This window comes from Ursus americanus, chromosome 4 (genome assembly GCF_024610735.1).
Source record: "Ursus americanus isolate L20-20 chromosome 4, mUrsAme1.1.p, whole genome shotgun sequence".
In the NCBI taxonomy this organism is placed as follows: domain Eukaryota; kingdom Metazoa; phylum Chordata; class Mammalia; order Carnivora; family Ursidae; genus Ursus; species Ursus americanus.
The window spans coordinates 84,211,860-84,434,842 of NC_142130.1; the positions used below are offsets into that span (position 1 = coordinate 84,211,860).

The 222,983-nt window shown below is 38.0% G+C and overlaps 5 protein-coding genes across 19 annotated transcripts; 2 read left to right on the forward strand and 3 right to left on the reverse strand.

The window, feature by feature from the left end:
* The first annotated feature begins 45,411 nt into the window (after positions 1 to 45,411).
* Positions 45,412 to 78,873, forward strand: HEMK2 (HemK methyltransferase 2, ETF1 glutamine and histone H4 lysine). Of its 7 annotated transcripts, none has more exons than XM_045785484.2 (7): positions 45,414 to 45,702; positions 47,570 to 47,656; positions 48,386 to 48,476; positions 53,305 to 53,388; positions 57,085 to 57,226; positions 58,265 to 58,322; positions 73,254 to 78,873. In XM_045785484.2, exons 1-7 carry the CDS (start codon positions 45,464 to 45,466, stop codon positions 73,261 to 73,263), a joined length of 711 nt encoding a protein of 236 aa, XP_045641440.2. In that variant the 5' UTR covers positions 45,414 to 45,463; the 3' UTR covers positions 73,264 to 78,873. The 7 variants fall into 7 exon arrangements, with proteins under 7 accessions (XP_045641442.2, XP_045641439.2, XP_045641440.2 ...); XM_087861750.1 differs by having other exon boundaries at positions 74,386 to 78,873; XM_087861751.1 differs by lacking the exon at positions 73,254 to 78,873 and adding an exon at positions 60,575 to 61,382.
* Positions 78,874 to 79,018: 145 nt separating this feature from the next.
* Positions 79,019 to 143,500, reverse strand: LTN1 (listerin E3 ubiquitin protein ligase 1). 2 transcript variants are annotated; one of them, XM_045785481.2, is made up of 30 exons: positions 143,354 to 143,500; positions 138,084 to 138,287; positions 137,487 to 137,585; positions 136,745 to 136,975; positions 134,809 to 134,861; positions 133,923 to 134,103; positions 126,517 to 126,690; positions 125,550 to 125,740; positions 124,696 to 124,831; positions 122,744 to 123,553; positions 122,306 to 122,347; positions 119,629 to 119,818; positions 118,925 to 119,164; positions 117,965 to 118,118; positions 117,042 to 117,186; positions 116,367 to 116,553; positions 114,639 to 114,798; positions 113,233 to 113,337; positions 109,042 to 109,184; positions 96,648 to 96,783; positions 96,300 to 96,444; positions 94,579 to 94,792; positions 93,885 to 94,119; positions 93,469 to 93,543; positions 91,161 to 91,347; positions 85,020 to 85,191; positions 83,749 to 83,969; positions 82,035 to 82,229; positions 80,948 to 81,115; positions 79,019 to 80,360 (listed from the first exon to the last, which is right to left on the reverse strand). In XM_045785481.2, exons 1-30 carry the CDS (start codon positions 143,393 to 143,395, stop codon positions 80,298 to 80,300), a joined length of 5,298 nt encoding a protein of 1,765 aa, XP_045641437.2. In that variant the 5' UTR covers positions 143,396 to 143,500; the 3' UTR covers positions 79,019 to 80,297. The 2 variants fall into 2 exon arrangements, with proteins under 2 accessions (XP_045641437.2, XP_045641436.2); XM_045785480.2 differs by having other exon boundaries at positions 93,885 to 94,122.
* Positions 143,501 to 151,260: 7,760 nt separating this feature from the next.
* RWDD2B (RWD domain containing 2B) lies at positions 151,261 to 163,607 on the reverse strand. Of its 2 annotated transcripts, XM_045785487.2 has the most exons (6): positions 163,057 to 163,607; positions 159,037 to 159,213; positions 153,776 to 154,002; positions 153,582 to 153,649; positions 153,094 to 153,456; positions 151,261 to 152,482 (listed from the first exon to the last, which is right to left on the reverse strand). In XM_045785487.2, the coding sequence occupies exons 3-6, from the start codon at positions 153,977 to 153,979 to the stop codon at positions 152,248 to 152,250; spliced, it is 870 nt and encodes a 289-aa protein (XP_045641443.1). In that variant the 5' UTR covers positions 153,980 to 154,002; positions 159,037 to 159,213; positions 163,057 to 163,607; the 3' UTR covers positions 151,261 to 152,247. The 2 variants fall into 2 exon arrangements, with proteins under 2 accessions (XP_045641443.1, XP_087717881.1); XM_087861755.1 differs by lacking the exons at positions 159,037 to 159,213; positions 163,057 to 163,607 and adding an exon at positions 154,172 to 154,193.
* A 1,365-nt stretch (positions 163,608 to 164,972) lies between these two features.
* On the forward strand, positions 164,973 to 192,017 carry USP16 (ubiquitin specific peptidase 16). 6 transcript variants are annotated; one of them, XM_087861753.1, is made up of 19 exons: positions 165,330 to 165,495; positions 166,010 to 166,052; positions 168,206 to 168,307; positions 170,059 to 170,237; positions 174,187 to 174,290; positions 175,075 to 175,178; positions 176,161 to 176,342; positions 176,927 to 177,022; positions 177,615 to 177,745; positions 178,053 to 178,140; positions 179,204 to 179,282; positions 181,284 to 181,375; positions 181,697 to 181,753; positions 182,666 to 182,842; positions 184,729 to 185,389; positions 186,468 to 186,562; positions 187,710 to 187,796; positions 191,330 to 191,486; positions 191,586 to 192,017. In XM_087861753.1, the coding sequence occupies exons 3-19, from the start codon at positions 168,247 to 168,249 to the stop codon at positions 191,708 to 191,710; spliced, it is 2,475 nt and encodes an 824-aa protein (XP_087717879.1). In that variant the 5' UTR covers positions 165,330 to 165,495; positions 166,010 to 166,052; positions 168,206 to 168,246; the 3' UTR covers positions 191,711 to 192,017. The 6 variants fall into 6 exon arrangements, with proteins under 6 accessions (XP_045641444.1, XP_045641448.1, XP_045641449.1 ...); XM_045785488.2 differs by lacking the exons at positions 165,330 to 165,495; positions 166,010 to 166,052 and adding an exon at positions 164,973 to 165,103; XM_045785492.2 differs by lacking the exons at positions 165,330 to 165,495; positions 166,010 to 166,052 and adding an exon at positions 164,973 to 165,103 and having other exon boundaries at positions 176,164 to 176,342.
* A 1,125-nt stretch (positions 192,018 to 193,142) lies between these two features.
* On the reverse strand, positions 193,143 to 205,293 carry CCT8 (chaperonin containing TCP1 subunit 8). 2 transcript variants are annotated; one of them, XM_045785495.2, is made up of 16 exons: positions 205,132 to 205,293; positions 202,480 to 202,570; positions 201,743 to 201,822; positions 200,325 to 200,474; positions 199,698 to 199,878; positions 199,523 to 199,584; positions 198,471 to 198,608; positions 197,416 to 197,594; positions 196,440 to 196,506; positions 196,275 to 196,362; positions 196,079 to 196,194; positions 195,463 to 195,534; positions 195,220 to 195,384; positions 194,812 to 194,931; positions 193,657 to 193,761; positions 193,143 to 193,365 (listed from the first exon to the last, which is right to left on the reverse strand). In XM_045785495.2, exons 1-15 carry the CDS (start codon positions 205,189 to 205,191, stop codon positions 193,669 to 193,671), a joined length of 1,662 nt encoding a protein of 553 aa, XP_045641451.1. In that variant the 5' UTR covers positions 205,192 to 205,293; the 3' UTR covers positions 193,143 to 193,365; positions 193,657 to 193,668. The 2 variants fall into 2 exon arrangements, with proteins under 2 accessions (XP_045641451.1, XP_045641452.1); XM_045785496.2 differs by lacking the exon at positions 193,657 to 193,761.
* Positions 205,294 to 222,983: the final 17,690 nt, after the last annotated feature.

Consider the following 222,983-nt stretch of genomic DNA (forward strand, 5'->3'; position numbering starts at 1 on the left):
GGACCAAGGACGGGACTCTAGACCCTGAGCAGATCTGAGCTAGCAAAGCATGACCCAGGCTACACAGAACAAGACAGATAATCGAAACAGTATTTCCATTATAAAGAAATATGGCCAGACCGTTCTATTCAGTATAGGTGCAAGGTGGGCTCTTGACCTTAGATCAAGGCAAAATTCAGTGCTGGGGCAACAATGCAAGGTCACAGACTTAATGTCCAGTCACTAGAGTTACTGAATTAGGGATTCTTAAAGATCCTCTGAGAGAATAAAACAAGGGTGACCAACCATCCTGGTTTGCCCAGTACTTTACCAATTTTCAGCACTACAAGGCCATGGCCAAGAAAACTTCTCAGTTTCAGGACAGGTGGTTACCTAAAAGTGATCTCAGGAGACTGGAGCCCAGATCCACCTGCATCTCCTGATCAGGTGGCTGCAGCCAAGGGAGAGGAAAAACAAGTGGAAGAAAAGAGCTCAGCTGGAAAGGTGGGCACACCACCAGATTGGCCATCTCAGTCTATGACCTTCAAGGGAGGGGAAAAGGGCACCCAGAAAAGTAGTCTATAAATGATGAAATGTATTTGCTTTAAATGGTCAAAAAACGTAAAAGGACTCCACAGGCCTGCAGTTTTTCAAAACTCACCAAAGTGGAAAAGTTCAGCACAAACAGAGCAACCCAGACACCCCGTAGATGGAAGTCACCCTCACTGCCGTTTGAAAATCATCACACACACTTAAGATCCCATTGTAAGTATAGTCTTAAAGGGCTCTGATATGTACACACACACACCCCAGTAGGAAAAAAATTGTAAATATTGGCAGAGTATCCCATGTTATTTTGGTTCCCCTCATAAAAAAATTTTTTCAAAGCTAAGTGGAATAAACACACAGTTTAAGATGATCGAAACACTAAAGAACATTTAAATGCAGGGGGAAAAGATCTCTCTGGTGGGAACATGGATTATATGTGAGATCCTTAGTGCCATCAGCTAGCATGCCAGAGCCATGACTAAATATTAATTCACATTCCACCAGAATGAGGACCGTGAAGGCACTATTGACAATAGCACATCCTACAAATAATGATAGCTGTTGAAGGTGTTCCTCACAGAGGTCATCCGCATACTGTATAAAAATAAATAACAGAAAACTTTCTGACAGTAACTAAGATCATCCCCAAGGAAAATACCCAAACTAGCATTAAGAATTTGCAGCCAAACCCTAAGCTAGTCCATCCTCCCAGCAACCAAGTAAATCTGCTAAATGCTGCTTACGTGGAAACAATCTCCTCAATCACACTTCAAATATTCACTTATGGTGACGAACGTCAGCCAAAGTGGGTTAGACAGAAGACTGCTCCAACATCCTAAGTCTTCATGATGGAGAAGGCTTCAGCCTAACCAGGGTCTTCGAAATGCAACTGTGTCCTTCCAGAACGGGCCACATCATCCAATAAGCTGCAAGGATCCAGCAAGGATCCAACAATGACACGTCTCAGAGCCTAAGTGATAGTTCAGAGAAGAGTGAAGAAAATTGAAATTTTCCCAGAAAATCTGGGACAGAATGCCAGAAGAAACACAAGTTTGCTCACTCGTGCGATCACTGGTTCAGTATGTAGTTATTAGGTGCCATGAGTATGCCACGTCCGATGTGCTATGAACACGTTTGTGCCCCCCCCCCCAGTTCATATGTTGAAATTGTCATCCCAAATGTGATGGTATTTAGAGATGAAGCCGTTAGGGGGTAATCTCACAGATCTCAGAAAAAACCTGAGAGAGCTTGTTCTTTCTCTCTGTCCCATGAGGATACAGCAAGAAGCAGACATCTGCAAACCAGGAAGATTCACCAGACACTGAATCTGCCGATTTAATGCCTGATGTACCACTGACAAGTAGAGGATAAGGTGTCTGTAACATCTGCTGGGCTCTAAGACCTACTACGTGAACACTCACAATAGCAGTACCAATTCTGAACAAATCTGGAAAAACAATTAAAGCTTCAAGTTGTTTTTTAATTGAGAAGCTACTAGACACTAAGTAGGTAAGAAAAAAAAAAAAAAACACAGACTCTATGCCACTGAGTTTATGGAGACCTTGGACTGTCAATCTTCCGTAACTCAGAATAAGTGGAGAAAAGTTGACCACTGACCAACTACTGTCAGAAAATGTGCCCTTTCCAGGACACCTGGGTGGCTCCGTCAGTTAAGCGTCTGCTTTTGGCTCAGGTCATGATCCCAGGGTCCTGGGATCAAGTCCCACGTTGGGCTCCTTGCTCAGTGGGGAGCCTGCTTCTCTCTCTCCCTCTGCTGCTCCCCCCCACTTGTGCTCTCTTACTCTCGCTGTCTCATAAATAAATAAATAAATATCTTTTTCTTAAAAAGATATTTATTTATTTATTTGTCAGAGAGAGAGAGAGCACAAGCAGGGGAAGTAGCAGGCAGAGGGAGAAGCAGGCTCCCCACTGAGCAAAGAGCCCAATAGGGGGCTGGATCCCGGGACCCTGAGATCATGACCTGAGCTGAAGGCAGACACTTAACCAACTGAGTCACCCAAGCATCCCAATAAAAATCTTGAAAGAAGAAAGAAAGAAAGAAAGAAAGAAAGAAAGAAAGAAAGAAAGAAAGAAAGAAAGAAAGAAAAGGAAAAGAAAGAACCCTTTCTTTCCAGAAACTTCATACCTGCTTATCTTCTAAGAGTTTCCACTGGGCTCATTGACCTTTTACCCAAATAGTTGACTAGCACTTTACAAATATCCATCTTCCTATAAAGAGCCTTACTCAACAGCAACAACCTGTTTTGATTTTTAAAACTCATTAAGCCTTAGAATAGCATCTTTCTTCATAAAGTATAACTGTAATATTCAATAAAAGTACATATAAAGTTTAAGTGTAAATGGGGAAAGGAGAAGCTAAAACTGAGTGATTGTAACAAGAACTTTAACAAATTTTTGATGGAACTACATTCCATTACATTCCTAGTGTTTCTCAAACTTAGTGGGCTTAAAGTTCATCTAGGGTTTTATAAAAATTGCCAACCCCTAGAGCTACTCCCAAGGTTTCTAACTCTGTAAGCCTGAAGTGATCCTTAAGAACCTTCTTTTTTAGCAATGATTTTGATGATGGTCTGTGGCTGCCTCTTAAGTGAAATTTCTTATTATACTGTATGTTCTTGGGCATCTCCCATCACCCAAATCTTGTTAGTTGTGATTTGCTCCTTGGAGTCCCATTCTCAAGCACAGTTTCACGGATGCTAAGTCATCTGGGCAGCAAGAGTTAAGTGTATCCTCTCGAACAGATATCTTCCTTAGACCAGTCAGTCCAAGAACTTGTGCTCTTTACTTGTTCCTAGAACTTTGGAAAACAGAGATGCGGTTCCCATCAGAGCAAAAGTTTCATTGATACCCAGTGTAAGACATATTTCATTAGGCCAACTATCATGAAGTGCTCTGCTCATTTGGAGGTGGCAGGTAAAGGTTCCACCTCCCAGTATGGAAGCCTAAGACGCAGAAGATCTTTCCTATTCCCACAGAGAGTGGGTCTTTCTTCCACCAACATCTTAGCCAGGTTCTGCCTCCCCAAATTCTTGCCAGAGCTTTGTCCTCCAGGCTGTGAGTTAGACCATATAGGTCCATTAAACTCTTTTTTTTTTTAAACCTAAATTAACCGGAGTCAAATACTGTTATTTGAAACCAAGAACCCTGGATATGGTACATCCCTACACTTGAAGCAGGAAATATCTTCAAAATATTTTTTAATGGGTAGGTAGAAGATAGAAAAGGGTGAGGAAAGAAGGGAGGAAGGAAGAGAAAAACTCCATCAGTGGGAAAAAAAAAAACTTTGAAAAATGTGTATTATCTTCCATTCTGATTTCTTTTGGACTCAATTTATGCGTCTATGAGCCAAGGATCACTGGTAGTCAGTAAATGAGTAGAAATCAGTTTGTGGGGACAAGAGAGATACAATGGGATGCCATGGCTACAAAAACAGCAGCAGCTTGATAATTTAAAGTTAAAGAAAATCACCTTTCAAACACTGATTGATCCCTGACATCTATATGCCAAGTATTGTCGGACACATATCCACCTATATTCTATGTCATTTTCACTATCTGCACAAATCAACAGAAAACAACAACAAAAAAATAACTGTTTAGTTCAGATTCTTTTTTTAATGTAATATATATAGTATAATTGTTGACTAAAAAAAACCGTAGGGGCAACAGGATTTAATTTATTAGCAAATTGCTATGGGGGATTTAGTAACTAAACTATTCTGAAAGGATTCATATATTTATGTAGTGCTTCCAGGCTTTAAAAGCACAATTATTGTGCTTAAGACTTGATTTGCAGTTTTTCAGCATAAACCCAACACAGCTGGGCTCAGACACTGTGCATTTCTCCCTGGAGTCACTCTACCTTATTATCAGCACTGGACTAAGTATCCTTCCCTGGAAGGGGCACATAATCTCACATTGTAGGACCAACACTCTTGAGCTAAGACAAAGAGGCACAGTCATGTATCAGGGTGTGGTTTCAGCCAAAGGTGATATTATCACAAGACTCACTGAGAGAGGAAATGACAATCAGTAGTTGGCTTGAGTGTGTTGCCACTACCTGAAGTCTTCCTGTTCTTTTCCCTCTCTAACTCTCCAAGAGTCTCAGTTACCACTGATGTAAATAATTAGTAATAAGAGCCGGAAGCAAAGGTTTTTTAACACGTGAGCTCTTTTGAACACAAATATAACAACAGTAGTAAACTAACAAACGAATCACTGGATTGAGGGCAGATTCTATTGCACTAAAGAAACTGTACCGTAATATTAATTAAGAAAATTTTTCTAAACTATATACTGCAAGTTAAAACTCTCAAAACATCACACTTCGGGCATCCTGAGTGGCTCAGTTGGTTAAGCATCTGCCTTAGACTCAGGTCGTGATCCCAGGGTTCTGGATCGAGCCCCGCACACAGGCTCCCTGCTCAGCGGGGAGTCTGCTTTTCCCTCTCCCCTTTGCTCCTCGCCCCTGCTCCTGCTCGTGCTCTCCCTCTCTTCAGCGCTCTCTCTCTCTCTCTCAAATAAATAAGTAAATTCTTTTTTTAAAAAATCACACTTCATCTAAGAACTATTACCTCCCCCATTCTCATACCTCCATGACAAATATTCACACTCTGGGTCTTCCGTCTGGCTTACTATTCATCATTAGAAGGTGCAACATACAGGTTGCACACAACTATATTAATCACAATCATTCATTCACTGATTCATACATTCAAGCAACAACTATGACTTGAGTGCCTGCTCTCAAGGAACTCAAATTCAGATTTAGCTCTATATTTTGAGAAACAACCACACACTAGGTATTAACACTCTAATTTATGTAGGCATCGATCATTGCTAGGTATTGAGCTAGTTACTTTAACATGTTACCTCATTTGATCTTCATAACAACCTCTGTGATAGGTATTAGCATTTTTAATTATATAGAAAGTAAACTGAGAGAAGAGTTAAGTGATTTGTCCAAAGCCATATAATTAACCAAGATTTAAAACTGGTCTTTTGATCCTAAGTCGTCTGGTTCTTTCCAATTGGTAACATGTTCTGTCTTATGTTCATGCCTTAATTTCCCTGGTCTATGTAAAAGAGTATCTGGTCAGGAAGAAGCAAAACCACCTATAGTTTAATCGGACAGAAATGAAACCATGAACACCTGGAATCAGTTTTGCCCATGGGCTGATAGATTATTTCACACCATGTCAAGCAAATGCAAACTTCAAAGACATGGCACATGACATCAAATCTTTACAGTTCCTGGGACCATAGTGTCCAAAGGCTGCTACTTATAACTTTAGAGCAGAGACACATAGACAGATGTGACATAGTCCAGTGACAGCAGCTACATGGTTTCAAGATTGTTCTAAATGAGACTTACAACATTTCCAAGACTGAGAAGGAATTACCAGGTGCAACCCAGCACGTTAACCAAAAAGAAACCATTTCTCAACTAAACAAGCGTAAATTAAATTATACCTCTTACTTGGCTCCACTATTGTGGATTTTCTAATGTGGTGAATGGACTCTAATTTTTTTTTGTCTTAATCTGTGGAAAGAGGCCATATATACACATGTTTAGTTAAGAATGTAGCCTCTGAAGTTGCACTGCCTTCATGCAAACACTGGTTCCATTACTTATCAGCTATGGAAACAAGGACCTTGCTTTACTGGCCTTCAGTTTCCTCATCCATAAAATAAGCATAAAATCTGGAATATACTAAATGACGAATAAACACTTACCTTTTTTTAATTCAAATAGTATAAAAGAATATACAATTAAGCCCATCCATGCCCTCCAGTTTCCCAGTTCCCCTTCCCAGGGAAAATCCTTAGTATCAGTTCCTATATTCCATGTATATATAGACATACACATATACTTAAGCACACATTTATATAGTATGTATGCATGCTTTCCTTTTTTCACAAATGTAAGCACACACTACACACATTGCTTTCTCCTTTAAAATACTTTGGAGGGGTGCCTGGGTGGCTCAAATCAAGTGTCCAAACTCTTGATTTTGGTTCAGGTCATATTCTCAGGGTCATGCAATCGAGCCCTGCTTCAAGTTCCACGCTCAAGCGTGGAGTTTGCTTGAGATTCTTTCTCCCTTTCCCTCTGCTCCTCCCCCTGCTCATGCTCTCTCTCTTTCACTCTCAAATAGATAAAATCTTTTTTAAAAATTAAAACTTAATCAAATAAAATAAAATCTTTTGGAGATATTTCTATATTGACACATGTAGATTTGCCAATTTCCTCTATAAATTATACATAATATTCCATTTTATATTTATGCCATAACTTATTTAGCCAGATCCCTGCTGGCTGACATCCAGGTTGTTTCCAATATTTTGCTACTTCGGATAAATGTTACAATGAACATCTTTGTACCTACACATAAAAGATGGTCTGTAGAAAAATCCCAGAAGAGTGATTTTGGGTTGAAGATTCTGTTTATTTTAAATTATTACAGATATGGGCAACTACCTTCCCAAAAAGTTGGAAGAGTAACACATGAGAGTTCTTGTTTTTCCATACCTTTGTCAATACGCACTTTTCAGTGCCAAACTAGTAGGAGAATAATATCTTATTGTAATTTGAATTTGCATTTATCCTGTGAGCACATTGGGTATAGCTCCAATGTTTAAATATTTCAATTTCCTTTTCAAAGTTGGTTTTAGGTCATATGCTCCAAAGATGGTTACTAATATTTGAATTGTTTCTGAAGACTTATGCTTGGTTCTCCTGTACGTTATTCAGCAGCAGTTGAAACTGGCAATATATGCTTCTTTGAAATTCAATACAGCTGAGCATAAAAGTCGAGGTATTTATCAAAGAAAAATGTATCAGTGCCTACATTTTTCATTACTGTGGTGAGGAGTTGGAGGTGAGATGGGAGAAGTCCACACCTATGTCACACTACCTCAAACGAGGTTTGACAAGTTTTTGACTTGAAAACTATAACAGAAATCTACATCCCACACCTTGGTCCAAAACTTGAGTTAAAAATACTTCTGAACTTGGAATATGAATTTAAGAGTTGACAGATCTAAATGTTGGAACCTCTCTGAACAATGCTGAGTTCTCAAATACCTCAAATAATTAGCAGACACACAGCAAAAGAACATCCCTAATTTTTCTTCTAAAGAAGATCTTCTGAAATTGATGCTGGCAGGGACATTTGTGTCCTAGAAAATATCTCGATTTCATTCTCCATATTCCTTCAAAAGCGTTCTATCATCCAATTTTAATTTTCAACAGAGGATTTTCCAAAGATGGGAAGTAAAAGAACATGAAGCAAGCAATCACTATATAAATATAAGAAGAAAAATTTTATTTCATCAATCTGAAACAGACTGTCTTCTAATATCAAAAGTAAATCCTTTACTTTCACTTTTCCATCAGCTATTTAAAATGAAATATAAAACATATTTATAAATGCCATTTAGGGTATTATAGGTATGACTATTTTAGAAAAAAGGTTTTAGGGGCGCCTGGGTGGCTCAGCTGGTTAAGCATCTGCCCTCGGCTCAGGTCATGATCCCAGGTTCCTGAGATAGGGCTCCCTGCTCAAGGGGGAGCCTGCTCCTCCCTCTCCCTCTACTGCTCCCCTTGGTTGTGCTCTCTTGCCCCGTCAAATAAATAAATAAAATATTAAAAAAAAAAAAAGGTTTAAAAATCTATTGCTTATTTATGGGTTTTATAACACCTACTTCCAAAAATGTGAGACTATAAATAAAAACCAAAAAATCATATACTTTCATACACACATGAATACCAAAAGTCTCTACCCTCCAAAGTGGGTGATTTGACAGGCTTTAGTTGTTTGAATTTGTCATTGGGTATTTTATTCACGATTAATATCATGCAATTTTATATTCTCAACTGTGGCTAGTATTCATCCTTTGTAAGTGGAAAAGGGTTTGTTTTCTTTAGCTACCCATCTTCTTTCTCTCCATTCCCCACATTAGCCTAACTTTCCACATGTAATCCTATATAAAAATGTACATGTAAATATGTCTACATATGTGAGTATTATTGGTAATTTTACAAAAGAGGATCTTAAGCTTTCCATGTCTTGCTCTTCTCTCTCAAAAATACTTTGTAGAAATCACTACAAGTCAAGAGATGTGGCACCGATTAGTTATTTCTAATGAGGTTTTTGCCACTACACCCACATGGCCTTACATACTGATGCCTTCCTTTCTATGGGAAAGAGTCCAAGAGCTGGAATTGCTGGGCCAAAAAGTATACATATTTTTAAAAATTTAATAGATGTTGGCAGATGGATTTGCCAAAACCTATAACACCTCATATTTCTCCCAGCCATGAGAGTAATCCTTTCCCTCAATCACCACTAGTAATAGTTATCATAGCTCTCTTCCATTTTTGTCAGTCTGGTGTAAAATGACATTTTATTTTTACTTTAATTTGAATTTTCCTTACTAATAATGAATTTGAGAATCTTTTTATAAATTTGTTGGCCATTTGGATTCACTGTTCTTTGCCCATTTTTCAACTCAGTTCTTTCCTTTTTTGTCAAATGTGTAAATTATTTGGACAAATCAGTTAAAAGTATTTTGTTCTGAACTGAGTGTTTGTCTATTGTTTTACTTATGAGATCTTTTGTCATATCAAGGTTCTTAGCTTTTATAATATAAATTTAAATATGTCTCTTTTCTTTTTTTTAAGATTTTACTTATTTATTTGAGAGAGCGAGAACAAGAGTGGGGGGAGGGGGAGGGGCAGAGAGAGAAGCAGTCTTCCAACTGAGCAGGGAGCTTGATGTGGGGCTCAATCCCAGGACCTTGGGATCATGACCTGAGCCAAAGGCAGACCCTTAACCGACTGAGCCACCCGGGCACCCCGTCTCTCTTTTCTTTTATAGTTTCTGGATTTCCATAGCTTTTAGAAGAGATGTTTCAGAGTTTATGGATTTTATACATTTAGTTTTTAGATTTTCTTGTAAGACTTAGCAATTTTATTTTTACCATGTAAGCTTTTCAGCCATCTAGAATTTATACTTAAATGAAGAATAAGAATCCATTTTTCTTTTCTTCCAGATGCATACTCAGGTGTCCAAATACCATTTATTAAATAACTGATCCATTTCCTACTAAAATGAGCTACCACTTTAAAAAAATATTAAACTATCATCTACACCGGACTCTTTTTCTTCATTCTTTATTCTATTCCTTTACCAATACCACATGACTGAGACACAATAGCTTTATTATACATACTAATACCCGGTAAGATAAGACCTCTCACTATTCTTCCTTTATTTTCTTAGCTGTTCTGTGGTGTTTTTTCTTCAGTAGGGACTTCAACTTCCTTTTAAAAATCCTCCCAAAGAATGCCAATTCTAATTTTAGTATATTATGTTTATATATCCATTAGGCATATGTACTTAATGTTTGTTGTATTAAGTATTTAAAAGATAATTTTATATGTTTTTTCTCAAAATTTATATCTGTTTTCTTTTCTTACCTTCCACATTCACTAGCATCTCCAAGATAATGTTAAGTATAATGGTAATAGTGAATATCCCTATCTAGTAACTAATTTAATTAGAATAGTTCTCATGTTTTAAAATTCAAAGTATTTGCTGAGTGGCTTTATATTTTCATATTACATTATATTCTATTTTACTCAGTAATTTTATTAGAAATGACTAATGTTTTCTACCAAATGACTTTTAAGCATCTATTGATAATAATTATAATTTTTTTCTTCAATACGTTGACACAATAGATTATGTTGATGGATTTCCTGATAGTCAACAACCCCTAACAATCTGGGAGGGGAAATCTGCTGTGTAAAATGCACTGCAGATATTATTTGATAAAATTTATTAAGAATTACCCTCTACATTCCTTAGAGAGAATAATACATGGTCTTATTTGTTGGCCATCTTTCACAGGTTTTGTTTTAAAGTTATTTTGGCTTGATAAAATTAATTTGAAAGATTTCCTTCAATTCAAATAATATTGTACAGTCACCCAATCTTTAAAGATTAGCTAAATCTTGATTATGAAAGCAACTGATCATGGTGTCTCTCTCGATGTTAAAGTTATAATCATTTTTCTTATACTACCACTAAGATTTAATCTATTCCTAGGTCACTTCAAATCTACTGTTTTATTTTGTTAGGAAATTATTTATTTGTTTCTAGGTTTTTCAAATGTATTACCCTGAGTTACATGCACCTTTATATTAGAATTATTTTAAACTTTCTCTTTGATTATTACTATGAATTTTTACCCTTTTTCTCTTTTCCTTAATCAGGGTTATAAAGTGCTTATCTATTTTATGGGCATATTAAAAATTACTTTGGGATGTGTTTATCCTTTTCCCTGAATTTTGTTTATTTGTTATTCATTAATTTAAGATTTTATTTATTACAAAATGACTTTGTTACACTTTGTTTTTCATTTTCTAATTTCGTAAGTGGAGTCATTAGTCCCCCTATTTGGTGTTCTTCTTTGCTAATAATGGCATTAAAAGCTAAAAATTTCCCCTGAAAATATTTTCTTCTGATCACATTTTGATGACTTCCAAAAGTTTAGTTAGAAATGAAATGTCCTCCTTTTCATTGTTTTCAATATAATTTGTAGTTTCCCTTTTAATATTTTATTTGATCCAAAGTTTATCTAGAAGCATGCTTATTTATTTCCAAAGAGATTAACATTTTAGGCCAACTTTTTGTTATTTTTCTTCAATTATACTGAATTTATCAGAGACTTAGAACTACAAAATTTCTACTTTAAAAATTATTAAGGTTTTTCTGAGACCAAGTAGAGTAAAAAAAACAAGACCTATTTTGTAAATGTTCTGTAAACATATGCAAAAAAGTTTATTCTCCCTTAGAAGGACGTAGGTTTTAATATACATCTATTAAATACAGTTTATTGATTGTATCATTCCTTCCTATATGTCTTTTTTCTGTTTTTAACTAGACTTGTCCAACTCTGGAAGAGGAGTATTTTGTCTTCCACATTAATTTTATTTTTTCAAATTTTGCCTCCATTCCTAAAATATTTTGCTTTAGATGGTTAGCTGCTATGTTATTTGGTGCAAACATATTTAGAAATGTAATACAGTCTTCATGAACTGTTCCTTTCATTATTACATAATGTAACTCTTCAATGCATTTAACTTTAAATTTGACCTTTTCTGTTATTAACATTGTCATTTATTGCATAAAACAAATTGCATGCATACATCAAAAAATAGATATTCCAGGTCTTACACAGAATGGCCAAAGAATGCCTTCCTTTTGGGAAATACATTCTTTTGAGCTACTCTCCATATAAGTTTTTATACTGTCTAACTAGCATGTATTTATGTCATAAAGGTAGGTATGTCCTAGGAACAGTGTTCTTGAGTGGTCAGATGTTCATTGAAACACTATCCAGATGGGAGCAGGTATTATGGCTGGTTTTTACTTTTAGACAATAACAGATTCTTGTTTCAGAGGTCATGCTGACCCAATGCAGCCCATAATCCCACTATTAAGACCTTCTATCCCTGTTCTTATCTTTATGTGACCGGACGGCATAACAGCTGCAAAGTTCCACTACACACTCCTTTTTTCTTTTTATTTGAATTCGCCTCATATCTCTCTGTTCAATCTTTCATTTTAGTTGTTAACATGGCCTAAACGAGGTTTTATTTTCTCGCAAATAGCATATAGCACATTTTATTTGTAGCCCAGTCTACACTCTCAGTCAACTATGTCCCTAACTACTCTTTCCCTTACCAAGTTGCTCTGTTTCACTCCACTTTTCCCTCCATGCCAATACGATGAGGCCCGTAGAATATCTTCATTCCCCTCTCTACTCCCCTCCTTGACCTTCTGCCCCTAATGGGAACCATGGAATGTTTCTACTTCCCACCACTCTCCACAGTCACCAAATCCAGGCTTTTCTGAGTTAGTATAGTAAATATTAAAAATTTCAAACTAAAATACTTCTGCACAGCAAAGAAAAAAAATCTACAAAGTGAAAAAGCAACCTACAGATGAAAAGATATATTTGCAAACCATATATCAGATAAAGGGTTAATATCCAAAATATATAAGGAACTCAAAGCACTCAATAGAAAAACACACACACACACACAAAATAAAAACCTCAAATAGACCAATTTGAAAATGGGAAAGGGTTCTGAATAGGTAGTTCTCCAAAAAAGACGTGCAAATGGTCAAGAGGCATATGGAAATGTACTCAATAGCACTAATCATCAGAGAAATGCAAATCAAAATCACAATGAGATATCACCTCACACCTGTTAGGATGTCTATTATCAATGAAACAAAAGATAACATTGTTGGTGAGGATGTGGAGAAAATGGAATCTTTCTATACTATGGGTGGGAACGTAAATCGATGAAGCCTCTCTGGAAAACAGTATGGGAATTCTTCAAAAAGTTAAAAATAGAATTACCATATGATCCAGCAATCTCACATTTGGGCATATATCCAGAAGAATCAAAACTGGGATCTCAAAGAGATAATCTGTATTTCCATGTTCATTGCAGCATTATTCACAATAGTCAAGACACAGAAACAACCCATATGTCCAATAACATTATGAATGGATAAAGAATATATGGTATGTCCACATATATAACACAATGGAATATTTTGCAGCCTTTAAAAAAAGAAGGAAATCCTGTCATATGTGACACCATGGATGAACCTAGAGAATATTACACTAAGTCAAATAAGCCAGACACGAAAGAACAAATACTACACGGTTCCAAAATCACAAAAATAAAAACTAAAAATAAAAAGGGCAGGAGGAAACTTTTGGAGGTGATGGATATGCTAATGGTATTGATTATGGTGATGGTTTCATAGGTGTGTACCTCCAAATCCATCAAGCTGTATACATTAAATATTGATACTCAATAAAGTGGTTTAAAAACAAAGAAAAGAAACACGGGGCATTAGAAACACCATGTTCATGAAGGTAAAATTCTTCAGTGTGAGGTTTGTTCCTTGCTCTTAAGACTTAACCAGTTAGAGGAGAGGAGAGGAGGGGAGGGGAGAGAGAGGGAGGGAGGAAGGGAAGAGGGGAAGAAGGAAGGGAGGGAGGGAGGGAGGGAGGGAGGGAGGGAGGGAGGGAGGAAGGAAGGAAGGAAGGAAGGAAGGAAGGAAGGAAGGAAGGAAGGAAGGAAGGAAGAGAGGGAGGAAGAAAGGGAGGGAGGGAGGGAGGGAGGAAGGAAGGAAAAGAAATTTCCTTAAAGCATATTCTTCCTATTTCAAAAACCTTGCATAGTACTTATGGATCACATTTCAAGATAATAAATTCTATTCAGATACATGTGTCAATGGAAATACGAAAGAAGGAAAGAAGAAAGGAAGAAGGGAGGGAGGAACATTTGTGCTGCTCACCGCTGTTACCTTGCCTTTTTATTTTCTCCATCTTAATATTTCCACTGTGGTTCAATTATTGTTCAGCCATTTTCACAAGGAATTTTTTTTAAGGTGCATAATTGATATACTCTCTGCATTCTTATTTATGCTCACCTATCTGTCTCTCACCCTCTCATTCAGGCCAATGATACCTTACTTCAGAATATATTAGCTTACAGGATGCCTGGGTGGCTCAGTCAGTTAAGCATCTGCCTTTGGCTCAGGTAATGATGCCAGGGTCCTGGGACTGAGTCCAGCATCAGGCTCCTTGCTCAGCGGGGAGGCTACTTCTCTCTCCCTCTCTCCCTCTCTCCCTCCCCCCCCCTCATGCTCTCTGTCAAATAAACAAAAGAAATCTTACAAAAAAAAAGAATACCTTACCTAGCAGCTCTCTGACTGATGCTATTCCACCGTCAGCTTTCAGGAAATTCATTTTAAAAATTAGACAGGATGCCATTGTCCAATGCTTCACTGATATTTGCTTTGATTGGTTGGTTGTTCTTCCTGCCTAGAGGCTCATAATAGTCTCTTCATTATTTAAAGTTCCAGGATTTTAGTGGTACATGCGCAGGTCTTTTCTCATCATTAAAGCCTGTAATTTAGGCAGTCCTTACAATCTACAATCTCATGAATTTATTTATTTCAGATAAATGTCTTTCTAGTATTTGTTTAATTCTGCTGCTCTTCCATCTGGTCTTTTTTGATTTCAGAAATGCCAATTATTGCCATGGTAGGGATCCTCAAATCATACATCCAAGTTGCCTGCATTTTTTTTTTTTCAGTATTAGAATTGTTTCTTCCACACCCCTCACCCCTCGTGACTACTTTGCAGATAAGGTATGCAGCCCCCAAGCGGGGACAGTGCTTGCAGGCGGAGGAAGATGAGGCAGCCAGAAGTAGCTGGAGAAGTGCTGCCGGCTTCCTACCCCACCGCAGAGCTAGATTTGCTTCAAATGTCCCGCAGCCATTCTGAAGGAGCCCGGCTAGACAGAGGCTGCAGCTGGTTTCAGAACCTCACCGATGGTTTCATGGAAGCTTCTAGAAAAGCTGCTCCGGCTGTGCTCCCCTGGGACAGGACAGGGCAGCGCGGCACCCTGCGGAATCCCCAAGGCCGGAAGCTGATTTCACGGACCAGTCTCAGGCTGCACACACGTCGAGGTGCAGGCAGCCAGGCGGCTGGGTTGGCCTGGCCCTCCCAGGGTGGCCTCTGGCTCCATCACTCCGGAGACGCAGGCCGCGTGCCGTGGGGACATCCCCGCATGCGGGGCAGGCGGGGTGCGCCCAGGTTCTCCCCCGGAACCACCTTCTGCGCGCGGGGCGAGCCCTCCGGAGCCCTCGCCCAGGTCTGCAGGGGAAGCTGCGGGGGTCGGGCGGCGGCCAGGCCTGCACCCTGGCTCCCCGCCTCCGCCACCGCCGCCGCCGCCGCCACTCTTTAGGCCCTTGACAAGGGCCGAGGTAGGCGGCCTGCACCGTCTCCAAGTGCTCGGTTCTCAGCTGGAGCCACAGCCGGGTGGCCCTGTCCATCGCTGATCGCGCCTCTTCACGCAGCGGGTGAGGAAGGCCATGGACGTGAGCAGGATCATGGTGCGACGGACGGCGGAGGCGACCACGGACGGCGGAGGCGACCACGGCCACCTCGAAGCCGAAGGCCTCCTTGGTGGCACACAGAGGTCACTGAGGACCAGCCGGCGACGCTCCCCTTCCAGGCATAGGTGAGGAGGCCATACCATACCATCCGGTGGGCTGAGAGGCAGCGGAACACGTGACAATCCCGCAGAAAAGCCGCCGCTGAGTGAGCCCCGCAGGCACCGCCCCCCCTGTGCGCACGCGCCTGTGTGGTTCCGCGTGCTCTCAGGGCCTCCCCCTGTGGCTGGGGCTCTGACTGCCCCCACCCCAAGCTGCTTACAGCCAGGGTTTCCCTTTGTGCTTTGAGGTTGTCCTTGCAGCTGATCATGGAAGCCACCAACCTAAGCATCGATAACCATCCTTATCTTCAATTTACCTGCCTAGTTGTTGAATTCAGAAATCAGGCTATCAAATTCAAAGAAGCCTTGTATCTGCTGCATGCAACTGCAGTTTTTGTTTTTGTTTTTGTTATTTAATCATTCTGCTCTTCTAACAATTCTCTTGCACTGGACTTGTGCTGTAGTTTTTCTGCCTACTTTTCCCCCTCACCTATGAGACCTATTAGATTTGTTATTTATCTTTGACAGCTCATTGGGACCGGGTCATGGTGTGGAGAGACTCTCCTGGACGCTGGAAGGAGAAGCAGCCTCTGCCTGGTAGTCCTGTGAGTCTGGAAAGCCCCATAAGCTCTCCCTGTAAAGAGAAAAGGAACCAAAATCAGGTAAACATTTTCCCCAGAGCCCATCCTTTTCCTCAATGTTTGTTTTTAACGAATTAATAAATGAACTGTTTGAGCTTTATCTTTCGTAGCAAGATAAACTGGGGTTCCATTTTATGTGTTTCCAGGCCTTAGGGAAATAAGTGGTTCTTAACTTTTGGGGGATAACAGACGTGGGTGAGAAACTGAACAAAGCTAGACACTCTCTCTCTAGAAGGAAAATGCTCTCATGTATATTCAGAGATCTGAATTTGCCAGATTTTTGAATGTCTATAAACTTCAACTTAAGATATCTCCAAAGAGCAGCAGTACTGTAATTCCTCTGCTTTTCAGACTACAAACAGCAGGATCATTGAAACTGCTCTTAAACCGTGGCCTTACTGAACATTTGCTGCTCTGTTCCTAGAAACAGTCTTAACCATTCCACTGAGCAGAACCCTTCCTTTGGATGAATGAAGGGATTATAAGCAATGGCAACAAAAGAGCTAGCACTTGAAGCTTGAACTTTACCCACTCATCCCCCCTTGTAAGTTTCTAGAAAGATCTAAAACCAAAAGCCTTCCATAGTAAAGGGACACCTTTGGTAGATGACTAAAGAAGACAAGAGAGCTCTGTGAGATCCCTTTTGTAAGGGCACTCACCCCATTCTTGAGAACCCCACCCTCATAACCTAATCACCTCCCAAAGGCCCTGATGTTTTTGCCCTGGGGGTGAGGATTTCAACATATGTATTGAAAACTCGATTCTTATTCATAACTCAATAATGAATTGAATTTGTAACTTGATTTATATGGTCAGCTGAGACCATAGCACTCAGTATGAAGGGAGAAAAAAAAAAATAGAAGACTGAGCCTGTCAGAGCAGTTACAATTATAAGGAGCCAACTAATTTTAAAGTCTTACTAAGTTATTTTTTTAATCATGTAGATTAGGTGATCTCTAAGGTCTCTTCCAGCTATAAAACTTTCTCTATTTGATTCAAGATCTAAAAATCTATTTTTCTGTATCAAATACTGCTTTATGAGTCAAATTATGAAGTCTTTAGAAATCGTAGCTGTGCCTTAAGTATATCTTTATCTCCCACAGAATCTATGGAAATGTCACACACAGAATAGACATTAACACATTGGTTGTTCGATATTGTAGTCTATGGATTTCTCCCATATTCACTTAATTATTTCAGTTATTGGCATTACCCACAACCACAAAGGTGATATTTTTGGCAGGTGGAAGGGTGATGTCTTATTGACATTCCTTTACTCTTTTACGTAGAAATCATTCATTTCTCCTCTTAATTCATCAAATGCTGGCAGCTCCATCTATTTCATATGACTTTACAATGATTACTTTTTCTTAAAGAATTAGTTGGGCTATACGACTTGGACCAGGGAAATTCCTGGGGAATAATAATCAACTGCAAGGAATTGGTGACCCAAAATAAGATGGTCATTAATTTTGTTGAAATGCCAAAGTTCATACCTGAAAATGGTGGGCAAAATCAACAAATAGGTAACTTTTAATAGATAGTACACTTTTATTACTGTTCATATAGAGAGTTAATGAATTTTCACAATCCAGCAAAAATAGCTTCTTAGCCTTCCATCCAATAGGGCAAATAATCTTTATTAGTTTCATATCCAGACACTATTTAAAGGGTTTACATCTAATTAAGGACTTACTAGCTTGGTGGGTTTTTTTTTTTTTTTTGGTGTTACATAAGTATTTTAATTTTGTGCAGCACCGGCATAGACTGAAAAAAGAATCTGTAATAAATGATCCAGGTTATGGTCTCGGTCACACTGGAGAGCAGCTGTTGGCATTTATGAAGCCCCTGACCCCCATGTACTCTTTGGCAAAATAGGAATAACAACCTTCCACTCCAGAAAATAGTATAAACTCTGATGACATAAGGAATTTTTCAAGAATTATCTTCCTTGGAAAACATCTCACAAAGACATAATGTTATTTCTAGAATGCTGTATTTCTAGTGATAGAAACCCTTGTATTTGCTTTACTAACTAAATCTGTTCAAACACAGTGAGTGGTTCCTTGTTATCCACAGGGAATATATTCCAAGATCCCCAGCAGATGCCTGAATCCATGGACTGTACTAAACCCTTTATGTACTCTGTTTTTTCCTATACACACATACCTATGATAAATTTTAATCTATAAATTAGGTACCATAAAGATTAACAACAATAACTAATAATAGGACAATTATAACAATATACTGTAATAAAGATTACATGTGGTTTCTCAAAACATCTTCTTATACAGTACTCACCCTTCTTCTTGTGATGAGATGAGATGAGATGATAAAATGTCTGCATGATTAGATGAGGGGAAGTAAATGCCGCAGGCTTTGTGACATAGTATTGGGCTCCTCTAACCTTCTGACCACATGTCAGAAGGAGGGTCATCAGCTTCCAGACCCCGGTTGGACACAGAAAGCAAAACCGCAGATAAGTTTATTACAGATATGCCTGTAGAGACAAAGGTCACCGATATTCTAATGAAGTCACAGATTCACACCAGAAATTATGGATGGTGAGTTTAAGATTATAGTGCTGGTGTGTTCACTATAAGGCTTGGTGAGTAAATGTAATTCCTAAAGCAAACATATTCTAATAAATATAATTTACTTTAACCAACATAAAATAAGCCAATGCAACTTCACATAAGGAACAATGATTGCAAACACCAGTACATTCTATGTGTGGTTACAATCTATAACCACATTTAAAGTTAGAACATCTCCAAGTTAGAAATCAATGGTCCTTAAAACTATTAAACAAAACTTATTTCAAGAAGGCTCTTTTCCGTTCTTAGCAGACAGGAAAAAAACTCGATTTTATTATAATAAGAAACTAGATATAAATAGATATAATTTAAGTTTTATGACAGCTAATTCTTCATTAAACAGCTAATTGACACTCGTGGCTGCTAGAGTGAGTTATAATCTCTAGTTAGAGCTGAATTAAAACATGAGGCTTATAACTTTCTGTTGCCGACCTAGGATGCCAACAATAATAATTATAACAATAATAATAACATTGAAAGTAGGTAACACTTACTGAGGACTTACAATGTACCAGAATCTGAACTGTGAATATTTAATCTCCAGAACTACCTTGCAAGGTGACCTCTCATTAAGGCACTCGTTTTACAGATGAGGAAATGACAATTTAAAGAAATGAAGGTCACAGAGCCAGGAAGAAATGGATTCTCATCCAACCCATGCCCTTAAGAATTAAACCGTTTGTACCTCTCATAATTCAACAACCTGATATTCCCAAAATGTCCTTTTTTCAGAACATAATTTAATACAATGGTGCTGTTTTTAATGGAGTAATCCACACACTTGAGGTGGGGTCATCACGTGTTTTTTTTCCCACAAAACACTACCTTCCAATCTTTTTCTCCTCCCCATACTAATATATTTCTCTCTCCTTAATCTCTTTTATCAATTATTCCTTCCCATTTTTTAAAAAAGGATTTTATTTATTTACTTGAGAGAGAGCACATGCACACAGGACGAGGGGCAGGCTCCACACTGAGCAGAGAGCCCAACGCAGGGCCCGAGATCTAGACCTGAGCCGAAGGCTGACACTTAAGACTGAGCCCCCAGGTACCCCTCAATTATTCCTTCCTTTTGCCAATTTCTGTTTTCCCAAATCTTCTCCCATTATCCTGGTCTGTACAATAAGCTCACCAGGAGCATTTAGCAATACCAAAAAACTCCTAAAAGGTTCCTTGGGGCTTTAGAGGCGGATGGCCCTTAAGCCAAAAACTGGAGACCAGAAACAGAAGCTGAGAACACAGAACTGTTTTTCCTACTACTGCTGACCCTTGTACAATGGTTTGAACTGCATGTCCAGTATATGCAGTTATATGCAGATTTTTTTCAATATATACAGTCCAGTACTGCACATATATTTTCTCATGATTTTCTCAATAATATTTTCTTTTCTCTGGGTTATTTTATTGTAAGAATACTGTATTAGTACATAATGATGTAGTTTTTCAATGTAGGTGAGGTCTGGAGCCAAGGGCCGAGAAAGAATTCTTGAGATGTCTTTGGCACAAAAGTTGGTTTTTTTAAAGCACAGGGAGGTGGGACCCATGGGCAGAAAGAGCTGTTGCACAGGTGTTGTGAGGAATGGCTGATTATATACTTGGGAGTTGGGGAGGTAAGGACAAAAAGAAGTGTCCAAAAGAACTTTGTTCTACTAAAGAAGACCCTCAGGATTCTGGAGGCCTTGCCATTGTCAAGCTAAGGTTGTTTTTCCCTCTAGCAAAGCATTAATATTAAGATAGTTGGAAGTTTCCAGAAGGAATGTCACACATATCCCATGGGGTGGGGGAAGATGTCAGCTTGCGCTTTGTCTTCAGCTTGCCTTATGCTCCCTCATCACATATGACATACAAAATATGTGTTAATCGATTGTTTATGTTACCGGTAAGGCTTTGACAGTGGGCTATTAGTAGTTAAGCTCTTGAAGAATCAAAAGTTAATATGTGGGGGCGCCTGGGTGGCACAGCGGTTAAGCGTCTGCCTTCGGCTCAGGGCGTGATCCCGGCGTTACGGGATCGAGCCCCACGTCAGGCTCCTCCACTATGAGCCTGCTTCTTCCTCTCCCACTCCCCCTGCTTGTGTTCCCTCTCTCGCTGGCTGTCTCTATCTCTGTCAAATAAATAAATAAAATCTTTAAAAAAAAAAAAAAGTTAATATGTGGATCTTCAACTGTGTATGTGGATCTTCAACTGTGTGTGGGGGGTGGGGGGGTCAGTGCCCCTAACGCATTCTTCAAAGGTCACTGCACTTTCTTGTGAAAAGTGCTGCTCACTAACATTTTTCTTGGTGTAAATTAAAAACAAAAAACCTGCCTGTTATGGAATTAATAGGCTATGTGTAAAGCTATTTGAATTTGGGGGTGGAATACTCTGATAAAATAGAGTTTGAAGGGGTCATTGACTTGGGCTTATGCTTTCTAACAGACAGATTATTATTGTGCTGCCTCTAAGTCAACCACCTCACTTTATAAATGAGGACGCTAAGACCCAGAGAAGTAAGTCGTGCTCAAGGTGAAATGAACAAGGTAATGGATTTGCACCAACACGGATGGAACTAGACAATATCATACTAAGTGAAAAAGTCAGTGGAATTTAAGAAACAAAACAAACAGGGTGCCTGGGTAGCGCAGTCGTTAAGCGTCTGCCTTTGGCTCAGGGCGTGATCCCGGCGTTCCGGGATCGAGTCCCACATCGGGCTCCTCCGCTGGGAGCCTGCTTCTTCCTCTCCCACTCCCCCTGCTTGTGTTCCCTCTCTCGCTGGCTGCCTCTCTGTCACATAAATAAATAAAATCTTAAAAAAAAAAAAAAAGAAACAAAACAAACAAGGAAAGGGAGAAGAGGGAGAGAGAGGCAAACCAAGAAGCTGACTCTTTACTATAGAGAACAAAGTGATTGCTGCCAGAGGGGAGATGGATGAGGGGATGGGTGAAATGAGGACTAAGAGTATACTTATCATGATGAAAAAAATAAATACAAAATTAGTGGGAAGGAAAAGAAAAAAAACAATAAACAAAAAAACAAGATAATGGAATCACAAAATGGCCAGGGGAAAGGGGAGAATCATTTTAGAAAAGATTGTGGGTTATATTAGTCTCCTGTGGTGCTTTGACAACAAATTGCCAGAAGTTCAAAATTGAGATGCCAGCAGGGCCACGCTCCCTCTGAAGGCTCGAGTGGAGAATCCATTCTTTGCCTTTTCCAGCTTCTGAAGGTTCCAGACATTCCTTGGCTTGTGGCTGCGTCAGTTCAACCTGTGCTGCCGTAGCTACTTTCCCTCTCCTCTTCATGTCTATGAGTAACCTCCTTCTCACTATTATAAGAACACTTGTCATTGGATTTAAGGCCCACACCACCGGCCTGCCAAAAATGAGGAGGGGGCCCAACCCTCTGAAGTCAGGGAGGCAGCAGCCTCATCCGCTGGACTGTGGCAGGAGTGGCAGCCCTGAGATCAACTCACCTTCAGGATTATACTTCCCTTGAAGGATAAACCATGCTTGCAGCTGAATAGCTCTATCTCTCAGTTTGTAGAATTCCAGAAATTCTGACAGCTTTCCTTTATTCCTTTCCACTTTCTCTGTCCCCTTTAGTTCAAACTGGCAGCGTCATACTGGTATAGTCCCATTTTTACCCCTGGCTTCTCCTGAGAGGGTCAGTTAAATCCAAGAAGCGCATGGGCTCTCTTTATCAAACGGTTGTTCAGCCGCACCCTTCTTGTTCTTTTTAGTACAGAGTCCCTCATTTTTGCAACAGTCCCTCATTTTTGCAATATGGATGGACTGAAAGCATCCCAGATCTTCAAGTTCTACTTCCTTTTTGCTTAACAATTCCTTCAATGTATCTCTCTCCTCTCAAATTTTATTATAAGCAGTAAGGAGAAACCACACGGCTCCTTCAGCACTTTGCTTAGACATCGCCTCCCTAAATATCCCATTTCATGGCTCCCAAGTTCTACCTTCTCCAGAACAGGGAATATAATTCAGCCCTGTTCTTTGCCACTTTGTAATGAAGATCACCTTGCTTCCGGTTCCTATTACCTTATTCCTCATTTCCGCCTGAGACCTTACCAAAATTACCTTTAACGTCCACATTTCTACCAACACTCCCTTCGGGGCAATCGAGACTTTCTAGCATGTACTTCAGAACTCTCCCAGCCTCTGCCTATGACTGTCTTGAAGCCACTTCGACACGTGGAGGTATTTATACAGCAGCACCCCACGTCTTGGTACCAAAATCTGTATTATCAGCTTCAGCTGCCATAACAAAATACCAGACTGGGCGACTTCAACAATAGAAATTTCTTTTTTCAGAGTTCTGACGGCTGGAAAGTGCAAGATCAAGGTCATTGCTCTCTCCCTGGCTTGTAGACAGTCACCTTCTTGCTGTGTATTTACATGGCCTTTTTATCCGGTACACACGTGGAGAGAGGGAACGATATCTCAGATGTCTCCTATAAGGACCCTCATCCTATCCGATCAGAGCCCCACCCTTATGACCTCATTTAACCTTAATTACTTCCTTAGAGGCCCTCTCTCCAGACACTGCCACGTTGGGGGTTAGGACTCCAATATATGTATTTGGTGGGGGACAGAAACATCCAATCCATAATATATACCTAAGCTAAAAAAAAATTAAAAATTCAAAGTAAAATGATGGACGAAGCCAAGACATGCTACACATCAATCAAACAAAACCTAGTTTAGCTATGCTAATATCACACAAAATACACTTTCAGATAAGAAGCGTTACTAAAGATGAAACATTTCACAGTGACAAAGGTTCAATTCACTGGGAATACATATTTATTGCAAATGTGATCATCTGTCCAAAATCTATAATGCAAAAGTCGAAAAATCTAAAAGAAAAAAACAACATCCATGATCCTAATGGGAGATTTTAGCACATCTCTTTCTGTCTGATAGAGCAAGAAGACAGGCAAATCAGTAAAGGCATGGAGGACTTACACATCATGAAAGTGGCCTTTAAAAGGCTAAGATGTGGGGTGCCTGGGTGGCTAAGTGTTCAACCCTTGATTTCAGCTCAGGTCATGATCTCAGGGTTGTAGGATTGAGCCCCATGTTGCGCTCCACACTTAGCAGGGAGTCTGCTTGGGATTCTCGTTCTTTCTCTCCCTTTGCCCCCCTGCCCCTCCTCTCTAAAATAAATAAATAAATCTTCTAAAAAAATAAAAAACAAATGTGTAAGATGAGGGGTTCCAGGGTGGCTCAGTCAGTTAAGCATCTGACTCTTGATCTCAATTCAAGTCTTGGATCTCAGGGTTGTTGAGTTCAAGCCCTGCATTGGGCTCCATGCTGCGGATGGAGCCTACTTTAAAAAACAAAAAATAATAATAATCAATTAATTAAAAGGGTAAAATGAAAGCTAATAAAAAAAGATAATATGTGTCCTCAGTAACCCAGAATTATTCTAGAAAATATCAGCATAAGATGTGGGGTAGGTAGGGGAAGAAAGCAAAGTGACATGAGAACATACTAAATTACTTGTCTGGTTCAGGGAAAACATGGACATTAAAAAATTTCAGTACTCAATAGGAGGGGTTGCCTGGGTGGCTCAGTTGGTTAAACATCTGCCTTTGGCTCAGGTCATGACCCCAGGGTCCTGGGATCGAGTCCCACAACAGGCTCCCTTTTCAGTGGGTTGCCTGCTTCTCCCTCTCCTTCTGCAGCTCCCCCTGCTTGTGCTCTCTCTCTCTCTCTCTCTGAAATAAATAAATAAATAAGATATTTTTAAAAAGAACTCAGTAGAAAAATATGACAATGGGTTTAAGAGGGGAGCAACCACCATAAGAATAAAAATAGAATGTATCTCTTTTAAACCCAAAGAAGAAAAATCTATCCAATAAATAGTGGGAAGTTGAAATGATAGTCAAAAACTTAGCCTTTTAAAAAACATCCTCAGATGGTGAGTTCTGCTAAACCTTACAGAAAAATAATTTCCTAGGTCCACCACAGGACTGCGTAAGTTTGAGTGCAGGTTATTTCACCTCTCTGCATTTTGGTTTGTTCAGTAAAATGAAGTCATTATTGCACATAAAACGCTTAGCACAGTGCCCGGTAGAAGGTGTTCGGTAAATATTAACTAGCACTTTTACCATTCTTATTAATTTTACTACTATTGTTACTGCCGCTTCTGCTACTCTTATTCATGTCTCTTTATAGTCTCCTGAGTCCCTGACATGAGGGACTCATAATAAGTCTATCAACATTTTTGAGTTGGACTTATGCAAATAGATATAATTAGATCTTGCAGGCTGGGGAATGTTTCTTAGCAAGATGAGATCCAGAGAAAGAAAAGTTTGTGTTAACTCCAACATAAGCCAAGAGTAATATTATATAGTGGCACGGCTTGCTGTGGAGTAGAACACATTAGAAAGTGTCAGTTACCCTGAGGAACTGATTTGGGTGTGAAAGTCAAATTCCTGCCCAGTTACTGTAAGTTAGAAAGAACAACAAGCTAAGAAGAGCTGACTCTTGTCCATGATTTGCTGGCAAGGTATCAGGAAGCACATCCCTAACTAGGTCTGCATTCCAAGACCTTACATCCTTGCCGCTGTTTAATAGGTAGCAAATCTCATTGCATGGTGCGCTGGGTGTTATACGCAACTAATGAATCATCGAACTTTACATCAGAAACCAGGGATGTACTGTATGGTGACTAACATAATAAAAAAACATTAAAAAAAAGAAAAGAAAAGAAGAAAAAATAGGTAGCAAATCTCAATTTGAAGTTGGCTTTGCAGGTAGTCCTCGCTCAAGAAACATTTATTCATCAATTTATCAACTTTAATCATTTTGTCAATTTGGCAGTTTCAACCAGTTTATCAGCTTATCAATTAAGTCATGCATCGTTTGTCACTCTTCTTCAGATACCAAGCATCTTCAAAACTGATTAGGTTATCAACATCAGCTCTTCATACTATGGAGACCCTACCTAATGGAGTGAAATTCAAACCAGGAGTTTGTGTTATTTCTATGGGCAACAAAAGAAAACTTGTTTTTGTTATCAATCTCTACAAAGATACGGTGATGTTCTACCTTTCCAGGCGCTTCACTTGAAAATTCAGTAGAACATTTATGGGAACAAGAAAGATGGACGCCGTAACAGGCTGGAAAACGTATTGAGCATGAATGCCTAAGCTCATAGCAAAATGTTTGGCAAGAAAAGGAATGTTAATGTTAGTGTGAAATACACAGTGGATTCAGTTATTAATTTTCCCATCGAAGTTTTACTTCAAAAAACAAACAGTGCAGACTAGTCAGTGTTTCATAATGGAAAAGGAGCATACCTTAGGAACTAGTTCAGGGAGATATTTTAGTTCCTTTGCTTTGTTTTTCAATTAATCATTTGACTATTTTGTGCACTTCCCTTCCTTGGGGAAATGTTCTAAATCTGATCTGATTATTTGTTTTAAACTTATTCATTGTGTGCAAAATACTTTTGGTATTTGCAAATTTACAAAATGTTCTTAACCTCAAGAGAAAATAAGTTAGAGAAAATTAAAACAAGTCCAAATCATTAGGTACATTTTTTGAAATCCCTCAAGTGTAGGAAGAATGTAGGTAGAATTGAACAATAATTAGGCTTGGACCAGAACCTAAAGAAATCTCTGAAGATGTCAAAAATGATTTTATATGAATAATTGTGGGGGTTTTTTTCCTTCTTTGGGACTTCTTAAAAAGAAGAGGATGGATTGGAGAAAAGTATGAAAGAGGTAGGCTTATCAGAATTCAAATTGGGCTAGGATATGTTGGTGTAGTTAGCCCTCCCCAGTCCATCAAGCTTACCATCCTAGTGAAAATTCAGTTCTTTTCAAATCAATGGAAAAGTGCCATGCTAGTACTGAGGGTGAATAGAAATGTAAACAAGACTGGATTCCCCCACACGAACTGTTTAACATGGTGAAATGGGATTAAAGAAGAAAAATAATATTATAATGTTGTACAAGTTTATAGTATAATCATATTATAAAGAGGATTTTCAAGGTCATCTCCCAGAAGTCAAAGGGAGATGAACTCTACTTCTCACCTTTTAAATCCTTCCTATCCCTCTCGGGCACTTTTGGTTCCACATCTGTTTCAGACTCTACAAAACTTTCTAATATGCTTGTCATTTATACCACAAGTGGGATTCCATTGTAAACATTCCTTGATTTTTGTCCTAAAACCTTGGAGTGCCTTTTGCCCCAAGCAAGATGGCAGCATCACATGTGGGTCAACAGAATGACCAAGAGCATGGACTTCAGGGCCAAATGACTTTGGTACAAAGCCCAGGGTCACCAATGGGAAAGTTACCTAATTCCCTAAGCCTCAGTTTCCCCATCTCCAAAATGGGAATATTAATACTTCCTACCTCGAGAGTTTTGAGGCTCTTTGAGGCAGCATTGAGAAAACTAGTGAGCATAAATGTTAGCTATGATTAACGTCTCATTTAGGTATATCCATTACTGCATTCCACAAGTATTTCCTGAGTGCCTATTCTGTGCCAGATACTGTTCTAGACTCTGAAACTTAACAGTGAATAAGATTGACAAGATCCCAGACTTCAAGGAGCCTGCATTCTCATCTCAATAAGAAAATGGGTTCCATTAGGAAAGAGTACATCAGATACCATTTTGTATCTCTCAGGGTGCTTTACACAAAACAGACAATAGGTGTTTATGAGGAAATCATAATGAGTGGAAGAAGGAAGACATGCTTCGAAAATCTTGCACCCCTGGACAAAGAAAGTAATTATGTGGACAAATCAATCGTATCCTGCTAAGAAGATCTGAAATCTAATGTTCTAACATTTCTTTAAAGTCAACTCCTTGGTATTTGAAAACATAATGGATTACACAAAGTTTCCACTGCATAATGCCATGTTTTGCTCACGAGGCAGAGGAATGTGTGGCATGGAGCATGCTTCTGGATTGTGGTGTTCAGCCAGGTGAGCCCAGATCACCTTGCGTTTCATGGCCATTCAGTCTGCATTATCTGGCTGCCAATTGGAGGCTTGGCTTTGTTCTCAACCTTAGAGCCACATGAGGCAAAAATGTGGCCAGAGTGACCACGGGAGGCCCAGGGACACCTAGCTGAGGAGTTTCATTCCTTTAAGACTGGAGTTACTATTAAAACACATGTTCCTCAAGGACAGTTAGTAATTTATATTGTTTTATTTTTATTTATTTGTTTGTTTGTTTGTTTAAGAGAGTGAGCAGGGGAGGAGCAGAGGAAGAGGGACAAGCAGACTAGGCTGAGCACAGAGCCCAATGCAAACATCGATCCCACGACCCTGAGATCATGACCTGAATGAGCTGAAATCAAGAGTCAGATGCTTAACCGACTGAGTCACTCAGGTGCCCCTAGACTATTTAATTTTTATTCACTCTTCACAGCAAATAAAAATCAGATATTTTTTTAAGAACATCAGGAATTCTTAGTCTTAATTATAAAAATATGTCTTGTTCATTGAAAGAAACTAGAAGCTATAACTTTCCACACATACACATGTTCTTTCTAAAGAGCAAGTTTTGAGAACTGTGTAGAAACCAAGACGAAACTTGCAGACGCATTAGTCTGGGAAGTTGGGAGACTTGGGTTTCAGTGTTGACTACAATCAAGTAGTGGCTTGGACTTAAACAAGTGAAATCACATGTCTGGACCCAGTTTCCACATCTGGAAAATGGAACACTTAGGGGCCCCTTCCACTTCCGGTTTTTTTAATAAATATTTATTAAATAATGAACTGCCATATGCCCATCTCTTCCTTATAGTATTTAAAATAACATCGTATGATAGTTACATTTTACAAGGAGGAAACTAAAGCTCAGAGAAGCTCCATTAATTTACCCAAGAATATCTGATATGGGCAAAGGTGTGATTTAAGGGTATCTCCTGACACTAAGTAACAGCCTCTTTCTAGCAAACTACAGCTGCCTTTAATTACGAGGATAGAAAATGGCTCTGGGTTTAAGAAGAAAGAATAACCCTGACAACAAAACCGCATCTCACCTGCTTGATCCTTTGCCTAAGATTGGCTCTGCTGTGTCACTTACCTGTAGAAAATCTATGGTTTACAACTGTAAGGTGGGTAGGTTAATAGGTTGAGTCTTACCTAGAGAAGGTATCTCGACTTTCACTGACATTCACAGACATTCAAAAGATGTGGTTTCACATAAAGAGGGTCTTTGTCTTCTTTCCACCTGTGCCTCAGTGATTGTGGAGAAATGTAATCAGAAAATAAGATGGCATGTAGATCAAACCCAACCATAACAAATTCCCAGGGACTAGCAGACTTACTGCTCTGGCCAATAAATGCTTACCTAAAGAGACCAGAATACCTCTTCCAGGAATCCAAATAGTGAAATACGGAAAAAGCAGGCCGTTTGGTAGCCAGAGAAGGACACTGGATGCATATTGTCTTCACATTAAAGTTGGACACCCAGAGTGAAATTAACAGGCTCCTATTTTTGAGCATCTCAGACTTCTCTTGGAATCCAAAGCATTTTCCAGTTCCTGTTTCACTTTCTACAGAGATTGTTCTACTATGCACCCTGTTCTTGCGTTTCTTAGACACTATCTTCCCAAGCAATATAAGTATACTGCTACATTAAACGTTTTTTTAAATTTTTGGAATAGGTGACTCTAGTCTTTACAACACAAAGAGCTAAATAAAACTCAGCACATTTTGTTATACTATATATTACTAAATTCTACTATGTCAAATAAGACTGAAATTAATAGGGATTTTGCAAATTCCAAGGCCTAATTTATCATTGCTACATATACTTTCTATTAGTCTTTTGGCTACTCCAACTGGCTCAATTATAATCATTGAGAATCTTAAGAATTCAGTAGGACCTACCAAGAGAAGACATCTAGTACCACGACTTACCTATCAGCCCAAAGGTCACTTTCTTCTAAGACCAATTCCATGTTCACTGGGAGTGAGTTTTAAGCATTTGATTTTAATCCATCTATAACTTCCATACCACTGAGAAACTAAATTCTAAAAAATGTGATGAAACTATATATAGAAATATGTATGGTGGTTATTTATGAAATAATTACAATAATATTTATGAAATATTGTTTATTTACATATGATCTGTAATGTTCTCACACTAGGGTAAGCAAGCTTCTCTTTAGAGAAACTCTTTGGCCAATAAAGTTGAGCCAAAGGGTTTCCAACCCCTGACTTATTTGAGGCACTCAGCCCTGTGGATTTCATTTCCATCAACAATAATGAGTTCTGCATGCCTTAGAAAAGAACAAAGCACTTGGTTTTTCCCCTGAATTCTGATTTCCAATGAGTCTACTGCATGTAGCTTATCTGATGCTCATAAGAATCCACCTTCACATATTTTAATTTAATGTTAATATTTCCTTCATTGGCTTATTAACTGCTCTCCAATGCAGGTTAACCAATGAACCCCGAAAGAGGTCTCCAGTTGCTCCTCAAGGGTGATGAGCAATTCTCACCCTGCACCTCAGCCAACAAAAATGTTGGGCCATTTTACAAGCAACAGAAGTCCCAGAAGGCTACACGGTTCCATGGCATAATATATGCAGAAAAATAATAAAAAGTTTTATGGCTCAGAGAGAGCCAACCAGTCTTAGTAGTGCCCCAAAGCAGGTAAAGCTGGTATGTCCTCACTCAGACTCATGCCTTGACAATTTTAACCGAGAGTACTTAGATTTGAAGTGCCTGCTTTGCAAACATAAAAACAGTTCTGGATTTGGCATAACAATTTGCAATAGGTCCTGCCTAAGGGCATGTGTATCTAGTTGGTATCTTATCTAAGCAATCAGAGAAATTATTTATTTGAAGTATGAAAGCTAAGTCATTTTAATGAATGGGCTGTTTTCATATCCTGGGCAAGCCAAGAAATTTACACTCCACTCCCCATTGGGAAAAAATGAGGACATTTGCCAATGGAAGTTCAGTTGAATATTAGCCTCTGATAGCTGACTTCTATCCAATGCAAGTACTCTTTGGAAAGCTTTTCCTATTCTCTGGTAACTTCCTCGTATATGTATCACAATGACATATACACACAGGGACATTATCAGGAAGTAGAGAAACCTTTTCCAAGACTCCCCTTTCATTATAGACCACTTGAGATGGTTGATACCCACACCAAGTGGGAGATGCTGGGTGTGGCAGCCACTACAAAACAAAGTGGAGAACAGGGGTTGAGGGAGGATGAGCCAAAAAATTACAGAGAAATCCTCCCACAGAGAATGGTTTATAGCGTCTACACACTTACTGACATTTTAAAGTTTGAATAATTTCCTTAATATATAGATTTGCTCATTCTGAAGGTCAAACCACGATCCTCACGTCCTATATGATATTTGGCATTCCCAAAATGTCATGGCGGACCCAGGAAGCAAAGTCTGTTTTTGTCTTTTACCAAATGTTCACTACTTTGTTTTGGCATTCATATAACTGTATGGGTGTGTATGTTAGGAATATATGTATAGTATATATATTATGTATACATACACATATATATATATACACATACACATATATATATATAACGTATATGGTTATTTGTTTATTTATTTGAGAGAGAGAAAGAGAGCGTGGGGAGGGGAGAGGAAGAGAGAATCCCAAGCAGATTCCCTGCTGAGTGTGGAGCCCTACCTGTGGCTCGATCTCACAACCCTGAGATCATGACCTGAGCCAAAATCAAGAGTCGGATGCTTAACTGACTGAGGCACCCAGGCACTCCTATATGTATTGATATATGGGTATATTTAATCCTGAAACACACACATATTTTATATATACAAACATACATATTCCATGTAGATATATTCCTAACACACATATGTAGTTTTTTCCTCACTGAACTCTAAGGCAATCATCACCCAAAATATAATTGCTTACAGATTCTATTTAGTTTCCTAAGATTTCTTGATCCTACAAACATTAATCTGATCCAGGAAATTACACTGGCTAGATGCCCTTATGAAACATTAACTGGATTTCAAAAGAAATTATATTTCTTCAGGAAGAGAAAGATGTGATGTCCATGAGGTCTTTGAGAGAAGACAAAAATACTCTATCTGCAAGTAAAAAGGCATATGTACCCCAAATGTTGAAGCCCTCATACCAGCTCCCTCCACATTCCTGAACCATATAGAAACTCACCAGTGGTCTAGGCATCTCTAACGTAATCATTCGATAGCATGTTCTGTTTTCATCCTGACACGTCTGTATTCGTGAGCCCAGAAGTTTAACATTTTTCCTAATGGCTTCAGTTGGATTATTTCATCCAGCAAGCTGCCTCTTCTATTTCTAAACCTTCACTGTGAGTATTCCTATACCAGAGGGAAAACGTTGTTTTTGATATTACAAAGAAACATTACCTAAAATTAAGTCTTTCCTAGTAACAGTGACTTCATGTCTGCAGACCACCTTTCCTTTCTGGAAAACAACAACAAAACGTGTGCAAAGATCACTTTCATCCACCACAGAAAACCCCACCTTTCCTCATACAAAAATGCTACCTTTGAGCTGCTAATAGTATTTCCCACATCCCTTAGGCTTTCCCTCTAGATTTTTTTTTTTAAGTATGACTGGGTGGCTCAGTGGGTTAGGTGTCTGCCTTCAGCTCAGGTCATGATCCCAGGGTCCTGGAATCAAGCCTCCAGTCCAGCTCCCTGCTCAGCAGGGAGTCTGCTTCTTTCTCTCTCCTCCCCAACTTGTGATCTATGTTGCTATCTCTGTCTCTCTCTCAAATAAATAAATAAAATCTTAAAAATAATAATATAGGGGCGCCTGGGTGGCTCAGTTGTTAAATGTCTGCCTTCGGCTCAGGGCGTGATCCTGGTGTTCTGGGATCGAGCCCCACATCAGGCTCCTCTGCTGGGAGCCTGCTTCTTCCTCTCCCACTCCCCCTGCCTGTGTTCCCTCTCTCGCTGGCTGTCTCTCTCTCTGTCAAATAAATAAATACAATCTTTAAAAATAATAATAATATAAAATAATAAAATAAGATAATAAAATGTGACTGAACTCACCACAATTTAACTGGAGATTGTGGAGCTCAGGAGGCTGTGACTATAAAAAATGGAGATCTTAGTTTTAAAATGTATAAAATGGATGAAAATAAACCCATCCACTCTCTCAGCTGTACTGGTATATTCATTACTCAACAATATATTAATCAACATGATAAATAATCTATAATGTGTTAATGACATCATTACACAGAATTATCTGTTAAGAGCACCACTGTCCAATAGAAACGTAACATGATACACAAATTTAAGTTTTTTCATTTCACATTTAAAAAGTAAAAAGAAATTGAACTTTAATAATGAATTTTATTTAACCCAATTTATCCAAAATAGTAACATTTCAATGACAATGTGATCAATATTTAAAAATTATTAATGAGATATTTTACATTCTTCTTTATAAAATTCATGGCGTATTTTACACTTGCAGCACATGTCTCACTGGCCCCATTTCCAGTGCTCAGTAGCCCCAGGTGGGTGAACCGTGCAAATCTACAGCATGCTGAGTAGTAATGGGGAGGCACTGAGCACTCACTACCAGCTCTCCCAGCTTTTGATGTAAATTAGCCAGTCTAATACCCGCCATGCTTGTTTCTTTAGAGATTTGAAAACTAGTGGCTAAAGTTTAAATTGCTTTTAATTGGTGTTAGTTGTACCATGTTCAGTAAATAAAATCAGTGGCAATTGATGCGCTGTTTCCCTATTGTTGCTATAACAAATTACCACGAACCCGGTGGCTTGAAACAAAACAGGGGCACATGGCTGGGTAGAGCATGTGACTCTTGATCTTGGGATTGTGAGTTCAAGCCCCATGTTAGGTGTAGAGATTACTTTAAAAAGAAAGAAAGAAAGAAAAGAAAAGAGAAAAGAAAAGAAAAAAGAAAGAAAGAAAGAAAGAAAGAAAGAAAGAAAGAAAGAGAAAGAAAAGAAAGGAGAGAGAGAGAGAAGAAGGAAGGAAGGAAGGAAGGAAGGAAGGAAGGAAGGAAGGAAGGAAGGAAGGAAGGAAAGGGAAAGAAAGAAATGACAAATTTATTTTCTTATAATTCAGGAAGTCAGATGTCTAAAAGTCTAAAATGGGTTGGCAGGGCTGTATTCCTTCTGACGGCTCTAGGGAAGAATCCATTTCCTTGCCTTTTCCAGTTTCTAGAGGCCACCCACATTCCTTGGCTTGTCCTCTTTTTCCAGCTTCAAAACCAGCAGTAGTGCATCTTCAAATCTCAATACCTTTGTCTCTGTTTCTCTCCCCACGCCCTTTCTCTCTCTCTCTCTCTCCCCCTCTCAATCTGACTTCTGTTTTCATCACACTTCTACCCATACTCTGCTTCCTCTCTCTTAGAAGGAGCCTTATGGAGGATCCTGGATAATCTTCCCCTATCAAAATCATTAATTTAATCACATATGCAAAGTCCCTTTTGCCAGGTAAGGTAACATAGTCACAGATTCTAGGGATTAGGATGTGGACATCTTTGGGCCATTATTCCATCTAACACAATGGAATATGTCCTACTCATAGAATTCTGTCACACTTAGTAACATGTAGTTATGACATAGATCTACATGTGACAAAAAAACTAGCTATGTCCTAGATGAATTCCTGCTTATTTCAAGCAATATTTCATAAGAATAAAAATGTAGTACAATAAATATTAAACATATGCATTTGTTTTTATTAAGTAGGATTTGGCAGTTTCTAGAAGTAATTTAAGATAGAAGTTGGTACCTTTTGACCACCTTCACCCAATTCAAAAGATGCAAAAATGTCAAAAGATACAAACTTTTATTTGTAAGATAAATATGTTCTGGGAATATAACATATAACATAATGAGTTTAGTTAAAAATACTGAAGTGTATATTTGTAATTTGCTAGAAGAGTAGATTTTAAAAGATCTTATCACAAGAAAAAAAATTTGTGACTATGTGAGGTGACGGACATTCATTAAAAACTTACTGTGATGATCATTGCAGGTTATAAGGCAATTACAATTCAATAAAATGAGAGGGAGTGGAAGCAATTAAAATATATGCTCTGATGACTTAGAGAAAGACAAGATAATAGGTGCCTGAGTTGAGGCTGATGAGAAAGGGTCTCCAGGTGTGTATCAACTATTTTTAAGCTGCTTTTGCAAATTTGTTTTGCCAAATCTTCACCCTCACTCCCAAGTAGTTAGCATAACATCTAGCGTGGGTGAGTATAAAGGTATTCTTTCCCACAAAAAATATAGTAAAGATTTTGATAGGAATCCTATTCTTTGCTAAATTTGTGCTATAAAGTAGATCAAGAAATATTTAATGAGAATATTATGTTGGAATATTCAGTTGCTTAAACTATAAATTCAACTTTCTTAAAAATAGCTGCCACTTTTTAAATTTCCTTTCATTAGAAAATTACTACAGGCAAAATGGTAATTGACTTACAAACTTTTAATTGAACCCTCCAGAATGCTGTCCTTTTTATGCCATCTCTTCAACTTAATCTCTGAGTTTTATACACTATAAATATATAAAAAGATTTGTAAATCTTCTGAGATTTTTACACTAAAAGAGAGTATTGAGGCAATCAATGAAATTTTATAACACTATGTTCCTGAACTGCCTAGACCACCATCTGAATTCCCCACTGCACCTTTCACGTGTGCCCAGGCCCCAAATCTCTTCAAGGATGTATTAGTCAGTTGCTTCCATAACAAAACACCAGAGACTGAGTGGTTTAAGCAAAAGACATTTACTTCTCACAATTCTGGAGGCTGGAAGTCCAAGATCAGTGTGGTTGAGTTCTGTGGAGAGCTTTCTTCCCAGCTTGCAGATGACTGACTTCTCACTGTGTACTCACATGGCAGAGAGAGACAGAAAGCTCTCTGATGTCTCTTCTTACCAGACACTAATCGCATCATGAAGGCCTGCCCTCTCATGACATAATATATATCCACTTATCTCCCAAAGGCCACACCTCCAAAGGAAGGGGGAGAAGGTGAGGAGGTTGTACAATTCAGTCCATAGGAGTGGGATGCAAGATACAGGCAAAGAAGAGCCTCCAAGTTGTGGTACAGGTGCTGGGAGACATGATTCAGGTCAGCCCTTTGGTTGTCCTCCAGCTCTCCTGGAGGCTTCTTCCAGGCTGGGAATGAAGAGTAAATGTAACAACTGCTGAAAGCTCATTTCTCAGGATCACTAAATGAGCCTCCATGTGTAACCCCAAAAGACGTTTTCTACCCAGAAGTGGGACTTTGCCCTTACACAATTACATCCTTGAAATGATGCCTATGGAGAGTGAGTATTCTTGAAATGACATCTCCAAGGAGAAACCAAATGCGTAGGTAGGACTATGACTTTCTTATCTAACCTTGCTTTTTGAAATATTTTTACTTTTCTTGACTTAGAAATGGATAAAGTTTCACAAACCAGGAGAACAATTCAATTTATGATTCCTAAACTAAAACGCCACTGTGCTGAAAAGAGAAGTGAATGATGAGTATTCATGAAAATCATTTCCGTGAAAACTCAGTTTCAAAAAGACACTGATTTTCATTCATGATTTATCTTTAAAAGAAAGGACAATATAACCATTAACCATAGAGATTAACTGGAAACATTGTCTGTTCTCTGCTTTATTCTGTATAAAATGCAATGTAATTATGACTTCTGTTGTAAATTTCAGCAAAGCATGATTTAATACTACAGCAAGGTTGCCATTAAAAATGTGAATATTAACTTTCCAATAATTTCTAGAAATTGAAATGGAATCTGTTTGGCAATAACATGACATTTTGACACCAATGAAAATATTTTATGTAGTTATGTAAGCAATAAAAATAAATGTTTTATAAAAATTTATCCAGAAGGACTTATAACTAGGAAAAACATTCATAATTAACAAGATTTCATAAAGCACTCAGCAGCCAAAGATAACTTTGAGACCAGCTGAAGGTGATGAGGTCATTGCTGGTCCTAAGTTCATAAGATCTGACCACCTGTAGAGATTTTTTTAAAGCACTTAAAAGAATTAATTTTCCAACTATGGACAGGCTGAGAGAGTCTCCCTCTTTTATGTGACCTTCTATTGTGCCAAACTAATGGAATTGAATGCACCCTCAGCTTTTCGAGCAGCTGTTCCTATGGTGCAGGAGTAAATGTGTAAACCCTACCAGTACCAGCTGGAAAAAAGACAGGAATCTACTATTTCTGAATGTATTATGGAGCTAGATTTTGTTTCCAGGATAAAATGTGTCCAAAGCAACCAAATTTAAGAAGAGGCTTGTGAAATCATCCAGCCGCTGAGTAACCATCTTGACAATTCCACTAGCTGAGGCAAGCAAAGCTGTCCTGCAGGAAGCATCCAGCTTACTGTCCTGGCCATATGGTATTGGAGGGACTCTTTCCTATGCTTTTCACTGAGATCATTTTAGCATGAGAATATTAACAATAGCAACATCAGAAGCACAAAAACAATATTGTTGAATGTAGATATGATGAACATCACTGGTCACTAAATTTCTTTCTTTTTTTTAAGATTTTATTTACTTATTTGACAGAGAGAGAGAGCACAAGCAGGGCGAGGGGTGGAGGGAGAGGAAGAAGCAGTCTTCCTGCTGAGTAGGGCCTGATGCGGGGCTTGATCCCAGGACCCTGGAATCATGACCTGAGTCGAAGGCAGATGCTTAACCGACTGAGCCACGCAGGTGCCCCTAAATGTGTGAAGCCTATTGAGGATTTTTAAGTCAAACAATAATTATTATTATCATAATAATAATAGTTATTTTATATATTATATATAAATAAATATATATAATATATAAATATACATAAATATATATAAATATAATATATAATATATATAAATACATATATCATAATAATAGTTATTATATATTATATATACTAATTATGATGATAATAATAGGAAACATTTTATTAACTAAAACATGCTTATCTTTTAACTCTACTTTTAAGTATAATTTTAGTAAAAATACTTAAAATTACTTTCTAAGTCTAATCAAATAACAAAAATATATAATTTTTTAAGATTTTATTTTTAGGTGATCTCTGCACCCAATGTGGGGCTTGAGCTCACAACCCCAAGATCAATCGTATGCTCTACTGAATGAGTTAGCCAGGTGCCCCTAAAAATATTTTTTATAATGGGTCATAATGTTTCTTTTAAATAGACTATTTTTTGGAGCAGTTTTAGATTCACAGCAAAACTGAGTGGAAAGTAAATAGTTCCCATGTACCTCCTACACACACACACACACACACACACACACACACACACACACCAAGCTTCCCCCACTATCAAGGTCACACATACACCAAAGGGATACATTTGTTACTATCAGTGAACCTACATTGACACATTATTATCACCAGAGGTCCATCGGTTACATTAAGGTTCACACTTTCTGTTGTACATTCTAAAGGTTTTGTCAAACGTATATATATCTCTCTCCACCGAAATCATATTATACAGGATAATTTCACTGCCCTAAAAAACTTCTGTGCTTCACCTATTCTACCCTTCCTTCTCACTAACCCCTGACAACTATTGATCTTTTTACTGTCTCTATAGTTTTGTCTTTTCAATAATGTCATATAATTAGAATCATAACATACGTAGCCTTTTCAGATTGACTTCTTTCACTTAATAATATATATGTAAGTTTCCTCCATATCTTTTCATGGCTCGATAGTTCATTTCTTTTTAGGGCTCAAAAATATTCTATTGTCTGGGACACCTGGGTGGCTCAGTCAGTTAAAGCGTCTGCCTTGGGCTCAGGTCATGATCCCAGGGTCCCGGGATCGAGCCTTGCGTTGAGCTCCCTGCTCAGCAGGGAATCTGCTTCTCCCTCTGCCCCCTCCCTCACTCATTTTCTCTCTCTCTCTCTCAAATAAATAAATAAAATCTTGTTTAAAAATCTTCTATTGTCTGGATATATCACTGTTTTATTCATCCATTCACCTACTGAAGGACCAAATAACCTTGGTTGCTTCCAGATTTGGGCAATTATGAATAAAGCTGCTATAAATATCTTTGTGCAGGTTTTGATATGGACATAAGTTTTCAACTCATTTAGGTAAATACCAAGGAGTGTAATTATGGTAATTAATTAGGGTTGTATGGTAAGAGTATGTTTAATTTTGTAAGAAACCATCGTCTTCCAAAATGGCTATTCCATTTTGCATTTCCAAAGCAGTCTATGAGAGTTGCTATTGCCTACATCTTCACCAACATTTGGTGTTGTTAGTGCTTTGAATTTGGGCCATTCTAATAGGTAAACAGTTGTATCGTATTGTTTTAATTTAAGATTTCCTGATGACATAATGTTGAGCATATTTTCATATGCTTATTTGCAATCTGTATAACTTCTTTGGTGAGGTGTCTGTTCAGATCTTTTGCCAAATTTTTTGATCTGTTTTTTTTTTTTTCTTCTCACTGAGTTTTAAGAGTTCTTTCTATATGTTGGATAACAATCCTTTATCAGATATGTCTTTTGCAAATATTTTCTCCCAGCTTGTGTCATAGTGTTTTAAGTGTAATGATCAACCTTGAAGGACAGATGCTTTATGGAAACAAAGTACATTTAGAAAGAATTCTCTGGGGGCGCCTGGGTGGCACAGCGGTTAAGCGTCTGCCTTTGGCTCAGGGCGTGATCCTGGCGTTATGGGATCGAGCCCCACATCAGGCTCCTCTGCTGTGAGCCTGCTTCTTCCTCTCCCACTCCCCCTGCTTGTGTTCCCTCTCTCGCTGGCTGTCTCTGTCTCTGTCAAATAAATAAATAAAATCTTTTAAAAAAAAAAAAAAAAAAAAGAAAGAATTCTCTGGTTGTAAAAATTTAGACTCATTTTTAAAGGTGCACTGAAAATGAACTATGTTAGGTTCATGAATTATTTCACTAACCAGTAAACTATGGTGGAATTAACTGAAATCTGCTAGAGAATCCCCTTATATCAAGAGGAACCTTGGAATCTAGTCAAGATTGGGGCCAGTCTTGGATTCATGGAAAGCACCAGCTGCAACCTGTGGTTTCTGTTAAAATGCACCCAGGCTTAGGTGGGACAAGAACCTGCTAAATAACTTGCCACAAAAAAAAAAAAGAAGAAGAAGAAGGAGGAGGAGGGGGGGAGGGGGAGGGGGAGGGGGAGGATATTATCTCTTATACTGCAAGAGACTTGGACCAAAGCCTTTTTAAAGGTAAACATATCTCTTGTTACATTTTGCTATTAAACTCTGTTGTCTCTGAGAAAAATGAATTCTCACTAGGAAGAGGAAATCAAAATGCCTAAGCATTTGATCCTGCTACCATACCACCAAAACCACAAGCAATACCCCTAAAATAAAAAATCTAAAACACCTCTGAAATAAGAAAACAGTACTGTAATATACCAGAAAATGCCAGGAATCCCCATGTATCAGTGAGGGTTTTACTGCATACAAAATCCACTCTAGTAAGCTAAAAGGAATTTATTACAGGCTATCTCATGGGTATCATCGTTGTCGAGAGGTCTGAAGAACTTCCAGGAGCACCTCTTACAGCCACATTGTAGAACTGAACTTCTGGCACTGCCAGAAGGAATTAGCTGCAGCTTCTGGCCAGACACAGGCCACCTATGCCACCATCCACAGCAGCAAAATAAAGATGTGCCCTGTCTCTCAACACCTATGAGACTAGAGCCCTAACACTGAGACTCCTGCGACCATTGTAGCAGAAAAATCAAGATCCTTTACAACTCGGCTTGCCAGCCAAAATAACAGAGACAACAGAAGTCAGCCTCTGCTTCAGAGTGTTCTGTTCGCCTTCTAAAATTCCCTTGTCATAAATGATCGGTGGAACCTACATCACATCCAAAATGAGAGCTTCAAGGGAATCTAAAAAAATGTAGTTCTGAGGGTTTCAGCCTCGATATTTCAGGAAGGTATTTTAGAAGAAAGACGGAAGGGACCAGAAAAGAGTAGAAAGCATGTAACTGTCAAACGAAAGCCAAGAGCAATTCTAGAAGAACTCCAAGTGTTGAGGCTGTGGACACAAGTTATTGGAAGGACTCATGGAGGAACCATAGGGTGGCTGATTTCATCACCTCCCACCTCGAGTAGAGAACAAAGATAGGCTGGAGTATTTGGTGTAAATGTTGGGCCAGAGGCCAAGCTCAGGAGGAGGAGGGAGCTCTACTTCCCTAAGAGAAGTTTATTAGGATGCCCTGTCTGGTAGTAAACACCCCCTCTTCTACAATCCCTGTGGCTGACTGTGGTGTACATACTACCTTCCCACACAGGCTGACCCAGCCTCAGCTACAAAGATAGCCATGCAAGCAGAAAGTAAACATCTAAAGCAAGCAAACACCCTGAAAGAGTAACATACAAGCTAAAGAACAAAGGAAACGTCACTAAATGAGAATTTTTGCAGCAAACAAATGGAAACTTTGAAAACAGTATCATTGAAAACCACAGAAAGAGAATGGATACTGCATCCTTAAAACAAAAGATTATTTTTAAGACCCCCGATTAGAAAAAAGAAAATGCTTACCAAATAAAAATCTTAATAGATAAGACAAAAAGCAGAAAATATTCAACTGAAGAGAGGATATGCTAGCTGGAAGCCTAAATTTCACTCAGAATGTTGGAGATGGTGTAATGGGTGCTGTGGTCCACCACCCAGATCCCTGCCAGGGACCCACTCACTCTTCCACCTGTTGGCGGCTGACAGCTCACCACCAAGTCTCTCTCCAGGAATTACCCTTGGGAAAGAGAATTGCTTTGCCCAAGTTTATGTCCTTCCCCCAGAGGCACACAAGTCCCCTTGCTTGGATTCAGAACAATCTGATGGGTCATCCCCTGAACAGTCAGCTGAGGCGTTTGTTAACAACTGCAACACAGCTCAACTTCTCCCTTTACCCTACCCTCCTTACCTTTCCCTCCCAGATACTGTCTCCTGGAGAACTTGAGGAATAAGGCTTCTGCCTGCAGCTCCCCCTGCTTGTGTGCGCTCTCTCTCTCTGACAAATGAATAAATAAAGTCTTAAAAAAAAAAATCTAACGACCTAGCTAGTAAGGTAGATCCCATTAATAGAGTGAAGTCTATACTTTGAAACCAGAAAATAAACTTTTTTTCGAGAGCATTTCCTAAGCACAGCACAAAAATCAGAAAAAAAAAAACCCAGATTTAATCGTTTTTAAATATCTGCATAGTAAAAAATATTGCAAACAAAACAAAAAGGCAATAGCAAACCAGAGGAAAGTTATCACCAACCATCTGCGAGACGCTTCCATGTAGTAGACACCCATATCAGCATCACGACTTTGCTCTTGGGGTAACATTCTGGCCATCTGGCTCTTGGGCTGATGAGGCGTCCCTCCAGGCCCCCAGACAGGTGCAAGGAAATCACTTCCTCTACCTGGCCACAGGAGCAATTCAAGCATGAGCATTTCGGGCCAATAAGAAGGAGTGAATGATAGGGGTTTAGTGCAAGCAATGGAAAAAGACTCTGCTGCTGAATTTATGGTGTGAGGCTGTAAGACACAGGCATCCTGGTGCCAGAGCGAGGGCTAGCCTGAGGATAAAGCTGAAGAAACAGAAGCCAGAAATGAATCCCAGAGACATACACTGGTGCCTAAATAGACAGAAATAACCAGAATGCTCAATGTGTTTAAATGTATTGGGATGAGGTAGAGAGCAGGCAGGGGGTAAACAATTACAAAAGACTTTGAGGCTGAACTGTGGTATATAGAAAACTATGCAAATGGAAAAGCAGTTATTACTAGGTGTTGTGGGTTCAATCACATTCCCCATAAAGATATGCTGAAATCCTTAACTCTCCCCCACCCCACCCCATTTGTGTGTGTGTGTGTGTGTGTGTGTGTGTGTGTGTGTGTGTTTTATTTGCAAATAGTGTCTCTGCAAATGTAATCAAGTTAAAATGAGGTCACACTGGATTAGGGTGAGCCCGAAACCCCGTGACTGGTGTCCTTTTAAGGAAGGAGGTTTGGAGGAAGAAAAGACACATGGGAAAGAAGTCCACATGAAGACCAGGACAGAAATGGGAGTTACGCTGCAACTGCAAGCCAAAGAAGGCCAGGGATAGCTGCCAACCACCAGAGGCTAGAAGAGGCAAGGAAGGATTCTCCCCTAGAACCTTCATAGGCAGCATGGCCCTTCCACCACCATGATTTCAGACTTCTGTCCTCCAGAACTGAGAGAATACATTTCTGTTGTTTTAAACCATCCAGTTTGTGGTAATTTATTATGGCAGACTTGGGAAAGTAATATACCATATGATTATTAACTTCAAGGAAAAGCAAAGAGTTGTGCAAGGAAAAAAAATACGGGTATAATACAGAAATCCGTTCCAGGTAGCATTTCTATAGACAGAATAATGAAAAAATAAACAAATAAATTACAATATAACCATATTGGGAAGATAGGGAGAGGGGGCCTGGTAATTATTTTGGTTTATTGGCAGCAGAGAATCAAATTCTTGCCTTCTGTCGTGTGAACTTTACCCTCTATCATGGGAACTCAACAGATCATGGGAAAATTGAGAAATGAAGTAATATCGTTAATAAGTTGGGTACATTGAGACATGGACAAATGCCAAAGAAACAGCTAAAAGTTGAAAATGGTCATCTCTGGAGAATGAGACATGAGAAATTGGATATTGGTGTACTACTAGACTGGACTGTTTTTCATAATAAATCATGTAGCACTACTTGGCCCATTAAATTATGCATGTATCAACTTTGATGAAAATAAAAATGAAATTAAAGAGTAAAAAATAAGCAATAATGAACAGACAGTTCACAAAGGAAGAAATTCAAATGAAGAACATATGAACACATGCCTAAACTCAATCACAATCAGGCCAATTCAATTTAAAATAAATTTTAAAAATAAGTCTAATAATATTAAATCAAATATTAAATCTGCCACCAACTAAGTACAATTAGTTTGGAAAGAAATTTGGAAATTTGAAAATGTTGAGTAAAATTGAGAATGTGTAGACAACACTGCTAATCCATTCTGGCTTGAATCCCAGGAAACTTGTACAGGAGCAGAAAAAACCATGTTGGAGGAAGTTAATTACAATGTTGTTTATAATAGTGAAAATCCAGAGAGGATTAAATGTTTACCAATAGATACTTATCCATTCCAGATAGGATATTTTATATTTTCATATAATACTATCTGACAATGAAAAGGGATAAACTAACTTTATATATATGAAAACACAGAGTGAAAATTTTCAGTGAAAAAGAAATGGAAAGAACAGTTTATCCAACCTATTACCAGTGAAACAAATTTGAAAACATACTAACCATATGCTGCTCATGAACATCTGAATGTAAAAGCATAAAAACATTGATTGGAGGGATACACGCTAAATTCATGAGAGAAGGCAAGTTGGAGAAAGGTTTACAAAATGGAACTGAAGGTGAATACGGAAAGAACATCCACTTCATCTGCAATATGTTAGTTCTTATATGTAAAAATTCTTTTAAGGATGGGAAATTAGCCCTGCAGATTTTTGGTTTGTGAGTCTCCATAGTCACATAAAATCACTAAATAATAATAGAATCAATAAATAATAATATTTGTTATATTTAAGTTACATATTAAATAATAATATATAGTATATGTATTTTTAAAATAAAATTAAAACTCTTAAGGAAATATGAGAAAGGACTATTAATTGTCAATTCTGGGTGGTTGGTACTCAGGGTTTTAAAAAATGGAATCTAAGTACTTTTCTGTATTTTTATTACTCAAATTTTTAAAACTAGCTGTAAAAATGTTTCATTGGGAAATTTCAAAAATTGACTCAAAAAGAATGCAAATGCCTGAATAGTCTAATAACCTATAGAAAATGCCCCAAAACAGCAGAGAACTGTCCACTAAAAAAAAAGCACTAAATCCATCCAATTTTATGGGTGAGTTCTACCAAATGTTCCGGAAACAATGTCCTAACTCATCCTGTGATAGCATAATCAAAACAGAGCTAGATTATTAGCATTCCAAATTCAGCAGGGTATTAATAGAAAAATCATCTTGCTTGAGTGAGGCTTATAAAGAGTCCCTTCATGATTTAACATCGGGAAAGCAATTTTTATAATATAGTACAGTAAAATATTAAATGAGAAAAAAATCTTAATCTTAAGGCTCAAAGCTAAAAGCCCAGTTGATGTAAAAAAAAAAAAGTAAAATTTAGTAACCGTTATATATTTTTTCAATTTTCTGCAAACAAGAAATAGAAAACTTTTAAATGTAGAATAAAGAAAAAAACCACTCCCCTTAGTCAAAAACAATCGAGGATGCCCTGCACCAAGTGCTAATCTACAAAATGAAATAAATTTAAATATTCGAAATAAGAAAGCAAATGTCGGCAGTTGCAGATTATATAACTGTTGTTGACTTAGAAATTCCAAGAGCATTTACTGACAAACTCTTAAAATAACAAGCCCGGATTCGTCTCTCCGCCTCCGGCGCCCCGCCCCTCTACCCTGTCCCCGACTGCCGGGCCTGCGCACGCGCAATTTTGGCGCATGCGCGTGGGGCGGAGAGGCGGAAGATGGCGGCTCCAAGCTTCCGCACACCGCTGCATGGGCACGTGGGCCGCGGCGCCTTCAGCAATGTGTATGAGCCCGCGGAGGATACGTTCCTGCTGCTGGACGCGCTCGAGGCGGCAGCGGCCGAGCTGACGGGGTGCGAGGAGGGCGAGGGTCTCCGCGGGAGAGGGCTCGGGCGTCCTGGAGAGGCGGCGGCGAAGGGAGAGCCAAGGAAAGGAGGGATGCTGTCTGCCCCAAGAGGGTCAGCATCCTTGGCGAACATTGACACCAGCACGCCGTTACAGACGATTTTCCTGTAGATACCTGTAATGAGCGGGCCAGGGATCTATCTACTTTCGTGTTGTTTTGGTCGCAGGAGCTACATAGCTCCTTGCCACGCCAGTGTGTGTCTTTTCCTTTCAGCTATTAGTCTCAAGAACACAAGCCCCTGAGAGCAGCGATATTATAACAAGTTCAAAAACCAAATATTCCGAAAATATTGCTAATTAATATTAAATTTTTAGTAAATATTAAAAGCTGCGTCGTATTTAATTTACTCAGTACACAAAAGCACCCTTTAGCAACTGAAGGGCACAAAAATGAAATGAGGTTGTGAGATCCTGGCGTGAAGTATTTTTAAACCCACTGAACAGCATACTCTGCCCTGTACCAATAGCCAGTTAGCCACGTGTGGCTACCGAATCCTTTAATTGTGGCTAGTGCGACTGCAGAACGTAATTTTTCATTTGACTTATAATTTTAAATAGCTACATAACTAGCAGCCTATGGAATTTTCCGTAGCACTTTATAAATAATAAAATTGACTTGTTGAAGTGCCCCCATAAATTTTAAATGACATTGAAAGAATACCTACATTGTAATTTTTTAATGAAAGGAATTTGAGTAATTAGATTTATTTGAAGATCGAGATCGAAATTGGTTTTCTCAAGATGAAACAGCTGTCAGGCTTCATAGATCTATATTTCTATATTGTGTTTATCTCTCTTAAACCTTGTCAGATTTTTCCATATATAAAAAGCCCCAACTCTTATTAAACTAGCTTTTCGTTGTAAACGATGGAACTTTGGGATTTACTGGAATATAGAATGGTACAGTACTGATTTTTATAATTTGTCTTTTAGTCTCAAGATGTCCCAGAAAGATTTACAAAGCACAAATTGCATTGCAAAGTATGCTGCGAAAGGAGCTGATTTTGTTATAAAGTTGGTTTATTTCTGGTCTTGGAATTCTGTTTATGAAAGCAGGATAGTTATTTTCAAATAAAAGCCTCCTGGTAAGATTCAGCAGACTTCCCACAGAATAATAAAGTTTTGTCAGATAATGTGGACTGATTGCAAAAATTAGAAGGTGCTAGAGTTTGTTTTTGGATAGTTGTTTGAGGAGTTAGTTGCCAGAGAGACTTCCTAAAACCCATCAAACCTAGTTCTGTGATGGAGATAATTGGTGCTTTTGATGCATATGTAGATTATAGGCAGAGAAATAAATTTAATTGAAGGATAAAGTACAGTATAAGAAAGAATTTATTCAAAAGCATTTTAAAGTTACTACTAACATTCTAAGATCAGATACTCTGATCTTTTCCCAGTTCAGTGTACAGCTGTACAAATAAGGAATTTCTTTGCTGCTCTAAATCTATTAAAAGAAAGGGGGAATTTTTTTCCCTAGGATATGCTAATGGATTTGTGAATGTTACATACTTTTAAATGACAGAGAAAGCATCTTTCATAAATAAAGAATGTAATAATACTAACCCTATCATTGTGGGGAAGTACTAAACTAGGAGCTCCTTGTGAGAAGCATTGCCGCTTTTCATATTGGTATTTTCAATCCTCAACCTTATTCCATAGTTTTTATGTAATGTTTTATAGAAATTAATTGAAAGCCATCTATTTTATGGACTTAAATTACACACCCCAAACAATTTTGAGTTAAACGGTATTAAAAGCACGAAGTGGTTGTCAGAAATGAGTGTGTTTATAAATTTCTTTTATATTTTCATATTTGGGGACAAGTGATGCAAAGAAATACACAATAGAAGTAGATTGAGAGTCCTTTTCTGTGGTGTCTATTTTTATCCTACCAAACCATATTTATTTTGTTTTTTTTAGGGTGGAAATATGCCTTGAAGTAGGGTCAGGGTCTGGAGTGGTATCTGCATTCCTAGCCTCCATGATAGGTCCTCAAGCTTTGTACATGTAAGTATATCAAATTCATCCACATCTTCCACTAAGAAATTCACTAGGGTTATGACTGCTTGAATGAAATCATTTTTGTAAATAAATAATATATATCTGAAAGGGTCTACTTAAGTGTAGTGAGGACTTAGGTTGTAAATTATTCTTCCCTAAAAATTATAATTGCATGTGCAAAACTGTTCCATCATACTGCATAATTATAGAAGCAACAAAATTATTTTAGGGTATTTCTAAATTTGAAATTTTGGGGGTAAATAGCCTGATTACCAGGAAAAATTAAAAGTTACTTAAATTTTTTAAGAAAATTTGAGAATATGGAAAGTTTAAAGAAGAAAATAAAAATCACTTCCGGTTCTACCACACATGGTCCAAGTGTGTTTCTTTTTTTCCCATTTCCTATGTTTTTCATTTAATATTGTAACATGATTTTTCAAAAATTCCTTTTAAGTTTTTGTGGTGGCACAGTATTCATTGGATTCATAATTTAATAAATTCCCTCAGATGTGTATGCACGTATGTGTGTTTTTCTACTCTTGCACATTATATCAATATAACAATCTTTTCCATTAATATAACAAATCTTTGCTCTTTTTTCTTCACCATTATTAAAGCATTTTAATTTTTTTCTAAATCTGCTTTGTGTAAAAGTAGTGGAACATTTTCTAATTTTTCAGTAATAGATTTGCCTCATGGTCGTCAGATACAGTTTTCTTTCTTTTCTGTTTCTAGGTGCACTGACATCAACCCTGAGGCAGCAGCTTGCACTCTGGAGACAGCACACTGTAACAAAGTCCACATTCAGCCAGTAATCACAGACTTGGTGAGCTGTTCATCCTTGTCCAATAATAGTTTCCTTTTCAAATAAGGTTAAGAAGGGCGCCTGGGTGGCTCAGTCGTTAAGCGTCTGCCTTTGGCTCAGGGCGTGGTACCAGCGTTCTGGGATCAAGCCCCACATCAGGCTCCTCCGCTGGAAGCCTGCTTCTTCCTCCCACCCCCCCTGCTTGTGTTCCCTCTCTCGCTGGCTATCTCTATCTCTGTCAAATAAATAAAAACTCTTTAAAAAAAAAAAAAAAACAAGTAAGGTTAAGATGATTAGGTCAAAGAAACTTGAGTGGTTAATTAATTTTTAGTCCACTAAATAGTATAATTTACAAAGTAAATTCTTGACTGATGTAATTCACCTTGTCCAAAATTCAAAGGAAATTTCTACTGTCTTGGAAGGATCAGTCATCTTTTGGTCAGAAGTGACAAAGAATCCAGTTCAGACTGGCTTAAGTAAAGAGAGTGTGTGGCTTCAGGCACAGCTGGCTCCAGGAACTCAAATGATATGACAGCCATCTTTTTCTTAAGCTCTGAACTTCTCTCTTTATTGGCTCTATTTCTAGATAGTCTTTCCCTTCATGGTAAGAAGATACTTGCATGTCGGTATCTTATTTCTCAGCAAACACCTCCGTCACCCCTCCATGGAAAGAAACTCTTTCTATTCAGGTAGTCTGACTAGCCCCAAAACGCATATTGCTTAGATCATCTTGGATCATATGCCATCTCTCAATCTCTCACTATGGCCAAAGGGGATTGAAATATAGAGATGACTGGTTTAGGCCTGAGTCATAGTCACACCCCGGCAGCTGCATTGGGATAAGCCCTACCCAAGCCACATGGATTGAGAATGAGAGAAGGTAGAGCTTAACCAATAGAGATCAAGGAGATAAAATCAGAAGAAAGAGGGGAATGAGGCCTGGGCAGGTAAAAACAGCACATCACAATTACAGAATCATCATTTTATTTTAAGTTACACATACATTTTCCAGTCACAGTTTTCCTTTATTATTTTAATTAGTAAGACTTGGATAATTTTGGATTTTTGTTGTTAGGAGTGCTTTTTTGTAAGCAAAAAATCGTAACAGCATGTACTAGGTAGGGATAAGAAATAAAAATGCTTTCTGTGCTTCTTGACCTCTGTTATTCTTAAATGGTAAGAGTGCTTAGCTTTTCTGCTTTTTTAAACTCACAAATGATTTTTCAGCTTAGAAGGAATTAAGCCAAATGTGTAAGAAATTCTTACCTATTAGTAGAACTTGTTATTGCTATTAAAAACTAGATTATCAAGAAAGTACTCAGGTGATTTACGTGGGATCACCGTGGTGGTTTTGCCCTTTAAAATTTTAATTTGTTTCTTTAATGTGTCCGTGATTAGTGTTAAATATATGTTTTTGGTATAATAATAAAATTTTAGAGATATAAGAAATTCAGAGTATCTTTTTTTTTTTTAACAGAGGTAGAAACTGAGGTGAGGTTCATTTTTTTAAAGTCACATAACTAAGAAAGTGATAAATACAGAATTTAAGCCCAGACCTTGGGACTGTAAATCTAGAGGTCTCACAGCTGTTTCAGGACGTGGCTCATGGTAGTTCGTGCCAGAGTCAGCTCTTTCAGTGGTTCAAGGTGACTGTGACGCTGAGTGCTGACAAAGAAAGAAGGAAGAAGTAGGCATTACCATAGGTATTATGATCCACTTACAAAAGTGTTTGTATTCAGCACGCTGGGCATAGATTACCGCAGCCATGATACAAAACCATAACTGAGCTTACCTGTTTACAAAGGAGCACTTTCATTTTGCTTCTTTTTTAGTTTTAGAAAAAAGACTTTTTCAGGGGGCGCCTGGGTGGCACAGCGGTTAAGCGTCTGCCTTTGGCTCAGGGCGTGATCCCGGCGTTATGGGATCGAGCCCCACATCAGGCTCCTATTGAGAGCCTGCTTCTTCCTCTCCCACTCCCCCTGGTTGTGTTCCCTCTCTCGCTGGCTGTCTCTATCTGTGTTAAATAAATAAATAAAATCTTTAAAAAAAAAAAAAAAAGACTTTTTCAGTTATGTCATATGCTTTTTCTTACATTCCTAAAACCAAGTAAACATAACTTTACCTTTGATCGATTCAGGGTCATTCATATGAACATTAGTTACTGTTCTGTGCTAGCTGTGATAATGAGGCTTATTCAGTGCTTTCTGCCTTTACACTGAGTAGCTAGAGCCTGCAGTGATTTTTATTTCCTCTCCTCTTTGTCTCTCTTTTCACTTGCTTTACGTTGTCTTATTTATTACCGTTACCTGTTGGTGGTATTTCCGCTCTCTCTTTCCATATGCTCTGTGCTAGAATACCAAACAAGTGATTTAGTTAAACTTGTATTTAAACTAAGAGTTCAGGGCCTCTGAATAAGAGCCTCTCATATGCATAAAGTACATTTTGCTATATCGATTTAAAACTTCTTATCAGAGGCCTTTTTTGCTTGCTTCCCAGTTCTCGGATCTGTTCTAATGCTCTGAGACCACCCAAAAGCTGAATATGGATGGGTGAGAGATGTGTGTGATTAGACCTTATATCCAGTCTACAATGACTTTCTAATTAAAATCCATTTTTCTTTTTAAACTATATCATTTTCCATGTTTTAATATTAATTTTTTCCTTTTTTTAAAATCCAGTACTGCAATGATTATTAGTATATAGTACCTCAAAGCCATTATAAACAATTACAAAGCAAATTGTTTTCTAGTTTCCTTACCCAACATTTCTGGAAAATTACCTTCTGGACTTTTTTTTCACAATGTGAGAAACTTAATTGCTTTATGTAATTGAAAATAAAGCTTTTGGGGGCGCCTGGGTGGCATGGCGGTTGAGCATCTGCCTTTCGCTCAGGGCGTGATCCCGGCGTTATGGGATCGAGCCCCACATCAGGCTCCTCTGCTAGGAGCCTGCTTCTTCCTCTCCCACTCCCCCTGCTTGTGTTCCCTCTCTCGCTGGCTGTCTCTATCTCTGTTGAATAAATAAATAAAATCTTAAAAAAAAAAAAAAGTTTCTTTAAAAAAAAGAAAAAGAAAATAAAGCTTTTGATTATTTCAAATGTATTTCCTCACTGCAATATCACTACTGGAAGGAACAGCAGATGCACTAGTCATCTTCCTACTTTCAGACAAGGGTACACCTGAGTCACTTCCCTCAAAAATGTTACTTTTCACTCTTTACATGAATAGAGAAAGAAAAGTTACCTCTGTAACATCTCCTCAAAGATACTATTTATGTGTTCTCTTTGAACTATATAGTTAACAGGCTTATTAAGATGACAAACATAGAATTGCTTTTAGAAACCTGGATAAATGGAAGTTGTAAGCCAGTGTTTCACGCCATGCATAAGTAGCCCAGTGATGTGCCCAGTACGGAGGTGGTATCACCGAGTATTAAATTTGAATCACATAATGTAAAAGCTCTTTCCTCTCTAATTCTCCTTCAGCCATTTTGATTACATCTGGGAGAAGGTCTGAGTTTTAACACTTTTTAAACACTTGCAAATGTCACTTTTTTTTTTTTCTCTTAAAGATTGTATTTATTTATTATTTGTTTGAGAGACAGAGGGACTGTGAGAGAGCATGAGCAGGTCAGGAGAGGGAGAGGGACAAGCAGGCCCCCCGCTGAGCAGGGAGCCCGATGTGGGGCTTGATCCCAGGACCCTGAGATCATGACCTGAGCTGAAGGCAGACACTGAACCAACTGAGCCACCCAGGCGCCTCTGCAAATGTCTCTTTAACAAAGAGACAGATGGCTTGGGTCACTCTCAGACTGGCAGCAGTAACTATAACCATAATTTTTTTTAATTTATATCACATTTATCCTTGTAGTCATTTCTGTTTCCAGAAGGTAATACTGATATCCCTTTAGAGCAAATTTATTTAACCAAAAAAGGTCCATTTAAATCTAAAAAGAAAGAAAGAAAAGAAACAGACTCAGAATTCATGGGCAAGAGTCTATACAAAGTGGTAATTGAAGGAAATGGCTTTAGGGATGAGAAACCATCCAGATATGGTGTTTTTACTTTACTATGCCTGTGACAGTGCAGGGTGGCATGACCAGAAGCGGTCTTGTGAGGAGGCATGTAATTCAGTCATCAGAGGGATCAAAGGAATACTTTAAATGGCATTGTGCCCGAAAAGCACTTGGTTTAAAAAGACATTTTTGTCGTGGTTCCACAGAAAATTGGACCCAGTGGTTGAAAGATGTACAAAATGCCAAACAACTGAGCTTTTCAGTGTCTCTTCCACTTTTTTCAGTCCTTTCTTTGGTAGCTAATTGTTCCAGCCACTACATTTATGAGTAATTAAAGTAGAAAGCACATATATATACACGTATTTGTGCATATATTTATATATATATTATATATATATTTATATTTATATATAAATCTTCTGATGTTTTTTGTCATCTCATAAAACATTTCTCTTGGTTACAGAAAATTAATGTTTAAGTTAGAGCAATAGCTTTAGAGCCTGTGTATATCTGTATAGAACACAGGAGAGCCTGCTTCCTTATTTAATCTTCTAAAAGTGAACCTGGAGTGTAAACATCTGAGCTGTCAAAAAATACAGGCTTTTTGAAAACTTTATGTTCATTCTGATTAATAGTTTAATTTCCTGTTTTTAGGGAAATGCATATAAACTGTATCTGAATGAAAATGTAAAAATATTTATCTCTATCTCTGTCTACAGTTTTTGCTAACACATTGTTTTCTAAAAACATGGGAAGAAGGTATTTTTAAAGATTTATTTATTTATCTATTTTAATTCTGAGTCCAGCTTAAAATTCTGACTATTGAAACTTTTAGGTCAAAGGCTTACTACCAAGATTGAAGGAGAAAGTTGATCTTCTGGTGTTTAATCCCCCCTATGTAGTGACTCCACCTGAAGAGGTAAGACATATAACAAAATTTAATTATTAATACTTTCAGCTATTTTCTTTGTAAAATTAAACGAACTTCATGATATGATATTAGTCAGCTGCTGATTAACACAAACTGCTCTGATATGACTCATAATTGTCAATAATTAAGTATGTTGGTAGGCGTAGGAAAGGAATCTCAAACTAATGGAAATACGGTGACCGATATTCATCCTTAAAATTCCCATTGAAATCAGGCCATATGTTTAAATTTGTGTATGTGTGTGTCCTTTATCATGAATGGCAAATTTGCAAAACTATTTTTAATCATCCTTAAATTCTTTATAGGAATTCTTTCTGAAAGTCAACAATTGCCTCCTCTCACAGGTATGGGCGGGTGATTGTTATTTCAGGTAGGGAAAAGAAACATCTTGAAATATATGATTTGGAAAATCTCAATAATGAAGAGATAAATCCTATCCCAATGTAAAGAGAGAATAGTCAAGGCAGACAAAGTTTAATAATGAACTAAGGCTAGCTTTCCTTGAATTATTCATGATCCTGTTTTATTCATCGATGAATCGTTCTCTGGCCAGGCTGATAACATTACGTTCTCCTCTACCAAGATGGGAAAAGTCTGTGTAGCTGCTGTTACTACTAAGGGCAGCTAAGTGGCTAAGAACCTGCTGCCCCTCTGACATAGGAACTCCTATGAGAACGAAAGTCGTTGTGACAAGGTGAACAGAGGTTGAGGACAATGCAACTTAATACAACTCTTTAGGAAAGGACTATGTGAATATATATCAAGAGTGATAAAAATGTTTCAGTCCAATAATTTCAGTCCTTGAGATATAATTTAAGAAAATCATTCAGGGGATGCCTGGGTGGCTCAGTCTCGGTTGAGCCTCTGCCTTTGGCTCGGGTCATGATCCCAGGACCCTGGGATCAAGTCCTACGTCAGGCTTCTTGCTCAGCGGGGAGCCTGCTTCTCCCTCTGCCTGCTGCTTGTGTGCTCTCTCGTTCTTTCTGTCTCTCTGACAAAAACATAAATAAATCTTTTTAAAAAAAAGAAAGAAAATCATTCAACAGTAGAATAAAAGTTGACATTCACAACAATATGTTTATTGCACGTTTATTTATGATGACAATATGAACAGAGGGGATGCAGTTAAGTAAATCATGGTCTATCAGGTGTACAAACTTCTGGCAAGACTAGTGAATGAAGAAGAGATTCTGGGAACATGGGGACACAAATGGGCTTCCTTTCTCCCACATCCCCACTAACTACTAAGCTATGTACTTGCTTCTCCTGAGCCTTACAGCTTCTGGGACGGGGAGATGATTGAGAGTAGGCAGGACCTCGAGCTCTTTCACAGTCCCCAGTCCCAGCAGCGAGAGCCAGTGTGATAATTCCTGTGAGTTGAGCAGTTAGCTGGAGGGCAGAATCAAAGCGCAGAACAGTGAAGACTTCCCTGAGCTTAAAAACATGTTTTACAAAATAAAATATTAGGAAATGAATTAAAAGAGACTCTGGTCTCTGTCAAGACCTGTATCAGTGTTCTGGAAACCAAACAAAAGATTTCAGTGCACAGAGCATGAAGATAAAAAGAAGGAAATCATGAAGGCAAAAGATAAGAGATTTAGAGGTTACTTCCAGGAGGCATAATATAAAAATAATAATGGGAGTTTGTGCATATAAAAAATTGTGGCTATACTTACCAGTCTATCTAGAAACATGAGGGTAGGTACTGCTGGCTTGTGCCTGTGAGCTGTGAAAGATCAGAAGCAGGCACAGCAAGGCTCAGGTAGCAGGCAAACAGCAGACCACCAAACAGGACCCCTCCCTGTGAAGATGGAAAGCCTCCCTCTCTGGTCTATAAGAATGTGCTTGGTGCCAGGAGACCCTTCCGTAGGGGCATTTCTAATGTAAGCAGATAAACCTGGCTGAGTATGCCTGGGGAGACATATAAACAGGGTCTAGCACAGAGGGGTCCTAGTCCATTGTGGAAGAGAATAATGAGAGACAGGCTTATCACCATGCACTGTGTCCACAGACCACTTTATCTGATGAAACATCCACAGAACGGGCTCCACCCAAATAAGGGGGTAAACCAAGGAAGAGGAAAGCAGGAGCCCCAGAAAAAGAAAAAGAAGTAATTCTAGGAATGCCAGGAAAGGGAAGTCTGTAGGAGGAACGTCTTGACAGAAAACAGAGGAACTGATAAATTTCCCAACATAATTTACTTTGTGGAAAATTGTACTGAGAAGTTTATGATAGATATGGGAATAATTTAAGTGAGATACAAGAAGGGGCACCTGGTGGCTTAGTTGGTTAAGCGTCCGACTCTTGGTTTCAGCTCCAGTCTTGATGTCATGGGTCATGCGATCGAGCCCCGCATAGGACTCCGTGCTCAGCAGGAGGCTGCTTGGATATTATCTCCCTCTGCTCCTTCTCTGTTCCCTTGCTCTCTCTCTCTCTAAAACAAATAAATCTTTTAAAAAATTAGAAACAAGAAATTTAAGCAAATGAATGCATTGGATGCTCGTCAGTAGCTACATAAGATGTGATACTTTTCCATTATAAAATCTTAGGTAGCCATTAGAAGAGTAAATCAGAACCATACCTGATCACATGAAGAGCTCATCTTAAGGTACTGTTGAGTAAGAAAAGCAAGATACAGGGTAAAAATATAGAATATAATCCTGTCTTTGTAAAACATGGACAAACAAGAAAAAACATGTGTATGTGTATGTGTGTGAGATGGGGAAGGAGCAAACAAGCAAAACAGTAAAAGGGGAAAGTGCAGCTTTTTTAAAAGCAGGTATATGAATGTATTTCCCTTATTTGTAAAATTATACACACACACACACAGTTATAGGTATAAGGAAATTTACTCTAATGGAGAAATATATACCATTTAAATGAGTAAAAGCAGTAGGCATGGTTGTATACAATTTAAACTAAAATATGGATAAAACCATTGAAGGATATAGAAAGAAAATAATTGTTAATTGTTTTTGAAATGTTTCTTCAAAATATTCTTTAGTTTGGAAAACAATATACAATGATAAGAATCTAAAGATTTTTAATACCATCTGAACTCTCATGGGTTTTGCTTCTATGATAGAATTAGATTGTTACGGGAAAAAATGCTTTGGCGAGCCTTCATATATTAACTGGGTTCCTTAAAAAGGTCTGTACGATTCACACGTTAGAAGAGAGCCAGATGCAGCGGGACATGTTGAAACTAACTTCCTGCAAAGTAGATCTTATAATGCAAGATCTTCCTTTTAGTTTCTTCCTAATCGTTCTGTATTAAGTATAAGAATCACCTCTCTCTCTCAATATAAACATTGCATAAAGAGTAACAACTATTACTAAGCACTTGATACATGCAGAGCAATGTTTTCAAACTTCACATATATTTTCCCTGTTATTCCTAGCAATGGAAAAAGTTAATTTGTTACTGTTGTTCTACTTTTACAGTTGAAACTATTATTTTTCTGATTTTACAGATAAGGGAGGTAACTAACTCACAAAAATGACAAACTTACATGAGGTCACAGGGCTAGGAAATGGTGGGGCTCAGATTCAACTTTTCTGCCTCCTGGACAGCAGTAAAATATAAAGTATACACTTGTTTGGTGAATGTTACTTGTCAGAAAGATTCTGTGTGTGATTCTGAATGTAACTTGAAACAAAACAGTCTTCTTTAAATGGTCACAGGTAGGAAGTCACGGAGTAGAAGCAGCTTGGGCTGGTGGCAGAAATGGTCGGGAAGTCATGGACCGATTGTTCCCACTGGCTCCGGATCTTCTGTCACCAAGAGGATTATTCTATCTAGTTACCATTAAAGAAAACAATCCAGGTAATGCATACCAGTTTATCTTTTAACCACTTAACTTTGCTGAAATCGAAAGTTAATAGTGTTAAAGACTATAAAGTAACCTGAAATACTATAAATATAATCACTGACGACAGCTCACACAAACATAACATTCATATTGAAAGAATAGAGAGATTTTCAAGATAGAGTTTTTTCTGGTTTTAGAAAGTACTATTTTTTTAAAGGGAGAGAACAGTGTTTCCCCTAATTGATAAACTAATAAACACAAAATCTGTAATTTCTTCTTTTAACACTTCACTCTGAATATCATGAATTTTCTCTCCACACTGTAGTCTTCATGCCCTTGACAATTCTGCTATGTACTCTTTAGTTCATGTGAAGTTTGTTATGAAAGCTAGCTCATGGTTTGGATTTTTAGATCTTGGTCTTCAGATGACTCCATAACTAGATTGACCATAATCTTTCTTCTCTTTCAGTACACAAGCTTAATTTTCATCTTACACCTTACATCCTTTGCCCCTCAAATCACATCATGATACTAAGTGTTGCTTTGTTTGTAACTCCATTTTCTTAATTCAGTCTTTTTAGTATTACTTATTTACAAAAGGAAAGGTGCTGCTTTTTTCAGTATGTGTGAAAGAAACAGGCTACTTCATTTACTTCCACTGTTCAATGTCACTGTTCAGTTTGCCCTACTTTCATTGACTTTTTTCATCCCAAAAGGAGTGTGGAAGGCCAGGATGGGAGCCAAGCAACTAAACGAATTAGTTGCTATAATGACAAGTGTAATTAATGTTTCTGTTGAGTCCAGAGTAGCCACCACTGCAAAGCAAGGCCGTTCAGTCTGATTAGAATTCTCCACAACACCTTGAAAATGCAAATGCTCCCATTTGACCGAGGTCCATTTTAATAGAAATTTACTTGGTGTACGTTGTTTTCTCAGATGAGTAGAATTTGTAAATAGTCTCTGTTTATCATCTTATTAAACTTTAGTGATCATACACTCTTCACCAGATGATTTTAATTAGATTTTACCTTTTGTCTTAATTTTTATTCTAGAAGAAATTTTGAAAACAATGATGACGAGAGGTCTACAAGGGACTGTTGCACTTTCCAGGCAAGCAGGCCAAGAACTCCTCTCAATCCTAAAGTTCACTAAGTCCTAAGTTATAGTGTGTGATGCATATTATGCTGGATATGTATATATTGATAATATATATTATATTGAATATATATATGAATATATATACAGAGGGAAGCTGAATGTATTTGGCATATTTGAAACTGAAGTCATTTCTTGGTTAACAAGGGAAATTAAGTGAAATTGTCTGGTTATATAGAAAAAGGTGGGGCGGGTACAGCATTCTTTTTTACCTAGGTAATCAAGCCTATGGAAATAGTTGCATAAATGCTAGTAAATGCATATATAATATACATTATTTGCATTTTATATATAGAACCGGAACATGAGTGATGTATCCAGCCACAGACACGAGTCAGGTCTGAAGGTGCTCCTATTGTACCATTGAGTGAATCAAAAGCAAATTACAAAACAGTGTAATCCTGTATGTGTAATTTTGAAACCCAGTGGAGAGGGGGTGTGTATGTGAACATAGGAACGTCTCAGAAGCTAAATGGCAGGAGGGAACAGGGAACTCTACTCTTTTATGGTAGCATTTACACAGTGATAACAAATGACTTGTATAAATTTTAAACGGTTTTCATTTAAAAATTTTTTTAAATTTACTTTCACTTGCTCATTGTCTCCATTCTATTTCTGTTATATAGAATGCCTTCTGCCTCCATGTTTCTCCCTGGTCATGTTTTTCCTACCTTTTATCCTTTATCATATATTTCTGTTTTCTTCTTGCCTATATGTGTAGGATCAGAGTGAGCGGAGTCTAGAATTTATTTTTAATTGGGCTACGTTCAGAATCAACTGGAGAAGCTTTTTAAGATTATAAATTCCTAAGCGCCACTATACACCTGTAAATATTACCTTTATGGCAAAGGGTGAATATTACTTTTTAAGACAAAAGATGTAGTTAAGGACCTTGAGATGGGGAGACTATCCTGGATGGTCTGTGTGGGCCTTGAATGCAGTCACAAGTATATCCACTTGTATAGCTAAGAGGAAGAGGAAGATGCCTCCGTAGAGGAGGAGAAGGTGATGTGACCATGGAGGCAAAGACAGGAGTGCTGTAGTCAGGGAAGGCCAACAGCCGCCTTGTCTGGAAGAGGTGAGAACAGATTTTCCCCTAAAGCCTCTGGAGGAAGCATGGCCATGTCATCACCTCAATTTTGGCCCAGTGAAGCCTATTGCAGATTCCTAGACTCCAGAACTGTGAGAGAATATATTTCAGTGGTTAGAAGCCGCCACATTGGCCATAATTTGTTACAGTGGCTCCAAGAAACTAACATACCAAATGCTGCTGCTGCTGCTCTCGGAGGAAAAAAAAGCTTATCAAAACTGATGATAAGACATTTGCAAATATCTTCTCCCATTCTGTCGGTTGTCTTTTGGTTTTGTCGACTGTTCCCTTTGCTGTGCAGAAACTTTTTATCTTAATGAAGTCCCGATAGTTCATATTTTGCCTTTGTGTCCCTTGCCTTTGGAGACGTGTCTAGCAAGAAGTTGCTGCGGCCGAGGTCACAGAGGATGCTGCCTGTGTTCTCCTCAGGGATTCTGATGGATTCCTGTCTCACATTTAGGTCTTTCATCCATTTTGAGTCTTTTTCTGTGTATGGTGTAAGAAAATGGTCTGGTCTCATTCTTCTGCATGTGGCTGTCCAATTTTCCCAACACCATTTGTTGAAGAGACTTTTTTCCATTGGATATTCTTCCCTGCTTTGTCAAAGATTGTTAGTTGACCATAGAGTTGAGGGTCCATTTCTGGGTTCTCTATTCTGTTCCATTGATTTATATGTCTGTTTTTGTGCCAGTACCATACTGTCCTGATGATGACAACTTTGTAATATAGCATGAAGTTGAGAACTGTGATGCTACCAGCTTTGGTTTTCTTTTGCAGCATTCTTCTACCTATTCGGGGTCTTTTCTGGTCCCATACAAATTTTAGGATTATTTGTCCCAGCTCTGTGCAAAATGTTGATGGTGTTTTGATAGGGATTGCGTTGAATGTGTAGATTGCTCTGGGTAGCATAGACATTTTAACAATGTTCTTCCAATGCATGAGCATGGAATGTTTTTCCCATTTCTTTGTGTCTTCCTCAATTTCTTCATAAGTGTTCTATAGTTTTCAGAGTACCAGTTCTTTACCTCTTTGGTTAGGTTTATTCCTAGGTATCTTATGGTTTTTGGTGCAATTACAAATGGGATTGATTCCTTAATTTCTCATTCTTCTGTTTCAGTGTATAGAAAAACAACTGATTTCCGTGCATTGATTTTATATCCTGCCACTTTGCTGAATTCTTGTGTGAGATCTAGCAATTTTGGGGTGGAGTCTTTTGGGTTTTCTACTTAGAGTATCATATCATCTGTGAAGAGTGAGAATTTGACTTCTTTGCTGATTTGGATGCCTTTTATTTCTTTTTGTTAACTGATTGCTGAGGCTAGGATCTCTAGTACGATGTTGAACAACAGTGGTCAGCTAAAGGGCTAGTATTCAAGATCTATAAAGAACTTATCAAACCTAGGACCCAAAAACCAAATAATCCTGTCAAGAAATGGGCAGAAGACATGAACAGACACTTCTCCAAAGAAGACATACAAATGGCCGACACACAGATAGAAAGATGCTCACCATCCTTATCACCAGGGAAATGCAGATCAAAACCACAATGAGATACCACCTCACACCTGTCAGAATGGGTAAAATTAACAAGTCAGAAAACAACAGATGTTGGCGAGGATGCAGAGTAAGGTGCAACCTCTTGCACTGTTGGTGGGAATGCAAACTGGTACAGCCACTCTGGAAAACATATGGAGCTTCCTCAAGAAGTTAAAAATAGAGCTACCCTGTGACCCAGCAATTGCACTACTAGGTATTTTCCCAAAGGACACAAACATTGTGATCCAAAGGGGCACCTGCACCTTAATGTTTATAGTGGCAGTGTCCACAGTAGCCAAACTATGGAAATCCTTGGACAAGTGAATGGATAAAGAAGATGTGGTATATATACAATGGAATATGACTCAGCCATCAAAAAAGAAAAGAAATCTTACCATTTGCAATGATGTGGATGGACCTAGAGGGTATTATGCTAAGTGAAATAAGTCAATCAGAGAAGGACAATTATCCTATCATTTCACTCATATATGGAATTTAAGAAACAAAACAGAGGATCAGAGGGGAAGGGAGGGAAAAATAAAATAAGGCAAAATCAGAGAGGGAGACAAACCACAAGAGACTCTTAACTATAGGAAACAAACTGAGGGTTGCTGGAGGGGAGGTGGGTGGGGGATGGGGTAACTGGATGGTGGGATGTAATGAACACCGGGTGTTTTATGCAACTGATGAATCACTGAACTCTACCTCTGAAACTAATAATACACTATATGTTAATTAATTGAATTTAAATAAAATTTTAAAAGAAGAAAAAACTAATGAGAAATAATAAGCCTGAATGATTATATGATTATGAACTCCCCTTCCAAAAAGTTTAAAAGTTCAGATACAGATGGTTTTACAAAGGTGAGTTTTACAAAATTTTGAAAGACCAGATTATTTCAGTTTCATACAAGTTTTTGCAGAGAATCAAGAAAGCGAGCCTCCTTCCTGTAGTAGTCGGGGGAGGAGAACTGCTGTAGCAATCTCCAAATCTATATGGCTTAACAAAATAAACAAGATAAAAGTGATTGCTTGCTCAGGTCACAGGCCAGAATGGTTGTGGGCAGGAGGACAGCTGAGCTCACTGCAGGCAGTTATGCAGGAACGCAGAATTCCCATCCTGGGACGCCACCATCTTCAACAGGAACTTCCAAGGTTGGGGGATGACCCGTGGGCGGTTTTTATGGGCTGGTTTTATAAGTGACTTCCTTCACTCCCTCCTTAATTACATTGGCCAGAACGCTGACACAGGACCCCAACCGAATTGCCAAGTTCTGCAGCATTAACCCAGCCATCTCAGGAAAGAGAGGAGCTGAAAGGACAAGGCAGAGCACTGGCAGCTGTTGCTCTCTGGGGAGAGTTGTCAGTCTTCGCTCTCCATGACTCAGCTCTGCCTTGTCTGTTCTTCCCCGGGGCCACATTTGACATAGGTCTTACCTGGTGCCACTGCCACACACAGCACATAACCTCTAAGTCACCATGAAGAAGGACAAGAGAATGGAGGGTCACCCATGGGAGGTTTTTATGGGCAAGTTCTGGAAGTAGCATCTATGACTTCTGTTCACTTTCCAATAGTTACAACATCTTGGGGGTGAGAAATTTTGCCATCAGCTTCCTGCTCAACCAAGAGCTCTTCTAAGGCACATTCAAGAGTCACAAGGTGGGTTTTTTTTTGGGGGGGGGGGTAGGCACTGGGTTTCTTTGACAATAGATTTCCTCAAAAACGTAGTAGGTTTCTGATACATTTGCCAATCATTATATCCAGTTTCCTTGCTCCTAGGAACATCGGAGACTCGGGGTTCTTCTATTTTGTACCATCACCACGTTCAGCTTTTAACTTAACATGGTTAGGGAAAAAAAGAATGGTGGATTATGCATGGGAGATTTTTATGAACCAGTCCTGGAAATAGCTTAAGTCACTTCACATTCCATTGGCCAATTTTCAGTCAGATGTGACCAATATAGTTGAACTGTATGCCCAAGAAGAAGAGATGATTCTTTCCCCAACTAATTGTATGAGGCAAGTTTAACCTTAATAACAAAACCAGATAAGGATTGTATAAAAAAGGAAACTTGCCACCAGTCACATCAACGTAGAGGAAAAATATAATAAAATTTCAACAAACTAAGTGTAGCAGTATATATAAAACATGATACACCATGACCAAGTTGAGTTTTTCCCAGGAGTGTAAGTATGGCTTAATAGAAAAAACTATAAATTCCATTTATCATTCTAATAGATTAAAGGGGGAAAAACACATTATCACCTCAACAGATGTGGAAAAACATTTTTAAGATTTAATACACTTAGAAAACTAGGATGAGTAAGAACTTCCTTAACCTGATATGACCTGTATACCAAAAACAATGGCGAATATTCTTAAGGAAAAACCCTGGAAACATCCAGCATCTCCTTTAAAAATCACGACAAAGATGCCACCTGTCACCACTCTTATTCAATATTTCCACTGGAAGTTCTAGCCAGCAAAATAAGAAGAATAAATGAAAAAGGATAGGAAAGGTTGAACAAAATTGAGATTATTTGCAGATGATATGATCATTTACCAAGAAAACTCCAAAGAAGCTACAGAGAAAATATTAGCGATAATAAAGAGCTCAGGAAAGTGGTTGCCTATAAGATCAATATTCAAAAGTCCATTTGTATTTCTATGCACTAGGCCCCCAAAAGAATAAAAATGTGCTTTAACAAAACCATTCACAATGAAAACACACTTACTCCCTGTGAAGTGAATCTAACCTCTGCACAAGACTAGCATGCATACATTTAAAAAATATGATTAAAAGACATTTTAAAGACCTAAACAAATGGAGAGTTACTCAAGAATGTTCAAGAACAGGAAGACTTGGGCACCTGGGTGGCTCAGTCGTTAAGTGTCTGCCTTCAGCTCAGGTCATGATCCCGGAGTCCCAGATCGAGTCCCACATCGGGCTCCCTGCTCAGCTGGGGAGGCAGGGGGTCTGCTTCTCCCTCTGACCCTCACCCCACTTGTGCTCTCTCTCAAATAAATGAATAAAATCTAAAAAGAAAAAAGAATAGGAAGACTCGGTATATTTGATACCAATTCTTCCTGTAGATACAGTACTATTCCAGTCAAAATCCCAAGAGGGTGGGGGGGCCTGTGGGTCAGTCAGTTAAGTGTCTGCATTCAGCTCAGGTCATGATCCCAGAGTTCCAGAATCGAGCCCCACATTGGGCTCCCTGCTCAGCGGGGAGTCTGCTTCTCCCTCTTTCTCTGCTCCTTCTTTCTCTCTCTCTCTCTCAAATAAATAAAATCTTAAAAAAAAAAAATCCCGGGGCACCTGGGTGGCACAGTGGTTAAGCGTCTGTCTTCAGCTCAGGGCGTGATCCTGGCGTTATGGGATCGAGCCCCACATCAGGCTCCTCCGCTATGAGCTTGCTTCTTCCTCTCCCACTCCCCCTGCTTGTGTTCCCTCTCTCGCTGGCTGTCTCTATCTCTGTCGAATAAATAAATAAAATCTTAAAAAAAAAAAAAATCCCAAGAAGGTTCTTCCTGGAACTAGAACAAATGGCCAAGAACTAGCAATACACTCTCAGTAAGAACATGGAGGAGCTTGAACCACGCAGATGTCAAAGATTATTCAACAATAATAATTAAGACAGTTTTCTTATTGGCCCAAAGATAAACAAATTGAAACAGAATAGAAAATCCATAAAGCAATGCACATACATATAGATACTGATGATGGAGATGACCCTGCAGATGAAATGGAATATTCTGTAACTAGTACTGGTACAAGTGACTGTCAGTTCACAACCTCAGGAGTTCCCCAGGTAAAATTAGAAACTGGCCCCGATACAGAGGGAAGGAAGAAACCGAAGAAAGAAGCCACCCGCTCTGGATTGGTGGGTGGCAGGTTTAATAAACAGGGAAAGTCACAGACAAGGCTTATCTTGGGCAGCAGGAGGATGACTAGATCTCAGCACCCACCCACCAGAATCTTACACGTTTGCATAGAGGCCTTAACAGGGTTCAGCCACATACACCATCCGGATGGTCTCAACCACGCATTGCTCTCTCAAAGCCATGTCTTTGAAAATGGCTCCAGCTGTGGCAACAGTGGGCAGAACACACATTCCAAGGAAAGGAAAGGGGGTAAGGAGCCCTCCCTTGCCACGGTGAAGCTAGTGGGTCAACAAGCCGTCACATCTTTTTCTTTCTTTCTTTCTTTCTTTCTTTCTTTCTTTCTTTCTTTCTTTCTTTCTTTCTTTCTTTCTTTCTTTCTTTTTTTTTTGATTTATTTATTTGAGAGAGAGAGAGAGAGCACATGCATGCTGGGGGGAGGGGCAGAGGGAGAGGGACAGAGTATCTCAAGCAGACTCCCTGCTGAGCACAGAGCCTGATCTCATGTCCCTGAAATCATGACCTGAGCCAAAACCAAGAGTCAGACACTTAACTCACCTACCCAGGTGCCCCAGTGGCAGTCACATCTTTCCTGATGACCTTCTCCAACAGTCTTTCTCCCTCAATCACTAATGTGGATTAAAGAGTAAATGAGAAAACTGAACTTTTTGAGTTTTAGAAAATACATAGGTGAATATCTTTAATGATATCAGGGCACAAAAGCATCTGTATAAACTATGAAAAAATACATGTATTAAAGGAAAAGACTGATCATACATTAATAGTACAGAGTTTTCTTCCTCAAAAGACACCATATAAAGAAAATGAAGAAACAAGTTTGCAACATGTATAGACCTTCATAGCCAGAACAAATAGAGAATTCTTAGCAAATCAACGAGTAGAAAAGCATCAGTAAAAAGCCAATATAAATATGATTAAATGACAACAGAGAAAAAAACTTACCTTATTACCATAATATTACCATATTATTAGGAAAATGCAAATCATGACTTAAAGGAGTTATCATTTTAGAAAACTAAGCAGTCTAACAATTTCAAGTATCAGTGAAGATAGGCAGTAAGGTAACTCTTCCTGCTGATAGAGGGCAAACTGGCCCAGCCTTTCTGCAAAGCAATTTGGCATTATCAAGTAAAGTGAAAGATAATTATACTGTATTGTCTAGAAACTCCACTTCTAGATACTGATACTAGAACACCAAGAGGCATATAAAAAAGCTTTAACATTAGCCATAATAAGAAAACCTGGAAGCAACCTAAAATTCATTTACCAAAGAGTGGATAAATTAATAGTGGAATATATCAGTGAAAATAAGTGAATTATTCATCAACATAAATTGCACAAAATATTGAACAGAAAACTCAAGTTGGAACATTTATAAAAGGATATTTAATAGTAAAAAGTTCATTTATGTATTGCTTAGAGATATACACATACATATGGTGGGCAGAATGATGTCCATGCCCTACCTATGCCCTGGAACCTGTGGATATGTTCCATTACATGGGGACATTACAGATGTAATTAAAGATATAGACCTTAACATAGGGAGACTATCTAAGGTTACCTTGGTGGACCAAATCTAATCACGTGAGCCCTTGAAGGCAGAGAACTTGCTCCAGTGGATTGAATTAGAGCAATGCACACACGGGGTACGAAGCTTCAAACATTGTTATTTTATTTTTTTTTTAAGCTGACTGGCGGCTACATTAGTGTCCATGTTTTCATTACGGATAACTATTCTGCATAACAAAGTACCATCACCCCCACCCCCAAATGGCAGCATAAAACAACAAACCTTTATTTTGGAGGGTCAGAAATTTGGGAGGTTTTCTGGGTGGTTCAGGCTCAGGGTCTCTGGGGTTACAATAAAGTGGTCAGCTAAGGCCATAGTTATGTCAAGACTCAAATAGGGATTAATGATCCACTTCTAAGATCACTCATACGGCTATTAGCAGAATTTAGTTCCTTGGCAATGGGCTTCTCCATAAGGCTGCTCACAGCATGGATTCTCCCAGAGAAAGGATCTGAGAGCCAGAGACCAAGATGGAAGCTGTCATCTCCTATAACTTGATCTCAGAAGTAACATAACATCACCCTGCTGCATTCTCTTGCCCAGGGGAAGCCCCCCGAAGTCTCAACCCGTTACAACATCAGCTCAGCATCTGGAACTCATCATCTTGTTTCTAACCTACAGCACCCAATGGCTCTGCTCTCTCTTTTTAAGATTTTATTCCCAAGCAATCTCCACACACAACATGAAGCTTGAACCCACAGCCCCAAGATCAAGAGTCGCATGCTCCATGGTCTGAGCCAGCCAGGTGCCTTACCTAATGGCCCTATTCTATGTAAGGTAGCAGACAGCTGATGTGCAAATCATCATAAATACTCTCCAGTGGAGGACGTGAGATGCAGTGACCAGCACGTTAACAAGACACCAGTGTAGAGTGGGGCTAAAAACGCAGGTCTAGGAGCGTATGAGACCCCTCAGGTGTCATTCCTTAACTACAGCAAATGCAGCAACTCCTTATCTGTGGACCTGTGAGCTAAAGAGGCATGGGGTCCACCTCACCCACACCCAGCCTATGATGTTGGACCAAGCATACAGTAAGTGCTGTGGGTATTGCTGTTCAAAAGGAGAGAAAATGGAGACGCAGAGGGGTCACTGGTCCATAGCAATTCTGAAATTCAGTCAAGCAACTGTTGGGCTTGGTCCTACTGCATCCCAGAACCGACTCGCTATGGCTCTCGGTCCCCTCATCGAAGTTCTTGGTTTGTCCTCTGATTTCTTTCATCACTAAAGTAGCACGGGATTGCCTCTGAGTAGTTTTCTCAGGCTGGGTCCTGCTTTATAGATGTCTAGAGGTCCAAAATGTCTTTTCCTTTTGTATGTCCTGTCCTCCTCAGTTCAAACTATTAACACTGATATAGGCCTCTTTAAAATGTTTTGGGGTTAATTCCATTAGCGTTGTGACGCACATCGATCTCTTCAGGATAACTTCATTACCTTGGCTTGTGCTGAGATGTCTTGGGGTAATGTCTTTAAACTTCCAGGAGGCCCTATTGTTTGAGTCTGTGAGGCACATTCATGAAATCTTTAGAGGGCCTTTATTGTGACTGAACATGACCTGAGGCACCACCTTGGCTTCTGAGGTCATAGACAAGGATTTCATGGTCATACCTGTGGCTTCATCATCAGGCCATGGTTTCCTGAGCATGCCCTGAATTTGATTTTTCTTCGAGATGGCCCAGTGAAAACAACTTAAGCTGAGCTTCACCATCATCCTCAGAAATCTCTAAACTCCGACCACATTGGCTTAGCTCACTGGCAGAGGCAGTGGGATTGGCAAGAAAACCTCATGCATGAAGTAAAGAATGGGGAAGGAGAGGGACAGAGGTGCGAGCTCTCTGCGGTCACCGGGGAGGCTTGCTGTTGTCTCAGCTTCTGTGGGCACTAGGGGCGTGCGTGTGCAAACGTGCCATGACAACTTTCTGGGAGTGGACTATCACACGAAGGCCCACCGGCTCTGGTCAGCCAGCACTAAGGAGGGAAAACTCCAGGACGCTGCAGTGTGGAGAATGGAAAGGGTCTGAGCTTTTACCCTGCTTGAAGCTAACTGGTCAGTCTGACAGTGTCACTGTTGGCAGAAGAAAGCTTCTGGGTCAGAGACAAGGAACTTTACTACTCAGCACAGAGATTTGTGTGAGCATCAGCGTATGTTCATCCGTTTCTCCTGGCCCCCGAGTCCTACGGGAGCAACATGAATGGACCCCGACAAAACCCTGACACACACAGGGGTTTGCATCCTCGGAGAGAAACCCTGAACTCAGGGAACCCTAATTTTTTATTCTGGGCATTAAGCGTGACTTTCCTTTGCTGTGGAGAGACACTAGGTTTTGAGACTGAAGAGTAAGAATGCCTGCTCTTTGCTCTAGAAGTGTCTTCTCTTTGCTTTGGAGACACTATCCTTATCTTCCAAGGACGTTCACTCTACACATATTCTTGAAAATATAACCTAGAGCGAAGGGCAGTTTGTGCCTTGCTTGGGAGACATGAAGAAATGTTTACAAGAGACCAAACTGCATCTTTAGCCAAGTGGGGGAAAGACACCAGGGACTGGGAGCAGTGGCTGTACGTGCCTGCTGAGACGCAGCAGTGAGTGTCACAGTGTGGGCAAGAGTCCTGGAGACAGCGTCTCTCTGGCTCAGAGGCTATTTCCCCAGCGTGGCCCTGCCACGATAGGGTAATGGTAGGGATTCTGGAAGGACAGGTCCAATCTTATTCTTCAAGTCAAATGACACCACGACTAGGGCTACACCAAGCAGCTAATTCAAATGGGTAGCGATTAGGGAAATGGAACTGTTTACCATTGCCAGAATTCAGGACACATCGGTGAGACTCCCGAAGCTTGGCAGCCCTACTAGAGCCTTCGGTTGCAGCTTCAGGGTGCTCTTCGTGTTCTACTGATCTAGCTCAAGGGCTGGAAAACCACAGCTCACAAGCCAGATCTGGCCCACCACCTGTTTTTGTAAATGCAATTGTATTGGGCCATACCCATGCTCACTCGTTTGCTGTTGTGATATGTTGGCAGAGTTGAACAGTTGCCCGAAAGCTTAAAATATATACTGTTCGGCCTTTTCCAGAAAGTTTGCCAACCTGTTTTTGGTAATCAGGATGAAAATAGAGCAATGCTTCTCAACTCTTGCCGCACACTATAATTGCCTGAATAGATTTCAAAATACAGTGATGCCAGGAGCCCCGTCATAGACCGCTGAATAAGTGTCTTGGAGAATGAGAGCTGACAATTGGTATCTTTTCCAAACTCCCCACGTGACTCTAATATGCAGCTAGGACTGACAACCACAGGAGTACAGGCTTGGGGAAGGGAGGCTCATATCCTTCACAGGTGCAGTGAAAAAGGCAGAAGTCTGGGCAGCGCCCCTGTCTCAGAATAAAGGAAAAGGGGGCACTACAGTGTTGAGGGCTGGACTAGCCCTGAACTGGCCCCAAGGAAACCACCTTGGACCCAAGAGGAAAGCCTGAACCAATGGCCATCTGGTCCCTTGCTTTGCTGCCTGCTGAGCATCTCACCATAATTCATACACGAGTCAGAGAACTGACAGCTGGCGCCAGGCTCTGTTCCCAGGAGGGACGCAAACCTGGGCTGACGGGCGAAGTCAGACCTTCAGCACCTGGGGATCCTATTCTGTTTCAGGTGCAGGTGATCGTTAATGGCGTGTGCCACAGCTGCAGGTGCTGGTAATGAAGACTCCGAAAGCCATGATGTAGACTTTGAGAGCTGGTCATAAAAAGCATTACAGCTTCAGTCTGACTGTCTTGGATCACTCACTCTGGAGGAATCCGACACCACGTTCGTGAGGACACTCAAGTGGCCCCGTGGAGACGTTCATGTAGCGAGGGAGCATCTCCTGCCCACAGCCAAGTGACTGAATCACGGGGAGGAGGAGCCTCCAACCCCAGTCAAGCCTTCACACGACGACTGCAGAGCCAGCCAACATCCTGACCGCAATTTCATGACAGAACCACCCACGTGAGCCAGCCTCAAATCCCTGACCTACAGAAACTGTCCGGTAGTACACGGGTGTTGTTTTGAACTTCGACGTTAGGGGCGGTTTGTTACACAGTAATGGGTAACTAATAAAACCAGCAAACCAAACAGGTTTATATTCAGTGTTGAACTTTTCAACTTCATTCATAACATGCACAATATTGTTAGATGTTGAATCTTCAATAGAATGAATACCCAAAAAAGTTTATTCAGTTCCTTGAACTGAATTTTTAAAATTTTGAACCAATTTTGGCATTGACTTAAACTGATTTCTTTTGATGCATCTGAGGACATTAATATAAAACTGTCATCATTTATCTCCAAAGTTCTGCTAATGAAACACATCAATAATTATAGCCTTGTTTTTCATATGTGAAATAAGAAAAACTGGAAATTATTTTAGAATAATCACTTGAATTACCTAAATGAAAAGTCATGCTTCAAAAAGTGATATATAAATGTGCTTTCTGCAGTAGCATGTGATAAACAACGGTCTTTGAACAGTCATGTTAAAATAATTAGTGATTTCGGAAGTAGATGGGGCTGTGTATTTAGTGACTCTGCTAAGTGCCGGTATTTCCCTGGCTCCTACAGTGTATATGAAATGCTATTTTCTTTCATTAGTTTTCTAAGTTTAAACAAATGTAATCAAAATTTAGAGGACTTAGAATAAGCTTTGATGCCGTTGTAGGACACTTAGAGTGAATAACAGCATGGGCTCCAAGTCCCCAATGTATCTAAAACCCAATTTATGATAGGCAGCAAAGAGGAAAAAAATGCATTGTTCTGCTGAAGTATATTGGTTAATATCAGCATGTGTTTATAGTGTTCAGTTAGTATAAAGAGTGTGTGTGTCCATAAATTAACCACAGGCTATTTGATAGCGTATCACCGTTTGGATGTAATCCTAAAGTATATAGTTACCTCAACCAATTTGAAATTCAGTTCTCTTTTACAGCTTTCTTAAATTAAAAAGAACATTATTTTTGGCCTAACACTCCTCCATCAAAATCTGTATGTGCAGTATGTCCATTGTGGGGATTTTAAAATTATGTCCACAAATTCTCTGACACTCATCCCTCCAAAAGGTGGAGCCTACTTCTGCACCCCGAGTGGGCTTAGTGATTCCCATCTAGGGATGACCCATGCCAGGGGGAAAACAGTTAACTACGATGAAACAGAAATCATAACCACAATGAAGTATATGTAGAAATTTATTTCAAAAAGTGAAAATAAAAGGGATAGCCAAAATGCTTCCTATATTAACAAACAATAAAAAACTGCTCACTTTTAGATAACTGGTCAAATTAACAATCATATTGAAAATTATGAGATGGAAAAGCACCCATGTGAACTCTTGTGAAATACAGTTCGAGAAGTATGTAGAGAGAAATACACTCCCCCAAATGCATCCATCAGAAACAAACAAAAAATAGACAAAATAAGGAAATATTCAACCCAGCAAGTTACAAAAAGGATAAGAATAAACTATCAGAAAGTATAAAGAAATAATAGAAGAAAGTAATAAGCCAAGATGGAGGAATTCATCCCAAAAGAAAAAAAAATTAATAAAACATAAGAGAATCTGAGGAGTTAAAAACAAAAACACGTTCTCCGGAAAGATTAACTAGATAGACGTCTAATAAAGTAGAAAGAAAAAGAGAAATGAGGCACAAATAAATATTAGGGATGAAAAGATCATATTTGCAAATAGAGTATAAATGTTTAAAAAATCATAAGAAAATACCGTGAGTAACTTTATAGCAATAAATTTGAAAACAGATGAAATGGATAATTTCCTTAAAAAATAAAACTTACTAACTTGTGAAAAATAGAACACTTTAAAGGGTCTATGACATTTAAAGCCATTGATTAGTTGAGTATCTGCCCATTCTACCCTTGCCCCATAAAATAAAAGCACCAGGTGATTTTATAGGTGATTTTTACCAAACATTCAAGAATCCTAACTCTTTTTATGATACGAGTATATCATTGATAGCAAAACCAAATGGAAACAATATAAGAAAATTATAGGTCAATCTCACTTATGAATATAAATAAGTACAAGAAAGATCATAAGTTGATTTTATTTGTGAACAAGGATGCAAAATTTGAAAAAAATATTTGTAAAACTCGCAAGTATTACTAGTAATAATGGCACTGATCATGACGAAGTAGGGTTTATCCCAAGAATGCAAGAATGGTTCAACATTAGAAAATCTATTTATGTAATCCACCTCAAGGACTGAGGAAGGAAAAACAACTTGTCATTTAAATAGAGTAGAAAAAGCATTTGATAAAACTCATCATCCATTCATGACTTTAAAATATAAGCAAAGAACAGAAAGATACTTCCTAATAGAGTATTATGTGCCCAGACCTATACATGTGGATCACATCTGGTACTTAAAATAGTCCATCTTAAAGCTCATCAAGAAACAAGGAAGACTGTTTATTAAGAGGTCTCACCAGCACAGTAAGATGAGAAAAAAGACGTGACCTTCTGCAGGCACTGTCCTCAGAGCTACCTGCAAGCTGTGACAAAGCTCCACGTTATAGAGGCACAAGGAGCTGTTAAATTAAGGACTTAATGTAATTAATGAGTTAAAAATGTAATTAATTGTAATCTTGTAACAACTACAAAACCATTTCTAGTAAGACAGGTCAAAACGTATATTCTTTTGTTGCTAGAAAAGGTACCTTTCACTTCCTAAAGACTGTCCGTTTTGTTATTAGGAATGAAGCTCTGACAACACAGAGTTCTGTCTGATTTCTCTCTCTTTTCCAGCAATGGCTAGAATGCTAACCACAGAGCCTCTGGGAGATCGGACCCAAGCAGTAAAGCAGTTTCTTCAACATTTCTAGCACCATAACTTGACTGGATCCCCTAGAAGAGAGTCTGACATGAACAGCATGTCAGACCAAATCTCAAGAAGCATTTTTTAAATCTCTGTAAAACTATCGATAAAGATCTGCCTGTGTGGGTCTCGTATGGGAACTGGACAGCCCACCTTACACTGAGCATCTGCCAGAACAGGATCTTCAAACTTTATTGCTTGCATTCCTCTAAACACATTTTGGGAAAATATGTACCACTTCACATTATTTTTTAAATTGATAACTAACATTTGCCATCATAAATTTAAATAAGTTTAAGATCATTTCCAGTGGCATTTTAAACTTACATTTTTAAAAAATGTTATATCATTCTTTTAAATGTATCTAATAGAATCTAAATACAATAGCAATTTGATTCCCACCATCATCGTATCATCTGTGGTCACACCACCCTCGGTGTGACCGATCTCATCTGATACCATCATCAATATAATAATACAAGGACAAACTCTTCAACAGTCAGACATTTAACATCATTCATTGGGTCAGTACTTTTATTCCACTTTACTCACAGAATTATACCATATTTTAGTGTTTAAAATATTTTTATTTACCCCCTATAATACTGTTCTGTAACAAAATATGAATATAAGCTGAAATTTTAAAAAATTAGTTTCCTGTGACCAGACTATAGGTATTAAAAACACATTTTTCTAAGTTATTAAGTAACTACTAGAACACAAATGATAAAAACATAAGAGAAAAAAGAATAAAACAACAACACAGCAAATCTAAGACACATATGGTTTATGGTGAAAATTGAGTAGAAAGGAGAGGAAGAATGGAGCAAAAGTGCTATTTGAAGAGTTCATGCCTCAGAATTTTCCAAAAAATGACTAAAGACATCAAATCACAGATTCAAGTGGTTTTACAATCCCAAACAAAAAAATCCACACCTAGAGACACCACAGTAAAACTGTCTAAGTCCAAAAACAAAGAGAAAATCAAAGCAGCTGGGGAAGGGTACGGTGAGGGATCCATTCCTTACAAGGATTAATAAAACTCTTGATTCTTTGCAACAGACACAGTGAACTCCAGAAGATGCAAGACACTGTCCCGGGATGAAAGACAAAGACTGCCAAAGACGCGGGAAGAGTGGAGATCGATACAAATCGATACAAAGAGTACCTATGACAAACACAAACTAATACACAGGCTTATATGGCAATAATGTCTTGTGGGTTTTAACATATAAAGAAACACTTGAAAGCAATAGTACAAAAAAACAACAGTATTGAAGTTATCCTACGATCCTTGAATTGTCCTCCAGGAAGTGGTTAAAGTGTTAATTTATATGAGATATTAAGTCAATATGAATTGTTATAAATGCTACGATAACCTTGAATAATAAACCACACAAATTTTATTTATAAAGTTAATAGAAGGATATGAGGATAAAAAATACTCATGAAGACTATGGGTGCCTGGGAAACAAACACAACCTCATGAGTCCAAAAGAAGACAAAAAAGAACACAAAAGCAACGAGACGATTAGAAAACTATGAAACTTATCTATGATTATATTATATATATATATTATATAAAGGAGCTAAACATTATTATTAAAAAACAAAGATTGTTAGACTGGATAGAGAACACTGACATTTTAAAGGCATATGCAACTCTAGAAAACTATGGTCATCCAGGTTTGCAAATACTGACTAACATTAGGAAAGACAACAGCACTCACACGCGTATCAGAACAGCTGTAACAGACACTGTTGGTTGTCCTTCCGTATCTGTTCTCCCCACCTTCTTCGGCAACAGAACTCCTCACTTTTAGCTGGACATAGGGCTACCAGGAATAAAGATATTTTCCAGCTGCTCTTGAAGCGAGGGATTGACACGAGAAAAACTTCTTGCCGAAGGATGTAAGTGCGTGTTGTGTGTGACTTGTGAAGGGTACCCTTACAGCAAGCGAGCACGCTCATCTTGCTTCCTTTGTGCTGACCGTGCGGTGCACAGCCCAGCTGCAGCTTGCCTGAGCTGTCAACCCGGACCACGAAGTGGAAAAGCAGTGTGAGAACAGTGAAGCAGCAACTCAGAAACGTAGGTCCAGGTACATACATAAGAAACCTGGGTCTGTCATGATTACGGAGCTTTCATAACAGCCCTGAACTGCTTACATCTGGACTTCATTTACAAAAGAGAGAAATTTCTTGTTTAAGAAATTTGCTTTGGAATTTTTGTCAGTCAGAGCAAAAACTAATTAATATTGAATTCTCAAGAACTCCCCCCCCCAAATTAAAGAACATTAACATCCCTCTAAAAAGTAGATCTTGGTCTAGTATCCAAAAAATATATATATATTTTATATTACATTAAAATATAATATAATATATATATATTTAAAGTCTTATAACTCAACAACAAAAATTTTAAAAAAATAAAGTATTTATATAGCTATCTCTTCAGAGAAGATACACAAATGGCCAACGAACACATGAAAAGATGCACATCATTAATCAGAGAAATTCACGTCAAAACCACAATAAGATACCACTTCACATCCACTAGGATGGCTACGACTGGGAAAAAAACAAAACAGTAAGTGTTGGTGAGGATGTGAAGATTTTGGAGCCCTCGTACACTGCTGAGAATATAAAATGTGGCAGCTGCTATGGAAAACAGTTTTGTGTTTCCTCAAAAAGTTAAAAATAGAACCACCGGCAATTCTGCTCCTATGTACATACCCCAAAGACCTGAAAACATGTACTCATAAAAATACTTGCACATGACTGTTCACAGATACACTGTTCACAGCAGCAAAAAGAAACAATTCAAATGTCCATCAAGAGATGAGCGGATAAACTGGTATACATATGCTATGGAATATTATTGAGCCATAAAAAGGAATGAGGTACTGATACCTGCTACAATGTGGATGAGCCTTGAAAACATGCCAAGTAAAAGAAAGCAGAACGTTGTATAGGTAAATCCACAGAGACAGAAAGTAGATTGGCGGTTACCAGGGGGAGGGTGGGAGATTAAGGAGTAACTGTTAAATGTACTAAATGCCACTAAGCTGTCTATTTAAAAATGGTGGTTATGTGAATTTCACTTCATCTTTTAAAAAGTAAATCTAGCAAAACTTATGAACCAAAGTTGTTAGATTAGCAGACCCCCACGCTAAATACCCTGCTGAGCCCAAGGTCTTTTTACAAGGAACTTTTATAGAACAAAAAGACAAATTCATGGAGAGGTTCAAGCATTCCATCACAAATATACAAAATTTTTGCTTCCAATTTTAAAACAGAGAATAATTGGGTTGGAAGACCTTAAGGATAAGATCTAGCAAAGCCAGAAGAGCCACCCAGTTGCACCAGATGAAACCTAACATGGGCACTTATCAAATTCTTTCATCAAACAACTCAGTACAGTGAGGACAAACTAGCCATAATAATAAAAGCAAGCAAGGGAGGGGGCACACTTGGAGAGCAGAGGATATGGCTATCCAAGGAAAATCCTGGAACAGTGGAGAAGAGGACTACTTAGCTCCTCTTCAAGATTAATTATAAAAGCTATTTTTCAAATTTAAAAAATTTGTGTAGAATTAACACAGAAAAGTAGGCCAATGGAACAGAATACAGAGTCCAGAAACCAATCTGCACATGCAAGGAGATGTGGTAATATAAGAGTTAGTAGGGAATGGGCTAATGTATTATTTAATAAAAGATGTTATGAGAACTGGCTATCAATACGGGGTAGGATTTCAACCTTACAACAATCACAAAATTTAATTTGAGGTGAATTAGGCATATTTTGAAATTTATAACTTTTGAAGCAAGATAGAATTTTTTAGACTTCAGGGAAGGACTAAATTTTTAAAACCTAACACAAAAAGGGCTCAAACATAAAGGAAAAGGATGATAAATTTGACTAAATTTAAGTGCAAAATTCTATATAATTAATGACGACCGCAGACCACGTTAAAGCCAACCCACACACTAAAAGCAGCCATGTAACAGAGAAAAGTAGGCATACAAATAAATTCACAATGACCAATAAGTATATCAAATGAAGCTAAGGTTCTTGGTAGCCAGGGAAATGTGAATTAAAACAAAAAGCTACTATCTCACAGTTCTGACTAGAAAAATTTAAAAATCTGAGATGACTAACTATTGGTGATGAGGCAAGAACTCTCTTACCTTACTGTTGGCAGTGCAAACTTACACACCACTTTGGAGAGCAATTTGACAAGATCTAAAGTCACAGACTATGCGTATCAACTACCCAAAAATCCATTTGGGGGCATGTGTCCAGAATATCTAGGACAACTGCATGAGAGAATGTTATCAAGGATGCACACTTCCAGCACTACTCAAAACAGCAAAAAATCTTAAGTGAAATGACCATTATTGGGGGAATTGGCAAGTTAACTACTATACTAAACAGCAGTTATGTTGAGTGAAAAAGCAAGTTACAGAAGATTACACACAATAGGCTATCGCAAATAAAAAAATTTTTAAGCTGCTATATATTATTTATGGATACAAACACATGGTGAAGTATAAAATCTTAAGGAGGAAAAAGAGTCACACCAACTTCAGAACAGTAGGTTAGCTCTAGGGAGGGAAAGAGGAGATGGCATCAGGGAGCAGTACAAAAGAGGAACATTTTATTTCTTTAAAAATCAGAAGCAAATATGGCAAAATAGTTTGTGAAGAGTACAAGGGCATTTATATTATTATTATTACTCTGTATATTTGAAATATTTTATAATTAAAAAGAATCTTAATGGGCACATATGGTATAACGATCAAATAATATTAATCATTCACACCACAAAAACTTATCAAATAATAACATTAATTATTTAAGCCACAGACTTATGTACATACATTAGACCATGTGATAAATAAGAGTTAAAAATAAATTCTAAAAATTTGCAATTTACATTAGGGTTTTAAATTAATAATTTTGCTAATGGGCTTTGAATCTCATGCAATTTTTACTGTCCTTCTGCTAGAATTTTAAGGGTTGCTCTGCGGCGTCGTTAACGCTATATAAATAAAACCTTAATCAATGATATTCTGAATTTCGGTCTTATTTTGGAAAGCTTTGTCTTTAGCATATAAACAGTAACAAGTTTTACATTTATATTTACAAGTCTCAAAGAAGTGTTTAGAGTCCTAAGTATGAAGAGTAGGTATTTCACTTAATTACAGTGTTTCACCAAGAACCTGATGCCCTAGATACTAATGGGGAAAAACAATGCTCCATTATTCCCTTTTCTGTTCTACTTGAGGTTTGGGTCAGAAGCCAAGAAGTACCAATACTGGAAAAGTTATGAACAAGGTCTTATTATAAAACCATTATTAGAGGAAAGGTGTGTAACTTTCACATGGAGTAACACAATCCTTTGGGATTACTATGTCAGAGAGACACACAGAAAGAGAGTATTTTAAGAAAGGGGTTAAGAAGAGGTAGTAGAATTTTGCTATCTGTTCTCCACTGACTGACTCCTTGAGTCTCAAGGCTATAAGGTAATAAACACTAGGGAGAAAAATCCAAGAGACAGACAAAACTGGGTAGGATACTGCATCTACAAATTCAATTCAAGACATCTGTAACTCACGCATAATACTTCACTCTCAACTACGATACTCTGACCACATTCATTCTATTTCAATAATAACCATTTTACCCAGTTGATGATAAGCAGTGATTTTATTTAACATGACTTGCTTTTTGCCAATTAAACATTTGCAACAGAGATGATTAGCTGATCTTTCAAGTAAACTTGCTATTAGATATGCTAATATTTCCCATATAATGGAAGACTGCAATAAAATTATTCTAAGTTCCAAACTTTCACACTTTTATAACCTGGGCACAATTTTTTAAAGGGTAACAGTGCTGTGGCAAACGGCAGGTATTCACCTATTCCACTGTAGCCCATTATACTGAATTTTACTTAGTACTAAAATTATTAACTTGTACTTCTAAAGGCTGGAAAAAATAAGATGCCCCAAATCTCTAATTTAGTGTAACTTTGGCCAGTAAGAATAGCAAAATTTGCTTACAAAATTAAAGCCTCCTATGACATTTTAAAATTTTTGTTTTTTCCACCAGTCTTAAGTTTCAGAAATACTTACTTATTTCTTCCCTCTTGATAGAGGGGTAACTACCACTCTGCTTCACGAATGAAATAATCTAATTGTTTCTCTCAAATTCTTACCCTCTAGAGACTCACTCAAACTGTGTAGTAAATTCACTGACAAGTCTGCATTTCAAATTTCACTAATACATGGAAATTCTTCCACAGCAAAAGGTCAGTGCCGTGAATTTAATTTTCTGAATTTCATAACCCTTGATTAATGGAGACACCTTAAAGTTCAATTTACACTCTTTTATATAGGATTTCAGAGCATGCTTCAAATAGCTTACGATAAGCTATATTAATAGCTTAGCCTCATTTTTATCATTAAAATAATCTACAAATATCAGAATACTAATTAATTTTGTTGTCACAACTAATAAATAAGTCTTAAAATATCTGTAGATATAAATCAACCCTCTCAATTCATTTGCCTCACTTGGACTCTTCTAGAACATAGATCAACAAACTAAATGGGCTTTTTACTCTAATACAGTTGTACAGTGATTTCACAAATTCCAATTCTGTAATTTAGGGGTTTTCCATATTTATTTTTAAATATACAAAAAGATTAAACTATTAATATAAATATTTTCTCTCAAATATGTAATAGTTTTATGTAAAAGAAAAGGTTTCCAAACATTTACAAAGCAATCTAAAGATAAGTAAACCTGATTTTAGGATTATTACATTAACCAAAATCATTTTCCAGAGAAGGTCCTATTTAAAAGTAATGCTCACTGGCCTCCTCCCATCCACACTTGAAGATGGATCCAGATCCACGGTCTTTGCTTGATTTACTTCGGGGATCACTTCCAACGGAAGGAAAAAAATTCAGAAGAAGGTCTCACGACAGAGTGGACAAGTGGATTTGTTGCTAGATGTAAACCATTTGTACTGAAAGAGAAAAGGTTTTCAATGTGAAAAGAACCTTTTAAAGCTGTCATTTTACATATACATACAACTTAACAATGATTAAGTGGAAAAGGGAGAATATCAAAATTTTAGCTTCCTCCATTCATCTCCAAAATCAGCCCAACTCAGTATTATTTCCCAAGGCTACAGGACGACTCCTTCTCCCTAGGTTCACACATCCAGCCACTAAGACGTATCAGGAAGACCTCCCTATGAAGCAACTGTACGCTGGGCGGCTTTCTTTTCAATATGATATTTAAAAGGAGTAAAAAGCTCTAATGCCCGATGGCCCCTGGTTCCTATTTTTTCAGTCTCCTTTATGGTCTAGATCTTACAGGACCATCTACCGTTTGAGTGAGAGCTATAATAAAAACACCCATTTATTAAAGTGCTTTGATGCTACCAGTCTCTGTGAATTACTAATTATCTCACAGATTTTGAAAAATCATTTTAATATGCCTCTCATTAACTACAATTAAGAGTTAAACATCGTTTTCTTTTCTAAAATTAGATATCACACATATAAATGTACATAAAATATAAATAAGTTAATTTCTCTTTGGACTTACCAAGCAGGCTGAATGGAACTTTTTCTTGCATGTTCTACAGGCTTTTTTGGGAAGAGAATAGTTGAAACCATGAATGACTGAGAAACATATCATGCAATCTTCAACACCCTCAAAACGTTTGTCTACATTATTTTTCCATAATGCTAGGCCTTCCATAATACTTCCATTCTGTTAACAAAAAGAAAAAAAAAAATAGAGTAAATATACTCTGAAGACCACCAAAGTTATTTTTATTCAATTTAATAAATTTTAAAGTGGAATTTAAATTAATTAATCAACTAATTAATTTTTTAAAAAAGATTCTTTTATTTGAGACAGAGAGGAAGAGTGAGCACAAGAAAGAGAGAGAGCACCAGTAGGAGGAAAGGCAGACTCCCCACTGAGCAGGGAGCCCGACGGCATGGGGCTCGATCCCAGGACCCCGAGATCATGACCTGAGCTGAAGGCAGACACTTAACTGACTGAGCCACTCAGGCACCCCTGAATTTTAATTTAGAAAGAAGAGAATCTGCTTGGCTATATTCACATCTCCTAAGTTTTCTGAATGTTGGTTTTTAAAATGACCTCCCAAGTTTTAGAAACCAGATATAATTTTTCTCCATTAAGGACAGACTTGAAAGAGAGGTTCTGCACCAATACATCAAGTGTTATAGTCTCAACGTGCAAACAACTACAATTTGCTTAAAAGTCAAAGATCTGTGAGAGTACTGGGATTTCTCTGATCAGAGAAGGAGAGTTGAAATGTTAGACTAAAAGGAGCTCCTAAAGACATTCATCGATCCGGTATCTAACAAAAAGATTCCCCCTCAATTTCTTTAATACCATGTATTGTTCTGTGTCATCCACAATGTCAGTGGAGTAAAGTCAATTCCTCTCAAACACCAGAAAAAGAAATTGCAGAACCTTCAAAAGGAAAACAGCTCAGTAGGCAGGTTCAGGTCATTCAGGCACACATCTGTGTCGACCCAAGGAAATATAGTGTCTCTTTCAACGTCAAGCAGAAGTGATGCATTTTACACCTACTGCCCTTTCAAAGAGGAGGTCAGTAGTACTATCTAGAAAGCTGAACGTGCACACAGAAACTTACCTGATGGGTGAGGTAAGTGCTTAACTGCAGCATCCAGTTCCGCCACTGCTGAACAGCCACACCTACTCTTTTCCCACTCTCCACAGTTATTGAACCCAGCGGGTAATTGGAAGGCAGCTGTATTATAAGTTCAATAACTATGTCCTCAATAGTGTAAGTAGCCATCACCTCTCGAGTAGTAGCTCGAGCTTTAACCTGTAACACAGAAAAGGTAATACCTTTTTGCAAATTTCTTTCCATTCACTCAAAAAACATTTTGATAGGTCACTATGAGCAGTTAGTCTTCATTCAAAGACAATACAAGTAAACATGCTGGTTTACTGGACAAGAGGTATTTAATACAGAGGTTATACACCTGACATATTTTGTAGTGATTTTTATGAAGTTCAAAGTTAGTTTCAAAAGAAATCCTGCTCATAAAAAAGTATGTTATGATATTAGGCGTGTCGGAAACATTTTGAACAGAACAGTGACAGAATGAGTTCTTAATTACTGCTTTTCTTCTACATCCAGGGTATCAAATATCATTTATATTTAGCAGTCCCCTAAGTCTTTCTCTGCCACAGAATCCCCTTGGTTTAAAGCCAACCATCAACTATTAGAATTATTTCCACCTGGTTTTAGTTTTCATACTAGCATTGCAAACAATATAAAACACAAGTTATCATGCTTGACCAACATAGTCTTCTGACTGTCCTATTTCCAAGCTAAAAACCATAGCATCATCCTAAATTTTTCCTTCTACCTCCTCCTAGATATTAACCAGCTACAAGTTTGGATAAATCACCACAAAATTTTTAACATTCCTCTCCTTTTATGACCCATTTCCACTGATACTGCCTCACTCAGGCCCTCCTTGTTATTCACAATGTCTGCTCCAGTTGGTCTCCCTGACTATGCATTGAACCCAAGCTCCATGCCAACAGCCTATACTATATATTGCAGTCAGAGCAATTTCACTGATTATAACACTGACAGTGTCACTTGCCTCAAAGGAAAATTTCCAGTGGCCAGACAGGACAAAATATTTTAGACTATCATTTGAGGCCTTTCCCCACATGGCCCTAATTCATCATGGAAGCAACTGGGTTCTCTATTTACCTTCAGGAATCCTGCTCTGTATGAATGTTGGCTTATTCAACATTTCTTAGACAATCGCAGAAATTACATTCTCATCTCCAAGCTTTTTGCTTTTGTTGTACTGTTTTCTCTATATTCAACACTTTCTCCTCACTGCCCCTAAAACACAATCCTGCCCACTTCAAAGTAATCTTCCTCCATAAAGGTGCACCTAATCCCCTCAGTCAGATGAACCTTTCCCACACTTTCTAGTTTCCAATGCAAAAAACATATCGGTATCACGCTTTTCCCTTTATTAGGTTTTATGTTATTACACAGTAGGAATCTGACCCTACTAAACCATTCACTTCCCAAGTGATTGACACACAGTGTCTGGAATCTACAGATGTTCCAATATATATTTTGAATGACCTAATGAATGTTCAAAAACTTTGATGGGGGTAAATTATAACATTGTTTCCATCTATACATTAATACTGAGACTTGCTTGATACAAGAATGAAGTAGAAAATAAAGTAGGCAATTTCTCTAAGTTCTGAATCAACGGTTAATATTGTGATGATACTCACTACCAACGACAGACATAACCAATAGTCAAACAACTTTTCTGGAAAAAATTCAAGATAATACTAACCGTCATGCCATTAAATAGTTGTGTACTTGTTTGCACAGAAGAAATTTCTTGAAAGGAAAGAACATTGCTGACATACTTGCTTGTAAATCTATCTACAATATTGAAGACACGCTTCTCACTACTATTCCACCACAGCCTAACCATGGCAGGCAAGTCTTTTAATGTCATATGATAGACTGAACAAGCCAAGTGTGGGATATGGTAGGGAAGAGTTGCTGTTTCTGAGGAAAAAACAAATCCTTAGTTAGTAACATGTATTTCTTACATAGAATAACAGACTAGAAAATCATTTTTAATTCCTTAACACTAGAGCTGGAGCTCATAAAACAAACATCTGAAGAAGCCTGAACTCTAGAGTATTAACTTTCTCTCACACATTCAAAATGAATCACTGGAATGGGAAAAAGAAGTAAAAAGAATGAAGATCCCAAATGACACTGAAAAATCTGCCTAGACATAGTGTTCTGCATTTCACATGACAGATCACAAAAAAGGGATCACATGTATTTTAAAAAGGACAAGCCCAATCCCTTACGCCCAGGGAGTGGGGGAAAAAAGTTAAATAAAAAGGAGGAAAAATTTAGGGGTGCCAGGCTGGCTTGGTCAGTGGAGCATGTGACTCATGATCTCCAGGTCATAAGTCTGAGCCCCACTGGGTATAGAGATTATAAAAAAATAAACTTAAAAAAAAAAAAAAAGGAAAAATTTAAAGACTGTCTTCTTATAAATTATGAAAAGGAGTTTGGTCCCTAAACTTTCCCCAGGGCTCACTGATGTGTTACACAAAAATCCTAAAATATCCACCTCAATACTCACAAGACATAGTACTCTCCTCACATCTCCAAGACATTTAAAAAATTTCAATTCTAAGGAAGCCACTTAAAACACTGGAGTGCAACTAGATGCATGCATGTCTATTCCCTAAGCTAAAATTTGAGCTCCTAGAGTGAAGAAAATAAATTTTACTGATCTTTGTTTCCCCAAATGAACACTACTTATTTACAGGCCTACAAAACATTATCACCTAACAAATATTTGCTTACAGAATAAGTGGTAATAGTCTCAACAAACAAAGCTTCAAAAATGTATAGATTTCTTACCCTTACCCACAAGATCTAACTGTATGTCCTATTTAGATAAATATGGAAAATCTGTACACTTCAACCTTCTCACATTTGGGGTTATTCTCTAAACTCTAAAAAGTAGAGAATAAATACAACCTAATGTGGACCTAGTCTCCAAGAAAGAACACCAACACACATCTTACTGACCTCTAATACTCAACTGGAGCTCTTCCGTAAAGAATGTTTTAGGGTCCTTATTCGAGGGCTCAATAGCTGTCTCTGCATAGGTTGGATTTTCTGGCATAAGCCTGAACAGGTGATAGAGCAATTTATTCAAACTTTTTGTTTTTCGAAGGTACATTGAGTACAGTGCCCGAAGCTGGTGGAAAATAAAGAATTTTTGTTAGTAAACCCAATTAAACCAAGTCAGTGAGAAGAGCAAATCAAAGTAGAATAGATTGTACAAGAACACAATGAAAAAGGCATTAATTTGAACACTTAGAATTACATGGAAGAGTCCTACTAAACATACGCCACATTCTTACTTTCCAAACATGTCATTTGATGGCACTGCTCCCGTTCTTCATAAACAAGCAGTTTTTACTAACCCCTCATTTATTGGACATGTTTCTAACATCTTTCTCAAACGATCTCCTTGTTAATAAGCTCACCTCTACTTTCTCTAAGAAAATCTACTCCCCCACTCCCCACGGACGATATGCTCCCTCTCCTCCCAAGTCTTCCACATACCCCTTCTGCACCATAGTCCTTAATCTTACAAAAGTCCTGCTTAAAACTAATCCCATTTTTATGTTTGACCTTACACCATTATCAAAGCTCCAGCATCCCTTTAGAAATAAGAGAGCACAAACTAGTAGTCCAAAATGTCTTGGGGTCTTCTTGTTTTGTAAAGCAGGATTTCACTCAAAAATATGGGTTTCTGGGGGCGCCTGGGCAGCTTAGTCGGCTAAGTGTCCAACTCTTGGTTTTGGCTCAGGTCATGATCTCATGGGTCATGGGATCACTGTGTCAGGCTCGCACTCTGTGGGGAATCTGCTTGAAGATTCTCTCCCTTTGCCCCTCCCCCCATTCCCTCGAGTACATGCTCTCTTTCTCAAAATAAATAAATAAATCTTTCAAAAAATACATGGATTTCTGGTTCCTTTTTTTAAAAATGGGAAATCTTGTAAAATAAGTCAGTCAGAAAAAGACAAATACCATATGATTTCACTCATATGTGGAATTTAAGAAACAAAACAAAGAAAAAAAGAGACAAACCAGGAAACAGACTCTTAACTATAGAGAACAAACTGATGGTTACCAGAGGGGAGATGGGTGGGGGATGCATGAAATAGGTGAAGGGGATTAAGGAGTGCACCCGTTGTGATGAGCACTGGGTGATGTATAGAATTATATAATCACTATATTGTACACTTGGAACTAATACAACACTGTATGTTAACTATACCGCATCACAATAAAAATTTTTAAAAATAGGAAAATCTGGCACCACTAGGTGCACTATAGGTTTCTGTGTGCTTCAGAACTCATTCTTCAATAACCCAGTTTTTGTATGTTCACATTTACTTTGCAACTCCTTGGTATATGTACTGATTTTAAAATTATTCTTCCCATTAAGGCATTTATCTCCTCTTGGTGAAAGACAAGACATTTTCTGAACACTATAACTGCTCAAATACAAGTATCAAGCCATAAAATACGGAATGTATTTTTAAAATATGTTGATCAAAGTACCTAACAATGGAGAAATCTGGAGGACACTACCTTTCCGAGTAACCAAACTTAGTACCACCAATAAAGGACACACTGAGATTCTGTGCTTCCTGAGGTTAGGACACATCACCACCGTGCAGTAAGTACTCTTGCTGAAAATCAACCAGAAACTGATCACGAGGAAACAATCAGACAAATCCAAATCCTAAGAGAGTCTACAAAATAACTAACCTGAATGACAATAAAGAAAAGAAAGGTAGGGAAATTACGGGTTAAAGAAATATGACAAACATGATGCAAACATGATCCTTGATCAAAACTCAATAGAGAAGGAATAAAACTATAAAGGACATTACAGGGACAACCAAAAAAATGTGAATACAAATTAGACATTTTTGCATTAAAATTAAATTTGAGTATAATAACTATATCAATACACTTATGTAGAAACATGTCCTTGTTCTTAGGAGATACATGTTCAAATACTTTTCGTAAAGCATCATGAGTCTGCAACTTAATTTCAAATAGATCAGCAGAAAAAAAGTAAATATAGAGAAAACATGTACAAAGGTACCAACATTCAGGTGCCTGAGCTGCTCAGTCGGTTGGGCGTCCGACTTGGTTTCGGCTCAAGTCATGATCTCAGGGTCGTGAGACTAACCCCTGTGTCAGGCTCCACGCTCAGTGGGGAGTCTGCATGAGATTCTCTTCCTCTTCCTCTCCCCACTTCTCGCTCTCTCACTCTCTCCAAAAGTAAATAAATAAATCTTCAAAGGTAGCAACATTAAAAATTTGTGACTCTAGGAAAAGGGTACATGACTTTTCATTGAATTATTCTTCTACCTCCTCTAGAAATCTGAATTAAAAAAAAAAACAGTTGGAAGTAGAATTTTTAAAAAGTAATGATACATATCAATGGATTTTTTGATAAAGGTTAGTATCCAAAATATATAAAGAAGTTATAAAATTCAACACCCAAAAAACAAAAATAGTCCAGTTAAAAAATGGGCAGTAGACATGAGTAGACCTTTTTCCAAAGAAGACGTTCAGATGGCCAACAGACACGAAAAGATTATCAACATCACTCATCATCAGGGAAATGCAAATCAAAACAACAATGAGGTATCACCTCACACCTGTCAGAATGACTGAAATCAAGAACATAAGAAATAACAGGCATTGGAGCACTGCTGGTGGGAATGCAAACTGGTGCAGCCACTCTGGAAAACAGTATGGAGTTAAATATAGAACTACCCTGCGATGACTGGCTGGCTCAGTCAGAGAACACACAATCCTAGATCTAAGGGTTGTGAGTTCAAGCCCCACACTGGGCATAGAGCCTATTAAAAAACAGTAACAGCAACAAAAAATGTCAGGTAATCTTCACAGAAGAATAGATCTGTTGTGGGTGGCACAGATCAACTGCCCTGTAGCACTGAAATAATTATACTGCTGCATTTCATTAAAAACAACAACAACAACAGAACTACCCTACAATCCAGCACTACAGGTATTTAGCCAAAAGATACAAAAATACCGATTTGAAGGGGTACACGACACCCTGATGCTTACAGCAGCATTATCAACAACAGCCAAATTACGGAAAGAGCCCAAATGTCCATCGACTGATGAATGAATAAAGATGTGGTGTATGTACGTGTGTGTGTATACACACACGCACACATGCACACACATTTAATGGAATATTGCTCAGCCATCAAAAAGAATGACATCTTGCCATTTGCAACAACACAGATGAAGCTAGAGAGTATAATGCTAAGCAAAAAAAGTCAGAGAAAGACAAATACCATATGATCTCACTCAAATATGGAATTTAAGAAACAAAACTGATGAACATAGGGGGAAAAGAAAGAGAGGCAAACCATAAGAAACTTTTTGTTTTAATGGGAAACTGCAGAATTATTTTATTCTTTTTAATTTTTAAGATTATTTATTTATTTATTTGAGAGAGAGCGCATGAGCAGGGCAGAGGGAGATGGGCAAGCAGACTTCCAGCTGAGCAGGAAGCCTGATCCCAGGACTCCCAGATCATGACCTGAGCAGAAGGCAGACGTTTAACTGACTAAGACACCCAGGCACCCCAAGAAACTCTTAACTATAAAGAATAAACTGAGCGTTGCTAGAGGGGAGGTGGGCAGGGTGATGGGCTAAATGGGTGATAGGTATTAGGAGGGCACTTGTGATGAGCACTGGGTGTTACATTTAAGTGATGAATCACTAAATTCTACTCCTGAAACTAATATTACACTGTACGTTAACTAACTGGAATTTAAATAAAAACTTGAAAAAAAAATCAATGGACTTTTAAAAACACATGTATATTGCCCAGAAATCCCACTCCTAGGTATACAACACAAGAGAAATGAAAATATATGTCCACCCAAAAATTCATATACAATGTTCACAGTAGCTTTATTCATAATAACCAAAAAGTGGAAACAACCTAAATGTCCATCAATGGATAAATGAATAAATAAAATGTGGTATACTCATCATATGATGGAATATTATTCAGTCATAAAAAGGAACGTAGTACATATATATGCCATAACATGCATGAATTTGGAAATGTTATGCTAAGTGAAATAAGCCAGACACAAAAGACCATGTGTGTGAAATGTCCACAAGAGGCAAATCCATAGAGTCAGAACACAGAATAGTGGCTGCCCAAGGGCTGGAGGTTTTGAGAGGAAATGGGAACTGACTGAAAATGGGTAAAGGTTTCTTTTTTCAGGTGTTGAAAATGTTCTAAAATTAGAAAATGGTGATATTTACACAATTCAGTGAATATAGCAAAAATACCAAACTGTATACTTTAAATAAGTAAATTTGATAGTATGTGAAAAACATATTAGTAAAGCTATGAAACACACATACGCTCATGGCTTTGTTCCAGTTCAATCTGATTCACTGGGAATTGTTGTTGTTGTTTTTCTTAAGAAAAAATTTTTAAAAAGCTCAGATTTAGGACCAATTACAGTGTTTTTTAAAAAAATTCTGTTTGCTTTAGGATTTACATAATTAGGCTATTAACTGAGTTATTCTGGTTTAACTGTCATAGCTCGGTTCAGGTTCCAGACTCATTCGTGCTGCTATACAATTCTTTGTGCCCCTACCCCAATTCTGGTTTAATGAAGAAAGTGATGCATGGCCATTTTCTAAATTTCTGAATATAAGACGGTAATAACAAAATTCTTACACATGGAAGCCTCACTTTGCTGAAATTCTTTAGAGATCAACAAAATTTTAAGAAACAAATATAAAAGCCCAACAAGGAGTTCATGAAATACATCACCAGCAAATAAAACTAGCCCAAGTCAAAAGCATAAGTGGCCAGCCTACAGAAAAATAAAACAATTTAAACATCTAGAACATCATTGCCTCTATAATTAGATCTTCCCTTTAGACATAGAAATGCAAAGATGCATATGTTCATATATTTGCACCCAGGTATGAGTTATTAGCAATGACATAAATTATAACTTAGAAATTCTGAAAAATCACATTGGAAATGAATGCCATATTTAATCACACCTCAAATATGAGGTAATTAACTAAGTGTTATTGTATTGACCTGTCAAAAAAGCCACTGTTTATATTTAAAAAGCCGTCAGTTTATCAAACTGATTCAATCAATATTTAATTGGAACTTTTTAAGTGGGGATCTGCCTACAGAATAAAAAGAAAAAAAAAAAGAGAGAGAGAAAAGAAAACCTGGAAATTTTTCCAGCTTTCTTCCTAGACAATGAGGTCTTTCTTCCTAAACATGAGACAACAGAGACATCTAGTGGCTGCTATAATTTGGATAAAATAATTTTCTTAGGGTATTTTTTACCATTTAGAGATAACAGTTTGAATTATATAGGTAGCATTTCACAGATCTTGCTCTAAACACTGATTTTCAAACAAGGTAAATTCCAATGATGTATTAACCGAAATCTCCCCAAGGGTCAGAAGTTGACGAAAGGAAAAAAAAAAAAAAAACAGCAAGATCCAAGTCCTTTAGAATTATTACTGCAGTAATATAAAATCAAATTATATAAATCTTGTTTCCCGCAATTAAAGGACTTGGTGGTTACATTCAGTTAGAAAAAAAAATTGATTCAAGCACATTCCAGAGATTACTTTTGCAAAAAACTGTGTGTGTGTGTGTGTGTGTGTGTGTGTGGATAAGGAAGTTAAGGGACAGAAATAAATTAAGCAGAATGTCTGAAGTTAGGGGCGCCTTGGTGGCGCAGTCGTTAAGCATCTGCCTTTGGCTCAGGGCGTGATCCCGGCGTTCTGGGATCGAGCCCCACATCAGGCTCCTCCGCTGGGAGCCTGCTTCTTCCTCTCCCACTCCCCCTGCTGTGTTCCCTCTCTCGCTGGCTGTCTCTGTCAAATAAATAAATAAATAAATAAATAAATAAATAAATAAATAAATAAATAAATTAAAAAAAAAAAAAAAAGAATGTCTGAAGTTAGCCAGAAAAGATTAGATTAAAATGTGAGGCATTTCTCCTTTTTTCAAAAAGGGGGGAAACAAAGGGTTCAGAACAGTAACAGAAACACACAGAGGACATAACTGTCAAAAGTTATCATGTACTTATTTACCTGAGATGAAGCAGCTTTGAAGAAAGTAAGTATTAATTTCCAGGTAAGGAGGTATCCCAGAACATAGCAGAAGTCTTCACTCAGTGGCTTAATAGTAACTATCTGTCCAACAGGAATACACCCCAAAACATTTTCTAGCAAGTCCTCCTGAGTGCTAAGAAGAGACATCAACGCTGCCGGTGGTGACCTATGAATCAATGATTAAACACAATTTTCTTCATAACTTATCCCTTAAAAAACTGACAGCATGTATAGACTTTAAGCATTTTAGAAAAATCTTTCTCTATTTTCCAAAAACCATTTTAAAAGTCCCCTTTACAGATTCAGTTTTAACTGCTGATTTTATTTTATTTTATTTTATTTTATTTTTTTTAAAGATTTTATTTATTTATTCGACAGAGATAGAGACAGCCAGCGAGAGAGGGAACACAAGCAGGGGGAGTGGGAGAGGAAGAAGCAGGCTCATAGCGGAGGAGCCTGATGTGGGGCTCGATCCCACAACGCCAGGATCATGCCCTGAGCCGAAGGCGGATGCTTAACCGCTGTGCCACCCAGGTGCCCCTTAACTGCTGATTTTAACTGTTAATTCTGCTAAATTAAATATATTTAATTACAAATACATTAACATATGTAAACATAAAACAAATTTTATATTCATAAATATGTAAAATATTTTTCATATTTATATATTTAAAATATATAGGAAAAATCCTACAAAATATAAGCTCTAGTAGTTAGCACTTTAAGGAAAGAGCCTTTTAGAAAACATTTATTTCAACCTTCTGTTTTGCGGATGGAAAAAAAAAAATATCACACACCCAGAGAGGCTAAATGATTAATCTCAAGTCCCTCAGCTAGTCAGGGGAATGATGAAGGATACCAGGTCCTACCAGATCCCTATAAAGAGTAAAAAACATAAGACTGTATGTCTTTTCAGGAAAGTAAATCCAATATTCATATTAATTCATGGCAAAGTAAATTAATTTTTTTTTTTTACTGAACTACTGCACTCATTAACACTTTCAGATGCACTTAGGAGATCCTCAAAAAGTGAAATACTTGTGTATATCCTGTCAAACTCTCTGACATTGTAGCTCAGTTCTCTCCTTTCGCCTCTGCATTTCTTCCCTTGTAGCTTTGTTTTCCCAGCCCATAAACACAGGTCTTCAAGCTTCTGCCCTTGGATTTTTACCTTCAACACGACTATCCCATGTACCAACCCTTCTCTATTTCATACCAACAGTCACTGGATTTTACAAATACCAGCTCAGGTATCTCTTCATTTCCATGCTGTCTTCCGTGCACTGTTACTGTTTCTAGAAAGGTCTTCACCTCCCTGTGCTTCTTCGTATAATTTATGATTCATACCATAGCCAGAATCAGCTGGTACTTTTCCCATCTTCTACCAAATAATGCCCCAAATCCCAGAAAATGTAATTTTTAAGGCCCTTCATTATCTTAGGTACCCTTCCAGCTTTATTTTTCACTATACCTTCCCTGCCTACTCCACATATATTCGTTCATTTATCCTTTTATTAAACAAATGAGCACTATTCATGAGTCTGTGTTAGACCAGGTACCATTCTGAATGCTGTGAACATAGTCGGTAACAAGAGACAAAAATTCCTGACTTTACAAAGCTGCTATTCCAGTGGAGGAAGATATGGACAATAAAAAATATGTTAAGTGGCAACTACTCAACACTCCCCAGCACATTCTGAACATTCATGCCTTCGCACATGGTATTCCTTTAATTTATACGGTCTTCCCTGCCCCGCTGAAGTGCTACCTAACTTCACAGATCCAGCACAAGTGTCTCTTCCTCAAGAAAAAGCCTTCCCTTCCGGTGCACAGCGGTCGTGTTCCCCCAGCATGCTATCTATCCTTTTCCGCAGCACCTGCCACACACAGCCTTCTATTATAAATGTCGTCTACAGTAGATTATAAGCTCCTTATGAATAAGAACAATTACCAAACACCGTATTCTCCCCTAGGCATTTAATACTTTGCACAAAGTGGGGACTCAATAGATACGTGAATTGATATACTCTTTCCACAGCTACCGTGTGGTCAAAGAAAGTTCTGCTGAATAGTAGCAAACTGAAAATATGGTTTAGGAAAAACTGAGAGGAACTATCTTTGTGGCTGGACTCTAACTTTCATTTTTATCTTATAGATGACTTTAAAAGATCTATTGAATGAATATATACTCTAAATTTAGAGCTTGTGTGTTTATCCATCTTCTGAAGTTATTATAAGTGAGGTGGATTATGAGAATTTAATAAAACAAGTTATTAAAAAAACTTACAAGGCTGGTTCTTCTTCTTCATCTCCATATGACTTTAGATTATCCTGATCATATTGTGGTAATTCAGGCATCAATCTGCAAATGAGAATATATATTATAACACATTGTTAAAGCATGCTCAAGAGCAGAAAGACCAATACTCACTTTGTGATGAGTATATTTTTAAATGATTGTTTTCTGAAATAATCACCTACAGCCCGGACTACCTAAACGTAAACTGTGTATAGAGAACAGTGACCTAAATGATCCAGAACTTGGCATCCCTGTTATTACAATGCATGGTCAAGTTCACTTTTTTTTCTTCACTTTGACTTTTTTTTTAATGACCAAGGGTTAAAACTAAATATATATTCTTTTTTTATTTTTTTTTATTTTTTGAACCGCCACAACATTGATTCAATTGGAAGAGTTCTTACTTGTATAGCATATGGTAAACAGCAATTTGCACAGGTCGAGCTCTGTGGAGGAGTAATGGGGCCAACGTATTTAACAATGTCTGGAGATATTCTGGTAAGTTTGTTTTTTGGCCAGCAACCAATCTTGAAGGGAGTTTTTGACTTAACAGCTGGTCTTTCGGGATATACGTTAGTGTTTCACACATGGGCTTCAGCATTGCATTCTGAAAGGATGTTTCAGATGTATCTTCACTTTCTTCTGAGGACAAAAAGGAAAGAAACATACACATCCCAAAACAAAGTGAGTAATAGAACTTGACTGATTCATGGTCAAATGTCATTTAAGAAAATGAAATAAAAAACTGACAAACAGTAGAGCAGTCCTCGCTAGAAACTGTTTAATGTAATCTTAAAAGTAATCATAACTTCTATTATCTCATCCTTAAAAAAGAGAGAAGTCGGAGTTATAAATAATCTACTCAGGTTATGTGAATTACTATTATTTTAACTTGCAATAGTCTTTGGATACTTTGCCAGTTTTCAATTCTTGTCTGTAAAGCAGAAGCATATATGATGCTTCTGAGATGCCAAGCTTTCTCTCAGGTTCTTTTCTTCACTATTCTGTACTGTTTGACTTAAGCAGCCAAAGTTTTTGTTCTGAATTTTTCAACTAGTCATTTGCAATGAATCCCACTATGATTCCCCTTTCACTTGCCTGTAACAGTCACCAAAAGAGGTAAGAGCAAACTGTGGATGCCTTGGGAGAAAAATTCTTTCCATTCACTGATTAGATTTACAGGGAGATTGCCAATGGTATCCAGAGTTGCAGAATCGAAAAAAGCACTGAGTTCACAGGCCAAATCACAGCTGACACAGGCAAACAGTTGTACAAGTGGAACAGAATACAATGCATGATTCTCATTTGTTGTCTGAAGAAACAAAAATGAAATAGGTAAGCAGACATCTACCAGAACACCATTAATCAAGGCAATAAAGAACTCTCGGTTCTCTAAATTTTAAAACAAAAAGCAGTTGAAGTGTAGAGTCTCAGAAGACATTTATACATTTTATAACAAAATAATTTTTTTAAAAATTAAATACTAAGGGGCACCTGGGTGGCACAGCGGTTAAGCGTCTGCCTTCAGCTCAGGGCGTGATCCCGGCGTTATGGGATCGAGCCCCACATCAGGCTCCTCTGCTATAAGCCTGCTTCTTCCTCTCCCACTCCCCCTGCTTGTGTTCCCTCTCGCTGGCTGTCTCTATCTCTGTTGAATAAATAAATAAAATCTTTTAAAAAAAATACTAAGAATTAGAATCAATCCATTTATTCTGAAATGTTATTTCTTTTTTCTTTTTTTTTTTTTTTAAAGATTTTATTTATTTGACAGACAGAAACAGCCAGCGAGAGGGGGAACACAAGCAGGGGGAGTGGGAGAGGAAGAAGCAGGCTCCCAGGGGAACAGGGAGCCCAATGGGGGGCTCGATCCCAGGAACCTGGGATCATGCCCTGAGCCAAAGGCAGACGTTTAACGACTGAACCACCCAGGTGCCCCTGAATTGCTATTTCTAAAACTATGAAAGAAAATACCAATTACCATTTACCAAGTGAAATATATAAAAACATATTTATAGTCTTCTCAGGAGCTCTACTTATTATCAAGTTATTTTTAAAATAAGGACACTGAGGGCATCTGGGTGTCTCGGTAGGTTGAATGTCCAACTCTTGACTTGGGCTCAGGTCATGATCTCAGGGTCGTGAGATTGAGCCCTGAGTCAGGCTCTGTGCTTAGCAGGGAGCCTGCCTGAGAGTCTCTCTTCCCCTCTCCTTTCGCCCCTCTCCCCTGCTCACACTCTCTCTAAAATAAATAAAATATTTTAAAAAATAAAAAATAAAATAAGGACACTGAGGCTCAAGAAGGTCACGTTGCACACCCTAAGCCACAGAGCTAATAGCAAACAGAGCAGAGATTCAGATCAATTCAACCTCCAATGATTTGCTGCCATCAGAGCCCACAAATATTATACTTGCTTTGTGTCATAAAAAGAGCATTAATTCCCTCTGAATTTGTTTAATCTTTAACATATTACTGACATAGTACATTTTAATAATTAAGAGCCAAAAAGATTAAAAAACTGATCATGAAAGATAAAACCTCCAAGGACTGTGCTATAAATATTATATTAAAATGAGCTAATGGAGAGAACACTTTAATAGCAGGAGATTTGGTCACTGAATGATACTGGCAGACCTTAAACCTCTATCACTTGACTGTTCTATCAAATAGTAACTGGTGAGGAATACATCTATGAAGTGTTCAAATGTTCGCAAAAGAGCTAATTACAATCATTACTTAAAGAATAAGATTAATAATTGGTTCTAGCATACAGATATGCATGAAGACCTAACTGAGGTGATGACACATTGGGTTAATTTACCTCCAACCAAGCCAACATGGAGCACATGATGAAGTCCCATTCACTCTCCGCCAAAGGAGATGAGCAGTATTTCAGAAACAGGGAAAGGAACCGGATTATTTCTATATTCACACCCAGTATCTCTGGACTTACTTCTGATAGATTACTGGGATAAAGACAAAAACAAAACAAAGAAACATGAAAGAATGATATGGACATTCAATCAGAAACTACTTTAAATCTTATATACTTCTAAAAGGTTGACTTCAGTGTTTACTATCCTATAACTATAGAAAATTGTGACTATAAGAAACACAATCTCGATACACATTGTAATTGGGGGGAGACACAGTATAAAATATCACCTACCAACTGAAAAGAAAAATATCTTCATGATCTTTCTTCCAGGATATTAGAATTTTTAATATACCATGTAATAGCTCCCCATCATCTATGCTTCTGGTTTGCAGGCAAGAATTGAAAATGGCAAGATGTCCAAAACCTCCTAAAGTAAAATTCAAAATGAAAATTAAAATGCACACATATACACACCCACATTTATCTATACATACTAACTTAAACCAAAGTTTTGTCTTATAGATGTAGAAATTATTTTTTGGGGGGCGCCTGGGTGGCACAGCGGAGCGGTTAAGCGTCTGCCTTCGGCTCAGGGCGTGATCCCAACGTTATGGGATCGAGCCCCACATCAGGCTCCTCCGCAAGAGCCTGCTTCTTCCTCTCCCACTCCCCCTGCTTGTGTTCCCTCTCTCGCTGGCTGTCTCTCTCTCTGTCAAATAAATAAATAAAATCTATAAAAAAAAAAAAAAAAGATGGTAATTCTCCCCCAAACTGGCTAAAAGATTTAAAAAAAAAAAAATTATTTTTTTGTTTCTTTGATAAAACTGATTTTTGACAAAATATAGGGATGATCATTCTCTTAGACCATGCTAATGTTACGAGAAGAAGCATTCTTTTCTTTCTTCGACATGAAACTTGAAATGAGGAAAAAAAATTCTAGAGCAAATCATGTAAGCACTGTAATTACTATAAGGGAGAAAATTCAAGAAAAATCAATCACTATATAGAATAGTAAACTACCAACTTCTCTTATATTGTTAAGTTGTGTGCAACAGAGAAAAAAAGAAAGAAAAAGAGAGGAAGAGAGGAAGAGAGAGAGAGAGAGAGAGAGAGAAAGAAAAGAAAGGAAGAGAAGAAAGGAAGAGAAGAAAGAAAGAAAGAAAGAAAGAAAGAAAGAAAGAAAGAAAGAAAGAAAAAAATGAAAAATCAGGAAAAAAAACTGTATTGCTACTATAAAAAAGAAAGCCTATTTTGAGATAGGTCAAAAACCTTCTCCAAAATTGTCCTGGTTAAGAATTCTAAAAAGGGCTTACATGAAAGAGTCATCAAATAAGTGTGTTAAGTTCCACAGGGCAGAGACCCTGTCTCCATACCAAACACCTACCACAGAAAAGGGAGTGGGGGTGGGGGTGGGGGTGGGAGTGGGAGTGGAGGTGTGGGTGGGGTGAGTAAATGATATTGTCCTTTAAACTAAACTGTGCTGGGTTTTTTTGTTTTGTTTTGTTTTTATTCTTGGTTTCTTAAGTGTAGGACTCCTTCAGTATACCCACCTCTCAAATAAAAACAAACATACAAAAAACATAGCTAGAGTGTAAAGTTAAATAAAGATGGAAAACACAACATACTGTTCCATAATTCATACATTCACTCAATAGGCATGTACTGTGTCTGGAAAGCTCTCATAGGCTCACCACTCTTTAGAATCCCTGATTTCTTCTTATCCTTCAATGCTTAGCTTCAATATTGCCTCCACTCTATGTAATTCCCACATATATGAAGTACAGCCCTCTGCATTTCTCTGTTCTCAATTATGTTTGCTGCCTTTACAGCACTAATGTTTGTTATTTATTTATTATCTCAACAGAAAGCAAGCTCCATGTAGGAACCCTGTCTGTTTTACTTATCACTGTATACCTCCTCCTAGTACAATGCCTGAGACACAGACATTTATTTTGACTGACTAAATGAAGACGAATAAATAACGAATACCAGGTGCATTGCTAGATGCTGGGGAAAGATGAACAAAATCCAGTCCCTGAAGGGATTCATCCAGCAGTACTAGCAGACTAAAAAAAAAAAAAATTACAATATAATGTGGACAAAGAATGGGCGCCTAGAAAAGGAAACAACTATCTCCATCTAGGCTGAGTCAGAAGAGGTTTCCCAGGGGCGCCCGGGTGGCTCAGTCGGTTGGGCACATGACTCTTGGTTTTGGCTCAGGTCCTGAACTCATGGCTCGTAGGATCAAGCCCTGAGTTGGGCTCCACATTCAGCAGGAGTCTGCAGGGTGCAGATCTGCCTGAATCTGATCCTCAAAGGAGGATTTCTGACAGCCCTCCCAGGTAAGGAGCTGAGCCACAGCCCCCCACCCCCCTCCACACACACGCTGTGGAGCATCTTCCAGCTGCATCAGGGCTGGAGACAATTCCTGAAAGCTGTGTGGCCCCACAGCACTCAAGCCAAGAGGTGGCTGAATGGAGCTGATCAACCCTGAGCAAAGCCAGTACCATGCACTGGGGCTTCCCCTGCTCAAAATGGGCAGAGTGATTAATTCACAGACAAAGCTGAGGGTCGCTCCCAGCCCCTCCCCCTCCATGCAGGCAAGGGCAGGGAAGCTAATTCATTGCCCACTAATGAATATAGTACCCAGCCCTATCTAGTGAATCCGACCAGAGAATCCAGGCAACTGCAGAACCAAGCTAGCAGTCTTATCCAAATGTTAGCCTCCCCCCCCAACACACACCTGCCCAGCTTCCTGAGCTCAAACAACTTTGCCCAAAAACAGACTGTAATAGCAGGCCCTACTCACACAAGGACATTACCAGCAGATATACCTAAAATCCCAAACTGAGCTGACTGGTAAAAAACTATCTCTGCAAAACAAACATATAAATTCTTAATGTTCAGAAGAGGAGCACAATCAAATGTGCAGATATCAATGTAAGGAATAAAGGATCACAAATAACCAGATAAATACGACACTATCAAAGGAAACTAGTAAAGCTCTAATAATTAATCCTAAAGACACAAAAATCTATAAACTGTCAGATAAAAAATTCGGAGTAATTCTCTTAAAGAAGTTTAGCAAACTACAGGAAAAGAAACTAAACAAAATTAGGAGCAATGCATGAACAAAATGGGAAGTTTGATAAGGAAACTGCAACCATCAAAAAAACTAAACAGAAATCCTTGAGTTGAAAAATACAGTAACTGAACTGAATTCAACTGTTTCAAAAGTAGACTCAAACATGCAGAAGAATCAGAGACCCTGAGGATAGGACACTGGAGCAAAAAGAAAAAGAAAAAGAAAGCCTATGGGAATTATGGGACTCAATGAAAAAAAAAATCACATTATGGTAATTCCAGAAGAGAAAGGGACAGAGAGTATACTTAAAACAATAATGGCTGAAAACTTCCTGAACCTGTAGAGAGAAATGGACATCTAAATCCAAAAGGATAATTATTTGGGTAAAAACTGAATGTGAATAGGGCTACACTGGGTCATAATTAAATTGTCAAAAGTCGAAGACAAAGAAAGAATTTTAAGAGCAGCACAAGCAATAAGTTACATACAAGGGAACCCCCCATAAGAATATCAGCGAATTTCTCAAGAGAAACTTTTCAGGCCAGGAGAGAATGGGATGACATAATCAAAATAATGAAAGAATTCTATACCTGGCAAAGCTGTCCTTCAGAAATGCAGGAGGGACAAAAACTTTCCTGGGCAAAATAAAAAGCTAAGGGAGTTCATTACCACCAGATCTGCCTTACAAAAAATGTTAAAGGGAGTTCTTTAAGCGGAAATAAAAGAACACTGGTTAGCTACACAAAAACACAAAAAGGTATTGTAAATCTCATTGGTATTGGTAAATATATAGTCATAGTTGGATTCTGCAAATATGATAATAGTGGTATATAATTCACTTACAACTCTAGTTTAAAGTTTTTAGAAAATATATAGTAAAATTAGGGGCGCCTGGGGAGCTCAGTCAGTTAAGCTCCAACTCTTGATTTTGGCTCAGGTCATGATCTCAGGGTTATGAAATTGAGCCCCACTTCGGGCTCTGTGCTGAGCATGGAGCCTGCTTTATTTAAGATTCTCTCTCTCCCTTTCCTGCTGCCCCTATCCTGCCACTCATGGGCACATGTGCACGCACTTTCTCTCTCTCTAAAAATAAATAAATAAAATATACTTTTCTTAATATAGTAAAAATACAGGGTGCCAGGGTTTTCTTGATTTCAGCTCGGGTCATGGTCTCATGGGTAGAAGAACTGAGCCCTGCATCAAGCTCTGCACTCAGCAGGGAGTCTGCTTGAGGATTCTCCCCCTCTACCCCTCCCCCCACTCGCACACTTTCTCTAAAATAAAATTTAAAAAATCTTAAAAGAAAATTAGTAAAAATAACCATAACAACAAAAATCTGCTATTAGATACATAATATTAAAAAAATGTAAACTGCAACAACGATAAATGAACAGTGACTCCAATTTAAAGTCACCAGCTGCATTAGCCCCTAACGAGAGAATCAGCTTGTTCTTTGAAGCCAGCCACTGACTTTTTCCTCTAGCTTTGGAAGTCTTAAATGGCATCTTTCATTAGAAGGCTGTTTCGTCTACATTGAAAACCTGTCATTAGTGTAGCCACTTTCATTAATTACCTTAGCTGGATCTTCTGGATAACTTGCTTCTGTGCCAGCATTTACTGCTTCACCTTGCACTGTTATGTTATAGAGATGGCTTCTTTCCTTAAACCTCATGAACCAACCTCTCCTAGCTTCAAACTTTTTTTCTGAAGTTTCTTTACCTCATTTAGTCTTCTTAGAACTGAAGAAAGTTAGGACTTAAAGGAAATGTAGGTGGTTTGATCTTCTACCCAAACCACTAAAACTTCTGCACATCAGCAGCATGACTGTTTTGCTTTCTTATCATTTATGCATTCAATGGAGGACACTTTTCGTTTCCTTCAAGAACTTTTCCTTGGTATTCACAACTTAGCTGTTTGGCGTGACAGGCCTTGCTTTCAAAACTATCTTCACTATCAACATGACTTTCTCACGAAGCTTAATCATTTCTATCCTTTGATTTTAAATGTGAGACAATGTGACTCTTCCTTTCACTTGAACACATAGAGGCCACTGTAGGGTTATTAATTGGCCTGGACTAGGCAAGTCCAAGCAGAGGGAGACAGACAGGGGAATGTCCAGTTGGTAGAACAGTCAGAACACACCACAACTTATTAAGCTAGCTATCTTACATGGGCATAGCCCATGGCACCCCAAAACAATCACAACAGTAATATCAAAGATCAGTGCTCACACAACACCAGAAAAAAAAATTCAGTAATAATGAAAAAGTTTGAAATTATTGTAAGCATTACCAAAATATAAAAACATGAAGTAAACAAGTTGGAAAATGGTGCTGACAAACTTGCTTGATGCAGGGTTGCCATAAACTTTCAATTTATAAAAAAAGAAAAAAAAACCACAGTATCTGCAAAGTGCAATAAAGCAAAATTCAATAAAACGAGGTGTGCCTTTACTTAGACAAAACAGACTTTAAAAATGGTAAAAAGAGACAAAGATGGTTATAATATAATAATAAAAGGTCAATATATCAAAAAGATATTACAATTGTAAATATTTATGCACACAACATTGGAGCACCTAAATATATAAAGCAAAAACTAACAGAGTTAAAAGGAGAAAGAGTAATACAGTGACAGTTGGAGACTTTTATACTGCACTTTCAACAATGAAGACAGACTGTCCAAAGAATCAATAAGTCAACAGTGGACTTAATACTATAGATCAAATGGACTAACAGAGGTAACAGAAGAAAACAGACTCCTATATCCTAACTAATATATATGTATTTACTTATAACAAAATTACAGGTTATATTTCTACATTGGTAATATTTAGAACATTCGTGCTTCCATTCTATTCAACAACAGCAGAATACACATACTTCCCAAGTGCACAAGGACCACTTTCTAAGATAAACCATAGATTGGACCACGACACACTCTTAGCAAATTCAAAAAAACTGAAATCATATCAAGTACTTTCTCTGACCAAAATGGCATAAAACTAGAAATCAATAACGAGAGGAAAACTTAAAAAGTCACACAGTAATTAAATAACACTCTCCAATTAATTAAATAAATAATTAAGCAACCAATGGATCAAAGAAAAAATCAAAGAGGAACTAAAACTTTTTTGAGATAAACAAAAATGGAAACATAACATACCAGAACTTGTGGAATGCAGCAAATGCAGTTCTAACAGTGAAGTTCATAGTAATAAATGCCTACATTAAGAAGCAAAAAAGATCTCCAAATAAACAACCTAACTCTATGGACTAGCAAAAGAACAAAGTGAGCCCAAAGTCAGCAGAAGAAAGAAAAAATAAAGATTAGAGCAGAAACAAATGAAACAGAGAACAGAAAAATAATAAAAAAGATTAAACAAACTAAGAGCTGGTTTTTGAAGAAACAAAACTGACAAACCCTTAGCTAGACAAACCATGGGAATAAAAAAAGAGAAAGGACTCATATCAACAAAATTGAAAATAAAAAAGGAGACATTACAACTGTCATCACAGTACTCAAAGGATCAAAAGAGGCTACTGTTGAACAACTATATGCCAACAAACTGGACAACCTAGAAGAAGCAGAAAAACTAACGTACAACTTATCAAGATTGCATCAGGAAGAAACAAAACCTGAATAGACCAATTACTAACAAGAAAACAGAATAACTAACCAAAAATCTCCTAGTGAAGAAAAGCCCAGGGCCAGATGGCTTGACTGGTGAATTTCACCAAATATTGAAAGAAGAATCAACACTAATCTTTCTTAAACTCTTCCAAAAAATTGAGGAGGAGAGAACACTACCAAACTGCTTTTACAAGGCCGGCATTATCTCGATACCAAAACTAGAAAAAGACACTACTAGAAAAGAAAACTACAGGCAATGCCCTGATAAATATAGATGAAAAATTCTCAATAAAATACTAGCAAACCGAATACAGCAGCACATTAAAAGGATCATTCACCATGACCAAGTGGGATTTATCCCTGGAATGCCAAGATGGTTCAACAAACACACATCAATGGGATACATCACATTAATAAAATGAAAGAAAAGAATATGATCATCTCAGTACACACAGAGAAAAGCATTTGACAAAATTCAACGTCCATTCATAATGAAAATATGAATTTTAACATATTAGGTGTAGAAATAACACATCCCACTAGAATAAAGGCCATAAATGACAAGCCCACAGCTAACATCATACTCAATGATGAAAGGCTGAAAGCTTTTCCTGTAAGATTAGAACAAGACAATAATTCCTGCTCTCATCACTCCTGTTCAACATAGTAATAGAAGTCCTAGCTAAAACAACTAGGCAAGAAAGAGAAATAAAAGGTACCAGAATTGGAAAGGAGGAAGGAAAATTGTCTCCTTACAGATGGCATGATATAATATATAGAAAATCCTAAAGACTCAAACGAAAAAAGTATTAGGTCAGTGAATTCAGTCAAATTGCAGGATACAAAATTAACATACAAAAATCAGTAACATTTCTATACAATAACAACACATTTTCTGGGAAAAAAAAAAAAGAAATCCACCCCATTTACAATAGCATCAAAAACGAAATACCTAGGAAAAAATTAACCTAGAAAATGAAAGATCTCTACTTTGAAAACTACAAGACATTAATGAAAGACATCAAAGATATAAATAGAAAGGTATTCCATATTCATGGACTGGAAGAACGAATATTGTTAAAATATCAATACTACCAAAAGCCATCCATAGATTAAATGCAATCCCTATTCAAGATTCCATGACGTTTTTTACAGAAGTAGAAAAAACACTCTTAAAATGTATATAGAACCACAAAAGACCCTGAATAGCCAAAGAAATCCTGTGGAAGAACAAAGCAGGAGCCATCATGCTTCCTGATATCAAGCTATACTATAAAGCTATTATAGTCATCAAGACAGTGTAATAGGGCATAAAAACAGACAGAGCAATGAAACAGAATTGAGAGCCCAAAATATGATCAACTAATATTTGACAAGGGATCCAAGAATACTAAATAGAGAAAGACATTCTCTTCAATACATGGTGCTGGGGTAACTGGCTATTCATATATAAAATAAAATAATTCATATATAAAAATGGCCCCATATCTTACATCACTTGCAAAAATTAACTCAAAATCAATTAAAATTTAGATATATAAAATTATGAAATTCCTAGAGGAAAACATATGAATAAAGCTCTTGACATGCATCTTGGTAATTAATTTTTGGATATGACTCCTAAAGCACAAGTAAAATAAAAAATAAACAAGTGGGACTACATCAGACTAAAAAGTTTCTGCACGGCAAAATAAATCATCAACAAAGTGAAAAGAAAAGCTACAGAATGGGAAAAAAAAATATTTGCAAACCATGTGTCCAATAAGGGATTAATATCCAAAATATACAAAGAACTCATACAACTTAACAGCAAAAACCCAAACAACCCAATTTAAAAAAAGGGCAAAGGGCCTGAATATACATTTTTCCAAAGAAAATATTCTTAAGGCCAACAGATATATAAAATGATGCTCAACATTACCAGTCATTAGGGAAATGCAAATTAAAACTACAATGAGATATTATCTCTCACTTATCAGAAAGGCCGTCATCAAAAAGATAAGAGATAACAAATGCTGGCATGGCTGTGAAGAAAATGGAACCCTTGTGCCCTGTTGTTGCGACTGTAAAATGGCACAGCCACTATGGAAAACAGTATGGACGTCCTCAAAAAATTAAAAACAGACCTACCATATGATCCAGTAACTCCATTTCTGAGAATGCAGTTAAACCTCAAATAATGTGGGGGTTAGGGGCACCAACCCCCCCCCCCATGCACTTGAAAATTGGCATATAACTTCTGACTCCCCAAAAACTTCACTACTAACAGCCTACTGTTGACTGGAAGCCTTACTAGTAACATTGACAATTAACACATATGTATTAACTATATTTTTATAATAATGTAAGCTAGAAAAAAGAAAATGTCAAGAAAATCATAAGGAAGAGAAAATACATTTATAGTACTGTACTGTATTTATTTTAAAAAATCTGCATATAAGTGGACCCACACAATTCAAACCCATCTTGTTCAAAGGTCAATGTATATCCAAAGGAAACAAAAACACTAACTCCAAAAGATATCTGTACCCCTGTGTTCATAGCAATATTATTTACAATAGTCAAGACATGAAAACAACCCAAGTGTCCATCAATGAATGAGACAGAAAAGAAGTTGTGGTATATATAGAATGGAATACTATGCACAGCCATAAAAGAAAGGACATCCCACCATTTGTGACAACATGGATGGACCCTGAGGACATTATGCTAAATGAAATAAGTCAAATACTGTATAATCTCACTTATATGTGGAACCAAACCAAACCATACCAAACCAAACCCAAACTCATAGAAAAAGAGATTAGACTGTGGTTACCAGAGGGGGAAGATGGGGGAGGTGGGGTTTGGAGGAAGGATGTTGTAAAGTCACAAGTTTCCAGTTATAAGATACATAAGTACTAGGGATGTAATGCACAACATGATGACTATAGCTAACACTACTATATAATATATAGGAAAGCTGGTAAAAGTTAATCCTGAGTTCTCATCAGGAGGAAATTTTTTTCCTTTTTCCTTTCTTTTTATTGTATCTATATGAGAAGACGGATGTGAGCTGAACCTATTGTGGTAATCATTTTGCAATATATGTAAATCAAACCATCATGTTGTTCACCTGAAACTTATACAGTGATCTATGTCAATAATTTTTCAATAAAACTGAAAAAAAAGTACATAATGTTCAAAAATCATGAAGATTTAGCATGGCCAGGGTCCAGGATGGAAGCAATAAGAGGTAAAAATGGAGAAATCAGTCGCAATAAAATTGTAAAATGTTCAATATGCCAAACTAAGGACTTGGGTTTTTATCCTGCAGGTAAAAGGGAACTGAGGAATAAAGAAAAAAAAAAAATGTATAATGTATTTAACCTTCCTTTAAAGGCAGAGGAATAAATTTTTTTAAATCTTCCTGGCAAAACAGACTGAGCTCAAGTGTAATCAGAAACAATACATTTTCTAACAACTCTATACTAAAAACTATTTGTTAGCTAGTTCTAGTTCATTACTTTGGTTGAAAGAGCAAAATTAGCTGTCAAATCTCAAAAACATTCCTCCTCCTGTAGGGCCTCCACACAGCTAGGAACCTTGTGGTCCGTGTGACCGCACACAGCTGTGTGACACTGCAGCCCTGTCTCCTGCTCCTTCTTCCCCTCGACCATCCTTCAGTTATAATGTGTGCAGGAGGAACCACTTGCACTCCCAGTAGGTCCTCTTCTGTGCACAGCCAGTTCAACTGCATCCCCATTCCAGAACTGCAAATCCCTGCCTGATCCTACAGTCTAACTCTGTAAGTGAACTCAACTACAAAGCTTAATGCCAGAATAATTTTTGACATCGGCTGGCTTTGGTTGCCATAGAGTAATTCTTTTTGACAAATATTTGTTGATGCATATTCTTCTTCCACTACTTCAAACTTACACTATCCTTCTTAGAATCTGCAATCCAGTTTCCACTCATTAAATGACCTAGCCCAAAGAGACACAACCTTATTAGTAAGGAACACATCAGTTTCCCTACCCTCTCTTTATTATCTGCATCCATCCTACATCTCTCCTAACTTCTCTCAGAAGAAAGTCACTCCACCTACAAGAGGTCAGTATCTTCTAAGTAGATCCCATCCGTCTCATCTGCTCAGTGGAAGCTATCATCAGTTTCTCTATCTTCTACTCCTCCTCCTTCTCCTGGGCATCACCAATTTTAACTCCGACCTTGAATTCGCTTCTGGCTCTCAACTTCTTTCTACATCCCTTTTCACCAAACACTTAGAACAAACTATCTGCCTCCACTTTCTCACCACTCTTCATTCCAATAATGCCAAAGTTAATGGACACTTTTCAGTCCTGTTTATTTGACCTTCTATGGTATTTAACACAGGTGACGAATACTACTTAAAACTCCTCTTCTACTTTTATCTTTAGTCTTTATTCAAGTTTCCCCCACCCACATAACCCCTTGTATCTATGTACCGGTGCTCCCTTGATATTCTTCTCTACACTTCACTCTCCCTGGACAAGCTCATCCTCATTTATAGATTATATTACCACCTATATGATGTGGGCTTTGAAAGCAGTATTTCCATCCAGTCGATAGACAATGTCCGTTCGGGTTGTATTCCATAGCCACCTTAATTTAACATTGGCTCCCTGTATATCCCTTCCCTACTTCCTCCTAACCTTCAAGTCTCCTTTAAAGGTTCTCTATAAGGCCCATTGGTATTTCCTTCTACCCAATTCAGAAACAGAATCACAGAGCCACACCAATTCTATTTCCTTAATCTTTCATTTCCAACTCCTCTCTTTCATCTATGTCTTGACTTAAGCTCTGTTTATCTCTCATGAAGACTATTCCAGGGGCACCTGGGTGGCTCAGTCAATTAAGCGTCCGACTCTGATTTCAGCTCAGGTCATGATTTCAGGATTGGGAGATCCAGTAGAGCCATCGGGTTCCATGCTGGGCATGGCACTGCTTAAGATTCTCTCTCTCCCTCTGTCCCTCCACCCCTCTAAAAAAATAAGTAAAATAAAAATTAAAAAAACAAAGACACTCCAATAGCTTCCTATCTGTCTTCTACCCCCAATCTCTCTTCCCTCACATCCACCCTTCCCACAAAATAATCTTTCTAATGAGACAGTCCTACTACTACCTAATTTGAGCCAGTAAGTCCTTACTGCCTACCTCTTGGAAGTCCAAACTCCTTAACCTACATAAGGCCTTTCCCCTACCATTTCTCAAAATCCAGATACTTGTGCATCTTACACCCTTTGTCTCCAACCTATCTTAAATGCCAGCCAAACTGAACTCTCTATACTCTTTCATTTTTCTGTGTACCTGCAATGCCCGTTCCCAACTATATCCAAATGGAAAACCATCCTTCATCACCCAGTTAAATTTTAATTTGTGAAATCACTACTGATGCCTCAAAGCAGAGTGGGGAACTCCTTTTCTGCTGCTTTGACACATAAAGCAGGACATGTTTCTGATACATCGGTTATCACGATATAACTTTATGTCTGTCCTCTCTACAAAAGGAACTGCCAAAGAGCCACATTCAGTAAGTGTTTATTAAATTAATAAACAAATTAATAAGCATACAGAGTGTCCAAAAAGGTTTAAAATACAACAAAAGCTATCTCTCTCTTACCTGCAGATGTTCAATCATTGGTTGTCTAGGGAGAAATTAAGCAAATTAAGCACAGCTAAAAATGCTATGGATGGAAATAAATAATGAAAGGATATTTGTGGTTTTAATCTTCCTTTAAGGCTGTAGCATTTCTGTACTACAAAATGATAACAGTCCCTCTCCAATGACACTCATCCTATTGATTGTCAACTTGTTATGTAGCAAAGTATGAACTAGGAATAAAGCTGCAATTCATCTCTGCTAGATTTGGATTTAGATATTAAGACACACTTCTTTTATCTCAAGCAATATTTAAAGTACAAAAATATTTATTATCAAGCACTAACCATTAGTACTGCAAAGATCTTCCTTAGTCCAGGCCAAAAGGGGAGGTATACATTGAGCAATGAATTCTTTCTTGTCTTCTTTTGACAAAAACGGACAGAGACTTTGAATGGTATGCATATTACCTTCCGTTAGTGGGAAAAAACTGTTTAAAGAAAAGGAAAAGTATGAATTATATTTATCCTAAACATGCAGTGGTTTCAGAAAATTCCTGTCCTTCAGAATATTCAAAAAGAATAATAATGACACTATATAAAATAACTGTATAGAAAAAAAAGGAAACAATGAAGAGATTGACAGTTGCTGGTTCTGGATGATGAAATTGTGGATATTTTTTATAGGCTTCTAGTTTTTAACATAAGCAAATATAACTTCACCCTCATGTATAATTTTTTTAAATCAGACAACAATATATGATGAGCATGTTCTCTTTAAGAGTCAACTGATTCATTTAAACAGTACCAGTCGTGTGTCCTTTCTATGAATTGATATTCATATATGTGCATATATATACTTAAATTTTATTCACATAATGGGATCACTCTAAATACACTGTTGTATTACTTGCCACTTATATTTGAGAACTTTCTATGTCAGAACATATAGATATAAATTGCTTTCTAATTTAAAGCTACCTAACTAAATTAAGAACAAAAAGAAAAATATTCCATACTCTCATAATTTAACTATTCCCCTATTAGTGGTCATTGAGGTTTTTTCCCAAATTTTGCTCTAATAAACAAAGTTGCAATAAATCTCTGTGAGCAAGGTATTATTCTGCATATGTGCAAATACTATACTATTTAGTAGATTCCTAGAAGCAGAATTGCAAAAGCAAAGGATATGAATGTATTATATTTGATAATGTCAAACTGCCTTCCTAAAAAGCATAATCAATTTACACTTTCACCAAAAATGTTCAAGTGACTGTGCACTTACTGAATCTTAATTTCTAGCAAGATGGCAAATAAAATGTGCTTCTTTTAATTTGTATTTCTATCATTATTACTACGGAAAATCCTTTTATATTTCACATTTCATAAATGAAATGACTATTGACTATTTCATCTATGAGTTACCTGTTAAAGTCCTTGACACATTTTTTAATTTGGATAGTTTTACTGATCAATAGAAGCTACTTGTATGTTATGCATATTAAGTTTTTGTTAATTTGTAAATGTTTTCTCCCATTTTGTCACTTGTCCTTTAACCTTTGTTTACTACATTTTTGTCATATAGAAGCTTTCTTTTCCTAAAAATGTTTAATTATGGGTAAAATACACATTAAACTTACCAAATTAACTACTTTAAAGTGTACAGTTCAGTAGTGTTAAGTACATTCACACTGCTGTGCAACCAATCTCTGGAAGTCTTTTCATTTCACAAAATTAGAACTCTACCCATTAAACAAGAACTCCTTATTTCCTCTCTCCTTGGGTCTTGGCAACCACCATTCCACCTTCCGTCTCTATGAATCTGACTTCTCTAAGTATCTCATATAAGTGGGATCATATAATATTTGTCATTTATGCTTGGTTTATTCCACTCAGCATAATGTCCTCAAGGCTTATACACATCATAACATGTGTCAGAACTTCCTTTCCTTTTAAGGGCTGAATAATATTCCGTTGTGTGTGTATACCACATTTTTTGTTTATCCATTCATCTGCTGATAGGCACTTAGGTTGCTAGAACTTTTCATTTTTACAAAATCAAGCATCTATCACTGCTTTTATGGATTCTGGGTTTTTGTGCTTTGCTTAAGATCTTCCCCATAACAAGATTATACAGAGTCTCTTATTTTCCCTTGATACTTTTATATAGATCGGTTCTTTACATCTGGCCTTGATCTGGACTTCATTCTTGTGTATAACCTAAGAGAGGGGTACCTCGTTATATTTTTCAAACATATCCAGTTTTCCTAACATCATGTATTAGTGACTCACGCCTCTCATTTGAAAGGCTACCTGCAACAAAAACTAAATTCTCGGGGCGCCTGGGTGGCTCAGTAGGTTAAGCATCTGCCTTCGGCTCAGGTCACGATCCCAGGGTCCTGGGATCAAGCGCCACGTTGGGCTCCCTGTTCAGCGGAAAGCCTGCTTCTCCCTCTCCCTCTGCCTGCCTCTCTGCCTACCTGTGGGCAATCCCCCCGTGCCCTGTGTCAAATAAATAAATAAATAAAATCTTAAAAAAAAAAAAAAAAACAACTAAATTCTCACATCTGTGTGGATTAGTTTCTGGATTCTATATCTTGATCCACTGATTTGTCTATTCACCAATTTAATACTGCTTAATTATTATATTGGTAGGGCAAGTTCTTTTCACTTCTCTCAGAAATTTCCTACCAATTCTTTTTTTTTTTTCCCTACCAATTCTTGAGCATTTTTTCCTTCAAATGCAGTTTATCAAGTTTTTCGAAAAATATTGCTGGAATTTTGATTGAGATTGCACTGCAATTGCAGACTGATACAACAATTTTTACAATTTTTCTTCCCATCTTCTTTTGTAATCTCTACTTAAGTTTTATAATTGTTTTTTTGTTGTTGTTAAATTTATTTCTAGGTATAGCTTTGTCATCATTGTAAACAGAATCTTTTTTTCCCTATGCCATTTTTAATTGTTACTACTGAATAAAAAAGTTTTTGATTTTTCTGTCAAGTATAAATCCATCATTAGTAATTAGTTCTAATACATCTCTAGTTAATGCCTTATTTATTTACAGTCAGAAAAATTAAATTATGCTAAATAAAAAAGCCAATATCAAAATATCATATGCTGTAAGACTTCACTTATATAACTTTCCTAGATGATAAAGAGAACAGATTGCTTGTTGCTGGAGATAAAAATGGGAGGAAGATTGAGGTGCCTGGGTGGCGCAGTCGTTAAGCATCTGCCTTCGGCTCAGGGCGTGATCCCGGCGTTCTGGGATCGAGCCCCACATCAGGCTTCTCCACTAGGAGCCTGCTTCTTCCTCTCCCACTCCCCCTGCTTGTGTTCCCTCTCTTGCTGCCTATCTCTCTGTATCAAATAAATAAATAAAAATAAAAATAAATTTTAAAAAAATGGGAGGAAGAGAGGTGGCCCTGGTTATAAAAGGGTAACACAAAGGATCCTTACGGTGAAGCTGTTCTGTCTCTTGGTCTGTAGTAGTGGTCAGAAATGTGAATTACACAAAACACACACACAAACAAATGCATACATGTAAACTTAGTCAATGGATTGTATCGATGCCATTTTTCTGGTTGTAAAATTGCACTGAAGTTATGCAAAATGGTACCACTGAGGGAAACTGAATGAAGGGTATATGGAATCTCTTTGTATTTCTTACAATTGCATGGAAATCTATAACTACTTCAAAATACTAAGTTTCAAACATTTTTAAATATGAAAAAATAGAAATTTAGTTTATAATTCTGTACCAAAACATATACGTATCATTTCAGAATTCTTGGTAAATCAGAAAATTTGAAATACCTCTTGGTAAATTTCAACTAACTGTCTGAGTGTTCAGCTTCTCTAATATGACCAACTCTAGATCTCTAGTATGTCCAAACCCATAATCTATTTCTTTGTCTTAAAGAACACATTTATCGCATTTCTATAGTATTTTTCAATAGGATGATCCTTATTAAAGAGAAGAGTAAGTAACTTTTCCTATCACTTCCAAATAGCAAATAAAGTAACAGAAGAAGGATGTTAGGGAGAGGAAAAAGAAAGATTTCTACCAAAAAGATTTCTGGGGAAGAGAGAGCAAGTTAATAAAATGCTTTTTAAACCAAGTATAAAATTCCACAACAAAATATTATAAAGTTAAAAATACTTATAAAATAAGGTGTGTTCCAACCCTAAAACAACTGAAATTCTTTTAAAGTCTTTAATTCTCAGGGTGCCTCAGTGGCTCAGTTGGGGCGGGCGCCTGGGTAGCTCAGGTCATGATCCTGGGATCAAGTCCCACATCAGGCTCCCTGCTCAGCAGGGAGTCTGCTTCTCCCTCTCCCTCTGTGCGTGCTTGCTCTCTCTCCCTCTCAAATAAAATCTTTAAAAAAAAAAGCCTTTAATTTTCATTTCTTTTAATTTAATTTCCTCATTTCTTAAAACTTGTTTCCTTGATTAGAAATTATTGATTAGAGTTAGGGTTGCCAAGTGACCAAATACAACAAATTACAAAGTACAAACATTTTATATAAGAATACCCTTCTTTTCTCCTATAATGCCGTTTTACTTCATCGGATGAAACACTTCGGGAAAGGATCAACTTAGCAATAATAAGAGACCAAAGGGTGCCATTTTCCATGGATCTAAAAAAGAAAAAGAAAAAATCCATTTTCAAAGTGTAAGGTTTTTAAAGACTGTGTGCCTGATTCCCTTTACAGAATTAAATAAATCACCTTGTGAGGGTAAGCAACTCACACAGGGCTTTTGCCCCCAAACAATTGCCATTATTGAATGGACTAGGAGGCTTAGGCTTCCAACACTCCTTTACAACTGGTACTGAGCTCTCACCCAAAGCCTTCCAAATACCAACAGAGGAGATTAGGCTTGAGGACCAGAGACTGCACTGGAAAAAGGACATATTCCACAGGACACTAAGCCTGATTAATGCTGAAGAACCAAGGAGGTATTAATATCGGCCAGGGAAAGTTCTGAGTGTCAAGTATGTGGACTGAGACCGCAGAGAAAGATGTGCTCAGCCTGGGACCCCTGATACCAAAGAGCATACTCAAAACACAATTGGCTAGTGAAAAACAAAGAGAAGCAGTTCAACACAGTAATTTCAACAGGCTAAATACCTAATTGCTATGACTGTTTTTATACCTACTTCCTCAACTAGGCGAGAGGGCTTTGTGGTTGTAATCTTTTTTTTAAAAAAATATTTATTTACTTGAGAGAGACAGAGATAGTGAGAGAGAGCATGAGAAGGAAGGAGGGGGAGAAGCAGACACCCGCTGAGCAGGGAGCCCAATGCGGGGTTCGATCCCAGGACCCTGGGCCCATGAACTGAGCCACCCAGGTGCCCCTGTGGTTATAATCTTAAGACACATCTACAACAACATGCAAAGTAAAAGCTTAGATTTGAGAGCAGTGGAAGGATGGATCACGGATGACAAAACAACTTCTACAAGGCTTCTATTTCTTTTTCATCTGCCCCATTCTTTAATGTATTTATGGATTTAAGAACACAGGCAAAGTTCAAATATCTCCCCAGATGATTAAACTGAGTACTTAGAATCCACAAAGTATTTATCATTAAGAATTGGGTTTAATTCAGGGGTGCACGGGTGGCTCAGTCAGTGAAGCGCCTGCCTTCGTTCGGCTCAGGTCATGATCCCAGAGCTCTGGGATCCAGACCGGAGTCAGACTCTCTGCCCGGCAGGGAGTCTGCTTCTCCCTCTCCCTCTGCCCCTCCCCCAGCTTGTGCTTTCTAGCTCTGTCTCAAATAAATAAATAAAATCTTAAAAAAAAAAAAAAAGAATTAGGTTTAATTTAGATCAACCCTCTGACTGAAAGATTAGCATGAAGTGAGCTTACATTTTATAAAAACAAAGTAAAAAACGAGCAAAATAATCATATAAAAATGGAAGTTGAAAGGGATTCTTACCTGTTAAATAACAGCTGCAAAAGGCCAGAAGTGTTACCAAGTCCACATAAGTTATCATATGTAATATTCATCTTTTGGAGCATTTCACAAAATCCAGTTAGAAAAATAGGTGGATTGTCTAATTCCTCATACCACTGCAGTGAATAGAGCAGTTCTGCAACTACAGAATGGATGACACATCATCAAGTGTATTCTGTGAAGAGGCCTTCGATCGTTTTCACTTCTCTGCCCCATTTTCTACTACTGTTATGCCCACCAGTCTCAAAATATCTATGAACTGATTTTCAAATGTTCTTTGAGATGTACCATGATAATGAAACCTGAGAACATCTAATACAAAATGAGACTCTTCTCCCAAATCTTACTTGGTCCCTTTTCTGATAAGTTAAGAATGAGATAAGCCTAAATTACCAGAAATACTGGAAAATCTTCCTACTATTTTTGCCACAAGTGGTAACAAGTTACTTACAGGACAAACAACTAAGGGACCCAACACCTGAAATGAGAAGTTCAAGCCAATGTTAAGAAATGGGAAATACCATGATACAGTAAACAGGGCATGGACCTCGGTGACAGACTGACTGGTCTGGTTTCAAATGAGCTATCCATATAGCTACCAATTAGAGTACGAATATCTGCCTCGGGGAGTGCTGCAAGAATTCAATGACCAGTACCTATCACAAAACCTAGCACATCACAGATTTTAATACATAATTAGTCACAACTCTCTCTTATAAAGCCATATATGGATTGTGGGTTCAGAAGACTTGAGACCTGGTTCAAAATCTAATCCTATGCCTTACAAGCTAAGTAACTCTAATCCAGTCAAGATAAGAAAACAACAAGGTGAGGAAACAACAATAATAATAACACCTGATAGGGTTGATAAGAAGATTAAATACATAATGTTGTCAGTTTGTAATCAGTAACACAATTAATAAAAACAAATATTACAAAGATTATTACTCCAGTTTCCAGTTTTGTTTTTGGACAGATTCACTCTGTGGGCACTGTAAACTGCAGGGCAATCTCCTTGCCCTTCACTGCCCGTGGAGCTGGCCAGTCAGAACAGGTGTAGGTGTCCCAGCTTTCTTCCACAGGGCATATGTTCTCTTCTACTAGTAACTATGCTACAGCTGAAGGCTTACAAACAAGCCTGACAGAGAAATTATGCAAATCCTGTTACTTTAATATCATTTTGTACAGGTCACACTGCTTCCTATAATTCTACACCACCATTTCCTGGAATGGGGGAATTTTCTGAAGTCCAAAATCCCCTTGGGATTCAACATTTGAACCTCTACTTGCCAGGAAAAAAAATGTGTACACACATACACATATATATCCCTATGAACACAAAGTATAGTGGTTCAAAAACTGAAAATTCAGAATCCTTGATGAAACACCAGACTCACTTAACCATTTTCTTTAGTGCTATATGCCATGGGATCTACCTGTATCAGTGTCTTGCCAGCTTGAGTAACTGATCTTATACCAAATTCTGTTCTACAGCTAACAAGATTCTAGCAAGATTTCAGTATGTTTCCATCCAATTTGCAATTTACCATTCATCACTCAAGTAATCTCAAGTTTCTCATCACTAAAACAGTTAATAGGAGTGGATGATTCTTATCTAAATCGCAGGTTAATCAAAATTCTTTCAAAATTATATTTATTATAATTATTTCAAAATATTTCTATTATATCTGAATGCTCATATATACTTACTTATTTTCTCAAGCTCATTATTTTCTAGGACTACTTCCTTTTTCAGTGCAACTAATATCATTTTGCTCAATAATGCGGAAGTACACAAATGGCTGGGAAGTTTCTTTGTATCTTGTTCTTTAAAATCTGTTTTGAAACACTCATAATTCAAACTCAATCTTCCTTCTAAAAGAGGTCTATGCAACCACTGCAAAAAGAATACATTAAATTATATACAAAATCATTAGGTAATCTAAATTATTTACTACCTATGCAATTAAGACGGAACAAAAACGAAGCTATTAGAATATCTTCAAAATGTTATTAGAATAACTTCAAAATGAAGTTATTACTATTTATTAGGAAAATCACAGAAGCCTAGAAGTTTGGGTTTTACTTCAGGAAATTATCAACATGTGTATTTAAGACTCCTTCAGGACAAAACTAGGTCTAATTCACCTTGTACCATGGCAACTGCCACTGCTTTATAAACAACAAACATCCAATATATGAGCATTCAGAGACGTAAAGGCAAAGCAACAGACTCATTTCATTAACATTTTTTCTCCCCAGAAAAAAACAAAAGATAGTCATTTTGTTTACTTTTTTTCTTTCCCAGAATAAAATGAAAATGTTTAAGCTTGCACAAAGTTCAAACTTGAGAATAAGATAAGCACTGTCCAATCTCAAGCATACCTGCATAGGAAGAGACTGTCTCATCTTTTCCCATTCACTGTTGCTTGGCATTACACTTCCAATATACACTCCCAGAAGATTAGTATCTTCACTTTCTAGAAGCGTATTTAGCAAGTCATCGACAGCAGACAAGAGGACCTGAAGACTGAAAATAATGCAAACAGCATAACTATTATAGCTAGAACACCCTGGTACATATTAAATGCCCTATGGCAGGTTAACAGTTTACCTGAACAAAAAGACTAGTAAAAATGAAGCTAAGCAACTCCTCCACCCTATATCTGACATACACACAGCCAAATTATGGATTTAATCCAACATTTATAATTTGAAATCAAGTGCTGCTTCTATCTCAGAATGAAGGGAACTTGACCTATTTCAGATCAGGTATTTCTGAAATACAGCTACCTTACTGTATGAAAAAAGACCCTTGATGTTCAGAAAAATATATGACCCAACCCTAACAGCCTCTGGATGCATTCTCTTGGTTTTCACTTATATATATGGATTTTGGCATGAGGTGTGAAATATATTTGGAATTCAACACCTTAAAACAGTGGCTACCCAGCCCCCCAAAATAAACAATGACGAATAATCACTGCGTGTGGTGGCCATGAGAGGTCATGGTTATAATCCACACCAGCCCACAAGACACAGGACGGCACCACCATCACATCACTGAGCATAAATGAGAAGTCCAGCAGATATGCTAAGATAAATCACTCTTCAGTTAATGGAGTTTGAATGATCATTAAAACAAATTCCTTTTGGAAAAATCTTTTTGTCTGGATCTTCTCTTAGAGTCCTGTAGATTTCTTACATAACAAGTCATTTTTCATAGTCATTCACACTAATCATGGGCTCTTATTTAAAGACAGCGAGAAGGTATTAAAGAGAGAGCAAATGAGCACAAAAAACGTTACCTTTTGATATCCAAAGGTGAAGACTGAACTTGGTTCTTCAGCCACAGAGCAGATAAACATAGGAAGGTACTCTGTTTATATTTATTGCCAGTTTGGTGGATCAATAAATTCACACCAGAGAGCCAAGTATTTTTCAGTTTACAAACAAGAAAGTCTAAAATCAAGATGTCAACAGTAATTTGTAATCCCATAGAAGCAACTAGAATCAGTACAAAATGTCTGAAATAACTCAATGCAGACTTGATTTTTAAGATACTGCTAAAAAAGGAAAACATAAAATTCTGCCAAACAAAATAATTATGTCATAAATGTGCAATAACACAAGCTAGCTCATGCCATGTAAATACAAACATGTTAAGATTTTTAAAGTTAGTTTTCTTCTGCTCTGAACTTATTTACAAGAGCACTGTCCTTTTGGAGATGTGAAAAATATTATACCTTTTCCAAATAGAGAAGTTAGTATAAAAGAAAGGATTTGGGAGGAAGGCTATCAATACTGGTATTTTTTAACATTCCTTTCATAAAATTCTCAATTAATACATAAGGCAATATAGTCCTTAATAATGCAATCTCAATTTCATTTTGATATATACCAACAGTGATGAAGAAGAGGAGGAGATATTAATACCCACTCTTAATGAATGTGGAGATTGAGGCATCAAGAAATTAAGCAACTGCCAAACCACAGCCACTGAGTGAAGGGGCTAAGATTCCAAACTCATCTATCATGGCCCCTTCTAAAACTGTGTGTTTGGTATCAAGAAAGAATTTAGACATACTGTCTACATACATCTTTAAATTGGTTTCTAAAGCTGGAAGTGTTTAAGATTTGTAGCCCTTTACTCAAAATGCTTTCAACTTTCAAGTACATTATGATTCAATTAATAAAGCCTGGGCACTTACACTATGAAGGTCAGAGCCGGAGATTCCCAACAAAACATTTGAGCAGTAGGCTATTACCTGGCAAATGTGTTTTTTCTTTGCTCTGAGCACATAACTGAAAGAGAGTTAATAATAAGTCTTCAGATGATGGCATTAGCAAGCATCCTTCTGCTGAGCTGAAATAGTTATAGGCCACATCACAGATAAAAGACACTGATGAGTCATTATTTTCAGCTTCTGACAATTCCTTTGCTTTGGATAAAGTTTCATGAAGTTTAACAATAATTCTTTCAACATATACTTCTCCAATCAAGTAATCTAGAGAAAAAAGTTCACACAAAAAATTTCAAAAATATTAACAGTGTGTTTTTTAATACCTTACTTTGGGTTAACCACCACTTAAATCTTTCAGTATATTTTTCAAAAATGTAGTAGACAAAAGAAAATTATACCAACAAATCAATCTTATCTCTCACATATAAAAGCCCTCACGTAAAAAAAACAATTCTAAATTAAGTTTAAAAAAGGAATGCTCTACAAAATTAGTAAACAGCTTTGCTATTCAAAATCCTTTAGAATATAACACTAAAAATATTACAATGTCTTCCGAGTCATGCTAGAGAGATTAATAAACATTTAGGGTGCTTATAAGATTAAAATATCTGAATGAATGAAGAGTTGTTATTCTCAATTATATGCAAACTTTGCAACATGGAATCCCCCCCCCCCAAAAGCGAAAGATTTATTCCCTACTTAAAAACAAAAGCCGTATTTTTGCCTACCATTTTTAACGTGTTGGGATAATACCAAGCTTAGAAGAGCCCATCTTTCTGAGAAGTAAGATTCAGAAGATACCGAGGATTCCAAGTCCTTATTACAAAGGTGATCTGACAAGGTTACCAATTTCTCTCCAAGGATTTCTCCTTTCAGCCAAGGAGTTACTAAAGCATGTTTATCTGAACTAGAACATGCCTAAAACCATAAAATCAAAGCAAAGATTAGAAGCAAGATCAAAAAGTGAATCTATCTAAAATATTACTTGTACCATATTACCTCCCTTCATCATCATGGCCCCAACACTATCCCCCACTCCTCCCCAAGTTCTAAGAAGGCTGGTATTGTCCCTGTTCCCCACTAAGCCTTGCTTACATACACGTTCATGCTTTACTCATGCTATCTTCCCAACCACAAGTATTTCCCCTCTTCTTTACTTATCAAAATCCCATCCATTCTCTCAGAATTGTTACAAAGCCCACCTGCTTTACGAAATCTCCCCCATCCACTCCAGTCCATTTTCATCACTGATTTTTCTCTGAATTTCTAAAGCACTTACTGGATAGTATTATTATTTATAATGTTTCATCTGTGTATGTCTTGTTTCCAATGGGACTGTAAGTTCCTTGAGAGTAGAGACTGTCTTAAACTTCTTTGATACCTGCTATCAACACTGCAGATATGTTCAATGAATAATGAATGGATGAATTTTGAAGACAGATTTTAAAATGCTCTATATTTTAAGTTTTTGTTCATTAATTTTACTAAAATTAAAGAACTGTTATTTAATAGTGGTAATGTACTTCAATATGAACGGGCTTTATTATTTCCCCTAATTCTCTGCAATAGTAACTGAGGCCATGAGCTACTGGTTTATTTTCATGGAGTGGGAAAGCAAGGAAAAAAAACCAACAACTGTAAATCCACCCCCAAAAGCATGCTGATCCATGTTTCCAGAGCTTCTTTTGCTTTAGGGCTGACAAGAAAGGAATTTGCAACTTGGTTCATTTCAAAGCAATCTGGAAAAAAAAAAAAATCCAAGTGCGGATTGGGTAGTGCCTAAAAAACTGTTTATCCTCTATTTAAGAAACTGTAGGTATCCGGGACTTTTATTTTAGCCTAAGCTTTACCACTATTTTGGCTTTATGACCTTGGACAAATCTCTTAACCAACCTGGGCCTCTTTCCTCATTTTAGAAATGAAGATTAACCTAGAAAATCTCTAAAGTCCATTTCTGGTTACAAAATTCAGGTTTGTTTTTAAAGAAGCTGCCTTTGTAACTCTGATTATAAAGTTGTATGAAAACAAGAAAAACGAGTTCAGATAAGCTATAATATTGGCTTTCCTAATACAATTTACTAAATAAAACTGATCTATTTTATAGAATCCAGGCAATAAACTTCTAAATGTCCCTCAAGTTAGCAAGACATGAAGTACAATACTTAATGTTTTTACAAATCTACAGAAAGAACCTAACCAGCTTTTTAAGGGGGTGAAGAGACAAGTTAGTCATGGAAGTACAGGAGGCAAATGCTACCCTGAACTGAACTCTGCCCTGGAAGAGGACAGTCTTCCAAACGGATGTATTTGAGCTATCTGGCAGGTACATTCCTAAGTGGGAAATGGGTATTAGTCTTCTCTTATCAACTTACTAACCTCTTTTGCTCTGATTCTAGACTTACCAAGTAGCTCTCTGATAATTTGGCTTTTCATGTACCCTGCCTACAGAGAGAGAAGGTGCTGGATAAACTAATGCAAATGCTGTCTGGTAAGTTATATTTCTTGTTGAAAAACAGTAAATTAATATTCTGTATTTATTTTGCAAAAAGAAACTACTGGGGGAAATAGGGAGTTACTATTTAATGGGCATAGAGTTTCAGTTTTCCAAGATAAATTCTAGAGACTGAACACTAACTTAACACCTCTTAACACTACTGAACTGTAAACTCAGAAATAGTTAAGATTGCAAATTTTGTTATGGAGCTTTTACCATAATTAAAAATAAAGATACAAAAAAAAGAGAAACTTATAAATTAAAAAGTTATCTGTGTAAAATTTAAAAATAATAAAAAATGCTAAAATAAAAAGAATTTTAGGTAACTAGTCTAAACATTTCTATGGCTAAAAAGTACTGTATCATTTACATCTTTATTAGGATAAAACACTCAAGCCATTTTTAAAACTTCTAAACTGATTAGGTTCCTTGATTTCTTTTCATTATTTTTATCACTAATTTTCTTATTTAGTCAAGTGGCAATCAAAGTCTGGAAGATCTGAATTTGCCTGTATAGTATTCCAGAGTAGGACAAATGTAATTTCCTGAGGTGTTCTAGCCAAAGCTAAAACCCTCAATCCATTTCTATAGAAGAAAAAGTAACTAAGATAAGGGTAGAAACCTGTAATCTTAATTTAAAGGTAATCAAATGTTTAACTCTCCCTTTGTTATCTGCTAGGGGAGAAACATTGGATTTTCCAGAGCCTAGTCCCTTTTTGCTGATAATCCTGACTACAGAAAGACAAGCACCAAAAGCTTTCCCAATTTTATGGGAAGAAAGTTACAAGAAGAAGGAAGTTCTCTAACATAGACACCTGACCACATACAAGCATGTGAATATGACTGGTTTTAATTTTTCTACACCCATAAATACAAAAAAGGAGAAAAAGAAAAAAAAATCCCTAAGATACCTTTTCAATGACCTGAAGAATAGAATTCCATTTCAGATCCCCCTGAAAGAGGAAAAAGAGTTATAAATAATCTGCTAGAAGGAATGAAGTCACTATGTAATCACTACAAAACTAAACTTTTTTAGCTACTCCAACTTTAAAAAATATAGACTAAAAAACTTAGCCTTTTATTGCCAAGCATTTGTCATCTTACCATACTTACTGAACACATACCCAATAAGTCTCACATACTTCCCCATCACAATCAAGAATATACTGCTTGTGCTCGCTTTGGCAGCACATATACTAAAATTGGAAAGAATGTATTGCTCTTCTTTAAACAGATATTCACAGCCAAGAAACCACCCAAGAATAACCTCCATGCAGGTCTCATTCTACTTATCTATAATTACTGTGGCAATGTAACCCATTATAGTTTAAAGAGATATACAACAATACCTCGATGAGATCATCCAAGACATATTTTCTTTCCATGTTATTGTCACAGCAACGGAGGGCACTGTACAAAATGTCCACCAAGAAATCAGCATCCTTCCTCGGATCTTCATTTAACCAACCAATCAGTTTCTGGTATAAAAACTGCACTGCAGGATTTTTTTGTGCAAGTCTGGCTATTTCAAGAGGTTTGGCTTTGACAATACTCTGTTTTTCATCACCTAACAGCATTTTAAACACTTGGGTTGAAGAGAAAGAGCTGAGGAGAGTAGAAAGGAACCTTAGATGTTGCTCTGACTTTCGCTCATTGACATAATTAATACTCATCATTGCTAGTTTACAGACCAAGTCTTCCAAAGGTTTCTTCCTTAGCGGTGATATAAGGTCTGAACAATTATGAGTGAGAGAAGGTTCAGTTATTAATTCAGAGCCTTCACTGTTCTCACCTTCTGAGGAGACACATTTTTCATTCTCTTTATTACTTTCAGGCAGCTCGTCAGCAAATCTAACCTTACCAACTTTTTTTTTATTTGACTTCAGTGAGCTCTTTGGCTTCTGAAGGACCTGTAGCAGGTTAGATACACCTGACACAGATTTCACATCAGCTTCTGGCTCATTGATCTTCTCCACACAGATCTCTGACAGTCTTTTCCAAAAATTCAGTAGCACTTTGTCCAAACTGTGAGCTGTTTTATCATCTTTTTCCACATCCACTTTGGCTTCCCAGGAACTTAAAGTTTCTGCTAAATGGTTAAACAGCTGCCCATCTTGCAATCTCGGGTCTTTGAGAACTACATCAATAAAAGGAATCAACTAAAAGGGAAGGTAGAAATAGAAAAGTTCAGTTTTCAGGAGAAATAGAATTTAAACAAGGTATTTGTAAAAAAATAAATAAATAAAATGAAATAAAAAATGGTGGGGGGATGCCTGTGGCTCAGTCCCCTAAGCGGCCAACTCTTGATCTCAGCATAGGTCATGACCTCAGGGTCTTGAGATCGAGCCCCGAGTTGGGCTCCGAGCTGGGCATTGAGCCTGCTTAAGATTCTCTCTATCCCTCTCCCTCTGCCCCTCCTCTCGCTTGCTTGCTCCCTCTAAAAAGAAAGAAAGAAAGAAAGAAAGAAAGAAAGAAAGAAAGAAAGAAAGAAAGAAAGAAAGAAAATGAAATAAGGTATTTGTAAAACATTATAAAATTCCGTGTTTAATAACTGAAAAACACTGATTTTTTTCCCCTCAAAACTCTGAAGAGTTAACCTGAAGATCATTTTCATAGCCTACAAAGAGGTTAACGATTTCACTGCATTCCCCCTAAATTACTCTTTTTCTGATATAATTAACCAAGATTATTGGTCATTAACAAATAATACAGTTTTCTTTGTATTTTCTGAACTTATTCAAGTGTTTTACTTTTTTCTAAATCAATATGAAAGACATTTAGGACCCAAAGAATTCAGAACACTTTTTCTTAAATTACAAAGAGAAGTTAATTGAGACATCAACCAAGATCTACGCTTATATAATTTCATTAATTTCCTAACATAAGGAACCATATTCCAGAACTTGCTCTCATCACTGGTTCTAAAAGCCAAACACAATTGTTCACAAAAGGATAAATGCAGTTAAACATTTTAGAAGTAACAAATATTGCATAATTTACACTTAATATAAAAGACCACAAACAGCAGTTTTGAAATTATGTTTTGTGTTACAACTCTACAAAACAGTTAGGGTTTGCAAATCCAGAGACTAATTAGTACTCAGGAATTATGGTATTATTCTAGCAACCAACAATACAGAACTTTTATTTATCTTGTCATAAATACACATTACTCAATTTGTAAGTTATAAAAATGAAATCTATATGAAGGCTAATTAATAAAAATGGCAACAAGATAAAATGAACTTGATTCTTTATAGTCAACGTGCAAAGGCACTAATGATTTTTACATTATAAGTACCTGGTCATTGACGAGCATCTCTTCAATTTCTTCCTCACCTAAGTTTTGTTGCATTATAAAACGTAAGCATTCAAAAAAAGCTGATATTACTGCTGAGCACTCCGAAAAGCTGGTTTTTATTCTCTCTGTTGATAGCCTAAGAAATAATAAATAACTGTGGTTTACTCTTTCACACACACACAAAAGCAACTCAGAAACACCAAAATAAAGACACGCATAAGGCATCATACTAAAAGAGGAGATTTTTTTCACAATAAAATCCTTAAACTAAAAACTAAGAACAATAAGAACTTGAAGAAGTGTGGAAAAAGCGTATTTTCAAATATGTCAACAAAAGAGAATACGTATCTATTTGCTACTCAGGAACAAATCCACCTGCAAAGAGAGGACTTAAAGATAATAATGTAGTAAAAAATAATTTTGTAATCATTAATAAAACTGAGTATCTTTTATTAAGTTCAACAATTACACTGAAATAATTTTTTTTAATTATAACTTTAAACATCTATCACATTTAAGTTCATGGAAGTTACAAACTCTTCAGTGATTCATTTTTTCCATCTGGGCATTTGTATTTATCAACATACCAAAAAATGACTCCTTTGAAAAATAGTCTATTTTTAAAATATTTACAATATTCACTGCACTTTCTATTGTGTATTACCACCGAAGCCTTGAAAGTACCCCAGAAAAGAATTCCAACTGTAATTCTTGGAAAACTTTAAAAGTGTTGAATGAACAGAAAAACAATCTGGAGAAATTTAAAGAAGACAATAACAAGTATGTCATTCCACCCATGTATGCAAACAAGAAAAATTTCTTGCTTTAAAGATCAAGAAATTTAAACTCCTTACCCTGCAACTACAGAGGTGAGGAAATTTTTGAAGAAATCCAACTTTGGATCTGTAATGGTCTGAGGGAGTTTGCTGATAAATGGCAAGAGATAAGGATATATAACAGTAGCCAGACCCCGACCACCTTCACGGACCACAGATGACAACTTTGGAAACACACTTTTTTTTGCATTTACATGAAGCCAACAGTCCTAACCAAAGAAAAGATTATAATAATAATAATTAGAGATGATAAAATACTTTTCCCAATTAAGAAACATATAGGCTCTCAAAGGTAGTAATCATGTATTCTGCCTAAAGAGGCTAAAATCTCTCATCACCATTAAAAACGAAAACTCAAACTTTAATAAATTTATTACACATAGTAAACATATACCCCACATGCTTAGGACATTATTGATAGAAATAATTAACTTAAAAGACTTCTATAAAAGCTGCTTTGTGGGGCGCCTCGGTGGCGCAGTAGTTAAGCATCTGCCTTCAGCTCAGGGCGTGATCCTGGCGTTATGGGATCGAGCCCCACATCAGGCTCCTCCGCTATGAGCCTGCTTCTTCCTCTCCCACTCCCCCTGCGCTTGTGTTCCCTCTCTCGCTGGCTGTCTCTATCTCTGTTAAATAAATTAATAAGATATTCAAGAAAAAAAAACTGCTTTGTAAAAGGAACAGCAATATTCAATCTTAAATATAAGATTCAAATATACTGACTTCACTGGACTACATAAGGTTTAAGGAATAATTGATACTGGCTAAACTAAAAGTACAATAAAAACTCCATGCCATTTTATAGTCAGTTTAAGATTTATACCAAGTTTTGGATTAAGCATTTCTAAGAAAACATTTTTTTCCCCAGTAAGTTTTAGATAGTATAATCTGATAGGCTCTCTCTCACATCATATCTAAGGCTTCTAAAATACAAACTAAGAAGACAAATATTCTCAGATGTACTAAATGTACCTTTCTTACACACCTCAATAGTTGTAAGTGTATAAAGTACAGCTTCCCAGAGAGCTGGGCACACAATGGGGTCACTGTCATCAATGCTAAGTAGAACAGATGGGCTCACTTTGGATGCTTCCTCTTTCATCAACTGTGGAATACGCTGGCACAAAGCAGAAACTAACTCAAAATAAGCTGAGCGGATCTAAAACAAAAAAAATGAAAAGTTGGATTAAGTTAAAGCCTAACAGAGCTATGATGAAATTTTTTGTTTAATAGCTGATAGTTTATTCATACTAACCCTCCCATTAATAAAACTAAAAAAGCTAGAAAAAACATTTTAAAATCTTCCATAGAGTATGGGGGCTGAAAGGACATTAGGAATTACCACATAAAAGTGAAGGCAGAAAGAATTCAACTTTCTCTTTCTTTGGCTGAAGCAAACACAGATCCTCTCTAGTGTCTGAGGCCTTCAGCTGGGGCCTCAAATTATGCCTATTGATGCACTAGGCTACCTGGCTGCACAAAGTTAAATACAACCAAACAAAAACTAAGAAACCATGAGCCACTCACTATCAGCAGAAACAAGACGACGCAGAGATCTGAGGCTTTAAATCAGAATTATCAGTTACAAATTCCTTATCAACAATTCTTATTATATTTAAAGAAACAAAAGTTTAAAGAAATCTGAAAGGAAAAGGATTTCAGAAAAAGCACAACCGATGTGAAGAAGAACGAAGCACTATTCCTGAACTAAAAATAAACAGGCAGAAAGAAAGATAGATACATGATAGATAGATCAGAACTCAATTCACAGTTTAAGAACAGATCATGAGAAATAGGGACCTGAAAGAGCAAAAGAAATTATCCGCCAAGTAGCATGCAAAGACAAAAAAGATGAAAAACACCAAGGACAACGTAAGACACAGAGGATAAAGAAGGTTTAATATATATTTAATCAGAATCCCAAAGGGAGAGGAGAGGATGAAGCAACGGAAATATCTGAAGAGGTTAATAGCTGAGCATTTTGTAGAGCCAATGAAATACACCAATCTACAAACTCAAGAAATCCAACATATCCCAAGCAGGATATATAAAAAGGAACCCACACCAAGACACATAATGGCACAACTACAAAAAAACAAAAGGAAAAACAAAAGTAAAACAAAGAGTAAACCTTAAAAGTGGCCAGATGAAAAAGACAAACTACCATCAAAGGAAGGACAGTAAGACTGACATCTAACTTCAACAGCAACAATGAAAGTCAGAATACAGTGGAATATCTTCAACAAGAAAACAACTGCCAATATTTAATCCTGTACCAAGTAAAAATTTATGTCAGTGAGAGTGAAGGGGTGCCTAGCTGGTTCAGTCAGTAGAGCATGAGACTCGTGATCTTCGGGTTGTAGGTTTGAGCCCATATTGGGTGTAGAGACTACTTGAAAAAATAAAACACTTTTAAAAAAAAAGAATGAAAGTGAAATAAAAACATCTTCTGATAGAAGAAAGAAAAAGACTTCATCACTGGCAGACCAACACAAAAAGAAATCCAAAGGATATGTTCTACATACAAGGCAGATGATCCCAGATGGAAGGTAAGAGATGAAAAAAGGAATAAAGAGCAAACAAAGCAACAAATATGTAGGTAAATCTAAATGAAGATTCAAAGTATAATAATAATATTATCTGGGATTAAAAAAATACACATACACATATATCTAACCCCAAAAAGTACTTTATTTCTGCATATTTTATATAAAATATTACCAAATCAATGTTAACACTATATTTAAAAAGATAAACACACAGCATGACTAGTTTATCTCCTAAATGCTAGGCTGGAAATTATATGATCATTTAAATCTATTAGAAAAAGCAATTAAGAAAATTTCATCATTAATTTATGACAAATACTCAGTAAATTAAGAATAATAAGGAAATTTTAAACCTTATGAGATCTACAGAAAGCATCATACTCAAAACATTAAGAGTCTACAACTATTTCATTCAAGTCAGGAACAAGAAAAGGATACCACTTCCACTCAACTAGAGGACCTAATTAATGCAAAAAAAAAAAAAAAAAGAACTGGAAAGTAACCAAAATAAGTAACTATAATCATAGCAAAATAACAGGCTATAAAAAATATTCAGAAAGATTTAAACACTGGCTATTAGAACTAACAAGAGTTTGAGAATGTTGCTGAATATAAAATTAACATACAAAAGTATAAGATACCTATATCAGCACAAACAAAACTCATTTCACAATAGCAGAAAAAAACTAAACATGTTCAGGATGGAACACGTTATAAAATATTATTTTAGGATGAAAAGGGCCTAACATACTCTAAAAATTTTTGAAAAAGAACAAAGTTGGAGAGTTTCCAAATTCATTACAAAACAATAATAATCAATAGAGTGTGTACTGGTGTAAGGATAAACACGTAAATAAATGGAACAGAATAAAAAGTCTAAAATTAAAATCTAAGATATATGGTCAACTGAATTTTGACAAAGGTGCCAGAGTAAGGGTAAGACAGTCTTTCAACTTTCAAGACATTTCTATGAAAAAATATTAATTTGGGGCATGTGGGTAGCTCAGTGGGTGACTCCGCCTTTGGCTCAGGTCATGATCCCAGGGTCATGGGATTGAGTCCTGTATCAGGCTCCCTACTCAGCGGGGAATCTGCTACTCCCTCTCCCTCTGCCCCTCTCCCCCCACCATGCTCTCTCTCTCTCTCTCTCTCAAATAAATAAATAAAAACTTTAAAAAAATTAATTTGACACTCACCATTATATCACACACAAAAACTAATTCTAAATGAACCTAAACTATAAAACTTCTAGAATAGAGAAAATCTTTGCAACCTTGAGGTAGGCAAGATTTTAGATAAGAAATCAAAAGCAAGAATTATAAAAGAAAAAAATGTAAATTGCACTTCATAAAGATTAAAAACCTACTCTCTAAAAACAGTAACAAAATGAAAAGTTAAGCCAAAGGCTGGAAGAAAACATTCAATATTCTTTATCTGACAAAATGCTTGCATCCACATAAATAAAGCACATTCACAACTCAAAAATAAAAACCAAAAACTCGATTTTAACATGGGTAAAAGAGGGGCACCTGGTTGGCTCAGTCAGTAGAGCATCCAACTCTTGATCTCATGTTGTGAGTTCAAGCCCCGTGTTGGGCATGGAGCCTACTTAAAAATTTTTAATTAAAAATTTTTTAAAAATGGGGTGCCTGGGTGGCTCAGTCAGTTAAGCATCTGATTCTTGATTTCGGCTCAGGTCACGATCTCAGGGTGGCGAGATCAAGCCCCATGTCAGCTCCATGATGGGCCTGGAGACTATTTGGGATTCTCTCTCTCTCCCTCGCCCTCTGCCCCTCCCCCACTGCTGTTGCATGTGCACTCTCTCTCTTAAAAAAAAAAAAAATACAAAAAGCCAAGTAGAAACTTTAGAAATAAAAAATTAAAAAGTGAGAAAAAGGTTTGCACAAACACCTCAAAAAAGATACACAAATAGCCAAGAAGCACATTAAAAGATGTTCAACACCATCAGCCATCAGTGACACACAAATTAAAATCGCAATGAAAAATCTCTACCGCAGAGATCAGTAAACATTTTCTTTAAAGAGCTAGACAGTAAATAGTTTAGGCTTTGTAAGGCATATGCTCTCTCCCAACTACTTAACTCTGCCTTATTAGCATGAAAGCAGCCACAGACAATACAAAATACTATTTATAAAAATAGACATGCAGGATTTTGACACATGAGCTATATATACAGTTTGCTGATCCCTGATCCCACATCCAGGAGGATGACTTAAATTAAAATAACTGACAATACTGAAGAGAGGATATGGAGCAACTAAAAATCTCATACACTGCTGATAAAAGTGTATACAATCACTTTGGTCAAAGGTTTGGTAATTTCTTACAAATTTAATATACTTACCCTATCAACCATCGATTTCTTTCCTTGCCCAAGAAAAATGAAAACCCAGGTTCATACAAAGACTACATGAAACTAAGCAATAAAAAGAAATGGACTACTGATACACGCAACAACAATGAATGATTCTTAAAAACATTATACTGAGCAAAAGAAGCCAGAGAGTAATGTTTGGCTCCATTTATATGAAAATCTACAAAAGACTAATCTGCAGTGACAGAAAGAAGATCATTGGTTCCCTAGAGTTAGGGGGAGGATGACATAAGGAACCCATTTTGGGTAATAAAAACATTTTGTATCCTTTTTTTAAATGTTTTATATCTTGACTGTAGTGATTACATGGATATGTACATGTAGATAGGTATATATACTTGTCAAAACTTATCAAACTCTGCCTAAAATGGCCACATTTTACTGTGAGTAAACTGTACCACAATAAAGTTGATTTACAAATTATTCTAGGAGGGGCACCTGGGTGGCTCAGTTAGTTGAGTGTCCAACTCTTGACTTCGGCTTGGGTCATGACCTCAGGGTCATGGGATTGAGCCCAGAGGCGGGCTCCGTGCTCAGCGTAGAGTCGGCTTGAGATTCTCTGTCTCCCTCTCCCTTTGTTCCTCCCCCAACCCACCCTTGTTTGCTCTTTCTCTAAAATAAATAAATAAAATCTTTAAAAAAATTTCAGAATATTTTTTAAATACCTGAATAAAGTGAGAGACAACAGATTCATCATAAAGAGAGCAATAAAAATAGCAAGCCTCCCCAAATCATTCACTGCAATCCCAATCAATATTCCAGTGAGACTTTTTTGAGGAATTCAATAAATTTACTGAAATTTACATAGAAGAATGAAGGGGTTTTTTTTTTTAAGTAACCTCTACCCCCAACGTGGGACTCAAACTTTTGACCCTGAGACCAACAGCTGTATGCTGTACCGACTGAGCCAGCCAGGTGCCCTGGAAGAATAAAGTTCTAAAACAACTTGGTCAATCTTGAAGATAAGGGTAAAAAAAAAGTGACTCACTGGACCACGTAGTATTAGGACATATCATAATATCATGTTAACATGTCATATTAAAATGGAATGGATGCAAACTTCTGGTACCGGCATAAGAAGAAACAAAAACTAATGGACCAGAAGATACGATTTAGTGATAACCTTATGAACATGTAGAAATTTAATGCACCATAATGGCAGGACCACAAATCAGTAGGGAAAGAATGAACAGTTTACTAGGTAATGTTGGAAAACTGGCTTGCTATACATGAAGAGAAAGGTAACGAGATCTCTACTTAACATTGTATAAAAAGGTGGATTACTGATGGATTAAAGACTTCATATGAGAAGTAAAAGTACTAAAATAGATATAATTATTAAAAAGATAAGTATTTTTATGGCTTAAGGGGCGCCTGGGTGGCACAGCGGTTAAGTGTCTGCCTTCAGCTCAGGGAGTGATCCCGGCGTTATGGAATCGAGCCCCACATCAGGCTCCTCTGCTATGAGCCTGCTTCTTCCTCTCCCACTCCCCCTGCTTGTGTTCCCTCTCTCGCTGGCTGTCTCTATCTCTGTCGAATAAATAAATAAAATCTTTAAAAAAAAAAAAAGTTAAAAAAAAAAAAAGAATATTTTTATGGCTTAAAAGTGGGAAAGGCCTTCATACGGCAAAATCAGTAACTTTGATTACATGAAAATTACAATTTCTTTCTAAAGAGCTCATAGGAGGGGCACCTGGGTGCTTTAGTCAGTTAAGCAGCTGCCTTCAGCTCAGATCATGATCCCAGGACCTTGCATTTGAGCCCTATATCAGTCTCCCTGCTCAGCGGGAAGCCTGCTTCTCCTCCCTCTGCCGCTCCCCCTGCTTGTGCTTGCTTGCTCTCTCTCTCTAATAAATAAAAAATAAATAATTTTAAATAAATAAATGAATGAATAAATAGGACACAGGAAAGGTGACAGAATGGGAGATTATTTGCAATGCCTAAAAACAACAAAAGTTCAAGTATTTAGGATATACAAAGAACTCTTGTAAAAATAAGAAAACAACTATAAAAGAAAGATATAAACAAGTAGTTTACAGAAGAAGCACAAAAACTTTAACAGCTTATGGAGAGATGCTAAAAGTCACTAGTTAGCAGAGTAATTAAAGAGAACTATCATTTAAACTCCTGTTAGACTGATAAAAATTAGGGGGCTAAATGATGCTTAGTCCTGGCTAGAATACAAGGATATATAAGACTCATGACGCAATGATAGTTGAGTCTAGAGTAATGTTCAGGTGAACAACCTGGCACCACTCAAAAAGTATGCATACACTCTTTGATTCAACAATTCAGAAGTTAAGAGAATTTCAGAAAAAGAAGTCCTTGCAGATTTGAAGGGATCTGAATGAAGATGTTCACTGCTGCACTGTTTGTGAGGGCAGGGAGCTGGAGGCAATCAGGGCATCTACCACTGAAAGAATGCGGGGGGGGGGGGGCGTGTAAAATGGATGGAAGGGATGCAAATTTCTGAATATTACATAGCAGTTAGAAAGCATGGAACAAATATACATATAAGAACATGACAGATTTAAAGTATTTTAGTACTTTTTCTTATTTTTTTAATTTTTTATTTTACGGAGAAAGAGAGAATCTTAAGCAGGCTCCATGACTGAGCCTGATGAAAGGCTCAATCTCATGATCCTGAGATCATGACCTGAGTCAAAATGAAGGGTTGAGGCACTTAACCAACTGAGCCACCCAGTACTTAAAAAGTACTAAGTAAAAAATACATGGAACGAAATGTAACACAATACCATTTATATGAATTAAAAATACATGCAAAAAGGCTATGATGTGTCTAACGGAGAAAATACATGTTAGATAAGCTTCATTCAGGCATGACTTCTAGTGCTACTATGAGTTTGATTTTAATGAATTAACAATATATATTAAGATGTCTTTAGACAAACATACATAAAACAAAGTTATATATTGACCAACTGACAAAAATGTTGTGACCAGAGACTCGCAGGCACCAAATCTTTATTTTCCTTAAAGCAATGCTTCAGTATTCACTAATTCAATGTTCATGGGTTCTTACTATACCCTAATTACCATGAATAACAAGCATCAACTTTACATACAAAAGGACGTACACTAAGCACATTTAGAATGGTTAGCTGGTAGAAGTAGAGGAGAAGTAGAAGAGAAGAGAAGTAGAGAAGTAGAAGAGAGGGAAGCAGAGACAAAAGAGAAAAAGAGTTAGGAGAGTCTCACACAAAGCAACAATTTTAAAGCACCATAAAAGAAGAGTGTGATAATATAACTGAATTTGAGGTCTAAATAACTAAACAAAAAAGTGAAAATACGATAACATCGCAGTAAAAGAGGAATTCAGTCCAACCACGTAGATGTGTTCACAAGCATAAAGCAGAAATATAAACTAACAATATCAGAGTGGGAAAAAGGAATCACAGAAATGTTTATAATAAAAGATTAAGATACCTGAGGTATACTGTGTTTTCCATACTTCCAAAACTTATTCTGTGATAAAAGAGACTTAAATTTCTCCTCCAGCGAATCAAGCTCATTATCAGGTAAGAGGCAGAGCAATTTTTTTAATGCCAATAAGGAACAAGTTACAACCCGGTAGAATTTAGCTTCTCTTTCTTCCTCTGGAACCGTTCTTGATGTGAAAAGAAAATAAATATATATAAGGATTGAGAATAAGCCAAACTACGTATTTGGCACTTCTATTTTAAATGTTTTATCATTAAATATCTACTGAAGTTGCTTTATTTCTACATTCTATCTCCCTGTGCCAACCCTCCTCCCTTAAAATACAAACATAAACAGAATTTTATTCACACATTTTTCAACTAATACAAGGTGAAAGCAGATGAAAAGCTGTGGCTTGAAAAAAAGTGTGCAAATATACTGCTCTCAGTAGCAAGATGATTCTAGGAAATAAATATCAGTGCATCTAAGACTATTCTCCATTATGAACTTCTCATAGTTTGATTAGTACATGAAAGTAAATGGGACATTTTACTACTCTTTAAACAGAACTATTCATAGTTCTTCACTATTTCAACCAGACCTTAAAATGATTCCTGCCAGTACTATCAAAAGGTAAATGCAGGAAAAATATAAAAATATTTATTTGTAAAAGAACCAAACACATAACTCCCAGATAATTCAAGTTAAATAGGAGAACAACTTGCAAGTAAAAACACGTAAAACAGCACCTGGCATATAACACTATATTAAGTATTTTCATCTCTACTTTTACAATCCCTTTTTTAAAAAATCTGACCTTGAAATTATCATCTTATTACCTATGAGCGAAACAAATCCTTAACATGAGTTACACAAACAGAACATAACTTACTGTGGGTCACTGAGTGTATCAGGTGTTTCTTTTATAAGATGATCCTGCAGCACCTGGGGGGGGGGGCGGATTCCATAGCCTTGAGATTTTATTGAACTGTCAATGGTGAACAGTTAGAACATAAACCTTATCTGACCTAAAAGTTTTTACCCCTTCCCCAAAAAGAGTAGCAAAATTAAGCAGCAAAACTAAAAGGTTTGAATTTTACCAATTTTTCTTTCCCTATCAATCCCCAAGGTTGACTGCTTTGGGGGTAAAAAGGAGAGGTACTTCTGAACATCCCCAGTACCTGTCAAGAGGAATTTTCCCTTAAATACTCCTGGTCTTTTGCTCCTCCACTCCTCTTGTACATAGCAGTGAAGTAGAATTCCCAATGAGTAAGTTCAGGAGAGAAATTTAGGTTATTTTCCTCTCCGCTCTTTTTGAGCACCTCCCAACCCACAGAGGAGACCACACATTGTGCTCTGCTTCATCATGGAGGAAAGTCTAAGGTTCCATTCAAACTGGGTAAGTCTGCCTACTTCCAGGGTGCAGACTAGGGAACCCACTGTTCCCCTTTTATCAGCAATAACAGGTAACATTTACTTAGCTTTTCCGCATGTCAGGTATTTCTTTAAGCACATTTCATCCATTAACTAAATTAATCCTCAGAACTACTCAATGAAGTAGAATTTTCACTTTAATTGATGAAGAAAAGGAGGCACAGAAACTTGCCCAAGGTCACACGCATAATTAATGGCATAGTCTGACTAGAACCCAATGGTATGACCTGGAGCCTATGTTCTTATAGATAGTATAACGTAGTATCTGTAAGTCTAACATTTCCGTCTTCATTTGCCTAACTCCTCTCTACAAAATTGGTTTTGAACTTGGGGAAGTTCAAACTCAATATCGGCAAGAACTGTGACATAACCAAGTAAAGGGAAAATAAAGGAGGAAATAATCCACATATTCAGTGATCAGTTATCCATCCATAACAAAGCCAAGAACAAAAACCAACCAAACAAAAAACTATGAACAGCCAAATTAGGTTGCCTCAAAATTCATTTTCTAAAACTCCTAGTGTCCCAACTCATCACACTTCACTCTCACAACACTTATCACTTGATATTTTAAATAAACCAATGACTGTTGAGTTAGACAACTCCCTTTGAGAAGATGATTAAAGCCACAAACCCTGTCCCTAGAAAAATAAACTTCGTAAACCTGAAAAATAAAGAATGGAAGAACCGAGAACCTAAACGGGGAACCAGAATGCACACGTGTGTATGCATGTGTGTAGGAGAGGTGTTAGATGGAAAGATCAGATAGGTAAGCCTATTTATATGGCCTTTTGAAGGGCAATTTATGACTATCTATAAAAATTTTAAATGTTCTTATCCTTTGACCCAACCTATGGTTACCAGAAATACTACTATCACTCCCACAGGGTGTGAAGAGATCTATTCAAGAATGTTCACTGAAGCAGTATTTGTTATAATAAAAAACTGAGGGAAACCCCAAATGTTTATTAATATAAAAGGAGTTAACTAAACTGTTGTACATCCATATCAGAAAGCCAACAAAAAGAATGAAGTAGATGTATATACCTGTATTGATACAGAAATAGGGGGGAAAATAAACTTAGATTTTTGATGTATTCTTTCTTCAGATTTTATAACATAAAGCACAAACCTAAATCTTTAAAGGTACTACGACAAAGATTTATAAATTAAAGATGAAAAATTTAAATAACTTAGATTCAATCCAAAATGTTACTTATGTTAAAAATCAAAAACGGTCAATTTTGTTAAACATCATTTTTAAAAGGTCCTCTTCCATTAGGAATATTTCACTTACTTATTCCTAAGGCCAGGTAAAAGGGCTGTCATTATAATATGCCTTATATCCCTTAAATACTTGAGAAAAAAAATAGAGAACAGTTCTAAGAACTTACACTTGTAATTTCATCCTTACAAAATGCTATGGCTTCAGGTTGCTTGCTTGGAGGGAAAGCTGCTTCGAAGGCATCCTTTGCTGCACATGCAGCTGGTGTGTAAGTATCACACTGAGCCATTAGCCAATAGCCCATTAAACTTTTCAAATAAGGAGCCAAGTGTTTCTTCACTTTAAGTATAAGTTTTTCAAAAGCCTGCTGTGTGGCTTCTCGAACCCGGCGATCATGATCCTATTGAAAATACAACGTGGTTTAAAATAGCTCTAGCCCATAAAAATACAAACATAGACATTTCTGGATATGCTATGATGACCCATTAATAAGAATTCACCTATGTGCAGAGCTAAACTAAAATTAGTAAGTTTAAAAATTGTGAGAAATTTGATTAAATTTGATTTTTTCTTTTTCCCTTCTTGCAATGAGATAAAGACTACTCAAGATAGACTCAAGATTAGGCCTTGATTATTGAGCAATTCACACTCACTCTTTTGCAGCAAACAGGCAAAGAAATTAAACTGTCAAATTTTACTATGACTAGAAAGTATCTAGGTAATTCTCTAGTAATTACCTAATTTCTGAAAACAGATTCCCAATACACTTTATACAACTAACATGATCCAATCTGCATAATACTGACATAACATTTTATAATCCTCACCAAAAATGATCATATAAATTTAATAGTCCCCATGACTTCAATTATAACAAAAAAAAAACCTAGTGTAAGTTTTTTAATACTTACAAGTGAAATTTTGCAGAAAATTCTTGGCCAGTATGGAAGAACTCCTTTTACAACTTCTGTGTCTCTCTCTGTACACATGGTTCCAAATTCCTGCATAGCCTAAAAATAAATTAGCAACATTACTAAGGATCAACAGTCACAATATTGGCTATTGATTATATTTATTCTGTTCTAGAAGCTTAGTCTATTTTGTGTAATGGGAGAATACACTGCTTCTGTTTATGTCATGGGACTTTAGAGTTCCTTCACACATACTATGATAGAAACTTTTCATTTTCTAAAAAAAAATAAAATGTATACAAACAAAAAACTCCATTTAATATTATAGGGTCAAAATTACATTCTCTAATGGGAAAACCCATACACCTAGTATTTCGAAGTGGTTCAAATATGTGCAGAACAACAAACTAATTTATAGCCCAGAAGATAAAAGGTAAAAACTAAGCTTAAGTCTATATGCCAGAAAAAAGTACAATTGTAAAAGAACTTATTAGTGATAAACAATTGCTCATTTTTCTTTACATAAAATATACCAATGACATTTTGTTCTAACAAAAGGATTTTCTTGATCATTTTTGTGAAAAACATAAAACTTGCTTTTAATTTTGTTGTGACATCTTTCTTAGAAAGTTTCCGCAGCACCATTCGGAAATCAGAATCTACAAGACTGTCAATTTCTTCAGCTCCTTGAATAGCAGGAACATAGCCTAGGTCACTCTGAGATGTTCCAAAACCAATAAATCCAGGCACCGTTCCCTGTTCTTTGGCAAGCAGTTCTGCAGCTCGGCCACTGTTTGAAGGCTGATAAGAAAGTTGGGAGAAAAAAAGTCAGAGTCCAGGAAGTGTTCAAAATTTAACTTTGAGTTCTTGTCCTTGACAATTCTCAGAGAGGAACAAGGTTTTATTTGAGAAGTTTTTAAAAAGATTTTATTTATTTATTTCAGAGAGTGAGAGAGTGAGAACACAAGTGGGGAGAGAGGCAGAAGGAGAGGGAGAAGCAGACTTCCTGATGAGCAGTGAGCCTGACACGGGACTCGATCTCAGGACCCTGGAATCCCAGGACCCGAGCCAAAGGCAGATGCTTAGCCAACTGAGCCACCCAGGCACCCTTATTTGAACTTTTTAATCCTAGCCTAAGATTTTATCTACTGCAATGTTCCCATCACCAAGAACCTATCAATAATGATCCTAGTGTTATTTCCTGGTCCGCTAAAGATCAGAACAATGTTAGTTAAATTGGATACAGTCCATTAGTGGCTCACGATATCAACTTAATGGGTCATGACAGCATTTCAAAAAAATAGAATAAAACTCAGAATGCATCACTGTGGTAAGAATAAGTACTATTTTGTAAAATTTTTAATTTCCAAATTAGTATAAAGAGTATATATACACACATATGTGTACTATGCAATGATATAAAATTAATTCACACATGAATTACATCTTTTCATTCATCCATTCAACAAATATTTATTAAACCACCACCATGGGACATGTCTAATGATAGCTGTTTCTAAGATTAGGAGTTCCTTGAGGGCAGACACACTCATTTCCACATACTCAAAGGTACCCTAACTTCTTTGAGCTATAATGGATACAAATTACATTACTATGGACATAAAATCAATACAATGGTTATGATACAAGATACGCTCCTTTGAAACATAGTCAGTAGTCTGTTAGATGGATACTTAATATAGTAGCTTCCTAGTGCAAAAAGTTAAGGGATTGGTTGTGACAAAAAAAATATTTAAACTGTTGAAAGAAAGTACCATATTTATTGTCATCTAATAGAAAAATACCTCTGGGACGCCTGGGTGGCTCAGTCGGTTAAGCTCCGACTGTTGGTTTCAGCTCAGATCATGATCTCAGGGTTGTGAGACTAAGCCCTGCACTGGACTCCGTGCTCAGCACGGAGTCTGCTTGAGATTCTCTCTCTCTCCCTCTCCCCCGGCTCACACGCACTCTAAGATTTTAAATAAAATCTTGGGAAAAAAAAAAGAATAAAATGCCTCAGTTCAATGTCCAGGATGACATTACAATCCATTTAAATTCACCTGTTCCTTAAAAAATTAATTAATTAATTAATTAATTAATTCACCTGTTTCTGATGTCTTTCTATGAGTGGTTGAAAGGGCCATCCAAATGTGTGATTCAATTTGCTCATACTTAGCAAAATTGTGTTTGGAAAACTCATTTGTCAAGAAATAATCTGGACTACTTTCTAAACTGAAATGAGTGACCAGAAATGAAAATGATAACCTGAATTACACTTTTTTTTTTCCAAAACAGTAGCATTTAAGACTGATTTCAAAAAAGGTTCTCTATTTTAGAACTTTCTTAAAATGAACTAACATTATTCAGTTCACCTTTCTCAATACTGGTACATAAATAAACAGCTACAATAGAATTTAGTGAACTATAATACATTTCTGAAAACTAAATATGATAACAGTAGGACATCAGAATTTTATCTATAACATCATTTATAAACAGTTTTATTATAAAACAGAATAATGAAATAGTATAAAAATTAATGCTAAAAGCTAAAGGAGTCAAGGGGTGCCTGGATCGCTCAGTTGGTCAAGCATCCCACTCTTGATCTCAGCTCGTCTTGATCTTAGGGTAGTGTATTTTAAAAAAAAGGAAAAAAAAAAAGCTAAAGGAGTCAAGACTGAATTCTGAACTGACCTGAAATATCCAAGTTGATAGTGATACCTTCATACAGAAGAAAAGGTATCAGATTTCCAACTTCCAATTTTAAAGCAACAAATCATTTCAAAAATATACAAATTGTATCTTTTATTCAATGTCTACTTTGAGTTTTAAAATAAAGTTACTGTTTGTTACTTCCTCCACTGCATGTTAAATGCTTACACCTATAGTTCAAAAATTAAGAACCTTCATTCTATTTCTGGAAGTTAATTTTCTTATACTACACCTACTTCATTCTTTTGTACCTGTCTTCTAGAAGTAGTAGAGGTGGCAATCCTGAGTCTAGAGTTTAAAAGCCAAACTCAGGAAGACTTACAAGGTCTTTCCCCATCTGGCCTTAGCTTTTCCCACGCTTATCTCCTGACACTCTTTTCTTCCCTTGTCACAGTTCCTCCCCTCCTCTCCCAATTTTGCTACCACCACTTATATTCCAGTCCCAAAGTGAATTCCCAGATCTCTGAGTATGCTATGCCTTTCACGATTGGATCTTTGTGTAATCTTTTCTCTCCACCTGAAAACCTTTTCTTCCTTTTCATTGCCAGACAAACTTCTACTCATCCTTCAAAACACACTCTTGTTTTCAGTGCTTGCCTCCCTCAGGTCAATTACCATTCTTTTTCTGTTCCCCATTTTCTTTCTACTCATACCTATATCATAATTCTTTAATATATTATAATCATTTGCTCACTTATATGTCTACCATCAAATTAATAGTTCAAGAAAAACAACTGTCTATGATCTTTGAGTACATGGCATTCAGTACTCAGTCTTCTGTTGAATGAAAGAATGCCATTCTAAAGTTCCAATCTCAATTAAGCAACTTCCCCGAGCTACATGAGTTTAGGTAAATTAATTTCTCTAAGCCTCAGTACCATCATCTGTAAAATGAGACAAGAGTATTACTTGGGTTGTCAAAAATTAAACGTAAATTTTTAAACTATTAAAATTGATTCCAGCAAGAATCACCAAAGGATGCTAAAACCATTAGATGAAAGTCTGTGAGAGAACAGATTATTCCCAGTCTCAAAATACCATTCCCTATGTTATCTGTCAATAGCCAATAGAAAAAGATACCTTTACAATGGACATCACCTTAACCAAGTGATTAAATGACACCAATAATGGGACAAACAAGCATCATGTGCACGCTGATGCACTGAAGATGATACATCATCTATGAAGCATTCCTGTCAAAAATTGTTGAAACTGAAACTAACCATAAGGAACAATTAGACAATTCTAAATTAAGCAAAACAATTGGCCTAGACTTTTCCAAATTGTCCCTGTCGTAAAAGAACTGCCCTCAAAAGAAACAGAAAAGAAAAGAAAAAAACCCTACAGGAAAACTACCTAGAGCTAAATGATTAAATGAATGGAATCACTCAATCCCTGATTGCATCTTAGGTGTTTTTAAAAATGCTGTATCTAAAAACAATTTATAGAGAACATTACTGAGATGACTATAGGGATCTGATTACAATGTTTTATATTATTAGACAGTAGTAGCATACTGAAGTTAAATTTTCTGCATGTTGTAATTGTTCATGGTTATGAAGAAGAATGGCATTTGTTTCAAATGTACATGTTGAAGTACTTAGGAGTTAAGTGTCATGATACATACAACTAATTCCCATATGGTCCAGCAAAATACATATATTTAGAGAAAGAAAACAAATGTGACCAAATATTAACAACTAATGAATCTAGGTAAAAAACATATGGCTTGTCAGTCTAATATTTTTGCAACTTATCCTCGTATTTGGAATATTTTAAAAAATAAAACAAAAAATTGTTTAAATAAAAAAATTAAATGAGAATGCAAGTAAAGTGCTTAACACAGTACCAGCACAAGACAAGTTACTATTATTACAGTTGGTACTATATACCAAAAACAGAGTAAGTGACAGATCTAAGAAAATGTTGTACTAATATCACTACAATTTAATCAGAAACAGGAAAAATGCACTCTCATAAAATTGGACTGTGCCATAACAAGCCTAATACCATAAAAATATATCATTATAACATCCCTAATCATAAGTTTAATCCACTTCGGGGTCTTCTTTACACAAGTATTTAGGGGCACCAGGGTGGCTCAGTTGTTTAGCATCTGCCTTCCACTCAGGTCATGATCCCAGGGTCCTGGGATCCAGCCCAGAGTGGTGGGCTCCCTGCTCAGTAGGAAGCCTGCTTCCCCCTCTCCCTCTGTTGCTCTCCCTGCTTGTGGCCTCTCTCTCTCTCAAATAAATAAATAAATAAAATATTCTTAAAAAATAAGTAGTGAGCTTCTACTATATGCTAGTCATTGTTCCAGACTCCTAGGACAACAGCCTTCATAAAAACACCTGCATTCATAATACAGCTCAGTGAAGCAAGACAGTAAATGAAGAGAGACAGTAAATTACATAGTATGTGAGAAGTCCTAGGTGCAAAGGAGTAAAATAAAGCAGGAAAGGAGCACAGGCAGTGGGAGGAGGGCTACAATTTAAAATAGGGCGATCATGACAGACCTCACTGGGTTGTCTCAGGCAAAATTTGTAGCCGCCTAACAAAAGACCGTTAGGGAGCCTGTCAGGCAAGGTCAAGGCTCGGTGAGGAGGTCAGTGTGGCTGGATGGAGAGAGCGAGGAAGCTGAAGATGGTGCCAGAGAAGGGAAGGGGCCAGAGGCTGACCACATACCATGTATACCATTGTAAGGGATTTGGCCTTTACCCCCGAGGAATGTGGGGAGCCCCAGCAGGTTTTTGAGCAAAAGAGCGACATGACCCGAGATGCCTTGCACACCAGGCTCATTTTAAATGCTCTCTACCCAACTCCCTTGTTCCCAGTGCCACCCACCCCCACCCCTGCTAGCCCGGCCAGGTAACCTTCCAGTTGAAACGGATACTGAACCATTTCTTAATGGAAATTGTAGGGTGTGTGCTCGGGTGGAGAGAGCTCTGGCATGGAACATCTTTTCTCTCACAAATCCCCAATCTGCTCAGAGACAACCCACCCGTTCGAGGACGCATATACAAGAGAGGTCACACTCACACGCAAACACACGCCTCCCTACAGCTGTGCTCCACACGCCCTCCGGACGTGCGCGTGGTAGAGCCAGCTGCTGTGAGATGAGGACTCCCGAGTCCAACGAGCCCCTCCGTACTCACCCTCAGATTCCCCTTGGTCCGCTGCTTGTTCTTCCCGCCCATGGTCGCGGTCTCAGACGCACTCTCAGCCCTCAGCCCCCTGGTTGACACGGCCGGGCCACAACTTCCGGCCCCTAGCGCCGGAAAAGGGCCGACTAGAGCGACTTCCCCAGCCCTCCCCTTCCGCCACCCACCCCACCCTCCTGCTGCCCCACTTCCGCTCCCGCCTCCAGCCGCGTCCCTCCCCATCCGCCGGGGGAAACGTCACAACTAGAGCCACGCCTGCCTGAGTGACGTCATCCGTGCCCAATAGGAAGATATGCATGAACCCTGAGGCTTCAAATCCTGTCTTTTCCCGCTTTCTGGGAGCGGGATTTGTTTCCCTCTTAGAGGGTAGGAAATTGGGATGACCCGTAGTAGGAGCATTTTCACATAAAGGTAGCAGAAGAATGACATGGTAGTGGCTGTGAAAACTGGGAAATAGTTGACCTAAAATGCAATCACTAGCATCACCTGGGCGTTTACTAGAAATGTCCAGGAGCCTCTGGGTGGCGCAGTTGGTTAAGCCACCAACTCTTGATTTCTGTGCTGTTGGTGATCTGGGCATCATGGAATTGAGCCCCGCCTCTGGCTCTGTGCTCAGCGCGAGTGGGCTTCATAGTCTCTCACCCTCTCCCTCAGCCCCTCCTGCTTGTGCTCTGTCTCTCTCTCTCTCTCTCAAATACATAAATAAATCTTAAAAAAAAAAAATGCAGACTGTCAGGTCCACCTTAGGAGTGTTGAATCTGGATTTTTTAAGAAAGAGCCTCCATGCCCAGCGTGGAGCCCAAGGGGCGGGGGAGGGGTGCTGAACCCAGGACCCTGAAATCAAGACCCGAGCTGAGATCAAGAGTCAAAAGCTTAACCGACTGAGCCACCCAGGCTCAGGTCTGCGTTTTGAGTGTACCTATAAAATACTCTCTACGCTACTCTGATGCCATACTTTCAGACTGTTCCTCCTAACTTTCCTTTCTTTGGTTTTCTTTGATGACTCATTTGCTTCCACGGAGTTTTCAAATGTCGAATATTGGAGTCCCACAGGATTCTGTTCAGGCCATTTGCTCTCTTCATCCATAGTTTCTACCTATGCAATTCCATCCATATTCACAGCTTTTTGCCTAAATTTATATGCAGTCCAGACCTTTTTACAACAAAGACCGATGTACACAATTTCTATTAGAAGGCTTAATTTGAATGTATTTTGGGCACTCAAACTCAAATTCATCAAAATGGAATTATTTTACCCCATGCTTTGTTGTCTTGTATTGTCTACTGTGGTAAAATGCACCACAATAAATTCACCTTCACAAGCCACACTTGTAGGAATAAACCTTACTATCACTCTCTCCCTTGTACCTCTATTCAGTAGATTATCAAATCCTAACAACTTAACCCCCTAAGTATCTTCCAAATGTATCCACATTTCTTTTTTTTAAAGAGATTTATTTATTTATTTATTTATTTATTTATTTATTTATTTATTTATTTCTGAGAGAGAGAGAAAGATTGAGAGCAGGGGAGGGGTGGAGGGTGAGAATCCTCAAGCAGAGGGAGAGAGAGAAGCAGGTTGAGCCCAGACGCGCTCGATCCCTGCACTCCAAGATCATGCCCTGAGCCAAAGGGAGAGGCTTAACTGCCTGAGCCACCCAGGTGCCCAAAGATTTTGTTTTTAAGTATCTCAAAACTATCTCAAAAGCTCACTTGAACGGATACACATGAAGAATGGCTAAAAATATTTTGAAAAGCAAACAGAAAACAATTATTCATCCTAACGAACTTTAAAATGTAACGTATTGCCACAACAATCCAAACAGCATTGGTTAGGAATATATAGTGAAACAGAATGGCACATTCAGAAGCCCACCTTCAGGTTCTGCTAAAAGCGGCATCTCAACCCTCTGAAGAATGTGGATTGTCCAACAAATATCATTGGAACAACTGGTTACTTTTTGAGGAAACAACTTAAATACCTATTTCATGCAGCACTCTAAAATGAATTGCTGATGACTGAACATTAAAAATGAAGCCATAGATGTTGCATAGAGATAGACACATATGTCACAAAAGTACAAAGAAATGTATGGGAATGATAAATACTTTCAGGGTGGGGTTAATCTGCCAAGGATTGTTGTAATAAGCAAAGGTACTCAAGCAGATTTCAACTACACTGGTAAAGTTTTATTTCTTAAACTGGGTTGCAAGACTATGACTGTTCATTGTTTTATTCTTTTTACCTTTTTGTACAAGGTAAATAGGTATTCATGGATAAATAGAATGAATGTTGCATATCTTTTTCACAAGATTTTTTTGAAGCAATCTCCACACCTAACATGGGGCTTGAATTCACAGCCCCAAGATCAAGAAAGATGTTCTACTGACTGAACCAGGCAGGCACTCCTTTCACAAGATTTTTAAAACAAACAAAATTACAAGATTATATAAATAGATATATTATATTATTATCCTGGAGTAGGAAAAGTGTTGGGGAAGGTCATGGAAAAGAAATAACTCCTGGTTGACCCATAAGCTGGACCCAGGCACTGGGGGGCTCCTCGCCCCCCGTCTACCCCCTCCCTTGAAATGTGGGTTCCATTTGCCTTTCTTGCTCCCAGAGACTGATCCAAGGACCCAGCCTTGAGGTAATGATGTGGTGTTAAAAACTCCTGCAAAGTATATGTGACTGAACCTAGTTAAAACCTCTTTACATAAACTTTTTTTTTTTAAAGATTTTATTTATTTATTCGACAGAGATAGAGACAGCCAGCGAGAGAGGGAACACAAGCAGGGGGAGTGGGAGAGGAAGAAGCAGGTTCATAGCGGAGGAGCCTGATGTGGGGCTCGATCCCAGAACGCCGGGATCACGCCCTGAGCCGAAGGCAGATGCTTAACCGCTGTGCCACCCAGGCGCCCCTCTTTACATAAACTTTTAAGATTTGGTGGGCTGGTGTGGGGACTCATTCATCTTGCTGCCACCCAAGAAAGCCTCCTATGTAATTTCCCTTTGTTTATTAAAACTGCCACTTAACAGGGGTCAATGTCTCAAGCTATAAGGTAATTAGTATGTCACAATACATGGTGTGGAGGTAAGATGGACTAATGGGAGAAAGCTGCTTGTTTTCTAAGACTTTTTATAATACCAAAAGGCCTAAAACTGGATGAATATTTAAAGAAATTATTAAAATACAGAAAGATGATAAACCCTGAGTGTATTTCTTTTAAGCCTAAGTAAGTGCATTGAAAAGGTAAGAATATAATATTTTGGTATTGTAGATCCCAATTATTTATTTACCTGGGTCAGATTTATTAAACATTCTCATCATACAATTAATAAATTTTAGATAGCAGACTTTCTTGATTATTGGGCTTTGGTTTTACGTTTTGCAACTCTGAAAAAGTGGATTTATTCTGCTTGCATTGTCTTCATCGCCAACACATACAGAATAAAAATCATACTAAGTAAATTTAAAAAAATATGTTATTTTTTTATTTGACAGAGAGAGAGAGAGCACAATCGGGGGAGCAGCAGGCAGAGGGAGAAGGAAAAGAAGGCTCCCCACTGAGCAAGGAGCCTGATGTGGGGCTCAACCCCAGGACCCTGAGATCATGACCCAAGATGAAGGCAGATGCCTAACCAACTGAGCCACCCAGGCACCCTGGCATCTTCTAATTTTGTACTCACTTGATTGTTCCTTTAAAAAATAAAGCTTATTTTCTCTATTATTCTGCCTAAAATATATTATCATTCTTTAACAGAGAGTTGTTGAAAATGTATTCCAAATTACCATAATATGGCTTAAAAAGGCAACAAGGAAATATGACTACCTCCCTGAAGCAACAAAAATTCAAGTTTTGAGATCAAAAGGCAAATAATAAAAAAAGATTAGAGTATTCTTAAAGTGCACAATAAACAAGTTTCCACCAAACATGACTCCCTCTAGTTTTGCCACTCAATGCACAAATTTTGTTCAGGCATATACCTATAACAATATATAATCATGATTCTAGGAAAGAGAAACTCATTTTTAGTTCCAGGACAAAACATCCAATCAGTAAAAATCACAGAAGGTGGGACGTCAACTTGGTCCATGGGTGGGTAAGTGACCTAAGTTAGCAAATTGGACCGAACAGAAGGGCCTTTATAAGATGCTGGGAGAAAAGGATTTCTTCTTTTCCTTCTACAGAACAACAAAGATTCCCGGGCATATTTCAAAACTAAGGGGAAACAGCTTAAGGCTAAGGCTAAAAATATCTTGTTTCAAAAGCATCTTTATTTCCCCCTATGATTCTCCTGTAAAACAAAACAAAACAAAACAAAACAAACAAAAACCACATGCCACCTAGTACTCTGGAGTGGCATGCCTCTTCCTTCCCTCCCTGCCTTCCCAGTGGAGGGGGGGAGGTGTGGCCTCTCAGATTACACCTGGGAAGCTCCCCAAGGTTTTGAACCAACAGAAAGCCTTCCCAGATGATACTCCAAAGAACGAAAACCATAAGAAAACTACTGATGGATTTAAATACATTAAATTAAGATTTTTTTTCCTATGTCAGAAAAAAACAAATAGACAAAAGGAATATCTGTAACATTAACTAGGGGCTAATATGCTTGGTGTTAAAAAAATGCTTACAAATAAATATTTTTTTTTAAAGATTTTATTTATTTATTCGACAGAGATAGAGACAGCCAGTGAGAGAGGGAACACAAGCAGGGGGAGTGGGAGAGGAAGAAGCAGGCTCATAGCAGAAGAGCCTGATGTGGGGCTTGATCCCAGACCGCCGGGATCACGCCCTGAGCCGAAGGCAGACGCTTAACCGCTATGCCACCCAGGCGCCCCACAAATAAATATTTTAAGGCTGCCCATTTGAGTAAAAATAAGTAAAGCATAAATAGGCATTTACCACAAAGGAAATATAATTGACCCACACTAAAAGTCAAATTGAAGTAACATAAAATGTAGATTTTTCATCTAAAAAAAAAATCACAAAATAATAATAATGTTTTTAAAAATCTAGACAAAAGGAAATTTCAGAAGAATTGAAATTTTCACTTCTTAACCCTTCATAAGAGAAATTTGACAAGAGAAACCCAGGGCTTAAGAGTGAATTTCCACTTTTGGAAATCTAACATGAAGACATAATGGATGCTCAGAGTAGCTTTGTTGATTGGAAAACAAAAACAAAAACAGAACAAAACAAAAATGGAAAAAGGTTATCATCTCATTGATTAGGGAGCAAAAGACAAGCTGAGGGCAAAGCAGAAGACTACAGCACAAAAACTGCAACTCCCATCCCTGGGAAATGTGTGACATTCCTCAGGCATTCTTGACTGCCCAAGAACAAAGGAGAGGAAAAAAACAAGTGGTTAACTGATACAGACCACAGTCACGTAGGACAGGAGTCTCCATCAGTTTGCAACTGTCTTAATGATTTAGAAGGAAAAAAAACCAATCTCCAGGAACCTATAGACTCAGTTTCCTGGAGCCCTAACGTCACTCTCCCCTCCGTAGGATACAAAATCTTATATAATCAGTCACTCCTCACAACCCAGTGCAGCTCTTTCTGCCCATGGGTCCTGTCCCTGTGCTTTAATAAAGCCACCATTTTGCACCAAAGACTTCTCAAGAATTCTTTCTTGATCATGGGCTCTGAACCCCACCACTCCAAACCACAACATCATAATCAAAACAGTGAATTGCTGAAATACAGTATACTCAGCTATATACAATGCTCTTTGAAAATGTTGTCAAAAAACCTGTCAGGGAGACTTTTAAAATCTATTGCTTAGTGAAAGAAGGCAGATACAAAACAGCATGTGCAGTATGATTTAACTGCTTAAAAAAGAAAATATCACATATACCCATAAGTAAAAATAATATACTAGAGGGGCGCCTGGGTGGCTGTGGTTAACTGTCTGCCTTCGGCTCAGGTCAGGATCCCAGCGTCCTGGAATCAAGCCCCAGGTCGGGCTCCCTGCTCAGCGGGAAGCCTGCTTCTCCCTCTCCCACTCCCCTTGCTTGTGTTCCCTCTCTCGCTGTTTCTCTCTCTGTCAAATAAATAAAAATTTTAAAAAATGATATGCTAGAAAATAAAATGTAAAACCAAAATTTAATATTATCTTCCTGGGGGCGGACTTCTGAGTGGGTTTTAAATCCAGTTAGTTCTACATTTCCTGTAATAATCACCTTTTCTAATAAAAATGTATTACATACATATGGGGCTGGGGAGAGAGAGAGAAGAGATTTACAAAATCCAAACCGCCAAAATGCCTCGGGAAGGAAAAATTAAGCCTCCACTTAGATAATTCCCTGGTTAAAATCTGGAGACATGGCAGTCCTCGACTGCACCACCAGGGTTTCAGGGAGCAGAATTCCACCAATTCTCCCGCTATAATAGCATCCAGGAACCCCCAAAAGACTGCAGATTGAGGCCTTTTTTCCAAAAGATAATGAGCAGTTAAAAAAAAGAAAAGGCCCATCTGGCAGCACAGCCACACCTGTCTGGCTGAGAGATCCCTACCTGAAGGGCAAGTCCGCAGTCTAGCAGGACAGCCGTGGGTCAAAAGCCTCTGCCCCCCTGCTCCCACATTCACAACGCCCCCAACCCAGGCTAGTAGCTCCAGGACAAGTCAGTGAAGGTGCGGCATCTGCGCTAGGCGACGTTAGGTCCCTCCCAGCTGCGCCAGGTGCGAGCAGGCCGCGGTGCTCAAGCTGCTGGGCCCGCGAAGGCCTAAGTGTCAGTCAAAACCCCAGAGCGCTTGAAAGCCCCTGGGGAGCCAGTGTCAGCAGGTAGCCAGTCACTCCCCTTTCACGCTAAGCTGGAACCTTCCCTATGCCTGCTCTGCTCCTTGAAGGGATCTGACTTTGATATTTGGAGGGGATGGCAAGAGATATTAAGGACTACATCCCTCCCCCATCCTGATGGGAGCAGATTGCTATCTTGTGCTTAACCGAAAGGCTTACAGTGCCCCTTTGCAGAATTTTTATGGGTTCAGATGGTACTAAATAGTTGTAATCGTTGCAGGAGCTAGGTGACTAGCAAATACAAGTACGTCAGTCTTTAAACGCCATAAGCTCTTAGCTGCCTTGTGGTCTTTATGGAGGTCTACAAATGACATATTCTGTTGGGTTTCTCTAATATCTTATTATTTAGCTTTCCAAAAAAGAAAAAAAAATCTCTGTGTAACAATTTTTATATTAGTGCTAAAAGTGATCATCAGTTCTGCACAGGAGCAGATGCAGTTTCGTTTTAAAATTCAGTTTATCAAATTAATGTGCAAATGACAACACAAGCTTTGACTTTGTTAGCCCAACTTCAACTAATTTGGGTTGGTGGGATTAATTTTACAAATTTACAATATTTTTAAAAATTTTACTTAATTGTTTAGGGCACCTGCGCGGCTCAGTTGGCTAAGCGTCTGCCTTCAGCTCAGGTCATGATCCCAGGGTCCTGGAAGTGAGTCCTGCATGGGGCTCTCTGCAGCAGGGAGGCTGCTTCTCCCTCTCCCTTTGCCCCTCCCCCCTACTTGTCTGCGCTCTCTCTCTCTCAAATAAATAAAATCTTAAAAAAAAAAGTTTGTACAAGAATTACTTTTACAAATAAAAGTGGGCACGTGGCCAATGTTTCCTGCCCACACTTTTGTTTTCTAATAATCCTGTTAATTTTTAACCATACTTTGATTTGGGACTAAGTTTCTTTCCAGAATTTATCATTATTTCTTTGTAGATGATTCCAGTTCAAGATATATATCAAATTAATACACTGACAGATTGTCATTGTGGAATAAATGTATGTGCAATCATACTGGTCAATTTTACCTGATAGGGATGTTTATATATCAAATATGTAATCAATGGTAATAATCTAAGAAAGTTATGTTTCCTAACATTTTACAGTTTTTTTTTTTTTAAGATTTTATTTGAGAGAGTGATAGAGAGAACACAAGGTGGGGGGAGAGGCAGAAGGAGAAGCAGACCCCGCTGAGCAGGGAGCTCAATGTGGGGCTAGACCCCAGGACCCTGGGATCATGACCTGAGCTGAAGGCAGATGCTTAACTGACTGAGCTACCCAGGCATCCCTTAACTACAGTTTCTTATGTTTTTTTTTTTTTTTAATTTATTCGAGACAGAGAGAGAGATAGAGAGAGAAAGAGAAGGGATGGATAGATGGAGAGGGAGAAAGGGAATCTCAAGCAGACTCGCTGCAAACTTGGAGCCTGACTCAGACCTGATCCCACCACAAGACCATGACCTGAGCCACAATCAAGAGTTGGACGCTTAACTGACTGAGCCACTGAGGCACCCCTCTTACAGCTTATTGTGTCTTTTTCATTATATAGTGCAGGCAGGACCATGTGACTTGCTCTTCTCTCTTGATTTCTTATACTTAAATCCATTTTTATTTTTTAAATTTATCTTTATTTTTTATTTTTTAAAGATTTTATTTATCTGACAGAGAGACAGCCAGCGAGACAGGGAACACAAGCAGGGGGAGTGGGAGAGGAAGAAGCAGGCTCCCAGCAGAGGAGGATTCTGGGATCATGACCAGAGCTGAAGGCAGACGCTTAACAACTGAGCCACTTGAGGCCCCCCTAAATTTATTTATTTTTAAAATATTTTATTTATTTGAGAGAGAGAGAGAGAGAGAGAGACTGAAAAAGAACACACAAGTGGGGGGAGTGGCAGAGACAGAAGCAGGCTTCCAGCTGAGCGGAAACCTGATGGGCACACCCATGATCCCCAAGATCATGACCTGAGCCAAAGTCAGATGCTTAACTGACTGAGCCACCCAGGTGCCCCAACTTACATATCTTTCAAGAAAGACTGGGGGAAAATTGAAAAGGCCAGCAGTGACAAAAATACTTTCAATACTCCTTTGCCCAGTCACTGTCCTTCCACACCAAAGAACATCTGGAAAACTTCCGCACATCCTTTGGCGTTTAAAAACTGATACAGCTGACCAAAGTCCATGTGATTTCCTCTGGCTCCATTAACACTGAACACTTTTTCTTCAAAACCTGAAAATTTTCTCTGTCTTTCTATTTCGTCATTTGTACCATCATAAGGGATGTCTTCTCGATGGCGAATTAAAATTCTCTTCCAGTTTAATTTTCTGAGTCTGAAAAGAAATTTTCAAAGTAGACATATTGAAAATGTGTTTTGTCTTCTAGAGCATTGAAAATAGAAGTTATAAAACAGACTTATCAATGCCTTTTCCCAGAAATAAAAAGATTTACTTTTTATCTCATAGGGATTTATTTTAATCAAATAAGATGGTGGTCACGATCCTATCCCCAAACTCATTTATTGCTACTGCCTCATATCAACATTTTAGAAATGTGGAAATTGCTGTATCTCAAACTCTCAAAGGGATTTCTTAGAAACTCATTTAGGATGCCAGCACAGAAATGAGAAGATGAGAAACCACTTTGTTTCACAAGGTATGCACAGCTTATCATATCGCTAAGAAGAATCAGATCCATGGAAATGGAGGGGATCATAACATCTTGGACAGGGGCGCAATTAAACAGCTATTTACAGAACATCTCCTATGTGCATTACGTCAGGGAAGTGGGTGATGCCGATCATATGTGAGTTCTGTTTTATCCATTGACTTGAGACTGAATCCCCATAAGGTACAACCCCAGGGACATACTAATTTCCACATCTCTAGTATCTTGTTTACTGCTAAAATTATTGACATAGCATACAACATTTGTGAAAGCAAACCTTGACCAGAATTCTTCACAGGCGCTTTGTGGGCCTTCCACACAAACAACACCAGGTTTCCCAGGCATGCTAAATCCAGATAGGGAAAGCTCCTTTGCCCACTCTAGAATATTCTTTCTTTTCCACTTGCTATAGATGTGATGGCTATAGATCCATAGTCTTGTAAGAATGAGATCAATTGGCTGGAGTGTACTTCCTGGAGCAGGGGAAGGTGTGGTGTCTCTGCTGATATAGCCAGAAGCATGTTCTCTAACCCACTCTGTGGCATTCAATATACAGACATCTCCGAGACAATTCTTTTGCAGGTATGTGGTCAGATCTGTGTTCAGCTGAGTCTGCTGGGATCTACTTAGTGATACTGATCTGATGGAAAACATATGGGATAAAAAAATTAAATCCATTTTCTTGGAACAGAAAACAAACTTAAGCATTGCTTCTATTCTCAGGTTGATTTTAACCTTTGATATTGGCCAATTTCTGTAACATACCTGACAGTAATTTCAGGCAGGACTTCAGGGTATTTAAAGGGAAGAATACAGGCCAGAGAGAACATCACCTGATTAAAAAAGAAAAAAGAAAGAAAGAAAAAAAGAAGAACAAGAAGAAAATCACCTAAGTGGTGTTTTAAGTCTTGACAGGGTTCAGTTCTTCTAAAAGCAAACTGAATTACCAACTGAATTACCATTGCTTCTTCAGATACATCCAGGTTCACATTGATAGTAAAGTAAACTTTCGAAGATCGTCCCTCCATTGTCCTCTTTTCAATACAATCTTTCAGTTCTGCTAAAGCCAGCTGGTCATTCACTATGAGCTCGTTCTCACCAGGGAACATACTGGCTAGCAGGTCTAACTCAGAGAGCTGGGCCTCTGCCTGTTCAATCTCCATCACTTTTGGATATCTGTAAATTTCTAAGGAGATAAGGATAAGAGAGATAATTTACAAATACAATCAATAGACCAATATAGGTCCTTATTGAAAGTGTGTTTGGTTTCTTCATAAAATGTGAAATTAAACAGATTTACTAAGTATCCAAACTATGGGCCAATCCAGTGAAAGCCATAAAACTCTAATAATAACCAGGCATCACATTCCTCTGTTTCTGGACAGTCGACCTGGAATCTTGAGCTACCACAATGAACAATTTCACTGAAATAAACTAATTATGTAGTCAAAAGCCATATCAACGATATAGCCAGGAGAGAGGTTATGACTGGCTATTTTGGAAACCTAGAATGAACAGAATAAGTAAGAGAGTTAGTTTTGTGGATAGTTAATACTTTTCTCTTAATATTAGTGTTTATTAGTTTTTAAAAAGCAGAAGAATGTGAAGAAGAGAAAAGATGCTAACAATCCCATAGCTCAAGTAACCTCTGTTAACATTAAAAAAAAAAAGTACTAGGTTATAAAATTTAAGTGGGAGAAGGTTAAAAATGAAGGTAAAGTTTCAGCGGATGATCTCTTCCCCTACCCGCCTTAGTCTCCCATCCAAGGTGAAGAGTTTAGGTGTTACAGAAACAAAAAATATTTTAGGCATTATACACTTACATAAACGGAAAATACATGGTGGTATAATGTTTTAGTATATGTAAAGAGTGAGATATATAATCAAAATGTATCCATACGGATCATATAAACATATCTTTTTCCCCACCTCTTCCCCTCCAAATATGTCAAAGGTCTATTCACTGTCAGTACATAGTGATTTATCTCATTCTTTCTAGTGGTTGACTGTCATACTGAATCATGTTGATATGTCATAATTTATTGCATTCTTTGCCTATTCATGGGCACTTGGATTGTTTCCATACTTTTGCTATTATGAACATTTCTTTAATATAAGTTTTTTTCATACATACAGTTTGGCAAACTTAATACTGTATTCTCAAGGATAAGTTTGTAGAGGTGGCTTATTGGGTCAATAGGTACAACATTTTAGATTTTGGTAGATATTGCCAGGCTGCCTTCTAAAAGTTGCCATGCTGAAATTTAAGTTTTACATAGCCCTCCCCCCTTTTATTTTTATTAATTTTATTAATTTAAAAAATATTTTATTTATTTATTTGAAAGAGAGAGAAAGGGCACGTGAGCAGGGGGAGGGGGGCAGAAGGAGAGGGAGAAGCAGACTCCCCACTGAGCAGGGAGCCCAACTTGGGGCTTGATCCCAGGACCCTGAGACCATGACCTGAGCCGAAGGCAGATATCCAACTGACTGAGCCACTCAGGCACCCAGCCCCTCTCACCGACCCCCCCCGCCAATTCTTAATACATAATCTTTTTATGGTGTTTTGTGTCTGTGTGTACCATTCATGAGTTTTTAAGTAGGCATGCATATTCATCAACTTCTGCTTTCATGGCTTCTGGCTTTGGAAAGTCTTCTCCATTCCAGGGTTATAAAGGTTACCGAGATGCTAATCAAGTAGGATTTTTTTTTTTAGATAAATTAATTCAATTTGCAAGAAAAAGCATGGGAACTTCTGATAAAATATGGAGGCTGTTTCCTTTCTCTGTGACCCCATTAAAATGAGAATAAAGGATAAATTCTCAAAGACAAAAGGAAAGGAAATAACAAAAGTTATCAACAAAATTTTGGAAGGTGAAAAGGGGTAAATGAATTATAACTAACTTATATTTCAGCTTTCTTCCCTCTATTAACTGCTTGGTCAGGTGGGTGGGGGAGCTGCAGAACTCAGGAAGGCTCAGGAACCAGCACCAGGTACCCTAGAAAGCAGCAACGTAGTGTGCAGTAGAAAACATGAATTTGTTGAAAGTCTTGAGTCTAGAGTCTAGACTTAACTAGACTCTAGCTTAGGATTTCTCAATCTTGGCACTATTGATATTTCAGACCAGATAATTCTGTGTGTGTGTGTGTGTGTGTGTGTGTGTGTGTGTGTGTGTGTGTGTGTGTAGGGGGCAACCTCTGCTTTTAGTTATTGTATTTAGACAACTTACATTTAATGCAATTATTGATATGTTTGGACTTAAGTCACCTATTTCATTTTGTTTGTTTTCTGTTTTCCATTTCTTTGTTTTCTTTCTTTTACCTGCTTCTCCCTCTGCCCCTGCTTGTGCTTGCTCTCTCTCTCAAAAATACATAAATAAAAATTAAAAAAAAAAGTTTTAGAAAGTCTTGATTTCCCCCTTCATTCCTGAGGATATTTTTACTGGATATGACATTTTAGGTTGACAATTCTTTATTTTCAGCACTTGAAAAATATCATGCCTCTTCATTTTGGCCCCCATAGTTTCTGATGAGAAATACTCTCTTATTTGAAACTTATAAATACTCTCTTATTTGAAACTTATAGCAAAGGTTCATTTCTTGCTTGCTTTCAAGATCCTTTCTTTGTCTTTAGTTTTCATAGGATTGACTATGATGTGTCTTCATGTGAATTTCTTCGGGTTTTTTGTGCTTGACATTCATTTAATTTCTTGAATCTGTTTATGCCTTTTGACAAATTTGAGAAAATTTCAACCATCATTTCTTCAAATACTTTTTCAGCTCGCCCCCCCCTTCCAGAATGACATGTTAGATCTTTTGTTATAGTCCCATTCTTAAAACTCTGTTTGTTCATTTATTTTTGGCCTCTTTCTCTCCACTCTTCAGACTGGATAATTTCTATTGTTGTATCTTCCAGTTAACTGATCCTTTCCTCTGTCCCCTACCTTCTGTTCCTGAGTCCATCTACTGTGTTTTTAATTTTGGTTATTGCAATTTTCAGTTCTATCATTTCCATTTGGTTCTTCTTTATATCTTCTATTTCTTTACTGGGACTCTCTTTTTTTTTTTTTTTTAATTTGCTTGAAGTGTGTTTATAATTGCTTACTGAAAAATTTTTAAGGTAGTTTTTTTTTTTTTTTTTTAAGGACTTCATTTATTTGACAGAGAGACATACAGTGAGAGAGGGAACACAAGCAGGGGGAGTGCAAGAGGGAGAAGCAGGCTCCCCGCTGAACAGGGAGCCCAATGCAGGGCTCAATCCCAGGACCCTGGGATCATGACCTGAGCCGAAGGCAGACACTTAACTGACTGAGCCACCCAGGCACCCAAGATAGGTATCTTTTTTTAAGTTTTATTTATTTAAGTAATCTCTACATCCAACGTGGGGATTGAACCCATGACCCTGAGATCAAGAATCACATGCTCCTCTGACTGAGCCAGCCAGGTGCCCCCAAGATAGGTGTTTTAAAATCTTTGTCAGGGGCACCTGGCTGGCTCAGTAGGAAGAGCATGCAACTTCCTGATCTTTGTCGTGAGTTCAAGTACCATGTTGGGTCTATAGTGATTACTTAAAAATAAAATTAAAAAAAATAAAATAAAATCTTTGTCAGATAATTCTACCATCTCTGTCATCCTGGCATTGGCATCTATTTTATTGTCTTTTTTATTTAGTTTGAGATTTTTTTCCTTGTTTTTGGTATAATGATTTTTTTTTTACTGAAATCTGAACATTTTAGGTATTATGAGACTCTGAATATTACTCAAATCTTCCATTTTAGCACACTTTTCCTGATACCCTGCTTCAGAAGGGAGAAAAAAGGGGGGCTTATGGCTGGGGAGGGTGGAAGTGCCTCCTTATTGTTACCCACGTGGCCTCCACTAACACCATGTTGATGGGCCACTTTGTTAATGCTAGGTGTTGGTGAATGTTGGACTCCCCACTAGACTTCTTGGGTATCTCTCCAGCAAGGTAAAGGAGCGATGCCTTGTTATTGCAGCATCAGAGTGGAAACACAGGCTCCCCATGTAGTCTGATATGGATCTGACATGGGTCTGACACTAAACTCTGGTCCTCATTATCACTAGGCACAGAGGAAAGTCCCAGATACCTATTCAGATTTTTTTGATACCATCCTAACAAGAAGTGGGCATTGAAATGCTTATTACAGCTCAGTGAAGGTGGAATCTAGGCTCCCTTTGCTGGTGTGGTAGGGGAGGAGCCACAGTGTTTTCTTTGGTATTTGCCTGGTGTAGATAGAGCATTTATTATCCAACTGTTTTCCATCTTGCTCAGCTGCACATTTCTTGGTATTTTAGCCAGAGAGAACAGGGTTTTTTGAAGCTTTACAATTTTCTTTTTTGGTTTGTACCCTTGGTATTTCTGGATTGCTGCTTCTTTAATCAAGTCTTGGATATTTGAGGCAAAAAAATTACCCAGGGAAGTTACCACTGTGTCCTTCCTTGGGTCCCAAGGTCCGTAGTTGGTCTGCCTTCCCCTTCACTTTTCAGAGTCTTTTGTGTTTGTTTTATACATAGCGTCTAGAATCTTTAGTTGTACTTAGCACGACAAATTAGGAAAAATACATCTACTCTGTTGTTCCAAAAGTGGAAGTCCCCCTACACAATATTTTTAACTTACTGAATTAGTGTGCATGTGCAAACACACACACACACAAAGATGGTTAACATCTGGTAATTGTTATAGAAGAAAGAGTTGGTATAAGGAAAGCTGATCTAAAGATTCCAATTCTGTGAAGCTGATCTAAGGGAAAAAAAGTCAGTATGTAAAAAAGGTATTTATAAGGATGTTCATTGCTTATTATTTATAATAAAAAATCAGACATGACCTAAATGTTCAACAATAGATTAAATAAATATATATATCTGAACAGAATATTATGAGATCATTAAAAATATATATTAACACTGATATTCATGATACAACAGTTACTTAAAAAAGTAGACTGTAGAATATAAATAGGTATGATCATATTATTCATTGTTATATTATTACATACATGAAAAAAGTCAGAAAGAGAATTCACCAAATTAGTTTGTTAAATGTGGGTAGAAGGAAGAAGAGAAGGACAAATTTGTATGCTTCTATATGTTTGAAGTTTCAGGATTAGTATGTAGTCCTTCTGAATTCAGAAAAAAACAAGAGTTATAGATCTGAAAAGAAAAACAGAGCTCAGTCCCTTTGCTCTAAAGGAAACAGGCTTACCTTCTCAAAGAGAATTTACTCTGTGAAATCAAACACCATTATCTTGGCTAATGGCGTCTTCATGGAATTCCTTCTCATCTTTGGGTAACTGTTTATTGAGTAACTACTGTATGTAGAGCTTCATCCTTCATTCCTTCCTGGAGCTTTCTATTTAGTTTGAGGATCAGGATGTATTATCTGGTAAGATAAAGAACAATGAAGATAAAAAAGGCTAAGTGTTAAATGACTAGTATAGGCATTATTTTTGGGATTAAAAGGAGCACATGATCAATGAAATGGGCTATCAGGAAAGATTTAAGGAAGGAGACAGGATCTGAGTTGAACCTCTTTTCTAGTTTTTTTTTTTTTTAAAGTTTTATTTATTTAAGTAATCTCTACACCCAATGTGGGGCTCGAACTCACGAACCTGAGATCAAGAGATGCATGCTATTCTGACAGAGCCAGCAAAGTGACCCTGAGTTGAGCCTTAAAGATAGGCTAAGACTTAGACAAGTGGAGAAGGAAGCATAGCTGGGAGAGAAGAAAGGTCTGTAAGACAGGAAAACACAAGAAAAATAGTATAGACTTGAACCTGTCCCTTCCTCACAACCTGAGTACAAAGGTCTAATTCAGGGGCTCATTATTTGGACCATTTTCTCTTACACTAGTTACTTTTTGTTTGTTCCCTAAATACATTCTTGGTCCTTCTTTTCCCTGCTCTAGACTCTGGAAAACTGACCTCTGCAGCCTATACCACCCCACTCTTCTTTCTTGTGGTTAGTTTCAGCTAATGCTCTGGCAGGAAGGGGGAGAATGGGAGGAGAAAGAAGCCAGGGTATTTCTTCACCACACTTCCTGTTTTGGTGGGATTCTGGCTACGGCCATGACCCTCAAGACCATAGCTTTTGTGGGCAGTCCTTCTTCCTCAACTCCAGCAACTCTTCCAGGCCTAGGTGCCTAGGGGCACCTCTGTAAACAGTCCCTTCATCAAGCAGTTTCTTCAAAATTTCAAAGTTGAGTGTGTATCTATTTTCTTCTAGAACCTTTACTCCTCTTACCTGGACTCTGCCTCCATCATCTCATGCTCCATATTGTATGTACATATCGTATGCAGTGTCTAACAAAGGTCTACCAAGACATGCAAGAGAGCACCAACTACTTATTAGGAAAATGTTCACATAATTCGTGATTGGGTAACAATGTTGCAGTCTGAGAGGAGGAGTGGGGGTGTGTTAGGTTTCCCTCAGTTGAAGGCAAACTAGCTGAAGACCCTGACAGCTATTTAGTGGAGTGAATTTATCCCAGTTCATGATCTGGCTGTTAGTTTCACAAACTGGTAGCACAAAATGCCAGCACATTCAGAGTGGATCCAATTCAAAAAGGCTGCCTTGGATGATTCATTAAAGCCCTCTAAGAACATGTCCTCCCTTTATTACATCTTCTTTATTCCATCCAATATAGTTGGATTGTTTAATATTAGAATATGGTATTTAGTCAACAATTTAGCTAGTTCACTGTATAGTAGTTTTAAAGAATAAAAAAAGTTCTTCTACTTAAATAGAGATGTACATTAGTCACAACTGACCGATTAATAACTGTATTGGGTCCTGTCAAAAACACATCAAGGGTTATGAGAATGACTAAATGTGGTGGGGTGTTGAGTTCATTACGATTAACTGGATAGGAATCAGGAAAATATGAAGCACTCTTGTACACATTGGGCTGTCTCCACAGATCAGAGTATAAATCAATGCCAACAAGTCATTCCTAATCCCAGTGCTTTTTCAACTAAAGTCATTGAAACATTGTTTATCAAGGTGTCAGTGCTATGCTGGGAAAAAAAAACTACACAAAGTATTTTGTCCTTAAATAAGTTCTTGAAATGCTGAACGACACAAGGTTTAACAGGTTTCTTTAGGGTGACCGTGGGCCATCCCATTGTCCCGACTAGTATTTATCTTAGACAAAATAACCCCATTTGGACAATAAATTATGTGGGCACACTTTTTGTGTGTGGCTTCTCAAAGTCTTTGTTGTTAGATTCCCATATGGATTGTGAATTTCTAGGAAGTTTTAGTATGCTAAGTATCTCAAACCTATTTAACCCCAGATTTTTTCCCCCCTAGACTTAATATTAGCTCTCTTCTACACAGAACAGATCAGGAATCCCTGCTTTGTCATCTAGCCACCCTAATATAAGTAGTTTAAATATTATCAATGCTACCCATCATCTTTGAGTTCTTTTCAAAAACTGTTAGAACTGCAAACACTTCTCCCTTCTTTAAACACAATGTTTTCTTTACTAACCAGTCACTTCATATTATTTTATATCCTATTTCCATTTGACATCCTCACTTATGCATTTGCTCTGTTATTAAAAAAAATATTCATGTAAGTATTCAAAATCCCTGAACTCATTGGAATTCCATGAATATATTTTCTAGTCTTTTTTAAAGTTGAGGTTAGATAGTTATTAGAGGTTATTAGAGGATTAGATGGTTATTAGAGGAAGTGAATTTATCGTATTTTTATCATAGTATGTGCTCTGCTACTTAAACTGCCAATGTGCACTTAACAATTGTGTGACCTTAGGCAGGTGGCTAAATTTCTCTGTGCCTCAGTCTCCCCATCTCCAAAATGGGAATGATAGGGTTGCTGTGAGGATTAAATGATAATGTGTGGAAGGTGCTTTAAACAGTGCCAGGCAACAGAGTAAGTATTATAAAAATGTGTCTTGAGCATCTATCGTGTGTCAAGCATTGTCCTTGGTACCAAGACTATAACAATGAACAAAAGTCACACACAAAAAATGCCTTTTCCAGGAAAGAAGAACAGCAGGTGCAAAGGCCTTGTGGCAGGGAAGTGCTAGCCCAGGTGCCGGAGCAGACTAAGCCTGGCACAAGATTTTAGGAGACAACATTAGAGGAGAAATGTGGGGCAGTTTATGTTAGGACTCAGAGGGCATGGCCAGGACTTTGGATTTTATTCTAAATGATATGGAAGGCCACTGCAGGGGTTTGACTTACTTATGGAGAGGCACAGATCTGATGCTGTGAAATGTGCAGGGGAATGAGGATGAAAGGTGGGGGACGAGGGAGGCACTACAATGACTTGGGGAGAGATGACAGTGGCTTGGATTAGGATGTGGTAGTCCAGGTGGGGAGCAACATTCGAGTTCTGGACATACAGAAAAAGTAAAACCAACAGGATTTATATATGTGATATGGAAGAATGAATCCAAGGCATTAAGAAACTGGAAGGATGGATGTGGCATTTAGATAGGGAAGATGGTGGACACCTGAAGCTGGGTTTTAGAAATACTACGTAATGAAGTACCTATTAAGACACCTACTCAATAGAGATGTTCAGAAGACAGCTGGATATACAGTTATGCAGCTTATGAGGTACCCGGCATGTTTGTTGTCACCGAGTAAATGAAGTTGGGAGCAAGTCCCACTGAGTTCCGAGGTCTGGAAGATGAAATAGAGCCAGCAAAGAAGTTTGGGGCCAAGCGACCCGTGTGAGAACAACTATGGGACTGATGTTACAGTCATATCATTTATTGTCCAAATATTTTCATAGATAAGATTTCAATGCCAAAAAAACACTTGAAGAGAATTTTCGGACTCAAGATTTCAGTGAATGCTGTACGAACGTAGAATGAAAATTGTATTTCCTAAGTGGAATCATTCTTTTTCCTCGCAGATTTTTATTTTACAGAGCAGAGCGGGTCCAAGCAGCACAAGACCTGATACCCGGCAAGTTGCAGGGGACCACGACCGAAACCTTGTGCGCAGGCGCCGTCGCCCCTAACAACTGACTGAGCCTGGGGGTGGGGGTGCGGGTGGTGGTGAGGGTGGGAAGGGAGGGTCTGGCTGAGGGCGGGGTCAAGAAGGGCTGAAGCCGGCTCTAACCAATGAGCAGTGTGTAGCGCGCGGGAAGGCGGGGCCACGACGCCGCCAAGTTCCCGGAGGGATAAACGGGCCTCTGCCACAGGGGAAATCCCCGGTTCCGGTGGGCAGCAGTAGACTGAAGACTCACCTGGAGCCATGAACCCCCTCGGTGCTGAAACCCTGGATTTTCTGGCTGCATGTACAGCTCAGGTCTCATCTACAGGGAGCGTCAGAGTTCCAGCACTAGGCAATCCGAAGCCTACAAACCACTCCAGCGACGCGGCCTAGGGGAAGTGAGGCAACGCCCTACCGGTTTGGCGCATGCGTCCGCGCAGGGGCTACACGCTCCGGAAGCGCATTGGTCGTGATTGGTTGGTCTTCGCAGGTGCTCGGCGGCTGGAATTCTTGGCAATGCACTTCTCAGTCGCAGAGTTCAAATTCCACCCTATTGGCATTTCCCAGCTACAGTCACGGAGAAGTATTAGACGGCACTGTTTCCTGGATTAAGGAATGGTCCATTAAAGTAACGCTCCTTAAATTCAAACATGCGTAGGAATCGTTCCGTTTTATGTAGCGTGGTATTCAGTAGTAGGAGTGGCGTTCTCTGTTCTGCTGATACCTTGCCACACAATAGGGATGCTTCTGGCCCCTAAATAGTAAGGCCTTAGAGAGAGGTGAGCCTGGATGGTGGTCGTGGAGACTTTAGGAAATATCGTGTTATTGTATAGAAATTTATCTCTGATAATAAAAGGACAGTTTAAAGGCGACTCCACCATGAGAGTAATTTTTTTCCTCACAATCTAAATACAGGTAATGCACTTTTTTCTTTATGTTACATATTCATTTTAGAAATCTCAAGATTTTTTTGTGGACATATTCATTGGCATAAGGTATCAAACTTGCACAACTTTTTTATGAAAATAAGATTAATACCTATGTTTTCATAGCTGCATCTTTGACTTGGTGCTTTGTGGGCATTTTTCAATGTCATTAATCAATTTTTCTCCAACTTTTTTTAAATTGAGATTTTATTTATTTATTTGAGAGACAGAGAGCACAAGCGGGGGGAGCGGCAGGCAGAGGGAGAAGCAGGCTTCCCTCGGAGCAGGAAGCCCAATATGGGGCTGGAGCCCAGGACCCTGGGATCATGACCCTAGCCAAAGGCAGACACTTATCCGAGCCACCCAGGACCCCTTTTCTCCAGTTTTTATGAGAAATTTCAAGCATGCAGTAAAGTTGAGAGAATTTTGCTGTGAAGTAGTGGAGTGACTCTAAAGTGAGGAAAAAAAGAAGGGGGCGATTTTGCTCCTCAGGGGACATTCGGTAATGTCTGAAAACATTTTGAGTTGGCACAACTGGAGGGGTGCTTCTGGCATCTAATGGATAGGGTCCAAGGATGCTGCTCAACTTTCTGCAATGCTGAAGACATCCCCCCTCAACAAAGAACTTGCTGGTTAAACTGTCCATAGTGCTGAGGTTAAGAAACTAATACTATCATGATTCTAGGCACTACTGTAACATTTTATTCTACCAGCTTTGTCATATATCTAATCCATTCAACAATCCATGTTTTGATGCATTTCAAAGCAATTGCAGACATTAGCATAATTTTCTCTAAGTACTTCAGCGTGCATAACATTAAGATGCAAATGTTTGACTTTTTATTTTGAGGTAAAAATGAAATGCACATCTTAAATGTATATTTGCTGAGTTTTGACAAACGCATACACCTGTGTAGCTCATCAACATTTAGAAGGCTATTGGGCAGAATTAGGAGAGCTGCGTGAAACGTAAATGTTACCCTCCTAGCCAGCCTTCAGATGTAATGTGAATAAGGTAACCCATCCAGGAGACTCCAATACTCTGACCATCACCAGGTACCCACGCTTCCGAAGCATTTAAACAACCCCATAATTACACCAGAGTGGGGAAAACGGACAGCCAGGATCCTCCAGGCGACTCTATCTGAACTTCCGGAGGGAACCGCGCGCAAGCGCCAATGAAATAGCATCAGCGCCGCAGGCCCCTGGGGCTAAGCCACCTCCCATAATGCCGCGTACCGGAAGTTGTTGCTTTCTAGGGGTCAGTCTGGCTTCGGCTCTGTCGCTCTCTATCCGTCACCGGGAGGAAGACGGAGCTGGCTGCCCAGCCCACAGGCTCATTAGGGGATGCAGTTATGGGCGCTGTCGCCGTGGGTGAGTTCTGTTCCCACTGACTCGCAGTCACCGCTCGCATGACTTCCTGCGTTTCGAGAGCCCGAATTTCCTGCCTTGACCTCGTTCTCTTCTGGAAGGCTCCTCTTCCTTAAGCACGTTACACGGCCTCGGCCCGGTACCGCGTTCTCATTGGCTTCATGTCCTGTCAGTTTCAGGAGCTGGCCAATGAGTTGTCGGTGCTGGCGCCCTGATCGACCCCGGACCCGAAAGTACCTCCGTGGGTGCGGAGCAGTTGGAAGGGAAGGGGAGGTGTGGCGGGCGCCGCGCGGCCGGGAGCACCCTACAGGTTGGGGTTGGGTTTGCTGCAGCGTCCATGTGGTGGTTAGTAGGAAAAGCAGGATCTGTCATCTCACCGATTCAGTGAACCTAGGGTAGGTCAGATCTACGCAAAACTTGAAAGCCATATTTAAGATCTGCTGACAAAGTTTTCCAAACGCTTCCATTTTTAATGGAATCAAGCAGGCATGGGAAGACTGGGAAGGAAAGGGAACTGGATTAGTATGCGAACCGGCAAGACCAGCTTTGATTTGAATTTTGTGTGGAGTCCTGCAAAGGGTAATTTGGCTGAGAAGCTGACTCTCATCTGAAGACTCACCTGAAAATTTGTTGGTGTTTTATAGCTGATGGTACTCGCCACTCTTTTCTGTAGACTCATTTGATGTCCTTTATAGCTGCTAACGATTTATTGCAGCGCTTTCCACAGCTTTGAAGTGAACCCCTACTGTCCTCTCCCTGAAGTAGTTACAATTAGTCTTTTAAGTTTTTCTTTGAGTCTGGGCTACTGCAGTCCTCAAACCAGATTTGCTAGTGCTGTCTTCACTACTGGAGACTTCTTAATTCTTTACCTTTTTGTCTTTCACCGGAACCCGTTTGCTTCATTCTTAGGTGTACCTACCTTTGCACCTTATAATCATCTTTTATGTCTCAGGTACTATGCTCTTTTTCAGTTTCAATGCAAGCAGTATTTCTTGAGAATTATTTCTATATGTACTAACACTATATTAGGAAGTGATGCCTAAAACCATTTCTTTCTCCTAGAACTTTAGATTCCAGATAGAGAAATAACACGTGTCCAGGTCAAAGATTTAAGAAGCGGCCCATCAGATGAGGGGACAAAACGAAAAGTGCACATTATAAAGGTTGGGGCAGTTCAGTTGAGAGCTTTATTTAGAATGGTTGCCTAAGGCTTCATTGAAATGGACATCTTAGAGAATTGGTAAGATTTGGGTAGATGGAGAGAAAACATCGCAGCTAGAGATCAAAGCCATAGAGGTGGGGCCACAGTATTTTGGAGAGACTGGCTTGATTGGAATACAAAGAGTGGTGGTCTTGGAACTGAAAGATCTGTGTTTTAATTCCATCTCTGCCACCCTGTGATCTTCCATCATTTTATTTCTGAGTTTCTTCCTTTAGCAAAATGCTCCATTTAAAGGGTTGTTATGAAAATCAAGTAAGATAGTGTTTATGAAATGGCTTTGAAGATCAAAAGCACTGTATAATTAAACTTTAGTGGTTCTTTACTAAGAAGTAATGATAATCAGGATTACCAGAGCATTGAGGGTGATTTATAAGGGAGTGCACAGCTCAGGAGCATGGATATGATGAAAATGGTATTATTAGAAGATCTATCTGGTACTGGAATGCAGCACAGATTAGAAGTAGTTGGATTGGAGGCAAGAATTTGGGTACTATTTTTTTCCCTTAAAATCTGTAATTCTAGAGAAGATAAATTATGTAACATGTTATTTTAGGGTGACAAAATGTACATTAAAAAGTACCCTAGTTTTATATATACCTGTATACTTTGTGTTCTTTTGTTTGTTATTTAATTCATTTATTTTATAAACATGGAGCCTTGTTACATTTTAGATGATCCTTGGAAAGTTTAACAATTACTTGATGTGGCACTTCATATAAGCCTTTTTGAATTAACTTTATTTACACTAACCAAGTAAGAGCTAAAAGAGGAATACTTCTAAGACCTTAGTCAGGACAGGATGACAGCTAAGTATCAGAGTTAATTGGGAAGTGTTTTCAAAACCTGTCTCCCAGGTCCTACTTTCCACTTATGTAATCAGAATTTTAATAAGCATCCCAGGTAAAATGATTATTATAGTCATATAGGTGATTTTGACAAGTTATTCGATGTGAAGTACAGATTTTCAAAATCATTATTATTTAAAGTTATGTAGATTATAGGTACTTTCAACACATTTCATGTATTCTAATTTTGAATTGTTGACTAAGGAGGTGAAGATTTGATGTACAGCTAGATTTGTCATAGTCTTCCAAACTGATTTTGGCAGATTATATGTACTTTCAACACTTTTCATGTATTCTAATTTTGAATAGTTGACTAAGGAGGTGAAGATTTGATGTACAGCTAGATTTGTCATAGTCTTCCAAACTGATTTGGCAGTCAACAGTTGAGAATGCAGTTGTAATAAATTCTCAGTTAGCTAATACCCAGAGGGAATCCTGGTATGGAAAATGTGGAACAGTGGGTCACTTTTTATATTTGGCTTTGAAATTTGTAAATTTTCTAACTCCCTTTAGTAGATTATCTTCAGAATTATAACAAATTTTTCTTGGAGAAATTATGAGTTTAATTTGCATAGACTGTAGAGCTAAGAAAGATAGTTTAGAAGGAAGGGACATTATTCTGTTTCAAAATGCCACCACCACTCCACATTTATGTATTGAGAAGTTGAATTCCTAACCGTGTCAAGTGCTGAAACAATGTTAAGATCTGTGTAAGAAGACACAGGTTCTTTCCTGACTCTTTAACATTCATTGCAAATGAATTTTTGCAATTTTGTAACATTCACTGCAAAACTCTTAATCTTACTAAGAATCAGCTTTCTAAGCTATGAAAAACAGGGGTAATATTATCCTATCTACTTCAGAGTTCTTACTGAAAACTGGATGATGTATGTGAATGGTCTTTGTAAATTATAAAGTGTGATAGACATGTAAAATATGTGGCTTAGTTACTATCGCCTAGAGAAATATAAAACATACTCTTTTTTTCTTTTCTTTTCTTTTTTTTTTTTATCAAGCTAACTTTATCTTGTTTTCTAGATTGTTATTTTGTGTCAGTAAATAATCCATAAAGTGCCAACATGGGAAAGAAACGGACAAAGGGAAAAACTGTTCCAATTGATGATTCTTCTGAATCTTTAGGTATATTTCACCGATTGAATCTTTAAAGTTATGTATATATCCCTAAATGGACATATATTTTAATATGCACAAATGGGATCAAAATGTACATTATTGTTCCTGTAATTTTAACTTAATGTTTATATCTACATGTCATTTAATAGTCTTAATATTCTTAATGGCATGATACTCCATTGATGTAAAGGACCATGGGTGCATATTTCACAATTTACTTAGGTAATTCCCCACTGTTAAATTTAGGTAATCTTTAACTTTTCAGTGATAGGTATGGAATGATAGTAAACGTTTTTGTAGCTAATTCTCTTTGCACATCCAGCTATCTTTTTAGTACAGATTTTAGAAGTAGAATTGCTGAATTAAATGGCATAAATATTTTCGAGGCTCTTGAAATATTTTCAAGGTTCCATAGCCAAATGCCTTCCAAAAATTTTTTACTGACTTACAGGCCCCCTAGCAGTGAAATAAAGCGCCCATCTCCCTTAACATTATCAACACTGGCTAGTGTCATTTGTAAACATCTGCTAATTGTCTAGTTGAAAAAGAGTATTTTCTATTTTTAGTTTTTGTGTGTGTGTTTTTTTTTTTTTTAAGTTTTTAGTTTCTTTGACCACCTACTGGGATTTAGTAGTTTTTTGTGTGATCTCATTTGTATTTATTTTCTCTGGGTGCAAGTTCATTGTACATAAGCTAAATGTGCCACTTGACTGGTTTCTGAACCTCTTGGGTCCCTGAAACAACTGAAGCATTTTAGAGTGACTTGCAAAGCCCTTTACTGATCTGGTCCCAACAGGGTTTTTGGTCTCAGGTCCATCTGCTCGTTTTTACGCATGTGTGAGGAGACAGTCTGAGGAGACAGCATGCACTTCAACATTTTATACCCCCGTACCTTTGTTCGTGGGGTATGGTCTTTTCAGTTGTTCTTTAGTCCCTGAATTCATAGTTTAAAGTGTGAGCTTTGAGGTCAAGAAGACTTGAGTCCAAATTCTGGCATAGCTACTCTGTAGTTATGTGATCTTGGGCACTAATTCTTAGTTTTCTCATCTGTCATTGGGGATAATAGTGTCTTTCTTTTAGGGGGATGTGAGAATTAAATGAGATCATGTATACAAAAACATTTAGCACAGTGGCAGGCTCATAGTAAGTGCTTAATATTAGAAAACTTTCTTACTGTTAATAAGACTGTACAGGTGTTACCTATCCTAGGTAACCTTCTTTGATTTTAGCCCTTTGTGTACTGCTATAACACGTTTTGGAGATACTTTTTTTGTTTGTTTTAACATTTTGGAGATTCTTATACATTTATTTCTTTATCTGCTTCTGCCAGAATACTACTCAAAGAGAAGAGCTGTGGCTTGGTCTTTTTTAGGTTCCCTGGCCCCTACCACAGTGCTGGGCCTGTGATAGTTGTATTGTTGATTTAACGAAGAACCTTCTTCATGAACCTTTTAAGATAAAGAGAATAATTAATATGATAAAGGCCTTAATTTAAAGGAAATAGATAAATGAATTGAAGTGAATTTGGGATGGTGATGTTTATACCTAGGACTTCAAAAAGCCAAAATTTCACATTTATATAAAATCTTTCTCACATCATCATGACATTCGAATGTCAAACAGAAATTTAAGCTTTCCGATTATCTAACAGTTTGTTTATAAATTCATTTTCGAAGTTCAAATGAAGGGTACGTTTTGAGTTTAACTGCAGAAAGCCATTTTTACCTCACATACTCCTTTGTTATTTGTTTTAATAGAACCTACGTGCAGACACATTAGAAAAGGATTGGAACAAGGTAATTTGAAAAGGGCTTTATTGAATGTGGAATGGAATATTTGCCAAGATTGTAAGACGGACAATAAAGTAAAAGATAAATCTGAAGAGGAAGCGGAAGAAAACCCTTCAGTTTGGCTATGTCTTAAATGTGGCCATCAGGTATGCTTAGATTTTGATCAATATGGGATTTTGTAAAACTCCTTGAATTTATTTTAGAAGGTATTACGTAAAACCACAGTTTGGGTGAGTAGGCCAACTGGCGTTGGATCTGTTCCCTGGGGAACAGATTTGGGGATGGAGGTTCGTGTATAGGTGGTTTATTGGGGAGTGTTCTCGGGTACCACAACCAGGAAGAGAGTTAGGGAGGCAAGGTTGAGGAGAGGGAGAATAGTTAAAGTAAGAGGCAGTGCTGTGGGGCCTCAGCTGATTCCACAATGAATTCTGGCCTTCAGAGATATCCTGAACTGAGGCAAGGGGCCAGGCCTTTGCGCTTGTGCGTAGACTAAACATTGGATGTGGGATGCTGCTGGGGAGGGGGACTAACCTTGGGCAAGGCAGCTCCATTACACTGAGGATAATTCCTGGGGTTGGATAGACTGAGCTGTGAGCATTCGTGGCAGCTGGGGGAATGAGTACCTGGGTCTTGGGGGATGGAGGGTATCTAGGGGCAGAACAGCTCACAGGTATTGCCATGGTACTAAAGGTCAGAGCCTCTTTCTCTGTTATTGGTGGCAAGTTAAGTTCATATGTTAGGCAACTGGGCTGCTAGGCTTTCCTGTCATGAAGCTTCAAGATGAAGCAGAGGACTTTTTTTCCTTACAAATTGAAATTTTTATTGAGATAATTATAGATTCATGTGCAGTATGAGAAATAATACGGAGATATCCCTATGTACATTGCCCTATTTCCTCCAGTGGAACTTTTTTTTCCTTTTTTTTTTTTTAAGATTTTGTTTATTCATTTGAGACAGAGCAAGTGAGAAAGAAAGAGCACGAGCTGGTTGGGGGTGGGAGCAGTGGGAGAGGGAAAAGCACACTCAGCAGGGAGCCCAATGGGGGGCTCGATCTCAGGACCCTGGGACCATGCCCTGAGTCAAAGGCAGATGCTTAACCGACTGAGCCACCCAGGTGCCCCCCGCAACCAGTGGAACATTTTATAAAACTATTGTATAATATACAACCAGGATATTAATATTGATACAATCCATCCATTTTAATCAGTTCTTCCTAGTTTTACTTCTCTTCATTTGTGTGTATGTGTGTTGTGCATGTGTGATTGTGTATATTAAGTTCTGTGTAGCTTTGTCACCTGTGTAGATTCATGTATCTACCACCACAGTTAAGATACCGAATAGTTTCAAATTACACAGATCTCTTGTGTTTCCCATCCCCCTGCCCTTTTTTTAAAAGGTAGGCTCAGTGTGGTAGCCGGTGAGGGGGAGCTTGAGCCCATGACCCTGAGACCAAGACCTGAGCTGAGATGAAGGGTTGGATGTTCAACCAGCTGAGCCACCCAGGCACCCCACGTGTTGCCCTTCTTTAATTATACCCATCCCTACTGCCGTTTCTCCCCCAAGCCCCTGCTAATCTGTTCCCTATTTCTAAAATTTTGTCATTTCAAAAATTTTGTATAAATGGAGTCATATAGTATACAACATTTTTGGATTGGTTTTTTTTCGCTTAGCATAATCACCAGAAGAGTCATCTAAATTGTGTGTATCAATAGTTCTTTTTTATTGCTGAGTAGTATTCCGTGCTATAGATGTACCACAGTTTGTTTATCTTCTCTTGAAGGACATCCGGGCTGCTCCCATTCCAAATTTGGTGATTACAAATAAAGCTGCTATGAACATTTGTATACAAGTTTTTATGATTTCATTTTTCTGGAAAAATGTCCAAGAGTGCAATTACTAGTTCATATATTAGTTGAATGTTTAGTTTCTAAGAAACTGCCAAACTGTCTTCCAGAATGTCCGTAATGTTTTATATTCCCACCTGCCGTGTATGAGTGATCAACTTTCTCTGCATTCTTGCTGGCATTTAGTATTGTCACAGTTTATTATTTTAACCATTTTGATAGGGGAATAGTGCTATCTCATTGCTGTCAGACAATTTAAAAGTATTTGAATGTTGGGGCCCCTGAGTGGCTCAGTTGGTTTTAAGCATCCAACTCTTGATCTCAGCCAGGTCTTGATCTCAGGGTCATTAGTTCAAGCCCCGCACTGGGCTCCATGCTGGGCATGGAGCCTACTTAAAAAAAAAAAAAAAAAAAAATTGAATGTTAGCAAAGAACATATTATTTGTATTTGAAAGGTTTTTCACTGAAGGTCTTAAATATGTATGGTGAGAATGAATATATTTTGTTACTTCAGATTTTCCAGAATACATTTCCTATTACAAATTTTATTTTGCTACCTATTTAGTTCCCAAGGGTAAGACAATATCACTATTAGTTGTTAACTTTTGTCCTACTGTAGTTACCTTTTGCACTGTTAGCAAGTGATTCTCCACTGCTGTCTTAAGACAAGTCATCTCATTCTTATGTTTCAAATGATCTCAAATGGTGTTAAAAAAAACCTTTTTTTCAAAATTAATACTCATTTATTTTAGAATTGAATGTTGAATGGGATAAATTAAATCAGTACTGTTGATATCATAGTTAAAAGATTAGAAGCTATTGATAAACAATTTCCCTTTGGGGAATATTTTTAGCTTGAGAGAAACAGATACTACTTCTGTAGTGCAATCCAAGGGAGTTGGTGGCCTGATTCAGATAGAAACACAGTGAAGATATATTTCATAGCAGTGATTTAACCAGCAAAAGGCAGAAAATCTGGTCATGTTCTTTTATGAATAAGCCTATACATCTTGTAGGTGAAAATCTCCCATTTACTTTTCAATTAATGCATATTGACTGCAGGGGCGCCTGGGTGGCGCAGTCGTTAAGCATCTGCCTTCGGCTCAGGGTGTGATCCTGGCGTTATGGGATCAAGCCCCATATCAGGCTCCTCCGCTATGAGCCTGGTTCTTCCTCTCCCACTCCCCCTGCTTGTGTTCCCTCTCTCACTGGCTGTCTCTATCTCTGTCAAATAAATAAATAAAATCTTTAAAAAAAAATGCATATTGACTGCCTTCCATTTGCTAAATTTTTTTTGGTAATAGAAGATGTATTCTGTTTTTGTGTCTTCAGGATTTATAGTCCAGGGGAGGAAGGATATAAACATTAACAACTTTAATATGAAGTAGAAAATAAGGAATGCTACCAGGAATTTACACCATGTTTTGTAGGAGTTTGTTTATAGTAAGAATACAATGTTTTCTCATCCAAGAGGATAAGCATAGGCTTCTGAGAGGAGGTGGCCTTTGAGCTTGATCTTGAAGACGGGGTGGGATTTGATAGAGGACGATATGAGAGTTAGGGAAAGGTAGGTTGAGGTCAGATGGTATCAGGTTTGTTAATTAGAAGTTTGAAAGCAGGGACGCCTGGGTGGCTCAGTCGTTAAGCGTCTGCCTTCGGCTCGGGGTGTGATCCTGGCGTGCTGGGATTGAGCCCCACATCAGGCTCCTCCGCTGGGAGCCTGCTTCTTCCTCTCCCACTCCCCCTGCCTGTGTTCCCTCTCTTGCTGGCTGTCTCTCTCTCTGTCAAATAAATAAATAAAATCTTAAAAAAAAAAAAGTTTGAAAGCAATTCACAATTTTTGAATTGAGTATATGAACAGAAATTTGTTTTAGATACTATTAAACTGAAAAAATATGTATGTGAAGAAAGAAATCGAAGTCAGGAAAATACATACGAAGCTGTTAAGTGGCTCACACTAGACCTAGTGAATGGCTGTATTAGTGTGGTTTAGTTGGGACTGGAAAGGACAAGTTGGAGAGGAAGAGTACTTTGAGTGCATGGTTCCTAAGTACCTTCGTGCTGAGATGTTCTCAGTTACCTATTCGGATTTAGGTTTTCACAAAATCGGGACTCTCTCTAGATTCTAACATGTTATTTTCAGAACTGTAAGGATGACAATTTCTCAGGCCACTTTCTTGTGCATTATGGATTGTGAATTCTCTTTTTGTGAACTTTCGTGGCTCGGAGGTTTATGATTATGATTCTCTAGGGCTGTGGCAGAGATTCTCAGGAGCAGCATGCCTTGAAGCACTATATGACACCAAGATCTGAACCTCATTGTCTGGTTCTCAGTTTGGACAACTGGAGTGTATGGTAAGTTTTAACTCTTGTGCCTGTCAGTTAACTGGTAACTATTTGAAATATTGGAGAATGGAGGTGTTTAAGGAGCAAGAAGGTTTAAGTTTTTGTAGGATTTGTTTAAATCCATCACTTTCAGAGAAGGCTAGAGAAAGTGATATTTGAGAACCTTTTGCTTAGTATTGTACGCACATAGAAATTGTAGCATGTAGAAGACATATTAATCTTCACCCTTTTGTTTTTCTTGCTTGTGATACTATAAATGGCATGTGATGGGTTATTATTTAAAAATTGGGACACTGAGAACAAATTTCAGATGAATTGAGAATATAGTAAAATTTTGGCAGTGAATTTGCATGAAAATAAATGTCAAGCCGGTATGTATATTTCTTGTAACATCATCAAAACAAATTTTCACATCTTTAAAAAACATTTACAACAGCAGTGTTCACTGAACATCTGTCAGTTGTGAAACGTATTAATTTTGATAATGTAAGTCTGTATTTTGAAATACACATAGAAAAACTTTTGACTTTACTATTGTAAATAGCCATTTCAGTAAAATGTTTGGGGTTCTTCCACAGTATTTATATATAGCCACAGTTCTGGCTAACCTTGCTAATAGTAAACCAGAGTTAATATGGATAGTCTTCTTCAAGAAAACACAGAATTTTTATTTTCATTTTCTTTAATAGAATAATTTGGTGGTTACACATTTTGGGTTCCAAGAATTATAATTTGTCCCCTTTTTTGGTTGTTAGTTTGTCACTTTTCTTCTCTGTGGTCTTTTGGAACACAGGTGTTACCTATGCGATGATGAGGTCCAGTATTGTAGTTCAAACAGATTGGGTCAGGTGGTTGATTATGTTAGAAAACAAGCTGGTATTACAACTCCAAAATCAGGTAAAATCATTTGTTTCTTAATGTATACCGTAGTGTTAACTTATGTATCTAGTTAATGTTAATGTATCTATTTAACTTAATGTGTCTAATGTATACTGTAATGTTAACTAATGTATTTTAATGTACCTATTAATGTATCTAACTTAATGTATCTGTACTGTTTAGTATTACATATACCTGAATAAAATGAATTATGGTTGATTTCAAACTGTGAAACTATTTTTGGTTAAGAATGTAAAAAAGTGGGAATATAGATTATTATAAAGTGTTAGAAGAGAATCTGAGAAACAGTGTAGTCAGATGTGATAAAGAGTCTGTGATGAGTCTGGAGTAAGTAATGAGCAGTGATGCCCTTTCTGTAGGGAACTTGAGAGAGACCTGCCTCATACTAAATTTATTTTGTTACATTTGTGTTTGGGTGATATAGAAGTGAAGGCCAGATATTTCTCAGCTTTTTTTCATGCATAATTAAGTTAATTGGGTTGGTATACATCATCTGCTTTAAGCTCATTTTGATTTTTACGGTCACAGAAGTATCTTTGCACAGCCAGAGTTGTTTGTTCTTAACTTCAGCATTCAGTTTTGACCCATTCATTTAAAAATTTATTTCATGTCCACATTCTTTACTTGATTGCTTTATACTCTAATTTCATAAGGTAGGATGTGCTCATTTGTAAAAAAAAACCAAAAAAACAAAACTTCTGTGCAGTGAAAAGGGGAAGCTTTATACCAAACATTGTTTGGTTTCATTTGTCAAACTACTGCTTCCATCACTTTTGAATATTTTTCCTTGGTTTATCTCTCGTGATGGTAATTTACTTATATTTATTAGAAAACATTTAAAATCAAACAGCTGAGAATATTGATGTTAGGTAAAAGTTCACAAATTCTAGTACTCTGTCCCAAGTATAACTTTGCATTTGGTATAGTTGTATTACACGTTTTGCTAAATCTTTTTTTCCTTCCTTTTTTTTTTTTAAAGCAGCAAAAGATGGTAATGTTGAACTTGAAAATAAAAAGTTAGAAAAGGAGAGTAAAAATGAACAAGAGCGAGAAAAAAAGGAAAACATGACTAAAGAAAATCCTTCCACGAATTCTTCCCAAATAACTGTGAAAGGACTCAGTAATTTGGGAAATACATGTTTCTTCAATGCAGTTATGCAGGTGCCAATGTTAACTTTTTTCCCTCTTTAAAATTTTTTTGCCTCACATTATAGGCTGATTTTGCATACTTACTACTTAAAGTATTAGGTTTTTTTCCCTAAGTAATTTATTTCTGCGTTTTTGAAGAATACTTAAGGAAATGTTGATTTTGCATTACAGTAAAACACTGTGCTAAGCACTGGGGTGCTTTAGAGTTCAAAACAAACATGGCCCCTGGCTTCAAGGAACTTGTACTCAGGTGGGGGAAGCACGGGATAACTACTGCAGAAACAAATACTTAGTTACAAGTGGTGGTGGTAGTGGTAAGGCAGCTACCTCATGTTGGATGGTAGGCGGTGCCTTTTTGAGGTGATGAGTAAGCTCTTAACTGAAGAACTTAGGAGCCAAAAAAATGGGGGAGAAAAGCATACGGTTACTTTTACCTAAGATAGATACAATGAAGACTGCAGTGTTGATAGTGATTTTCTGTTTTGATAGAACAGATACTTAAGAAATACTTGAATTATTTAAATATTTGAGTGATGAAATAAATATTTGATTTGCTTTTAAATAATTTTCCTTTTCTTTTCCATCCTATATTCCAGAATTTGTCACAAACACCAGTGCTGAGAGAACTACTAAAAGAAGTAAAAATGTCCGGAACAATTGTAAAAATCGAACCACCCGATTTGGCACTAACTGTATGTACTTTAAGATTTTCTTTTGCAGTCAGTAATTTTCCTCTCTGAATATCTGCATTCTAAATTATTTTAAAGAATTGATGCTCATTTTCACCTTTTTTACTTGTTTGCTTTTATTTCAGGCTACTGAGTTAAACATTTTCAGGCTAATAGATTAAGCCTTTAGATTTATTTGCTGTGTGCATGCCATGTTCTGCTGTGCTCTGGTGTTTGGTGTCCTTCTTGGGAAAGCTGTTGATAGGCGTGAAGCCCTAGGCATGCATTATTATTTTCAACAGCTTCTCAGGGGGCCTAAATGGTGTGTAGCAGAATGAATGTTATCCTGTCCATTTTCATTACTCACATTTTGCTCTGGCTCTTTCAGTTCTTAGGTAGTCTGCTCCCGATATTCTAAAACTAAAACAGTACAACTGACTTTTCATAAATAGTCAATGAACAGAAACTTTCTACATCTTTTGATGTACATTTTGAAGCTTTAAATGGGACAGCTCTATCAGAAACATTGGCAATAACAAGTTGACTAGCTACGTTATGGTAACATAAATGATTCCAGACTTTGACTGAAGAAAGTAATTTTTATTCCCATATTCAGGAACCCTTAGAAATAAACCTTGAGCCTCCAGGCCCTCTTACTTTAGCCATGAGCCAGTTTCTTAATGAGATGCAAGAGACCAAAAAGGGAATCGTGACACCTAAAGAACTCTTTTCTCAGGTCTGTAAAAAGTGAGTATCTGCTTTGATTTTGTTTTCAGTGCATCGGTAAGATGCTGAGAAATAATATGAAAAACTCAGTAGCATTAGAGTCAACCCAATATATATAGTACAGCACGGTTTATTTCATTTGGATTAAAAAACATGAACTTCACGTGAAAATTAAATCTGCTAAGGGTGTTGTCGAACTGAATGGAAATTTTGAGAAACTAGAACACTGAGATTTGGGATGTGATCCTAAGATTTTGTAAAAATAGTTTAGTATTTTAGTAGACTCATCATTGTTTTTCTTTCTGTGTTTTCTTCTTTTTTTCTGTAGAGCAGTACGGTTTAAAGGCTATCAGCAGCAAGACAGCCAGGAGCTGCTTCGCTATTTATTGGATGGAATGAGAGCAGAAGAACAACAAGTTAGCATATTTTGACCAGTATAATTTATAATCCTGTCTTCATTAACTTGCCTGGCATTTGACATCTTAAGGGTTATTAAAGCAGTGAAAACTAGTTATTGAGGCCATTGTATTTAAAATTTTTTTCTACACTGGTTTCTTCAACTGGTGTATTTTAATCAGTAGAATGAATGAAGAGAATTAGAAATGATTCTCCTTTTCATGATGCTGTTTTCTTTGCTGGTTAGGGCATTACTGTTGTTTAGGTGTTCTATTCTGTTGTACTAACCTATGCCAGGAGAGCTCCAGCGTATTGGAAAATGTTTCTCCCAAAACAGTTCCCAGTTGCAGTGCATTCTTACTCTTACTCTGTGATTTAACATAGCCTTTTGAGTCTAGGAAGTATGTTCATTTTTAAGAGTCAGGGAACATAGTTATGTTTTTAAATGTTTGTAGATTGCCAGATGTAATGTATTTGGAGATGTTGAGTATAATTAATAATAGTAATACTAGTAATAACAAGTGATAACTAGTGATAATATTTATTTTGTTCTTATTTTATGTTAAGTACTGTTTTCAGAATCTTATGTGAGTTACCTTATTTGGTCCTCACAACCTTTCTCGGAGGTAGATGCTGTTAATCATTTTCTCATTCCATAGACTGTGAAGCTAGGGTGTAAATAGGGTTCAGGACCTGTTCAAGGTCACCCAGTAATGGTGGCTTTCAGCTTTGAGCACCAGAGTCCCCTATAGCTCTCATTTAAACAGTCTGCTTCTAGGACATGATATTTCAGTGGTCTTTCCAAAGGAGGTGGGCATGTGCTGAAAAGCTTTGGTTTGACTAGATTAAAATATTGAAGTAAGACAGTGCCTTTGTTCAGGGGTTAGTGATTGTTTTGTGATTTTTTTTAGCTCCTTGAATTAATTTTGAAAATGTGATTTTAGAAATACTAATTTTTATTCAGTAAGTTTGGGGAGCTAATTCTTGATCACTTTCTTGACTTGATTACATATTTTCTAAGGAAAATAACTATAAAACTTTAAAAATTTAATAGTGTATATATATCCATTTTATTACTTTTAGAGAGTGAGTAAAGGAATTCTTAAAGCATTTGGTAATTCTACTGAAAAATTGGATGAAGAACTAAAAAATAAAGTTAAAGGTAATGTCTGACTTTTTGAACTAACACACTATAGTTGAATTCTTCTGTCTCTTAGGACAAGATTGCTGGCACTTGTATTTCAAATTCACAGTTATTAACATAATTTTTCTTGATCACCATTGATTTAAAAAATTATTCAGTACTCCAAAGGTGTATATTTTTGAAAAATTTAACTTTGGTGTATTTTTATGCAGTATTATAGTGGAACTTAAAGAGCTAAAATGAGATCACCATTTTATTTTTCGAAAGCTTATATGGTTGACGCTTGAACAATACAGAGGTTAAGGACACCAGTCTTTTCCTGCCCCATTCCCACACAGTCGAAAATCTGCTTATGACTTTTGACTCTCGAAAAACTTAGCTACTAATAGCTTACTGTTGACCGGAAGCCTTACTGATAACCTGAACAGTAAAGTAACATGTATTTTTTTGTAATATGTATTATGTACAGTATTCTTACGTAAAATAAATTAGAGGAAAGAAAATGTTATTAAGAAAATCATAAGGAAGGGGCGCCTGGGTGGCTTAGTCATTAAGCGTCTGCCTTCGGCTCAGGGCGTGATCCTGGCATTCTGGGATCAAGCCCCACATCAGGCTCTTCTGCTGGGAGCCTGCTTCTTCCTCTCCCACTCCCCCTGCTTGTGTTCCCTCTCTCACTGGCTGTCTCTATCTCTGTCGAATAAATAAATAAAATCTTTAAAAAAGAAAAAAAAGAAAATCATAAGGAAGTGAAAATACATTTTCAGTACTGTGCTGTATTTACTGAAAAGAATTATATATAAGTGGACCCACACAGTTCAAACCCATGTTGTTCAAAGGTCAACTGTATTTCTAATGAGCAATGATATGTGAGTTATATTTGTCTGTGTGAGTTGTCAGTAGCTGGTTTGTTAATCATGGAGCCAACTTCATTATTATTGTGTGGCATTTAAAGATTTCGGACAGATCAGTCCAATAGAACTTTCTGTAATCATGGAACCCTTCCTTCCATATTTATGCTGTCTGATACAGTAGCCACTAGCCACATGTGGCGATTTAGCTTTTGAAATGTGACTGGGCAATTGAGGGGCTAAATTTTTATCTTTATTTAATTTTAATTTAAATCATCACAAGTGACTAGTGGCTACTATATTGTAAAGCACCATTTTTTTTTTTTTTTTTGGTTTGTTTTTGTGGGGCTTGAATTCATGACCCTAAGATCAAGAGTCAGATGCTCTTGCCTGACTGAGTGACTGAGCCAGCCAGGCACCCCAGTGAAGCACAGTTTAGAATCAACACATAGCACCTCTTTGCCTCCTTGGTGTCCTTTAGGGCCAAGCTAGTAGTGGAGAGAATCCTGCCCTGCTGGCGCTATCTGTCATCAAGCGTGTTCTGTATAAATGGACATACTTATCATTGGAATAAGGCTTATGCATTTCATGTATTTAGAAAATTGGGTGACCAGGTGGTAAAATTATCTTACACTAAACTTACCAAGATTATTTCTGGGAACATAAAAAAAGTAAAAGGAAGATTTTGTCTGAAACATTTTCCTGATTTTTTTGTGTGTTTTGTTTTGATTTTGAATGGAGTTCGGTCTTAGAGTTTTAAAGCAAGTTATGTGCATTCTCTCCTAATTTTGCTGCTGAGTATTAGAGTGGTAGAGCTAGAAGTGATCTAGAATATCATCTAGTGTGGCCCCACCTGTTCGTTTTACTAGTGGGGATATTGATATATAGAAGGTCTCACTGACTTGCATGGTTTATTTTCCACTGACTAGAACTAGGATAAGAACTTTTTCTTTTCACGAGACATGATTGTGTTAAATTGTGTTATGCTCAAAAGTGGAGTATTTGCTGCTGACTATAGCATAAAAATAAAATTATGGTAATTACGAACAGAGAAAACCTGTGGGATAGGAAATTAAAAATAAAATTTTAGGATTAGATAGGTAAGTAAATAGTTTTAACTTATTTAATTAATTATATAAGGGTAATTGATAAACTTTTTTCCCCCTTCTAGATTATGAAAAGAAAAAATCCGTACCAAGTTTTGTGGACCGCATCTTTGGTGGTGAACTTACTAGTACAATCATGTGTGATGAATGCAGGACTGTAAGTTGATATAGTGTGGACTGGGTTTATTCACTAATACTAATAGAGTATGGTTCATTATCTAGTTTCATAAGGTTTTTTGTTGGACTGCCCAAATCTTCATAGTTCTTTCCTGGGATTGTGAACACTCCTTATGTCTGAAAGAAGTTAGTTTAACATTTGAATTTATTTCTCCTAACCCAAAGTCCTCAACACTGTGTAATTTTTCATTTTCTTGAGAATTTATTTTGAAATGTAACCCCCCCACCATAATCTTATTATATAATGTCTAAAATGAATCTTTTCCTTCCTTTTTACATTTATTTTTTTTGGTTGATTAAGGTCTCCTTGGTTCATGAATCTTTCCTTGATTTGTCTCTACCAGTTTTAGATGATCAGGTAAGACTTACTGAGTTTTTTTTATTTAAGTAGATTCTCCCCCCCCCACCCACCCATGTTAGATTTTATGAGGGAAGCCTTGTCACTCTTTTCCAAGTTTGTACATTAGCCCTTGGAGGAATTTTCTCAAAATGTATTTGTGATAGAAGAATTTTAAAGATTTGAATAGAAATCGGGGTAAGTGCTTTTTTATTTTAAAAGAGAATAGATGGTGTGTGCAGAATTATTTATAGATAATTAACTTGATTGGTAGACATATAGGGGAAGTTTTCTTCATATTAAAAGTTACTATTTTTTTTCATTATTTAAGACTAAACATAAATCCCTTACAGTCTTCATTCAGTTCATCCACACTAATAGAGAGTATCTCAGTTTTAAGCCATGTTAATTCAGTTCCATCAACTAGTGGTTGGAAAAAAGGAAGCCTGTTATGAATATTGGATAAATTGTTATTCGACTTCATATGAATTCAGGGTCCCTTTAATCAGTGTTACTTAGTGATTAAAGTCTTACCAAATTTACTTTATTTTTCTCTTTTCTAAAACTCTCATTTACATGGAAAGAAGGAAAAGGATAAAAAGGAATGCCTGTAGTGGGACAAGTAAATCACTGACAAACAGAAGCACAGTTAGAAAGGGGCATAATTACCGTGGGACGCACCATGTATCTAATAAAATGCATGACATTTCTTTCTATTTTACTGGCATGTGGAGTTATTGTTTGTTGGCCTGTTTTCTCAGTATATAAGATTGCTTTCTAGTATTTGAGATGAATGAGTTTTGTCCTGGATATATTTTCAAACAGTGGAGAAAGTAAATCCAGTGTAAAATAGGGGTAGAAAAATATTTAGGTAACATGAAATCTGTTCATCAAACAGTTGCTGTAAAATTTTATTTTTGCCCATATTTTAAGAGTGGTAAGAAAAGTATAAATGATAAAAATTTGAAAAAGACGATGGAGGATGAAGATAAAGAGAGTGAGGAGGAGAAAGATAATGACAGTTACATGAAAGAAAGGAGTGACATTCCTTCGGGAACAAGTAAGCACTTACAGAAGAAAGCAAAGAAGCAAGCCAAAAAGCAAGCCAAGGTGGGTAACTTGGAAGAAAACTATTCTTTTCTAATTTTATATTTGCAACTATTGAGTCTGAAGTCTGAATGACTGAAAGAAAAGTTGTGCTTTTGTTTTTTTTAATCTTGCATTACTTGTGAGAACTTTTTTTTTTTTTCAGAAGGAGAGAGCAGGAGCAGGGATGGGTGGGGAGAGAGGCAGAGGAGGAGGGAGGGAGAGAGAGAGAGAGAGAATCCCAAGCAGACTCAATGCTGGTCCAGTATGGAGTCCCGCACGGGGCTTGATCCCATGACCCCGAGATCTTGACCCAAACCAAAATCAAGAGTCAGATATCGAACTGACTGAGCCACCTGGGCACCCCTACTTGTGAGAGTTTTTAAGAGTTTTAGTTCATTTTTAACAATTTTTTGACTTTCAAAAATTTTAAAATATGTAAAGATGCACAGTGAAAGTACCCCTCCAACCCTGTCCTTCCATGACATAGATAACCACTTTAGTTTTGTATGTGTCTTTCCGGAGTTTCTTTTGAAAAATACGATCAAATACAAATATATAGTCTTGTTTTATTTTTAAAAAATTATACACACTGTTCTGGACCCTGTGTTTTGTTTCTACTTAATTAGATTCTTGGTGATTTTTCCATTTCAGGACACAAAGATTCCATTGGTTTAAACAGCTGTATAGTATTCTGCTTTATAGATGTACCGTTTCTCAGCTGATTTAGGCTGTTTGTAGTCTTTTGCTGTGTAGTAGCCGGTGCTGCAGTGGACAGTCCTATACCCCTGTCATCGGTACGGCACATTCTGAGAAGAGGGATGGCATTTGTAGTTTTGATCAGCGTTCCCTGATTGCCCTCCACAAGGGCTGAACCAATTTATAGTCCCACCAGCAACGATGAGACTTGCTGTTTCTCCTTATCCTCGACAGAAGTGTGTTATTAAACTTCTGGATTTCTGCCAGTTTCATAGATGGATAATATTTTCTCAATACAGTTTTATTTTCCATTTATTTTAATAAAAGTAAACTATGTTTTTATGTTTGAGCCATTTGTGTTCCCTTTTTTTGCAGTATTTGCTTATATCCTTTCTCCGTTTTTCTTTTATGTCGTAACTCTGTCTGTAGCTGAAGCGCACTGGAAAGTGTTTGTGTCCTGTGTGTGTCCTTCAGCCTTCTGGTATTACAGATCAGCCTCGTGGGCACTGTCATTTTTACCTTGAGTCTTTAGGCAGTCCAGTGACATGAGTGTTGATGAAATGCCTTTCTCCCCACTCTGCTTGAAAATAGGCTGCAAATGGCAAATAAAAATGACTTTAGGAGGGAAGTCCTTTATTGTCCACTGTTCATGAGGCTTCCTTGCTTCCTCCCTCACTTGGGGCCGTTTATTTCCTGGGATGTTTTCCTCCATCCTGCCCAAAGCAGTCCTGGACTTGTGCATCCTTGAGTTTTCAGTTTGTTTTTTCTTCCCTCAGCGCAACCTTGACCCGATAATCCTAACTCGCATGGATACGTCCCTTCCTGCTCTCCATGTAGTCAGACTCCCCACACGGTTTCACACGTGGCTGCGTGCATTTGGCAGTTATGTCTAGTCTACTCCCCAGTCTAGGTTACTTCTCTTAGAACACAGACCATGTGTTGCATATTTTTATTTGCCCCGTGTCACAATATTTTGATGATTGATGATGGTTTATTCCTGCTTTCAGTGAAGGAACTTTCTTCATAATTTATTTGTTCCCTGATAGTGAAGGAACTTTTGGGATCAGAATTCTGGGAGTGCACTCTTCCTTATAAACTTTTTGATTGATAAGCAAGAAAACCTGATGTGGTATATGTATGCTCTTTCTCTTCCTATTCTTTTTTCCTTCTTCCCTTTTCTTTTTTTTAAATGTTTTATGCTCTTTGCACAGAACCAACGAAGGCAACAAAAAATTCAAGGAAAAGTTCTTCATTTAAATGACATCTGTAGCATTGACCATCCTGAAGATAACGAATGTGAGGTTGAAATGTCACTTCAGGGAGAAGTGGATGTTAAATCCAACCATATCTCAGAGGAGGAAATTATACATAAAGAATATTGTGTTAATCAGAAAGATTTGAATGGCCAAGAAAAAATGATAGAAAGTGTAACTGACAATCAGAAATCCACGGAAGAAGTAGATATGAACAATGTCAACATGGATAATGATCTGGAGGTTTTGGCCTCTTCTCCCGCTGACTGTACTAGGAATTTAAATGGTGCCTATCTGACAGAAGGGAGTGGTGAAGTGGACATTTCCAGTGGTTTCAAGAACCTTAACTTGAATGCTGCTCTTCAACCTGATGAAATAAATATAGAGATTTTGAATGAGAGTCATTGTCCTGGGACCAAGGTATATGAAGTTGTAAACGAAGATCCAGAAACTGCTTTCTGTACTCTAGCGAACAGGGAAGCTTTCCATACTGACGAGTGTTCAATCCAGCATTGTTTATATCAGTTCACCCGAAATGAGAAACTCCGCGATGCAAATAAACTGCTTTGTGAAGTATGCACTCGGAGACAGTTTAGTGGACCAAAGGCAAACATAAAAGGTAATTTAAATTCTCTCGCTGAAAGTGAAATTAATGTTCAGGGGCACATTTTGCACTGAGTGGGTAGAATGCTGCTATCTTAATTGTATCAGGATTTGCAGGGCATCTGTAAGTTCCCTCTCCTGTGTAAATATTTTAACAGAAGGTCGAACAAACAGATTGAAGTGGCTGATACTCTGTGGCAGCCGAACAGCAGATAGAGTGGGACAGTTTGCTCTCCAACACCTCTCTCTCTGGGTAAATCATCCCACGGGTTGTTACTGCAACAGGGTCCTTACAGACAGTGGCTTTTTCTTTGTATGCTCAGTTTCCTGTCCGCATTCGCACCGGCCCTCATCTCCCTTGCGTGCAGGAAGCTACACTTCATCTCATCCGTGTGCTCCTGTGACATGCCCAGTGCAAGGTACTGGGAGGATAGTGCTTTCTTCTAGTCTTCCTCAAATATAGAACAGAAAAATATTGATAATTCCCTTTCTCTTCCAACCCCCATTTTTTGAGCTTGGGTAAGTGGGATAAGGAGGGATTGTGGATTCCCAAGGATTCTTACTAGAATTATTGAAACTTTTTAAAAGTCTAGCTTTGTATTTATTTACATGTCAATATAAAAAGTAAATTGTGTTGATTTTATAGCATTTCTGTTTGCTTTAGAGCAGACATTGGCAAACTGTTGTCCACAGTCAGGTTTTTGTACGGTGTCTAGAAATGTTTTTTATTGATGAACATTTGAAAATGATTTGGTAGTAGAAAATACTAACTTTGAGCCCCAATTAATTAAATGGTATCTCTCCAAAAATAATTCCGTTCTCCTTGGTAGACTGCGGTCGTACTCAGTTATTGCTATATTTTTAATTACATCAGTAAAAATTTGTGGGAATTTGTGGAAATTTTTACTGATACCTGCAAAATGTCCTTAATTTTGCCTCTTGGTCCACAGAGCCCAAAATATTTATTATCTAGTCCTTTCCAGAAAGTTTAAAGATAATTCGATTGTGTTAGATGTTTAAAATGATTTTATAGCAAATGTGAATGCTTTAGAAGTCTAAAATGATTTTCACACTGCCAAAATTTCTTTCTTTAGGTGAAAAGAAACATGTTTATACCAATGCCAAAAAGCAGATGCTAATTTCTCTTGCACCTCCTGTTCTCACTCTTCATTTAAAGAGATTTCAGCAGGTACCCCTGTTAGCTCAAATTTGTTTTAAATGTGTAACACTTGCTTTGTTGTTGTCTTACCCATATTACTGTGTTTCTTTGGTTTTCTGTTATTTCCTAATTCTAACTTTAAAAAAGTAAGGGAGTAAGAAATATACTGGCCATGACAGAAGCTTAGATGAAGACGCCTGTCAAGGTAGAGGAGACATGTAGGCACAGTCCTCCTTCAGTTTTAGTTAGAACTCATGGTGTCCTTTTTAGTAAAATTAGCATCCTACTCGAAACGTTTTTTCAGTTTAAAAAAGAAAGTCCAGTTTACTAGCTATATCTCACACTTAAGAAAATTAGTGATGTTTTTTCTGTTTTGTATGCGGTACCTTATTTTTACTGACCCTTCGTAAAAAGACATTGATACCTTGGATTTTCATCATTTTTGTGACTCTGCCTTTTCTGGAAGACTTTTGTTACAAGCAGTACAAGTTTTAAATTAAGTTCCAAATTCCCAAAGTACCTTTAGAATGTTTTCCCTCCAGTGGTTCGTGTATGGGTTTGACTAACTGGGTGGATCTCTATGAACCAGGCACTAAGCTTGGTTAGAAAAGGAGGCTGAGAGTATGTGCTCCACAGAAAAGTATTCTGCTATTGCTGAGTTTTAAGCACTCAAAACCTCTGATCTAATCTGGCTTTTCTGGATGGCTAGAGCAGAAACACTGAGAATTTTCTCGTGGGAGCAGCTTTCTTTTTTTTTTTCTTCTTCTTCTTCTTCTTTTTTTTTTAAAGTAGGCTCCATTCCCAGTGTGGAGCCCAACATGGGGCTTGAACTCACAACCCTGAGATCAGGACCTGAGCTGAGATCAGGTCTGTGGCCATACCACCCTGAATGCGCCTGATGACATCTGACCTGAGATGAAGAGTCAGACACTTAGCCAGCTGAACCACCAGGCGCCCCTGGGAGCAGATTTCTTAATGCTTTGGGGGGGGGGGGTGTGTGTGGTGTGCGCTAAGCAAAAATCATTTAGTGGTCAGAAAGTCAAGAGTCTCGCGAGACATTGAACTAAGGTTGAATGTTGGTGTTGTTTTGTGCATCAGAGCAGGACTACAGTTGACTTAATGTGTACAGCTTTTCCAGAAAAAGAACTCAATCTGTTACCTGTCTCTCTCTTTTTAGGCTGGTTTTAACCTACGGAAAGTTAACAGACACATAAAATTTCCGGAAATCTTAGATTTGGCTCCTTTTTGTACCCTGAAGTGTAAGGTAAGTGAAAGTGGTCTTTTTGGGAAAATCCTTTAAAGGGAAGTCATAGCTTATTTACCAGATACTCCAACAGTAACTCACTTAAGTATGAAGCTGATAAGAATGACTGAGTAGGATGGGTCTTTGATCTTTGTGCCATTATAATTTCAAGATCTGTGATGAATCATTTTGAATATTAGGTTGTTAAATTCAGTTCAATGTTTTTTGAATCTCTGTTATTGAGGCAGAGATTGTCTTGGGAGCTGAGGGCACAAAGCTAGAGATCAGCAGGTAATTAATTTCAGTTTAATATGGTTGTGTGTTAAGATTGGTATACACAGAGCAGGGTGGCATGCACTTAACCCAGTATGTTGGTGGTTTAGGGAAGGCTCTGTGAAGTAGTCCACATGTCAACCACTACTTAAAGGAGTAAGAGTTAGTGTGATGAATTAAGAGGAAACAAGTTTCCTCAGAGAGAACAGAACAGCTGGAGCAAAGATGTGTAAAATGATGTGGTGGGGACTAGGGACTAGCAGTATAAGCAATTGTAGAACTTACAGTACAAAGCCTAGAGAGCACTGGGATATGAAGCCAGAGAAGTGAGATGGTTATGAGGTTTGGGGGGATTATCATGGTCAGGAACTTGGGCTTTATTAGGTGTGCAGTAGGGTGCCACTGAAGAGTTTAAAGCAACGGGGTGACATAGCCAGACGTGTGTATTACACAGGTTACTTGCTGAAGCATGGAGGAGGTTGGATTTTAGGAGGAAAAGACTAGAGAGGCAGTGGCTCTCTAGTTAGGAGGCTGTTGAATTAATTGAGTCAATGGTGAGGACTTCAACTAGGGTAAGAGAAGGCAAGATGGAAAGAATATTCTAGGAGGTAAAATTAACCAGACTCATGATTGGATTGGCTCTGAAAGATGAGGACGAAGCCTTGAAATGGATGGTAGGGGTAGCACAAGAGGCATTGAGCATGATTCCTGAGGCCTGGCTTGAGTGACGAGGCGGCTGGGCAGATGGGAGTACCATTAGCTGAGGTAGGAAATACAGGAAGAAGAGAGGTTGGGAGGTGGAGAAAGGGTAGAGTTTGGTTTTGGATACATTGAGTTTTAGACATTTTTGAAATACTCATGGGGCTTTCTTTAGAAAACATTTGGATGTACACGTCTGAGGCTCAGGGCAGGGAGGTTAGGTTTGGAGATATAGATTTGGACATCAATACATAGGTGGTGGTTAAACTGTGAGGATAGCATCCCCTGTGTAGAGCATGGAGGAGGAGAAGAGCTGGTTAATGACAACTCTGGTGAGCATCTGGGTGTAAGAGGCATATGTAGAAGAGGAGGACACTACCAGCAGTCTCAGCAAATCTCCATGTTCAAGAATTTGGACAAAGAAGCTATAGTATTGTATTATAGTGAGATTTCAAATGCTTCAGTATCAATATTGATAAAGTCTTCATGTGCAAAATTTGAAATGATAGAAATTCTGTCCTCTCTCCCAATTTAAAAATTTAAAATTCTTCAACAAAGGTATTTCAGAGCTGGTGGGTAGAGTGAATTGTAATTATTTGTATATTATCACCATGGGGCAGGGCCACTTTTTCCAGTAAACAGAAATACCTGTCGTTGGATTAGTTCAAACACAAGGTCATTAGGAATCCATTGTTTGCCTAAAATGTCATTGCCCCTCTGTTCAAGTTGCAAGGAAAGGACTAGGTGGCTTCAGTGTCATAATATCAGAGAAAAAGACTTAGTATTTGATTAGATGGTATAGAGGTCGTGGTAAATTTTTTAAGAAGTGTTGGTGACTTCAAATGGATTGAGAATTGAATGAAAATATTGGAAATAAAGCATGTAGATATATCAGAGGGTTTGTTGAAAAGTAAAAGTGGTGGATCAATGATTTTTTTTAAAGTCTGGGAGACTGAAGTAGGTTGGTAGACCAAGAGGAAAATCTACAAGTTGAATGTACATTAAAGAGAGATAATTGATTGAGGAAGACCCTGGAGGAGGCCAGAAGAGCTTAGCAGCCCTAAGTTGGAGTATTGTCTCTGAACAACAGGGGGAGATATTTCATCTTCCTGAGAATGGGCAACTTCGAGTTCGGTAGGTTGTATCTCTGTTTTCCTGAAGTGGGAGGTGAGGTCAGCTGCAGAGAATAGTAAAGGGCTGGATAAGGGAGGCTAAAGGAGTGGTTAAAGTTGCTCTGGAGGAAATCCATGGAACTGGGGAGCTAAGGAACACGTTACAGGAGCATAGGCACATTGGGGGATCCCAGTGAGTCCTCAGTGAATTTACCTATCTGCAGGGTGTAGAATTTTGCTTCCTAGCAATAGCAGCTGTCTGGGGGTGGGGTTGGGAAGGGTTTGTTGTAGGATTCAGGGTGGGATTTTCTTATCAGTCAATGCGCTGGCAAGGCCAGTGGTGGGTGTAGGAGAGATTATTTGTGAGACTGATGCACATGTTCTAAGTTCTCCAGCTTTAATGTGCATGTCACTTGGGCATCAGGAGGTCTTAGGTGGGGGTCTATGCTGAAACTGCTGTTCCATCGTCATTTTGAGTAGTGAAGACACAGAGTTGATCTGGGAATGAGGCCAGGAGAGGCTTCATCAGCCAGGCGAAATGAGGACTGGAGCATCCAGTTAGGTTGGAGAGAGGATACAGGTGAGATGAGAACTGGAAGAATGGAGGAACTGTGGGCTGAGACTAGGAAAGTAGGAAGACTTGAAGTCAAACAATTCCAAGTGAGGACCCATGGCAGAATTTAGTCCTGGCTGTGGCAGCTGAAACGGGATGGCGGCAGAAATCCTGGGAAGCGTACGGATGGACAACTGAACTCCTTGAGGAAGCAGACAGGGATTGGGGCAAAGTATGAAGTTTTCCAGTGAATAGGGGGCCACAGATTTAAAGAGATGACCGTACTATGGAAGGGCAGTGATGCCCATTCAGGACTTTTTATAGGAGAACCCAAGTTGGAAGTTGTCTGAAAGTGGCCCCCAGCTCGGAGAATGCCTTTCCGTCACCAGTCTGCCCTACAGCATACGGGATCTTAGAATAAGCAGCCTCCACAGTCTAGATCGTGCAAGTGAAAACTTGAGACGTTGAATCTCTAGGGGACGTGTGTAAAATATAAGGGGGGAGTTTGGGCACAACTTAAACCGCTATCCTCTTGATCTTAAAAAAGGCTCACCGTCTGGGGAGGAATTAGACTGGTAGAGCTATTGAGGTATTTTGTAATTATCAGAGCCCAGGACTCATATAGAAACAGGTAAGTTCACTTATTTAAGTCTCTGGGCCAGGAAACTGCTATTGCAGCAAGTGGCTTCTAGTTTATGATTCTAGCAGAGAAACAGCAATGGTGACTTTCTAAGAAAACGTAAGTGACACTACTCAGTTGGCTGGGTAAAGGTAGGGAAAAAGTCGTAGTCAAGGTCAGACTTACGATTCCTACATTCTCAAAGTAAAGGCTAGAAACCCTTGGCATAAATTGATCTTGCCATTGGCATCTATAAATGGGACTAGAACTAACTTTTGAATTCTGTTCACTTTGAAAGAATGTTGCTGAAGAAAATACAAGAGTACTGTATTCCTTATATGGAGTCGTCGAGCACAGTGGTACCATGAGGTCAGGGCATTATACTGCCTATGCCAAGGCCAGAGCTGCAAATAGTCATCTCTCTAATCTTGTTCTCCACGGTGATATTCCACAAGGTAAGAGGTCTTGGAAAATTCTGGTATTCAGATTATGGCAAAACCCCAAAATAATGAACTTGAATCTTCCCACTTACATTTAATTTTGTTTCTCCACAGATTTTGAAATGCAGTCAACCAAAGGGCAGTGGTTTCACATCAGTGATACACACGTGCAAGCTGTGCCTACAGCTAAAGTTCTGAACTCACAAGCGTACCTCCTGTTTTACGAGAGAGTACTGTAATAGTTCCTAAGAGTGCTTTCTCCAGAAACAAGCTTATGGCTTTTAAAATGGCTGTAATTAATAATAATAATAAAGAAGTAAAGACTAACTGTAAAATCATGTTCACTTAAACACATGCCAGAAGAGATCATGTTTATTAAAATATTGAAGGGAAAATACCTAAAAATTTACAATGGTTTTGTATTGTCATAGTGGTTTTTATTCTTGCTTCCAGTTTCTGGAAAGGATTCTGAATTCCTTAAGTCTTCTGTGCTTAAATATGTCTGGGTGGTGGGTTGTAACATCAATAAACTGACTTACCCCAAAACTTGTTTTATTACTTGGAGGATTTCAAGTTGTGTTCTTACCCGAGCAGGTAACATTTAAAAAAAAAAGTTTCAGACTGGCTAATGAAACTTCAAGTGTATTTTTAAAACGTGTTGATTATATAAGCACTGACATTTGATATTGGTGGTAGTATATACTTGGAAGATATACTGAAGTCTATAATTCTGATGCCATCCAGTGTACATAAACGGGTGTGGGCTGAACTGCACTTGTTCTGCGCCAATTGTTAACTGACCCAAGGTAGATACTCCCGAGACTCTGAAGTAATTTGATACCAGGTCCCCTTCATGCCACCATGCCAGAGAAAATGTCCTTTTACCCAAGCCAACCAGCATTGCCAAGTTGCTTATAATCCTAAGAGCCTTAAGGATACCAAGCTTGTCTGAACTTTCATTAATTACTCTTAACACTTGTTGACTTTAAGACCCAGTCAGTCCTACTGGTTCCAAAATTCTTTTCAAATACCAAAAATATAAATTTTAATTTTTTTAAATATAAAACTTCAGTGTTACTCAGAGACCTTACATAACCAACACATATAGTAGATGTCCCATAAAATCAGTTAACCTATTATTTTTTCCAAACTCCTGAGTTTAAGAAAAAACGAGATGCACTTTATAAAAACTGACTTGTTTAACTTATTTGTATTAGCAAATAGATTTTCAGTGGTATTACAAGTATCTTTATACTCTACTACTGGACTGTATGTTAAGTTAGCCATTCAATAAATCATTCATTGGTACTATAACAAGTCCTCTCAAGTCTTAGAATTCCCAGAGCAGAGCTGTGAAAAAACTGAAATCCAGTCTGGGAGACAACAGACTTCTTGTAAAGGAACAGACAGTAAATATTTTAGGCTTTGTAGACCACTTAGTCTCTGTCACTACTCCTTTACTCTGCAGTTTCCTTACAGAAAGCAGCCACAGACCGTATGTACACACAAGAGCATGGCTGTGTTCCAAACGGGCAGCAAGTCAGATATATATTGGAACTGGCTCCTAATTACTTAAGTGGCTTGCCTGAGGTCCCACAGCTAATTTCATTACCAAGGTTGAGATAAACAGGTCATTAACATCCAAGAACAGTGCTCATCAGACGATGAGGCTTTGATACCAACATGTTTATTGTATCATCCAGCTGAGGATATAAACACAAAACACTTCTTAATTTAAGGAAAATATGAAAACGTCAGGCAATTCCTCGACTACTACTACAAATGTAGTCTTCACCTACAGTAAAAACTAAGCCAGTCAGTCATTTTGGTCATCATCCCAGTCTTTCTTCCCACTTGGAGGTTTGGGCCCACCGGCTGGTTTTGCCATGATGATCTAAGAAAACAAAAACCACAAGTACATATAAACTCTACCTTTAAAATGAATATTTTTCTATTTGACTGAAGATGAAGCAATAGAAGCCATCTGTTATGTACTGCACAGGAGACACTACCACAAAGCGTGAGCTTCCAGCAATGCTTTGCCGGCTCTGGTGGACATTAACAGCAACGAAACCCACACGTTAGTGAAGGGCATTCTAAGACATGCACTTCAGTAACTCAATAACCCTATGAGTCAAATGTGAAAAACACCTGCATGCATTACTAGTATAAACCAGTTTGGCACCTGATTTGCTATTTATATATGAAGTTCGTCTTGCCAATCATCTTTATCCCAATTTCCTTGTGGTTTAGGAGCTTTCGGTCCACCTGCCAGTTTTGCCATTATAATCTAAAGTGGTTGGTACATAAATATAAATATATGTAAAAGTTCAACCCTGAAATTTCCTAGTACCTGTAAATGAAAACCATTCAAGTGGCAGGAAGTGTGTATTCATGAACAATTATACAAATATTTAGTTTCCTGGTAACTTAAAAGAACACACCAAGAAGCCTCCAATTTGTCTAGAATGCACTAATCAAGTACATTCCAAGTATAACCATCTAGCATTTTTAAAGGATTTATTTGGGAGAAAAAAAAGGGGTAGTGGCAGCTTTGGGCTCAAATTTGGGAGAAGCTAAATTAAATTAGCTGGCTTTCCTCAAAGTAGACCTCTCAAACTCTAATGTATATTCTGAATCTAAACTGAAAATAGTATTCACTGCTTCCCAAATTTGTAGGACTAAGAGATCTTTCTGTAGAATATCAAGGGGTTTGGCTTGTCTCAATGCAAACCCTAAAACACCTTCAACTGCCATTTCCAATAGATTCGACACCCCTTTTCAGAAGCTTCTACAGGAAATCTAAACTTGAAATTCTTCATACAACATTTTACTAAATTGAGGTTAAGTTCAAACTGAATTAAAGGCATTAGGTACAGTTTTAGAACCTGAGGGTAGCTTGATAAAACCACCCAGAACAGTACTCAAAACTAGTAGGCATCAATCACTGGAGAGCTTATTTAAAGACTGCTGGGCCTCCTCCTGGAGTTTCTGATTCAGTGGGCCTGTTAGGGGCCCTGAGAATTTGCTTTTTTAGCAAAAATGATGCTGTTCATTTAGGGACTATAATTTCAGAACTAGTGAAATACACATTTGAACAAAGATGAATCCAGCTCTATGTTAGTCAACATTTAGCTGAAATGTACTAAATACTATTTAAAACTGTAACAGAAAAAAACCCAAACTTTTTTGGGGGCATTTTAGCATCTCTAAGATGAAAAATAAAGAAATACCCCTTTGGCTAGAATAACCAGTTCTATGAAAACACACTACTGAACCATATAAAAATTAGTACTTTTAAAGACCCAAATTAAAGATCAAAATTTCACTTGTCACTCACCTGATCCACTCTGAGAACAGTGACGGCAGCATTCGTAGCCAGTTTGATAGCCCAGTATTTTCCCAAGTAAGTGTCTAGAATACCAGCTTCCAACATGTCCTTTACAGCAGGAACTTCAGCCTGTCAACACAAAAACAATTTTCATTCTTTCACTTTAAATTGTTGAATGTGAAAATGTTTAGTTCCTTATGTAGCAAGTTGCCAGGTGAAAGTACTCCCCTACGTGCACTATTAAAGGTTATTCAAAGGAAAACAGTATCGGACAAACTGTGAAAGCTTTTGTTACGAAAATCATTTGCTTACAAATCAGAACATTTTCTGACTGAGTTTCCCCTCTAAACTTAACTACTTCCATTTTTACATTTTACATTCGTAAAGTAAGTTCATAGTGTTTGTTTTTTCAAATACCTCAATATCTAATCCAACATTTTTATTTCCTTCTTGATGTACTGCATAAAGTTTGGAGATGACTTCGTTGGCCTTAACTCCAGAATTTTCTGCCAGTGCCCGCGGAATAGCTTCAAATGCCTCAGCAAACTTCTTAATGGCATACTGTTCAAGTCCAGGACATGTCTAAAACAAAAATGTGTTTAGCACTGTACTTTATTCAAGGAACACGACAAAAGTCACTTTATACAGAGTAAGCTATACCTCTCCGTAGGATGTGATCTGTTTGGCTAACTCAATTTCTGTTGCTCCACCTCCAGGAACAAGGCGTTTATCCTAGAGTATGTAGTCAAAAAAAAAAAAAAAAAAAAAAATTTACTAAGAAGCAATTTATAGTTTTCTAATCTTCTCAGATTATAGTACTCCACCAGACTAGAGCTTTTAATCAAGCACTGTTACACAAATTCTAACTATAATTTTTTAAACAATGGAGTGATTTGGGCAAATTACCTTACAGTCCATAGTTTCTGGTATATGAAAAGGGAGAACCAAAGTTACGAATGGGAACAGCACACAACACCTTACCCGCATTTCCATAGACACAGCACTAAGAATGATGCTTATGCAACTAAAGGTACATTTAAAATCAAAAACAACCATAAACTAACTTTTTATAACAGTTAAAATCAAAACCCTTGCTTTGCTGTTTATTTCTTCATGTAATCATTTTGGAAAACTATCATACTCATCAGCAATGGACACTGCAGTCTTAAATAAAAAAGGTACTTTGCTTTTACACCAGCCATTCATTTTGAAGTTCTCTGCCAACTATGTCTGAAGCCTTACAAATTACTAAATTAAGATTATTGCTAATACTGACCCTTGTGAGAACTTTGAAAGTATTAACACCATCATCTACCGCCCTTTCTATATCATCCATCAGATTGTCTGTAGAGCCTCGAAGTACTATGGTAGAAATGGCACCATCTTCCTTTTCTGTCAAGAAATTTAAATATATTAGTACAAGCAAATGACACCCCACACTTACATAAACATCCTTGACCACTGCTACATACCATGCTTAAAAACCACCACCTGTGTGTCTCCAACTTCTGAGAGGTAAACATTGTCACAATGTCCCATTTCTTCAAGGACAGGAGCAGTCTAAAAGAAAGTGACTGTTGCAATAAAAGTAATTCAAATAGGTACAACTACATTTTAATGTTGTCCAAAATACATACCAATCTAGGAAGAGCTGTAGCACCAACTGTTTTACAGAGCCTTCTGAGATCCCACTTTGAATTCAACCTTTAAAAAAAACCCAAAGACCTTAAGAGAAGTTTAAATTCCATCAGATACATAACAAAATGCAGAGATGAAACAGGAACTGTACACTGGTCCCCAAGTCACATTCCTGATTCCGAATCTAAGCTCAATAGGTCTGGACTGCACAGCGCAATCCAGACATAGGTCTACGTAGATGCCATTATTCTAAAATTGGGAAAGTTCAAGACTCACTAGAATGTCACGAATTCTAAAACACTAAGTTCTAAAACACTACGGCAGGCCTGGTATATAGAAAACTTTTGCTGTACTCTGGGCAATCACAGGAGCCCCAAGAGATTACATTGCATATTTGGTCAGGTGCTGGGAGGGGTGGGAATGGGTAGGTAAGTTGTCCTCTGTGCCCCATAAATGGGTTTATGGATCCCATACCCTGACCGCGTGCACCAGACTTGAGTCTGGTCTCTCAAGCTGCAGCTTTTGACTGCAATGCTTCTTCCTCTCCGTCTTCAAATAATATCTGTTGATTGGTCCTTCAGCTCTCAGTATAAATATAAGTTTTCTCAAAGGCGTTTCCAGTCCCTCTAGATCAAGTTAAGTCCTGTTATTATTTGATCCAACATCTTCTACTTGCCTTTTTTTTTTTAAGATTTTATTTATTTATTCGACAGAGATAGAGACAGCCAGCGAGAGAGGGAACACAAGCAGGGGGAGTGGGAGAGGAAGAAGCAGGCTCATAGTGGAGGAGCCTGATGTGGGGCTCGATCCCATAACGCCAGGATCACGCCCTGAGCCGAAGGCAGATGCTTAACCGCTGTGCCACCCAGGCGCCCCTACTTGCCCTTTTTTAACAGTCATGAATTCATGGTGTATTGACGATGTCTGGTGTTTCACCACCAGAAGGCTATTTACATAACAGAAATGCAGTCTCACCTCACCAACATGATATTGTACTTGTTTGCATAATGAAGAGCCATGTCTGCCACTTTGCCACCTGTTACGATGACATTGGCACCGGTATCAGCTATCGCTTTGACTTGTGCATCCATGAGATTTTCTTCTCCCTTACTAAAATTCATCAATTCTTCAGCTGTCTTTATCAGTACTGTTCCCTAGCAAAACAAGCAAGCATGCTCTTTAGAACCATTTTACTACTTTGGTGTTTGAAGTCAGAGAGTAATATTTTACTGAATAAAGATTTGGCAAAAAAAAAAAAGAAAATAATTATACACGCATTATGAAACAGAACAAATTGTGCATGAAACTCATAGAAACTCAGCTTACTGCTAGAGCCCCCTCACTCCTAAAACTGACGCATTTTGCTCTGACAGGCACTTTGTTGGAAAAGTTGGAGAAACACTGTTATTTTAGATATGCTGGGCAGGTGTCTCGGCGTTTCTTTTGACAAACGTCAATTAGTGTACCAGAACCACCATGTTGTGGTTCTCGAAGTTTTTCTGAACTTTTCTAAAACGACTCCCCCTGACCCATCTACAACCTGTGAAACTTTCAAAGCCATCAACTCAGATTTTACGAATTCTAGGGACAAAGACAGATGTGACCTATCAACAAGAACGTCAAACTTTCTAACAATGTATTTTTAAAAACAAACCTATAATTTTCAAATTTTATTAGCATGTTTTCATTTCAGGATTCTATAGGATCTCAACTTCAAAATATACTAATGAAGAGCACACAGTACTCATAATCCGTGAGCATTTTACTTGCTGAACATGTAAGAACTACTAGGAGTCAAGAGCTGCGTATCAGAACATAAACTATAGGGCTACCATTTCACGTTTCAAATTTAGTATGAGTTAGGTATCCAAAAAAGAATAGGAATCTGCGTTTAAGAAACAAATACAACCCTGCAATCTTCAATAATTATGCAATAGAGCCATCTTTACCTAAAAACTTAAGAATCATAGAACAGTAATCTGAAAAGGCAATGTCAAATTTTTACCTTTAAGGTTTTGAAGTCTACATACCTTAGTTTCAGTTATCATGCCATCAAAAGGACAAGAATACACTGCTATTTTCGCATTTTTGACAGATGTTACATCACCTTCGGTTTCCTTCTTAAAAACCATGCCATGTAATACTGAAGAGGAATAGATGCCAGAGCCCTGAGATTGGATATGAAAATCATCAGTGATCTCAACAAAATGACATTAGGGCTCAGCTGTTGATTTTGCATGTACCAAAAAGACCAGTTTCTAAATAAAGTAATATACCAAGGCAGTGACTCCTGGGAATAAGGGGTACGGTGGCAGAGGGAAAGCACACGAGTCTGCTTGAGGTAGAAATCACTCTCAGAATGAGCCACTGGTAAGAGGGGGCTGCAGGCCTTCAGTGCACTGGGAGCAACTGAAGACAGAGAACAGCTGCTCTGAGCCACTCCTTCACTCACTCACCAAATACTCGGTGCCAATGCAGCAGGCACAGCTGTTAGTACTCGGGACAGAAGTGGGAACAAAGTAAAGTTTCTGATCTTACAAGCTTACAATTTAATGGGGGAAGAGGCGGCAGTGCACGGAGTCAGAAAATGCACAGCATCTACATAAATACACACACAGCAGGTATATTTATATAAGCTAAACTCAACTGAAATTACACATTTTACTACAGGAAACACAAAACTTTTAAAATAAAAAAAATACTCTTATTTCAATACTAACATTAAGATGTGCGTTCTATTACTGTAGAGCAACAGAACTTCCATGTCATTCGAAACCGGCTTCTAAGCATATTGTTTTAATTCCGCACATATGAAGAATGCAAGACACATAACACTTTGTTTATACATTATTCTCAAGCTTCAAGTTGTCATGGAAAATGACTTTACAAGGAGATAATATATCAACACCCTTTAAAATTTAACCTAACTAATATCAAAAGTTACAAATGATTCCTCAAAAGGCACAAAGTCCTGAATGTTCAAAACCTGGAGTAAAATTAAGGTTTGGGTGAACACATTTTTTTCTTTCTGCAAAATATAACTGACCCATGTAGACAACACTGATGCATTTTCTACACTTACCAGAATCTTACAAACTCTGATGTTATCAACATTGAAATGGCCAGAATCAGGAAAAATAGACACTGTTGAGAAAATGAGACATATCAAAAGATACAGTGGAACAACAGAGAAAATATCTTAGTCTCGTTAAGATATTTTTATTTTGGAGCTTTTCATCATTTACTGATATACTCACCACATGCCTGAGCAATAAGCTTGGCCAGAAACACTTCATTACCATATTGTTTACTCATTATGGAGGTATGAAGCAGAGATGACACTTCATCAACATCTCGAAGGTTTTTTGCAGAACAACACACTAAATCAGGAAGAATCTCATGGGCTTTTCTGCAGGCTATTTCGTAACCTTCTATGACCTTAAGAGTAAAGAGCAAAAACATTTCTTCAAAGGGACATAATTTTGACATGACTTAAAAAACAGCTTATTTTGGTAACCCAAGGAATACGGGTATTTGTTTTACAAATAAAATGACAAAGTATACTTTTAGAATAGCATTCATGGCATAGCCTACTAATCAAGAATTCAAGCTTTTTGATGGCCCGAATTTGAATGCTGCCACTTATAGATTTTTTGAAGTTAAGTTTCCCTTTCCTCATCTAAAATAAAATAAGAATTTTAACAAGCCATACTCATAGGGTTCTGGTAAGAACAGGATAAGATACTGCACGTAAGGCACACGTGCTCCAAGAAGTGGCACAAGGAAACCGCTCAATATTAACTATTACTACAATGATGATTCTTACGGTGTGTGTATATATAGGCATAAATTAAATAGGAGTACATTATAAAATGAACACTTGCCTCTGAAACTGACAGGCCAATTCTCAGAAGCTCTTCAGCTAGTTCCAGAAGGGCTCCAGCAAATACCAGAACAAAGTTCGTGCCATCTCCAACCTCTTGCTCTTGCATGTGAGAGGCCATTACAATCATTTTTGCAGCAGGATGCTGTACCTGGTAGAAGAGACTTGAATTTAAATATCAAAACATTTGATCCTTAAAGCAACACAGTTTTTTATTTCCATTCCTTCTTAAATTAACAGACTGCCATCTCCCCATGGGCTAGGTAACTCCGTTCCATCATACTGCTATATATTACTTATAGCATGGTCACAAGACGACAATCCAAATCCCTCTGAGACTATCAGCACAAATGCAAACAATCTTCTTTTGATGGTCAGCCATCCATCCATACATCTCCGCACATAAGGTTCAGAAAATTATTACATGCATAAATTAAAGATTGACTTATTTGAGAGAGCGAGCGAGCACTGGCATGTATGCATGCACAAGTGGGGGGAGGGGCAGAGGCAGAGGGAAAGAATCCCAAGCAGACTCCCTGCTGAGCTGAGAGCCCAATGTGGGGCTACATCCCAGGATCCTGAGGATCAAGACCCGAGCTGAAATCAAGAGTTGGACGCTTAACCGACTGAGCCACATAGCCCCGTTGCTATGGTTTTATTAAGGCAATATTCCCACCATCCCTGAATAACTCTTTAGACCATCACAGTGTCCAACATTAACTCACAATGACTAGTCCTTTCGTAAACACCTGTGGAATTAAATTTGTTTTGTTCGCATTATTTTAAAAATATATTGCTATTTAAGCAATTAGAGAAATGTTAACGTACCTACAGTTTCATTTGAAAAGATTAAGCTCTGATGCTTTAAGGGCTAAATTCAGGAAAATTCCTTGAAGTTGAAAATATCTTTCAGCTACAAAGTGGCTCTCTGACATTCAGGTGCCAGACCTTTCGCGCAACCCTGACAGTAGTTACCTATTCTACAGACTCTGTAACATCAAAAACTGTAGGCGAACAAAGCAAAATGCCACCAATTGCTTTATGTTCACAAAGTCAGAGAAATAGCTTGTATTTTTTTTAAGTCACTGTTTTAAGTATCAGCTATTTCTGCATTATTGAATAATTCACTTCAGTGTCATCTATAGAATGAGAAAACATACTCAATTTGATATGATTATTAGCAAATGTACTTTGATTACAACCAATCCCTCCATAAAGTAATAACTTGGGAGTTTTTAAAATTTAAATGGTAAGATGTTAAAACTAAAGACGACTCCATAATTAGGAAAATCGGTATAATAAACTTTCAAGCTGGGGGAAAAAAAGTCCCTTATTATCCTAAGAGTTTTTTTCTATGTTAATTTATACTTAATTTTTGACATCACCAAAACATTTCTTGGCTTCAAAGAAATAACTTACTTCTAGCTCTCTTAAAATAGTGGCTGCATCATTTGTCACAAACAACTTCTCCAGGTGGTTGATAACCATTTTGTTCATTCCTGGGGGGGGGGGGGGGGAGGGCGTGTGTGTAAAAGGTTAGAAAAGGAAATCCATTATTACTCAAATCTTTCTCCAAATACCCAAGAAAACCTAGTCAAGAAATATAAGCTTCTATTTCTTAAAATAACTTTACAAATTAAACACATATTATTTACTCTTTAAAACTATATTAGCCTAAATGCACCCCCATATTATTCCTGTTTTTCTAACCTCCTAATGTTTACTAGGGAGGAAGTCTATCTTCTTATATTTTTGTTCAATAAATGTAAATTACATCAACATGTAGAAAGACCAAAATTACCTACTTAAAAGTATAGTTTTACTGCTTTCCATACATGTGTACCAATTAAATTCAGTTGACGGTAGGAGGCAAGAGAGAACTTTCTCTCTTACATTAGGTATCATTTCAATAGTGAAGACACCGTAATTTTTCTATCCTCTCAATATGATAAAAAGTAACATTCTGATTCCTATTTTTCTAAAGAGATCTGAGTTGCTGGTTAAAAACTGAAAACACTACACTGGTGGCAATGAAATTACTTCTGTATGACGGCTAAAACTCTCAGTTTATGTATAATAGTCTCAGAATAAGTTTGAAGAAGTTCGTACACAAAATTTTATTACTGTATGTTTTAAAACATGAATTTGGAAATTACCATTTGGTCCATATGCTGTACGAGTTGTTTGGGCAAGCTCCTTGCAAGCCTGTATGTTCCTGTACACAGCTTCTTCTAATCCGGAAAAATGCTGTTAAAAAACAAAAACAAAACACATGTTAGAACAGTGAAACAGAAGGATTTTCTTCATCTTAAAATGGAGATAATAATAAAAATCAAGCAAGGCTTATGTGAGGAAAGCATGGTGCTTGGTATTCATAAATGATCCATAAATTTGCTCATTGGTTGAATAAAGTGACATTTTTAGGGACCACAGGTACTCGCTTACACATCAAAACATAAAGCCTATATATATATTTAAATAGTGAAAAAATATATATATTTAAGTAGTGAAAAGTACAGGGAAGAATGCTGTGACTGATCAGTGAATGCAGATGAGGTATTTCAGGTAAAAATACCTTTTTAGAATTTACCATTACTTATTGACAAAATCTGAAAACATGGTATGAATACTTTTCTTATTGTGATAAAGAACATGAGCATTATAAAGCCAGCAATTTTCTGTTTGTTGGGAATTTCCACTTAATATACCTGCCCCCAAATGTTTAGTATATGAAACTCTGAATGCTTTGGTAATTCAAAACACAATTCTAATGCATGCATATCGAAAAATTGCTGAATTGCTCACAATATGAAAATTCTCAAACTTTATACTGGACTTCTTTTAGAATTGGGATTTACTTGTGGCCTCAGATGGGTTTCATGAGCCTCCTGTTTGTTCGTGTGAACATTTTTCTAGAGTTGCTATGCCCAATATAGTAGTCATTAACCACATGCAGTTATTTAAAGAATTAAAATGAAAAATTCAGTTTCTCAATTGCACTAGCCACAGTTCAAGTGTCCAGTAGCCACATGTGGCTAGTGGATACTATATTACACAGAAGCGATAAAGAACATTTCCTTCATCGTGGGTAGTTCTATGAGATAGTTGTATTCTGGAGCATAAGGTGTGGCTTTTATAATATTCATGAAAAGGAACTGTGATCCGCACAAGGTTAATAACCATTACTTTAGAAGCAATGTCTTCAGAGTCAAGAGCTGAACTCTTACAATAGCATTTAGTCTGATCTGGCTTACATGCTGGCTTTTCCCCCTCACCCATTCTCTGAGGAACAGCCACGTGATCATAAATCAGATCCCATCAATGGTTTCCTATCATTCTTAGGATAAAATGTATATCCCTCCTCAGGGTTACAAGGTCCTATGTGTTCTGGTCCTTACCTACAGCTTCTTTAAATTCATCTCTCACCATTCTTGCTTCCCCTTAATGACATTCAACCCTATCACCTTTCTTACCATTTTAACAGGTTGAACTTATTTCATCCTTAGGGCCTTTGTACCTAACGGTTTCTCAGCCTGCCCTGTTTAATCTTGGCTGGTTCCTTCTGCCACTCGCTACTGAGCTAAGAGTTCTTCCTTTAACATCTTATTTAATCGTTCTATCTACCTACGATTCTTCATTTTTTTTGGGGGGGGGAGGCAGACTTTCTTACTTCCTGTCATCCTCTATAGACTATATATAGTGCTTTCTATCGAATCTTTTATTTTTTTTTACAATACTCATTTATCGGTATTTGAAATTATCCTTATTTGATTATCTCAAAGGAATAAAAACCATGAAAAAATTTCACACATTACCAGCAAAGCTGGTATTTACATTAAGCCCTGATATTTGACATACTCATGTTATCCCAAGTGTATTCTGCAAACAACAACCTAGTTTCCTAACACTGTTTCTGTAAACTGAACCACAATGATCTATATTTCTTTGACTAGGCATAGGAAATTTGAGGGACAAATAAAGGAACACTTTGATTTGAACACAAGAGACAAATTTTATCAAAATACTTTAAAGAATTTATGCTATTGAAATGACGTTCATGATCCGACCACAAAAAAAGTTTTAATTAGTCCAGGGTGTCCCTTATACTTACACAGTAAGTCTGACAGTTACATCTCAAAGGTACCACCTTTTGCTTAATTTAGAAAGCAAAGCCAGACCTGAGGGTTGGTTTTATTGGTTTTACATCAAACTAGCTAATCTAAGTTGTAACCAGAACCCATTTGGATTGAGAGTAACGTTTTTCCTACCATAACGAACTACTGTGAACGAGGCGGGGAGCACTCCCTCCATCCCTCATCTGAAGGAAAGCTGTCAAGAACTGGCCCTTGTCCCTCTCGTCGATCACCCATCCCTTCAACTGTGTCAATCGGCTTTGCGGCTCCCAAAGCAATTTCACCTACGTTATTCGACTTCGCCCTCAAAATGCCCTTTAAGAAGTGGAGAGCCAAATCAGCCCCTTTTTAGGAATGGAGGAAATGCACCAGCGGCTTTCTGCTTGCCGGGCTAAGAAGCATAGTACGCGAATCCTGCGGCCTTGCCTCTCTCTCGCCTCCTCCGCCCCTTCGACCATTCCCAGCTTCGGGGAAGAACAAAACGCCCGCGGGCCTCGGCGGCCGAGCCTCCCCCCCAATTCCCCGCAGAACACCTCCCTTTCTGGAATCTTCTTTTCCTCCGACCGCTGTGCCCGGGGAGCACACCCGGGCCGCTAACAGGCCCCTCTCCTTCGCTCCGGCCGCCGCAGCTCTACGGCAGCTCTCCTACCTCACTCCCTCTTCCTCCATGCTTACCTTCGCCCCCTCCTTGAGCATCTGGGCAAAGCCCGGGGCCTTGGGGACGTGAAGCGCCATAGCCTCTGCAGGTAGCCGTTCACGCGCTCGCTCAGAAAATCCCGGAGGAAGCGAGGGGCACGCAAAGCCTCCTGGGGACGCAGCGTGCGGCGACCTCACGCTCTTCCTTTCTCTCCAGTTGAGCCCGCCTCTTCCCTGGCCGCCTGGTTTGAAGCCTCGCGAGATAAAACAGTTCCTGCAGCCAGAACTGAGTTGACGATCCTCGATCACTTCGATCGATTGGGCTGATCGCAGAGCGCGCCCTCGATCTTCCGGCAAGAGCACGGCCAAGCGGCCTGGCGGTCGTGGCTCGCTCCGTGTTAACCTTTTTGCTGAGACTCCGAGGTCAGGAAGTTTGATTTTTGCTATTTCTGACCTGGAACCCACTCCTCTTAAGATTAACTTGCACGAAATCTTCCAGACCCACCCACAACATCAGGGCAGGTGTGCCTTTTTTCTCCGAGGTAGAGCACCTGTTCTCCTTCCCCGAAATCTGTCACTGGGCGTCTCCTGTCTTGAGCACTGTGGGAAGCGCTGGCGACTTGAGGGCGATAAATAAAATCTGTGGGAGTAACTACATACCGAATGCTCATATGTGACAGGCTCTGTGTTATTTACTTTACGTTTGGTGTTTTAGCTAATGGTCGGTCTTAGGACTTAACTATTAGTACCTCCGTTTGATACAGGGAAACATGTTTACGAATGGTAAGGTGTTCAAGATCACAGCGCTAGTAATGTTAAACCTAGGATTCCTACCCAGATCGAACTAATTACAAAATACGAGTTCTTAACCATTACCTATATTGCTCTTTTCTGCTTCTTCCTGGAAATATAAATCTTTTTATGCTCCCAGAATCTTAAAACCCGATCTCTGTGTCTTCCCTCATCAACATATGGCTGATTTCAAAAAGGTTGAATGGCAATAGAGTATTTTTTAGGAATTTCGCTCTGTGAAAGTAATCCACTCTTCTTAAGGAAAATACAGAAAACGTGAAGCAGAACGTTTTGGTTCGACTTTTGTTCTTTGAGTAGGATATTTGCAAATTGCTTATTTTTAAAAATTGAGACAGATTTCCTGTGCCTTAAGGAATAATCGGGTGCATCAAGTGTATCACCAGTTACAACTTCTAATAAGACCTTAAAATACATAATTATTGAAATAAAAACTTTTTTGCCACGTCAAATCAAGTGATATGTGAACCACATGTTGAGAAACATTGCAAGAGATCAGGGATTCTCAAAGTATGTTCCAGACACCTCTTGAGGCTCACCAAGACCTTAGGGTCCTCAGGGGAAAACTATTATTATAAAACTAAGACTTTTGCTTTCTCATTCTTTAATTGGAGAGTTTTCCAGAGATGCACAATGTGTGTGATTAAAACAGTTTGAATGTAAAGGGCATAAGAAGCCAGTTTTCTTTTTTTTTTTTTAAAGCCAAATACAAAAGAGATTTACAAAAATCTAAAACAATGCCACTTCTCATTATTTGGTTTTGAAAAATAGAGTTTTTTAAAAAACGTTATATATATTAGAGAGAGTGAGAGAGTGGGGGGAGGGGCAGAGGGAGAGGGAAAAGGAGTGAAGGGGACTCCCCCATGAGGAGATCACCACCCTGAGATCATGACCCCAGCCCATATCAAGAGTCGAATGCCAAACTGACTGAGCTACCCAGGTGCCCCAATAGAGTTATTTTTAATAAAAATATGTAAGTTAACATGTGATGGATTTATTACTGTTATTTTAAAATATTTTAAAAGTTATCAGTTTTAATTTATAATACAATAAATATTGTTAGCCATAAACCACATAAACAAAAGCTCTTTGAGAACCTCAATTTTTAAGAGTAAAGGAATTCCAAGACTGAAAAGTTAGAGAACCATTGCAGTAGATCAGTCTGGAATAACAGAACAACTTGAGATTTCTTATGGATTATCTATGAAATAAATAAAAAGTTTTATTCATCTGACTCACAGCATTACTTCTAAACATAACCAACAAAATGAAACAGAAAGGGGTTAAAAATGACACTTGATGATATTTTATTAAAAATAACTTAGGAATCAAATTTGATAAGGACCATGGAAAATTAAACTTGAGGACAACTACTGATGAATCAAGTTTCCGTGGAAAGTTTATAATAAAAAATCAATCTCACATTAATTTTAGTAAATTGAAAAGGAAATGGAAAGATTGAAATCAATTAAAATCTTCTGTATGGTAATTTACCAAAGAATTAAATTGATTTAATTGCTAAGAAAAATGCTTTTTAGATGAAAATTTATTGATTTTGTATTATTTGGGTTAAACTGTGTATTTGTCATTATGAAATCAAAACAAGGGCAAAATTTCTTCTGGATCCAAATAGAAGGTCAAATATTCTTCTCTTGGAATAGAAAATATCAAATTCTTAATGTGGCTTCAAGGCCTAGGTTCTGGTCCCTGCTTATCTCACATGTCTTCTCTCTCTTGGTCTTCTTCTCTTTTGGCCGTAATAGCAGTTCATCCTGTCTGCAGTTCACCTCTTCTGCCTCGGGGTATTAGCCTCTGCTGTTCTCTCTCCCTAGAATGGTCTTCTGCTCCCTTTGGCTGAGTTAACTCTACTTCAGTAAACAGACACTTTCATTAGAAAGCCTTTGAGGATTCTCAAGACATTTCCTATTGGTTATTTTAGTAGCTTCTGTGTTTCCCCTTCATAGCATTTGTCCCAATTTTAATGACAAAATTAGTTATAATCTTTCCTAACCAATAGGTGGGTGCTTTGTCACCAGCACCTGTTAGTGGGCTACTGGGTGATCAAATGAGTGTCCAGAATAGAAGACCAAAGAATTGGGAAACAAACTGAGGGCTTCAGAGGGGAGGGGGGTGGGGGAATGGGATAGGCTGGTGATGGGTGGTGGGGAGGGCACGTATTGCATGGTGCACTGGGTGTTATACGCAACTAATGAATCATCGAACTTTACATCAAAAACCAGGGATGTACTGTATGGTGACTAACATAATATAATACAAAATATTAAAAAAAAAAAAAGAATTGGGAGATGAGGTCTCTATTCGTCCCATCTAGACATACACGCTGTAAAACCAGAGAACAAAACAAAGCAATCAAAAGGGTTTTCCCAGGAGTTTGCAAAAGGCCAAGGAGTCTGTAGGTTTCTGCTACTTTGATTTAAGAGCACAGGTCCCCCTTGTTAGGTGCCAACGGAAAACATGGCTTCCACCATCTAAAGGCCTTGAGGGTCAGTGGTGCCTCCCCCTCAACCCCCCACTCAGGAGGAATTCCACTCTTGGCCTAGGGATGTCTAAGCCAACTCCTGAATTTTGATAAGGACTCAGTCACCAATTGTTTCCTGTGACTCTTTCTATTTTTTTCTTCTTTCTTTTGTTTGCCTAAAGTTTTAACTTCTGTGCTTCACAATTGTTTTAACATTTTTGTCTTATCTGTGTGTTTAAATTTTTTTTTGGTATTCTTATTTAATTTTACTGATTCCCATTAGATCTTTAATCTTCTGGCTTTTCTTCTACCCCTCCCACCTATTTGTATTATTTATTTCATGTTCCTATATCTTACTTTTCACTATTTTCTATTAAAGTTTAATTCTTTTTATTTGGTTTGGGATTTTTAAAAAATATTTATTTATTTGAGAGAGAGAGTGCAAGTGGGAGGGGAAGGGAGAGAGAGAGAGAGATAATCTCAGGCAGACTCTGCACTGAGCACAGAGCCTGATGAAGGGCTTGATCTCAGGACTGTGAGATCACGACCTGAGCAGTAACCAAGAGTCAGACACTCAGCTGACTGCACTGCCCAGGCGCCCCTGGTTTTGGATTTTATGACTTATTTTGTTTTGGCTTATTATTTTACTTCATTTTTTTTGTTGTTAAAATCTCTTTATTTTCCTTTATAAATTTAAATGTGTTTGTTTTCTGTTTTAATCAAATTTTGTTGGGCTTAGGGAACCCTCTCCAGGTTTGGAAACAATCCCATGGGAGTCAAGCAGCTAGGATTCAGAGTATCATGGGACTTTGGAGGATATAGCTTAGTTTGAAAGCCCAGACATGCTCGTCCATGATTGCAGTGGAGAAGCAGAAAAGAACATGACAGACTTTTAATGGGTTAATTCCATGTAATCAAGAAAGGTGGTCCCATGTCAGTCACCCAGCAAAACAGATCACTCCCTTCAATCAGGGGGAGTAAGGAGTGAAACAGCAGGCCGGGAGGATTGGAGAAAACCAGAGGAATGCAAAGAAGCACCCTCCTCCTGATATGTTACTTTTATGTCTTAATCTCCCTCTAAACCTTCCATTCCTAACCTTTTATCTATGGGGTGGGGGTGAGGTTGTGGGACACTGGGCCTCAGACTACCATGCCATCCCACAGCTTCACCAGTTTCTGTCAAGCACGCATGAGGTAAGGAAAGGCCAAGGCCAAGTTCTTTTTTTTTTTTTTTAATAATGATTTTTTATTATATTATGTTAGTCACCATACAGTACATCCCCGGTTTTCGATGTAAGCCAAGGCCAAGTTCTGACTGATCTGAATGGTAAAGATACAATGACCCACTTTTAGAATCAGTTTATTACTGACATTGACAGTGAAAGGAAGATTAGCCAAAGGTGTCAGTTCCTCAAGGTCATTGTACCACACATCAAAAAGAATGACACTGGGGGCACCTGGGTGGCTCAGTTGGTTGTGTCTGCCTTCAGCTCAGGTTATGATCTTGGGGTCCTGGGATGGAGCCTTGCATTGTGTAGGGCTCCCTGCTTAGTGGGGAACCTGCTTTTCCCTCTCCTTCTGCCCCTTCCTCCTGTTGTTCGTGCTCTCTCTCTCTCAAATAAATAAATAAAATCTTAAAAAAAAAAGAAAAAAGAATGACACTGAAACCAGAGGGACTGTGAGATTGTAATGCAGGCTGTGGGATACCAGGACTAAATGGTTTTATATTCTGCCCCTCTATTCTGCAGGGGATAGAATAGAATGATTCATGCCTTATCTGAACCCTGGAGATGAGAAACTGCTTCATGACAGCTTCCCAGAGGCGATAGGTGTAGAACTTTCTAGACCCAAGATGGGGCCACTCCTGTCCAGGGTGCCACATCAGCAAACTGCAACTTAGACAACTTTTGTGTCCCTGGAAACACTCTGCCAACCAGAAATGCAGTATATCCAGTCAGCCAATCCCCAAATGCCAAGCCAATCCTGGGCCTTCTCACCCTAAACAAGGTTGACGATGTGGCCCCAGACAATCAGAAATTTTCTATTTGTCTTTTTCTTATTCTTCATCCCATAAGAGCTTTTTGCCTTGCGCTCCACTTTGCGGTTCTCAAAAAGGTGACTGTTTGAATTGAAGTTTGTTTTTATCACCTACATTGTCTTCTTTAGTAATTTTTTTAGCAGAGGTGAGAGGGAAAGGGCCTTGGAGAAGCTCTTTGCAGTCCTCCCATCCTCTTGTATTCCAGGAGAATCACAAAACATTCTGCCAAGACCCGGGTTAGTTTGGGGTTGCCTTTGCCTGTGTGGTCTATGTGGATAGGTGCAAAGTTCCCACGGAACCATGGCGGATCCATTCCCCTAGCTTCTTGGCGCTCTTTTTCCTTGTGGCTATCTTCAGAGGGTTCACTCCAGCAGTGATTCCTGGTCCCCAAAGAGGCGCATCTTGCCATTCCATCATTTGAACGCTTACCGTTCCTCCCCAGACTGCTGAAATAACATTTCTCTAGGCCCATATGGTGAGAGGTCTCACAGCCTTTTGTCACCCTTGATTATTTCCTTATCTATAGAATACTGGCCTCCTAAAATATCACCAAGACAACATGTTAATGAGACAAAGCTGAGTTTATTGTGCTGCAGTCAGGGAGAATACTACTTTGATAGAATCTTAGTAACACCTCAGTTGGGGGAGTTGCAAAGTTAGGACGTTTATGAGTTTTTGAAGTCCAGGTAATGAAGGTCCTGCAATGAAGGGGCGTGGGTCGGTTTGAACAAGGATCATGATATAGGATCGATGAGCACAGCAAGGTGAGGATTCGAGGCAAGGCTTTCAAAGAATCTTGAAGTATACACTGTCATTCGATGTTTTCTATTGAAGAGTTGGAGGATCTTTCAGGAACTTCCTGGAATGAACAATAAAGTTATTTGTCGCTTTTACCTTCCTGGGTCAGTGTTTCCTGGAATAGTTATGTTGGTGAACACATCGCACTAGTAAAGCCCCGCTAATGTGGACATCAAGTTGTGTGGGTGTAGATGGTTTCAGTTGTCACTCCTGATACTTTACCTAGTGACAGTCAAAGGGGAACCTCTCCAGATGATTAAATCTCCTGTGAGTTCAGCATCAGGACTGGTATATTAGGCCAGCGAGCCTGCATGTTTCCACTGATCCAAATTCTGGTGCTGGTGGTCACGTTTGGAATCAAAAGAGGGAGCTCGGTTGACCCTGAGCTGACACAGGCAGATGCCTCTCTTGCTGACACCAATACCCACTCTACGACCAATATGTCTCTTCTCTGTTTTTGGTTGTTTAGCTGGACCTTGTTTCCCTTCCAGTGAATAAAATTCCTCTATTAGCATGTGGTGTAGTTGGGAACTTAAGACCGTATTTTAAAAATATCAAGTAAACTTACTATATGTATTCTGGCTATGTTAATCATTTTACTGAAGGAGGCCTTCAATCCAAGGTTTTAGGTTCCTCTTTTCTTAGTTATGGGGGGAAAAAAACTTTCACAGAGGTAAGGAGGTGCTAGTTATGCTCATGTTTTTCAAACTTACAGGAGGCAGAGGGATGATGAAACCAAGCTCTCTTAGTCAGCTCAGGCTGCCATAACAAAATATTCTGTTTTATTCTGAGGCCTCTTTCTTGGCTTGTAGGTGGCTGCCTTCCTGCTGTGTGCACGATCTCTGACGTTACTTCTTAGAAGGGCACTGCTTCTATTTTATCAGGATACCACCCTTAGGACCTCATTTCACTTTAATTACCTCCTCATAGGCCTATCTCCAAATATAGTTACATTGGGGATTAGGGCTCCGACATATGAATTTTGGGGCATTAATGTCAAAGCATTCTCTATTCTTTTTTTTTTTTTTTAAAGATTTTATTTATTTATTTGACAGAGACAGAGACAGCCAGCGAGAGAGGGAACACAAGCAGGGGGAGTGGGAGAGGAAGAAGCAGGCTCATAGCGGAGGAGCCCGATGTGGGGCTCGATCCCATAACGCCAGGATCACGCCCTGAGCCGAAGGCAGACGCTTAACCGCTGTGCCACCCAGGCGCCCCAAAGCATTCTCTATTCTTATAGGAACGTCTTGGTCCTGATTAATTTCTCTGATAACTCAGCCGAGATTCACCTCGATACACATATTACCTTTAGCAGACTTCCCACTGTCTTCTGGATGTTGGGCCGCATTTCTGTCATCTTTGGACTTTCATTTATACTATGAACCCCTATCAGGAAGAACCATTTAAACACCTGGTCTGTTAAAGAACAGATGGAGACATTCCTCCAGCCTCAAAACATCAAAAGACAGATTTAATTTCCCACCAACCATTTCTCTGGGGCCCCCAAGGAGGTGTTGAATGGTAAATTTCCCAACAACTTCATTTGCAAACAGAGGCTGCTCATTCTAAACAGTAAACCGAGGCACAAACCTGGAAAGGTCAGTTCCGTCTACTGTGGGAGCAAGGTTGCCTGAGTTAGGCTCATTGAGGTTGCGAGGAAAGGAAGTCACTTTAGAGAGTGTGAATTATTAAGGATTGCAAAAAAGTAAGAAACTGCACCTCTGTCCTAGGGCGAGATTACTTTTCATGTATAGTGCTACAGGTTGGTGTCTCTGAGTTACTGTTTTTATACCTAAGTTTGTCTCTGTTTCTATGGCATCTACCAAGGTGATATCTGCTTCTCTTCACCTCTTTCAACTGTTGACCTCTTTTCCTACTCTCTACATCTTAGCTTCAGCTTCTTTCCCTTTCTCTATGTGTCTCTTAGCTGCCCTGGCCCCCTCAGGTGGGTCTCTGTGCATTTCATATTTAAACATCCCAAGAGAGAACATCTGGTTGGTTCAATGAATTGCTATCTAACAAAAACCCCCAGGTTCTGCTTGAATTCTCAAATCAAGGATACTACAAGCCTCTATGGCTGCCATGGCCTAAGCAAGAGTTGCTGGCATGCTTAATGGTGCCCAGGGGCCAGGATCATCTGTAACTTCAGTGTAAGGAATGCCTTATGGCTCTTTTGTTCCAAGATGGGCTGTGTACGTGACCCACATTCGGAGGTTCATAAGTAGTCCGGCCAATCAGTCCATGCTATAGTGAACAGCTCTCCTGAAGTCTTTCTGGATCAAAGCAAAGTAAAAAGAAATGAAATGTGTTATAGTTAATCACTCCCTGAGTATTAACCATTCTGAGAATGGAGATCTTGGACTGTAGGAACATGGTCATTTCCCCTTACTTTAAACGTCAGCTTAGTGGCCCTGTGCTGATTTGTGCCTAGCCAGGACTGAGCCGGTTAGGCTATGGGATGAGAAGGGGGAAATGGACAAGACATGTCTAGATTCTACAGGCGATGCCTCACATCTCTGGAGACTGATGACATCTCTGTCTCAGGGGACTGAGAGACAAGTTCCCCTTCTGCTTTTGCGAATGGATTGCTGATAACACTATAACTGTGCTCATCAGTCCCTCTTTTAGAAAAACGAGGAGTTACTGCCATAGCTCCTCTGACGGCCATGCGAGAGACTGGTGCCTTTGTGCCAACCTGTGTTGCAGAGGCCAGGAAGCCCAAATTGTGCTTCCCAGATTCCCTCGTGGTTACAGTCCTGGGTATAAGCGAGTCTCCAGCAGCTGGATACACTCGTGTGAGGGGTGCAAGATGGTAAAGAGACCTGGTTGATTTTCATGAGGACTTGGTGTGTCCTCCAGCAGACAGAATCATGACAGGATTTTTGGCATCCCAATTCCATAGTTAGTCTCCATGCAAAATGTGTGGCCAGGAGACAGCTTCTCCATCCTGGCTTCTTGCTGTCTGCATCAGAGCTGTGGTGGGGTGCTCCTGTTCTCAGACCGTCCAATAGTGTTTCTTCATTCTCAGCTTTCCCAGCATGTAGAAAGCATAGCTCCTCAGGCGGGTTCGTTCTGTGGCATCTGGGATTTATTCCTGGAGGCCCATCTTAGAGCTTGCTACTCTAAACATCCGATTCCTTACATTAAAGTCCTTCTGCTTATAATACTTGAGTGGTTTCTGTTTTCTACATGGGATGTTGATTGAGAAATTCCTTAATGTATGATTTTTAGGAAGCTAAAAGCACTCGTGGCCAGACTTGTGAGCTAACATAGGAAATGAAATTAGGAAGTCATTCAGGATCTTGCCAAATCCAAATTTTACTCTTGATTTTTTAAAGTGTTGTTTTTAAACTTGATTTCTTGTGGCTGGCCCGGACCTGGAAGATAGAGCTGAGAGTCAGGAAGGATTTTGAGGTGAATCTGGTGAGGATGATTGAAGAAGCCCCAATAGCAAACAATATGAGACCCCCCTTTTCTCAAATTTACAATTTCAGATAAATTGCTTTCTTTCTAGTGTATGCAGAAAACATTTCCTTTCACAGTCTTACTGATTTAAAAGGTCAAATTAAACAAGTTCCCTGGTGAGGATTTTCTGTTATTAAAATAGTTTATGGTCTGCTGGTGATTGACCTTTCTAACTTTGTTCTAATGGACAAAGTATATAATATATCCTGCTCCCTACCCCAACCTTTTAAAAAAAGGTGAATCCTCTACTCCTTTCTAATTATGGATTCATCAGATTACTGTTTCTTTAAAAAAAATATTTGAGCTAGTTTCCCATGACAAATTACAAGTCTGGGTTTCTCAGGCCAATGTTCTATCGAAGGAACAGGCTTTTGGCAAGGGTATTCCACAGTAAATTATTTTTCCTTTCTGTATATTTTATGCAGAAATCATTCAAGAACAAGATAAGATCATTCACATCTTTCACTGATCTTTACTCAGTATTTGTTCCTGTGGATAGGAACCAGTTTTAGGCTAACCTGTACAACACTGAACCCAATCCAGAATCTTATATAGACTTTGCATCTTAACTCCAGTGTAAAGATCTGGGTTTGGAAGGACAGTTTCCTAATCAATTGAACAATTATCTCAAGATGAGTAAAACAGAAATGTTTGAAAACCTCCTTTCTTTTTACTCATTTCTTAATATTCAATATTACTTTTGGATGAGCTAATTGAATCCCTCCCTATGTCCATTCAGAGTGAAAGTAGTAAATATTACCTACTGATATTACCAAGCTCTAGAAATGACTTTACCAACTCTTGGTCGTAATTTCTTTTTTTTTTTTTCTCAAGATTTTATTTATTTATTTGACAGAGAGAGAGACAGCCCGCGAGAGAGGGAACACAAGTAGGGGGAGTGGGAGAGGAAGAAGCAGGCTCCCAGCAGTGGAAGAGCCCGATGTGGGGCTCGATCGCAGAACTCCAGGATCACGCCCTGAGCCGAAGGCAGATGCTTAACGACTGAGCCACCCAGGCGCCCCTTGGTCCTAATTTCTAATATTACATAAAAGAATAGTTCAAATTCAGGCACTGTAGCAGTTAGTGTTTGCTGTATGAGTTATCAATAGCCACTCCAAAGCTTAGTGGCTTAAAACAACAACCACTTATCATTTCTCACACATATAGGACTGGTTGGGCATCTTGGTTGGTCTGGACCAGGCTTTGTTGTATTAGGACAAGGACTGCATATGTATCTACAGTCAGCTGGTGGGTAGGCTGGGAGTTAACAGGTTAGGAGGCCTCAAATGGAACAGTTTAGCTGTGTCTAACACAGCTTCATCCCCCAGCAGGCTACCTGGACTGGTGGTCACTGAAATGGAGAGTTCTAAGACAGCAAGATGAAATGAGTAAGCACTTTGTCAAATTTGCTACCATCCCATTGGCTGAAGTAGGACACATGGCCCAGCCCAAAATCAGTGTGGGAGGACAGTATCGGAGAGTGTAGATTCAAGGAAGTATGACAATTGAGGACAATAGTGCAGTCAGTCTAACACAGCCACTCAAACTCCAATCACCCTTTTTGGTAAGAGTTTTCCAACATTCACTGGCTTTTTATTCAACAATTCCACTCAGCAGGTTATCTTAGGAAAATATCAGAATGATATTCTGATCCTAGTGAATCCTACAAGACAAATGTAGGATTCACTAGAAAACAATATTACTTGAATTAAGGTTTCCTCCAGTGTTTTACTGAGGTTTTTTTTTCCCTCTTTTTCTTGAGCCACAGTGAATGATTGGTAATATCTGTATTGAAAAGATTCAAGCTAAAAATCAGTGTGGTCATTCTTTGTGTTGGCAAGCTTTGGTATCTTTTCCATTTATTTATATTTTGAAGTGAATTCAGAAATTTTCGCAGGGTGTGAAATCAGTCCGTTGTGAAGGTCCTTGGGTGTTTACCTTGGTTAGTTCTTCAGTTTTCCTGCTTTATTTTGCTACACAGAGTATCTATGCCCTGGGATTCTAGTTTGAGAATGTAACTTTTAATCATCCTTTACCCTTAACAGAAGCCAAATTACAAAAATTTATGTTTGTGAAAAATCCCTGGAATGCCATGCAGTTCATTCTCCTTTAGATAACAAATTTGCCGTTGGATCAGGCCAGGCCATCCAAGTTCTAGTTCCTTGGAGAATTGAGTTTGACAAATTGTATTTTGGTATCATGCCTTGTCTTATAATAAGGAATAGTAAAAGGCACAGCCAAATGTAATGGACTGTTGTCTCTACTCTAGGCCTGTTTTCGTGGATGTCAAACATTTCATTACATTTCCCTTTTATGTGACTTGTCGGGAAAACTTATCTCATTATTCAAAACAAAAACCTTTATTTTTATTTTATGGCCTCTATGAATCTTACAACTTTTGGGTTTCTCTCTTAAACTGCTGGTATTTTTGAGCCAAACGTGTAGCCCAGCTCTGCCAACCATAGAGGCCAATGGTGCACCACTTCTGTATACTACTCCTACTCCTTGGTTTTATTATTTTCTTGCTTGTTCTTTCTTTTTTTTTTGCTCAGACTATCTCAGCTTAAAAATAAAAACCTTTACTGATTTTATTTGTTTTTTATAAGCCACAGCAAATCCTTTATGGAATGAGGCGAGATAAAATATATATATATTTAAAGTACAAGTTTATGGACTTGTACAGATGGTTTGAGGATGATTCAAGGGGTTAGAAGCCTCACTTGAGAATGACTTTTTTTTTTTTTACTAATTTAGGGAGAAGAATTTACGGTTTTTTCTAGAAACACAACCAGCTATGAGTACACCACCACCAAAGTTTAAAACAAGCTTGAGAACTTACATTACTAAACGTAGATTCTTTTAAAAATAATAAGGGGAGGGACTCAGGCAGTTAAGCGTCTGACTCTTGATTTAGGCTCAGGTCATGATCTCAGGGTCGTGAGATTGAGCCCTGAGTCGGGCTCCTTGCTCGGTGTGGAGATTGCTTAGGATTCTCTCTCTCCCTCTCCCTCTGTCGCCTCCCCACCCCTGTGCTCTTGGGCGCGCTCTCTCTCTATCAAAAAAAAAAGTTAATAAGGGGAACTAAAGGATCATTGTAGAATTCTTTTCCTTAAGGTATACACACTAATTGATTCGTATAAGATAGTCCCTGATTTCTTTTGGGTAATCAGCCCATGAGCCAGTACTTATTTTTGTGGTTGGATTAGTAAGGATGCTTGATGGTTCAAATGCTTATCAGCCATCGTCATGCCTGCTTGTCCTATTCTTAATGTTTTGGCTATTTTTATTACAATGATTTCCACTAGGATTTTCATTAGGGTCAGTCCCAGAGAGATAAAAGTAAGAACGGATCCATGTGTCTATTTATGTAGTGGTTGGCTAGAGAAATTACATTTTCTCATTGCTGTTTAACTATTTTCTGTTCCTTCACAGATATTCACTCTTGTGACTGTGCCAAATCACACCACTGAGGTGAAAGTTAGATCACAGCAGGAATCCTGATCAAGAAGAAGGATAATGGCTACCAAAAGTCCCCTTCCTAAAGATGTTTTCATCCCTCTACATCATCATGCAGGGATTTTTGATAACTTAGGCAAATACAGACTAACAACACTTACAAATTAACTTTCTGAGATGAATAATATAATTTATGCATAAATGAGAGATACAGGGAAAGGATATGTTTAGAAAATGCAATACTACACAGTCACTTATCTCAAGATGACTCTTAAGCTTTGCCAAAAAATTACAAAGGAAAAAGGAAAACATGTTAGCAAATAAACTGCCTTCTCAAGCCCACCACTTTCTCCTCATTTGAGGTACAAAATGACTCTTAGGCCATTACCTGGGGCCTTTTGGACTGAAAATTATTGTCAAAAAATGCCCCTCATTCCCATAAGCTTTATACTGTAGTCTAGTTTCTCACACATGGCAAATGAGAACAGGTGTGAGAATGCACAGGCTAACAGACCTACTGATAACAGTAAGGAGTGACAGGTAATAGCCAGACAGACAAGGGCCTGACATTCTTCAAGGAGGCTTGAAGCTACAGCAGCCAAAGTGGGGCTATTTGGTGAAGCAATGATGTGCAGCAGTGAGTGACTCTTCAAGTGATCATTGGCTGGGAAAAGACAAAACAAATGATTCTTGCATCTGATTTAAGTGGTTGTTGAACATGTAAAATACATTTAAATTTCATCAAAAATGACAAAACAACATCTTTTGATTCTTGATGGGGGAAGCTTCACTTTTCTGGAAAATTCATTTACGGAGAAAACCTCATTCCCCCCATATTGTATATGAGTGAAATGTGACTATATTGAACAGTATTGAATGCTAATTACAAAGTTAGTGTGTTGTTGGAAGCAATGTTGTGATAGCTTTGATGTAGAACAGTAATTCTCTACCACTCCTGTGAAGGACAACTCAGGTAGTTAATTATTTCCATGCAAAGAGGGGCCCCTGGGTGGCGCAGTCGATTAAGTGTCTGCCTTTGGCTCAGGTCATGACCTCAGGGTCCTGGGTTTGAGCCCTGTGTCAGGGTCTCCTCTTGGTGGGGAATCTACTTCGCCCTCTCTCCACTTGTGCTCTCTCTCTGTCTCTCTCAAATAAATAAACAAAATCTTTAAAAACAATCATTTCCAGACAAAGAGACCAAGCAGTTCACATCATTGTACCTTCAGGAGTTAGATGTGAGGTGGTAACAGACCTTGCTGTATGCCAGCCCCCTCCCAACCCCTTCCTGTAAGACCCTCAACCATAGTCCTGTTTTCATTAAAAATAGGGTAGGAAAAATGTAGAAAAGCAGCAGAAAGAAATGAGCCCTGGAAGTCCCATAGCCAACTATTACTGTTGGCAACCTCTGGGCAATCTGCGGGAGGTCAGTCGCCTGTTTGTTGAAGTGCTGATTGAAACTCTGGGACACCAGTTCTTTCCCTTAATACAAAACCAATTTCAAGCCAAGTCACTTAAGACCTTTTGAAAACCTTCTCCAAAATAGCATGTGATATCCTGAGGAAAAAATAAACCATGATTTAGTAAACGAAATGATCCACGTAGTAAGGATGGCTTTATATGGTGTTCTCACAGAAAGAGAAAGCACAGATGGTCAAGTGTGGCCAGGAAAAAAAAAAATCTTTGGCGCACCCGTGTGAGTTCCAACTCAAAATGGACTTCTCCATATTCCCATCCCAGTAAGTGTTTGCTCCCCACCAGCTCTGGGAAACCGGTGGAAGGATTCTCACCAAGCCTGGGAAATAGAAAGTCCACTTGCCTGACGATGCTCTGGGAGAAATTAAGGAATGTTCATGGCGTTTCATGGGGACCAGGGCATTAAGTCTTGCTCCTTCAGATTGATTTTGCCACAGGCACATTGTCATTTCACTCCAGATGGCGGAAGTCAAGGCTGGTGAACAGTGCTGGCCTAAGATTCAACTTCAGTTTAACTGATGATAATCATAATGAGAAAGACATCACAGTAAAAGAGGGCCCACAATAATGAGAATTTGTCTTTATGGTGCTTGGTAATTGACTCCTAGCCTCTGCTCAGGCCCTGTTCTCAAGTAATCTTACACTAGCTTGACTCTGACTTGTCTTTTTCTTTTTTTAAGATTTTATTTGTTAATTTATTTGCGAGAGACAGAGAGAGGGGGTGCAAAAAAGAGTGCAATCGGGGGAGGAGCAGAGGGAGAGGGACAAGCAGACGCTGTGCTGAGCATGGAGCCCGACGAGGGGCTCCATCCCATGACCCTGAGATCACGACCCAGCCCAAATCAAGTTGGACGCCCAACTGACTGAGCCACCCAGGTGCCCCTGACATTTAGATGAATGAAGATTTGGGGCCTCATTTGCAGTATTGTATGTCAGAGTAGTTGGCGTAGCCATGACGATGACAATACTTCCCGTTGAATGTACACTAGGCACCACGCGTTTGCTGTGTGGAGCCCTTCACGGAGCATATCTCATTTAATCTTTAAAACCATCCAGATGAAAATCCTCTGATGACTTCCCAGTGGACTGAAAAAAACCGGACCCTATACCAGGGCCCCTAAGGCTCAGTGTGATGCCACCTCTTTCTACCTCACGTCCTGCTTCTTTCCCACTTGCCCTGCCTCGCTTTGTTCTTGAAACACACCAAGCTCGTTGCCTCCTTGGAGCTTCTCCACCAGCGGGCTCCCTGTGTCTGGACAGCTCTTCTAGACCTGGGCACGGACGGCTCCCCCTTGTCATTCAGGTCCCCGATGAAGTCTCACCTCCCAGAGAAGCTTAGCTTGACAGCTCTGTCCAGAGCCCTCCTCATACTCCTTTCATATCACTCTGCTTTATTTTCATCCTAACACCTAATACTGCCTGAAAATGTTCATGTCAATTTAAAAATTTTAAAAGCTCTCTATCTCCGCCCATTTGAATGTCAACTTCCCGAGCATTTGGACAATACATGTTCTTCATTATTATGTTGCCAACTCTCAGAACAGTGCTTGACACATGGTAGGTATTCAATAGATGAAGAACTCCAGTTTCCAGAGCAGGAAGCCGAAGCACTGAGAAGTTAAGAAATCTGTCTTATGCCACACGACTCCGGAGGCACACGAAGGATTCATCCAGGCTTAATTCCAAAACCCATTTTCTTAACCACCATGCTATGACATGGATTAATAGATCTCTTTACATCAAACCTGGACTCATGTAAGGGTTACAGTGAAAACAAAACTTAGATGCCCAAGAGGGGAATTCTGGTTCTGTTTTAATCTACTCAGTTAATTGAGTGGGTTAAGAGCTTCTTTATTGAACCACTCTGCACTTTTTTATGAACCACTATTAAATAATAGTCATATTTCTCCAAAGTGCTGAATTTCAAGACTGTGCCCTCAGGAGAGAGCAGAGCTGTGAAAATATTTCACTTATGTCCTAATAACTCTGATCAAGATAATGCTTTTATTTTTTTCATTAGTTTATGTGAAGTGAAGCTTAAATAGACAATGTGGGCTGTTCTAAATATTCTTGATTAAGAAGTTTAAATATAAGCATAAGAAACAGCAACTAATAAATGCTATCACCTTTGTTGCATTTTCCTGCATTTGCTTATTTTAAGATATGTGATCTGTATTTGACCAAGAGTACGCAAGTTTGCAGCCTTGCACTACGTTTTCTTCGTGTTTTGAATTATGTGTGAGGAATAAATATAATTTCTGGGTTCTTCCAATCTCCTTCTCTAAAGCTCTCCTTAAGTTATTTCAGACCCTGTAAAGTTTAATTTAACCGTGCTAGCTTTATTTGATAGGTTAAACGGAATTAAATTGGTTTTAAAATAAATTACGCTGCAAATAATAAAAATGCTAATAGGAAATATATTCCTTAGTACTAATGCTATATTTCTTGAGGCTACTGAAACCCAGTTATTATTATCATTACAGGTCTTAGCCTACAATTGACCAATTTATGGATGAATTTTGGCGACACAAGGAAAAGCGTGTGTGTGTGTGTGTGTGTGTATGTTGAAGAAGGCAAGACAGTCTACCTTTTGTGGTTCTGCTTTCTCTGACCTCACGAAGATAAGAAATTGCCTTCATATCTTTTGTTTTCTAGTTTGGAAATCTTGGGTGTGATTGTCTCAGTGAGTTAGCTTCCTTTCGGAAACATAGAAAGCTAACAAGCTACCGGTGCTGGGCTATGTGCTACGAGTCTCTCAGAGGTAACTTTCATCTCTAATTCCAGAAACCGGGAAGGCTGCTCATACTGCTTGAGAAAAGGAGGGTGGGCTCCTGAGATACCAAGTTGAGCCTTATATTTGTCTTTTCCCATAAAGATACTGTTATATTACTGTTTGATGAGGTGGAAATCATGGTATTATTAGTGTAATGTGTATTTGTATTTTTGCAAACTTGCCCTGGAACAAATGAGAAAAAGATTTCCACTTCTAAATGACCAGCGAATAAGCTGCCTTTGGGAGGATAAGCCCTTCCTAAGTTGAGGGCTGCTTACCATTATGCACTTGACTCTATTAAGTTTGTAGCTGGTAAATGTTTGTGGTCTTACTGTGTCTTGATCTTGTCTGTGAAGTTGGGCTTTGGAATATAAATGACGTATTAACCTCATGAAGACATTGTATAGAAATAAGCAGCATGCATCTCTAAGTTGAATTTGACCTTATGCCTCCGTCTTTACATAGGATTTATACAAAAGATGTGTCTGAGGGGTTCAAAGAGTGAAAGAAAGAAAAAAATGAAAGGAAAGAAGGAAGGAGGGAAAGAGGGCAGGACAGAAGAAAAGAAGAAAGGGTTGGCATGACCTAATCCTAGTTTC

Bases quoted from the DNA above. Each gene is read 5' to 3' on its own strand.
- HEMK2 (XM_045785482.2), top strand. From the start codon at position 45,464: ATGGCGGCTCCAAGCTTCCGCACACCGCTGCATGGGCACGTGGGCCGC. The intron at 47,657-48,385 runs GTAAGTATATCA...TTCTGTTTCTAG, and splicing joins GGTCCTCAAGCTTTGTACAT to GTGCACTGACATCAACCCTG. The intron at 53,389-57,084 runs GTAAGACATATA...AAATGGTCACAG, and splicing joins TAGTGACTCCACCTGAAGAG to GTAGGAAGTCACGGAGTAGA.
- LTN1 (XM_045785480.2), bottom strand. From the start codon at position 143,395: ATGGGCGGGAAGAACAAGCAGCGGACCAAGGGGAATCTGAGG. The intron at 138,288-143,353 runs GTGAGTACGGAG...CTTTCTTATCAG, and splicing joins GGACCAAGGGGAATCTGAGG to CCTTCAAACAGTGGCCGAGC. The intron at 124,832-125,549 runs GTAAGGAGTTTA...ATTATTTCTTAG, and splicing joins CTCACCTCTGTAGTTGCAGG to GCTATCAACAGAGAGAATAA.
- RWDD2B (XM_087861755.1), bottom strand. The intron at 153,650-153,775 runs GTAATTCAGTTG...TTTTTTAATCAG, and splicing joins ATGTATCTGAAGAAGCAATG to GTGATGTTCTCTCTGGCCTG. The intron at 153,457-153,581 runs GTATGTTACAGA...GTTTTCCATCAG, and splicing joins CTGCCTGAAATTACTGTCAG to ATCAGTATCACTAAGTAGAT.
- USP16 (XM_045785488.2), top strand. From the start codon at position 168,247: ATGGGAAAGAAACGGACAAAGGGAAAAACTGTTCCAATTGATGATTCT. The intron at 175,179-176,160 runs GTAAAATCATTT...TTTTTTTTAAAG, and splicing joins TATTACAACTCCAAAATCAG to CAGCAAAAGATGGTAATGTT. The intron at 177,746-178,052 runs GTGAGTATCTGC...TTTTTTCTGTAG, and splicing joins TTTTCTCAGGTCTGTAAAAA to AGCAGTACGGTTTAAAGGCT.
- CCT8 (XM_045785495.2), bottom strand. From the start codon at position 205,191: ATGGCGCTTCACGTCCCCAAGGCCCCGGGCTTTGCCCAGATGCTCAAG. The intron at 198,609-199,522 runs GTAAGTGTAGAA...ATCCAATCTCAG, and splicing joins TCAGAGTTTGTAAGATTCTG to GGCTCTGGCATCTATTCCTC. The intron at 193,762-194,811 runs GTGAGTGACAAG...CAACCACTTTAG, and splicing joins CTGTTCTCAGAGTGGATCAG to ATTATAATGGCAAAACTGGC.